Raw genomic sequence first — 261975 nt, 5'->3', positions numbered from 1 at the left:
GGTAAATTGTGTACGACGTCGCATTGGTTTGACGTTAAACCGTGATGATGTCACAGCTGGATGTCACTACGTGTTTTTGACCTCGTCTTTGAGTCAATACGACTTCATATCATTGATCATGTGACTATATTTAGACCAATGGAAAGGACTATAAGTATAGATTTAATAATAATAACTTTTGTCAAACATTTAACTATCACGCAGTGTTTAATTTAATTCAATGGTTTTAAATATGATGTGTGATATGGGAAAAGTAACTAAATTTCAGCTTAGATAGTGGATCTGACTTTATTTTATTGGACTTAAAACAGTTTTGATGTCATACAATAATCATGTATTTGACAACGTTTTTGCATTCAGATAAATTCTTCCCGCAAAAATACATGTGTAATTGGCGATTAAATATTGTTCAGTGACGGCTACATGGAAACTGAATTAGAAATTTCGGAAAATATTAAACAGTATACTTCAAAATGGTTAAATCAAAACTTAAGCATTATATTCGGTTTTAAATGCTATATTTAAGCACCCGTCGATATGTTTTTAAATTGTTTTTCATAATTTAAAGTTTTAGGTACTCTCTCTATTAATTGTCCTACTATTTGTTATGGTTTGCTTCCCATTTCTAACAATTTAATAGTGTTAGTGTTGTTATATTTATTGGTCCCATGGGATCGTGGAGTACATTTATTTTACTGTAATAGAATTCCGCTAAAGCCGCTGCTAGGGAGCATAAAGGGTGTTACATATCACGCATGAAAAGACTTTATCAAACCGAGTCTGCTATTATGTTGCTTGGTTCTATGCTTTCAAAGCATATTTCTTAGATTTTATTTAAGAAATGATATATCTCATTTAGTGATTTGTCACTGAATATATCATTGTTTGGAGTTCCGATGCGAAGGAATTATATTACGGGACGCAGCCTGATTGATATAACAATCGAAAATCTGCGCATCTGAAGGACAAACAATGATTTTATTCAAGAGCAAATCACTAAATGAGATATATTATTTCGATTCTTCGATTCTAGCACGTTACCAAGGACCTTAAAGTACATCTTTGACGGCATTCATTAATTTTTTGCCCGTTTTCAACCGATTTCTTTTTCCAGCACGCCGCTATGCCGTTTGACGCTATGACGTTATTATTGTACGTCAGAACAGTGAATTGTTTTAGAAATAATTTATAGCAAAACAGTGTTTCATCACTATCTATACATGATTGGCGGTTATACGTCGTGCGTAATTTCATGAGGGCTGCGCCCTCGTGAAATTATTTCGGACGACGTGTAACCGCCCGAGTGCATAAATAGTGATAAAATACTGTTTTGCTATAAATTATTTCGATTCTAAATTTTTTTATTGCAAAGCTTATATCAAATATGATGGAACTGTTTCTTCGCGCAAGCATGGCGCCAATAGTAGGTCTTTGTTTATACACGCCAGGACCGGAAATGGTAATATGTCTTGTGGCAGAGGTTAGTTCGGGTGAAAAACTTTGCGAACTATTCAGCAAAGCGAATAACTTACTCAGTATATATGTAAATTAATCAACACATTTGTACAATGTGACATTTCGTTTAAAACGTGTTATTTAGTAAAATATTTCATGAAATTTGAAAGCGCTATTTCTTGATGCGTACATGGCGCTAAATATCATGTTGACGCGACGTCAACATACTATCGTTGTGCTAATTAAAGTATTGTTAGTCATATTAGAATGGTATATCTTAACACGATCCGAATCATTTTCCGATCAAAGAAGGCTCAAAAAAGTGAATTATTATACAACAATTCACCGTTCTGACGTCACAATTATTACGTAATAGCGTCAAACGGCATAGTGGGGCGCTGGAAAAGAAGCCGATTGAAAACGGTCAAATATTTAATGAATAATGAATGCCGTCAAAGTCCTTGGTATAACGTGTTATTTTCTGGTCCTTCGGGATCATTGATTTCAATTCAATTAGATTTGAAGATTGAATACTGCTTAAGCCGGTGCTAGGGGGCGTGGGCAGTGTTGCATTTTCCATTACTGCTCATGAACAGACTCAATCAAACCGAGTCTGCAATTTTTACTGTTTGCATTGTTTTCGGTGCTTCCGAGGGATCTACTTTCCAGATTTTATTAGAATCAAAATACTATATCTCATTTAGTGATTTGCTCTTGAATAAAATCATTGTTTGTCGATCAGATGCGTATTATTATATCACTTTGTCTGCGCCCTCGTGATATAATTCCTTCGCATCTGAACTCCAAACAATGATTTATTCAGCAACAAATCACTAAATGAGATATATAAATAATTCACTACTGTCAGCCTTCTTTTTTGAATAGTAAAATTAATCGGTTCGTGTTAGAATAACATTTATATGTCCTTTCGTGGATTTTATTCAAGGTTAGAGCTATTGTTTATTACTTAATGGTCGACTTTATGTAACTAACAAGATTTAATTCTATAAGGATACAAAATTGCAAAGGTGTATTTTTAGAAGAAAAAAAAAAGATATTTATAAAATATAAAAATCTGCATTTGAAGGTTTGTTACTGCAAATGTCAAAACCATGGTTCTCTTTTAGAATAAAGGCGTTTTATCACATCAGAGCATATAACCCTCATAGAGGCTAATAACAACACAAGGGCCCGTATTCATAAAACATCTTAAGTATAAGTATTGACTTAAGTTTAAGATTTTACTTAAGTTTGTGTTGATTTCAACTTAAGTCTAAGTAAAAATTTAAGTTCTAGTCGTAAAACAGCTAAAACTTGAGATACGTAAGAAATTACTTAAGTCAGAAAATAAAATAGCGTGGTGAGTACGATAAAAGTGTTGTTTTCAGATAAAAGCACTTTTAACATAATTGTGCATGTTGTATCTGTCTGAAATTAATGTTGTTTTTTTTAATGTTTTGGTCCACAATAAAAAACAAGAATTACTTATTAAGTTGTTTTATGAATAACAAATATACTTGAGTAAAATGAATTTCTAACCTAAGTAATACTTAAGTAAATAATCAATTTCTTATACTTATACTTAAGATGCTTTATGAATACGGCCCCAGACGTACTTTATGGTGACAACGAAATTTGGTAAGGAGAACTCTGCTCAATTTTATCATTAGTTGAGACCTATAAGTACCGTATTTCAGAACTTGCAAGAATATCATACTGACAGTTTTCACTGAAAGGCAGATCAATCCGTCGTAAGGTTTTTACCCGTTTTTCAAGCTAATCGACAGATATTATTATTGATATAAAATGTTTTAGGTCTGTTGACCCATCGATCATGGCTAAAAGTGAAGGTTATTCCTTTAAAACATGTGACTGAAACGCATAGAATAGTTCGAAACGTGTTATATAGATTTCTCTACTTAAGCCTTAATATCTGAAGAAGCTTTCGTGTGTACGGGCCCTCCGTAAGGATCTTAAATTACCCAACATACAAAACTTGTTCACCTATATAAGAATACAGTTCGGCAACAAATGAAGGTTTTAAGATCGGTCGTAGAAATCTAGCGGTGTGCCGTAACCATGGAAACGGCTACAGAAGCTGATAATCGCGGAATCTAAAAAACTTTCTTTTGTCATATTTCAAAAAGCAATGGTATTAGGAACTTGATTTTTTCATACTTTTATTAAGTTATGAATACCTATTGTTTGCAGTGATATATTCTAAATATCTTATTAAATTTCTTAATTGTCATCAGCACGTGCAATTTTAGTTATTGGCACGTGCATTCAGTTGTGAACCAACAAGGTACCTCTTTTAATCAGAAAATATTTTCTGGACTTAATTACAACTATGGCTGATATTTTGCTTGAAAATGTTATATAATACGCATGCAATTAAAATTCTAAAAATTTTGATACGTCAGTTTAACACCATTTCATATATAAATGCAGCGGATTGCAATTGCATGCCATATACGTTATTCATTCGCTTCCTTTTTCAATACACATAGACAATGAAGTTAGGGAAAAACTCGTTGAATCTCCGCTTGGAATATTTAACATATATAATATGAAAAAATATCAAATTAATTGTTGAAAACATGTAAATAAATTATGTTGTTTTTTTTTTTTTTTTTTTTTTTTTTTTTTTTTGTGACATTGTTACCTGTCAGTATTGTATAGATACGCTTAACATATAATGCATGCATAAAATTGTTCTTATTTTTGTTGATATTTTTACTATTATTGTAACGAATTCAAGTATTTTAGATTTCATACTTCTATCACTTTAATAAGTAATCATATAACCGGACCTCTCTCCATAATTTAGTACAATAATGGGAGTTAACTAGGCCTAGAGTAAAGACTTCCAGTGTGTGTAGAACGGTTCTACCAAGGTGATGCTAACGTACATGCTTATATGGAAACCTGGTGCGCCATGTTATTTGTCAATTGCTAAATATCAGATAACAATGCTAAATGCCAAACACCATATGCAAAATGTTTTGAAAACGAAATGACATTTATTAAGTACTATGGAAGGCTATGGAAAGCCGGTGTGCCATGCTAATTGCCAAATGCTAAATGACAAACAGTTATTGTAAAATACTATTTGCTATATGCCTAATGTCAAATATTGCCTATGAAATGGTACATTTGTAATTGTCAAACAATAAATGATAATTGTTAATTACAAATACGAAATAATAAATGCCAAATGCGTATTGCTAAGTACTTATTCAGATAAAGAGCTGAATATATAAGTGTATAAACGCATCCTGTAAATAGTCTTTGGCCTTTGTAACATAGCTTTGCCTCTATTAAAAATATTTCTTAATACTTTAGAGTGAAAAGTTTCGATCATGTCATCTCATAACACTAAGAACATATTATTGCTTCAAATCAGGCTGATAGAACTTCATATGTTTTCACGTGATTAAAAGTAACAGTCATTAGTGTAAGTAAGGGATACAGATTATTTACTCACAAAGTTAAAGCATTTGACGAGTAGTATTTGTCATTTGGCAATAGTTATAGGCATTTAGCACAAAGGATATGGCATATGGCATTTGATATGTATTGAAGGCCAGTGCGCCATGAATATAGCCAAATGTTAAATGACAATTATTTAATGCAAAATGCCAATAACTTAATGCTAAACCCCAAATACCTAATGCTAAATGCCAGTCACTTAATGCAAAATGCTAAATACTTTATATAAAATGCAACATACCAAATGCGATATGGAAGGACAATGCGCAATGGTAACAGCAAAAATTTTAATGCAAAATGAAAAATGCTATTTACGAACTGCTTAACTTCAAATATTGGCTTTCGAACGGTAATTGTCAATGATAAATGCTTTTTTTTGATAAAACAACAAATGTCAAAATGCTCATTGCTAAGTTTCATTGAAATAAAGTGCTGAATATATCAGATATATAATCATTGCCTTTCGTTACATAACTTTTTTCTCTGTTACATATCTTAGTCTATTATATGATAAACATTTTACAGCAAAATGTTTCGGTTCCATGTCCCTGTAACATCTGCAACGTTATTGCTTTAAATTAGACAGGCAGCACATTTTTTCCAAATGAGTAAAAGTTACATTCATTAATTGAAGAGATAAAGATCAAGAAGATTGATAATTTGAGAATTACCATTTATCATTTGACAAAAAGAATGTTTTTATCTTCTTCTTCTCGTTCGCAACTAAATTGTCAGACCAGTAGCCTTAACGAAACTTCTGGTTTGCCGCAGATCCTCAATGCCCCCATGCAGTTTCTGGTGCATTGAGGTATCTATCGGCCAAGTCGCAGCTCGCTCATGGTCATGCCTTTTTACATCTCCGAAGTATATGCTCCGCAGTCTGATCTTCCTCACCACATGAACAAGTTGGCGATGGTGCCAGTCTGTATTTCTTGTACATGTGAGCATTGAGCTTGATGTGCCCCGAGCGAAGCCTGACCAACATCACTTGTTCAAGGAGATGAAAAGCATCTTTCTCTATCCTTGGTCTCGTTAGTGCCTTGATAATGATGACTTTCTTCTTGTAACTCACAGGTTTTGTTGGTTGTTCTGACTGAGCTTCTAGCTAAGCCAGTTGGTCTGCCTCTTCATTGCCTGCAAGTCCACAATGAATGTAATCCACTGAAGTGCTACTTTGCAGGTTATACTCAGGCTCTGCATTCTCCTGGCTAGTGCGGAGCTTTATTGATGATCAGAACTTCCATAACAGACATTGCATATGTGAGAAAGACGACTGAGGAGCTTTCTTCTGCCGAGTCTTAAACCATTGAGACGGCCTTTATGAGTGCTTCAGTCTCTGCCTTGTAATTGCTGCACTGTTTTCCTGTGGCTGCATGTAGAGTTTTTATGACATTTAGCATTTTGTATACGGCATTTAGTATTTTGTATGAAGCATTTAGCATTAAGCTATTGATATTTAGCATTAACAACTTCTTATTTAGCATTTGGCAGTTAGCATAGCGCATCGGTCCCCGATAACTGCGCAGGGACAATGAGCCCCAGTGTTACGAAAAGAGAAATTCGCCAAGCATGTAAGATGATGATAGATGCTCTGTTTTTGCAATTCAAAATGTAGTTCTATGTTGTTGATGAGATCTTGTATATGAGTCAGATAAGGATGTGACAGTTATAGCTTTGGCTTAGCTGTATTGCTTAATGTATTGAGAAAAGATCTAGATCACTTTCACTGTGAATTTCCATGTCTACATGTATACGGGTTATCGCTAAATGACAAATTTCATGGGAGTATTTTAAGATGGTGATGTTTTTCAGACAGATAATGTTTCTTTAATATATGTAACCTAACATCTCAATATATATATATTTCATTTTTGGTGAGAAGACATGTTATATTTAATGGCTATATATGTGTTTTTATATCATTGAAACGCTGTAAAGCACTGAAAATGAGGTCTCAAGATTTAATTGTTTATATGAAACAAATGAAGAATGTAACCTTGTACCATTTCGGTATTTTCCCTATTTATAAGCAAATTGATTCTAATATAGTGTGCATATTGATAAGTACCGGAACAGTCGTACAAAGTTGCAATAAAGAATAAATCCTAGCACTGAGACGTCTATGATTTATTCAAGTTGAGTTGCTCAATTTGAGTATTTATTTATTTATTTTTTTTGATTTAACGTCGCACCGACACATGATAGGTCATATGGCGACTTTCCAGCTTTAGTGGTGGAGGAAGACCCCAGGTGCCCCTCCGTGCATTATTTCATCACGAGCGAGCACCTGGGTAGAACCACCGACCTTCCGTAAGCCAGCAGGATGGCTTCCTCACATGAAGATTTCAACGCCCCGAGTGAGGCTCGAACCCACATCGATGAAGGGCAAATGATTTGAAGTCAGCGACCTTAATCACTCGGCCACGAAGGCCCCTCAATTTGAGTAAGTGGTAGTGCATGGCGGTGGGGGGACCAGGGGTTTGGCCATCCGCAGTTATTCATTAACACTTGAAATTCGTCCTTACACATAGTCCTATACTTACGTTCTGTTTACTTTTTAAAACGAGATTATGGTATGTGTATGTTTTTCAATGTTTAGAATGTAAGTCATCATAGTAAAACGATCATTTGGATTTCATTTTGTTTTTCAATTTGTCAATGAACTGTAAAGTGTTTTGTATATAAAATAACTAGAAATATACGATTTATTGAAGCAACGGAGCCGGAATGAAAATGTATAAAGATAACATTGAAAACTGTCACTTTACATATGTATTTTTTCTTTGTAACCGCATGCAGAGGATGTAAATTGCTACTACAAATGTGCATGAAAGAAATACAGACATACTCTTTCAAAAACATCGTATTTTCCTTTTATTTTTCCATCCGGTCTATATACAAAATATGTAGTACTTGATAACATACCGATGGTGTTGATATCTCCGGAAAGTGTATTGCATAATACGAGATTTTAACAGAGTAACAATAACTGACCCACCCCGAAAATAAGAAATATGCAGAAAATTATTATTTTTTAGCAAATTTCATCGTACATTCTTTCTACATGTACATTAGCATCACTTTGGTAGAACCGCTCTACACACACTGGAAGCCTTTACTCTAGGCCTAGTTTACTCCCATAATGGTTCCGCTGAATTATGGAGAGAAGTCCGGTTATATGATTAATTATTGAAATAGAAGTATCAAATCCAAAATACTTGATTTCGTAACAGTAATAGTAAAAATATCAACGAAAAAGGGAACAATTTTATGCTTGCATTATAATATGTTAAGCGTATCTATACAATACTGACAGCTAACAAAAGGCAATGTCACAAAATCAATTTATCCACATGTTTTCCAACAGTTAATTAAATAAACTTTGTTGTTTTTCATAGAATATCTATTAAATATTCCAAGCCGATATTTAACGCATTATTAATTAACTTCATTGTCCATATGTATTGAAAAAGGAAGCGAATTAATAGCCTATATGGAATGCAATCCGCTGCATTATTGTATAAAATGCTGTTAAACTGATGTATCAAAATTTTTAGAATTTTAATTGCATGCGTATTATATAACATTTTCAAGCCAAAAAATCAGCAATATTTGTAATTAAGTCCAGAAAATATTTTCTGATTAGAAAAGACACCTTGTTAGTTTACAACTGAATGCACGTGCTTATTACTAAAATTGCACGTGCTGACGACAATTAAGAAATTAGATAAGATATTTAGAATATAATCACTGCAAACAATAGGTATTCATAACTTAATGAAAATTTGAAAGAAATCAAGTTTCTAATACTACTTCCTTTTGAAATATGACGAAAGAAAGTTTTTTGAGTTTCCGCGATTACCAGCTTCTGTAGCCATTTCCATGGTTACTGCACACCGCTAGATTTCTACAACCGATCTTAAAAGTCAGTTCTTACTTTACTTAATTGTTTTATCATAGTAAAAAAGTTTTGTATGATGGGTAAATTAAGTATGGCATATATTTTGAAAGATTCCTCGTACATAATATTACACTCGTCAGTAATAAAACAGCATATGATCTGAATCCTTTTTTTTGTACTTGCATATACATGCGAGTCTTCCTACCTGCCCGGCTGCTATGCAGTGATTCAAGTGGCAAGGGAAATCACTGCGTAGGAGTTTGCTATATAAGAAAGTGTTTGATTTAGTTTCTTTATTTAAAAATAGATTAGATTTTTGAATTATTCCCTTTATTTTTATTTTTTCCCTATTTATGTGCAGCTTTTATAATGACCAATTCATGTTATTTATTATCTAAATTTGATTTTATCTTTTAATATTTTTTCACGATTGATGTAAATTTGAGTCAAAATAATAGTTTAATATTTCCTATTTTTATTTAAATATACAATAGCTGTAGTATAGAGACAGTACCATAGCTCTTCGCATTCTTCGATTTTTCAAAAAAGTGGTTTTTACAAGAGCACCGGTTACGATTAAAAATGTAAACAACGGACCCTATCTATAACTTATCTGAATGTATGAATGATCGTCGATCTTAGTCATAATACTGATTGACGGTGAATGCTATTTACTCCATGTGTTGGAAAGATATTAGTTTGTTACTGAATTTTCTTTAATTGAATTTCTCGAAATGGTAAAGGAATCTAAACTACTTCCACACTGGTGGTATAGTATTCCCTATATAGGGGAATATAGCTTTGATTGCATTATCATTTTGATCGAACGCAGTATACTTTGCCTCCGTTTTGAAGAGCGGAAAAGAAATGAATCTAAAAGGAAATACCACCAAAACGATGCGTAACTCCCGAATATGCTTTAAACTAGCCTAAGTGTCAAATAACCGATTATGCAAGTTCATAATCGATGTCGGCGACTTTGGCTCATTAAATGATCGACAATCGGAATATCACTAGTAACTACAGAAAGGAAGACTCCTAAAATATTTCAAAAATAGTAGCTATTTGAGGATGCTCAATATCATGTACTTCCCACATAAATTCCAAATAATTGTGTAGGCTAAATGATACGTAACTTCATTACGTATTTGATGCAATATATTTTAACTTCTCTGGTGTAATTTATTCTGTATTTCGGTATTATCATAGCAACAGATCGAAGATAGATTTATGTAATTATCCAGAAAAATGAACGTACAGATACATTTAGATTGTTGTAAATATTGTCGTAAATTTTCGTATTCCACTTCCGACTGCACAGCCGCACATTCGAATTTTATCTTGCTTCCTTAAAATGTTACATGCATCTGTTCCTAAATGTTGAGCAGAATGCACCATTTGCACAAATTATAGGTACAAAATACAATAATTTAGAGACATTCGCAGATGTGTTCATACGGTGGTGTACATGGAACATTCAATGGTACGAAGTGTGCAGTTCCAAGCATGTAAAGCGACGTACGGTCACAGTTATAAAAATGGTCTTACAAAGGTTATTCGAATATGCAAGAGCTAAAACAGAATTTCTAAAAAATGTAGTGAAAGAGAAACGTTCAGCTATTGCTAAAAAATTTCAGATTAAAACGGTCACTGAAGTACAAGAAACCTTGAAATTTGTAAGGACATCTACAGAAATAATTGCAAACTCCTCACAACACCTGGAACAAACAGTAAACAATTTTCTGGATGAACTTGATATATCATCTGTAAAGACATCATCAGAACGTGTTGTAAATTCCATCCAACATTTGGAACGAAAAATAGAGGATTCTCTAGACAAAGTCGATGTCCTAATACAAAACATTGCAAAACCCATTTATACTATATTTGACATCTTTATTGTGTTATTATGTATAGCTCTTTTTTATGTATGCGACAAACTTAGTTATATGTATCGAACAGAGCCTCCGAAGCATTGAATTGTGAATGTACTGATGGTGGTAAGCCTTATCACTGCTACAGGTGTTCTTTTGCGCGTGTTTTATATCTCTATCTTGGAAAATGTGTTATATTTCAAAGTAAAAGATGTACATTTGAGTGTTTGGCGACTCGTGTACAAGCTTCTTTACAGTTTAGGAGCGGTGCTTTATTTCTTCATTTTTGTAGCAATAGATTGTCCTATAGGCCTAACTAAACTAAAGGAACCAGCGTGGGAGCCATCTGGTCTAGTCGCGTAATGGCTGCCAGGTATTTGAACACTAATTTTTCACTTGGCATGGCAACAGAGGTCTAAATTGAGGCTAGTTTTTGTTTAAATTTCATTGTGAATGTATTGTTGAAATTTTGTTAGGAAAAATGGGAGAGCAGGTTGTATTTGGTGAAGTCAAGCTCAATTTTAGTATGAGTAGTACTTCCAGGTCACAGCAGTGTGATTTTGATGTCAGTTTACAGTAAGTAAATGTGACCAGATAAATCTCTCTTAGAAGATACATGACCCCTACTTTTCTCTTCATTTTATATCAGTTTTATCATAACTCTTTAAAATGAGGTAAGGATTTGTTCTCTGAAATGGGTCTAGCTATGTTTGGTAGCTCTTTGAAAAAGGTCAGTTTTATATAGAATATACAGGGAAAACTATTTAGGCTATTGTGACCTATAGGATGGACTTGGCGATTGAGTCGCATATTCTACTGACAACATAAATATCAATGGAAAGGAATTTTATTGTAAGAGCATTTTATAACATATTTAATTGTAGATCTATATGTTTTTAAATATATTAACAAATTTGCACTGAATTTAAAACATAAATGAGCACCATGAGGCCGATATCAAAGGTGCTGTGACCTGGTGCGCTAAATATTAATATTTGGCACACTTCCGGCGATATCAGGCATACTTCCGGGTGCGCAAAACATCCAAATTTTATATCTCCCCTGACGATTTGACAAGTATCTATACACTTATAATTAGTTTACAAAAGGAAACATGGTAAGTTACATCATTTCGCTGGCTTATTCTTCTAGCGTGGTAAAATACGATCGACTGACAAAGAAACTACGGCCCTGAAATGCATAAATAACAAATGTTTGGAAGGAAATGACGTCATCGTCATCAGACAACATTGAGGCTCCCGTGCATAATATGAACGAACATTCAATGATGCTGTACAACATATTTTATTCATATTAAGGTATTATTGGCATGCCAGACTAGTATTGCCCCGAGGGCTACAGTCGTCGGGCCAATATCTCTCCTAGTATGCCAATGTCGCCTCACGACACACCTCTAAGTCAAGTCTACATTTAGTATCAATTTCCTACACCGCACACGACAGTTATTTTTTGCGTTATATTTCGGAAAGTAAACTGTTATTAATTAGGGCCTACAACAAGCTTGACGATTTTTGAGGATGCTGAATGCGTCTTTCCATTATTTTTACCTGAAATAAAATAATAAATTTTAGGGAGTATAAGCTGGAACAACTGATACGTATTAGACCTTCCTGGTATAAGGAGATATCCAGTCAAAGGAATTTTTTCATTAGGAGGGATATGCAACGGGGATCAGATCTAGAATGTATTAACATTTTATTTGCAAATTTCCATGTTGTTTTAACATCACTACATCACAGTATTACAGATCGTTCATCCACAAGTTCAAGCGGAAATCCATGGAAAATCAAGAAAACGGAAATGAATAAGTGAGTATAAAACGAGATTTTCTATACCGTTTAAAGTAGTCCCCTGCCGGGTTTTCACCAATAATTGTCAACGGTAAGGAGCTTATATTATTGGGCATTAATTATTTTGTTTTACTGCATTATCAACACAATGGAGGGTGGTTTACGTGTACTATGTATTTTAATCAAAGTATGAATAACTGACTTTTCGTCATAAATAACAAGTTTAAAGAACAATTAAAAAATATTATTAAACATGAATATATGGGATTTTAGTAAGGAAAAAAAAAAAAAAAACATTCAATACATTCAAGCTTTTAAGGAATGTGTTACGATTACGTAGTAACCATCTAAATATGAAGACCATGGAGGTCAAACACCTCTCGGATGACCTTTGTTTTCTTGTCAGCGGCATTTCCATTTCAGTACACTGGTTTGTTTCCTACTGTCTTTTGAATAAATATGATTATTGCAGGTGAACAAAAGACCAAACAAAAGTCGTGTTGACAGGAAGGAACTGCATAGAAAAATGTTTCCCTTTACCAGTTTTTTGACAATCTGCTGAACGATGACGTATGGTGCTTATATATACTGGCGAATGTATATATTTAGGCTATATGGAATTCTGGATGACCGTAACGGAATAGTGCACGAACTCAGCAGACACCAAATTAAACAAGCCTTATTTGATTTTAGACATAATGTTGTCAGTGAGCACAAGGTTTTTGTACACGATGGTGGTCCTGAGTTTGGAAAAGGCTATTGTTTGTATTGATTTAGCTGTTTGACCGCGCAAAATGAAACATGAGTCAAATGTAAATACACGTATTCTTCTATTTTGGATAATTTTATTTCTTTCTTTCAAACTACCAGTAATTGACCACTATAGACAGGTGGTCACCATGTCCAGATTATCGATATTATTAATTTTTTCTTTTTCTGAATTTAGCAGATGTTGTCGTTTATTAAGTGAGTAAGTTTCCCAGTACTTTTGTGATCTATTGGGGTTTCTTGGTAGATGTTGTATGCTAATAAATAAAATATATTTCAATAATTAAAGATGATGATAATGGATATTATATCTTTTAGTTATCACTTTTTGACTCACTCATAGGACAGTGATGACACATTCGGGATAATACACGTTCTTATTTGCAGAACCCCGTGGGACGTTTGGTGACTGAGACCGAAGTTACATGCGATTCGAAACATTCACGGTTATCGCCGAACTTTTCATCTAATTCGGTAATGAGTAAACAGCGACCAAAACGCGAATTAATATTCAGCACTGACTATGGTGGCTGATTTCTGCCAGTGTCGTTCTGTCGTTCTGGCGCCCCCGCCATAACGAAAGAATGACGTTTTCCTCTTTTGGCGTTGTTTCGTTCCCTCGTTCTGGCGCCCCCGCCAAAAAGATATAACGAAGAAGCAACGCGACAGAACGAAAGAACGACAGTTATAAACGGCGCCCTAAAAACGTCGTCTTAGCGTTCTGTCGTTCTGGCACCCCCGCCACAACGACGGAACGAAACAACGCCAAATGTGAAAATATCGTTCTGGCGCGTTCCGGCAGAGCATGCGCAGTGTTGTGATAATCTTCGTATTTTGCTTAAGCCCATTTTTACTGTTTCATAAACAGATAGACACACTTTTTCACGAAATTCATACAAGTTTGGAAACGGCACCTATCTTTCATATTTCACACTTCATTTCATTCATATCACCCGGTTTTGTTTCAAGCTTAAGCTGAAAATAACAGCTGCTTAGCATATATATCTAGCTATAATACTCATGTTATTCAAATTTGGAAAAATAAACATACTGATAAAAACGGTGGAAGTTTTTATCTAGTGATAAATATGTATACGGTTAAATACTTAAATCATCTTACTAATAGCCATAGTTTTACTCTAAACACAAGTATTTTTTTATTATTTATTGCTTTCATTCTAGCTTTGATGGAAAAGAATAATATCAGAAAACATGTGGTTATATCTACTCCGTTTGTGAACTACATGTTTAAATATGACGAAAAAACAGGGTCATCAATTAGCAGCAAACATAATGAACCTTAAGATACAATTTTCAAAATGACATTAAATTATATACATATCATAACATGATGAAATCGTAAACAACGCCAAAAGAGGAAATCGCCGTTCTTTCGTTATGGCGGGGGCGCCAGAACGACAGAACGACACTGGCAAAAATCAGCCACCATAACTGACACAGCATTTTACGTGAATTGCCTTGTTAATACAAACAACATTCTTAAGATTGCATTATGTAACAGATTTTTTTCTAGCGTTCGGACCACATTGTCGGGGCGTTAAGCCGATCTGACACACTCATACAGATAACAAGGGTAGGCCTATATAGATATATATAATTATGTTATTTGACTATGGAAGTGATAGAGTTTTAGACCATTTCTATTTTTAATCGGGCATACTGTACCATTTACGAGAAATTTGCTCACTTAATACCGTTATTTAGTCATTTTCGGCATTTTCTGATATTTATGGATATTTTTCATTTTAAGCATAGTTAATTCCATCTTATTTTTCATAAAAGTGTTTTATCTGCTAGAATAAGCATAACCTTCGCTAAATATACCAATTTTACAATCATAACATAGTTTTCAAAGACGTCGTCACCTGTAATTTTTCAGCAGTCATACATTTTCTGCCTTTTTTATTTTCTCTTTAGCCGCCATATTTATGACGTCATAACTTTTTCCAGTCGCGTGTCTGGAAAGAGATACATGGGAAATTACTTTAACTCACTTCAATCTACAATGTGGTATAGGTCTCTATATTTCTCAATATTTTTCTCATGGCGGCCCATATTCGCACAAATCGACGTGTACTATAAGGCCGTATATTAGAATCAGCTAAGTGTGCGCTCTTTTGATTATTATAGTCTACTTTCAATTTCATATTCTAAAAATATGTTTCAGTACTCCGAGAAATAAGCGATTGCAAAGTAACAAAATGAAATTTAGATAAAATTATTGCTATTTGCATAGTCTGAAACCATAAAGAAAGTACAGAAACATGATAAGATTGCTTAGTAGCTTGAAGAGTTTTTTATGTATCAATCAAATTGGCGAGTGCGTTAAAATGTTTGTAACAAGAATTGTGGCCTGTTACTATAATTAAATAAGAAAGTCCAATATTTGATACAATTATTAACTTGACACTATATTTGCACTACGGAAAGTAAAATATTTGTTTCTATTACTTACCATAACAATTTGTAAACAATGTCGTTTCATTTGTGCTAGTTAATGTTCTGCTTTTAAACTTTAAACATTGAAGTTGGAGGGTTTAAATTCAAAAGTGATACATGTTTTGAACAGATAATAATTAGTGTATATTTGAATATGCACACTGTATTTACCGTTAACTCTAAGCGCGAATGATTTCAATTTTTTCCTCTTTCCAAGATGGCGGCTTTATATAGACTATACAAGTTAAAGCATAGCAAAACTTCCTTCTAGGGCTTATCTATATAAATATAAAATGATCATCTTGTAAAGTTTTGGTTGCAATGTCTGTTTTATACTGCCAAAAATTGTAAGGTAAGTATGTACGCTAGTTATTCAACATAAATTGTTAAATCCAACAACAAATTAAATATGTTACCACTTCCAGTAGAGTAAATACGGCAATAAAACATTGACCCGGTCAACCCATTAGATTCGATGCGTGAATTTGTTGCGCATAATTAGAGGGTCGCAATGGGGTTTGTTTTCACATATTAACCATGCATTTGAATGTAACTATAATATTTAGTTGTTTACATTTAAATTTGCTGATAAATTTGCTGATATATGCCTATCTGGTCGACTGAATATGCATATGTTATGTTCGTCAAGAATGGAGGAAATAAAAAAATCAATCAATCATTCTCGGGTTTAGTAATATGTAATCCATGGAACGCGTTCAGTCAGAGAGTCGCCTCAATTAAGAAAGAATAGTTTAACGGCAGAGGTTATTTCTAAGGTCACGGAGTTTAATTGGGCAGCTTGTAATTACAACAGCTTTCAATATCAGTAGCTCAGTTAGGTGTGACTTACCGAATTGAGATATTCCTTCTCAAGAGAAGGAACAATAATAAGTGACCTGGTCTATTCTCCAAGCCTTGACTACTTCCAAACTAGAACAAATGGCATATAGTTACAATACGAAATATTATTGCATTTTTACGAAATAACCTGTACTTTCATTCTATGTTACATCCAAAACTGATGTTCTTTTTTCTATTAAAATTTCTAAAGCACACATACAGTAGATTTAATTCAAAACCCTTGCTTTTCCGCAATGTAAAGGTGGTCTGAAGTGTTAACAAGTGATTTTTTTTATCTTAACAAGTTTTCTTTTATTCAAATATTCAAAAGTTTTAAGTACGTTTTTCTATGCTGAAAAAAGATACGATAAGCCGTATGATTTTAGGAACTTGTAGTTATTACCAAATTACATTAGAAACAACAAAATTCAGTGGTATATATAGTACTGATTGGATATGCACACACCAATCGCAAATTGTAGTAAGATCTTTTTTGTTTGTTGTCAACATCATTTCCGATAAATTTTAAACTAGATTCACCTTCCCTTTAAAGGAAAGTTCGAAAGTTTAAGGTCCATTCATTTAAGAAACTTTCTGCTATTACATACAGACTTGCCACTATTTTGACAGAGATATAATTTTGACAAGTGTAAGCTATATAACTATGTAGGGATAATACACGTTTTTTGTGTATTAACGTCTGCAGAAGCCCGCGGGATTGTTTGCATAAAAATATATTACACGACGATTTATGTATTGTTTTCATATGTGATGACTTGACGATTCCAGTACATTTTTATTTACCATTCCAGTTGTTCTTGGAAACAGTAAACATGTTTTAAATATCCATATCCAGGGCCCGGAAATAAACAACACTATCAAGAGCACATCCTAAAGGTTTTTAAGCGATTTTTTTATGTCTCATTATTACAAACATAAAATTACCACTACTTGCTCATATCATTTCACAATTTGGTGGACTCGATCACAATTTCAAGAATAATAACTTTACATTCGAGACATGCAGTTGGAGTATGGATGAGTACGAACGTAGTGTCAAGTTTCCAAGCTGTTTATGTAAATTCTTCGAGAAAATAGATATAAAACATACTGACTGATACTTACCAAAATCATAAATATGATATTTAAAAACAAAGAATCGCACAGGTAAACACGCGATTCGTTAATATTCACGGTTGTCTACAAAATCTGAATTGACGCAGAGGTTTAAAAGGGGAGTAAACAAGGGAAGAAACGAGTACGAACAATGCTGGGGCAGCGCATTTGGCGTTAGTTACTGATACAGTAAAACATTCTATGTTTATTTATATTTAGATTGCATCTTTAATGCTTGAAGAAGAGGTTTTTATGAAAGAAAAAAGACGCAGATACCAGATGTCAGTCTGCGCAGAATTACATATACGTCCCTGGGAAAGCATTTCAAAAATAAAAATCGGGTATTAACAGCACTTGAATTGCCTTGTTTGCACACGATTTTTCTCCCGTTAATACATGGGCGGATCCAGTGAAAAAAGTAGTTTTTATGCAAGAATACTTTACAAATCCTGTGAACTCATCTTAGGTAAAGTGTTAGTGGAATTTGAAAAGAGTTAACTGTTGATCCATTAGTTTCTTTGAAACCTGCTGTGTAATTCCGACGCCAATGGAAGGGTGACAACGAAAAGTCTTATATTTGAAAGAAAATAGATTTCCGAGCTATAAACTGTAGATAGCCCTAATGAGTAATTTGTTTCTGGCATGATGTGGGATAAGGTGTTTATCTTTTAATGGATGAATTGTATAAACTACTTAATTGAGAATCACACACACACAAAAACTAATTTCAACTGAACGGCCAACTAATTACCACTAAAATAGCTGCTGTATAACAGACTGAATGAATTCCCAAGATAGCTCCCTTTAGACTCTCTGTCTTGCGTAGGCTTTGCTCCATTACTCAAATATGAAAGAAAATCTGTGTAGAAAAACATAAGCACTTTAATCTACATACATTTATACATTATTTCGGAATAAGTCTGGAACCTGGTTGAAAAACACATTTTTGACCAGCTTAGCACACAGAAACCACCATCTCTATTGATTAAACAAGGCAGTCTGAAAGATAGCTAAATCCCCCGCCAATTCTATGGATAGTGAAAGTGTAAACCTTTGACCTTTAGCTGTGACCTTCACCTTGAACTGAAATGGCTGACTCATAAATTCTGCACAACGTCTTGATGAGGTGATCATTTGACTCAAGTTTCATGAAAATCCTTCAAGGGAATTAGGAGATACAGAGCTCAAACCTTTGACCTTGAGTTGTGATCTTGACCTTGAATTAACATGGCTGACTCATGAGTTCATGATAAGGTGATCATTTGACCCAAGTTTGATGAAAATCCTTCAAGGGGTTTTGAACATACAGAGTGGACACAAAATGGAAGGCTCAAACTTTCACCCTAAGTTGTGACCTTGACCTTGAGCTGGCATGGCTGACTCATAAGTTCTGCACATCATTTTGATGAGGTGATCATTTGACCAAAGTTTTATAAAATTCCTTCAAGGGGTTCAGGAGATATAGAGCGGACACGAAATGAAAGGCTAAAACATTTGACCTTGAGTTTTGACCTTGACCTTGAGCCGGCATGGCTGATTCATGAGTTCTGCACATCACCTTGATGAGGTGATCATTTGACCCAAGTTTCATATGAATCCTTCAAGGCAATTAGTAAATACAGAGCAGACACAAAATGGAAGGCTCAAACCTTTGACCTTCAGTTGTGGCCTTGACCTTGAGGCAGCATGGCTGACTCATAAGTTCTGCACATTGCCTTGATGAGGTGATCATTTGACCCAAGTTTGATGAAAATCCTTCAAGGGGTTTAGGAGATATAGAGCGGACACAAAATGGAAGGTTCAAACCTTTCACTCTAAAATGTGACCTCGACCTTGAGCCGGCATGGCTGACTCATGGGTTCTGCACATTGTCTTGATGAAGTGATCATTTGACCCAAGTTTGATGAAAATCCTTCAAGGGGTTTAGGAGATATAGAGCGGACACAAAATTGAAGGCTCAAATCTTTCACTCTAAGTTGTGTCCTTGACCTTGAGCTGACATGGCTGACTCATGGGTTCTGCACATCGTATTGATGAGGTGATCATTTGACCCAAGTTTTATAAAATTCCTTCAAGGGGTTTAGGAGATATAGAGCGGACACAAAATTGAAGGCTCAAACCTTTGACCTTAAGTTGTGACCTTGACCTTGAGCTGACAAGGCTGGCTCATGGGTTCTGCACATCGTCTTGATGAGGTGATCATTTGACCCAAGTTTCATAAAAATCCTTCAAGGGGTTTAGGAGATATGGAACGGACACGAAAGTGTTACGGACAGACGGACGGAAGGGCAGAAGGACGGACGGAAGGACGGAAGGACGGACGGAGACCATTTCTATAACCCCCCAACACTTGTGGCGGGGGATAAAAAAAAAATCGGGGAGGACACCCGAATCTCACTTACATAACGAAATAACAAATCTAAATCCTATTACAATGTTTTTAGTTTGTGCAGAATTCCGCGATTAGGCGGACGAAATATGGACTTTTGAAAATGACTTCCATGTAGTGTTTAGGTAGATACCAGATCTCGTGAGAGTGTGTGTGTGTGTTCGAGTTTAACGTCTTTTTCAACAATTTTTCAGTCATATAAACGACGGTGTCTAATTGTAGCAGTAAGCATAATGCCCAACTTTATAGTACTGCCTCACTAGAATATCACGCCGTAGACACGTGACATGAGATCTCGTGAGAGAGATCCAAAACTCGTTTCCTTGTTGAATTTAACGTCACACTGAAACAAATTTACGTAATAATTTTGGCAACATTCCAGCATTTGATGTGGAAGAAGAGCCTAGACCATCTATCTGATCATTATTTAATCACTGGCGGGCACCAAGGTACAACCAACGGCCTTCCATAAGCCAGCTTGATTTGCATGCAAGAGTACTACACCCAAGCAAAGTTTCGAAACGTCATTCGCGTTTAAAGGCAAAAATAAAACCTAAAACTAGCCGCGAACAACTCTTTGCTGAAAACCTTTAAGAGACGATCACAGACTTTCACAATAGTTTTGCGTTGAACTCGAAAGAAGTCGGTGCAAATATTTTTTACGACACGCTTAAAATTCATCACTAAACTGAGTGAGTTTTTTTCTCCAAAAATGTTTGAAAGGAGATCCCACTAAGCACCCTGTACTCGTGCATTATTTTCAAAAGCCCTGGAGAAAAACTCTTTGTCGTAACTGTTGACAGAAAACGCTTCTTAAGATATTACTATTTGCTTTAATCCCGAGCAAAACTGTTCATTTTCGCGCGCTGGTTTTACAACAAACTAGGGAGACTATACCCATTAGCAGCACTCTTCATATCTGTATGTGTGTTGTAGATTTAGCAGCGTTTTTCGAACATGGTTTTCCCTGTTTGATATTTGTCCTTGGTTTTAAAGCACCGTTTTCAACAGTATTTCAGTCGTTATTTTGTTGTTATTCGTATGGAGATGTTGACAGTTACTTGCGTAGAAAAGGTAAGTAGTGGAAGAGAATCCAGGAACACAATGCTAACGAAACATTTAATCTCACCCACGCTCAGATTAAAGTCTTTGAAAAAAAAACCCTGAACCACCTCCCATAAATATTCCCTCCTTTCCTCTCTCATTAAAAAAGTAATGTAAAATGCGTTCAGTCCATAATGTCAAATCAAAGCACTGAAGGCACAGAAAGGTTGAAACCTTTCGATATGCTGTTAACAAATTATAATCAGAAGAAAAACATGTTGTTCTAGTAAGAAGTGTGTATGTAGCCTTCACTTTCACATGAGCTGGTATTATAGGCATGAAGGTAGTTATTCGCCGGATATGCCACCGTGGTCTACTCGAATGTAGTCCATATTAATATATAGTGCAATATTTCCGACTAGTTAAGGCTATTTTTCATGTCAAATATCAGATTATTGATGCTTTATTGATGCTTGATTGTAAAGAAGAATGTCTGCTGATGTTTTAAGCTACGTTATATGCTTCAAAAAGTTAGTCGAAGCTGTTTGGTAAAATGAAAGTAAAAGTATGTATTACCTGATGTCTATATACAATATCAACGTTTCCATCACGTGTGACAATGGCTTCACTCCCATAAGTAGTCATGTGCATCTCCTCAGATTGTTTTTCTACACAAAGAGTTAGGTTTAACATGTAATAAAGAATTAAAATATATCTATAATATCGATCTAGAATCCTAGCAGACGATTTAATGAGAAAAATAGAGGGTAAGTCAAGGTCTGTGCACCCAGAACAATACGACCAATGGAGAATAGGTCAACGCAGCCTAAACAAAGGCACTGGTGACGGTGACTCGCTCAAGTATGACTTAATCAGTAGCAGACGATGTTTTCCAAACCATGTTTGTTCAACAGTAACTATAAAATCATTGTGTACATAAATGCGCTCCCGGTGTTCCCAAACTACGCTTATCATTTAAGAAAGATAAAACAAACAAAAGGGTCACTGTGGTCCTGCTGCTCACCAGGGTCTCAGGCGCTATTGTCCAAGTAATCAGATCTCCAACAGTTCAACTCCAATATTATTTATGTTTGCTATGTTGTCAGTTGTTTGTTTTTTTCTATAATTGTAAGTTGAAGCATAATTCCAAAATTTGCTAAATTGTGGTGATAAATTAGTAAATCAAAAGAATAATTATGCGTAAATTAAAAGGATATGAAATTAATATCGTAAAATCAGTCGACTACAGGCAATGCACATCGTACAGTACCAGAATACACTTACTGCAGCCACAACACCCAGAAAAAAATTCAACTCCAAGAATTCAACACCTCAAAAGTTCAATTCCAAGATCATTCTCCAAGTAATCAGATTCCCAAGATTATAAATTTGCTCAACTCCCAAGACTATCAATGTTTGCCAGGTATCAAGTTTTTTGTGGTACAATTGCTAAATTGTGAGGCTGAATAGGTAAATTAAACGAGGATTATCAATTGTTCCAGCAGGGTTGGCGTATAACTGAGGACTGCTCTAGAAAGGTTCAGAATTCAAAAGCTGCACATGTATACCATCTGGGATGTACCTCTGCGTGTCGGTCTTTGATGACAGTATGTTATAGAGTTTCGAAAACTTACGAACAAATCTATATTTTGCATGGGGATTTTACATCAACAACAAATAATATATATTCTTGACGTAATCAATACTACTTTCTATGTTCACCAGTCTATTGTACATATAATATTTGAGTGAATGTTTTCTTGACAATTCGTTATGTATTAAATAAATAAGGCTACTTATTAAGAATAGCCATTGTGTCGACTTCCACAAAACAAAAACACAATTCTCAGATATATAGAATAATGTTTTGACAAATAAGGATCAAGGGTCCCTTCTCTTATTCTTAACTATTAGCTAGAAGACATATTGTTTAAAGTATTTCCATGTAGCTAGGTTAAAAGTATCGTGTAGAATAGAAAATTCTAATTACTTTCAAAATTCAACACGATATCACATAATACACCAACTTTCACAATACTTGGAGCACGTGATGTATAATTCTACACATTTCTGCGAAATCAACTTCTAGTTTAGCTGACCCTCGAAATACAATGTATTGATGATCTATATTTTAAAACTGACGTATTACTTTTAGCTGATGTATTGAAAATTTTAGAAAACTATGTTTAGAGTACAAACAAATTAGATCCTTGTCATTATTTAGTAGTCCTGGGTTAGCTTGGGATGCAATGTTAAAAAATGACTGGAATTAAGTTAGATTTAATAACTGATATTGATATGTATCTTTTTTATTGAAAAGGGACTGAGAGGAGGAATAAGTTATATTTCAAACAGATATAGTAAAGCAAGCAATAAATATATGAAAGATTATGATCCTAAACTTGACAGCAAATACATTTTGGTACCTCGCGCCAATAACCTTTACGGTTGGGCTATGTGTCAACCTTTACCCTCTGGAAACTTTAAATTTATATCCGAAAAACAATTTAAGAAATTAATTGCAAAAGGTAAAAGTAACTTTTAGTTGAATGTGATCTTGATATCCAAAGAATACAAAAAACCCCACAACGATTATCCTTTAGCTCCTGAAAAAAATTAAATACCAGATCAATGGCTTTCTGATTATAGTAAAAATATTAAAACAGAATCTAAAATTAGGAAAAGTAACGTAAAAAAATTAGTTCCAACTTTAAGAAAACAACAAATTATGTAGTTCATTATAAAAAATCTTGAACTATATACCATTTAGGGTTAAAAGTAACAAAAAACATAAAAAATTAACTTTTGATTCATCCCCTTGGTTAAAAAAGTATATTGATTTTAATACTAAAAAAAGATCTAAAGCAAAATAATTCATTTGAAAAGGACTTTTTTAAGTTAATGAACAGTTCTGTTATTCGGTAAAACGATGGAGAATTTACGCAAGGGGGTTAATATTAAATTAACTCATGATGAAATTATTTTATTAAAATACATAGCCAAACCTTCATTTGTTAGTTCAACGATGTTTAACTCTAACCTTTTTGGTATTCATAGAATAAAAGAAAGTTTGTTATTAAACAGACCTTGTTATGTTGGAATGTGCATTCTAGTTTTTACCCAAAATATTTAATGTATGATTTTCATTATAATTACATTAAAGAAAGTACGAGGGTAATTGTAAATTACTATTCACTGACACTGTTTTCATTATGTTTTGAAATAAAAACCAAAGATGCTATGAGGATTTTTATAAGGCAAAGTTTTATTTGATAATAGTGATTACGATTAGTAATTCAAAATTTTTTATTTTGATAAAAATTTAAAAAGTAATTGGAATTTAAAGATGAAGCTGCCGGCATTCCCATTGTTGAATTTGTCGGTTTAAAAAAGTAAAATGTATTCATATTTATTAGAAAATGAAGTAAATGTTAAAAAATGTAAAGGAATTAAAAAACTGTTTGTTAAAAAAAATTTAGTTTCATAAAAATTATTAAAGATATTTTGTTTAATTCAACCCAAAGTAATCAAACCTTTAAAGTTATTCGTTCTGATAAGCATAATCTTTCCAGTTATGTTATAAATAAAACATCTTTATCATGTTATGATGATAAAAGATATATTCTTGATAATGGTATGATACATTAGCTTATTCTTAAATAACTCTTTTAAACTAAATTATAAAACCATAAATTGTTAACTAAAATATTCTTAACATTAAAGAATTAATATAAATAACATCTTTTATTTTAAATTTATTAGCATAATTAATAGAAATAGATTCATTTTTTCTGTTATTTTTACATTAAACTTTGAAGAATTACATTTTCTTTATTTTTTAGTTGTAATTTAGCTTTCCTTTACCCTAATTTAATTTGCATAAACAAGAAAATTAAGATGCAATTAAAATTAATTGTTACTTATTACCATTTTGAACTAACCAGGACTAGCATTTACAGTTTTCCATTGAAATAATCCACCATCGGTATCGGGGGTTTATAACTTGTTAAAACAATGGAGGTTTTCTTTTATTTGTTTTTTCTATTTTATTTACTTTTTCATTTATATTATTGAATATTCCCTTTATTATTAATTACAGTTAAATAAATGTCCTTATTGGTTAAAGAAATTTTATAATAGTTTGTTCATTTACTCTTTGATTATTATTTTTAGTTTTTTATACAATAAACATACAACGGTACTTTATCTTGTAACATTTTAATGAAAATAAACAATAATATCCGCAAAGCATACTTGTTTTGTCTTGATATTGAACATTGTTGTATTTAAAATTTGGTATATTACTTAATTACTTCTTTGGGAGGAAGTCGGAATGGATCAAAGTACAAGCACTTTTCAGAAAACTTTTAGTTTTATCGAAATACTATTATTTTTAAATAACAAACCCAATGGTTCAGGACCAACAGAGTCGTCCAAATTTATAAATTCCCCATTCAACCTTTACTTTTAATTCTAATAAATTATTTCTTCTTAACACACCCCTAAAGTTTTTTTAATTTTTTAATTGTTTTTCCCATTGTTCAATTTCAAAGTTGATATTGGTTTGTTTATAAATTTATTTTTTTTTACTATAGGAATTCGTCTGTAAGGTCTCCGTTGTGAATCATCTGTAGTCCTTTTCCCAAATTAACAAAGTGTAATCAAAAGGGATTCCTAGACTAGCAGCCAACATACCTAAAAACCCACCGTCTTGTTTTTGTTTTTGTGTTAATTAATCACTCCAGATCCTACTAGTTGCTTTTTTGATTAGGTGTAAGATATGGTGATATCATATTTCTCTTATCATTAGCTACTGAATCATACCATTTTCCCAAGTATTTTACTAACACCAGTACTGCTAGCCCAGACAAAGCACCAATGCCTAGAGGGGCTAAATATTTTTGGAGCTATTTTTGCTGCCATTGGAAGAATTGTTTTTCTAACAAACCAGGCTGAAGCTCCTAAAAAATCCACCATTTGACCTTGACTGGACATTTGTTTTCTTTGAAATTGTAATTTCTAATCCCTTCTTATTTGCAACAGCTTTTTTAATTTGATTAATTTGTGTTTTTGTTAAAAGTAAAGGGAAGTTTCCATGTAATTGTTCATGTTTTAATCTAAAAGTATGTGGAATTTTATTATTATAAGCTTTTGCTAATTTTTCTTTTGTCCATCTGTAAGGTTAATTTTTTTATTCAATATAATTTGATGTCATTTATTTATTAAATTATATTTATTTTATTTAAACAATAACAAGTTTCATTTCCAATAGTATTTATTTCAACTGTTTCTTCATACAATTTCAATTGCGTAAACACGAATATTAGCTGTGGGAATATTTAATTAGCTGTTAATGTAATATGCTTTTGGATCTTCTGTTAGTTACTTCCTTTTTATATTCTAAGTTAAAATGAACAAATCCAAAAATAATTATAAAAATTGATCTATTTAAAAGACTTCCAGTAGTCTTATTATTTTGTTTATAATAATAATTAATTACATCATCATATATTCTTGATATACTTGGGGTATTCTGTTTTCTGGATAAAACACCATTACCAACTTCAAGACGACAAGAGTTCAAGTGCAATTTTCATTTGCTTTCATTAACTTTAAAATGTATCTAATTAAATGTGGGTTATGTTCTTGATTATTACTTTGTCAGGTCGTTGGTAAATAAACAATACATGTTGGGTTTTGTTACACCACTGTTATTTCTAAAAGTTTTATTATTTTGTTGTGTGTCACTTGATTGCATCATCATTTCCCGAAGGTATGACCATCTTGTTTTTTAAATCTTTCAGTAGTAATTAGATCAAACCCAAAATTCATTGAAAATCAAACGTGGAACCCTAGAATTAATTTTGTTACATTTTCCCTACCTGGATCAGCAGCATTAGCTCTAAAAATTAATCATCATCATCTGTCAGCTGCGTGTTATTTGAATTTGACTTGGAGGTTAATTAGTTTCTAAACCCTGAAAAAATGAATTAATTTTTTTAATGGAATTTTAGCATTTACTTCTTTACCACCTGGATTAATGCCTTCCTAGAAGCAAAACCAGAATTTATTTATCTTTGGTTTTTTCTGCTTTCAGCATTATCATTTATATTAAATAAATAAACTCATTTGTTCCAGTTGATTTTGCATAATCTTCAGATGTTCAACCAAACTCTTTACATTTACTACCTTATATAAATTATTACAATCATAAACAATTTTTCCATTTTGTTTAACCACTAACTGATCAATTAATGAAGCTGCAATTATTTAAATTTGAGCAATTTTTATCTCCATCACGTAATTATTACCATTAGCAAGCTTATTTTTCTTTGAAACTTACTTCAAAATAAGCATTAAACCAATCAAAATATGAACTTCTATCATTTAAATTTTAAAGTGATAACCGTTTTTTTGTTGTTTTACATTATTTCCCAAGACAGATATTAAAGCTGTATCTAATTGAATAGGAGTTAGTTCGTATCTTTCACAATATTGTTTTGTTCTAAACATGTATATATTATATATTTTTTTATTTTTATTTTAGTTTTTATTTAAGTTTTAAAAATTAAGTTTTTATTTTATTTTTTTTTTTTTATAAATTAATCTGTTAATTAAAGTTTTTGTTGGGCTGAAGTTCCAGATCCTGACAATATTCTATTTATTCTCATTAGAATATCCCCTCATTATCATTTATTATTTTTATTTTATTTTTTCTATTATTCTTTTCTTGTAATTCCTTAGCAATTAAATTTCCAACTGCTGGAGCAGTTTCTTTTAAATTTTTCAAGAATTTTATTAGTATCTCCAGTGAAGCTTCCAATAAGTTTCGCTGCAGCTAAATTTCCAACTTCTGTTCCAACCTTTTTTGTTCCACTTTCAAATGCTGCTTTTCCTGCTGTTTCTAATGCTTTTTTTCCAGCTGTTGTAATTGAAGATGCAATCCGCTTGAAAACAATTTCGTTTAAAGTGTCAAAGATACCTGTACCAGAGATGGAATCTCCGGAGACCTCAGTCTACCATGTATGATTTCTTTTCCCCCTTGAGCATCAACATAAATAAATATTCCTTTATTTTTGTCATAAACTTTTTTGTACATTTTATAAAACTTAAATTTAAGAAAAGTTTTAATAAAGTTTTAAAACTTTAGTTTTAATTAATTTTTTAAAATTAGTGTAAACTGTTTCAACCTCATTAAAAAATTAATTATTTTACCCAATACATCTGTAATATATATTCTAATTGAATTTGTAATATATTTATTAATTTCAGAATATCCAACTCTTTGGGGGTTCTTTGTAAACGGATAAGCTCTTGTTAATCTGCAGTACTTAAAGCATAGATTTAAAATCACTGAAATTACCATCACAAGTGAATTATCAATAAGATCACAATGAATGTAAATTGTATCCACAGAGTTAGTTATATTGGTGTTTTTAGTTTCCCATTCAGTATTGTCCCAATTTTTTTTCTCAAATCCAAGCAATGTATGAAAATTTGATGTTTCCAAATCCAACTTTAAAAATTTTCTGTAATTGAAATCAAAATCTTAAAACTACTTAAAAACAATTCCAAACTTATTGGAGCAATTTCTGATTTATCAAATTCATAATCACCCTTAAATTTTTTAATGTTTCCCCAATATAATTTTTTTAATATCTGTGTAACTGTAAGAACCATTTGTAAATATTAATATCTTTCCAATCCTTACCATTATGATAACGAATTCTTTTATTGTCCCTATTCATCACTAATATTATGCCAAGAATAGGTCATAGTGTTAATACTATCCAAACCAACAACATAAGTTTTATTTTTACTAAAATTAAAGAACGACTAAATCTGATTGTAAAATCACTTGGTTTATTTTTATTATCTTTAAAAAGTTCAGAACTTAATACTATTTTTTGTTCCATTTATATATTATTAAAGTTTTATTCAAGAAAAATATTTTTATAACTTTTATGTTGTTCTGGTAAGAGTGAATTCATTTTTAATGTTCCCTCAAAATTTTTCTAATACCTTCTTTTTTAGTTCTTCCTTATTATTTCCAGCATCAATTGAACCACAAATTAACTCCAAGTCATTAACCAATTCTTTCGGTTACATGGACAAACGTCATAACCTTGTTCCCTAATTACTTTTAAATTTCATAGATCTTTTATTGATAGGCAATCCTGACTTTTCTGTTTAATTCTTTGAATATTTTCTTGAATGAATTGAATGCTTTTTATTATTGTTATATCTTTTATTAATCAAATCAATTAAAATCATCATCTACTTTAGTGTTTAAATTTCTTCCTTTCCCGTTATTCTATCCTTAGCAATTAATTTATTTGACCATAAAGTTTATTTAAGTTAATAATCAAATTACCATATTGTCCATTTGGGCGAAACTTTATTGGGTTATGATGTTTTTATTCCTTTTCCCATATATTCTCCCTTGAGTAAGAATATCTTGATTACGTCTCTATATTTTTTTAATTTTTCTTCTCGGCTATAATTGCTTTTTTTTTGCTTTTAGATCAAAATCTGTGGGGTTTTTTCTTTCTAGTTATTGCACCAGATTCATTACCTAATTTTTTTATTCATCCGTTTCATGTTCTATAATACCCTCTACTTCTTCTCTAGTCATTCTTTATCAGGGTTTTTAGATTTGCTGTGAAAAAAGTTAAACACTTCTTGTGGTGTGTTATATTTTTTATCTATAATTTTAAATCAATGTCTTTATTTAATACCCTGGATCGAACGAAAATTGCACCCATTTTTTCTGATTCTTCTGAATTTTTCAGGGAAATTCTTTAGTGTCTTCAACTCTCTCATCTTCTCACATCCAAACCCATATGATCTTTCGGTGGTTTAAAAATCGATTGGTTCTTGGAATAAGCTGTGGTAAACCCCGATATGTTTGTATGTCTTTCATTTCATCACCTAGTAATGCTAATTGTTGTTTTATTCCAGGTAATGCTTTTTAACTGACTTGATAATTGTTCTTTTTGACTTTTATTTTTTTTCAGTAATTGGCTTATAAATTTCAGTGTAATATCCCGATTTGTAGCTTTTCTTATTTTTTTCCCCATTATTTCTTCTCTAAGAGCTCTCATCTTTTGTCCGACTAATTTTTTCTTATTTTTTATTTCATTAAGTTTTTGATTGCAATTTTTAAAATAATGTAAGATATGTAAGATAATGTAAAATAATGTAAAATAATGTAATTTTTTTTTATAATTTTGGGAAAATTTCCCAAAATTTTGATACAAAAAGTGAAAATCCAATAACTTTAAACAATATTATCTTTTTATGCCAGATTCAGTTTTTGAATGTTAATATGTGGATCTTCTGGATCTGGAAAACAAATACATTAATGCTTATACTTCGAAAACCTCTTATAGTATGATAAATTATACTTGTATGCTAAAAACTTAGAACAATCTAAATATCAGATTTAATTTAACAACTTAGTCAAATTGCAAAAAAAATTAAAGTAGATCCAAATGAAATACTTGAAAAATTCACTGATCCCAACCAAATTGAACTTGTGAGAAAACTTGAATCAGAAAAACAAAAAGTAGTAATAAATTTTATGATTTGTATGTGAAGATAAAAAAAGTTCAAAATGAAATAACAAAAAAACTTTATTCAAGGACGACACAAAAACTGTTGTTTATTTATTTAAGTCAGTCTTACTATAAAACACCAAAGATATTGTATTAACTGTTTCACATTATATTTTATTTGAAAGTCCAGGTAAACGAGAAAATGATATGATTTGTAAAAGAACAAAATATTAACCCTAACTCTTTTGCTATGCAACAAATCAAAAATATGATTTCTTATATATTGAACAACCAAGGAAGTTTTTTAAGAAAAAACTTTACTGGTAATATATAATGGGAGTTTTTAATGATGTAAAACAAATTAGTGAACCTGAAAGTATAAGTAAAGTTAAATTTGATATTGATTTAAGTGATTATGCTACTAAAAAACAATACAAAAAGCTTAGAAAGGACTGGAATCATATCTTCAAGAAATAAGGAACTTGTAACACAATGAACAGAGCATTAGATATGGGAGGTAATAAAATAATCAACCTAGGAAATCCAGATAAATCCGCTGATGTAGTTCCAAGACGGTTTTTGTATAGAAAAATTCAAAGTGTAATAGATGACTATAAAACTTGAAGATGTCAAAAGTAAAAAAACAAACACTAGAAGCAGAAGTAAAGATATTGAAGAATTAACAAAAGATTTTAAAAAAGAATTCATTATTAATTAATCAATTACAAGGTAAAATTGAAGAAGAAATGAAAGCTATGGTTGATTTTATTAAAGAATGAAGAGAAATCTGATTTGACAGATGACAACATAAAAGAAGTATTTCGAGTTAATTTAAACATTTTATTCACCCAAATTCAAGAATTAAAAGATAGTATGATTAAACATGAAGAACTAAAAGACAAGATTATTGAAGCTGAGAAAAAGTTACAAAATATGTATCAGTTAAAATTAGAACAGAAATAAATAAACTAAATACTGAAACTGAAAAAAAAGCATAAAGATTTATTAGAATTAATTTCAATAAACTTGAAGAATATTTAAAACTGAATTGGAAAAGGCAGCTTCACAAAGAGGTGATGATCATGATTCAGCATTAGAGGAATTTAAAAAAGAGCTCAATTCTAAAATTGATGACTTTAAAAAACAAATTCGAAATTGGATTAGTATTGTTGACAACCCCTCATAATCTAAAGTTTGCGACTTAAGTAATATTTCAAAAAATTACAAGAAGATATAACGCAGCTTAATACTAAGGTTGAAAAACATAAAAATGAACTGGACTTTGTAGTTGAAAAATCAGTTTAAAAGGAGATTAATTACTGCTAATACTGAAGCAATTAACACAGTTAAATAACAGCTAGAAAATTTTTAAGAAACAACTTGTAAACATGATTAATAATGTCGATGCACGTCACAATATAAAGTACGAAGAGTTAAGTAAACTTATAGGGGTTTTTACAAAAAGATATTAATGAATTTAATGATAAATTTAATGATAAAATTAAAAAAATTTAAAAAATGATTTGGACTTGTAGTTGAATAATCAGCTAAACAAGGAGAATCAATCACTGCTTAATACTCAAGTAAAATTTCTGCTAATACTAAAGCAATAACCGCTAATGTCGAAGAAATTTCCACTAATACCCCAAAAAATTACAAAAGTAAAAATGTTTTTTTTAAAAAAAAGAAACAAATTAGCTAGAACAAAAGGTGTTGTTGACAATTTATCTGCTTCTGAAGTTGCTACAACAAACGACTTGATGATTTAGCTGAAATAATTCTTAAACTCAAAAAGAAAGACAGGAAAATAGAAAAAAGGCTGGAGGAAGTGGGACGTGAAGTGTTTCTCTTTTTAATACTATCATAATCATACTTTTGATTACATACAAATGAAAAAGTATTTTGACCGTCGTGGTGTCTGGATATATTCAACTATAAAAATATGGCCGATCAGAACTATTTAAATATATTGAAATAGACCGGAATTATCGTAGATTAAAAAAGATTTTATACTCATAGACCAAACATATAAAATAGATGTACTAGTATTTCTTTTGAGTGGTGTGTTTATAGTCAGAAAAACCGGAAATTATATAATAGAAAATTAAGAATTTTATTAAAGGGTGTGAGCTCTTTTGGTGAACCGGAATAAACCGACTGAAAGCCCAATATCACCCTTGTATATTTTTGGTGGCGGAATTATAGGCCTCAGGATGTGTTTTTTTTTTGATATATTTGATAATGTAAATATAACGCTGAGGAGCTGAGGACTTTGACACGATAAGTTTTAAAATCTATGTATAAGAAAAAATTAAAATTTATCTTTTAAACAAGGGACAATGTTTGATATTCATCCTTATAAAAGATTCAGCATCTACAGAAGTAAAAATTTATGCTTTTGTGGGTAGTTACATCAGTTCTACATATCGGATTTAACCTGTATCCATGATAGAACAGACCTTTTGGATTAAAAGCTTAATTAAAGTTTTAATTACTATGTGTACCCTAATAATTTTACTTACTAATTGAAAATAAGATCAATACCTTACATTTTATTAAAAATATATTTGCCAAAGTTTTTCCCAAAAATCTTTCCCAAGTGGCAGGAATGTGGCAGTGTCTGCCAAGTTGGAGAAAAAAATGGCAGGCTTTTGATTGGTTGAATTTGTGGTTTCCCGCTTATCATTTTTAAAAATGCACTTGATTTACCTTTGACACTTATTTTTAAATCAGCTGTAAAACGTAAATCGATCACAAGGAAGTTTAAACGAATTGTACTACAAATGTAAACATATCGGTTTTATGAATGAAAGTAAATACCAATAGAACGACACCGGTGTCGCTTTACAAACGATATTGATTGCTAAACTTGTTAAAGAAAACGACACCGGTGTCGTTAGATTTTGAGGGTACAAGTGTACCGAGTGCAACCAAAGACTGTAGGTCTGACTGGGTCAAAGACCCCGAAGGTTTCAGCTTCGTGAGTTAGTATTATAAGTTTAGGGTTGGGTTAATTGCTGGGTTTAAAACCTGTGGATTTTAAATTGTCCGGCATTGGTCGGTTTTTTAGAAGTGGTCAAAAGGTTAAGTGGGGTCAGATGTTTCAAAAACGCTATATTTAATACTACTCGTAACTACCCTGAATGTGTTATTAATGAGGCATTAAAGAAGGCCTCTTCTCTATCAATGCAAGATGCTCTTAATTCGTGCAGTAACAAAAATACGGATAAAGTCATTCCTTTTGTATGTACCTACAATGTATCTTTGCCTAATATTGGTAAAATAATTAACCAATATTGGAATATTCTAAAGTATTCTCAACAAGAGAGTGTTAGACAATTATATGACTATAAACCTATTGTCGCTTTCAAAAGACCCAAGAATATTCAAGATGTTTTAGTTCATTCTAGGCTGAGCAAGAAAGACATAATAGTAGTGTAAGTAAATGTTATAGACGTCACTGTATACGCTATTTAAATATTAATGAAGATAATTCATTTTCTAGTTCCACCAATTCATCTTGTTATTTAAAGTTAGACATGATCTGTCATGCAGTTCAGCTGTGTTATTTTCTTAATAACATGTATTTGATGTTGGAAACAGTATGTTTGCAAACGCACCTGCAATGTTCACAAAGAATGAATAGGGCATAGATTTGTATCAGTCATTTATCCAGAAACTACTTCTAAAGTTTTGAACATTTAATTCCAAGGACATACTACCAAGATTTCTCTTTTATGCCCATTGATAAAGTAACTAATCTTTGGAAAAGTCTTTTAAGGAGACTTCCTGGAGTATCGTTTGGGCACTGTGTCGCCACAAGGAATGAATTTTAAAAAACTGTATTAATGCATTTCTGAAATACTTGTTATAACGTATATATTATTGCTGTGTAAAGTATTCCATAATCAGTTATTTACTGGTGCCTTTTCCCTTTAAACATTGCACTATACGCAATTTTACCAGTATTTATGTATCATACATGATCCTGTTTATGATTTTACGCCAAACGCTTTGTTATATTTTGACGTTGTCGTCGTCGACGTCGTTTGACGTTGACGCCACTTCCTTTGTTATGTTAATTTTGAACCCTGAAGAAGGCTAATGTAGCGGAAACGTTGGTTTAAAATAAGTTTTTTTATAGTTTTGACTACTTTTCATACTTACATTCTAGTCATACAAACAAAGAGCTTCTCCTTGGATTTCATTTAACTGCATTAGAATACGAAAGCTTTACTCTCATGTAGTGTATAACAGAAATCATTATAAATATGGAAAACTCTGCAATCACTTAAACAGTACATTAGGTACCCATGATATATATATACTCAACGTCACTGAAAAGTTACCACCCTAATGGCCCTTATATTTTAAAAATCGCGTCGGACTGTGTTGAATGCATAACACGACTACATTTTTGACGCAACTGAGACGTCACTGGTGAAAAGATTTGTCATATTCGATTAACTCCGTTTGAGGCACGTGTCATAGGGCATGACAGTGTTGTTCTGAAATTTATTGTTTTACATCTTCTCAAATAAAATATAAAGCATACTAAAATTGTTTTTGTTGTAATTAAATCGAGTACACCCCTTTTAAGATTCAGTGTAACAATTTCACCCAAATATTCTTTACTATACATCCGTATATCTTTTCCATCCTATAACCCTATACTTGACATAATAAATTACCGTTATCCTTGTCTACCCCGACCTGAATTGTACTAACCTTAAACTATGGCTTTGTATTGCAATAATGAGAGCAAGTGTAAATGCTCATTGCACTTGCCTTCTGTTTTTAAAACTTTCGCATAGATTTACATAGTAAAAAATTTATCTAAGATTTAAACATTGCTTTGTTTCAGGTTAGTACTTTTACTTCATTAGTTACAGAGCTTTTTTATAAGTGTATTAGATATTATGACTTTGAAGTAAATTGTTCTGAAATTAGTATTTCATGTAATATTGTTCGGACATCAAGTGTACATGTATAATTGGAATCTCAATGTATTGTATAAATGTAAATGATTGATTGCACTTGCCTTCTGATTGTAAAACATACGCATAGATTTTACATAGTAATAAATATTATCTAAGATAATCATTGCTTTGTTTCAGTGATTGTTCTGGGAACAAATAATAGTGATCCCAGGTGTGTAGCACCCAAAGAACCCACATCTACCAGAAAAATATAAATATTTGGCAGAAGGGTTGAGCTAGCCTTCGGGCACGACAAAGAAAGCCCTTCGTCACACGGGCTGCACGTGCAAAATGGCTTTTTCCAGCAATGTCGACATGTACGAAAATTCTATCGCAATTCATTCATCGCACTTGAAAGTTAGTCGACAGACTAAAAGGAATACGTTAAAAAAACAGAATATTCTTGCTAAGAATGCCAGGTATAAGGCACGATAAACGCCATCAGGCCATTGGCATGGTTGACGCCAAACTTTCATGTCGTGAAATTGCACGTCGTATGTGCTGTTCTCACCTGACAGTCACGAAAAGGGTTAGGAGACATGATCAGATAGGGTATTTGATTAATAGACTGCGCACAGGCCATGAAAAAGTGACGTCGATACTGTATAAAAAAGTAAAGAGGTATATATTAAGTGGTAACTTTTCAATGACGCCCAGTCTTTTAATCCACGTTTGGTAGACTATTTTGTTCATAGAAGTGTATGACTGTGTTCAAAATTAGAAACTATAGTTTGGGTCTAACTGCTTTTTATTTAATATTCTTGTATTTTCATTCAAGAAGTCTTGTAACTGCTCAGCAATTGGTTCCAAGTAGTTAAATGCAGCTATAGCCCATTACTTTTAAATGTTAAGTGATCAAGGTCACTAATTTTATATCCTTACACAAAGTCATACCATCAACTGGGGAACAAGGGGTTTGGATCCCAATGCTCAACAAACCTCATCTGTGAAAGTTGGCAGATAAAAGTTAAAGACAATCGTGATATTTTTTCTCATATTAAAATATTTTTCTTTTACTTTAAATAGTAAGATATTGTTCAGCAAAAAATACGCTTATCATATAGTTTACATTTTATGATGACTTAAAGATGATGTATTTGTATATGTCAGCAAAAAAAAACCCACAGAAAACAGTGTACCCCTTATAAATAAAAAACTGAAATAGAACGTCTTTTGCATCAAATATGAAGGAGTTACTTGTTTTATTATATCCTTATCCGTATTCAAAAACTCATCTTTTTAAATCCATATGATTATTTTGTTCTTAAGCATTAAACATTTTTTTCCATGTATAATCAATATGAAACCTGCTTTCTGATATTTCTGCCATTAAACTGGCCTGCTTTCTGATATTCCTGCCATTAAACTGTTGTTTTTTCTGTTTTTTTTTTTTTTGTTTTTTTTTTTCAAAAAATAAAAAGAAAGAAAAAAAACATAACAAAGAAAGACAATACAAAAACACAAAAAACCCTTCACATTTATTAATTTTCCTGAAAGAAAAGAGTAAAAATGCCCTAAACTATGAACATCAGAATAAAAATAATAAGAATAAATCATTTTGGACACTAAGTTTTTTAATCTATTTGTTTTCACTTTCTCAAATTTCAGACAGGAGAGTCGGTAAAACTAAAGATTAAAAATACTGGCCTAATATTGATTAATTCAATTTTTGCTGTTAACCTTCTAATCTTCTTTTCGTTTTTGTTATTAGTTTTTTATTTATCTTTTGATTACAGCCCCTATAAACACAGAAATGAACAGAATATCAGTCGTAACTATGTACTATTACCATTTTGTATGAAACAACCTGTGCAAAGTCTGTGTAAAATGTACATACTCAATGTGAACTTTTAATTAAGATATTGACTTGAGGGGATATTAGACAGGGAAGGTCATTCCCAATTTAGGTAAGAAATGACAGAAATCAGTTATTTTTCGAGTACTTTTAGCTATTTCGTGTGAACGAATGATAGACATAAGAAAAATAAGGCCTTTTATTATTTGATTTAATGAAAAAAAATGACATATTCTATGCATTTTGCATGTTTTTTTTCAAGATGGCATATCTTAATAGGGCATAATTCCGACAGAACCTATTCTTTCGAACAAACTTAAAGTTGTTTTGGCAGAATTGTTGACAACTGACTTACGTACAATAATTGACCTGCGATAGAATGATTTTGAAAACTATGACATGTCTTAAAGAGGGAAACTGAGTTGGTAGAGTGTAACCTAGAATTTATCCAACTGTAATTAATAAGCGATGATGATGACAAAACCAACCTCCTTAATAAAATGATGAACAAAGTGCGCACTTTGACTTTTTATTTGTATATTCGCCTACACATCTTGGAATTGTCGTACCAGTACAAAGAACTTTCTCTTGTCTGGGAACCCATGAAAAATAAATAATAACTTATTTAAGTCTATCATCTAAAACGTTGAATTATTACGGTTCATAGGTGGACCGAAAAAGAGGTTCGAATACGATTAGGTTTAAGGTACGAATTTTAAGGTATGCGGCAACTGAACATAATCATCAAATCAACGTAAGACATAATCTGTCTAGCAATACAGCAGGTATGTAGTATAAACGCATTGAAGAGTCTACATAAGGCTTCTCACTATAATGTTCTTTGGAATAATTCAAAAAGTATTTTATAGTTTTCAATTTCGTGGGTATTAAACTCATGCCTTCTATGCCGTGTATACTTTGCTAGTAGAAGTGCTGGAGTCGGAGGTAAACGTTTCGTAAAAAAGTGCATGCGCCTGTCATGTTATGTGGTTAGGATTTTAATGACAAAATTAATGTAACTTATGAAACCATGTCCCTATAATCTGCATACGTATGCAATTACTTTCTATTATGCAGGGTCCGACCTTTCGATTTCGCAGATGACTCGATCCAAACGCAATCTTAGAAACCTGACGGACATCTGTATATGAATTATATTTGCAAAACAAGTCAAAACACGACGATATTTAGTGTGGAGAATCACGTGACTTACAAAAGCAGATTACACGAAAAAAATGGCCGATAATTTCTCCGATTCCTCAGGAAAATCAAGGTATTTCTATTCATAAACATTTGTTTTAGATGTTCTAATATGTCCTATCATATGCCCCTTACCTTCCGATTTCCTCTAGTACCTTTCCTTTGTTCCATTCACCTATATTTTCCGAGAACACTTGGGAAGTTTGAATACATTCGCAGTTTTTGGGATGACGGTATCCACGGACTGACATTATTTTGTTCAGAAAATACTAATTACTGAAGTAAACGACAGTACAATGCCATTAAAACTTAACAAAGTATCCAGTCCATCATAAACATGTAACGGACTGGCAAAATCAAAGCTACCAAAAAGAGAATGTCGAAATATACGAAATGGGGCTGAACACGTACATAGTCTTCTAGGGCACTGTGCACGTACAAGGTCAATGAGTCAATCTAATATTATAGAAATACTTTACGAGGCTTCTGTGTTTAAAAGTGTTTTACACATTTATAATGTCAAAGGTTGAATCGCATTTTCTGAAAAACAAGATCTAATCTACGAAAGTTCATGCACTTAAGCAGACATGCTCTATATTTGTCCGCATAATTTAATTCTGAACGTGCATGAAAGAACATGCAAATGAAAATAAAAAGAAAACCTTTTTACAACGTCTTTGTAGGTGAACTGCATTTTTCCCATTTAATTACATAAACGCAGTATTTAGAGTAATATCAATGGCAACACATACTTACATAGTGTTATATAACGTCGCGGAGACACATATAGACACTTTAGACATATGACTACACATTTTCTTCAAATATGAGAGAAAAAAAAACATGAAAATGCCAAAAGAAAATGCAATTAGAATACGAGGGTGAAAAGGATGATGGATGTTACATAATTTTTTTTCCCCTAGTTTGTGTAAATTCATATGAAAGCCATGTTTTTATTTACATATTTTCAGTATGTTTGTTGGCGGTATGTAGCAAACCTTCATATTAGAGTTACCAGTATTACATAGATTCGAAGAATTTTTTTCATCTGGCTCTAAAGATGTTACACTGAATCGTATCACCACGTTTCGTTGGTCCTAGAGGGAAGTTATTATGTATTATGCGACTATCAAGACAGGAAAAAAATAATTCGGTCAGCAAGAAAATATCTGAATCAACAAAGAATTTAGTACAAAGAATTAGACACGTAATAGGAGAAATAATAAAGGTTACTGTTGTTTGTATTGAGCAGAATATAGCGACACATGGCCATACGGAAGAGGGTAGCAACTTCATGACAATGCTAAACATATTTGCGCAAGATGGTGAAATTCAAAAGGAGCTTTTGGGCAATGCACAGTATAATTTAAAAAACAACAACAAAATCTGACAATGCACATATAGAGATCTAATCCAAAATACGCATCTTCTGACATTCAAAATGAGATAATGAAGGTTTGCTTTAATCAAATATGAGAAATACTGTAAGCGGACTGTATAAATGCTCCTTTATTTGCCATCGTTGTTAACGATGCAACTAACAATTCAACCAAGAAACACCTCTCGCTATGCATTAGGATTAGGTCGACTAGTGATAGATGTGCCTCTGTAAAGACTTCCTATATGATTTATTGACTGCAAATCTATCAAAGGTGTTAAAGTTAATCGCAATATCTTGGATTTCTTGTAAGAAGCTGATCTAGATATTCTAAAGTTAAGAGCGCAATACTATGATGGGGCATTAAACATAAAAATACTGTGGTGTGCAAACGCTTATAAAAGGAAGAGCTACGGACGCAACTGATATACATTGCAAAGCTCATTGTTTGAATTTAGCCTTAGAACACAGTTCTAAAATCCCATGTCTCAAAACCTTGATGTCAACTGAGCAAGATATAACCTTTCTGTTCGATTACTCAGCTGAATGGTCGGTAGCGTTTACCGAGGAACTGGCAAGGGACACAGGGAGGAACTGGAACCACGCATTAAAATGCGAATCCTTTCTGAGTCTCTGTGGTCAAGTCGGGCCTTCTGCATGATCAAGAGCACGTTTCCAGTGATAATCCATTCTCAGAAAATACTGCATGAAGATGGAAATGAGAAGGCAGGCTAGTATCTTGCTGCAGTTCTTAGATTTGACTTTGTCATTTCTTTTGAATCTGAAAATGTGTTGAGTATCATCGTAGCGCTAACGAGCCTTTTTTTTCAGAAGGAAGATATGGACTTACTAAATGCCGTTACAGAGATAAAGATACAAGTTTTCTCGACTGAGCGGAATGACCCTGCAGTTTGGCTTGCCCGATACAAAAAGACAATGCGTATAATCAGAGACTTCGGCACTAAAACATCTATATCAAGGCGTGTTGGAAGGTAAATGCATACAGACAACCATGATGCAGAATCTGTTTTGGATTACTTTGAGTTTATGGTATCAATGTATTTTCGGCCATTTTGTCTAGAAATGGCAGCTCACATTCTACAAAATGAAGTCCGTTTTGCTGTCAAAATCTACTGAAAACAAGTCAGAAGTGCCAGAGCCTATTTACAGCGCTTATTCACCAGATCTTCATGGCACATTTCAGATATTTAAAAATGAGGTAACAAAGTAGAAACTACACTTGAATATTGCCAGTCAGAAACCACAGACTTTAGACCACTCTTATACATCCATCCCTCCGTGTGTAAACACTATTCTGTTTGTGCTTCTGACTATGCCTCCAACATCTGCATTTTGCGAACGCTCATTCAGTAAAATGAAAGCATTCGTTCAACAATGACAAGTGATAGAATGTTTTACTAGCTCTATACACATTTAAACTGAACACAATGGTGAAATTTAAATAGCTAAAAGTCAAGATAATTATTGGTACGGTTTTGTGCATGGTGTAGTATTTTTAACTGAGGGAAATTAAATGTAAAACTCTAGTTTCTTAATGGTGTAGTCCAAGATGTTTTTCAAATATAAAAGAGTTATGGAAATGGTCGCTGAAATAAATAGAGGTAAATAAAAACCAGGTCAGTTCTGCCTATTTTGCATTGTTATTTCTCAATGCCTCTAAGTCGTTCTTCGGGAAACTTTGAATGAAATAGGTCAGTACCGGCTTCTGACTACAGTTTCAAATTCTGGAAAAAAATTCAAAATAAATTGCCAATCATATGTTGCTGGAGAGGTACTCAGAATGTGCCCAGAATGTATCACATGGCTTTTGAATACCAAACTATTTTCTGGGGAGCATGTCACCGAACTCCTAGATTATGTGCCAACACATGTATGGCGGGAAAGGAATGCCCCTGTAAAAGAAAATAAATCTGACAAATCAGTTTCCTTATTCATAACTCGAACGCATAGTAGATTAACTTTATATGATAAATAGTGTTGTGTATTCAAATGTTTTCCAGTAAATTCTTTTACACAGCTATGACTGAGTGAGTAAATCAGGGTTTTCTGCCAATATTCTCTGTTGTGTTTAAACAATACAACCATACGTTGTGCTTTTATGTACCCAAAGACTTTTGAATCTTTGTGAATTCCAAAAGAATATTTATAGGTTATTAGCTTTGTATCGGGAAATATGCACGAGTTCTTCAGTGGAAATATTGCGCGACTTTAGGAGCGTAATATTCTTCCGCTGAAGAACGAGTGCATATTTCCCGATGCAAAGATAATAACCTTTTTATTACATGCGCATCTACACGTATAAATATTATGTTAATAACATAAATATGTTCAATAGCCTGAATAGAATTGACAATACTTAACTAAATAGAAAAAATAGTGCAACAACACACACACACTAAATTACGCCACGCACCCGATATGAAATTCAGGCGTCAGTGTATGGAAAAATATTGACGTTTCCGAAACCAGTATAACTTAACGGGGAATAGAAACGAGTATGTAATAATATTTGACATCGGTGCGTGAAACAACGATGAAGTATTAAGCTGAGACGTCACAATGTTATTTATTACGAAAAACAATCATATAGTGTGCTGTAAATACAGAAGCTTCGCTTCAACTTTAGTATTTCTTTAATATAAAATAGAATAGTTGCTCCTGTACGTGCACATCACCTTTGAAGACTATGTATGTGTTCAGCGCCATTTCGTAGATTTCGACATTCTCTTTTTGGCAGCTTTGCTTTTTGCCAGTTCTTTACATGTTTAGGCTAAACAGTGTATTTGTTAACTTTTCATGTAATTGTACAGTCATTTACTTCAGTAATTTGTATTTTCTGGACAAAACTGTATCCGTCCGTGGATAGCGTCATTCCAAAACTTGCGAATGTATTCAAACTTCCCAAGTGTTCTCGATAAATATAGGTGAATGAAACAAAGTATGGGTACCGGAGGTAATCGGAAGGTAGGGGGCGTATGATAGGATATATTAGAACATCTAAACAGGTTGATCAATAGAAATACCTGGAATATCCTTGCGAATCGGAGAAATTATCGGCTATTTTTCCGTGTAAGCTGCCGTTTTAAGTCACGTGTTCCCCCACACTGGATATTGTTTTCTTTAATTTATTGCTACGAATAATTCTAAACATCATTTTCGTTTTCAAGTTCGTAACAGACGGGTAAAATTTTTTTGAACAACAATTAGGATTGGCGCAAATATGGGATATAAGCCGTTGGTGTATATATAAATACCGGCGTCGCGAATGTATGCTTTTATGATGCACAGGTAATGTACCAGTTCTGATTAAATAAAAATACTCTTTCTGTGTTTAGAACACTTTGCACTTTAGTATGTATACGATTTACAAAAGGCCAAAACGCCAGCTAAAATGTAATGGACCAAGCTCTTTCTAATCCATTTTCAGCCTCATTTTTTTTGTTAGTTGCGCATTTGTAAAAGTCTTTCAGAACGAATCTTGCGTACCGCTGCTCATCCTTGTTCTTTTTTTTCATTGTTTATTTACCTTTAATTCCTTTTGTTCTTTTGATACGATGCATAGTTGTTTAATACCCCTATGTTATCAACAGAATACATTGAATGATTCGCTAATTTCCTTTACATCATGCTAAAGAAAGCACAAACATAGAAAAAGTAATGTCTTACTAGCATCTACATACAAGAAATTAAAATTGCTCGTTACCCTCACGCTGCAGGTGATTACTTGATGCATTAACTTAGTACTTATTTTGTTTAGCAAAAATAGTACCATGTGACGTCACTGCCAATGTAACATTTTAAATTTTTCGTCTCTTAAAACTGTTTTACTCAGTCTAGTTAAACAAACACGTGCACACTGAAAGCTTGTATGTATGCTTGATAAGATATAACATCGGAGTCTGGAAAGCAAGTTTCACTTTTTGCTGACCGTAGTTTTGGAGCTATGGGTTATAGTTAAATTCCAGTTTGTTTAGTTCTGCCCATTGTTTTCTCGTTTGGGGCATACCCTTTACTTTATCTGGGGACCAAACGCCGCTCTTCATGGAATTACACGCCTCAACACGTGTATCATTGAAGGTTCCATGTTCACCGCCGTTTGAATACATCTGCGGATGTCTCTAAATTGCTTTTTGTACTTTTAGCATGTGTAAATGTTGAGTTCTGCTCAACCCGGGGCTAGAGGACGTGGACGGTAGCATGCATTTCCACTGCCGTCCATGAACAGGCTCAATCAAACCGAGCCTGCAACATTTTCGTTTTTGTCGTGTTGAGCGACCTGTGAAGTTTCCACTTTTCTCTATTTTACACTTTTATCGTACATTGAAATATAATGCAGAAACAAATGTATTTTAGGAGTTTTATCTTTAATAGAAAGAATGTAAGTTATCAAAGTTACTTTGTATAAGTTAAACTTGATTGTTTTAATGTAGATATAATATACCAATATCGCTGCTGCTTTATATTTTACGGCATTGACTTAATTTTCTTATGCTCTGATAAATGTTCCCTACTTCAGAATACGCAATAAATTCATTGCATTCTCAGCATTTACAGATATACTCTTTCAAGCCTCGAAATGTATAATAATTTATATATAATAATATAATATATAATCATGACCGCTTTGCAGGATCTGTTTTATTTAAAACAATTAATAAATTTGTAAATTTTAAGAAGAAAAAAATATTACACTAAATAACAAGATGGTATGAAATTCTTTATGATACAAATGATTTTGAATACACACGAAACATTTTGTTTACAAAACCATATTGTTCAAGAAAAAAGAACCTAATGCAAAATCAGTTAGCAAGATAGAACATGTCTATATTTATACTTCCTATACCAGTATTTGCACCTTGAAGATAAGAATATGTGATTGTCGAAGGATACTTGAAAGCAACCCGTCTGTCATATCTTTTCACAACAGTTTATGTTTGTGCCGGGCCCACATTGATATGCATGACTATGACTGTGCTTGCTGTGGTCTATGGTTCCATGAAGTCTACAATTAACTTTTAAATTTTCTTAATCTTTATATCGCTGTATGTGCAGTATTTCTTAATAAGAAGGCTGTGTTTCAAGTCAACGTGAACAAAAACTTAGAAATATCAAGAAGACAAACAAAAATAGAAATGAAGAACAGACTAAAATATATAAAACCGATTGAATGGTGATTTTTTTAAAAATTGTGTTGCTTTCTAGAGTCTGCATAAGGGTGGTTTACAAAATACTGAAGCAAAAGTGTGACACAGGGGTTGAAAATTCAAACCCTTTTTATATAATAATTCAAATTTCAAGGAAATAGTTTGAGGCACGTGTTGAGGAATAACAATCGGTATATATTTCAACCTTTAATTTGAAAGGTCAGTGCATTTCCAGTAAGATGTGTGATATATGCTGTGTTTTATGACAAGAAAATATGTATAACAGAAAATATTTCAACGTATGTGATAAGTAATAGATCTAGGTGTATGTGTATTGTTTGAAACTTCTTTAATCAAATATATCGTGGGCTTGGTGCATGAATGTTGTAAGTCATAATTTGAAAACTTTACTGGAGTGGAAAAACTATTTTTATTTTATAATATAAACTAAAACTAAAGTTTCCCTTATTAATTTATTGTTTTTGACAAATGCTTATGAACAGAAAACAGAGAACACAGATTATTTCCACCAAAACTGGTATACTTAAGTATAACTTAGATACAACATTTTTACACTGAAATCCGAATGAAAAATAGTGTGCACAAATGTTGTAACTAACACTCAAGACAACATCAAGTGTGCATTATTTAGTGGATTTTCAATGGTTAAAATTAGGGGTCTACTTTAAAATCCTCCTGGATTTTTTGAAATTGAGTTTATTTTGTTCTATGAACCTTCTATTTCAAGAAAAGTACCATCCTCAAATTTTTATGTCAAACTTTTGGCGGCCATCTTGAATTCAAGATGGCGGCCATGGAATTTAGTGATATAACCATTGAGAACTAAATATCTTAGTCCATTTTAGGTATATAAGAACCCAAATAGTATCAAAATGTTCCTAAAGCATTGCCCTTCCCGTTCCAATTACATTATGTAAATTAACTAATTTGCACATTTATGAATATTAATGAGTATGTAAAAATATGATCAAATTTCGCAAAAAAATGGACATATTAAAGTTATTCAAATTATTTCTTTTTAAGTGTAGTCAGTGAAAAAGTCAAATGGTACCAAATGAAAGGTAAAACGCTGTGCTCTTGATATTTTATCTGTTTATGGTCATACCTAGCAGATACCAGGCTTGAGTTAATCATAAGTGGGTGGGGTAAGAAACTGACCCCTGAACACGAAAATCCATTGTGTCATCTTATCTTGGTCAATTTAAGGTATATGAGAACTCAACGAGTATCAAAATGTTCCTAAACCATTGTCTTTTCCTTTCAAGTTGCTTTATATAAATTAACTAATTAGCACATTTATGAATATTAATGAGTATGTAAAAAGTATTACCAAATTTTGCAAAAAAATGGACATATATTAAAGTTATACAAATTATTTCTTGGTAAGTTTTATTCAGTTAAGTAGTCGAATAGTACCAAATGAAAGGTAAGACACGTACAGCTTGATATTTTATCTTTTTATGAACATATCCAGCAGATACCAGGCTTGAGTTCAATCATTAGTGGGTGGGGTAAGAAATTGACCCCTGAACACGAAAATCCATTGTGCCATCATATCTTGGTCAATTTTAGGTATTTAAGAACCCAACGAGTATCAGAGTATCAAAATATTCCTAAACCATTGCCCTTTCCTTTCCAGTTATTTTATGTAAATGAACTAATTAGCATAATTATGAATATTAATGAGAATGTAAAAGTATGTCCAAATGTCGCTAAAAATGGGCATATATGAAAGTTATACAAATTATTTCTTGGTAAGTTTAAGTCAGTGAAGGTGTCAAATGATATCAAATAAAATTATCCATTGCCATTTATAATCCCGCCACATATACCAAATTATTCCTTGGTCTAAAGCAGATATAATATATATGTATTTCTTCTAGAGAAAGGATCCGAAAATGACGTCATCAATATGGTGACCGATTACGAAAGTAATACTGCTGAACAATATCTGAAAAATTCAGTTACATTGCTTATGATATCTGATATCATGTCATTAAACAAGCCAATGTTACATTTCAAATGAAATTTACATTTCTCATAAAAAATATGTTTGATTTATTTCAAGACATATTTTCTACCCCACCCAAACAATGCATTTTTATACCTCGCTTCTACATCTTGATATTAAATATTTTCAACTATCCTTATGGTGTTGAATTTGACACATGAATATTTCCGAAAGTTGTAAGAAATATAACATACACTAAGGGAATACAAGTTACGAATATCTGCTTTAAATAAGTACAGAAGAAATGGAATTTGACAAACATTCAGCACAATTAATGTCGGCACAAGCAGTTGTCTATGCTCCAATTATAAAATTGTGCAAATTATATGTATTGTTTGCAATTTTAACCTGATCAGATTTAAACATGATCAATACAATTATGCCAGTAGAAGTTATACAGAATTATTTTCCTTAATGCAAGTGTTAAATTCTTGAAAGTCTTCTTAATTACTCAAAATTACTAGTTAATTATATTCATTTAAACCTGACATCAACACTGAGAGTGTTTTACATAATTCATCTTCAGCCCCGCGATACCAAAGCTTTTTACAAACAGTGGTATTTATTACCCCTACATTCAAAATGTTCTGGGCTTTCCGTGACTACGGTCAGTTTATTTCAGAAGGAAGCGGAACAGGGGCAGATTGTAATGTTGAAGCAATCATTTCATTGTTATTTTTTTTTCAATAAAAGTTTAAACCATAATACTGTAGCTTTAGAATATGATAAATACAGGATCAAAGTAAAGCAATAGACAGCAAGCTCAAAACGTAATAAATAAAAGAACGTAGTGCAGCAACGCCTGCAAAACAACACTGGTATGTTTAAAACAGTTACTGTAGTTTGGCAAAAATACTCACACTTATATCCCAACAATATTCCGATGTTATAGGACAGTATATATAAAATTAAGGCCCCGACTGGTGAATGTCTTTTTCACGCAAGAAAACTAATGGCGCGTTATATGAAACACAAAAATGATAGGGTAAATAATTATATCAAAACCGCTGGTCCTTATGGAGTTCATTTAATACTGTATAAGTGGTTATTTCCGCGGATCGAAGAGTTAGCGAATTCGGAATTCCAGACATTTGGCGTGCGGAAATATTAGCGAATTTCCTTTTTCCAACTTGCGTAAAAATAGCGTTTCATAAGAATCACTAATGTGTCAAAAATTACATTTTTGCTGCATGACAGCATTATTATCCCTTATATGGAGCCAGCGAACGTTCATATATAAGAGAATGTGCTGCACATTACTGACATTGTTGTTGGTCTTCTCTTTATTGAAATATTTACTTGAAAACGTAGTAGTATTTATTGAGGAAAGCAGGATATCTGTAAAAAGCCTAACAATATGCATTGAAGTAAATCCTTTAGTTACATTTTTAAATGCATTTTTAAAGTCAGTATGTTTTCTCGCTTCCATACTTGCCTATGTATACGGTAAATAGCTTTGCTAGTTTTGTACCTATCAACGAATGAATGGAATTTAATCAAATTATGATAACCTTAACCTTTTTAAAATATAACCAAACAACTCGGGCTTGTTTGTTTTGACGTACTTCAGGCCAAAAAAAGTAGCTTTATAAACTTGTATAGTGTACAGACAGAAACAGAGGGTCAATTTCTCTCATTTACGACTGGTGTTTTATGATGGGTTGGCTGATATTTACGCTTGAGAAAATGTTAACGAATTTTGTCAATTCGCGAAAATTCGCCAATATTTCCACCTTCCTAACATTACCACTTATACATAATACATAAATAACATACATAACAGAAGTCCGCTTAGGCTGGTGTTAGGGTGTAAGTTGTATTTCATCTTTCTTTCTAAACCTTCCCTGAACAAATTCAAACCAAGTTTTCTATTACTTTGATTAGTTGATTCCAATACTTTCAAGGGATCTTAGAGCTTTTAACAAAACATTTATTCATGTTATCCATGCCGTTGCAGAAAGCAGAAAAACAGCAGAAAATTATTAAATATCCGACGAATCAGGAAAGCAGAAATATATCAAAGCAGCTCAATACCAGTTTAAGAACGACCTATCATGGCGTTGTCCACCATTTTCGTTAGACACGATAAAAGAGGGAAATGTAGCATCCAGCTGACAAAGGGCTGAACACCAAATATGCACAGTATCTCCAAATAAGCGGGTCAGATAAAACACTTTATCAAATACATTTGGGATTTTTTCCATTGAATTTGATATAGATAACTACTGTTTTGATACACATTGTAACAGGAGTGTTTTCAAATTGCTATTTAACTTAAAACACATACACACAAGTCTAAATTACGACAGTGACATATCGTAGAATATTATAGCAGTAGTTATGCAAAATAACATATTGAAAACAATATTCTTAAAAGTCGCTCTTGCATGTATTGACAATTATATAAAGGCACAGAAAAGGTATTAATTTAAGGTCACATATAACCGACAGACAACATAACTTTCAAAGCTATTGTGGGGCAAACCAAGCCCCAATTTCACGAAAAACTTAAGTAATTACTTAGCTAAGTCTGTTACTTGAAATGCTTTTTTGCCTTTTATGCTCTTCAATGTTGATTTTTTCATCTACATCAGACCCGTAGATCTATTCCATAGATCAAAACACAAAAATTCTGAATTTTATAGGAAATGAAGTATAAAAATAAAAAATGAACTTAAGCAAATACTTAAGTTCGTTATATCGTGCTTAATTAGAAATATCAGATTTGCGTGATTGAAATAACTACTGACCATAGTTTAATTTAATTATAAATACATTGGCATAGAAAAAATCAACATTAAATAACAATAGTTTAAGCAATAGCATGATTTTAAAATAACAGACTTAACTAAGTATATACTTAAGTTTTTTCGTAAAATTGGGGCCAGGTATCTAGTACTAGATACTTACTTGGGCTGATATATTTCAAAATATTGTATTTCATTCACGATGCAATGTTCGAAAAATAATGGAAAAAACAGGGTCTTTTTTTAGCAAATGGTGGCCATTTTGAAAGAGAAAACGGCTGAAATGATCTATAGAGTTGATGAAAAAATTTGACATTATATCTAAGCTTAGACGTGTCATTAAAACAAGATAATTGTTCACACATATGCATTTAAACCCTTCTTCTTCAATATTTAGAAGATATTTAAAGCAAAAATCTCGGCCATTTTGTTTTTGAAGATGGCCACCATAAAAGCGACATGAAAATTTGAGGATGAATTTTCTTTTTACTTTTCTATTTAATGAGAGGTTATCCTTTCATAAAAACCCAGGGGGATTTAAAAGTCATTCACCATTCACAAAACACTAATTCCAGTGAAGCTGAATATAAAACTAACTCATTTCAGAAGTATCGCAGTGAATAAATTTTGGACAGATTTGACATAAGAATTACTTTATAAAGATCATTCACATTATGTATTTTGACAAAAAAATTGTTCAGCTTTTCGAAATGTATTTCACGTTTCAAGGAACACCTTTTTAAAGTTACATAAATACTTTTGTGCACGGTTTTGATACAATCATACTATTATCTTTTTTCAGCAATAAAAATAACTAAATTTAGGAAATCAATACCAAGAAAGCTATATAAATGTTTCCTGGCAGGGCCATGTTCCTAAAACATCAGACACCGTTAAAACCGTAAAAATTTCAGATAATATCTGAGTAAATTCAGGAATGTCTGAAAATTTTTCAATTTCCTGTAACAAGAGAAATAATTGCAGTCATGACTGACTTAAAATCCTTAGAACAGCCAGTAACTATAAGTAAGTTGCATACACCCTATACAAGAGTCTGCCTCTATTCATTCCAAAAACTATGATACTACTTAATGTCTAAAAGCACTGAAAAAGAACAGTAAAATGCACGCTCGAATTTTCTCAGTGCTTGACTCCGAATTATAGCTTTGCCAGTAAAAACTTTATAGCACTTTCACCAAAAATTCTAATTTAAAAAGGAATATAACTCTATCAAAATAAAAAGAACAGGGTTATGGGGATTATTTCTCCTGGTATATATTTGATATTAAATAAATAAGTGAAGTTCCGAGTCAATAGCTTTGATAGTAACAGAGATATTTGACTTGATCAAAGCCTTGAAACAACGCCGACGCGGGGCGAGTGCAATATATCTACTTTTTCTCCAAAAAGTCGAGCTAAAATTGGTAAAAGGTACTATCCTTTTAAATAATAAAACTTTAAAAGATTAAACAAAATCTGTAAAACTGCCCATTGTACATGCCTATACTCAACCCAACTATCAAAACGAAAATATCCTTTTATACGCCATTTTGACATTATACCGTCATTCAGTCTTTTGTATAGATATATGCAGTTTCCGTATGGAAGGTTTTTAATAAAAGTTTATTTTATGCTAACTGATGAAATACTGTGTTTTATTAGTGAGATATAATCCATATCACTCACTGTAAATGCCGATCTACCTGTACATTGTGTATGAATTTTAAATTATTTGCTTAAACAGGGTGAAAATTGTAGTCGCACTTTGTTATTTGTAGTATATTTCTCGATTCAAATTATTTTACTTCAAGAAAATTTGATAACGTTATGCAGCAAAAAGTAAAATAAAATGGAACTTTATGTTATGTGCGTCTTTCTAACGTCCCAACACGTCTGAGGTCACGTCTGTTTCCGCGCGTCGGTTTCCCGCGCTGAGACTAAAATTTATTGCAAAATGCACATCTCAACATAATTAAGCGCTCGTGAAAATATTTGAAATTTTCTCACTTCTCAGTGATAAATATTTCATATTTACTCAAAACAAACAAATATCCTCTATATATTGTGCAGATGACTATGATTATATACATATTACGGTAACAAACCCTGTTAATCTAAAGCTATTTGTGTTGTTGGTGACATATTCTCGGCAGCACATTATTGTGGAACATACAATTTAGACGTGCGATATGTCGTAAACATAGATTTACGTGTTTGGATTCGACTGATTACATTGCTCAGGGTGAGCTATTGTGATCACGTTGTGTCCGTCGTCCGTCGTGCGTCCGTGCGTCCGTCCATCGTCAACAGTTGTGTTTAAAAGACATTTCATCCATAAACGCTTAGATGTTTCATGCGTCGTAAACTAACCAATTTTGATCTATCGATTTTTATACAATATCAGAATTTATGCAGCATGTTTTTAAAAACACAGTGAGAATAAATCGCAGAAAAAATGTACAGCCAAATATGTTAGGATGTAATACAATATGTATACAATTGTAGATAACTACGAAACATTTTACAATAGGCAAACTGTGGAACTTCTCACGCGAAAACCTGATGATTAAAATCAGCAATATCTCAAAAGTAATTTTTCTGTATCTTGGTTCTTCGTTAAACAATGATATTTTCTCACACTTTCATAGATTTAAACTGATGATAAATGTGTATTGAAATTCCGACATAGAAATGGACACTGACTTTACATTAGTGATTACTGCAGTGTTGACAGCGGAAGCAGAGGTCCAGTACTAAGACTGTCTACGAAACCAAGGATAACGAGTTCTTTATCTGAAAATTACAAACATTGGGATCAGTGTTCAGTATACACCTGAAAATAATAGACTTGCTATTTGCCGAGTGCATACTAGTTTTCTATCGTCGTTAATATAAAGTAGACTTGTAAATATTCGTACATATGCATAATCTCACGAACACTTCTTTAATGTATGTTTTCTGAAATTAACAAATAACTGGCTCAACTGAGACACCATACTTTAAAGTAAATTCAGTTTATCCACCACGAGGTTCAAAATGAACGGGAGTCTCGTGATAGTACATGCCTTTAATTTCACATGGTTGAAGTGTAAACAAATAGTTAAATTTGCTTCGTTTTATTTCTCACGGAAAAGATCGGAAGTTTTTTTTTTTTTTTTTTTTTTTTTTTTTATAGTGAAATAATTATAGAACATATATGCATTTAAAGTTGAAAGTTGATTGTTTTCTACAAGACGTAAAACTGAAACAAATAAGCACTTTTACTTTTGGCATTGTTTACGAAGAGAAATCAGTTTTGTGTCATCTTAAAATGCGTTGTTCGGCTGAAACGTATAGTTCCGGAAAAGTTCTAAAATGGTTTATTTTGGGGGTTTTTGTTTTATTTATAAATTCAACACAAGATCAGTTTTTGAAAATGATTGAAATTCAACTTTATTTTAGAAAAAGTTCCGCTCTTTCATTAATATTTTGCCAGCGGATGTTATAACATTTTAAGTGAAATGGCTTTCTTGTCCAAGAGAGGTGTCTAAAGCGAAAAACTATCATTACACATTGCGTTTATTCTTTAATGCGAAGGATCGGTAACAGATTAAGGAGATCGGACAGTGAAAAACTATACTAAATGGATATCTCTAACCATGAATAAAGAAACATACATATATCAGTAGGAAATCTGAGGTAAAAGAACAATCATCTATTTTATTCCTTGAAATAAACATGGCGGCGAAATATTTTAGAAAAACTGTGCACGTGTTTTGCGCATTAGAAAGTTTAACGACATTTTCATGAAAAAGTAACGCTCTTGTGCACTATTTTGGCATTTATTTGATTTGAAAATAAATATTTTATAGCAATTTAGGTTGCATACGATACCAAAATTTTGCATCCAAAATGTTCGTTCATTTTCTTCCAAAGCACTGTGGAGATAGGGTTCAGCGTGGCTTTCATGCTCGCAAGTTTATCTACAGATATACCTTTTCAACTTTTATGATCTATATTTTATGTCCTTGCATTTCGAAAGCTGTTTCGAGGATTCTGAATTTTCACATAAATTTCTAATTTCAATTTGCGGAAGTACCTTAAAATGCATAAGTTAAATATTTAATATTTTAAATTCTAAGCAAGAGACAGCTTGTTTAAAGGTTCAGACAAGGCTGATTTAAGTTCACATTCTCCCGAAATACTCGATACTTGTATATATTAAAATATAACATTTTACAAAGGAAAGTGGTATTGTCATAAGTAGTAATTCATGTATATCTACACTCATGTATATCAAAACATATTGAATTTTGTGCTATTTATAACACTATTTACCTACTTACAACAGTCATGCACATAACTGTCGAGAAGTACCAGTGTGCGCATATGTTGTAAGTTGAGATTCAACATACATGCACGATGAAAATAATATGAGCTGAGATACAACTTCGTGCATTATCTTAATTTTGCTAATTACTCTTAGAATATACTTAAAATAGTTTGTTATATAGTGAACATCTCTATAAAATAATACATTTAATAAAAAGACAGATATTCACAAAAAATCATAATTACAACATTCATGCACCATGCGCACGCTATATTGAAACTGGTTTTTAAAATAACCTTTTCTGCACAGATCTGACATGAAAATAAAGTTTTACCTAGAAAAGTTGTTGCTGAATGATAAATGATAAACATATTACTATAAAATCTTGTTTTATTATTCTCGCATTTAACATGTTTATAAACCACGAGCCAAATTTCAAGAATGTCAGGCAATTTTTATTTCTTAAATTGTCAACTCAAAATTTTGTGCACACTTTGCTAAGAACTGCCACCACATATTACAGTAATGCAAAGGTAATTGATGAATGTCAAAAAAAGATAAATGAGCCGTGCCATGGGAAAACCAACATAGTGGGTTTGCGACCAGCATGGATCCAGACCAGCCTGCGCATCCGCGCAGTCTGGTCAGGATCCATGCTGTTCGCTTTTAAAGCCTATTGGAATTGGAGAAACTGTTAGCGAACAGCATGTATCCTGACCAGACTGCGCGGATGCGCAGGCTGGTCTGGATCCATGCTGGTCGCAAACCCACTATGTTGGTTTTCTCATGGCACGGCTCAAATGTCAAAAAAAGGTGCAAAGGGGACATCAATTTTGCTTTGTGAATGTTTAACAGTCCTTATATGTGAAATTGAAAACTGCTTCAGTATCTATTGCAGGCTGCCTTTTGGAAGATACGCGGCTGCTTATTGAAAATCTGACAACCATACACAATGAATTGCCTAATCATTTTGTTGTAATTAGAAGTCTATATAAGCAACGGAGATTGATTTATACGCAGTGATTGCTTACTTCATATTTTGTTTGAAGTACAATAAACTCCAGTTACAGCGAACTCATCGGGACAATCAAAAATGTTCGTTATAGCCTTGGTTAGTTTAAAAATATAGCAAACATGTTCCTTATCTAGGCATTATTTGTATAGCATACTGATTAGTTGATTTAACATGCATTGACATGCATTGAAGTTAACCCATTGTCTTTGTAGTTTTATAACAATTTGTGTACAGTTTTGCAATATTTATTTCATTATCCTACTATTTTATTGTTTATTTTGTAATAATCTGAACCGTGTGAAATATTACAATCATAAATCGTCTATGCTAATGCTTAAGGAGGCAATTTCTGAAACAAAATTGTAATACAGTGTCAAAATTGATGAGAAATCGGTAAAGTTACGTTTTCAAGCATAAAATCATTTGAATAGCACTTCTTGCATAAAACTGCAAACATTATCATTATTATTTTATTTTCAGACATTATAGATATATCTTCTAATTGTACTTTAAAGTATGAAATTATTTATTGCTGCATGGTCGTAATGTTGTAGAAAATAAAACCTAACAGAAATCAGATAATTGCACCTAATCAAATCCGGATGACACCTGGACAAGTCATGCGATACTCGTATTACAGTATCTTGCAACCTTTTCACAGTGAGATAAATATGCTCTTTCTTTATAATTGGTGACTAAATATTTTTCTATGACCTAATATGTAACTAAATTATATTTATTATATTTCAGAAGACGTAAAACAGCATTCTTTAAAATTTCAGTGTAACACTTGGTTTTAGATGTCGTTCGGATATTATATCAACAATCACGCTACTTTTTATATTCATTTTATGATTCCATATTTATGGTACAATGTCTACTTAATGTCAATGGTAAAGCCTGAAATGTTCATACTTTCACACTTCGCCATTGTCTTCTCGCGTTTCGTCATCGTGATTCGCGTTTCACACTTCTCTGTCAAGGGCAGGCGATACGCGAAGCGCGGGTTTACGATATCATGATGGCGAAGCGCGAGATCACGATGACAAAGCACAAAATCGTAAATTTTCGCTTTGCCGTTGTGATTGCGCTTCGCAATCGTGATCTAGCAATCCACGCTTCGCTCATAATGCGCAGGTGATAGCTAGGTGCTCTCAACTTGATATCACGACGGCGAAGAGCCATTGTTTTCTCCAGTTTCGCATATCGCTAGAAAAAGCGATGCATGAAGCGAAAAGCGCGAGATCAGGCAAGTGAAACTGCGAAATAATTTAAATGGTGTAAGAACAATTTTGCAGAATATTGTTTCAGCTGAAAAATGCCCTAACCAAGTTGACGTAATGAAGACGTCGCTGACCTTTTCCGGGATGTTTTCACTATGCAAGGTATCAGTGTCATATTTCGCACATTTGTAACAGTATCATGAAACGTAGAATGTCTTTGTTGACCAGTATTCAGTTTAAAGTTGTAGCAAAATTCATTTTAACAATTGTCGTATATATATTTATAGATATATCTCTTAAATGATATAATCAATCATATTTTGAATGTGTGTTACCACCAACCATCTGTTTTGAATAAATACTTACACATATATAACATCTTGTAATATAACGCGCGTACCTAGTATAATAATACATTTTATATAAAAATTAAGAAAGAGTAAAGTTTTCTTGCAGTGTTTTTGCTTCAAATTTACCCCAAAATGCAACATGCACCATTTGCCGCATCACATTATAATTGGTCAAAGGAAGGATAACCCTCCTCCCCTACACACACCTCATTACCTCTGCGTACCATGAAGAATGCCTCAACTACGCGCCTGCATTGTAATTCCATTTCAAGGAAAATAAATAAAAAAGTGTATTTCACGAATAAAAGAAATCTATCTGACACTTAACTACTGAAAAGGTGAACAGGGGACATTTTTGGGTGGACATACATTCATTCTAAGAAAGTTGATTTATTAAACAAAAAATCATATTGTGTCTTCAAAGCTGAAAGGATTAAGATCTTGGAAAAACATTAGGACTTACAAAAAAGTAATGGGGTTATGAAATTATAGTGTTAAACATTTAGATTGAGTATTGTTTTAACTACTTTTTTGTAGGGGGTTTCCTCACAAGATGTCAAATATCGGTATGAATAAGATGTAGTTTATTAAAAAAAAGTATATTGCTCTTAATGTACAGAGTTTAAGGTACATACAAAGTCAAAGCTGTCACAATAAAGCTTGGTTTGAGAAAACAAAACATAGTTGAAAACTAACCTTCATGTAAAATGTCACACCTTTTTGGATGCACAGGGGACAACATTAGCTGTAAAATTTAATATAACTTTTGAAACTGCTTGACTACATTGATTTAGGAAATAATAAGTTCCCAAACGTGGTTTATCGTAGAATAACCCGAGTTTTGAGTTCTTATGCGTAAGAATATATCACGAAGGCCGTAGGCCTGAGTGATATATTGTTTCGCATAAGAACGAAAAACTCGGGTTATTCTACGATAAATCACATTTGGAAACTTATTATTTCGATTCTAACACGACATACTAGTACAAAAATGTTAGAAAAATGTGGTAACTACTTTTTACGATCGTATTACGCACCCGGATCGAATGACGTCATTGCACGCGAGTGGTATATTGCAGAATAACCCGAGATGGATTTTGCTCTATATGTATGTAGGTTATTTGCTGGTCGTGTTAAAATTGGATATAATTAACCCCAAAACGCTTTCTAAAACTGGACTGAATTAAAGTAATGTGAGAGAGAAGAAAAGGCTTCATTATTTTGAAATCGACCCATAAGATAACATGATCTAACTTGTATTTTAGATGAATGTAGACAAATATTTTTTAAAACAAACCGTATTTTACTTTATGCACCTGTTAGCCTACATCAAATAGTCCAGACGATCTGTATGTCAATTGATATTTCATTGTTAATTATGATTATGTCATTTGTTTTAAAATGATATAACTTTATGTTATCTTAACGACATATCGTTTCATTTACAAAACAAAAACCTAAGAATAGGTCGACTAAAGAGGTTACACTAGTTGAAATAACAGTCCATGCCTACACTGTTTTAACGTGAAATATTAAGCCAAAACGAAGCATTAATTGTATTATTATCAGATTTAATATGTACAATAATATGCTATATATGGTATAATTATATGCAGTACAAAAGAGCCAAAATTTACAATATCGCCATTATATAAAATGTAAACGGACAGATTATCAGCTGGATTAACAAAAGACAAATATTTTATTGACAGTTTAAAACCGAAATTAAATATGCAGAACAATTCACATAGTACGAGTAGATAAATAAAGTCATAACGTCGTTAACTCCCCTGTATGGCGTCAAAATTACTTCCCATGTTACCTTGACGTCAACGTCAAAACTATTGAATTACTTTACTATCTTTTATCTAACAAAAAACCAAGGCCTTCGAGTGGTTTATCGTCTAATTTACAACGTAGGAATTTAACCACGAGGGCGTTAGACCGACTGCTTAAATACTGAAGACGATTAATCACAAGAAGGCTTTGTCTGTTTTCATTCTGACATGCCCATTGCCATATTTTAATGAGTATCATGCTGGACTTCATTTACCCGAGGAGTAATGTATCGGACGTCATTCGGTAATTTGACGTCATAATTGACGTCAAAATGCTCTTTTACCGGTTCACGCGTCAACCGTTGTTTATCGCAAAATATACAGAGCTTGATTTTTATCTTTGTATAACTGGAATTCCAATCGAGCCGTGTTAGAATGCTGTATATATTTAGACACACTGATGAACCATTCACGGCGAAACTAGTTTGTGACATTTTTTATCAAAATTTAAGAACATCTAAGCGAGCTTGTGAAATATTTTTATAATTTTATGAAATATATATTTAGGCTTCAGTAAATGAAGAATATATAGAAAAGACAATAAAAGAATAATCTTACATTTTAGTCTGTTGTAATTTTCATATTATATTCTAATATGGACGACATAAGCTAAATAACCGATGAAAAAGTTACGATGATTATTACAAATTTACGTATTATCGACTATTCCTAAGTACTGTTAGACACTCATATTATTTATTCTGGAAAATATTGTTATGCATCTTACTTGATGTAAAACTTTTTATTTATATCCCTCCTTTAGGAAACTATGTCAAGTTTCGTTTTAACTGTTTTAAATTCCCATCGTTAACGCGCAATTGATTACGACTACCTTATATAAATATACCCGCTACAAAGCTTTAAACGCTTCCAACACATACATTATGCAGTAGTTTAGGGATTTTTTCATTGTGTTTTGTTACCGGTATATTATATAAACAGTAAAATAACTTCTAGTAAATAAATGCGCTCCTTAAATACCAAGCAACTTTAATTTGATGTAAGACTTGCCGAGTGAAGCTTCTATTCTTCGGTTCGGCGCACTTCTCCTTCCCAGATAAAATACTATGAGAAAAGGTTTGAGCTCGGAACTACATCGAGTGATATATAGTTTTAGAAAACGAACAAATTTTCGAGATAACTGTAAAGAAAATAATACACGAAAACATGGTGAATCTTTGCAGTTAATGTCTTTCAAAAGTAAGACGAAAAATAAAAGAAACACGAAGAAGAAGAAAGTATAAGAAAGTATAAGAAATATGTCTTATAAAAAAAAATCAAACCTGAAAAGACAAATGAAAAGACACAAAGACAAAATTCGCCACTGTAACAGATGTAATAAATCATTCTACTTTGGAACAGTGAACCCAATGGTATGTCTGAAGTGTGGAAAGAATATAATTTTATGCCTTTAGAATCAGTACTGATTTCAAGTTCTTAGGTAAGCTGGACCGTCCTGTTTCTTCTAACTTTATCTATTCAATTTTCATATACTTCAATTTAGTAGCAACACATGGTGACTAACTCTTAACCAGAGTAGAGTATTAAACATCCTTTTTATCATGTTGTTTTTTGTGTTGCCACTATGTATCACTATTTTGATAGATAAAGTGGATAATGTAAATTGATGAAAACGAACACAAAAGAAAACTCAGAATTACTATATTACTGCATTTTGCAGTCGCTGATCCTGTGTCTCCTGCGTTACTGACCAGCACCGTCATAAATCGCCTTATATTGGTCTTTCAAGAAATATAAGTCTTTATTTATGATAAAATATGTTACAGGAATGTGTCATTGATATCGCGGAAATGGTAATTTAGTATTTTTGCCGACTAACGTACTAAAAAATAATGCTTTTTCTGAGTCGTGGCATTGTTTTCGTGCTATTTTCGCATTGTTTTCCAAAGTAATTACGAAAAGGTCTTAGATTTGCTGGAAAATGAATAACAACAAGTATTTCATAATATTCGGAGCATATCTTGCGCTATATGCCGTTCTTGACAACAAATTCTAAATAACAGAAAAATATAATTTTCTTACCCCAAATCACCAAAACCGCTCCATTTGATCCGAGACCATGTGTTTCTGATCCGGTTTTTCAAATTAACGATTGGACACGGTAAAAAGGGGGAAAGCAAATGAAACACTTTTAAAAGGATGAAATGAAATAATGACTATTGAAACTGAATAATTTGATTAAAAGCCTATTTTTATACAATGACATATTCAGTGGCGTTGTACATAATAATAATAATAATAATAATAATAATAATAATAATAATAACAATCATAACAGCCTTATTTAAACAAAATGTCATGACCGCACCCCTCCCCTGAGGTTATTTTACCTTTATTATATTAGTGCTTAAATCCTCACATGGTACGCCCAGACGGGCTGGATATAGAGGTTCAAACCCTCTGGCCAATGGTGCTATCACAGATTATTTGGAAAAAAAGAAATACTACACGCTGCCATACCCATAAAGCCTATACCAATAATTACGATTAATAAAAAAAACCTTGAAAATAAAAATGTTGAAATTTTAAACCTTTAACAAAGATTTAAATACTATCATTTGCCGCTATCGCATATAAAACAGTTATCAAAGAAGTTAGAACAATGACACGAAGTCACTGAAATACATTGTCTTATTTTTTTATGTGACAAGTTATTTACATTTGCGTAGCTCTAACGGCAGCTCATTCCACAGTTTTGGACCAATAGTACGGAAACTTCTATCACTGAATGTTTTGCACTTGTATGAAACAACATAACGACATTCAGAATGTTCTGAAAACTCAAAAAATCTCAAACCTTGTCGTCTACTAGGGTTATAATGTGTTAGCAATTCTGTTAAATACATTGGCGCTCTGCCAATATGACAGCTATACATGAACGAAAGTATATTGAACTCAGCCCTTGCTTTTACCGGCAACCAGTTTAGGTCATACAATGCATGTTTAGAACTGTCAAATTTCACTCTGTTAAGGACAAGTTTTGCCCACATGTTTTGAATACGTTGCATCTTACGCACCTCACCATTAGCTACACCATACAGTATGACATTGCAGTAATCCAGATGTGAAATAACTAAAGACAAAACTAAATTTTCAGTGGCTTTTTTTGTTATAAATATTTACATATTCTTTATTCGTAGGTAATTCAACATGGCTGTACGACATTTTCGATTTGCATGATCTTTAAAGTTCCAGGTTTCGTCATATCTAATTGAGCTTTCACGTGTTATACCATCACCCGCAATGTTAACCGAATTTGTAAAACATTTATTCAATTGAGGTCTGTTACCAAACATGATAAATTCAGTTTTTGAAGTGTTCATTTTCATCAGTTTGTTTCTATTTATCAAGTCATTGATTATAACTGCGCACCTTTCAAGGCCTCCGATCGCTTGTGATTATTAATGTAACAATCTACATAGGTTATTGCAAATATGTGGTACCAGTTTTAGCATTTTTGTTACTTCTCATAGTCGGATATTAATTCTATATCAAGTTTTGCAAAACAAAGTTATCATCAGTGAAAACAAATACGTTTAGCATCACTTTATTGAATAAAATTGATGAAGCTTTAATTTTTATGCAACTCAGTTTTATAGCAGGGCAACGAGAGCATACAATAATTCTTTTAGCATCAGGCGTGAAAAATCGTGTATGTTCCATATCGATGACAGAATGTTTGAAACATATGTAGGCCATAGTTGTTAGGAAAAAAGGCCTTCGTACTCCTTCTTTCACTTGAGATCACTGCCGTTTTGTTGGTGTCAGTTTATTAGGTTATTAGTGTTTTAATGTATTTGTTATTAGGCATATATACAATAATATTCACGATCACAAAAAGTAATATATACAAATGGATTGGGCCACGAGTTATGTCAACATCAGCAAACGGCCCGTTCCACTTTTTACAATTTCATTGTATTTGTGTACAATATCATAATTCTCAATCATCACAGGTTCCACAAAAGTTGTCATTGTAATCTACTTTTCAAACAAATGTGTTAATTATATGTACATTGTCTTTTTATTGTTTGGAAAATTGAAAGAAACTAATTTCGCTTGAGAAAAGAGATATATAATTCCAAATTTGTTTGAAAGCTCCAGTCCATATAACTGCCATAAGTGTCATAAGTAAACCTCTGTGAATGCATTTAAACCTCGGGCAATAGCAATACAGTAATGAAAAATAATTCTAACACAGAAGTGTACAACTGCTTAAGGATTATGTAAAGCGTTTGAGACCACCGCTCTGGTAAATTTTCATTTTGGAAATTATACCTGACAGTCCCATAATATATATATATATAAAAGTTCTAAACAGACGTTGCGGCAAACTTCAAGAAAAATGTATTATACACTCAAGAATACCCTGTGTATGTATGCACACAAAACTTGAAACAGATATATTGTACCATTTAAAAGGGAGTTAATAACTGTACTTAAAACATATTTATGCTCGATATATCAGTCAAGAAATAATATCAAGATGATTACTTAAAAAGTACTAATAGCTTAAAAATCAATTATGGATACAGTAAAGAGAAAGAATTGCTCAAATTACCCTCACGTTCTTTATGACAAAAGTGGTATATAGTCAATGATAGAAACAGCATCAAAAATTAAAGGGAGGTAATAAAATTTAAAGCTAAAACTGTATTTCAGGAAAGAAAAGAGATAAAAATTTAAAAACACAGCAATATAGTACGTTAAATGTACACTGTTGATGATATTAATTTCTTAACAATTATGACCAGTACTATTGCACGTGTAAAGATAGATGAGCAAGCGTATATAAAGAGGAGATTCTAGTAATACTGCACATAAACAACAAATTTAAAGAGCACGCTATGCTCGCGGGCCCCAAGTACTAATAACAAACGCTGTTAAGTTCTGGTTTCAAAACGTTTATAAAATATAGTTCCTTCTCATCTCTGAAACTGTCACTATTAGTCAGATTTTTGTAAAGAGGGAATATTTCAATATTTTCCCACCAGAGCATTCATGGATATGTTTATTTACTTTCAGGATACGTAGTTCATCATTATTAGTTTGTTGTCTATGTAGTGTCATTCGTCGGCACAGTTCATTCTTTGTTTGACCGATGTAAAATTGTTTACAATTCGCGCAGATGATAGAATAAATAACATTTTTTGAAATACAATTCATATTCTGTTTAACAGTAAACGTTTTACCATTTGAAAATTTAATTGAGTCTCCTTCTAGCAAATCTGGACACGTCTTACATCTGCTTCTGTTACACTTTGTTACAGTCGCGATATTTTCCACCATATCAAATTTCGATTTAGATAGAATGTGTTTTAAGCTTTTAGGTTGCCTTTTACTATTTATTATTCTTTTCTGTTGTAAAACATTTTTCATCCTGTCACTGTTCTGCAGCATTGCTTTGCATGTTTGTATTGCCGGCGACATGTTCTTATTACGTGGGTTAAAAGTTGTTACAAATGGAATGACATTATAATCCGATGTTTGATTTTCGCGATTATTCGTTGCTATAGGTCCTTTTGATTCCGATTTTCGACATTTTCTAGCATATCAGATTTTTCAAAGACTTATATTCCCATAAAGAGCTAGATCGCTACTTTAGAAAAACAAAAAGAAAAGGGGGTGTTAACTTTAATATAAGATATTTCGTTAAATACAACCCGCTGAATTTACTACTTTTCTCTTCTTTCAATTTCATCGTGCCATCGCGTTTTCACCATCGTGCCATCGCGATTTTACCATCGTACCATCGCGTTTTCACCATCGTACCATCGCATTTTCACCATCACACCATCGCCTTCCGGTGGTCATGCGCAGTGGTACAGTATATGTGTCAGTAATACAGGCTTGATACAATCTCATTATCACATTGCACTATGTACCTTCTACATCCTAACAAGAATAAACTGAGTTTGAATAATATCATGTGACTATTACACCCAGCTTTTTATTTATCTTCATGCATACATAAAATACAAAGGACGTGGCTTTGAAGATTTTACACAGTTTTAATGAGTTGAGCACTGAACATTTTTGTAAACATTTTGCAAAACAGCAGAATCTGAATGGTAAATTTCTTCTCACAAAATACATTGAAATACATTCATCTATTGTTGACAAAAATTCAAGTGCAGGGAACCACGCATTTCTAACCGGAAAGCGATGGAACGATGGCGATATTACATCAACATTTCACCATCGTACCATCGCACCATCGCGATTTCATCATCGTGCCATCGCGTTTTCACCATCATACCATCGTTGTTTCATCATCGTGCCATCGCGCCATCGCGTTTTCGTCATCGTACCATCGTGCATCGCGGTTTAGTATTAAATAAAAGTCACGATTGTCCAAATGGAACACCGTATATTATACCTTTAATTAGAACGAACAGGAAATAAAATGTCCTGTTTATATAATATGATTGCTCTGATACTTTTAAGCTATTGTATAATGATAAAGGTAATGAAATTATTATTATTATTATTATCATTTTATTAAAAGAGGTAACACATAAAACATAATACAAAAAAACAACAACATAATATTACATCTTAATTAAAATGCCTGAAATAGAAGAAAAAAAGCATGAATTATCTATAATTACTCAATAAATAAGCAACTTACATATTACCACTTATACATCATTAACATTTATCACATGTTTCGTCAGAGAATTATCGGAATATATCGGGTAATTTTACAGTGAAATATATTTTTCACTGGTAAGAAACTATAAAGCTAGACAAAAATATGTTTGACATGTAATATCAAATTATATTTCACTCAGAAACATTATGATTTACATTTAATCAAATAGCGTGAACTTAAATTCCATATATTGTATACTGTAATATTTATAATAGTCACCAAATGCGACATATCAATATATTTTGAAAATTAGTAACGCCGTGTATTACAAAAGGTCAGCTGAGAGAGATTTCACTAAGGAGAAACAAAAGGTAGTAGAATCTTTTTTATATCATTTAAGCTCTAGTTTTACACATTTCATCAGTGAGACATCAAGTACTTTTCTTCAATTTTAGTTTCAATGTGTTTGGACAATTACAGTAAAGAAGTACTTTTCTTTAATTTCAGTTGCAACATGTATGGGCAATTTCATTATATCATTTAGTTTCTTGTGCCAGAAATTGAAACTCGATACAGACAATGGCCTGTATTTTTCTATGGTTATGAGCCGCACCATGAGAAAAACATCAAAGTGAGTTTGCGACCAGCATGGATCCAGACCAGCTTGCGCATCCGTGCAGTCTGGTCAGGATCCATGTTGTTCGCTTCTAAAGCCTATTGCAATTAGAGAAACCGACAGTGAACAGCATGTATCCTGATCAGACTGCGCGGATGCGCAGGCTGGTCTGGATCCATGCTGGTCGCAAACGCACTATGTTGGTTTTCTCATGGTGAGGCTCGTATATGGTTTCTCCTTGTGAAGGTAGTACAAAATATATAGAAAATAAGTTATATTTATATTTTAGTTACCCCCACTGTAGTATGTTTTTGATAATGAAACATCTATGTAATGACTTTAGTTCATTTGAATATATTCGAAACTAACATCGTACAGAATAACAAGACAGTATATTACTTCACATGATACGCGTTAATTAAAATGTAGGGCATTTACTATCTATTACACATATAATGTTTCTACCAGACATTACACAGTACTTGTTTCCATTTTGATCGAACAAAATTGAACAGTGAATGTGAATACCTTATATGTTTATACATGTTTAAGACATAGATACAAATCATCTAATATCATAGTTATATAAATATATTGACCAAGCGAGTGACAGAACAACGCAGTGTCTCAAGTCCATGCCAGGAGTGTTTCAACAAGTCCATGCCAGGAGTGTTTCAACTCGAAACCATTTCTATCCTGTATATCATAAATTGTAAGTCTGATGCACTTTATAACTTAAGCTAGCTTACTGTGCTGTAAGCCTCTAGCCCATACACATATACACCACAAACACAAATAATAAGAACAAATTATATGTGTGCAAGGAATGTACGACAGCAACACATTTAACATGTGCAAATAATACATTGTTATTACAATTTATTAGAACTATACACCACGAAAACAAATTTCCCCAAGTTCTTTTCATGAATCCTAAACATTGCATGATATTTAGTATTAGTAGTGTTTCATTTCTATTGACACAAGCAAAATAAACTTATGTATAGCAGGATAATAATAATATCTATGTATGAGATTCTAAAAGTATTATAAAAAATAATAGACAAGTCAATAAGAAATTGTACTCATTTTCTACTACGTTTTTACAACAGAAACAATAGTTTGCTCTCTGGCTGCATCTACAAGCCTACCCTTCTCAATCATTAAGGTTTTTGCCAATGTCCATCAAACTGATATCTTGCTTTTAAAGATAACTTTCATAATTAAAAGAAGTATAACATGATTTTTGAACTTTTGCTTCAATCATAATTCCTTAGTTGGATATACATATGTATGTATTTTACATTTTAAAACACTTAATGCATTTCCCTTATATAAAGCAAATACCATTTTTATTCAAATCAGGCTTTACTTCGGTTAACCGAAATATACTATAGAAGCGTATCATAGCATTTTTCTTTCTTTCTGGAAGCAAATGCACAATTTTAAGCTTATGTTCCCCGTGACGATTTGATAAAAGACATTGTGTCTGAAATCATTCGTCCTCCCCTCTGATTCATGTGAGGAAATTGGCAGTTACTTGCGGAGAACAGGATTGTACGGTAAGGTTAACTGCCCGCCGTACTTTTGCAAAGCGGCGTTAAACCAAAAACAAATAAGCAAACAGTTTTAATCTGATGTTTGATACAATGTTTAGCAGCAATACTTTATATCAAATATCTTTCACGACCATAACTGCAGCATTACATGCTCGAAGAGGGGCGGACATATATTTTTACAGGATTTTTTTAAGTCTGTCAGTGTCTTACATACAGTAAAGTCCCGATATCTGAGACCTAAATACTAGTAATAGAATCTGTACAATGTTTATATCAAACAATGTGAAAAAATGCATGTCTTGACATTGGCATTAGGTGATTCAAAGTTAGTACAAAGTATTTAATACTACTGGAAGACGTTTTTGTCAACAGTGGAAATTTCTAACAAATTATTTTATCATATCATGTTGTAGTTCACAACTGCATGCCTTTCTTGACCGGATAAAGAAGTTCCACAACATATTTGTAACGTTAACGTCATGAAGAAATTTAAGAATTTGTCAGGTGACCTTGACAGTAGTAACGCACATTTAAATGTACACACACACATAGATACACATGCAAACAACAAGGCACGTAAGCATGAATGCAAAAACGTACGCAAGCATGCACGCATACATGCAGTCACGTTCGAACGTGTCAACTCTTCTATCATCTTCAGGCCTGTGGTAATAGCTATACAAATAAACTGCGGTTGCATAAAAGTAGCAGTAGGATGTGAGCGCACTCTTGAATAAGGCTTCTTTACCACATGATCCAAATACGCTCAGGAATAAATAACATACAGTAAGGCCAAGAAGTAACATTATCCATGGTAATGTCATGACGATAAGCATTGCTTTCCTTGATTTCATCTCGGAAGTATATTTGTATGCTCGCCAAGTTCATCCTATAGGACAATCTATTGCTACAAAAATGAAGAAATAAAGCACCGCTCCTAAACTGTAAAGAAGCTTGTACACGAGTCGCCAAACACTCAGATGTACATCTTTTACTTTGAAATATATCACATTTTCCAAGATAGAGATATAAAACACGCGCAAAAGAACATCTATAGCAGTGATAAGGCTTACCACCATCAGTAAATTCACAATTCCATGCTTCGGAGGCTCTGTTCGATACATATTACAAAGTTTATCGCATATATAAAAAAAGAGCTATGCATAATAAAACAATAAAGATGTCAAGTATAGTATAAATGGGTTTTGCAATGTTTTGTACTATGACATCGACTTTGTCCAGAGAATCCTCTATTTTTCGTTCTAAATGTTGTATGGAATTTACAACACGTTCTGATGATGCCTTTACAGATGATATATCAAGTTCATCAAGAAAATGTTTTACTGTTTGTTCCAGGTGTTGTGAGGAGTTTGCAATTATTTCTGTAGATGTCCTTACAACTTTCAACGTTTCTTGTACTTCAGTGACCGTTTTAATCTGAAATTTTTTAGCAATAGCTGAACGTTTCTCTTTCACTACATTTTTTAGAAATTCTGTTTTAGCTCTTGCATACTCGAATAACCTTTGAAAGACCATTTTTTAACTGTGACCGTACGTCGCTTTACATGCACGGAACTGCACACTTCGTACCATTGAATGATCCATGTACACCACCGTATGAACACATCTGCGAATGTCTCTAAGTTATTGTATTTTGTACCTGTGATTTGTGCAAATGTTGCAATCTGCTCAACATTTAGCTACAGCGTAGCTTGCATTTTTACTATCATCCATGAACAGACACATGCAGCATGTTCATTTATGACATTGGTGACATGTAGTTTTCCACTTTGTTTCTGTCTTAAAATCGCCTGTGTCAAATCGAGTAATTTATATGGCCAGCGTTTGCAAGATTTTCTGCAAATATATAGATATAAATCTAGCAAAAAAAAAATAACGTCCAAACATTAAAGTAGCAGGGAATGAAACGAATTTTCTAAGAAACATGTTCTAGGTAATTTAGAAGCAGATGCATGTAACATTTTAAGGAAGCAAGATAAAATTCGAATGTGCACCTGTGCAGTCGGAAGTGGAATACGAAAATTTACGACAATATTTACAACAATCTAAATGTATTTGTACGTTCATTTTTCTGGATAATTACATAAATCTATCTTCGATCTGCTGCTATGATAATACCGAAATACAGAATAAATTACACCAGAGAAGTTAAAAAAATATTGCATCAAATACGTAATGAAGTTACGTATCATTTAGCATACAAAATTATTTGGAATTTATGTGGGAAGTACATGATATTGAGCATTCTAAAATAGCTACTACTTTTTGAAATATTTTAGGAGTCTTCCTTTCTGTAGTTACTAGTGATATTCTGATTGTCGATCATTTAATGAGCCAAAGTCGCCGAGATCGGTTATGAACTTGCATAATCGATTATTTGACACTTAGGCTAGTTTAAAGCATATTCGGGAGTCATGCATCTTTTTGGTGGTATTTCCTATTTAGGTTCATTTCTTTTCCACTCTTCAAAACGGAGGCAAAGTATACTGTGTTCGATCAAAATGATAAGGTAGCAAGGTACACTTAGATGCGAAAATTTTGGGCACGGACGGTCTTACATGTAGCGAGTCGCAATATTGCACTTCCCCTATGAGCAAAATTTGGGTGGCTATTTTATAAATTGCGTGCATGTTTTGTGCTTTTAATTAATGGCAAGATCAGGTTTCTCATACAAGAATAAAGAAAGTTATCAAAGCGAAAGGGTTACATCATCCATGAAAAATAGCGTGCCAAAATCATCAATTTTGCACCTTTTGAACAGTCTAGAATGATCCCGCTGCAAGAACACTGTCCAATTTTACTGCATTTCTTAATTTAATAGTCCTTACTGAACGTCAGGACATAAACGGAATGGGGGCCTATCCAGCTCGTTTTTTCGGAAAATAACGAAAATGTTCCTCAGTATCAATCAACAAGCACAGAACCCTTCCGTGAATTGAATTTTTCCGCGAAATGGTGTCTCATTGATCATACAAAGCTACCAGCAGTTAGTTTTCCAACTGACATCAGAATTTTACATGTATCGGCTGTATAGATTTTCTAAAGAATTAATAATCATTATCTCTCACCTTAATTTACATGCATCCACAATCACGATGTTCTCTCTTTATAACAAATATTGAGGGGGCCAAAATTCGAAAGTGTACCCTGCTACCTTAAGATTTTTCAGTTCATGAACAAAAGAGGGTTTTACCTGTTCTGAACTTTTATATGTCTTTCGCCAATTCAACCAAATAAAAATGTTTTCAATAGCATGAAAAGAAGTCTGTATGAGAGACTCTAAACTTGCCCACCCCTATTGCACAAATTTAGCCAAAATTTACAAATCGTCGCTACGAGACAAAGAACGTACAATACATCCGTTTTTACCATTTTCTGACATGATTTAACGTATTTTGTCATTAGGAATGATATAAGGGCAATTCTGCACCATTTTGCGAAAATAAAATGTCTCCACCCCTTATTTTCTTATTTCATGGGGTCCCCACCGTCCGACCATCCCCCTAATTGACGAACTGCATAGCTGGTGGGCCAAATATGCGCTGTGTGGGTTAATAACGATAAAAATGATGTTTTTACTGTACCAGAACCTTGTTACTGGAGCTAGAATAAAAAAAAATCGTATGCGTATATATTGACTTTTATGCTTTTATGTGTCCTCACCGTAACATTTTTGAGCTGCTGTGCCGTCAGGTAGCGTTTTAAGTGCCCAGAAAGTTTAGAATATCGAAGAAGAGGTTCTAAACTATTTGAAACCGCACAAATTTAAGAGTTCTTTCAAAATTTAATTTTGGCAGATTTTCCTTAAGGTAGCAAGGTACACTTAGATGCGAAAATTTTGGGCACGGACGGTCTTACATGTAGCGAGTCGCAATATTGCACTTCCCCTATGAGCAAAATTTGGGTGGCTATTTTATAAATTGCGTGCATGTTTTGTGCTTTTAATTAATGGCAAGATCAGGTTTCTCATACAAGAATAAAGAAAGTTATCAAAGCGAAAGGGTTACATCATCCATGAAAAATAGCGTGCCAAAATCATCAATTTTGCACCTTTTGAACAGTCTAGAATGATCCCGCTGCAAGAACACTGTCCAATATTACTGCATTTCTTAATTTAATAGTCCTTACTGAACGTCAGGACATAAACGGAATGGGGGCCTATCCAGCTCGTTTTTTCGGAAAATAACGAAAATGTTCCTCAGTATCAATCAACAAGCACAGAACCCTTCCGTGAATTGAATTTTTCCGCGAAATGGTGTCTCATTGATCATACAAAGCTACCAGCAGTTAGTTTTCCAACTGACATCAGAATTTTACATGTATCGGCTGTATAGATTTTCTAAAGAATTAATAATCATTATCTCTCACCTTAATTTACATGCATCCAAAATCACGATGTTCTCTTTATAACAAATATTGACGGGGGCCAAAATTCGAAAGTGTACCCTGCTACCTAATGCAATCAAAGCTATATTCCCCTATATAGGGAATACTATACCACCAGTGTGGAAGTAGTTTAGATTCTATAATGTATGTGAAGGTGCAGCAGCGAAAGAAAATTAAAAAATGGGGAGTGTTGTTTACCGATTTTGCAAATAATGTTACCCCACCCCCACCCCTCCCCACTTTCGTAATGTAGGTTGATTTACTTCATAATTTCAGACAGCATTGTGCTTCTAGATATTATTTAATACCGGTATACAGCTGTAGATGTGTAATTTAATAATCATATTTTTAATACCGTTATACAGCTGTAGATGTGTAATTTAATAAACAAGAAATAGTTATAAATAGAAAATTAGAAATAAAAAAATGGAGGGCAATGAAGTTTGAACCAATAATAAAATGTACAAACATGTGTTTTAGGGAAGTCTGACAGCATGGTAAGTTTCTCAGGGACTCCTGATAGTCCCAAAGACGTCTGGGAGAAAATCATATAAATATGCCACATTATACGGTATACTTCAATAAATAAAAGATACTTTTTAATTAGCCACATTGATATCTGCATACAAGGGCTAAAACTTCACACACAAACTACATTACTCCTGCTAAATATATGCTAATACAGTTAGTCAAGTAAGCTAATGGTAAATAAGTTATAGAAGGTTCAGTGTGAAAGTCCGATTATTTTTCGATTAATCACTCGGAAGGTCTTCCGATTATATCCGATTAAACGAATATCATTATGCTGTTCGATTATCATCACTAGTAGTTAATAATATAACTTACTTTAAAAATAAAATGTTTTGAAGCTACGTGAAATGACAATTGAAAGAAAAAATGTGAAATACTTCAAAACAAAAGGAACAATCAAAATATATGATAGAATTTTATATTAACCTTAATATTTCATTTAGACTTTAGGGTCAAAAGCCGTTGAAAAACTCGTCATCATACAGTTGCTTAAAAATATCAGAAAATGCGTTTCCATGGATAAACGAACCCCGCGATATCTTGCATAAAACAGATAAAACAATGCTCATAACTCTACAATAACACAGCCTTCTACTGATAAGAGTAAAACCGAAATAAGATTAAAAGTGTTAGAAATCCATATTTTCCTTCTTATTATAACAGAAGGTCATGAACTTCCAGCCCGCGTTTTTACTCAAAGGGACAAAGACGAACAAAGCATTTAATCACACGAAGTATGAATTCCTACAGTAAAAAAATCCTAATCTATCCTCCATCCTTAAATACATGAATAAAAGCTCGAGTGTTTGAAAAGCAGATGTATTTTAATAGATGGAAACTGCATAGAAAAACAGTCTGTTATAACTTGTATATGATGCCCAAACATGACCTAAGTGTACAAAATAAGTTACTTTAAATTGTCAAAATGATAAAAGAACAACATGATATTAACATTGAAGAGAACATTAAAACCCATTATATAGCAATATTAGCCATTCCATCGCAGTAGTAAGATGTATTCCCAATTATTGATAATGTAAAACAATTTATTGTACCTACTGTTACATTACCTTGTTACTTTTCGGGATTCCCAACATAAATACGTTACTTTAAAGAACATTAAAACATTAAATCCTCAGGTCTAAATGTAGCGTTTAGCGGTTTCAAATGAACTTTAACACTGATTTTTTTTTATTGAAAAACAAATATATTTACAGTGTGGATATTGCTTTTGTTGATTAATTAAATGCAGATCTACCCTGTCAAACAAGTTTTTGTGACTATGCTGACAGACGTGAGATTATACATTATTAATTGTAGTAACGACTTAAAAAAACGCAATAAATAAATAGGTTAATACACAAGACTAATATTACTTTAAAAATCTGTTTGCACCAGTATTTACTTATCAGAGTGAAGAAAGGAAGGTTTGTAAAAAAAATCTTTGTGATATCTGATGAATTAAATATGTAACGGCTGTCGGACATGTACTGGATGGTAAAGCTGACAAGTAATATGACAGATACTTTGTTACTAAAACAAGTTTACCAAGATATTATTGTATTTGGTCTAATATCAACAAATTCAAATCAATAATGAAATCTCTAAGAAGAAATGTGATTGTTGATTTAGCAAAGTTAATATATATAGGGCGACACAAAAAAAGAAATAAAATTAGTCAAATTATATGTTTGGATCATTTATGTATCATTATTGTCATAGAGATATGTTAAAACGAAAATTGTTAATACTACGCTTTTCTGTACTTGTAATATTGTAGATAGATGTGTAAACCACCACAAAGTTGTTTGTCGACGGACATTTATATGAAGTATTTTGTGTTCTAATACTATAGTAAAAGGGATACAATTGTATTTATTCATTGTCGCACAAGTACTTTCAGGACATTAATTCATATGCATTACAAATAACTTAGTAACAATTAAACTAAGTGAAAATAAAAAACTGGTGAATTTAAGATTTGTGTTTTATGAAATTGGCAGATATTTCAAAAGTGGCCTAAACTACATTTGAATATATTACACATGACATAAAATCACATATGAGTTGAGTGAAAATATATACTTATATTTAAATTAATAGTGCCAAGGAAAGAGTAGTTGTGATTTTATTGTAAAACCTGTTAGTTCTACAAGCTTCGTCATTCAAATTATGGTTTGCAGTTAGTAGAATTTTATGCAAACAGACAAAGATCTATGAAAACGGCCCCCAAAAGCAATCTACGACAGTGTTTGCAATGATGTATGGATAGATGAAATTACACAAAAATACATAGACAAGATAGAACAAACAGACAACAAGAATTAAACCAATAACTAAAAAAAACACACAGCGGAACACTGCCTTTGAACGGCCGGTGGCTAAACACTACTTCGGTTTTTAATCACTGTTGACATTACGCATAAAACAACGCATAATCTTAAGACAGTGTAAAACATGGTAACAAGTTTAACCACAAACGCAAAAATGTCGTGTTTACAATTTACAAAATAACTGAGGAAACCAAATAAATAAAAATACAAATAATGCCTTTGCAATAGGAACGAGAAAAAGAAGAAACAACAACAACCGCAAGAGAAACACTACCAAGTCTCACAAAAAACTCTTATTGTATTTTCAGTTGCCTGAATTTACTACTTATGCCGTTTCTTTGTGTTGTGACACTTCAAAGGTTTATGAAACTATGAAAGCAATCATGTAAAAAGCGTCAGATTGTGTTTTCTTTTTAAAACAATGGTTTCAGTAAAGTGTGTCTCAATATTTAACATGAACTTTTCCCTTCCGTCTGATGAATAAACATTTTAAATCAGAAAAACAATCAGCTGTTTCAAGTTAAGCTCCTACATGTTCTTTACATACCATGATAATCTAATATGCAAACAATGTGCTTAAATAGACAGTTCAGTTAAGTTTACTAACCATTTAGTTAGCTAAAGTATAATGCTTTCAAACTTCCAAAACATTTCTGTGACGTCAAACTAAAAAAAACGCACAGAAAGCATAAGATTACAGATAGATAAACGGAAAAATAAAGTGTCATTATAACGCTTATTTTCTATGTGTTTGGGTACTCGGTGTGCCGATATATCACAGAGAGGCTTCACAGACACAATGAAATTCTATGAGAAGTTGTCGAGTGTATTTCAGCGACATCAGAACACTCATCTATAAATGGTCTTTGAGAATGTTAATAATTTCCTAATATGAGAAAGAGTGAATTATATCAAAACACAATCCTTCGATTATATGAAACCAAAAAAAAAAAAGATATGACATATAGTCACGTAGTCAGGAAGTGGTTGAACACATTGCGAAATCTACCATTCCTGTTTGTTGATTAACAATATATTGCAATCTAGGATCTAGGTGAGGTTTTAGCAGTACAGACACTTAAAAATATAGCTTCTCATCTTTTACCATACACTTAGAACTTGACCAAGCGTAAAAAGTATTACTTTAACTTAAGGTAATTATATTTTTGAGACTGTATGCTTGATTAGTATTCAGTATACTGTTATGAGAATATGACAACAGTTTTTATTAGTTTATTTTCATTTTTAATTTCTAATGATAATCGGCTCTGATGTGATGTTACACGGGTAGGTTAATAGTTAAAGCAGCTGTAAATGATAAGTTTGAAGTGTCGAAAGACAAATATGTTATGTACTTCTAGTCTTATGTGGTCACTCTGAAAACACTGAGTCATTTATTACTATGGTTTGTGAAACATCTATCCTGTTAAAATGATCACTATTAAAGTTCAATTTTAGGTTATTACATTGTAACAGCTATACCGCATTTATTTGTTATCTCGTTTCAGAAAAGTCCGTCGTCCTGTTTATAGGTTATATGACCGTTACTTGACTGAAATGCTGTTTAAAATGGCATTAAACCCAAAACAAACAAACAAAATCATAGCGTGAAAACTAATGCGAAGTTATGGCTATAAATTTGAATGGTCTAACATATATCATAACAAATAATTTATCTACTCTTTCAAGCTATATTTCAGATATATTCACAAATACGTACGTCAAAAAGTTTGTACAACTGATAACTTTTGCTGCACCTACATTCGGTCAGTTTTTGGGAGAGAAACGTGCTCACATAAACAGTGCGAAGGAGTCGCACGAAGTCTTATTCGACATGTTCTTTACACGAGAAATAAAGTTATTTAAGTCTGATACGTATCGAAAAATACTAGATGACCGGCAGCAAGACCGATTCGAGAAAAAGTTTAAAGCGCGAAAATGTTGGCAGAATGTTCATGAATGTTCTAACATGCGTTTCAAAATACATTATACTAAATATTTTTCTTTCAATTTGACCGTGCCATAAAAAAAATAAACGAGACGTGCACTTTAAAATCTATTCAGAAAAAATGGATTTCTGAAAGGCAAATGAATGATATGAATAAGTAAACCTACCAATTTTCTGTAACTCAAAGTCAAATATATTTAGAGATAATGTGACACAGATTTTTATCCTTTATATATATATTTTTGACAATAAAGGGTCATAACTCTGGCTTGACTGAAGAAACACTAAACAATATCCCAGTTGCACAAATCCACATGCTGATGATCATGATGTTTCATGATCTTAGGTCAGATACATTTGGGGTATTTGCGACACAAGCTTGCCTTTTTTAATGCATAATGGTTTTACAAAGTAAAGGATCTTAACTCTGCTATGGCTGAGTGACATCTCTAACATCAAGTTTCAGGTGCATAACTTCAAATGCTGAGACAATTGCAACAGAAATGTAGGTCTTTTTATGCATAGTTTTCACTTAGAGCCATAATTCTTGTTTGAGTATGTGAGAGTCTAAAACACCTAGTGCACAACTTGCCGTGCTGAATAACAATCCTGTGAGGTTTGATGACTCTTGGTCAAATACTTTTTGAGTTATGCACTATACTAAGTCGGACGGACGGACAGATGGACTGATGGACTGGCAAGGACAACTCTTAGTTCTCCCTCCCTCTGAAAACAATTGGATTGCAAAACAATTCGTCTTCTCTTTGCTTCATTATTACTTTGATGACGTAATCACTCGAAAAAAAGGTTCATGGTGCGCCCAAACATATTGTCCCAAATTAAATACCTTGTTCACAGGGTCATTTTCTTAATTTCAACCTATTGTTTATAAAAGAGGGAAGTACAGAGTTCAGTACATTCCATAGGGTCTTACAGATACTAGGAAAAACGAGCAGAATCTGCTAAGTAAAAGAGGTGCAGAAATGTTCAAAAATGTTAAATATACAGCTTTAACATACGGTTACTTGGGGTGTAGAGCAAGAGTCCGTCAGATCAGGAACACAACCTTTATTTTTACTGAAGAAGGAAGCATCTCTATGCAAAAATGTTATTACTGTGGGGCTACGGTTACGCTCGACGAAAGACCATAATTCTTGCAAGTCATTATGTTTTCCATCTTAGACTACGTGATAAACAAAGGCCATTGACATTGAAGTGGTTATAAACCATTTTGGAGAGATGGCAAAATTTAAAACTTCAGTGGCAGCGCGTACAAAAGGCGTAACTCGCCAACCATAACAAGGTGTTTAAAGAAACTGAATAATACACAAAGTATTACCTTAAAGATCTGCCAGGATGTATTTACAATGTAGATAAAAAGGTCTTACCATAGACCAAACCCTACCACACAGGATAATTGCAGTGTCAGGCTCAGGGCAGGTAAATCAAAGATTGTTATAGTTATAGGTATGACAACGCTCAATGATACTAATTTCCACCATTATTTGTATTCGCTGAAATGAGAATGCAACCTGCCTTACTTGGTGACAAAGTACGATTTCTGAATCGGGATGGTAGAATAGATAGATCCACCTGTCTTGTCTGATCTTGTTATTAAAAAATCTACAGGTATTAATTTTAGGTATTCAAATTTATTACAGGTGCCAGCTGTAAGGACAACCTCTTATGGTAAGAACTCCTTCAAGTATGCTGCACCGGTGCTGTGGAACTCACTACCAGAACACTTCAGGCCCTGCTCCAGCTTCAACCAATTCAGAAGCCTCATATCCACATAGAGTGGCAGGAACTGCAAATGTATTGCTTGTAAACCAGGTTGGTGAGCTCCTACAGCATTGGTGGGGCTTACTTGGATTTCAGCAGTGTATGTATTTTTAGCTTCCTTGTTTGCTGTTCTTTAATTTTGCTGTCTTGCATGTTGCTTTTCCCCGCCTATGTTAGTTTACAAGCCTGTTGCTTTTAAGCTTAGTAGAGTCAGAATTAATATCTAACAGTTAATGTTTTTTTAATTTCTCTGTGGTTACAATTTAACTATAGAGTACTCTAATTCGGCTTTGCCAACTACTCATTTTATTATGTTTTCCTAGTAATATTTGTGTGTACATGTGCTTGTGCTTGTTCAGATGTTTTTCACTTTCAGTCAATGGCCTGTCTATCTGTGTTTTGCTTTCATCCCGCTGCTTATGTATTTTGTTATGCTCTTGTACCTTTTGTATTGCAAGCTTGTAATTTTATTTGTAAGCTATGATACTGCCAACTTTTACTGACTTAAATCTGAATTTCCATGCTAAAACACAAAACAGATTTACTTACTGTAATATTTTCATACAAAAATCTTTTATTAAATCTATCTGTGATTTATTTTCTTCCTTTTCAAATGACATCCAAGATAGGCATATGTCATAGTTTTAGATTGTTTAGATATTTTATTGTATATTGTGCTAAATGGTATTAACTCTTAAACACTTAAAATCCAATTATCATTGCAGCTTTATCAATTGTTTATATATATCCAATTTTAATCTTTATTTATGCTAAACTAATGAAGATCTGTATTCTATCAGTTTAATAATTCATATTCATCATCACACTGTGAAAATAGAAATCTATATTTTCACACTGTGGAGAGATTAAAGCTCCACCCCTCATTACATTGTGTATGAATTTTAAATTATTTGCTTAAAACAGGACTGGAAAATTGTAGTCGCACTTTGTTCTTTATCGTTTTATTTCTCGATTCAATTCCTTTTACTTAAGAGAATATCAAACGTTATGCAGCAAAGAATAAAAAAAAATGAACTTTATGTGTGCGCGTCTTATACGTCACAGCACTCTGACGTCATGTCTGTTTACGCGGTCTGTTTCCCGCGCTGATCAAAAAATTAGTGCACAAATGCACAATGTCAACTCTAACAGTAATTGAGCATAAAATAAAAAGAAATTTGTTTGTTTTCATGATAGGGAAATAATATCTACTCGAAGTAGAAAATTATCACATTTCTCACTTCTCAGATGAATAGATTCATATTCACTCAAAAAAAACAAATATCCTCTATGTAGTCGTTTCAAAAGCTCACATGAGCTTATGTTGTACTTATTCGATGTCTTGCCGACTTTAAATAAATCTTATCTTATCTTATCTTATCTTATCTTATCTTATCTTATGCATCACCTTGAACCAGCCCTTCCATGCCGTACAGAGAAGAGATAGACACAAAATTCGCGTGACTGTAGACTTACTGAATTGGCTCAGACAAATAACAATGTCGTATTTGCCCCGTCTTCTCATTGCAGTCATATTTTGCAGCCAATTGATGTCAGCTGTTTTGGATTTTCAATGTAGCATGCAACATGCCACGAACAATGATCATCAGGGTGCATATTGCCAGATAAGATGTTTATAAAATTGCATGCAAGAGGCACATGCCCATATTTACTCAAGGCAACTAAATCTCGGCTTTTTTCACGTTGTGGTTTGACCCCTGCAATTCAGACGTTATCAGTGACAATGTATTAGCCCCGTCATTTCGAGTTCTTACAACTGAAACGCTGTTTGTTTCAATAGACAATCAAAATGCTCCCTCAGCAGAAATTTCTAATCCACCTTACACAGACGGTGCAAGACTGTTCCTTAAAAAATGGGTCAAGGCGTTGAACAATGTGTGTATTGCCATGAAATGTTGCAAGCCTTGGCTCAAAACACAAAAACCTACCCCAAGTCAGGTAATATTGAAAACAAAAACACCAAAAGTTAATAAAGAAAAAACAACAGCAAAAAACTATCCCATGTTTGTCTGAGCCTGATACTTCAGGATTCAGCAACTGAGAAATCTAAAAATACAAGGTCTGTAACAGATTATACCCTGAAGAACTAAAGTGTTGCATCAGCCTCACTATTGTCCAGCAGACATGCTGTGATGTTTATAATAATTTGATCAGCCTTACACTAGCAAGTCCGTTTTATCTGAAGGGGTAATAGTTTCAAATGTGCGTTGCTCACAGCGTAGTAAGAGTAACATTGCTATACATATTACGATACCTTGTTAGTGTTGTTTTCATATAAAAATAAAGAAACAAAGCAATAAAAATATTTAAACTATTCCTTTAAGAGTACTTTAGTGTAATATATGCAAGTCCGCTTCATGTTGATGTCTTTCAAGTTTCATTTAAATAATAAAGCTGTAATATTGTCAAACAAAAGCGATAATTCAAGAAAAACAAGAGCACCGCAATGCGGACTATATACGCCCAAAGGTATTATCTTTGACCCTAAGTGTGAACTTGACCTTCCGGCTAACCATCCAGAGCATGCGCTTTGCACATTGTCCTGAAGTGGTGAACATTTGTGTCTAGTTACTTCGAAATCCTTCAAGAGGCTCAAGAGTTATAGAACGATGCCTTTTTACCCGTAAGTGTGATCTTGACCTTGAAGCGAGACATCCTGAACATGCGCTCTGCATGTCGTCTTGATGTGATGAACATATGTGCTAAGTTTCTTTACAATCCGTCAAGCTGTTAAAGGGTTACAGAGCGGACACAAAACACACTCATTTGACTATTGACCCCTAAGTGTGACATTGAACTTGAAACGAACCATCTGCTCGTCGTCTTGATGTGATGAACATTTGTGTTAAGTTTCTTTGAAATTCTTCAAGTGGGTTAAGAGTTATAGAGCGGGCACGAAACACATCCGTATGACCTTCGGTCTCTGTGACATTGACCGTGAAGCGAGCCATCTAAAACATGCGCTCTGCATGTTGTACCTATGTGGTGAACATTTGTGTCAAGTTTCATTGAAATCCTTTAAGGGGTTCAAGAGATACAGAGCGGACACGTAATTGCTAATGGACGGGCAGACAGACGGACGGACGGACACCGGGGGTATAACATAACACGTCCCTTTGGTCGTATAATAATCAAACATACACGAACAAAAATATGGGCATGTCAACTTCATGCCTTTGAAGTAGATTACTAATTTAAATGGATTGGAAACTGTAGGATGAACTGAGTACACAATGTCGATATAGTTACACAAGTTTTCGCCGAAAATGGGACATAACTGAAATACTTTTGATCAGATATGCCAGCCCCGATAAAAGCTGTACCTGTAGCTCCGGGTTGTTGGGTGATTAAAACTGAATGGACACAGTAGGAACTGTTGTTCACAAATTACTGAATTTTGATGTTAGTGTTTTAAAGTATCCGATCCACAAATAAGCTAGTTCTTTATGACAGTGCTATTAAAATATATCAACCATCTATGCCTGGTAAGCTCATATAATTTGGTATCGTTTGAAAGTGTATTCTCTGGAAAAGAAAATATGAATTACATAACAAAATTTCAACAGAAATCTAGTTATAACAGTGTAAGATTTATTATTTTGCAGTCAAAAACCTGACTGAAGTGTTTTCGTGCCTATAAGTTTTGGTCATTTCATGCACTAATTCTTGTTCAGCAGTCAAAGTTCGTTAAATTGATACCATAAAACATGGGGTCACCAGGCTTCGAAATGTAACCTAATTGTGGATCGGATACTTTAGGTACAAACAACGTGGCATAACTCAAAATATTAAGTGACCCTAATTGTCCCGAAAACTCATTTCAAACTGAATGTAATCTATATGAGGAGTTGTAATATCGTAAGTTTAGAAAAGTAGTATAACTAAAAACCCACCCATCGGACTTATAAGTCCCGAAAACGTTGGCATGTCCACTTTATATGAATGTTGTATACCACGTTTAATGTAAACTGTTTGGAACAAGTTCAGATTTTGTAACTGAGTATACAAAAAAATTGATAACTCTAAAACAAATTCAGACATGAATGTCACGGACGTATGTGCATGTCAATCGCATGTTGATGATATGTAATAAGAATGAAAGCTTTAAGAGGAGTCGAGTACAAAAAAAAGAAACAGACGGACGAACGACTGGATGGAATGACGGACGTACATTTCAAACGCTACATACAGGTATTCGGCACCGGGATGTACAATATTTATGTTTCAATAATGCATTTATACAAATAGTTTAGCTACGTTAAGTATATTATTAAATTCTTATTCATGTTTATTCTAAATTTGTGACACGTGCAAAAGAATAATAAAAAACGTATTTATGATATCCTCCTTGCAGAATCATTTCCATTCGAACACAATCATACGATTGCGCTGCTCATCCAAGGCGTGTTTGTTGTTGCAAGATCTTGTTGGAAAGAAATTTCAAGAAATTCAGATTATGCAACTGAGCTAACCTTTGATTACTCTAGCATGGAGACGTCACTAGACCAAATCCAGAGTTCGTATCTGGAATTTTTAACTACTGTTGCTTATTTATCTATGAATATCATATTTCACCTAGCTGTTCATATAAACAGCCTTCACTTATTTGGAATGTGAAGCATTATACATGGAGTTTTTGAAATTTAGTTAATACACATTAAGAACCCGAAAATTCTTCAACCAACCACTTTCTAGAAATTAATACAATACTTGAAACATTTCTCGCCTGTAATACAACAGAATCATTTCAGGACTCAACCACTTCTACAGAAATAAAGCAAAATTATCTTTTAACATGTTTATAGCTAATTTATACAGTCATTTTCTGTACATAAGCGTAGTAAACATTATGATTTTGACTTTACAGTGTTTATTATCATAATACAGCAAATTTTATGCAGTCTCATCTGTGTCAAACGTTTAATAACGTTAGGCTGAACATGCGAGTAAATCGTTACTCCCTAGTACCGTGCATATATTTATTATAATGCTTTTATGAACACATTCAATCAAACCAAGTAGACTTTTATGTCACTTGGTTGAGATCTATGCTTTAAAAGGTCATTTTTACAGATTTGGCCTAAACTATAATCGAATAAGCCATTTAAAATATTTCTAAACCATTTGAATTATTTTACAGTTTGTCTATTATCAAGTAATGGGCAAAACATTCAAGTAGAGAGTCGAATGATCTATTGTTCTTTTTTAACAAAACGTTCATTTCAGTAAAAACATTACGCATGTAACTTACCTTTAACTCCGACAATCCTTCGTTCGCTATCTCAGAGAACGTTAGTTCGTCTTCAAAAAATAATTCTTGCAACATTTTGAAGGTGCCATTCTCCAAATGAGTTTCGTGAAGTTTCAAGTCCAATTCCTATTTAAAAGAAATCATATTTACATATTCTATAGTTCTCTGTGTACACACCTGCACTATTCACTGAACATGTATTTTTGTATTACATGCAATATGTGCTTTCTCTATATCTAAGGAAAAGAAAATTCACAGTACAAGGTAGTACATGAAGGTTGAAATATAAAAATGTGTTTATTAAAATCTGGAACAGAAACAACTGTGAAGTAAGATTTTTAACTTAATTATGACGAAAGATAATATCATTTTTTCACATTTTAGATTTCTTAAAGTTGTTTTGAATGCATTTCTCCAGAACCAATTTCATGGTGCAAATTAATATAGGATGATTCCGTGTCCTGTCAGTACCTCAGGTAATATGTTATCAGTCGACCGGTCACTGAGGAAGTGGCGATATTTGCAGACTGATTGTGTGATAATAAAGCAATTATAAGTTTAAAAGCAACAAATAACGTAAATAGACTCCCTTTAATTGTTTAGCATTTGTTAATCTGTTAATACGCTATGTTGCGCCAAACAGGAGTGCTTTAAAGTTTTCATCTCATGTACATCGAAATAAAACAATTTGAGGAATAGAATTAAAACTTGAATACCTGCTGGAGTGGAACCATAACAATACAGCAAAACCGAATGTTCAAACACTTTTAGAGCGCAAGGGTAAAATAATGGATCCAATTATTTTCATATACAAATTGTCGAACCATGTGGGACTATTTATGTTTGGGGATACTATTATGTAAATAGCTATACTGTTTTTGAAAACAATATCTACTGTAGTTTCATATATACTGTAAATCATGCACGTGAACAAATGTTCAGACTTACATGGTTCAAATAAAACTCCGACATATTCTTAGTACATGCTACCTTTATGATAAAGATCAGTATTTTCTTTAAAAAAGGATCATTGAAATGTGAATTATTTAATGCAAACGGCTTAAATAGGATCAATAGAGAGTATGATGTCAGTTATTGAGTGGAATCCTTTCGAGGCAAACAATGTAGATCGCAAGTTTTGCATTATCTTCTAATGCAAAAGGCTTAAAATAACAGTGTTACGACTTTTACGGATATTGGGAATTCCTTACTGACGATTTTTGTATGTCTGATTAAGATTTATCAAAATAAAGGTTTAAATGGCGAACGTTAAATTGAATTTAAACACGATCTCCACGCGCACATATGACAAAAAGTAAAAAAAAACTGAAAGAAGCGTTTTCACTTTTGTTGAGTGTAAATGATTCACTGGAATTGTAAAAAGATCTGCAATCATTTTATCAAAAATATGTCAGACATCTAAAATAATCTAACTACACTTTTTGAAATGTTATATTTTCACATGAAATCGTTTCAAAATGACATTTGTCACAAACACAAACATCGAAAGCAATTGATTTAAATAAATCAATACAAAGATTGTTATACCTGTAATACTTCTGTAACATAGCCTATTTTGCTGATGAAATGGTACAAAAACTGTTCAATAGAATACATAGCATCGCCTGTTTTCCACAGATTATCTGAAATTTAAGATCCAATAAAACATCAAATTTTAACATTTATTTAAGAACTAAGGCATGTGCAGCATAAAATATCTGATAAAATTCATAATCTTATTCATGCAACTTTATTTAAATGACATAAGCAAAAGTTAAGAATTTTAACTTGAAATAACCTCAGATGTGGAGTTGTTGTTGAGTATATTACATGTATTGGTGTCATGTGATCTCATTCAAAAAGCAATGAAAATAAGGAAACGCTCAACAGAGCAAACTTTCTGAGAACTATTTTGATCCTCATTTTTTCCCATGCAATTCCCCTATTGAGTGTACGCATAACTAAATACACATGTTTATCAAGGTCAAATAAATGCGTGTTAATGTCTGGACAGTAAGGTAAAAAAAGCATTGTTGGTTGCTTGCTCCAGCAAAGCATTAACAAATTACGATTCGATTGATTTAAGTGACTGTAAAGATAGCTCTAAAAATGATGCAGTTGTGTTTCTAAACAATAACTTAAAGTACCAGACAAATGATCATCACTTTTTGAAAAGATGCATGACAGTTATTTCATGTATTAAAAATAATGAATTATAATAATTATATCCACATATTGTATTCAGAGATAAGCTCGTTTGTACTCTTTGACTTCTGGAAAGTAGTAATAAACCTGTACAGAAACTGCACATGTTGCCTTCTGTGCTACAATTATTGACTTTTCATCTGTCACATAAAATATTATGGAGAAGCTCAATTAATGCTTTCAAATTTGAGCAATAATTGGATTTAAGGAATATATATGTTGCATGTAAGTGAAAGAGACAAATTACATCCATGCATAATAGGAATATTTACAACCGAATTGTTAAACTGATAATAATTACATAAAAATAGTCATAAAGAAATTTACATATTTCCCTCTCCAATTCGTCGAGTCTATTTTCATTTGCATTCTTTTGGCCCATAAAATAATCTCTAGTTTTTTTCTGCCGTTGAGCTTCAAGATTTTTGTCATTAGCAGATTCTTGAAGCCTTCTCGCATTTAGTTCGCAGTCATCCGCTGAGTTAAAGTTTACTTTCGCTCCAATGCCTGCAATTACCAGTGCAGGTACCACAGTTGCACCAGCTTAAACAGAAAAAAAAATAAGTGTGTTTTATATTAATGTGATTATAACTATTAAAAGTATTTTACCAGAGCCGGTCTCATACTTAGTAGCTGTATGCCCAACAAGACCAAATATGCTAATGGAATGACAACGTCTACCGGAATCGTAGCACTAACAGTGAAGGTGTAGAGATACTTAAATGTTTGGTACCTGTATAGTGCTTTGCTTGATCAATACCTAAATGATTGCCCAACCAATATGTTATACAAACCGGAAATCCAGTAATCAGTGCAAAAATTTAGCATTTATTGCATTTATCAAAAGCCCTCTATTTTACTATTTCCATCCTCATTCCTCAGCGGTTTGTGTCAGTCATCATAGTCTTACCAGAGAACTACATGGTAGACACCTGGTACACAAAACTATTTATGTTGTGTTTTTTTATAGCCACAGAGCTGTTTAAACAAGCATTATTCATCGGTCATTTCAGACATATCTATTTTATTGTATATGGGGGCCTGATTCTAATGCAATTGATAGATTTTTTTCTAAATTCAAATACAATCCACCACTAGAGACATACATTACACAAACCTGTAAAAAATCCTAGAACAAATCCAGCCGCTGCAGTAAAAATTCCCCACAAATTTCCTTTCTGGCGATATTCGTTACACTTCCGTTTAAGATCTAATGCACGATTTTCCAGATCAACTGCAGCATTTTCTATTTGTACAATCTCTCTCTGAATACGCTTAAGCTCAATTTCAGCATTTTTTATTTGTCTTTCAGATGATGATTTTTCCATACTTGCTATGGTTCGCTTGTTTTCTGCTTTCAACTTCTCTTCTCTGCATTTTTCGGTAAGGTTGTGAACGACTGAACGGAAGCCAATGGTTTTTGCTTCTCGTAATTTCATTACTGTTTTAAAATTATTCACGGATCTTGACAAATTATCAATGTCAACTTTTCCTGGACAATTTACTTTTGCTAGTTTATGTTTCATTCTTAAAACATTTGCGCCTTGGTGTGAAAATGTACCGATGAAATCATTCCCAATCTTCAAGGCCTGGCAATGTAATGACTTCAATTCAGTCCTCAACGGCTCAACGGTAATCGTCAAAGAAAGGTCTAGCAACATGTCTGGACAAGTTTTGAAATCCTGAAAAAGTGAAAAATCAATTAAAACGATAAACAAACACCCCTCTGCAGTATAGCAACTCAACTCAACAACTGTTTTTTGAAATTAAAGGTCTCCGGCCCACAATACATAAACATATAAATAAACAGATATCAATTGTGTACTCTGGATTTTAAAGCAAGACAACTATTTAAGTTACATTGTTAAACATAGTAAGTATTCTTCCTACAGCATCCACATCTACATGAGACGTATCTATGTAATAAGTAAATGTCGAACAAACACTGCTATTCTCTTAATGTTTTCGGAATTGTCACTTTTTAACAATTCATAAAAGTCATTTACTATAGAACCTAGTGTGTGCGTACCAGTTTTACAGAGATTGATTACGAATTGCATCAAATCTTGGACATTGGAAGAGTACGCGAAAAGCACATTCTACAATATTAATATGATTGTTCTCTACACAAACCTGACAGATCCCTGCATTACTTAGTAATGTTTTAGAACGTTTATAGTCCTCACAGCGACTTGAAATGTTTTTATCATTATACCGATTCTGACTAAAACAGCCTATTAAACGTCGTTTGAACATATGAATAAACGTACTGACATCGCCTATATCTTGTGCCAACCAAACATATGAGCCGTGCCATGAGAAAACCAACATAGTGGCTTTGCGACCAGCATGGATCCAGACCAGCCTGCGCGTCCGCGCAGTCTGGTCAGGATCCATGCTGTTCGCCTAAAGCCTAATGGAATTAGAGAAACTAATAGCGAACAGCATGGATCCTGACCAGACTGCGCGGATGCGCAGGCTGGTCTGGATCCATGCTGGTCGCAAACCCACTATGTTGGTTTTCCCATGGCGCGGCTCATATCTATAAAATATTTAGAATTTTCCTAGTGCAGATGTTCATTACTTTAACTCTAAAATAGTCTTGATATGTGAGGGGAAGAAGCTCTGGGTTTTTCTTTTCTAATGTAACATATTCAGTATGAAGTGTATTTTCTTTCTACCTGACTCACTAAACAATGAAGAAATGCCCATGTACCAACTAGTACTCGCATAACAATTTAGTACCTGTTACTTCACCTATGAATGGGGAAATTGGCAGTTACTTGCGGAGAATAGGTTTGTACTGGTACAGAATCCAGGAACACTGGTTAGGTTAACTGCCCGCCGTTATATGACTAAAATACTGTGGAAAAAAAAACGGCGTTAAACCCGAAACAAACAAACAAAATAAAATAACTAAATTTGCTGGAAACACAAGATAACAAAATTAATGTACAAATTACAGTAAACACCACTTGTAACGATATCACTTTTACCGATATATACCGCTTGTAACGATGCTGTGGTTGTTGTCCCAACTCGAGCATTCTATATTTCCTTTAATTCGAATTTGGATGTACCGATATCACATGTAAAGATATTTTGGATGTAAGAATGCGCTTTTCAGGTCCCAAAATGTATCGTTTTCCTGTTAAATGAGATGATTTGCAAGACGGTGTGAACTTGTGACAGACAATAACAAGTAATCGAACAAATTATCGCACTTGAACTATTCAATGAATTGAAAGTATTTTTTCACTCATTTACAGCTAAATGTTTTTTGCTGAGTGAAAAAAATATTTGAGTAAATACCTATACTAAAAGTAAATTGTACATGTAGTTTCGTGCCATACATGAAAAATAAAGATTATCCTAGTCGAAAGAGAAAGCTTTTAATAAAATCATCACTGAAGTAAATAAGGGATCTAGAAAAAAAGCAAGATTTTGCGGCTGATTTTGGAACTAAGCAAGTCACACTTGGGACAATATCAAAAACATCTGAATACTGTCGTAAAAGTATATGAAACTTTGGCATTCATATTCTATATCATGAGTTGCACATCCGTTTAATTAAGCTAGCACACTTTACCTACTTTCAGTTCCGTACAATATCTGTATGTAACGATATGAATTCTACGTTCCCCTGAATCCTGAATATTGTTACAACTGGAGTTTACTGTCCTTTTATATTCATATTTTAACTTTTTGTATATTACATTTAGGGATCAGGTACACAGAACTTTGAACTTGAAGTTCACACAAGACCTGTTCCCTGTAGGTATGTTCAAGTGACCTCTATGCACAATGAAAGCTTTGAGAAGATAAGTGTGTAAATTTTTTATCCAACTTTATGTAACAAATCTTATATATCAAATTGAAGTTTGATATTTGGGGTATTTAAGAGCAGGGAAGTAACGATTTTTGTCTTCTGCCAACTGATACCAATATACTCATGCATAGGTTAAACCCTAGGTCCATGGTTTCTAAGTCTTCTGACAAATATCAGCTACCCATACTCCATCATAAAGTGTTTTACTCATAACTTTCATTGTTTCATTGCTAAAATACCAAACATAGCAAAATTTAAAAGTAATTAAAGAAAGAAATGGACCAGGTAGAGAAATGTGCACTGTTATATTTCATAGATTTTGCCTGACGGCAAGCAAGTTGGGTTAACAAAATAATGTCTAGCCCCTTTAACAACCACAAGGTCGCAGTTTTGATGACAAATATATTTTTTGTGTTTATAATACAAAATGGGTCATATATGAAATTAATAGTGTAAAGGTTTTTGTAATAAATATAACCTGGACTTATTTATCAATCACATCTGGAAATACCGATATGAAAATTAATTTTGTCGACAGACTGTATTGTTTATCCATTATTTGAGAATTGTTAGCAACCAGTGGTGATGTAATTGTGTAAAATGTATACATTGCCAACATCTAGATGAAATGTGAATTATATAATGTACAGTTGAAACTCTAATTGCCTGTTCTCAAATTTATGGCTGTTTTAAAGGAATGTCCGAGCTCACAGGCCGCTCAACACGACAAAAATGAAAATGTTGCAGGCTCAAACCGAGCTCGGTTTGACTGAGCATGTTCATGGACGGTAATGGAAATGCATGCTACCGTCCACGCCCTCTAACCCCGGGTTGAGCAGAACTCAACATTTACACATGCTAAAAGTACAAAAAGCAATTAAAGAGATATCCTCAGATGTATTCAAATGGCGGTGCACATGGAACATTCAATGATACACGTGTTGCGGCGTGTAATTCCATGAAAAGCGGTGTTTGGTCCCCAGATAAAGTAATGGGTTTGGCCCAAACGAGAAAACAATGGACAGAACTAAACAAACTGGAATTTAGAAAGGGGATCTGAGGTTATGGAGCCTGCATATCACAGGAACTGTCAAAAGACGAAATTAAAAAGCAGGCACCATATCCAATGGGTGATTATACAATACCCAAGACTATGAAAGCGGAAGTATTGGAACCATCCAGACAGATTAGACATACTGTAACTCTGGTTGATTCAAAGCTAATTTTGAGTCAAAGAAATGCCCACATAAAGGAGTGATCATGCATTTCAAACATATTTAGATAAATAAAGCAATGAAAAAAGCATCTCAAATCATTTAGTATCTAAGAAATGTATATAAAATGTAAATGTAAAGTTTACATGTATATGTCTGTGTACAAGGGTACGGCTACATTTTTAGTAAATAACAGCTGTATCAAATGTACAGAGTTGGTAATTTCAAATTAAAATTAGGAATTTGAGCTACCAAGTTTCAACTATATAATAATAGATATGATTTGACTTTTGTAAACTTTTTCTTTGTAATGTGACTGTTCCTGCAATATGCAGTCTTAAAATGCAAATGGTTCATTTGTTATTTTCAATATGCAGCTTGCATTTTCTCTAAACAGAGAAGTTCTCACTTCATTTGAGTAATTTACATATTTACAAGTCTTAATATACCAATCCAAAAAAAAAAGCTACATGTTTTTTCAACTGATTAGAAAAATAAAAGAACTGTCTTGACACATTTACAATGTAATGCTGCCCAAATCAGTTTTAGAAAAACATATCAACAGATTTCAAATATTGGTGGTTTCCTTTCAATAACTACCTATATATAAATATATATAGCATGAGAGAATGAGAAAATATATGTTCAAACAGTGTCAAAAGTTTAATTATAAACCCGAGCGCTTTCGGCTTTTTAAAAAAAGCCTTTTTTCAAGAATAGTATAAATCAAAACAATACAATTGTGGCGTAAATACCGCCTGTATACTTCTATATATAAATGCTAAATGAACATGGATCAACATAATTCCATAAGATCAGGTTAATTGATAACAGATGTCAGGCATCTGTTACGGTCATTGGAAGTAGTTATCTAAAAATAGCACACTAATGATTTGTTATAGCATACTCTGCTAGGAGAGCTACATGTGGTATTTTTTGAAAGCAGAAAACAGCGGTTTTATAAAAATAGAGCGTGCTTGATTGATTCCCTGTATTTTTCCTGAGGATTTTGTTTGTTTGTTTTGTGTTTGTTTAACGCCGTTTTGCGACAGAGAAAGCAGCGGAAAATGAAAATTTATGATATGATAGACGTTAATTAAAAACTATGTCCGATTTCCTGAAGTGATAAAAGAGATTTATATATCTGCTTAAAATGAAATACTAGTATACAGGGGCCGTTGGAGGATTTATTAATTTAAAGATATCATTTGTTCACTAGTTTTACAAAACACCAGTGCTTACTGGTGTGCTTCAGTAAGCACTGGTGTTTTGTAAAACTAGTGAACAAATAATATCTTTAAATTAATAAATCCTCCGACGGCCCCTGTATACTAGTATTTCATTTTAAGCAGATATATAAATCTCTTTTATCACTTCAGGCAATCGGACGTAGTTTTTAATTAACCTCTATCATATCATAGATTATCTTTTTCCGCTGGCTGCTTTCTAACTTTATTTCATGTTTTTCACAGTGAACATTACTGAAACTTCAGAGTAGTTTCACTGTAATAAAAAAAATGAAATATATTATCGAATAATTTCACTGGTGATCGAGGAACTACAAAATAGGTAAAATTTATTTAAAATCAGTGAAAAGACACGAAAATGAAAGAAATGTGTTTTTCAATATCAAAAAAACGTGTACTCCTGAACATCAGATGTTACATGTTTAGCTGTGACAATGCCAAACATAAAGATATTGCATCTGTAGTGCACTTGGTGAAAGATATTTTCTATCTTACACTGAAACAAACAAATGTCTTCAATATTTTTCGTTTTTATAGTATAATAATAATGTATTTTAGCTGGTTTAATGAAAAGTTTATCTATAACATAACAGTGTAAAATAAGCCTAACTTGACAATAAATTGATAAAGAAAGACTTGACTCCTGTGCAAAAGAAGTCCAACTCAAAATGGACTTGTTTTGCAATATCAAAATAAGCCAGTTTAAAATAAACCTTTTTGATAATTAGCAATTAATTAAAAATTAATCAACATCTGAATTTCATGATTTTAACAGAATGTGTATTTCATCTTGCTGTAACAAAATATGCAAAAAATGATTTTGTGAAAAAAATGTGAGTTGGACCTGTTTTGCACTGAGCCCTCGACATGTTATCCAAATTTCAAAGCTGTATCTTACAGAACAAGAAAGTAGGTCAGAAGGTCAATATCACAATAAAGTGATCCCTTATTACTCTGGTTCATCAGGTAATTATAATAAAACAATCTAGGAAATATAATCAGATAATTTTTGAAGTATTTTACTCCTAAATTTCTTATATACAAGTGACCCCCGGGTGGTGCCTCTTTTCACCCCAGGGGCATAATTTGAACAATCTTGTTAGAGAACCACTAGGCATTGATACATACTAAATACCAAAGGATTAAGCCTTGACTTTCAGACAAGAAGATGTTTAATATTTTTCCTATTTAAGTCTATGTAAAACTTGGGGCCCTGAGGAAAGGGCCTCTTTTCACCCTATGGGCATAATTTGAACAATTATGGTAGAGGACCATTAGGCAACATAACAAGTATTAAAAGTCTAGACCTTGCAGTTTCAGACAAGAAGAATTTTAAGTTTTTTTCCTTTATATGTCTATTTGGGACCCCTGCGTGGGACCTCTTTAAACCTCAGGGGACATAATTTGAATAATCTTGGTAAAGGACAACAAGGCAATGTAACATACCAAATATCAAAAGGCTAGGCCTTGGAATTTCAGAAAAAGATTTTTGAAAGTCTTTTCCCTATATAAGTCTATGTAAAACTTGGGACCCTCGGGGTGTAGTCTCTTTTCTCCTCGGGGTTTTAATTTGAAAAAATGTTTGTAGAGGAGTATAAGGCAATGCTACATAACAAATATCAAAGGCCTAGGTCTTGTGGTTTCAGACAAGAAGATTTTTAATTTTTTTTCTATATAAAATCTGGACCCCCGGGGCGGGGCCTCTTTTCACCCCAGGGTAATAATTTGGACAATCTTAGTAGAGAACCACCAGGTAATACTACATACTAAATATCTAATGCCTAAGTCTTGTAGTTTTAGACAAGAAGATTTTTAAAAGTTTTTTCCTTTATATGTCTGAGTAAAACTTGAGACCCCCGGAGCAATGGCTCTTTTCACCCAGAGGCAAAATGTGAATAATCTTGTTAGAGGACCACTAGATGATGTCACATACATAATATCAAAGCCCTATGCCCTGTGGTTTTTGACAAGGAGATTTTCAAAGTGTTTTTTCTATATAAGTCAATATAAACAAAGTGACCATTTCTAACCCTATGGGGGATAATTTTTACAATCTTTGTAGTTCACGTTTGGTTAACCGAAAATAATGTCAAAACGTCATTATCTGCGAGAAACTGACAGCAAAACAATAAGGGGCGACGACACCTTTAGCAAAAATATTTTGCTGAATTTTTGCCCTTTTTCGGACTTTTAAGTTATTGTACCAGTCACTAGTTTGTTTAAACTGATTGACATGCGGCTTTGAAACTATGACCACGTAATTACCATAATAGTCTCCATATGTAGGCAAGACTACATAACTAGAAGAAGAATTTTTGACCAGTTATAGCCCTTTTTGACATGGAAATTGGCAACGTTTTGCGTACCATTCTCTTTTTTTTTACTTGACTGTTTGATATGGCTTTAAAACTTTGAATACTTGCTTTCCGTCATAGTATCTATGTTTAAACAAGAGTACATAACTTTTCTACTCGCATCCTTTTAGTTAGACCATTAAAATAGTACTAGAAACCCTTAAACCCATATTTACACCAATCCTTCGAAACGTCGTGCGTGCTGTCAACAGACAGCTGTGTTAGTTGTCTGGTGAGCTGAAAATTATATTTCACTGTAAGAAACCTACCAGGATGCCTGCATGAGCAATTCCGTCAAATCTGTGGTAATCGAGAAAACCTTGTGCGTTAACAGCTTGTTGAGGTCCTAGTTGTAGGTTCATGGAGTTTGACTCAAAAACATTATTTAGTAACACCTGCAATAAAGAAAAAACGATAACCTTATTTTGCCTTACATGCTGTGGTTTCACTTCAAGAGTGTTTGTAGTGTACTTTTTATAATGATTTCTCTGATATTCAGTGTTTGTCCAAGAGCCATATAAATAGCCAGGATTTAAAGTAACCTTTGAGTGTTTAAACCTCTTGGTAATATGTTTTGACAGTTTTCATGAAATAATATATCGAATATAATGAAAATAGCTCGGTCGTAACTAGAGCAATCAATATCAAATCATTTTTTTTCTGGGTCCATTTATCAATGTTTATCTTATGTAGGGCTGATGAAAATTGTTCATGCATTTAAGTAGAACACGAGACTAATGTAGCATTATTGCATCTCGATAACACATCAATTTAGCAATTTATGCGCTCTTGAGCAGTACAAGCACTATTGCCTGAGATAATCTTGCATCAAAATATATGTCTCGGTGCGGCTTGTTGGGGTACCTGCTGTGGGAAGATAGTTTGTTGAGGTCCTTGCTGTGCGTACATGGCTTGTTGAGGTCCTTGCTGTGCGTTCATGGTTTGTTGAGGTCCTTGCTGTGCGTTCATGGTTTGTTGAGGTCCTTGCTGTGCGTTCATGGTTTGTTGAGATCCTTGCTGTGCGTTCATGGTTTGTTGAGGTCCTTGCTGTGCGTACATGGCTTGTTGAGGTCCTTGCTGTAAGTACGTTGCTTGTTGAGGTCTTTGGTTCTGGAAATTTGCTTGTTGATGGCATTGCTGTGTGAACATAGCTTGTTGAGGTCCTTGTTTTGTGAACGTGGCATGTCGAGGTCCTTGCTGGGGGTACACTGCTTGTTGAGGGTCTTGCTGTGGGAACGTGGCTTCTTGAAGTCCTTGCTGTTGGGACATGTCTGGCCAAAGTCTGTGTTGTCGGTACACGCCTGACTGAGGTCCTTGCTGGTACATGGCTGGGTAAAAAAAAAAACAAGAAACTAAAGCAAATGAATAATAGAATTGGGTTACAATTGACTGGATATTTAAAGACAATATCAAGAAACCCTTCAAACTATGATAATTTGCCTTTGGCCGGTATTGGTGAGAGAGGGGATAGACGAACATACAGTTGTAACAACATATATCCTTTTCCCATCCCAATACAATTTACAGCAAGAATTAACAATTTGTATTCAAGAAAGACATAATAATCAGAAATGCACGGAGGGGCACCTGGGGTCTTCCTCCACCATTAAAGCTGGAAAGTCGCCATATGACCTATCATGTGTCGGTGCGACGTTAAATAAAAACAAAAATCAGAAACTTGAAAATTGATTTGTATAAGTATGAAATGGGCATAATTTCATTTAAATGATAGCCGGAGTCCAGGAGAAGAAGTGTGTACTGTTCCTGAAAATCATGAAGAGTGTGATGAAACATGACGTTGACGCTTACGCCGAGGCCTAGGCCGGATGTATCACAATAGATCTGATGCTCTCGTCAAGGCGAGCTAAAAGTCACAATTACTTGATTAAGATTTCGTACATGTTTTATGATATTTTTGAAAGAACGAAAACAGACTAACTGTATGGTTGTTGACATGAATGTCCGGCTAAGTATTGTGGTTGTTGGCAATCTAGTTGGTATGTGCCTTTCGGTGGGTAAACAAAACCAGGCCGCTGTCCTTCATAATTTGGGTTTCCAGCCATATATTTCTGTAAAATATAAACATAAATTAATTACACATAGTTTTATTATGATTAAACTTGTTATTTTTGCTTTTAATAAGGTGACACGTCTTATTACAAATGTAACTGCATTAAATGTTTACACCCAAAATTCCTTTCTTCGTGTACATCTACACATCTTTTCACTGGTATTTATAAGATATTTTTCTCCTAGTCATCCAATCGACGAGGAAACTTAAATGTTTCACCAATATTCGTACTAACAATAAGAGAGCACTGTGATGAGTATTTTTCGCACCTGAGAACTATTGCTCTCAATGGCATTTTCAATGTCAATACAACAGTTTACAAATAACCATAGATAAGAATTAACATCCCAGTTTGGTAGACAAAACAAGACAAGACAATTTTAGTGCAAATCATTTAGGCTTAAAAGCCCATCGTGACATAAATATTACAAGCGTCGAGAAGTTGGCACTGACATAATAAAAGACATACAGCAAGCAGAGCTGAATACCACAATATAAATGTTACCGGTACAGAATTATTTAACATGAAGACGAGCGACAGAGAAGACAAAATCACAACCAAAACACACAAACACGGAGAAGGTCAACTTTTTGACAAGTTTAGAAGAGCTGTACAACTAAAAATAGGTCTATAAAAATCAAAACGAAAAAAAAAATATGCTTTAGCTATAAAAAAGAAGCAATAAACAGTTTATGTAAGGACCGTCTACCAATACATCTAAATAACAACATGCAATTCAATTCAATATTCAATTCGGCCCATACACAAGAAATAATCAAATTTGACAAAATTACCCAAAGTGCAATTACATATAGGTCAGTAAATAGGCAATGAGATCATGCACTTTATGTACAATTCATGGTAATATCCGTTACTACATAAACATGTATTGCGATTGCATCGACTTACTTAAATACTTACCAAAACTGTTCCCTTTGTTCTAACGCATAGTATATATACTTGACCACAATGCGTACAACATATTCATTATCTAATGACATTTAACCGCAAAATTTGTTTACAGATGTATTTTCAATATAGTGTTTTTGAATATAAGTGGAGCGAATGTCTTTACATAACGGACACAAGAGGACAATGTGATATTCATCTTCAATATGACATTCTCAGTAAGGACAATTTCGAAACTCACTTGCAATACAAAAGTGTCTACCCATTTCAATCTGGAGAGAATGACTAGAACTTCTTAGTGCTGCAAGACATTTTTCTAAATTAATCAAAATCAACCTCATTTACATATTTTTCAATCTTCATATCCTGTTTTTGTTCCTTGTATAATAGGTCAGTTTTGTATTGTATTCACACCTATCTTTCCATGCCTGGACATACCGCTGTTTTTGTCGTAGTACTTATTGCAGTATGAACGAATTAGGATTACCCATAACCATTTTCATACAAATGAGTTCGTATATCAATAACCCAATTACTGTAACCAATATTGTCATAATTCATAAGCATATCATATCATATTCTGATGTATCGGCCTTTTAATAAGTTTAACAAACGTATCGAGTGTTTGACAGTGCGCTTAGTAGCATATATATACGAAGGGCATCTCCCCAAATCGCCTAATATTGTATCATAACAAGGACTTTTACCCACTTTCATAAACGTTGTACAAGCAAATACCTGAACATCTTTCAGAAACTGGTTTTTAAGACCCCATATTTCATGTATAGAACAACCAGTTTGATAACATTGTCAAAACGAAACGCTAGACCTGAAAGAACATACACAGTTCACTACAACTATAACATAAAGCATAATAATATTTAGCATTACACAATTAAAACCATTGAATATAAATATTCCTAAACTCTTATTTTCTTATTTTCGGAATTCAAAGGGTCCTTAAATTGGTCTAATCCAGTATTTCTTGGTCTATATTGTTTTTTTTAATCATTATACATATAATATTCAGTTATAAAATGGTATTCACTTCTAATTTTCGACAGATAGTACATTTCCTTTCATCTAATAGTGTACTAACTGGTCTTACCCATCATCCAGCTTCTACTTGTAAGATACCCTTAAGCGTGTAACAGCTTGGCAAAATTTATTAACATTAAAATATTTAAGATACGGCTGAAATATAAAAATCGAAATTCTCTTAAAAACAATAAAACTCTAGAAGAAATATTTATTTTTGAAATCCAATTTTGTACAAATAGATCAGTTAGTCCTTGATTAACCATATATAAGAACAACATTTCCCACGCCTTGATATTAAGTAAAGAGGACCAGTTACGTCTACCATGATTTTCAAAATCGTATCTTAACAATGTGTATGTGATATTATTAAGTTATTTAACATTGTTCTATACAATACGGAGATATATTTGGACGAGTACCTAGCTGAGAAAACCATATTGGACGAGCCGCTAGGCGAGTCCAATATGGTTTTCCAGCTGGGTACGACTCCAAATATATATCGTATTGTACAGTTCAATATTAAATAACTTTTTTACTCTTTATCTACTTTATCTTAGTTTAAATTAAAGATAATTTACTGAAAATTGTATTTCTGCCTTCCTGCTTTCAAGACGCATAATCAAACTCTGTACATAGAGCGCCTATTTCATTCGATTTACATTTGGAACATTTTCACGCGTTTTGGGCTTTATCGTTTGTTTAACATGAGACTGTTGAACTGTCCAAATACAGAAAATACAGGATTTTTTGTACGCACGTGCGTCCAAATACAGAAAATACAGGATTTTTGTACGCACGTGCGTCCAAATACCGTAATATATTGTACGGTCACGTGTTGCAAATGAACGTTCGCGATTGGATAGATAAAATAGATATAGAATAAAAACATATTAGTTATGACCAAGTTGTAATATTTGTAACCAATATTTTACTACTGGTATATAATGCATGTGAATTGTTCTGTAAGATGCTCGGCCCCATTCGCCATAAATGTAGTCTTTTTAACACCTAAAAGTTTCTTGCAAAATTGCATGTGTAACCTTTCGACATATAATTCATTTACAAAACCCCAGACTGTTCTGCAGTAGTTTAAAATAGGTGACATGAGCTTATGAAATAATTCAACATTCTATTTTATGTTTTGGTGATACATGTGTATATAAGTAAACTTCATAAATTAATATGTACTTGTTGGATGTTTGAATCAACCCGTCTGAAATATTTTTCCTTTACAGCATATTATTGTTGTGGGCCTACTGTGCAAATGCGTGACTCTGGGGCTGTGTTTTTGGTGTTCTATGCTTCCGAGAAATGTACCCTTACCTATTATCTTTTGTATAAATATTTATATAATTTGAAAATGTTTTTTTGTGCTTGACCGGTTTGAGTATTTTGGGCTGTACTCGAAGATCCTCCGCAAGTATGATTTATTAACAATTTCAATCCTACAACCATCATATAAAATATTTCTTGGAATACTTCATCCGTTTTTTAAAAATCAACACTGGTGAGAAATTGAGTCCTCAGAGTTAACGCATAATTACATAGAACATTAATGCAGAATCAAGGACACATACCTGCCGATCAACCTGTCCTATCTGACCCAAAGTACAAGCTGGCCTATGGTTTAGGGAATTCTGTCTGTCTGAAAATAATTATGAGAAACACATGTAATAAAGAATTATCATACTTCAAGAGCAGATAAATCTAGTCCTTCTACTCCGATCTTTAATCAAATTTGAATAAAATTTTATGTGTATACAAATTTTCTCTTAATATTAATATTATAAAAGTTGGCTAAGAAATAAGGGGATAGAAAGTTAACTTGGTGAAGTATGGCATTTTAATTTTTCAAAGGTCAAAACTTTACTTATCTCATTTTATAAACACATGTACTTGATTGAGATCGACCTGTTTGCATTCGGTATTACTTTTACTTTTAGTATACAGCTCGTGTACAGGATCGGCCATACTATGGTTTTTAAAATAATTTTTATGGAAGGCCGGTGCAATATGGTGATTTCCAAACGCTTTATACCAGAATGAAAATTACAAAATGTTTTATTTCAATGGAATGATAAATAACAAATATTGAATGTTACATGCCAATATTGCCAAGTGTTACATAATACATGTTGGCGGCAGATGATTCTGCCTTTGCGACCAGTCTGATCATGGTCTGCACTGTTCGCTATTCAGTCAGTAAATTTTCAGTGAAAACCCCTTTGAGTAATAAGTGTTACTGTCCAAATTGAAAGATGGACCAGTCCATTATAGAAATATAGCAGGTTAAGGGTTAAATGCCAAAAGTACTGGCGTACGTCTTACGTAATCTATGAATGTTGACTGCGTAGGAGCATCACAAAGTAAAGACATGAATTTGTCATCCTGCATTGCAATTTCATATTATGCAGTAAACTAAATGATGTCTCATTGTATAACAACAATTATATATGTGACTCAGCCAAAAGAGGTATACAATGTAGTCATTGTGTGTTGAGTCGTGTCTATATTCCTGATCTGATTACGGGGGTGTTTGATAATAAAAGTAATTTTTCGTTGATGAGAAAATATAACCTTTATAATTGCGTCATTTAACGGAAGCGCCTGATATCTCAGATAATGCGAATGCAAGTATAATCACATAGCAAAAAAGACGTCCCTCCTTGTTTTATCTGGGGTTTTTTCTTGCATTATTTGGTTTGTCTTTCTGCTAAATGGTTGCTTAAAACAAACCGATATCTTGAGTAGCGAAATGGGTGAAAAGAAACTGCACCGTCGAAAAAAAATACCGTACTGAAGATATTTTTTAGAACAAATTCTAAGCTCGTTATAACCTGCCTAAAACACTGTGCAAATGACAATGAAAATTCAAAATTGTTCAGAGACAGACACAGCAAAAGAAAAAAAAAACTGTAGACCTGAGAAATATCGATCGTAATATAAAATGGAAATTAATTCCCATGAATAGCTATTTACTTAAAAGAAACCTCTTAAGCTTTAATAGACTGAAAACAAAAAAATGAAAATACATTTAATAAAAGTACTACAAAGATATTGTTGAAAACAGAATTTATCAAAACGAAATTCTAATCTTTGTTGTTTTTTTGTATAGATCGATCCGAAACCTGTACATTGTCTTTACTAAGCTATACATATATTTTCCATTTCCAAACACTAACTGCTAATTCAAAGATACCGTATATTTTGCATATAAACTATGAGTCAGTCCGAAACTTTAACTGCCCGTTCAAAATAAGCTCGTCTAGAGGTCAAGATCGTAGATCAGCGACTAATGACGTCCATGTACTAGTCTAAAATCATAATGAAAATAATAAACTTACTATAGTTTGCACATCGAACTATTCAGATTATTCAGTTATATGAAACTTCATATTGTCTTGTCTTGATAGCTTTAGAAACACACAAAATGTCAAATGACTTGATTCTTTCCCTCTTATAATCCATGATATAATATTTAAACATAGATTTATCCTTCTTTCACTATTTTCATACCTGACTAAATCCAGCTTAAATATAGAAATTTTAACGAGTCACCTGCTTGCTCACGTAAATATATTCAGTGTGACTAAATACATACTAAGATCTGATCTTATGATCAAACAGCCATGTTAATCTTATTTTATTTATATATTCCCAATCTATATTTCAATGCATAGTCGGATAATCAGTAGAATGGAACTGTTTTCCTGGAATCCCATAGTTTTTTTTTACATAAAATCTATTTTCACTTTCTAAACTTTTTTTGGTTGGCTGGAGGACGTTGATCAGTTTGCTGAAATATTCGACGGAGGATTAAGATGGCTGTCGCAAAACAGGTTGGAAGTTATATTATATTTCTTTTATGAATAACTAAAAATTACACTATTTTTGAGTCGGAACGAATAGAAGAAATGGTGTGTTTCTTATGTCTTTCATTTCACTCTTAAATTCGTCACTCTTGTATTACTACTTGTTGAAAAGAAATAGCTGATATTGTTATTTGCTTAAAATATAATTTTAAGTATGATTCTTTTAAATCTGATGACATCGGCCATTTGTGTTACCTTATTTACTGAAAGTTATGGTGGCTGAATTCTACCATTTCGTGTTGGCGTGTTGTGGGGACAAATACCTAATTTGTCGAGTTTTCGTGTTTCGAAAACACGACAGCACGACAAAGAAAGGGCGCCAACATGACATATTTATACCCGCCAACATGAAAACTCGACAGATAAATTTGTCGTGTCGGCGCCTTATAAACGTCGAGTGTCCGCGTAAAAATGTGTCGTGTTTTCGCCCCGCCGACACGCATAACGAAAACACGAAAACTCGACAAATTAGGTTTTTGTCGAGTTTTCGTGTTGTCGTATTTTCGCCCCGCCAACACGCTTTTTTTGTTACATCTCATTTTTGGATATTAATTTTATATAAGATTTTGTGTAGATAAATTTATCCTCACTGAAAGCATACCTTTAGCTGAAATTGAGGCAATTCTGACACAACTAAACTTCCTGTCCACGTCTAGAGAGTTCTTACTCAATAGTTGGCAGAAAAGAGTGAGGACAAAGTGTTTGAAACGCATAACCAAGCACAATGTCATTTGTACACTTTTAATTCTTCCAAATCATAATTCTAAATAGGAGGACGTTGCGTAAACGTTATAACGTGTCAACATTAAAAAAAATGTATTCATCATTCTCTACACATTTTCTTTTGATTGTGTTGAAAAGTCGAAGAAAAATTTGTCTTGAGAATAGCGAGTAATATTCCACATGTATGTTCACACTAGTGAAATAAATGTAGGTTAATTTTAAAACATTAAAACTACCAGTCGAGGTTGTTTGTTACATTATTTTGTTTTCGTTTTTAATCCACTTGGCCTTTAAATAATACACGTTCTAATTCACAGTGTGTGTGTGTGTGGACGCAAACTGGATTAAATAATAAATCCATTTTAAACCACATTTAAACTCTAGTCTGAACAGGGTACTTGTCATAAATGTGTCATTTTAAAGTAACTTTCTCCTGTAAATAATTCGTAAATGTCGGTTAGTAGCGATACGGAAATATACAATAAAACAAAATTTAAGCGAACTGGTGCTTAATCTTATAAGAGGAACGACTCTTAGTTGAATGAATTTTAAAGGGCGTTAAATATCTTCAATCTATACATTTATCCTTGCGTTTATTGGTATGTACACATTCCGAGTTGCTGAATTTTGTATTTATGTATTCAATAATTCATGATAATGTTTATAAATATATCTTAACATATTTTTGCATGAATAATCACGCTTCGTTACTGAATATTTGGTGGTTGTCGCAAAACGGGTTGAAATATATTACCTTTGTACCTGAAATTAGAACGAACGAATAGCACATTAATGATTAAATGTTCTATTTACACTGTATGTTAACAACACGGGTAATCGTGTGTTTTGATCTGTCTAATATGGCCTCTCCCGAGCAAAACATGTAAAAAAAAAAAGCAAAAAAACATCACGTAAGTTTTGATATTTTCTACGATTAAACACATATTTTACATAAAGATTTATTATGTTTCCATTCTAAGGTTCAAGTTATTCGATATAAAAAGAAAAGATTATTCCTAAGTAATAAAACGTGCGGATTGTGGGAATCAAGAGGCGAAAACGAAACTTTTAAATGTTATCAAAACCCTCGAAATTGTATCATCTGAAACAAATCAGTTAAGAAGAAAGTGGAAACATTTTCACACATCTTGGCATCTGTCTCTAAACTGAAAGTATGGTATTTTTGCAAAGTCAGTCGCATGTATCAAGTGTGTAACGTAATTGAAGTTAACGGTTTCAATTTAGTATACATGTATACACATTTAAATTTAAAGAATGTACTTTTTGCTTATCACTGATTTTATAAGTAAAAAACGCTAGAGGGTATAGATCATATCATCGATAACAGAAGCTTCGCCTAGCGGGGCAGTATACGCCCGAAAGGTTTTTTAGAGAAGGAGGGAAGCAAAATTTAAAGAAGACACATATCTAAAGTTTTTTTTGGCGGGGCATGTGAGGGATGTGTGTGTGCGGTGCTGGTGACAGGAGACAGTTTACTTAAGAGTTAGAAACGAAATAAAAAATGTAGGGTGCGGGAGTGTTTGGGGTTTGGATGTGACATAATACTAGAGGGCAAGAAGCTTAATGAAAAAGGGGGAAAAAGAGAGAGAGAAAATAATTGGTGGGGCGTGCGGTTGGTTGGGCAGGGGCTGATGGTACAATGTAGATGGGGATGTGGTGTAAATGAAAATAAAGATGTTTTTTGTGGTCCGGGGGATGTATATGTTCTGGAATGAACTATGGTGGGGAGATTTGACCTTGCTGCAACACTGTCCACTCTGCACATCGTCTCATCACCACATACCTACACCCCAAGTTTGAAGTCGATACCTAGAATGGTTATAAAGTTTTCTTCCGAACATGAAAAAAACTTACAAATTTCATCTTTAAGCTCAATTTGTGATCAATGTCTCTAAGAGTTGAAGTTACCAATCAATCAATAAAGTTTAAAAATGGTCTCAACATTAGAACAATGCAACACCCAGTTCTTCTGAAACCATGAATGGAATGTGCCCAACTACCTGTAGAAAGCCATGAAACATTCAAGAACAACTACCTGTAGAAAGCCATGTAACATTCAAGAACAACTACCTGTAGAAAGCCATGTAACATTCAAGAACAACTATCTGTAGAAAGCCATGTAACATTCAAGAACAACTACCTGTAGAATCAAGAACAACTATCTGTAGAAAGCCATGTAACATTCAAGAACAACTATCTGTAGAAAGCCATGTAACATTCAAGAACAACTACCTGTAGAAAGCCATGTAACATTCAAGAACAACTACCTGTAGAAAGCCATATAACATTCAAGAACAACTAGTAACATTCAAGAACAACTAGTAACATTCAAGAACAACTACCTGTAGAAAGCCATGAAACATTCAAGAACAACTACCTGTAGAAAGCCATGTAACATTCAAGAACAACTACCTGTAGAAAGCCATGAAACATTCAAGAACAACTATCTGTAGAAAGCCATGTAACATTCAAGAACAATCTTAATTCCGTACTTGGTCTTATCAGTGTTATCTTAATTTCTGCCCATTGGGATATTGATTAAATTCAATTATAATTAAAATGTACTAAAATAGAATCACGCTTTAAACGCAGCTTTGTGGAGTGAGGGGTGTTGCACAATTCATTATCTCTTCTGAACAGACTCAATCAAACCGAGTTTACTATTATTTCGCTTAGTTGCGTTCTATGCTTCTAAAAGATCTATAAATTGTATAATCCTTTATATTATTATCACGGTACTCAAGAGTCACGAAGTTTGCAAAAAAACGACTCAGAACTCAATGTTTTGTTCTCAAAAGAAATAAAACTCTTAAAGAGCCTTCTAACAGTGTGGCAAATTGAAGATCCATTTCACTTCTGCTTAAGATACATGATTTCTCTGATCAAAGACCTCCATGTCTATTTATTTAACACTATTCGGTTTAAATATTTTAATCCACCAAACAGGATCTATTGATCGTCAAAAACAACTGTATAACAGATGTAACTGAATAAAAACAGAACAGAACATTTGCCTCTAACAGGACTATAGCTAACTTATTCTTCCGCATCTCCAAAATTACATAAAGACAATTCTGATCCAATATGTTTAATACTACTGGGATCTTAGAAGTGAATATATCGGATTAATATGCTTTATGGATAGCCATTATACAGGACATATTTCAATTGAAGACATTTAATACATTCAAAATTAACTAAAACTGATATTCAAACTAATAGAAGTTCCTTTCACAGGATTAAGTACATGTTTGCTTTTTTATGTTTTATTGTATACTTTATGCGATATATCGATCACTGAATAATGGCAGTAGCAGATAACGTTAGAATGACACAGCATAAGAGCACTCACGGAGTGTAACAGTTTATTAGTCATCACACCAGCATATATTTCTGTTACTATATTAACGTTCACAATTTTGAATGTGTGTTCAAAAAATGACGATTCTATTATTATTATTATTATTATTATTATACCACATTTTTTCGGCGACGCCGTCTAAATTCGTTTTCCTTACCTATGCCACGTGACTTCAGTTTGCAAATCAAACTACTTGATAACGCATTATAGATAATTTATCAAAATGGAAGATTTATGCAACACTCTGCCTGATTGGACGAGAGTGTCAATTTCTTTCACTCTGTTGATTGTGCTACGCTGAGTGAAATGTAGACAAAGCGTTTATCCTAAACGACGCTGTTCACAGTTTTAAAGCTAACTTTGGCTCAGTATATTTAGCAAGAATATTGATATATCTCAAAATGATAAGTAAGTTTAATAAATATGATAAAAACCTGTTCAAATACCAACATATATCAAATTAAAGAAAGAGCTGAATACGGTCTGCGTATCACATGAATAAGGGTGTAATAAGAGTCTTTTATGTAGAGAAGTGCTTTTTAAAAGATTTTCCTTGTTACAATTGTCGTCTGTATATGAAAAGGTTTCTTGCTTTTGTGACTTATTCAGATTGCATATTAAAATGGGTACTTGTTTGCTTTGATATATTTGTTATAAAATATATAACTGATTTATTATACATTGTATATGAATAATTTTCTTTAGTATGTTATGCAAATATTGAACTCAGTTGAAATCTGTTTTATTATATATATGCTATATAATGACTGAATCTCATTACTCTGAAATGAAGGTATACAGTTTATCTATGTGATATGACTACGGTCAAACTTTGCTTATGAAACAGAAATATTGAAATAATTACAATTGTATGTTTTGCTTGACCTTCACTTTTTTATAGGTGTGACGTCATTGTCCAAAGATTCATGAATAGCGAATATGCATTTGTTAAAGCGGGATCAGTTGGCCTATTTTAGAAATAAATAAAAATAATAAATAAAAAAAAATCCTTTAATTGATTTTTTCTCATGTATTCTAATCAAACTTGATTTGTAGAATCTTTATTAGGCCCGTAGCCAACTTTGTTCAGCTGGGACATTTAACCCCTTTTAGGGACTGCTAGAGCTAAAACTAGAAATGCCTTTATACAGCGTCTCATGAACAGCTTGGTGGATCTTTGTCATACTTGGTCTGGAGCATCATTATAAGGTCCTCTTCCAAATTTATTTATATAGGAACTTGGGCCCTATTAGGGACCACTATAGCTAAAAGTAGATATGCCTTTCTTCGCATTAACCACTAAAATGTAATGGATTTTTATCAAACTCGATGTGTAACAATATCGTAAGGTCTCCTGCTATTTTGTTACAAATGGGGAAAGGGGCCAATAAAAACATATAAACACGTTTAATGCCCTCTTCTCATGAACCGCTTCATGAATCTTCATCAAACTACTGCTGTTATTATTCGTCTAAGGATAAACGAAACAAAAGTGCAACCCTACGAAACCTTTGCGAAAAATTAAAAGAGAACCATTTAAATTGTTAAAGTGCGGTGTTTAGTTTTGCAATTTGAAAAATGTTAGATGAAAGATGAATGTTAGATAAAAAATTCATAAACTTCTTTCCTTATTACAATTCGCCGACCATCATTTTTAAAGATATTTCTTGTATAGCACTCTTTTCATGCACATGTACACGTTCAAAAGTGCTTTACAGAATAATTTGCAAACAAATACAAACAAATACATACACATTCAACACAAACAAAAAAATGCATTCCACATTAACGAAAAGTATGATGATGTCATTGTAGTACTCGAAACATATTTTACTGTGTACCGTTTAGGTCCTAATGAAATGTATTTTGTTGATCCCATACAATGAAGAAAAATGTACATTTGATAATTCAACAAAATACGTAATGTATTCAATGCTTTTACATGCATTACTTGATGCTCTTTCGGTATAAACGAACCTTTAAGACATGTTTGATATACAATGGAACGTCATAATTTTACAGCAATAAATTCAATCTCAAATCATGTTCGAAGAATAGAAAGGTTAATACTTATGAATGATGCGTCCAAATATTTTGTAGAATTTATCTTTTTTGTTCCAGGATAAAGCAGAAATTGATATCAGTGTGTTGGAGCAGTTACTTTATTCACAAAAAGAAGCTGCTCGATTTCTCCACATCGGATATTTATCATTGAGGGAATTTCCGGAAGTTGCCGAACAGGTACGAGTATAAAAACTGTTCTATAACATAAAAGCAGAAACTCAATATTTCAAGGCGACATAAAGGTCTGAGGTAAGTTTAATGTTCATTCTAAAACATGCAATATAAATATGCAGAGTAGAATTTTGCTATATGCATAATGTGTTATCTAATGTTTTTCTTCAAACATTTATACTAACTGCTAAGTATTCTGCTTTTCAAAGATATTTGAACAAATTTCGTAAAAAAGAAATAAAACAAAATTAAATTTATTTGTTTCAAGTGTACTCTTCTTTTCCTAGACACAAGAAAAACTTTCTACAAATATTTTCACCATTATTTTCTGTTTCTATTGTAAATTTTTTTGTTTCGTGTTATTTGTTAGAAGGGTGCTCAACAACAACAATAACAACAAAAGCAACAACAAAAGAAAATAAAGCTAATCGGCAGTTTATAGAATATGCCAATATTTGCAATTGTCTTAGTTTTGTTACAAGAGTTTTTCAAGAGTTACAGATAATATCTTTGAGAACGAACGATGCTACCGAATGGTATCACTGAATCTTGCACTCTCCGCCATCAAAACTTAGTAATATTCGGATAAAAGACAATGCATAGTTGTTTTTTCGTATCTTGCACTATCTTCCAAATAAATTCATTAATATTCAACCGGTAGCGGCTAGAATTAAGCATAATGTTCCGTAAAAGCTATTTGCCAACAGTTTGGGTGAACTTTTCACCCTGTTCATTTCCACCAAGATTTGCAAAGAATGAATATATTACACTGTTACATGATAAAGTAGGGGAAAGTAAAAGTTATATATTAGTACAAATACAAAAAGAATTTTAATTTTCTGCATTATTTCAAAAGCGCAGAAATGGTTTACTACCTTCTGTACAATGTCTTTGGTTACTTACAAGAATCTTGCAAAAATCTTATGTGAATAAAATTGTAGCACTAGTTTGTTGCTGTATTCAGATGCCTTATGCAATTAAAAGACTTCTTAAAGTTCCATGAGGCTCTTAATTGTATGTTAATGTAGGGATAATACACGTTTTTTGTGTATTAACGTCCTTCGGTCTCGGTCACAAACAATCCCGCGGGCTTCTGCAGGCGTTAATACACAAAACAAACGTGTATTGTCGCTATTCTTGCATAAAAAAAAACATTGCACGACGACTAAATGCATTGTTTTCATATGTGATGACTTGACGATTCCGGTAAATTTTTATTTACCATTCTTGTTGTTCTTGGAAACGGTAAACATGTTTTAAATATCCATAACCGGGGCACACATAACAACAACACTACTAAAAGCGTGATTTGAAGGTTTTTGAGCATCTTTTTTTTATTTTTAGTTATTACAAACGTTACATTGCACATAATTTTGCATATAACTTAAAAAATTGATAAACAGTTTTAAGAGTAACAACTTTACATACGACTTATTTTGAGTACGAACAAACAGAGTACGGATGAGTACGAAGCCAGTGACTAGCTTTCGAGGTTTATTATATGAATTCTGCGAACAATCGGGTAAAAACAAACCGACTGATACTAACAAAAATCATTAATATAATACCTAAAAACGGGCAATAGCACAAGTTATTTACTTATTTATTCACAGTTATTTACAATAACTGAACAGACGCTTTGTAAAGGGAGTAAACTCTAAGAGAAGCTAGGGCGTACATTGATGGGAGCAGTACATTTGGGGTTGGAAACTGATACAGCTAAACATACTATGGATTGCATTGTATCTATAATGCTACAAGAAGAGGTTATTATGGAAGAAACAAGATGCAGATGCCAAATATCAGTCTGCGCAGAAATACATACATACGCCCCTGGCAAAGCATTTCAAAAATAAAAATCATGTATTAACAGCACGTGAATTGCCTTGTTTGCACACGATTTTTCTCCCGTTTATACATGGGCGGATCCAGTGAAAAAAAGTAGTTTTTATGCAAGAAAAACAGATAATGCTGCTATCCAGACAGATACTAGTTAGAGAAACTCAGTTTACAATATTACATGAAATTATGATGTTAGGGAGATAATCATAACAGAGCATTTCATAGTACTTTCTATTATGATAATCAAAGAGTTGTTAATAAACCTATGGCAAATGAGAAACAATGCTCAAACATTGAAATAAAGAAGAAAATAATATATTTTATGTTAACAATAACAACAAATGTAGCAGTCACATTTTATTCAGTGGCATTATGACCCTTAACTACATGATCTTGTTTCAAAATACCTGAAAATGCACTACAGGTTAGTCAAGCTTTGATCTGCACATTGATTGTCGTCACGTAGAGTATTGCTTTAAGGTACTTCCGCCATCTTGAATTTAGAGTGACCTTCATTTGAGGTGTGAAAATATAGTGAACCAAAGCTTTCAAATGCAGCTGTTGCGTAGCACAAAAACAGCTCAGTTTGCAAGACCTGAACTAAAAGTAGCTGTATAAAAAGTGATAACTAAAATTTGGAAATAAACAAAGCAGATATTTTACCTGTATTTTTCCAAATTTTTGGTTAGATTTATAAATCCTTTCAAAATACTTTATTAAAAATTCATGAATGGCAAAAGTTAGTTCAAAGTTTCAATTAGTGCATAGGAGAATTGTCTTACTGAATAGAACTAAACTTATTACAAAATCTGTTTTCAAATCTGACCACTTCATGTATAAAAACGAAAATACATTTGTACATATTGCTATTTTCAACATACATAAAAGTAGTGCAATGTGCGGACAATGATTTTTCTATGTATGGTGTACCAAACTGCCTAAAATTGTAAGAAAAGTCTCCTACTTAATGCGACCAAGATTTGGCAATGATCAAAAATTGCTTTAAAGGATTGTGCAAGTATAAAAAAGGTTTAATTTATTACAGTGGAATTTATGTACTTACACGCTGCTTATCTCAAGGAAAATTTGGAGCAAATGGAATTTTCGAAACTTCCTGCGGTAACTACCGAAATTACTTAACGTAACACATACGTGATTTTATATTTATTAATTATAAAAACAATCGAAATATTTGCTTTATCACGATATATGCAAACTTTTTAGACAATCTTGAAACATTGGGCCACAGTATTTCCGCATACTGTTCCGGGACAAGTTCGATGTGTATAGAGATTCCTCACTAGATGTTTCATGCGTCGTAAACTAACCAGTTTTGATCTATCGACTTTTTATACACTATGAGAATTTATGCAGCATGTTTTTAAAAACGCAGTGAGAATAAATCGCAGACAAAATTGTACAGCCAAATATGTTAGGAGGTAATACAATTAGTATACAATTGTAGATAACTACAAAACAAACAAAATGCAATCAGTTGATTTTTTCAGGCGAAAACCTGATGATTAAAATCAGAAATATCTCAAAAGTTACTGTTCTTCGTTAAACGAAAATATTTTTTTCACACTTCCATAGATATAAACTGATAACAAATGTGTATTGAAATTCCGGTATAGAAATGGACACTGACTTTATATTACTGCGGTGTTGACAGCGGAAGCAGCGGTCCAGTACTAAGACTCAGTGTCTACGAAACCAAGGATAACGAGTACAAACATAAGGATCAGTGTTCAGTATACACCTGAAAATAATAGACTTGCTATTTGCCGAGTGCACACTTGTTTTCTATAGTCGTTAATATAAAGTAGACTTTGAAATATGCGCACACATGCATAATCTCATAAGCACTTCTTTAATGTATGAACCACCTCGGTAGCCTAGTGGTATCTAGCCTCCGCTTCGAGAGCGGGAGGTCGTGGATTTGATCCCCGGCCGCGTCATACCAAAGACGTAAAAAATGGTACTAGTAGCTTCTTCGCTTGGCGCTCAGCATTAAGAGGATAGTGCTAGGACTGGTCAGTCTGGTGTCAGTATAATGTGACTAGGTGGGGTATCATGCCACGTATCTACGGCGTGATATTCCAGTGAGGCCGCCCTATAAAGTTGGGCATTGTGCTCACTGCTACAAGTAGACACCGTCGTTTATATGACTGAAAAATTGTTGAAAAAGACGTTAAACCCGAACACACACACACACACACACACACACACACACTCTTTAATGTTTGTTCTCTGAAATTAACAAATAACTGGCTCAACTGAGACACCATACTTTAAAGTAAATTCAGTTTATTCACCACGAGGTTCAAAATGCACGGGAGTCTCGTGATAGTACATGCCTTTAATTTCACATGGTTAAAGTGTAAACAAATAGTTAAATTTGCTTCGTTTTATTTCTCACGGAAAAGATCGGACGGTTTTTGATATTGGAATAATTTTAGAACATATATGCATTTAAAGTTGAAAGTTGATCGTTTTCTACAGGATGTAAAACTGAAACAAGTAAGCACTTTTACTTTTTCACAATGTCCCTCAGGTGAACGTTGACACTGTTTACAAAGAGAAACCAGTTTTGTGTCATCCTGAAATGCGTTGTTCGGCTGAAACTTATAGTTCCTGGAAAAGTTCTAAAATGGTTTATTTTGGGGATTTTTGTTTTATTTATGTATTCAACACAATGTGCAATACTTCCAGTTTTTGAAAATGATTGAAATTGAACTTTATTTTAGAAAAAGTTCCGATCTTTCAATAATATTTTGCCAGCGGATGCTTACAAATTTTAAGTGAAACGCCTTTCTTGTCCAAAGGTGGTGTGTAAAGCGAAAAACTATTATTACACATTGCGTTTATTCTTTAAATGTAAAGGATTGGTAACAGATTAAGGAGATCGGGCAGTGCTAAACTATACTAAATGGATATCTCTAACCATGAATAAGGAGGCATATATATTCAGGGCCGTCGCCGGCTTCGAAAAAGTGGTCCGGCCATGGGACGTCGAAGGCGTTCCGCGAGTGCAGAAGGCAGGAGAGGGGGAGAGCAGGAGAGGGGGTTAACCCCTCTCGTAAGGGGGGTTTGGGGGGTCTCCCCCGAGAAAATTTTAAGATTTGGGAAGCCCGTAAGTACGTTTTCCTTGCATCTTGAAAGCATTTTCCATTAAGATTTTCAGTCAATTTTATTACAGTTTTTAAGGATAACTATCCGACATTTGCGCAATGAATGTTGATGTATTTCACTTCGAAGTGTCAGCCAGTACAAAAGAAAACAACTATTTCGACCCCTGTGTGAGTCTCATCAGGCGGTGGCATTAATAATGAAGGCTTTATCAAGATTCTAACTTGACAACTTGCCGTCTATGTGAGCAGCCATACACACATGACAATAAGCGAGGTCATTAGTTTCATCGTAATGCAACCACGATCTATTGGTGAACCACGAAGACTGAAAACTTCTGTTCACCAGATTTTTTCTGACCAAAGATGCGTTTCGGAAATTTAAATGTCTTCGGTTGATTTGGAATTTTAGGTATGTCCATTTTGCAGCAATACGTTAAGCAACAAGTTAAGCATGCGGTTTCAGAATTTAGAGTAGATAGAAACGAAGTTTATATTATTTTATAGTTGAGATGACGTCGGCATTTTATTTGATTTAAAGCAATTATTTAACATAATTCAAAGTAATTAGAAGAAATTAGCTTTTGGTTAGTTTTGTATTATTATACCACGAAGAACACAATTGTTTCCATTTTTTTTTTAAACATACGACTATTTTTTTCCAACAAGGCAATTAATATAGATTTAAAAAAAAATCGCCCTTTACATCATACCGGATTAAAGATATATCAGATAAGCGTTTAATTATTATTAATCCAATCAAGCAGGGTCGATACTTTTGACACGAAGTGTGCCGAAGTTTTCACACCCCGCGGACAATCATGACAGATACCGCTCGTTGCGGATAATTACCAAGGCAATATTTCGGCACTTTTAATCTCAGCAATAGCTGAAATTTTATACGAATAAAAAAAGGTACGGCCGATATCATGCAAGGCCAAAAAAGTGGTCCGGCCATGGCCGGACCGCCCGCGACGGCCTTGATATTTCAGTAAGGAATTCTGAGGTAAAAGAACAATCATATATTTAATTCCTTGAAATAAACATGGCGGCGAAATATTTTAGAAAAACTGTGCACGTGTTTTGCGCATTAGAATGTTTAACGACATTTTCTTGAAAAAGTAACACTCATGTGCACTATTTTGGCATTTCTTTGATTTGAAAATAAATATTTTATAGCAATTTAGGTTGCATACGATACCGAAATTTTGCACCAAAAATGTTCACTCATTTTCTTCCAAAGCACTGTGGAGGTAGGGTTCAGCGTAGCTTTCATGCTCGCAAGTTTACCTACAGATATATCTTTTCAACTTTTATCATATATTTTTTTGTGTCCTTGCATTTCGAAAGCTGTTTCGAGAATTCTGATTTTTCACATGAATTTCTAATTTCAATTTGCGGAAGTACCTTAAAGTGTTGAATATAGCTGAAATAGTTTGACATAATTTTTTCAAAACACTTGATATCAAGTTGTTCAAGCTTTATATCGGCGAAGTGCATCAGCGTGGAAATAATAATGTTGTAAGTATATTGACGTTTATTTTTTTATTAATATATTTATTGAAAGGTTCAATGCGCAGCTTTTATACAATTTTGACATGATTAATTTATTAGTGCCATTGGAATGAGGAAAGTTATTGTAACACATTCACTCGCATTTTAGATACGCATGTCAGCAGATAAAGCCCAAACCCAACATATGATGACGGTTGGTTTGATAAAAGAATTCAAAATCACAGCTAACCATGTTATCACAAGGACTGTACCAATCTTGAAAACGGGAATTGAGAAAAAGGTATAACTAAATAATCACTTTATAGTACATACAGATGTTTCTGAAATGCAGAATATAAGCTTATTTAAATGGTTAAAATTGTATGATGATTTTTCTTACGCCGAATATAGAACTCCAATTTAAGCTGGCCAGGAAAATAAGACGGTTTGGAAACAAAAGTACCAGATCTTTACCTACCATCGGGATTTTACTGTATTACAAACTTATTAAAACGTTGTTAGAATAAGCTGCATGGAAGGTAGTGCCGTGAAGTTATTTTGAGATTCAACATTCAAATAACCAACTACTTAATAGTTGTCATCTGGTTGTTCAAAGTTTAAAAGCAATTTGTATTACTTTATTTAAGTTACAATATACCGATCTCTAAATGAAACATTACCTATGCTTAATGTACAGGACATCGGATACTTTGAAACTTATTTGTAAACCATATTGCTTACGTAGAAGTTCCCTTTTACCAGTCTCCTGCTGGTAATTCAGAGTTTGAAATAGTGTGCTCCCATCGAAGAGGTGACAAAATTGGTCAGACACTTGTTTTATTGCAGCTATTGCATACAAACACATCAGTGATAATAATACATAAGATTACATAAAAAAAAAAACAGATGGGTTAGGCCTCATGTTTTGAGATTAACCTTAGGCCCTCAGCAAGAAGTACTTGCTTTGTATAAGATAATTGCATTCAGTTGGACGGCCAGAAGAGCTAGATGCTAGATCGCTATTAACAAACTGCCATTTGGCAGTTAGTTGGTCAGTTGATATATATCAACTGTGTCAGGATAAAAACGCTAAATTCTGTAAAAGAACATATCCTGACTGTCATTTCAAAATCCCTTTACTTTACTACATGTTCTTTATTATTTCCTTTCCAGTAAGCTATTCAGATTGTAAAAGTAGTAAAACGTCTTCGAATCGATACGATCTTCTACAAAAATCTATTCTTGGCATTGAAAGTAAAATTAACAGCATTTGTTTGAACCAGTATAGGATTTTGTATTTAGGTGAAATGACACATGTGTTTTTCTAAAATTGTTTCTGAAATTTTGTTTAATAATAAAAGTGTTTTGATATCAACTTTTTGAAATCCACCATCTAAATGTTGCAGTTTTGCTGATTTGACTTTTACATTCTTTATTTACATGTTTATACATTCTTTTCACAGTCGACCAAAGTGGTACAAGCAACACTTGGAAAGCTGCTGGAATACGTGAACAATATGATCCGGAAGACGGAAAACACGAAACACGAGTATTTAAATAATTTTGTTTTTGGTTAAGCAGGTTAATCTATGCTTAGTAAGATTTAACCAGATGTCATTAATATTGTTTTGTTTCCGTTAGCGACAGCTTAAAATGAAAAAAATGGCGTCGAGTGAAAAAATATCTTGACATTTGACACCAAATCTTTAAAATAGAACATTAAATTTTATGGATATTTGATTTTTCTGACGGTAAATATCAAACACAACTGTATGATTTTTTGTTGGATTTAACGATATTTAAAACAAAAACCAGGAACTGTATTTTCATTGGTACATAATCGAATTGCAGTTGAAAGTGGACGACTTTTTTCGGCAGTTTTATTTATTTAGGTGAAGAAAGATCGGTGTCCAGACATTAATTTTCATTTACTGATACTCATGGAAAGCAAACCACGCAGTGCTCATGGTGAGCTATTCCGATCACGCTTTCCGTCGTTCGTGCGTTCGTCCGTCCATCTTCAACAATTTTATTTAAAGGACATGTCCTCTAAAACCACTAAATGAATTTTGATAAAACTTTGCCTTGGTGTTCCTTGGTGATCCTCGACCAAATTTGTTCAAACGGTTACGCTTGGATATACACAGAGGGTCACAAGAGCTAAAAATTGAAAAATTAAACAAACTCTCCTCCTAAACCGTTGTTCCGATTTGAAAATAATTTACTCAAAGAGTCCTCATTTAACCATCTACCAAGATTATTCATATTATTCAGATTCGACAAAAACATGGTTGCCAGTGGGTATGGTCACATTTCTCTCTATATATAGCGGAAGCTTTCAAATTTACCTGTGTGAAACTGTTGGTCAGATCTTTTAACAAGTTCAAACGTATTGTCTTTGTGTAACCTTTTACAAGGATTGTTCAAATTATTCTGATTCGTAACCAAACATGACCGCTAGAGGACGTGCTCACTTTCCCCTGTATGTATAATATGGAAACTAAAATAAGTTCATGTATGAAACTGCTGTCCCAAATTTAAAATAATTTTACACAGACCTTTCGCCTAGATTGTTCAAATTATCTTGATTCGTCATAAAATATGGCCGCCAGGGGAAGATGTTACCTTTTCCCCATATGTATGTATTTCAAACTTTAAAAATGCTCTTGTCAGAAACGGCAGGCCCAGTTTGAAACAACTTTACACAAATGTTTCTTGGTTGACCTGTTACGGAGATTGAAAATATTATTTTGTTTCGTCAAGAAAACAAAACTCTCCATAACCACCGGATGGACTTTGATAAAACTTTACACAAAAAATTCTGGGAAGCCGTTTTTCAAAGTTCTTCAAATGTGATGTCGGGGTTGGACACTCTACCGTAAATAATTAAATTATTGCCCTAAGGTCAGTAATTGCGATGCCCCTGCTGAGTGTGATAATATACTTTATTATACTTCACATAAATGTCCAATGCAAATTTCCCATTAGTTTAACTTGAATAATATATCATATTCCCCAGTGATTTTATATCACATGCGCAAAATCGTTATTTTCAATTTCTGCGCAGGTGATATGATCCATAATTTCATATCACATGTGCAACAGCGTTATTTTGTTTTACTGCGCATGTAATATTATTTTTTCATATCACCCGTTGAGAGATTGATACTTTCGCATTGATTAAAAGACTGAGTCGATAAATTTTCAGACGAGGCGCTTATATAATTATACATTAGGATTAAATTACCCTTTTCTGGTGCTCTTGCATGTGCGAACATGGCCGAATTTTCTTCTACGTGCAAAATATTTTGAAAACAATTTTTCATCAAATATTGAATCGAAACTACCACAGTAAGTTTGGAAATGATCTAACTAAGAAAATGAGTCATCACACTTATATGTTTCATTTAGAAAAAAGAAAGTTATCACCGTTTTTCGAATGCTACTGATTGTCGCAATGTTGAAATATTAGAATAAATATAGCGGTCAGCGATATTAAACGTCTCGACTAAATCTATCAAAAAAAGTCTTATTACACAGCAAAGTCGCCACAAATTATGAGTGCTAACAAGTAAAGATTCTTTATTTCTGTCTTCATTATTTGGTTAGTAATTACCTTTTAATGTTAAATAAATTTTTATGTTGATTTTCCAGTAAATGCTTTGACCCTTATAAGCTTTCGGTATAATAAAATAAATATTGCATTCCTGAGAGGGTGATATGAAAAATGTTCACCCCTCGAAATATAAATATAGATCCCGGCTGGCGCCTCGGTCAATATTCATATATCTCGCGGTGAACATTTTCATATCACCCTCTCAGGAATGCAATATTTATATAATATTCTTTTATATATCTTCATCTCTGAATCCATAATAGCTGGAGCCTTAATATTTGGTATGTGATATCAGAGTTTGACTCTCTGCTGTACAAATTATTGCTCTAGTGTTAGTGATGGCCACTACCCTGGGTGTAACATGAATATACCATATGCATATATCTAAGACAGTTTGGAAATCCTCTTCTCTGAAGCTATTATAGCTAGACCTTTGATATTTGACATGTGATTTAAGGGTTTGACTCTATATCATAAATGCAAAAAATTATTTCCCAAAGGTATAAAATATCTACCTCCCTATGTGTGACATGTACTTACTATAACCATATATCTAAGAAACTTTGAAAATCTTCTTCTTGTAAGTGTTACAATTATTGCCCTAGGTTAAGAAATGACCATGCTCATGTGTGTGACATGTATATTTTAATTGAATATCTTCTCTGAATCCATGATAGGTAGAGCTTTGATATCTATATATACTAAATCTGTACGTGTACCCTTACGTTATTCTCTTTTAAAATTATTCTAATGTGGCTGCACATAAGGTCGAAATAGTTATAAGTGTTCAAACAACATTTCTTTCTAAAACAATGGTCAAATTATAATCTGTGATCATATATCAAGCTCTGTTGTTTTTGTGAGTTTTTTTTTCCAAAATAACATAGCCACTACGGGATGTGGCCCCTTCCACTATCAAAACTACTAGCCAAATTTTAAAATAATTTCACATAAGATTTTGCTTAAGTGACTCTCTACCAAGAATGTTGCAATAATTGCGATTTGATGAAACTCGTGGTCACCAAGGGCATGGTTAGTTGTCATGGAATACTTAAACATTTTGTCAGAAACTGCTGGCCCGATTTTAAATCAGTATCACACACATGTTTCTTCGGTGAAAGTTAACCAAAGTATTCAAATTTTTCTATTTTGTCAGAAAAAAACAACACCATCTGAGCTAGAAATAGAAAACAAACTTCAAACATTTTTTTCTAAACCATTGGTCCTATTTTTTTCGCAGGTGACCAACTCCCAAGATTGTTGGTAATTATTTCCTGCTTGTATAAAATAGGGAAATTAAAAAATATCTTCTAGTCAGATACCTCTGACCAAGTTTCAGAATAATTTCACAGGAATGTTCTATCAGGGAATAACATCTTGACAGAATATAGTTTCTTGTGTGTCCTTTTTAGCTCACCTGGCGAGTAATTGTAATCGCTTGATATCCGTCGTCTGTCGTCTGTTCACACTTAGTGTGTGTATGCAGTGAGTAGATGCTGCATTTTTACTTGATCTTCATGAAAGTTGATAAGGGTGATTGCCTTGATAAAATCTAGGTCAAGTTTAATTATTGGTCATCAGGGGTCAAAATCTATATAAATAGGCCAAATCAAAGAAAACCTTTTGTATGCAATAAGGGCTGCATGTTTTACTAAATATTCGTGGAATTTAATTAGAATGTTTGTCTTGATAATTTATAGATCAGGTTCGAATATGAATTATCTGTGGTCAAAAACTAGGTCACCCGGTCAAATCAAAGAAAAAACTATGTGTGTGCAATAAGGGCTGCATTTTCTCACTGGATATTCGTGAAAACAGAATGGTCTCCTTGATGAATTCTAGGTCAGCTTTGAATATGGGATATCTGAGGACAAAAACTATGTCGCCTTGTCAAATCAAAGGAAAACATTGTGTTTGCAATTGCCGCTGCATTTTACACTGGATCTTCGTGGAATTTGATCAGATTGTTTGTCTTGATCAAATCTTTGTCAAGTTTGAATATCAAATCAAAGAAAACCTTAATGTGTGCAATAGGGTGCATTTTTCACTGGATATTCATAAAATTTAATCAGGATAATTGCGACGATGAAGTCTTGGTGAAGTTTGATTATGGATCAAATTGAATAAAAAACTAAGTCACTAGATTAAATCATAGAAAAAACAAGTGAATGAAGTATTGCCATGCAATACAAAGTCCCCTACTGGAAGGCACCTAATTTTTTCTACTGCAGTATAACATAATGAACTGATATCTGTCAATGATGTATAAACAATATTGTACTACATATACAATATGTTATAACATTATAACAACACACTTGGATTAAAATGTGCATATATAAAAACCCACAGTTGTTTTCATATTGAATTTTTTTGGCTGATTATAAAAATGTTATCATGTAAGTTATTTATAGTAAAAAAAAAAAAAAAAAAAAAAAAAAAATTAATAATATAAGTCCACAAGAAACTCTTTACCAGGTAGAGATAGGTCAAAATACACCTAAAAATTGGATGTAACATGCATGCTGTACCACAGAAAAGTGGTCTCGATTTTTCTCTACTGCCAGTAATAAAAAAGTTACAATAAAATCTATTTATAGTAACAACAAAGGGATGTAATTCTAAAAACAAGGGTGCCTCATGGTGGTGAACATTTGGTCCAAGTTACATTAAAATCCCTCCAAGCATGAAGAAGAAATGTTCCATACAAAGTCATTCTTGAATTTGACCTTTGACTTCTAAATATGACCTTGACCTTAGACCTAGGGACCTGGTTCTTGCGCATGACATGTTGTCTCATCCAGGGGAATATTTGTGCCAACTGATATCTAAATCCTGCTTTGCATGACAAAGTTATAGACCGGACAGGAAAAAAATCCTCTTGACCTTTGATCTCAAAGTGTGACATTGACCTTAAAGCTAGGGTACTGGGTGTTGCGCATGACATGTCGTCTCATCATGGGAAACATTTGTGCCAAGTAATATTAAAATCCCTTCATGGATGGCAGAGTTATGGACGGGACAGGAAAAAAACTCTGTTGACCTTTGACCCCCAATTGTGACCTTGACCTTTGAGCTAGGGGTCCGGGATTTGCATATGACACGTCGTCTCATCATGGGGAACACTTGTTCTAAGTAATATTAAAATCCCTTAATGAATGTCAGAGTTATGGACCGGACACGAAACAGACCCTGTTCATGCTATGTTAACATTTGACTGCTAAGTGTGACCTTGACCTTTGAGCTAGGGGTCTGAAAGTTGTGCATGACATATCGTCTTATTATGAGGTACATTTGTGCCAAGTAATATTAAAATCCCTTCATAGATGGGAGAGTTATGGACCGGACAGGAAAAAAACCTTGTTGACCTTTGACCTCCAATTGTGACCTTGACCTTTAAGCTAGGGGTCCAGGTTTTGCGCATGACACGTTGTCTCCTCATGGGGAACATTTGTGCCAAGTAATATTAAAATCTCTTCATGGATGGGAGAGTTATGGACCGGACAGGAAAAAAGCCCTGTTGACCTTTGACCTCCAATTGTGACCTTGACCTTTGAGCTAGGGGTCCGGGATTTGCGCACGACACATCATCTCATCATGGGGAACATTTGTGCCAAGTAATACTAAAATCCCTTCAAGGATGGGAGAGTTGTGGACCGGACAGGAAAAAAGCCCTGTTGACCTTTGACCTCCTATTGTGGCCTTGACCTTTGAGCTAGGGGTCTGGGTTTTGCGCATGACACGTCGTCTCATCATGGGGAACATTTGTGCCAAGTAATATTAAAATCCCTTCATGGATGACAGAGTTATGGACCGGACACGAAATTGCGGACGGACGGAATGACGGAATGACAGAATGACGGAATGACGGAAAGACGGAATGACGGAAAAGAGCATTCCTATAGTCCCCAAAACTGGTTTTCAACCAGTAGGGGACTAAAAATTGTGTATACAATAGGGGCTGCATTTTACATCAGATATTTATGAAGGTTGATCAGATTGTTTGTCTTGATGAAATCTAGGTCAAGTTTTAATAAAGGTTATATGGGATTATAACAGGCCACCCAGTCAAATCGAAGGAAAACCTTGTGCATGCAATAGGGGCTGCATTTTTCACTGGATATTCATGAAATTTGATGAGATTGTTTGTCGTGATGAAATCTAGGTCAGTTTCGGTTATGGTTTATCTGAGGTCAAGAACTAGGTCTCTAGGCCAAACCAAATAAAAACCTTGTGTATGCTATAGGGGCTGCATTAAACACTGGATATTCATGAAATTTGATCAGATTTCTTGTCAAATATAGGTCAAGTTTGAATGTAGGTCATCTGAAGTTTCTTCGTCACACTTTCCGCAATATTATTCCAGATGTTCCTCTGGTGAGCGACCAAGGACCATTTGGTCCTCTTGTTAACCGATAGTCTTCAAATTAGTATGTTCTTTAAAAATGCCCGCGAGAGCTAAGCCAAAACTAAGCAGAATCATTGAAAAATAGGTGTACCTTGAGAATGAATGCAAATTCATGGAAAAATCAAACAAAAATTTTCTTTTATAGGCTGATCACTACCAAATAGAATGTAAGTCTCCGCAGGTCACACGTAGTCCAAATATAAGTAGTGCTAATCTTTTTCCTTTCTTAGTGCATTTTCTCGGCAGCAACGTGCTTACTTTTACCCTACCGCGTTTCAGTATGTATCTCTTTGCATTCCATTGAAATCGGCATATTCCTATCGCATAAGAATTTAATGTCTCGAAAAGAGAAATTAAAAGAAGCGAAAAGTATTAAAGTCAGCGGGTTGTATTTAACAAACTGTAGTTTTCTTATATAAAAGTTAACACCCTCTTTTCTTTTTGTTTTTTAAAGTAGCGATCTAGTTCTTTATGGGAATATATGTCTCTGAAAATCTGATATGCCCGAAAATGTCGAAAAACCGTTATTCAGTAAGTGGATTTTATATGAAATAAAGAACAGCTGGATTTAGTGGTGTTCAGCCTTAAACACATTGAAATTACCACGAATATGGTGAGCTACATAAGTCAAAAGCAAGATGAGTTTGTCGAAAGAATTTCCAACATTAATGGGTTGTGTTACAAATTTATAAATCACAAAATAAAAGCGTTTATGCAATATTTTATATTTCATAATAATGTGTTATGTACAAGGTAAATAATTATATGCAATATTTTATATTACTATACCTCATGCAAATAACTTGAATAATATATCATATTCCCAATTGATTTAATATCTCATGCGCAAAATCGCTATTTGATTTTCTGCTCATATTAAATTATCAATGATTTAATCTCTTGCGCAACAACGCCTTTTTTGGTTTGGGTGATAAAATAGAGTTAAAGTTACAAGAGTCCGTTTCGTATTTTGTGACCTGTGTATGTTTTCCGAATTTATAAAGTCATTTAATATGAAGCATTCTAATATGACTAATAATGCTTTAAGGTAGTTCTGCATGTTTGGATCGAAATTTTTTCTACAATGTAGAATTTGATTAAACACTGATTTTTCAAAACTTTGTAATATACCTAGAAAATTCAGCAAATAAAAAAGATAGGGTCGTGTGCTTGAATTTTTGCTAGACTGATTTGAAAAATTTGGACCTCACGCAATATTTCATAATGGGAGTCTATGGGAAAATCATAACTTTCATAACATTTTCGCGAATAGAAATTTTTCTACAATGTGGATTTTGTTGAAACTTCTTACAGTTGTAAATAAACATATTACCTATAATTTGGTGAAATAAAATGTGTAGGTCCGTGTGCTTATTTTTTGAGATATTTGACCAAGATTAAAGTAAACTGCACATTTCACGCTAATTTTAAGACATTTTTATGAATTTTTTAACGTGTCATATGTTTAAATATCATATTTTGACTTAAGAAATATAGCAACAGTGCCATTGTAATAAATCTATTCACAGGTTTAGATTAAATCATAAAATTATTTTCATTTCCGTACGCCGAATCCAGGCTTTATTCTACGTTTTCCGGATAAATGACGTTACGCCATCACTTCCGGTTTATCAAACGTGCAGAACTACCTTAATCATCACAACGATATTATGTTGACGTCACGTCAACGTGATATTTAGCGGCATGTACGCAGCATCAAGAAATAGCGCTTTCAAATTTTATGAAATATTTTACTTAATAACATGTTTTAAACGAAATGTCACATTGCACAAATGTGTTGATTAATTTGCAATCATGCTGAGTTAGTTATTCGCTTTGCAGAATAATTCGCAATAATTTTCGCCCGAACTGAACTCCTGCCGCAAGACGTATTACCATTTCCGGTCCTGGCGTGTATAAACAAAGACCAACTATTGGCGGCATTTTGGCGCCATGCTTGCGCGAAGAAACAGGTCCATCATATTTGATATAAATTTTACAATAAAGAACATATTAGAATCGAAATAATTTATAGCGAAACAATGCTTTATCACTCTTTATACACTCGGGCGGTTGTACGTTGTGCGAAATAATTTCACTCGGGCTGCGCCCTCGTGCATTATTACGCCCTACGTTTAACCGCCCGTCGTGTATAAATAGTGATAAAGCACTGTTTTGCTATAAATTATTTCTTAATTTTAGTCTTCAAAAGTCACAATTTGATTAACGGAAAGTACTTGCACGCCATCTTACATTGACCTTATATGTTGGAAAAGTATTAAAGATGAATTTTGTGATAAAAAAGAAAAACCATTCACTTGAATTCATGTTTTTAAACAGATCATATTGCGGTGAATTAAGACACTATATTTTGAAGAAAAAAAATGATTTTTTATGTAAAAATATTTACTTTTTGATGCAGATACGCACTAATAAAGAATAAAGTACAACAGAATATTTCATCTGTTAAGAAGAAACAAATGGAGGTCAAGAAAGAAGGAACCGTCCTTGACAGTGACATCACTCTACAGATGCAAGAATTAGAAGCGGCAAAATCTGAATATTGGGATCTGCAAGCAGAGCGTGAAAAAGCAGAAAAAGAAATCGATGAACTTTATCAGAAAAGACACCACTATCTTGATCAAACAGGTTAGCGAATTTTATGCAATAGATTTTACAACAAATAGTGAATAATATACATATAGTAGGTGGATAAGTTTAATCGAGTAACTTACACTATCGTTGACTTCTAACGTATATGATGTTTACTGCACTTGACTGAAAGGCTCAATTTTTGAAAATACAAATTTACATAATATGTAGGGATAGTACCAGATTTTTCAAAGTTAAGAAGAACATTGTTAAAGGCTTAGACGAATGTTTCTGGGTTACCAACTTTTGTCTTGCACATTTCGTTTAGTTACGGTTAAAGAATTACAATTTTCCTTATTCCGTATATATTATTTTGCATTTTGATAAGTCTAACATGAAAAATTATAGACCAAAACGGATGAAGTAGAATAAATTATTTGGAAAAAAAGAGTTTTAGCTATATTCCTTGAATATTTACTTAAAATACAGGACATTGAAAATACATTTGTCTATCATTTGTACAACATTTGTCATCTGCTTGCATGGCTTGCGTGCAATAGATACAACTTGAGTTATTCTTTTGATTTTCATGTATATTTTACTTTTTTCAATTATACATATCCATTTTCTTTACCATTTGACAGGAGTCGGTATATCGTTATTCAGGCAAAAAATGTCATTTTCGAGGGGGATGGGACAAAATATAACCTGTTGTCTACGTTCAACGTTTGGAATTATTAGCAAATCCTTACGCAACAATATAAAATAATACCAGACTCAGTTTGATTAAGTCTGTTAATGAAAGGTAATGAATAAATGTAACACCTCTGAAGCCCCACCAGCACCGACTTAAGCGGAACTCTAATACTGTAAAATCATTTAATTTCGTGGGCATGAAATTTCGTGGTTTTGGTCAATACGGCAATTTCGTGGAGATGTTAATTCGTAGATTTCAACTTTTGAAGATAAAATCAATGGGAATTTTACGTATTCGTTGGGATTAAATTTCGTGGATTGACTCAACCACGAAATCCACGAAAATTAGTCCCCCACGAATATTAATGATTTCACAGTATCTAAAAAACATTTAAAGGGCACCATTTTACCAAATGATCAGAAAATATAATAACGTCAAGTCTATAGGAACGGGGAAACATTATCTAAAGGAAGCGGATACACAAGTATTGTCGGGACTTAATGTCCACTCTTTTTATGGTACTTTTCCCGACATTGATATATCAAACTGTACTGTACATAATGTACTAAACAACTACCACAGTTTCCAAATGAAATTAAACTTTACATTGACCATTGGCATTAAGTGAATATGTGCATATTGTCAGAACTTCCGTATCCGGGGGATTTGTCCCGTTTTTTGTCCAGGTTTTTTAAGTAATGCTCATTTTTGTTTTGAGATAATGATATGATTCTGTCAAGCATTTTCAATGGTCATGAGGCATTCATTATTGTTCCTTCTCAAGAGAAGGAACACTTATGGTGAACATGTCACACTTGACTGAGCATGTAATGGATACAAGGGTATCGTCAAAGGAATCCGATTTCCTGTAGGGCGCCGCCATCTTAGATCCATGCATATTCATTACAGATAGCCTCTAGCCCAATATGTGTTTACGCATAATCAATCTTTATTCCAGTCTTTAAATAGTGCAATACAACTACGTCAAATAACAGAACAAGAAGACACAATAATAAAGTTTAAATCCTGTAACTTCTCGATTAAATATATCATAGTAAAGAATCGAGATTAATGAAAGGAATATGCATCATCTAAAAATAGACTCCCGCCAAAACAATTACGTAATAAAATTGTCCCTGGTCACGTGATTCCTTTAGCTTCTAACGTTTCAAATTTGCAAGTCATTTCTTTTGTGTACTTTTTGACTTCCTGGTTTGTTTTTCGAATCGTAAACGCATACATGTACGAAATTTCTTTGTGTTTTAAAAGTGTGCGGGTACTTGCTGGTGTAGTCGCGTGATGAAAATATCCGGAAGTGAAATACAGACTGCAAGACAAATGCTTCCAATAGCATAATATGTACTGCACTTGCTTATATTAAAAAAACAGCTTTGGGTTACGATAAAACTGTTAATACTTAGATTAGTTCTTAAATAGATCTAGATTAAGTTTGCACAAAACATATTTTTCTCATTGCATTATTAAACATTTGTAACATTATGCTAAAACAATATCCCTTAAAAAGATATTTAATATGTTCTAGAAGGAACCTTTTGGTAAGCTAAATCTTGTTACAACATTCATATCAATAAAAGAATAAAAGAGACATACTGCAAAATAAGCATGTATATATTAGTTAAACCTCTTAATTAAACAATGACTTTGGATTAGATTGGGATGGAGGAGATGACTGTTGAGGCATATATATAAATGACTCTTTCAAGATATTTTTTTCAGTACCATCAGAGGAAGAGAGACAATTTAATGCTGCAGTAGACAACTTGTTACTTCCCGGCTTGGCTATGGAAGCTGTTGCATTGGCAGAAGGAACCGCCATTGTTGCGGCTGGAACAACTGCTGCGTTGACGGCCGCACTTTTACCGGGAGCCATTTTAGTCGGTGGGTGGATGTATAACTCTATGCGCAGAGAGGAAGAGGTATTTAGTTAATAACCAATTCTAAGCAACTTGCGTTTGAACAATGATGTTTAGTTGTGTCATTTCCTTCGTATCCCTAACAGCTAATCGGTTACAGTTTAAGGTAGTTTTGCACGTTTGAAAAACCGGAAGTGATGGCGTAACGTCATTTATCCGAAAAACGTAGAATAAAGACTGGATTCGGCGTACAGAAATGAAAATCAATTTATGAATTAAGGGAAACCTATGAAAAATATATTTCACTGTTGCTATATTTCTGAAGTCAAATATGTTATTAAAATATATGACACGTTAAAAAATCAAAATATTGTCTTAAAATTAGCGTGAAATGTCCGGTTCACTTTAATCATGGCCAGATATCTTAATATCTTGGTCTGCACTGGTCACAAACTTTAAGGCAAAATCACTGACGTCGGGGGAATTCGTAACGTGTTCTTTCGGAGAAGACAATGAGGTCATTTGCATATTATGGTAGATAAAACTCCCGATTCTAGATTATGGTCATTAAAATACAAAATGTATATGATTTTAATTTATATAAATCTGTAAAACCACGCAAGAAGTTGTGTGAGTAGTTGAAATTATGATCAAAATTCAGACAAAGAGGTTGCCTAAGGCACGTGTCCAGGTAGGATGCCAGGGGGCCCGCCCCCCCTCCCCCCCAGCTGGCTGGCTAGTTACGATTTTTATTAATATGGGCCCCTCAATTAACAAATTTATACACCAGCGCAACTGGCTTGATTTGACAGCAAAACACAGGCTAAAGAGCCATAAAACGGTGTCCAGTCGTGGAAATTAGCCCCAGGCATGTCACAGGTAAACGTTTATCTGTGCATGCTTCATTGATCGCTTGATCTGTACTTGATTGGGTAGTGGAGAAACTATTATGATTTTTACTCTTTGGAAGTGTTATAAAATGATCATTAGATCTAGATCTAGAGGACCATTTTGTTAAGTAAATCATAACATGAATCTGAAAATTGAAACATTATGATGGTTGTATTTTGTTTTTACATTAAGGCACATTCCCCAAATTTATTAAATTGATAGATATTTATCCTATCTTTTTTTTTACAACAATTATGAATTTGAAACTACTGTATCAATTTTACTCTTTTGGGTCCAATAACCTTACTTAAAAACTCTCATAGTTTTAAAAGTAGTTTCTCAGTAAATCTTACAAAACGCATCTAAAACTCGTTACTTATGAGGGTTTTTATACATAACAAGAAATATCTTTAAAAATGATGGTCGGCGAATTGTAATAAGGAAAGAAGTTTATGAATTTTTCATCTAACATTCATCTTTCATCTAACATTTTTCAAATTGCAAAACTAAACACCGCACTTTAACAATTTAAATGGTTCTCTTTTAATTTTTCGCAAAGGTTTCTAAGGTTGCAATTTTGTTTCGTTTATCCTTAGACGAATAATTACAGCAGTAGTTTGATGAAGATTCATGAAGCGGTTCATGAGAAGAGGTCATTAAACGTGTTTATATTTTTAGCTAAATTGGTCCCTATCCCCATTTGTAACAAAATAGTTTGTAACAAAATAGCAGGAGACCTTACGATATTGTTACACATCGAGTTTGATAAAAATCCATTACATTTTAGTGGTTAATGCGAAGAAAGGCATACCTATTTTTAGATATAGTGGTCCCGAATAGGGCCCAAGTTCCTATATAAATAAATTTGGAAGAGGACCTTATAATGATGCTCCAGACCAAGTATGACAAAGATCCACCAAGCTGTTCATGAGACGCTGTATAAAGGCATTTCTAGTTTTAGCTGTAGCAGCCCCTAAATGGGGTCAAATGTCCCAGCTGAACAAAGTTGGCTGCGGGCCTAATAAAGATGCTACAAATCAAGTTTGATTAGAATACATGAGAAAAAAATCAATTAAAGGATTTTTTTTATTTATTATTTTTATTTATTTCTAAAATAGGCCAACTGATCCCGCTTTAACAAATGCATGTTCGCTATTCATGAATGTTTGGATAATGACGTCACACCTATAAAAAAGTGAGGGTCAAGCAAAACATACAATTGTAATTATTTGAATATTTCTGTTTCATAAGCAAAGTTTGACCGTAGTCATATCACATAGTTAAACTGTATGCAGCGTACCTTCACTCCAGTGTAATGAGATTCAGTCATTATATAGCATATATATAATGAAACAGATTCCAACTGAGTTCAATATTTGCATACCATACTAAAGAAAAATATTCATATATAATAAATCAGTTAAATAATTTATAACAAATATATCAAAGCAACAAGTACTCATTTTAATATGCAATCTGAATAAGTCACAAAAGCAAGAAACCTTTTCATATACAGACGACAATTGTAACAAGGAAAATCTTTTAAAAAGCACTTCTCTACATAAAAGACTCTTATCACAACCTTATTCATGTGATACGCAGACCGTATTCAGCTCTTTCTTTAATTTGATAAACGATTTACACTATATTAGCATTGCTCGACTTTTAAGCATTTTTCAGGTACCGTATATGCTTCTATGTTATATCTATTTATACAACTGTATCGTTTTTGTTAGGTCAGTGAATTGTGATAGTGTATTTATCAGCAATTAAAACATGCCTGTAATTCTCATTACAGAGAAACCGGGCCTTTCAGGCAAGCGAGCAAGTGGCAGAAGATCTTAAGCTAAAACAAGAACGGGATGATAAAGCCCGTGAACGCATCCTTGCGATAAAAGAAGATTCAATCAGGAAAATAGCTATGATTAAGGGCAACTTTGTCAATAAAGGTAAGTTTTTAAACGTAAGGTGTCAATTTAATATAAATGCGGTACTTTTGAAACAACGTCAGTTTACTCGAGGGACCATACTACAAATTTATTTTTTGCATGTTTGCTTGGTTTCGTTCCCTAGATTCTAAGACAGAAAGTATGTTCATCTAGACAGTTTGTCTATACCTATTTTCAGTTAAACACTCTTAACGCTATGTTCTTCCAATTGATACGCATTACTTTCAAACGCTATGACGATAAAAGAAGAATCGGGGGAGTGACTTTCTAATTAATGCAAATTAATGGTTAATGTGACATGCTTTGTTTGGCAGACCAGATCCAAAACCAAACTTATGCACTAGCATATTCAAAATCATGAAAGGCTATATTTTGCATAACTGTGTTTACTAAAGTAACTGTAGGGATAAATGGTCAGCAAGAATGTAGGCCTCTATTAGCTATTCATTTTAGGAATCAGTTAACCTGCAGCTAGTTGATACAAGGTCACGTAAATATTGTCACTAGTTACTAACAAAACAACATTCAGAACTGTACACAGATGTACTTCATCTGTGTCGATATTTAGTTACGGGTAAATGCATTTATCACTCTTGTAAAGTTTGAATAAAACTGGCGCAGCGGTGCCAAAGGAACCGTCGTTTGAAACAATTGCGGACATGCGACAGAAGATAAATTAAGATGGATACCGATATCTCAGTTGAGATAAGAGAACGTCTGGCTAATTGAATTGATAACGTTGAGATTTACTATAGGAAAGAACACGTCGCCTGCTTAAAGACCTACTCCAGTCCTACCTTTTAACCTTAAATTGTCACTGAAAAGCATGTAAATCCTGACTATGAATAGTGATGCCTGTCAAAATAGAGGTTTTTTTTATATAAAATTCAATATAAAATACTTATGGTTTTGCGTGCTAAAGTGTGGCGCTTGGCCGTTAACTGTTACATGTTGTAATCATGGGTTGCATACACACAATAGAATTTGAATAGCCTCGGAGCAGGGCTTTAAACAAAGAAACGGCTCTAAAAAAGCTGTTAAATTTCGAACAAGCAGTTACATGTAATAAGTTTGTGAAAATGCATAATGACAAATGGACAAACACTCAATGAAATATCATTCGTTTTAACGAAAGGTATAGGCTGAGTATTTACATAATATATGTGATAACGTTCTTGAAGTATTTTGTATGTCATTCGTACTAGATTTGCTGTTCCGTTAAAGATTTCATTTAATACAGCTATATTCATTTAAAAGTATAAGAATTGTAGAAGGTTTAAAAATTTAACTAAACAGCAAAATCGCGCGAAACAAAAGTTGTATCGCATAATTGCGGATTTCAAAGAGATTTACTCTGTACAGAGTTTTTCGTTAACTTTATTACAATGGCTTATTGAAATACTACCAAAGTGTCTAGACATGCGTACCATAGAATTACTGCGCAGCAGATATTGTCATGGAAACTTATCATGCAACACCACTGCCATTTGTTTGTTTGACTGAAATTATTTTTGTTGCATCTTGCATGACCCTGAATATTCATTCGATCGTTTTTAAGCGCTAACGATGTTTTTCATAAAATTATAGCCCATAGACATTTAAAAAAGTTTTGGCAAGCCTTGAAAGTTTGTATACTTTATATAGAATTAACAAGTGAAATATCGTTGCAAAACATCTTTTGCAAATAATTTAGGTGTTACAAGGTTGCTTGATAACAACAACGGTCACACTGCGCACGTATTGAATAATTTAATTTTGTACTTATCAAATACTTTAAATTGATTGAAGCGTTCCTTGGGAATCCAGAAAGTCTTGTACAGGCAAAGATACAGCTTGAAAACGTGGGCAAACACTTTCAGCAGATTTTAGAGGTATGGATACACTTTGCGGCACAACTGAACCATCTTAGCCAAAGCAAAGATGATGCAGAACTTATGTATATAGGCTTCGAAGATAACCCTGAAGGATTTGCTAAAGAACTAAATCAATCCGTAGATGAAATAAAACGCGTGAGTATCTATAGATGTTATCAACAATTTACAATGTTACACGTTTTCTTTTTTAATTTTGCGAGAACAAATCCCATTAAAGGATAAACAGCTATATATGCAATTTTCAAAACCAGTTACCATTTCTATAATAATAAGAGATTAAACATGTTGTTTACATTTTAATCTGCTTGGCATTAAGCATGTTTTAGATAGCCGTTTTGTAATTATTTAAGAAATAATATATCTCATTTAGTGATTTGTCGCTGAATAAATCATTGTTTGGAATTCAGATGCGAAGGAATTATATTACGAGGGCGCAGCCCGAGTGATATAATAATACGCATCTGAACGACAAACAATGATTTTATTCAAGAGCAAATCACCAACTGAGATATATTATTTCGATTCTAACACGTTACCAGTGACTTTAAAGTACATCCTTGACGACATTCATTAAATATTTGCCCGTTTTCAATCGGTTTCTTTTCCAGCGCGCCGCTATGCCGTTTGACACCATGACGTAATGATTGTGACGTCAGAACAGTGAATTGTATAATAATTCACTGTTTTCAGCCTTCTTTGTTTTATAGGAAAATGAATCGGATCTTGTTAGATTTTCAGATTATTACATTTAGTGCTAATGCAATAGCCAGTAGGCCTATCGTCTACCTCTATTTTCAAACAGGCTCCATTTCATCGTTGACCTATTTTACCTTGTAATATTTTATACCCACTCCATAAATTCTACACTTGTGGTAGATCTAGATCTAAAAGAATTTTAAAAAAACCGATAATAGTCCAAAATTTCAACAAACAAAGCTGCGTTATTTATAATACCTATGTTTCCCTCAGAATGATATTTATGTCCTTTATGTTACCCGTCACGACAAAACGACAAATTAGACACATACGTTTTATGATAAAGTAAAATTGCTGTCCTAGTGCATATTCAAGTTGGTTGGACGCTCCAGACATTGATCCCAATTTTTCTAACGGTTTTGGCCATTACTAAAGAATAACAACTAGCCCTAACACGTAGCCGAAAATATAAATGTACTAAAGATAGCTTTTTAGTGTAGAATCACCATGCACTGCTTAAACGTAGTTTAACTTGGTGTTGTTACAGCACTTAGTGTCAAAACTGGCAGAAGTAAAGAATTGTTCATAAATTGAATATCTCTTTTATCTGACCTAAGCACGCAGTTTTCATAGTCAACTTGCTTTTAAGAAGGCCCATCCGTCGTGCACAAACTTCTTCTCATGGACTGCTTGCTTGATGAAATTTAATACCCCAGTCACACACACGGCGCGAATAGCTACGTCTAGCCACGGATAGAAACGTAGTAATCCGTTATGTACCTGAACCGTACCTTAAAGCAGTAATGCGTATCAATCCGTACCAATCCTTCTAAATATTCAAGCCATTGAGCTTAAACTTTTGGCATGTAGCTTTATGTATAGGTCTTCTAAATAATGTCTATAGGGTTAAAATTGCTCCGTTCGGGAGTCACTTGTTTAAATAAGAAAACAAATCTTGTCTGAAGAGACAAAGCCCAGGGCTATGTAACATCGTGTAGTAGTCTTCTGTCAATTTTTTTTCCAAATCATACACATCATCTATTTGCATTTTGTATTGTGTGGAGGTTCTCTTTCAAGTTTGTTGAAACATGCCGATGGGGTCAAAGTTTTCCTGTCCAGCAACTGACGTAGGGGTACTGTTATTGACATTTGCGGGAAAACTGAATATTATTGTCTAACATTGTAACGCCTATTTATTTTTGGAATGTTACATAGCATAGTAATTTCTTTCAAAATTTGTTTAAATCATGATTTTTGTCAAAATGGGTGACGTCTTATGGGTCATTCATATATAGGAAAACTGGCAAATAATTAGACACCGCTGGCTAGATTTAAAATAATGTCATCCAATGTTATTATAATAAAATCACTATCGTACGTTAAAACAATCAACTGGACAATAAGCAACCTGCGCACAATCAATAGAGGGCCATTATGCCCTTCTTTCTTTCTTGCGGGTTTCAGGTCTGGCATATTTATCATTTTGTGTCTCAAATTTTGACTTGTCTTGTCTTGTCCTGTTTCCAGTCAAGCAAAGCTTTTGCCCGAAACGTAACCTTGTACGCCATTACGGGTCCACTACCTTATGCTGGCAGAATTATTTGTAGCAATATTATGGTGAGCAAATACATTCCCTGCACATTAGAGGCATCTAAAATAGCACCCAGGGAATTTAACTTATGTCAAATTCACTTATACAATCATTTTGCAAGGTATGGCAAGGATTTATGGATGGTTGTACAGAATATCAGACAGAAAGTGATCAAGAGAAGCATCAGCTATATGGCTTTCTGACAGAACCTGTAGATGAGCTAAGCATTGAAGAATGTGAAAGGAAACGCGACGCAATTTTGGCAAAAATGGAAACCGACCTGGAAAATCTAACCGTTGGCTTTATTGGAAGAACACCCATAACTTATGAGTGAAAACGGGGACATATTACGGTGAAAATTGTGTAAAAATCCCTTTTTTCATTCTTTTACTTTATATCAATTTTAAACTAAATTCAGTACGTAAGATCATTGTGCCAAAAAAAAGGTATGACCTGGTAGGCAAATTTAAGACTCTGATCACAGACTGCAGAAGCGTGTTGCCATACTTGGACATGTATATATATATTGTTGGCAGATGACTGTAAAGCCTCATAACATAATTGAAATGTGACTTTGGTTGCGCGCCTCTTGAGATCCGATCCGGCAAAATCCACTAGAGCCGGATACAGCATTCCAGTTTGAGCTATTAAGTATTATAATAACCCTATTATATATTGCACTGAAAAATCTTGTGTGTGTATCTTTTCAAGATTTCTGTCGCCAATTGCTGCTTGGAGTTTATTTTTAAAAGTACATGAAGTGTCTATATGTAGCACATGTTTCAGTTGAATACATAAAGTACGTTAATTATAGTATGAAAACGAATATAACAGGCAGTTATATTGGAATTTAATTTGTTAAGTGTATATAAGAATTGTCTTTTGTAGCACATGTTTCAGTCATTTGATATACATAAAGTATGTTCAAAATCTAATCCGATTTTTTTTTAATTGCCAAATACAAAATAAGGAAACAGTGTGCTGTTTACATAGATAATTTGCATCTAACAATTTTAAAGCGAAATCCTTACAAACATCATCGCATGTATAAACTGCACGTAAATTGTAAGAAATCCTTTAGTTTAAATTGTGTTACCAGTGTTACAAAGAAAACCCGCTATTTTTGTAAAGTTCACACTTACGATTTTGAAATTTTGTTTTGTTTCAAATAAAATTCACGCAGTAAAAATCTGAAAAGATGAAGGATGTCGCCTTATTATTGGCATTGAATTCAAAGTGGCTGCAGGTATCTTTTTGTTGGTATTGTTTTTCGTTAATAAGAACGAAAAAAAATGATGAGCAACTTGAAAATGATGATTATTAACTCGAAGATATATCCTTTTCGATTTGTACTCTGCCAAGAAGAGCAGTCCATCCACTCCACTCGAAGATGTGTTCTAATAGGAATTTGGAATCATAAGTTTGTTTGTTTGTTTTGGGTTTAACGCCGGGCAGTTAACCTAGCCAGTGTTCCTGGATTCTGTACCAGTACAAACCTGTTCTCCGCAAGTAACTGCCAACTTCCCGACATGTATCAGAGGTGGAGGACGAATGATTCCAGACACAATGTCTTTGATCAAATCTTCACGGAGAACATACGCCCCGCCTACGGATCGAACTCTCCGTAGATCTGCGCTATCCCCGATCGAACTCACAACCCCGCGATCTGTAGACCAACGCTCTCCCTACTGAGCTAAGAGGGCGGGCTTTGAAATTATAAGATATTTAAAACACCAGTAAAGCGTCTTATAATATAAATATCTAAATATAAAGCATTAAAACAAATAACTTCGAATACATTAATAGTAAAAACAAAGAGACAGAAAGCAACTTCACTTCCTCTACGGCATTACCACCATGTTGTCTGCCTGCCAGTGTCTGCCATATATCAAGGAGAACAGCAAATTTAAACAGACACTTCTCGTATTCAGTAAAGGCTAAGATATCTATAATTTCAATTATACAATAAGAAAGGAAAATCATGGAACTGTTACATTTAACGGCTAAATGAGCAAAGTTTGGCTATAACCCGATTGACTAAAATACAAACGAATATGTGCTTTTATTTCTATTCTTGCATAAAACCTACTTTTTTCACTGGACCCGCCCATGTATTAACGGGAGAAAAATCGTGTGCAAACAAGGCAATTCACGTGCTGTTAATACCCAATTTTTATTTTTGAAATGCTTTCCCAGGGACGTATATGTATTTCTGCGCAGATTGACATCAGGCATCTGCGTCTTCTTGAAGCATAAAAATTGCAATCTAAACCATAGAATGTTTTGCTGTATCAGTAACTAACGCCAAATGCGCTGCCCCCAACAATGTTCGTACTCGTTTCTTCCCTTGTTTACTCACCTTTTAGAACTCGGCGTCGATTCAGATTTTGTAGACAACCGTGAATATTTAAGAATCGCGTGTAACCTGTGCAGTTCTTTGTTTTTAGGAATCATATTTATGGTTTTGGTAAGTATCAGTCGGTATGTTTTTTATCTAATTTCTCGAAGAATTTATATAACCAGCTTCGGAGCTTGACACTACGTTCGTACTCATCCGTACTCCAAACTGTGTCCGTACTCAATATAACTCGAATGTAAAGTTTTATTCTTGAAATTGTGCTCGAGTGCACCAAATTGTGAAGTGATATGAACAATTATTGGTAATTTTATGTTTGTAATAACGAGAGATAAAATATCGTTTAAAAACCTTCAGGATGCGCTTTTGATAGTGTTGTTTATTTCTGGGCCCTGGATATGGATATTTAAAACATGTTTACCGTTTCCAAGATCAACAAGAATGGTAAATAAAAAATGTACCGGTATCGTCAAGTCATCACATATGAAAACAATACATAAAGTCGTCGTGTATTGTTTTTATGCAAGAATAGCGACAATACACGTTTGTTTTGTGTATTAACGTCTGCAGAAGCCCTTGGGATATGTTTGTGACCTCGACCTTTTTAATAAAATCAGTATGTTGTAAAATGCAGTCCAGTCTAATTAACACTTAACTATTCATACGACGTAGATCTATACAAACGGTTAAGTGAAGCAAGTAAAAGATATGGACGTGGTATCTGGTGTTACATGCCTTCTATATATGTTGTATGTAAATGTGTAATTGATTACGGTAGACATCATATTACATATTATTATTGTAGCTTGTTTGTATATCTGTTAAAAAGATATGTTCGTAGTTATAATTTCATAGTCTTAATGTAAACGAAACTAAAGTTGTAAAAGTTAATGTTCATATTGTGACAGGAATGGCCGTACCGGCGACAGTAACCATCAGAACAAATCAACACCCTTTACAATATTTACAAATTTATTTACAAAAGATGATTATTAACAATGAATAGATATGAAAACAAAAAAAAAACTGATTATAAGAAAGAAAAAAAAAAGAAAGTTCAGTATCTCTAGATACAAAAGTTCTTATAGTCCATTCTAATCTGACGTGACACAGGTCTTTAATGTAATTGTGAACTTTAAGTAGCACAAACAATATATGACAACATATCTTCTAGTCCAGTCCCTTTAAACCGTGAATACGTTGATTCCGTATTGGCTCCCTATGGTGGTAGGTGATTGCATCCCTGAGCTGACTTCAGAGGATAACAAAAATCATCGTCTTTGCGGTTTACGGCACAACCATGGGACGAAAGCTCTGCGCTGGGAATATCACATCCAGGCGAGTGAAGACAAGTGAACCTCGGGCATTGTACTTCCGGGTTATGACATCACCAGGTAAAATCGTCTGGCGGAAGAAGCTAAAATATATAACATATGGTAAGCACCATAGCAAAACAAATAAGTCAGGGCATAAAACTGCTCCTTTGGGTACACCATACCTCCGTAGGCTCCCATAAATAATACGTGCTACTTATACAAAACATATGTGCTACTAAGTTCATACGTCACATGATTAAAATACGTCACTAATTACTTCCATTATTACAAAGCTTACTTACTTAAAAGACTAAAGTTAAAGTATGAAAAAGATATGAAAAGTATATGATGAAACATTATAGTAATGGAAATGATAAACTGCAGCCATTATTTACAACTACAAATTAACAAAATTCAATGTAAATCAAACGTTATATGATAGTTGGCATCCATATAATATCTAATGCCATACAACAAAACGGACATTGTATGTGTATGCAATAGACTGTCACACAATTTCATATTACAATAATATATACATGGTACTAGACTTGCCATATAGATTTATACATAACAATACAATGCAGTAATGGCGTTCCATAATAACGAAATGTTTGACATAAGTTTTTGAAACAAAGTACTTTATAAATATCATGTTACAAATTTCAGTACAAATTTTACATCTTATATAAATGAAACATTTTAGATTCCTCTTTCTAAATAATTTACAAAAGTCTGAAAAATTTAATAAATCATCCTGACATACCGAAACTAGCCAAAATCATGTGCCAAAAAGTAAATGTTACAGAATTCTGTAGAATGAACAAAAATTTACCAAATAAAAATCGTAATGCAAAAATCATACAAAAATCTAACAAATAAATTTCTTACCTCGATCGAGCATAAATTTCTAGCAAGAAAATAATTCAGACATAGATTCGTCTATAAAGTCGGAAGGTGGTGTGCGCAAGGCATATCTAGTCCAGTCTATTTAAAGGATAATGTCCCGCCAAATACTAAATTTCATGGGATTCACGGGTAAGCCGTGAGCTATGACTATTGTCATTTTCACGGGATTCACGATATAGCCGGGGAATCTAACTACTTTGGCGCGAATTTAAATTGACAATTTGAGGCCCATTATAGTGGTTTTGGGGATAAAAACATAAATTACTGAAGTTTATAAAATATCAGCTTTCTTATTACTGAACAGAATTTAATGAAATTTACATGGAAATTTAAGTTATGAAATACAGAAAAACATGAGAGGTAGTTCATGCGTAAAATCTGACATTTACCTCAATAACTCAAAAATTTACAAAAAGATGATGCAATACCTGCATTTACACTACAGATAAAATAAGGCCCGTATGTCAATTTGTGACACATATGTCTCATACTTACGTAATAACATAATTTTCTCATATTTTGTATTTGTAACTGCTATTGATTGTAAAATGGAGATAGATAGACAGTGTAAAATGTTTGAGCCAATAAAATTCTTGAATCTTTATACGAATATTTTTTTTCTATTAAATTATATTAAAGAGTTTAATTATTATTTCAAATTTATAACACTGTATCTTCATATTTGTGATGGCTGTTTCCCCCAGACCCCATGTAATTTGTTTGTTTAATTGATGGTGTGATAATAAATACTGTTTTACTTGTCCCGATGTGCCCACGGAATGAGAGCTTAATGGAAATGTTTACACTTTGTGAACAAATCAACGACGAGTTCAGAGTCGGAGTGACGGCCACATTAAATTATATACATAATCAACTTAACGCTATAAAAATAACGGAGAGAATTGGCGGGATCTGAATTTATTTCTATTAGTTTATACAGAATTTATTTTAGGTCGATTGTGAAGGAAGTTCTACAACTTATATTTATCACTCTTGACACCTCATTCCTGATGGAATCCATCGCCACGAGGATATTAGAGAAGAGGCCAGTTTCCCTTTTAATGCTGAGCGCCAAGCAAGGGAGCTACTGCTTCAATTTTTCACGTCTTTAGTATGACGCGGCCGGGGATTGAACCCACGACCTCCCGCACTCGAAGCGGACGCTCTACCACTAGGCTATCGAGGCGTATTTCTATTAGTGTGTCTTTACATCCAATACTTCATTTGTATTTATCGACCTCATTTTCTGAATTCATCATAGCATGCAGCCTCCGACAGCTGTCGTGTTGCAATCTGTTTTGTGTATAACTAATACCAAGCAAACGTATTCAGTCAATATGTCTACATTTCTACTATCCTAAATAAAATAGTAATGTAGTCGACAAACTTTATCAGACAAAAATGTATTCTTCTTAAATATGCGAAACTTTAAGCAAGTGAACATACATTGGATATAGTTTCCGTATAGGGGCATCGTGAAAGGTAAGTCTGTCCTATTCATTCAGCTATATCCCCAATCCAATTTAACCGTTAGCATGCTAAATTTCTAAAATGGACTAGTCCATTGTTTCATATGGACAGTACCATTAATTACTGGAAGGGGTGTTCACTGAAAATTTACTGACTGCATGATGGCGAACATTTAAGACCGTGACCAGGCTGCACGGACAATCTGATCTTGTCTGCACTGGTTGCAAAGGTAGAATCACTTGCTACCGGCAGGCTAAGGGTTAATCTAGAAATTTGCATATGTACTTTTAGTCAGCCTTGTACGGAGTTGACCAAACTTTTATCTGCTGCATGGATAAGTTTCAACATAATGAATATCACAGAACATTGTTGAATTCTGACGTAGATTTCAGTGGACGGTATGCTTAATCTGGGTAAGAATGTACAGCAAATTGTACAAATATTCATTATTTTTGAGGAGAAAATCTTACTGACTTGGAAGAATTATTTGTGTTTCTTAATTTCATCCTGGTTCTCATATTATTTCTTTTCAGATGAACAAATACATTGAATAGTATTAGGTTACTCTTTGCTACAAATATCTGTTCCAAAACTTTACCCTAGCCTCTAGGTGCAAAACCTTCGATGCACTGTGACACGCCTGGTATCCTGAACATGCATGCAAAAGACTGGCGGTATCATTTATTTATAAATGTCGAAAAGGATCTACTGTATTCAATATCACGCGTTGATTTACCCCGCCCGCTTTAAAAGCAACTGTCTCTTACAGAAAAAGTATTTTAATATATCGATATGTGTGTCGGTTATGAAATCAAATAAATCACTTATAACGTTTAAACTATATCTATATGTCCTTGATTTTTTTAATGTTACGTTAACATTATAATCATAATATAATTTAATGGAAAAAGAAAAAATAACGAGTGAAACGCCGGATCTGAATATTAGCAATACATATTTCTATTATCGTTCATTTACATTTCAACATCATAGATCTATATAATCAGTATCCTTTTGTCTTGTATTGTTATGTCAATCAGGTTGGTAACGGGAATAGTTTCCGACAGCTGTCGCAATGCAAGCTGCTCGACGGTGTATAATTAATACAAAACATTTGCACTAAATCAATATCTATATTTCTATCTACCTTAAAATAAGAAGAGAGAAAACCTATTTGTCAAAACGGTCACTTCTTTGTTATTTTAGTGAATACTATAATTAGGCAAGTGAACATAACTTTGGATATAACCTTCTTCTGTATTAGGATAAAGTTGTAAGGTAAGTCTATGCCATGTAGACAACGGGTTAAGATCAATGGAAAATACATATATGGTTTTATTTAAAAGATTCTGTTGAATCCGTCTGATCATAACGGAAGATTGGGTAACGGAAATACTCATATGAGTAGAGTTCTGAAAAAAATGAGGAAATATGCGATGTTTCACGATTGCTACTAAATGAACACTGGACCGAGTTACCCAAAACTGTTTCTGCTGGATAGCATTCAACATAACGCATGTCGCAGAACCTTGTTGAAATTACGAAGAAGGTCTGACAGTATAGTTTGCTCATTTCTGTGAACATACAGAGGAGTAAAAGATATGCATAAACAGAGACCAGCGTAAAGTTCAGTATGTGTTTATTAATGCTAACAAATGGAGGAAAGGATTAATTCGTCAGTGTGTTCATAAATCAATACAATTATACAACTACTTTTGAATTGAACAAATACAATAATTTTGAAAATTGTCCTGAAAATATTGTTGCTTTGCATGAAAATCAATCTTCTGTATCAGAAGGAAAATGACTCATTATGTCCGTAAGAACACAAATTATACCTTTTGGCGAGTGCAGCGAGCAGATAATATCTAGAAAAATAGCATCGAAAGTATTTGAAGTGCACAAATATGGCCCATTATCTAGAACAGCGTGAAACCTTGCTTGCTTTAGAAAGTATTTAAATTAATTATATTCATTAAATATGTTATATACAGTATTTGAATTCAGTAAAACTGCAAATCAAAATACAAAGAATGTTAGATCGCACCAGTAACATCCCAACTGGATACGCTAATATAATATTTGCATTGATGAATGTCAAGAATCCTCCAGATAACCAGACAAACCATTATAATAATAAAGTGTATGTAATTAAGGAAATCTTATTGTATGAGATTGTTAAAATCTCTGATCCTAAAGTCGTTATATATGAACGGTTTATATTCCATACATGTTCGCTGGCAGAAAACATCTGTGAAAATTTCTGATTTATTTTGTTGGGTTTAACGTCGCACCGACACAATTATAGGTCATATGGCGACTGTCCAGCTTTGATAGCCCATCCGTGCATTATTTTATCACGAGCGGGCACCTGGGTAGAACCTGCAACCTTCTGTATGCCAGCTGGATGGCCTCCTCACATGAAGAATTCAACGCCCCGAGTGAGACTCGGACCAACATTAATGAGGGGCAAGTGGTTTGAAGTCAACGACCTTAACCATTCGGCCACGGAGGCCTCCAGAAAATTTTTGATATTTCACATATCACACTAACTGAATGGCTAGTATATCACCAGCGGAAATTATTTGCCGTCGGTTTCAATAAGTATATATTTTGAACAGTTAGAACATTTTTACTCAACTATCAAATTTAACAAAGTAGGATTTTTAATATGCTTGTGTATGTTCCGTTTATAAGATGAATCATTATAGAAATTTAGTAAGGTCCGAAATCCCGATGAAAATGTGCAAAAGAGGTTTCTGTTCTCACAATATGAAATGCACTTTCTATATTTGATGGAAAAGGCACAATACGTATTTGGAACAAAAATAATTCTTGGAAGTTATAAAAACGTCTTATTTTATGTTTTCGATAAGTTGCATTTTTATTGAGGCTTTTATGCCAGAAACATCACCTGCTCAGGGATCCTCTAGTAGCGTCAAATTTGCATTGGATTTTTGTTTGTTCCCTTAACTAAATTCGTGTCAATAACATTCTGCAGGCCTTAAAAGTGTTATCAAGTGATTCTGTTTTCGAAAAAAAAACATATCACGACTCGAATCCTTGCATATCGTTTGTTATTTATGAGAAACAGTATGAAGAACCAGTAGAGCCATTTACATTTTGCCGAGAGAAATTTGGATCCTTAAGTTTTATGACAATACCCTTTCTGTTTTTCCATCATCTCAGTATACATATAGATTCGGAAAGGTTGACACAAAATATAGAAAACAACTTCGTTAGCATTTCATGAGTACTGTAAAAGTGCGTCTCTTCACATTTGATATCTTCTTGCATTTTTTTACGTTTAGAGACACGGACATTAGAATAAAATCCATTCTAACAATTGTTATATAGTATAGGCGTTTTCTCATAAAAGGGTTTGAAATCGGCCCTTGTGTTAGCTATTTTTCATAAACAGCGACTCCTATGAAAGCATTCGTCGTAAATCAATGAAACTTGTGGATGTTTCTTAGTGGTTTGCACAAATTGTTTCGCTTTGTTGCACGTTGAGGTCACCAAAGTTCTGTTTAGAAACACCTCCAAACGGTATCGCCTCCTTAACCGCATCTGATATAATTTCACAGAAATGTTTCTTGGGTGACCATCTCCCTTGACTGTTCAAATACCTCGTACTCGAAACAATCCGCCTACTAAATACGTATCTACCTATCTACCCTGTGGTTAGTATTAGCAGTTGCGTGTCAGTGCTAGAAAAACAAGGAAACGCTTAAGTTGAAAGACGACAGCACAACTTCAGCAGAGATAAAAAGTTAAAGACATTGCTTCAGCTATCTAGGGACAGTGGTAGGATCCAGGGCCTGGACAGGTTGTATGTGTTAGTGTCATAAGTGGTTATCTGACGTTTTCATTATTATCAGAAAATGATAGTTAAAGTTTGAAAGTGTTTAAAATCATATTAGCATTTTAATTGTTTACAATGAAATTATTATGATCAGATATAGTTAACATTATTGTTTCTAATGGCAAATATGGTAAAGTCATCTAATGTGTAAAAGTTACTAGCAACTTTTCTAGCTATTAGCTCTAGCTCTACAAATTCGGCCGTTGTGTCAACTAAACACAGTTAAATACTAATCATAAACAATTATGCTATCCTGGTATAGTATTCAAGGTTAGCTGAGAGACCAATATGCCAGAAAAGACTACTTCAAACTTATTGTATATGGAACTCATTTGCAGAAAATCGAAAGCAGATAAATTTAGATGGACATTTAGGATTTTCTGGAATATTCTATACATCAACGGTGCGATCGTGCTAAATGTGCATAACCTGTATTAAAATAGAGATTTGGCCAAAATTACCTTGACACATTTTAGGAAAAACTTTATCAACTTAAAATTTGCGCAAAATTAGAAGCTTTAGATAGAAGATTACATATTTGTAATATTTATATGAAAATAATGCAGTTGTTAAACATAAATAAAACCCGAAGAACCAGCATCAATTTTGCTGTGAATGAAAATAAGAATCGTAATAAGATTTCATTATCACTGAGATTATTTAAATGACTGAAGGCTTTCAAACTTTTGTAACGGGACTGCTATAGCAGCGTCCTGGTGCCAGCAGAGAGATTTAAATTTGTCTCACGTAGAACTTAGTATCTCCTATGTAGGACTTAGTATTTCCTACGTATGACATTGTATCTCCTACGTAGGACTTAGTATCTCCTACATAGGAGATACTAAGTACTCGAGCGCAACATCCAGAACGCAATGTCACGTTTGGAGATAAAAGATCAATATGTTCTTCCCTGTCCGTTTCATAACTTTGTCATGCAAAATAAGATTTAAATGTCAGTTGGTATAAATATTCTCTTGGATGAGACGACATGCCATCCGAAAAAAAAAGCTGATTCTTAGCTCAAACGTCAATGTCACATTTGGAGGTCAAAGGCCAACAGTGCTTTTGTTCCTGTCCGATCTGAACCTCAATAATCCTCAAAGGATTTTTAATATTACTTGACACAAATATACCCCATAATAAGACTGCAAGTCATGCGCAAAGCCAAGACCCCAAGCTCAAAGGTCAAGGTCACAGTTGGAAGTCAAAGGTCAGTTGGACTCTTTTCCTGTATGGTCAATAACTCTATCATCCATTAAGAGATTTTAATATTACTTGGCACAAATATTTTCTCATTATGGCACAACGTGCCTTACGCAACACCCTCAACTCTTAACTCAAAGGTCAAGGTCACAGTCAGTGCTTAAATATAAACACAGCTTTTTTTTCTTTTCTTGTCCATAACTATGTTATCCATTAAGTGATTTTAATACATTGTATTACTTAATGCAAATGTTTATCATAATGAGGCAATGTGTCATGTGCAATACCCGGGTCTCTAACTCTAAGGTCAAGGTAACACTTGTAGGTTGCAAGTTATATAAATTAATGAAAACACTTTGAGTTAATAAGAATATGACATAATTCTAATATGAAAAATCCACACATTTTTATTCCAAATTTTAAATATATTGAAATCTATTAAAGCGAAATCCATGATCATATTTTTTGATATAGCGTCGTGATTCTATGTTATGCTCCCGGGTTTCGAAATTGATTTGATTGTATGTGCTATATTTGACACATACTTGTGACCATGCAGTCTCGCATACCAGAGGTTTATCGAAGTCTTGGTGAAAGTGCAGAACTAGGTATAAACAGTAAAAGATATATAGATCTCAGCAAAGTTTTAAATAAAAATAATTTGAAAAAGTAATGAACAAAGAATTAGAGATGGTCCCTACCCAACTAATTCAAAGGGGGACAACTCTGAATTGATCAATAAACTGAAGCCAACATTAAACATTGATCAAAAGTGAAAGAAAAATCAGATAGGTCCTTTTTCAAACAACTTATCAGGCAGACAAAATATGTCCTACATTTGTTTAAATCCCTTTGTATTCAATATACGATATGCATGCTTTTCTCATGACTTACACTGACAGTTATTTTGTAAGTTGTTGTGAGGCCCTGATAGGAAGTTTAGTAATGCATACATTAGAATAATGCATGCATTCTTTTGAAGAAAATTAACGACATTAAGAAACGTTAAGTTTTGATCTTTTAGCCAAAGTTGTTTATTTATTGTTCTCAATGGTGATACATTGGTTTACACAACATTTATATATCAAAATGTAAAATGTATATATCCAACAATGAGAAATAACAAAAAAGTTAAATTGGTAACACAAAAATTCATTGTCGTCAAATATAATTACAATGTTTTAAGGTAGTGGTTGTAATTACTACATGTTAAGGTAGCTGACAGGTAATGACTCTATGTAATGTATTTTAAGCAACTCTCAATTTAAATATTCTCTGGAGGGAACTAGCACGATCATTTGCTTTCCTTGAAAAACGAATAAATGCTGAAAAAGTATATGGAGATTACTCTATTTGATGATTTTCGTTACAGGTCAACTACCCTAAACAAACTAAAAGGTGTTTTATTTATTGTTGAAAACAAAGTAATCGAATAATTTCAGATATCAACATTAATTTAAAACTTATACTGTTTACACAACTTGAAAAAAGGTTTTTGTTGGGGCCTCTCATTTACAAATATATCAACAATTATCACCTGAATTGAGTGCATTCATGAGTGGAAAATATTGATAGTAAAATGGTGTAGGGGTTTGTTTACAATACAAAATCTTTAATAACTTCTTACATTTTTGGTACATTTTTGGTATGGTTTTGGTAAGCTTATAATAAAGAGCATGTCATTCTCTTTCACTCAGAATTTTTTCAAGCGTTTTAGACTCTTGGCTAGTCTTGGAATTTGACTTTATTAAAAGACAAAAGGAAGTTCAGTATAGGCTCTTTCAAAATGTTGAAAGTAGAGTAAACTTACCTTATACTCTATTGAATTTATTTAGCTGTGGGAGCTTTTGATATAGACTATAATTGGGGAAGTCCTAAAATCTTTGAAAAACGGTCAATACAAGAGTTATTCATTTTGCTTCAGATATTTTGAGAAAGTCATTTTTTAGATATCAAATATTTCTATTTTTGACATGGGGAAGAGGAAAACCATGAATATATTTAAAAAATTGGTGCACTTAGCTATCATTTCAGTCTGAAAAAAACCTATAAAGATGAATTTGAATTTTTTAGGTACCATCTCTAAAAGAATCTTAGAAAAGATTGCATTCGTTTAAATTCAGATAATTTTGGAGAACTATGGCTAATGTTATTCATTCTGTTGATTCCAAAATGCTTTTCTAATATAATTTCATTTTCTTGTAATCAAAATACTAAACAACTACTTTCTCTAGACTAAATATGAATAGAAAGAATATTTATTGTCAAGCATGACATCTAATTTGTAACTTCTGCATACAATGTATGTCTTTTTCACTCATATCTATGTGTTTCGTGTATAGAGTGAAATAATATAAACTTGAAATCTTAAAATCTTGAATCTTGATAAAGCGTTTGGTGGAGCATAACATTGATAAAAGCGTCACACAATTATGAAACATATCAGTCACATCTAGAAGTAAATACTATGCGAGACAAGATACGAATTCCGTGTTCACAATACATTTAAAAATCGCACGGCATGATGTATATTTTTTTTATATTTTAAAAACTTTTGTTTTTAATATCCGTCAGTATAGACGGTGTAAGCTTTGAATATTTCACTTATTTAGGTTTATTACAGAAAATGATATAAAAAAAGACAAATCTATGTGTAATTAATCAGATAAACTATATTGTAATATTACGCTTGAAAAGGGAAATTTAAAGTTCGTGCAAGTTCAATCAGTGAGTTAGACAAATCCGTCCGCTATTCAAATGAAGGAAATTTATAACAAACTCTGGATATAACGATCACATTCTGCTGGTCCGAGGAATTCGCTATAACTGGGATTAATTGTAATTACATTTTCTTTAAATCATAACACTTTTTCTTTATTTAGATTCTTAGCTTCATATAACACGTACAGTTGCTATAAAAGATCGTCGTTTTCAAATACATCACATTATGACTCGAAACGTATATTAATCGCTGATTTCGTAAAACAATATCATATGCATAACTTGTAGAAGATATTCATTTATGGCAGGAACAAATGAAACAAAAGCCTACATATTACAGTGTCACAAGTTACTCACAACGTATCAACTGTAGCTTAATACTGAGCAAAAATTATGGCTTCTTGGAGTGGGTCTAGTTTTCGCTATATTGCTCTATAGAAAATCTCCTTATGTCAGGTTTTCAAAGTAGTGTACAGGACATGTTGATTGTGTTGACGGCGGTGGACGTGTTTTGTGAAAAGGATCCACATTTTTTTCTTTTAACTGTTTTACCGGGTTTTATGATGTTTCAGCGAACAAAAAACGACTGCACAGTATCTTAAAAAATATGCTATATGAAATAGTGTTTAAACAAATACAGTCTAGGTTGGAGGTCATAGATACGGACACTAGCAAGAGTCAAGCCTGAAGATACAGTCGGGCGATGACTGTCAAAATCGTCCTCCAACCCCAAAGGGCATACAGAGTCTTATTGATGACCTGTTGTTTTACGAATCTGTGCAATCACCGGCTCCACCAGCTCATCGGCTAATGTAGAGGATGTTCCGTCCACCCCTGTCATACCTGGCAAATCCGCCACCACTCCATATGGCTACACCACCCCAGATAGCAGATCCTATTGTACCGCCAACGATACTGACATAAGCGCACTCTGGTGTTACGAGAGTTGAAACAGCGTGTATATAGGCGTTATGCTGTGCAGATACACCCGCAATAAACACGTTTAAACCCGGGAACAATGTGTCAGACCCATTCCCTTCCGTGCAAGTAACAACACATAGCAAGGCAAGGATTTATGACAGGATGTTAGTTCAGTTCCTGATGTGGGGCAACCCCCAGCCTTAAGGTCACCGACTAGCTTGCATTCACATATAGTCACAGATGGAAGCATGGTACAGTTGCAAGGTAACCCGGATACCGGCAATAACCAAGGCCAGTTGGACAGGACCGAACGCGACAATAAAGCTCCTTTTCGTTCGGACGCACAGACTCGTCCTAGGTTGCAGATGAGAAAGAAAACATGTTACTGCAGGTTGTTTCTTAAAATTGTAAGAATATATATTATACGGACATCAGCGCATGCCGTTTTTGGAACTTTTCAATGACTGTCAGATTATTTTAGTTCATGCGCACTGGTTCTTCCGAGCGCCAATTTCTTTATTAGGGGTAATTAGTGATACTATTGACTTTATTAGAAAATGGCCAGATTTAAGAAATCCGTTATTACCGATCCAAATGCCTAGGCGATATGGAGGAGTGGCGATCTTATGGAAGAAACACTTTTGTCGGTTCATCGCCCTTTATTAAAGTGACGGGTCAGAGAGAATACAATGCGTTGAATTTGGATTGAATAATACTGCTTTAAAAAGACTCTACTTGTGTCTAGTTATCTTCCTTGTCGGGGATACTCTAGTAGTAATGAGAAGTTATGCGAAATTGTCGATAATTTATCTCAAATTATAAATTTATGTCTAAATATGGGAACACACATAACATCATTATTGGTGCCGATTTAAATGAGGAAAAAAATGTTTAAAAAAATAGAGATAGAAGGTACACAAACATTATGAACTTCATTAATGAATGCAAATTCCTATACTCATGCGTTGGACCAACATTTATGATTTGACTATTTCCTAGTATTTCCTAGCCGTGAAGGGTAAGGATTAGTAAACAGACGCAGATTAAACCAGAACACGATTCCTCCAGTGTGTCCATCACGCCTACGTTCGATGGAAGATAAAACCCTGGAACATTTCCTTATGAACTGTTCATTTTTGCAACATGTTAGAGGACTTATTTTGTTTGAGATTGTTAATGTTCTCGAAGAGAAGTTGTCACACTCTTCCACACACCCAGTCAAAAAAATGACTTTACAAAAGTGTTTCCGAAACCTGTGCTGAAATAACATTTTGATAGAACGCTAGAATTTGACATAAGAAGATTTGTATACCATTTGCATACATGAAGGTATAGACTGTATAAAAGTATGTGCTGTTGCCTTCTTGGCTGACCGCCAGGTAGTTGCATGTGGTCTTTCTCATGGGAATAGAACAAAATAGATTTGTGTGTGACGTTTGCATATTGAAAGTGTACTTGTACATAAGTTAGCTGTTCCTGGTGGTGAACTGTTTATTTGTTCACATTGTATTTACTATAGGTGGTGGATTACCGTTTAAACTGCATCCGGCTATCCGGGTTTCGCCATTAATTTCTTATCAAGGTAAATGTAGCCTCCTCTTCAAGACTTTCGAGTTGTCAAGTCAAGTCAAGTCAAATAATATTTATTTATAAAAGTCGGGATAATAACACTGGTACTCAGTACACAGAAAACCCAAGCTCTGAAGAGTTTTTAAAGCCGACTCGCAAATGATAGTGCAACAACATATTACATAGCATGGAAGACAATTAAAAATATAGGTTAGATAATACTGGTAGGAATATGAATTGATAGATACTATGATAATATCAAGGTGCACTAAAATATGTTACGATATCATAATTATCTGGGTTCTAAAAGCATAAGAACTAAGAAACATAAAAAGATAAAAGCCGTGTAAAAGCTGCTGATCTTGACCTAGGTCTAAAACCTGCCATAAAAAATGAATAGAGATAAGATCCTTAAAGGCAGAATGAGCACAAGAGTGCGACCATTAAAAAAGTGTAAAAGAACGATTATCTCCCCATATCAGATTTGGGAGGAATTGGTCAGCAGCTTCCTTACAACACAAACAGAGGAACATGCATAATTAAAAGAAGCTGCAGAATACAAGGGTAACAATTATCAAGCATAAAACATTGAACCATGATATTATTCACCAGCCAGGGTGCAGGCCACCCTACCCGGCGCATGCAGAGCAATGACACAGTTCCACTCCAACTTCCAATCAGGGATCTTAACTGGCTGATCGATGAGCACCGTCTGAATGAGTCCGCCAGTGAGTTCCACATCTTGGCTGCCGAGTAGCGGAAAGAGTTTCTGCCATACCTTTCAGTTCTAGTTTGAGGAAGCTCCACACAGTTTGCATACCATAAAATAAATTTAGAATTTTTGAAAGATGTAAGATCATGCATATAACCTGGTCCCTGTTTATTTAAAATTTTGAAATACTTCTCATCCGTGTGACCTTAAGGGGTGGCAGTCCAGAACGCTGTAGTAAACTATGATCATAGATAAAGCGTAATGCTCTTTCCTGTATTTTTCAATTTTCTTTGTATTGGTCTCTCCTGTAAAATGCCATGTTAGAGGACAATAGTTCAGGTTTGACATAATGAAGGAGTAATACATTGTCGATCCCAAGTTTGTTTATATTTCTACCAAATTCTTTTCATGACATTTAATTGTCTGCCGGCTTTTTTTTACATATATTGGCTATGAGTGTATTAAAATTCAACTTGAAATCAAAAGTAACACCTAGAAGTTTAACCTCGTCTTTACATTTAATTTTAACTCCCTCAAGATCAAAATAAAAAATAAAATTTATCTTATCTTATCTTATCTTATCCAAAATAAAAATAGAACTTATCATTGATAAAAATATCGAAGAAAAGGGGGGCCAAGGATTGAACCCTGGGGAACGCCTTTGACAATCGTTTTGAAAGTACTAAGTTTATCACCAATTTTGACACACTGTTTTCTACCTGTTAAGTAACCTGTTCTTTGAGCTGTTTCAGACAAACCATAATGCTTACATTTTAATACAAGTAAGTAGGCAATCAAAGGCCTTTGAAAGGTCCATCAACACAGCTGCCATGTAACCTTGTATACGATCATAATGGCCTTCTTGTTATGAGAAACGTACACCGTGTAAGGTTCTGAGACACAGGAGAGAAGAATAAAAAAGTCATTCCGTATTTTTTTTATAGTTTTAAATACTTAAAAAAGATACTAAGTTATTCCGGATTTGTTCCGACATCCAGAATTTAGCACATATATCAGACAGAATTGCTTCCCTTTGTTCGTGCACCGCCGTTTTCAGTAGACGCTGCTGGCGAAAATCTATTTAAAATGTGCAGGTAAACATTTAAATATTATGACAGACCCGTATGTAGATCTATAATACTGTCGAAATGCAATAACGTGTATTTTTTCCATATAGTGATACGCAGTGGAATACGCTCTCAAAAATTATGTCCTTCAGATCGCAGGGGATTTTGTCCTACACTCAGTACAGTTGGTTCGCCAGTTCCGACGGACATTTTATAACAATGCGCGTAAATTAAAGAGAGCGATTTGCACTGTAAATATTACAATACATATTATTAGGTGTTAAGTCCTTTATTAAAATCAATATTTATTTACTGTCAAATATATCGGTATTTACAAAAAACAGATGAAGTTACTTGCAGCCGATTTATCCGGTTCCGTTGTGTGTTCGCCGGTTCCGTCGTATTTTTATACTTCCGTGTAAATTAAGCGAGGGGCACCCGAAGGGAAACTTACAAAGTATTTAAGATAGCTCAACACTCTTACCGTATTTTCCCGTATTAACGCCCCCGGGGGCGTTACATTTTCGAAAGAGGGGGCGTTTATTTGAAGTAAAAAAATAAAAAATGAAATTTTTTACAAAACTTTAAAACATCGTTCAAACTAGCTGTAAAGTGTTTCTGTGTTGTTTAATCCCCCCAGAACGTAATTATTTGGCATCCAATTTAATGCAGTGTGTCTTTTATGCATTTAAATACGGTACCTCGTGTATTCCATGTCTAGCTTTTTGACACGCTCGCGACACTACACATTACGTCATGACCCAAACAGCTGTGTACTCCGATAACATTTTCCTTAGTACATGCGGGTAGCTAATAGCGCAATACACAATGTCAATGGTTTGACACGCTGCTGTGCCTGCTTTTGAATTAAAAGTTCTTAAAACTGCCGAAGAAAAGGGTATATCGTAAACACATTTGCTGAAAGTTTGTTTAAAGTCGGCAGGAAGCATGTGCCAGGGCCCTCGTTTGCCGATTTTTGGGGCCGAAATTCGGCCCCATTCCCCCCTCGAAATAGTATGTTTTTTTCCCCCCAAGTATAGAAAAATTCCCCCTTGAAAGAAAAAAAAAATCAAGAAAAAAATCGATACCCGATAGTCTTAGGAGCCCATGTCCGGGAGATTTTCAAAAGACGCTCAAAGGACCCGGCATGATAATTGCCTGTGCGTCACTCGGGACCCGGAGACATTTTCCTTTGATAATCCTTCCTCTTATCAGTCATTTCCTGAAGTAAAACTATGTCCACGATAAACACGTGTATTCAAAATAAACACTCGCGGTCATGCCCTCCTGCCTTTGATCTTCTGCTAAATTCCCGCCCTTTATCCTGTGGACATGCCACGCTGATTTTTCTTTACGTCACGGCGAGTGCACATAGGTAATGAATCAATGAAGTGTTAACATTAATTGATAAAGCGTTACCCGTATTGAGCCTGCATACTGTCAAAAAAGGCGCCAATTATTAAATTATCGTAATTAAGCGACCAGCTGATTACCGAGCATGTGAAAAGTGTCCTGCAAGATTTCTTCATGCAAACTTTAAATTAGATCATTGTTTAATGATTGTACCTTAACTTCAACGAGAAAATCCACAAATTTAAATGAATTTGGAAAGTAAAAATAAGTTTAGAATGTCCATTCACGATTCTAATTACACCCGATCACATATGCAATTTTTCCAAAATTCACTAAAAAAACTTGACTTTCAATGCAATTTTTAATGAAAAGTAGCATCATTATTTGAGGAACTATCTCTGGTTTACCTTAGTGGACCAATTAACTGGCAAAAAACAACATTTCAGACGACATTCCAAAAGTGTACCAGTATCCGGATAGTACGTTTTTGGATACATTTTTACAGAGTGTTTTACTAACTTTTAGCACTTTTCTGCTAACAAACAAAAATATTGAAGAAAAACCTCATCAAATTAAAATGAATTTTGATAAAAATTTATTTACAATATGAGATTATATGACCTGAAACAGAAATTGTTATTATGCTGTAACATGTTCTTGGTTGTAGTAGCTATTAATTACGTAGTATTACTTTATAAGAAAATATAGTCAATTGTATCGATGTGTTGGGGCAGGACTCTTGTATTTTGAAAAAGGACCCTTCAAAATTTGGACCCAAGGGTCCCGGGACTCTTGGGTTTTCAGGTCTAGTGGAACCCCTGGTTTTACTGATCCGTATAATACGCTCGTTTTTCAGTTCCCCGGATGCGTGTATGCAAAATTACTTCCCTTTGAAAAAAATGTTGCATAATGCACATCATACAGTAAAACGATCACAGATGCAACTGGGGCGAAATGCGCAAAAATAGATTTGCTTTTTAAGCAGCATGCTCTAAAAAAACAAACTACTGTCACGGACACCGCTGTTTCATCAGGGCCAGACATGCACAATCAGGTAGATACGATGAAGGGAAGCCCTGCTCCGGCTGCTGCTGAGACAATGTCCGTGGATACTGCTAGTGCTTCCGTTAATGACGACATGTGAACCTCGATTGGATGTCACCTAACTGATTTAATAAAAGAAAATAAAAGTTGCCTGTTTTCAATAGATTATGTTCTGTACAATACTTCAGATATATTCACATTAGTTTGATATCTGTAATACTCAATTGACCTTAATTTAAGGGGTTATGATCTGATGTCATATCTCCAGAATGAATTCCCCCCTCCCTTGAAAACGACGCGAAATTCCCCCCTCCAAGGGCCCCGGCCCCAATCCCCCAAAATGTAGGGAGGGCCCTGTGTGCGCGAGTGGTGTAAAAACAAATACTGTTTAAATTAATTTTCTGTTTGAAGATTGGATACGTACCGTACTTAGTACAAATGTTTTGGACTCACGGTACATGGACTGTTTAAAAGTGTGTTTAATTTTTAATACATTGGACTTCAGTACTGTAAATTACTTATTATATGGACTTATAAAAATGAGGTAGGTGATTTTTTTCCCGTTCTTGTTGACTTTTTTACCCTTCAAAATGGGTGGGGGGCGTTAATTAGAGGGGGGGCCTTAATTCGGGAAAATACGGTAAGTGTTCAGAAGTGCAAAATACAAATCAAAGTACACATCAAAATATATATGAAAGCCTGTTCTGTTATTATATCATCTTGGAAAAAACAACCCCATAGAAAATTATGTTTGAGATGACAATAAAAATTGTAAGAATATACAGTAAGACTATTATTAGATAAAAGCAACAATGAACACTTTGTGAAAGGTAGGTTTGTAATATATCTAATACAAATATGTATTAAGATAATGCTGTTTTGCTTTGGTATGGATGCCAGCTATTAAAGGGTTCACATCAAGCATGCATGGAAGACCCAGCTCAGTAAAGACTGTCAGCTGAATCTTAAAATTTTAAACACTTCAATTCCTGTTTGTCAGTTCAAATGTGAATTTTAATATATTAAAAAAGGATATGGCGGCTTTGTCAGTAAAAAAAGGTCCAATGAGAAGCAACAGTCATGCCAGAGCTTTCATCCATGGTCTATGAAATGCTAATTGAAGTATGTTTAATAATAAACCAGATACTCATGAACATGGGGGCTATGAAGATGGCTTTAGTCTGCTGTTTTTGGAATCTGAGGATGCAATGTTTTATGTATTTCAAGAATAAAAACCACTTGTTTTACATGTGTATAATGCCTTTATTTCATACATATCATTTACAGCCGCGAAAACATGTTTAAAATTCTACCTGTGACAGTGTCATTTACATAAAGCAAAGTTGATATAAATTATATAGCATGAATAAGGTAGTATGAAACAAACTTTGGCTAGAATGTCATCACAAATGGAAATAACACAATCTAAATGGAAATCCCTATATGGTAATATATAAAATGGAGAAATAACATTGTCACAAATATAATGTCATTTTTCTTTCTTTCAAGAAAACATTGAAATACAGGTCCTTGACAATTTATATTTTCTACTGATACTTCATCATTTAGACCTATATAGTCCTCTCAGAAATCTCAAATCATGGAAGTCTATATCCTTGGATGCTATAGTTACAAAACTACCATTATGATATTTATTCATATATAACTTAAAAATCAATACTGACAGCCTTCCAATGTGATTTTCTTTATCACTTTTAATGGCTTCTTTTGTGTAGCTTTAATAATGATACTCTGTGCAGACCAGTGTAGAGGTGGAGGGGTTCTGCTGCAATTGGACATGACATCTAAAACTAAAAATATTACAAATGTGTTACAATGCCTATAGTAGCATAGCAAATATATGTCAGGTGATATTACAATTTTAACATTTGTAAATACTGCACAGGCAGACAAACAGACAAGCTTGAAAGCAGACTGGCTCATTAGACTTTAATTCAAGAAGGCAAGTGAATGTTTTTAACATATGCTTTGCAAAGAATAATGGAATCAGCTGTTTTTTGATCCCCCCTCTGGATACCTCTTCTATATGGCATTTCATCAACACATCCGTCGGAACTGGAGAAAAGAGATACGTTGTAAAATACACATGTTTAGTAACTTCTGAAGATTTTTTTCCAAGATTTTTTTCTGTGTTAAATACAGACAAAATAAAAGTACAATTTGATAAAAAAAAGAAATGGAATTTGTTTCTTACAAAAAATAACTGCTTCGTGTAAAAATTTCTTTCAAAACGCGTCACTTGGACACCGTCAATTTACACACATTTGGCGCAATATAATTCATATTTTGTTTAACTTTAAAACAACTCCGAGAGATGAAATTTCTAGGAATAGTTACTTGTTAATTGAGGATAATAAAGCAAAAGTTTGATCACTGATATCTTATTGTTTACTCGATATTAATTCCGAATTCTTCGGAACCGGCGAAACGTCGGAACCGGCGAACCAACTGTATGCCCTGTTCTCGTTATTCCGAGCCCCTTAACCGGTATTTCAGTGCTGGTCAGTAACAGTTTTAAGTTTCGAAAGAGTTTCTGCTATAGTTTGATACTCCAACATCTAAACTTAAAAAATCCCCATGAAGAAAAATTCTAAGGATTGTTGTAAATGAATAATCCAGACTTTCACATGATGACCCTAACCCTCTGAAACAGCCAGATTCTTTCTCGTTGAATCAAGACTTGCTATCATTTGTACTAGCTCTGAAAAAATAAGGCTTTTTTTGAAAAAGTTCTTTTTTAAAATTAAGAAAAGATATATTATTGTGTTTGCGGACGAAAAAGTTTTAAAATAAGTGGTTTCTGTTTTCTGTAAGAAGGTTATATAGTACCCCAGTGATTTTAGATAAGCAAATTTTGTGCAAAAATTTTCTGTTGTGTATATTTCTATTTTAATGCAAGTAATACTAGTGTCTTTTTATTTTTGTTTAACTGTCATTTGATTTGCCACAACATACATAAAATTTAGAAACAGGAAATAGCTGCAAGTGCAAATTTTCCAAAAGCTCGGATCAATGAGAAGGCTCGGAATTACGAGAAAGAGGCATATACAGATTTTAGAAAGAAGAACCTCGGTAATAGTAATACACAATGGCCCACTGACTATTCAGAAAACTAATTATTCAATGTCTTCAAAAAAATGCTAAGCTGCTTCTTAAGATAGCTAAGTTTATTAAAGAAGCCACACAACATAGACTTAAAAATGATATAATTTCACAAAAATTATTATATATGTTTTGTTTGTTTGGATATAACTTAAAGCTCAAAAGCTTCAGGGGGCAAAGCCCCCTGTGAACCCTACCAAAGCCCTGTCATGGACATAGAATGGGCATGCGAGCCTCTTCGATCCGTGGCGTAAAAATTTGGCTCAGACTTTTTTCAGCCCAGCGCTAGCCCTGCACACTTTTGTAATTTATATGTTTGTTTATTGTATGCATAGATTTTAACACATGTTAAGAATATTTTCACAATGTCTAACTAAAAAATCTAGATTAACAGAATAAAGGATATAAATATAATTATCCAATGAACTGTTAGTAACCAGGTCAAAAAGTAATAAATTTTTCATCATGTAGAATAATAAAAAGCTCATACAAAGCTGTCTTTAGAGCCGTAGGAATAGCCATCTGCGGGCTATTTCACTATTCTTACAGGAGAGCCGTAGGAATAGCCTGTGAGGCTATTCTTATGGGACCGTAGGAATAGCCACTTCCTTAGATAAATTACATTTCTTTTGATGTCTTTCACCTGTTTATTTTGCTGTAGTTACGCACTCATATCATATTGGCGGATATTTTGTTATGTTAAAACATACTCGATACATATTCGAGATACAGTGATTCATTCTTAAAAGAAAACAAAACAAACAGTCACTGTTATAAAAAGGCAAAACAAAAAGCATCATCGTACATTAAATGATGCAGCTCTACTGAACATAACGGCGTTTGATCATTCCTAGTGCCTTTTTTAAGTGAAAATTTTAAGTGATCATCACTTTCGCACTTCTATGTGGGTCTTTAATTAACTAATTATTGACTAATTTCTTCGCCGATTTGTCTGTAAGTCAATGATCTTGATTGGTTCTAATTGTTTGTTTAAACATATGAGCTCTTTATTCTAAGGTAGCGTGATAAATGTGAAATGTAAAAGATAATTACATGTACATATCAAAAGACCTAATTCTAAAGGATCGCCGACAATAGAAATCATCTACCAAAAATTTTTTTTTTTTTCAATTTATAACAAAACTACAGAAATTCATTAAAAATGTTACTTTTAATTTATAAACATGCCATTTAAACACGCCAGTGACGATAACACACTGATCATTTGTTGATAACGTAACAAAATATCGGTCGATATGATACGAGTGCGTAAATAGGCAAACTAAACTAGTAAATCACAAATAGTAAATAAGAAGTCACAAAAATGTAATTTATTTAACTCATATAATGATCCTTTATAACAAACTTTATTAAAACCGACTACCTTGACTTACCTGTTCATATATGATATGTATATATATGTAGAGCCGGCTATCTAGACCTTTAGTCTAGGTAGTCGGAACCAGCTACCTAGCCACTGCCTATTTAAAACAATTCCATGATTAAGCTTCAGAGATGTAATATGCTCATGTTGCAGTCCAGAATTACCCAGGCTGAATTACTGGTTTTGGTTCTGCTCATATGAGTTCAAGACTTGGGTCAAGGGATTACGGGGCTGGAAATACACAAATATGAGCCAGTATAATAATTTATTTGTCAGTGACAAAATCTGTGGCCTTCGCCATCAATATTTCATTCCAAGTGCGCATGCGTTGTGCAATTTAGCTGGGAAATGTAAAATTAGAAGAGAGGCCCATCCATGTGGTTATTTATTATAGTTAGTGAACTATGAATAAGTGATGTGGGTAAAGACTGGACTATTGGATATCGGTTTATATGAGGTGTATTGGATGAAGAATAATGGCAAAACATGTCATACGACAACTAGACTACGGAAGACGATTAAGAACTAATTACAATAAACATGACTACGGAGGACAATACGAGACAGACATAATATCATAAACATACATTATTACAGAAAACATAAACCACAGGCAGTGTATACTTGACCCACTGGTGACGTCACTCATTAATACCTGTTTATCTGGTGGTGGGCAAAACAAACGTTTTAATTTTACATTGTTTATGTATGGGAACAGAATTTTTAATAACTTTTTCGCTCATTTATGGATTTTCAAAATTCAAAAAGTTTTGAAATACGATTTTTGTATTTTCGTATTCAAATATCTTTTATAAATGAATAACAATTTTAAATGACATGATTTTAATAGCTGCGTAGTGATGTTCAAAACTTAGAAAAACACTGTGAGTTAAGCATTCGTAATTAATGCATTTTATTTCGAAATAAATTGCTTGTTTTATAACCTTTCCATTGATCAAAATATTATTGATATAATTTGTGTTTTAAGAAAGTTTAGGCCATTAGAAAAACATCTCTGTTTACAAAAAATATGGAGGTTCGGCTTCTGCCCACCCGATCATTGTCTTATCAGTTCTAAAAACAGAAAGGTAAAGTAAAGTTTCTTGTTTAACGTGCGTAGTGGACGAAAGACCCCACCATATTTACCTCCCCAGCATCCAGTCTAGGCTGATACTGCTGGAAACAGTACCAATTTAAGTAAATTACCCAGCACTGAACACTAGTCGGGATATCAGCCACGACCGGGAACCAAACCCGGAACGCTGGCGTTGTAGTCCAACCTGCTATTTACCACTGCGCCACTGACTCCCTAATAAAATACAATGGATTTGATACAAACATGATCTCTCCTATTAAAACCTAACCAAATATTGCATCAGAAATCTGTAGCACTATTTTTTATTAATATTTAATCAAATCGAATGCCACAAACTCATCTTTTACTTTAATTTAATAATTAATCCATGTTTGTTTTGACCTGACATACAACTAACCATGCAGAACCTTTTGAAAATGGGTTATACACAAAAATTCAAATGAGTATACCATTGTCTGCAATATTTTGCTCATCATTGCAGTTTGTTAAGTTTTAGTTAGTTATTGTAGCCAGAACTAGGATATGGATAGCCCTGCTTATTTTAAAGCTTATCGGGATGGCTTATTTTGTGATCTAACATCTAAGCCTTACCTGTATCTGCATTTTACTGAAGATGTTATGAACTCCAAAAAAGTCATATAATATTGGTCAGATTTACTTGCTCCAATAAATTAAACATTATGATAGTTATGTAGAAACTCCAAATGAGTTAGATACAAGATATTTATAAGAAGATACAGAATACAAGAAGCTAAAGATTTCATTGGAGATTTCCTAACAGAAATATGCAGAATAAGTTTGGACGCAACAGGACAGTCACAAGTTATCATGCTCTGTCACCTCAGCAATTACAGCTTGGTGTGGATATCTCGAACGAATTGAAATAATCTCACATGGAACGCTCAGTCACTAAATAATCAGTGATAATCAGACATTTAAAAGTTGTCATTTGACATTCAGTATTCTGACTTTCAATATTCAGATATTCTGGCATTTCACATTTTTAGCTCGACTATTCGAAAATAAGTAGAGCTATCCTACTCGCCACGGCGTCGGCGTCACACCTTGGTTAAGTTTTTCGTACCAGTTCATATTTTGACAAAGTCTTTTAAGATAAAGCTTTGAAACTTTCAACACTTGTTTACCATCACCATGGCCAGTTATAGGCAAGAGTACATAACTCCATCAGGGATTTTGGCTGAATTATGGCCCCTTTCGACTTAGAAATCTTGGTTAAGTTTTTCGTACCAGTTCATATTTAGACAAAGTCTTTTGAGATAAAGCTTTGAAACTTTCAACACTTGTTTACCATCACCATGTCCAGTTATAGGCAAGAGCACATAACTCCATCAAGGATTTTGGCTGAATTATGGCCCTTTTTTAATTAGAAATCTGGGTTAATATTTCGTACCAGTTCATATTTTGACAAAGTCTTTTAAGATAAAGCTTTGAAACTTTCAACACTTGTTTACCATCACCATGGCCAGTTGTAGGCAAGAGTACATAACTCCATCAGGGATTTTGGCTGAATTATGGCCCCTTTCAACTTAGAAATCTTTGTTAAGTTTTTGGTACCAGTTCATATTTAGACAAAGTCTTTTGAGATAAAGCTTTGAAACTTTCAACACCTGTTTACCCAACACCATGTCCAGTTATAGGCAAGAGTACATAACTTAATCAGGGATTTTGGCTGAATTATGGCCCCTTTTGACTTAGAAATCTTGGTTAAGTTTTTCGTACCAGTTCATATTTTTTGTAAAGTGTTTGACATATGGCTTTGAAACTTTTATCGCTTGTTTAGTATAATAGTCTCTATCTTTAGGAAAGAGAACATATTAACTCTGTCATCTATTCTGGCTGAATTATGGTCCTTTTTGGACTTTGAAATTGGTTCTGTTTTCATACAAGTCCATGTTTTGTCAAAACTATTTGACATATGGCTTTTAAACTTTAAACACTTGCTTATCATTATGATTTACATCTGTAGGCAAGAGTGCATAACTATTTTGACTGAATTATGGCCCTTTTTGGACTGAAATTGGCTCATATATTGCCATTTAGTGCAAGACTTATCAAAATCAAAGTAATACAGGAACATTGTTTGTCTAATCTATTTATTTCTTTTGTCTGAATATCCGTGGAAATATTTTGACCCCATTCTTCAATCAATTCTTCGAATAGTCGAGCGCGCTGTCATCAGACAGCTCTTGTTATACTATGAAAGCTTTTTTCGATGTCTAAATGGATACTATCAAAGCAGTATAGCATATATTCAATTTGACACACATGATAAAGTCAGTTAACATTGTACCCTGATGAAAAGAAATAGCTTTGCTTTCACTTTGCAAGATTAAATTGATTTACAATCCAATATTATCCAGAAAAAGGTGCTTCATCATTTTAATGCTGAATGTTTACATGCCGAACCACCATTTTGTTCCAGAATTGAAAGTATCAATTAAATTTAATCAGTGGTAGACGAATAAATGAGCCGTGCCATGAGAAAACCAACATAATGGCTTTGCGACCAGCATGGATCCAGACCAGCCTGCGCATCCGCGCAGTCTGGTCAGGATCCATGCTGTTCGCTTTCAAAGCCTAATGGAATTAGAGAAACTAATAGCGAACAGCATGGATCCTGACCAGACTGCACGGATGCGCAGGCTGGTCTTGATCCATGCTGGTCGCAAAGCCATTATGTTGGTTTTCTCATGGCACGGCTCAAATATTTCCTGCTAATTAGATTCATTGTTATTCTGATTTATTTTTGTCATGATTATATATTTTCGATTTGTATCCTTTATCATTTCTAAAGGTGTCTTTTAAAAAAACTGAAAGATCATTAACATTGTCTTCTCACTGTATGGGACTGAAGTCACATGAAGTCAAGGTTAAGTTAAAACAGCTGGATTACAGCAACAATACAAACCCAAAAAGTCAACATCAGTTACAGAGTGGTCACAGCAGTTTGAAGGAGCACAGACGAAAGGTTCAATTTGACAAAAACACACACAATTGCAAATGGGAAACAGAGTCAGTGGTGGGTTATTGCTTTGGATTTGTGCCAAATTACTCAGAAATACTGGAAGATGATAAAAACAAACATTTAAATACACTTAGAAGTTAGTTTTTAATTGCATGACTTATACATTATAAGGTATTTACGAAGGATGGAGACAATGTGTGTTTCAGTGGTTATTGCAGCTGAGCTGCTGGGAGGCTTAGATACATGTATCATGATCAGGAATAAAATTTGTAACACTCGGTTTTCCGCATATTACTACTTTGTTTATTTTTATAAATATTTAGCAGTCTGGATCAGTTTGGAGAGATTCCCTCAGTTCCTTTTTCTTAACTGTCAACATCAAAAAGGAACATAAACTATTTAACCCCAATTTCACATCTAAGTACCTGTATTTTTCAAGGAACATTAAGATCTTGAAACAGACTCCCATTATGTCCAGTGGCAATAATATAGTTATGATACTAGTGATTTTGCAGTTTAAGCATTTTTGTCTTCACTTTGCCTCTAGCAACTGTAACGTAAATGTAAACTTTATTCAAATTACTAAGTGCCAAGGGTTTGAAGGAATGGAGCTCTGTAGGTTATAACACACTAAATAGTTATTGTTCTTTATTCTATATAAAATTGACCTATTTCCAATGGCCGCAGCTCACATCAGGACCCATTTTAAATGTCTGTAAACTACATTTTCTTGAAGAATATTGTCGGTGCTAAATAAAAATCAAAAGAAAAGTGGGGGTTGATGCAAGAAAAATAATTTCAGTCAAACACACAAACTGCAAAATCAGCTAAAAAATGAGACCCCAAATTATACTGGTGGTGTATGATCTAAGTTTCCATGAAAATTTTTGTCATGTTGTTATTTCATGATCAAAATGCTATCTACATGTCAAGCATAAATCTGTCATGTGATTTTACCAAAAAAATTGCAAAGAAAATAAGGAAAATAGCTCTACACAGCAAAAAAACTGAGGACTATTTGTATCCGCCATCATGCGACTACCATTTTTTTTCACGCCATTTTTCTATTTAGTGTCTGTATGCCTGTAACAGTACCATTTTTCACATCTTTGGTATGAAGAAGCCAGCCAGAACTTTGTCTGATCTGCTGAATTAAACTATAGTCATGTAACTTTCAAAGATTTTATGATGACTCATCTTTTAAAGGGGAGCCTTCATGGCCGAGTGGTTAAGGTTGTTTACTTTGAAGGTTGATGATACGACCCAGGTTTCCACCTATGCCTAAAATGACTTAAATTTTCTGTGTTGAACTTTGAAGAGTGGAGAAGACTCATGTTTTAAGGAATGCCATCTGTAGTTTTAACCCTTAGCCTGCTGCAGGCGAATTTAACAGCCTTTGCAAACAGCTTGGAACCAGATCAGACGCCGATTAAATCGGCGTCTGATCAGGTTCCAAGCTGTTTGCTACTCTGACAATATTTCTTCCAATTTTGGAGCAAATTGAATGAACTTTACAATTTTAGCAGACGACATTTCCAGCAGAGGACAATTTATCTAGCATGCTAAAGGTTAAACACTATATCCTGACATTGTAATTTTGACAAACATAATTTTGAAAAATATTTTCCTTTTTCATAATGTTTACATGTATTAATGTAATTTACATACCTGGATATCCCATACACAGTGAGTATCAGTTTCACTTTAAACCCGGCAAATAAAACAAACCTATTTACACCTGTAAATTTTTTTCTTAATTTACAAAACTGCTTAAGGAAAAACAACATTAAGAGATGTCTAAGATACATATGAATGAATCTGTTTAGGGAATATTAAATGGTTTGAATTTAAAAAAGCTACTATGAAAATACATAATACAAATGTATTCATGGAAGTATCTTTTGAAATTTTTGTTTAGTGCTGAAGAATGAAGCCGAAGCACTCAGAATGGCAGCCGCTAGACTTGGTAGATAAGGAAGCAATACAGCCACTGCGATCGTTCAACAGTCGTGTAGCATCTGGGGACAGCCGTTATTACACGCTTGACGCAGATCAGCAGGTTGACTATGATTCCGAGCTAGACAATGACAGTGTTGATGATGATCATGTGGAATTTATAGGAAAAGGTAAATGATATAATTGTGGATTTTGTAAATTTCTAGGATTTTTTGTGGAAAATATGTAGAAATTTATAGGAAAAGTTGAGCAATTTTTTGTAGATCATATTATTATAAATTTATTTTAAGGAAAAGATACACTTGATTACTTTAGTACTTAAGAAAGTTTTGTGGAACATAACAGATTTATGGTAAACACTTTTCATGAAATTTAATGGTGTTGCATTTCTAGTATCTGAGGCCAAATCGTCTTGAAGTAAAAGGTACACACTAGTCTTGTTGATTTGTTGAATTTGTAGGACATTTTGTGGAATGTGTTGAATAGATAGGAAAAGTTATTATTTTCAGCTCGACTATTTGAAGAATAAAAAGAGCTATCCTATTCACCATGGCGACGGTGTCGGCATCACACCTTGGTTAAGTTTTCCAGACTAGTCTACATTTTGACACAAACTTTTTTAGATAAAGCTTTGAAACTTCCAACACCTGCGTACCACCACAATGTCCAGCTTTAGACAGGATAAAATTCCATCATTGACTTTGAATTTATAATGGCCCTTTTTCACTTACAAATCTTGGTTAAGTTTTTCGTACCAATTAGATATTTCATGTAAACTGTTTGACATATGGCTTTGAAACTTTTATCACTTGTCTGTTATAACAGTCTCTCTGTAGGCAAGAGTCGTAACTCTGTTGAATATTTTGACTGAATTATGGCCCTTTTTGGACTTAGAAATTGGTTCAATTTTCGTACAAGTCCACATTTGTCAAAACTATTTGACATGTGGCTTTGAAACTTTGAACGCTTGTTTATCATCATGATCTCTATCAGTAGGCAAGAGTACATAACTCTGTCAACTGTTTTGACTTTATTATGGTCCTTTTTGCACTTGGAAATCAGTTAAATTTTTCGTACCAGTCCATATTTTGTCTAACCTGTTTGTCATATGGCTTTAAATCATTGACCACTTTTTAACCATTATAGTAAACATTATTTATTTTGTAGGCAAGACTGCATAGCTAGGACAAGGATTTTGGCTCAGTTATGGCCCTTTTTTGACATAGAAATTAGTTAAGTTTGGCATACCATTCTATATTTTGTCTAAACTGTTTAATATATATGCCTTCGAGACTTTGAAAATTTCTTCTTTTGTTTGAAAATGGCTGGTAATATTTTGACCCCATACTTACATCAGTTCTTCAAATAGTCGAGCATGCTGTCAACAGACAGCTCTTGTTATGCAGTAATGTTTGTTATATCACACTTAATGTAAAGAAAAGAGTACACATTTTTTTTGCAGAACATGTTAATAAATTAAATTTTGTAATAGATGCCAAGCCCTATATTTAAACTTTCAGTAAGATGTTATATATAAGGAATAAATACCTTGTTTGTGACAATGTGCATGGAGATATATTGTTTAGTTTTACTGTTGATATCCTACACTGTAGCTGCATGTTAATAGCATTTTTAACTTTTTATTTTGTGGGGCATGTGCTTGCTTTAGCTTTAACCATATGAGCCGTGCCATGGGAAAACCAACATAGTGGGTGTGCGACCAGCATGGATCCAGACCAGCCTGCGCATCCGCGCAGTCTGGTCAGGCTCCATGCTGTTCGCTTTTAAAGCCTATTGGAATTGGAGAAACTGTTAGCGAACAGCATAGATCCTGACCAGACTGCGCGGATGCGCAGGCTGGTCTGGATCCATGCTGGTCGCACACCCACTACGTTGGTTTTCTCATGGCACGGCTCAATTATTATTGTGATGTATCTGCAGATGCTATTTCTCATAAAATTATATTAAACAAGGTACAAGTTTACAGTTACACTTATTATAAATACGCTGAAATTGTTTAATATTGTGGGCATAAAATTGCATTGTTTTGATTAAGAATAGCTATTTTCTGGGGTAGGAATTTGTGGATTTTAATTTTAGTATGTAAAAATGAAATGGGAATTTTACTTGTTTGTCGAGATTTGATTTTGTAGATTGACTCAATAGCAAAATCCACAAACATTAGCCCCCATGAATAATAATGATTACATTGAATATCCAAATACTGGTTATATAGGACAAAAAGACTATGTCACATTCTAACTTAAAGTCAATAATTGAATTTAGTAACATCAAAAATAGGCATGTATTTAAAGAATTTCTCCTTCATTACCTTTAAAATGTCACAATAAGCTTTATGCCTTCAGATTGGCAGACCTCAACTGGTTCCAGCCTTTAACAAAGAGGTCATTTTGAATTTGACAGCCTTGTTGGCATTTTGTGATTGAAATCAGTAAGTTTTTGTCGATAGGAGCTAGGACTTAGATTAAATGCATGTATACAAGTGATAGTCACTTTTTAAATGCAATATTAATATGTCATTCAAGTACATGTATCTGATAACTTCTCCATGTGAATCTGTATTTCTCCTCCACATATATGTGATATCTTCTTCACATGTATCTGTTAACTTCTTGGCATTGAATGAATGATTTTGTACAAACATTGTCTAATTGTCACAGAGAACATAATCCATGCCCGGGATCTAACTCATGGCCTTATGATCTGTACCTGTTGATCTAGCCCTCCAGTCTGTCAAAAATGTTGTTTGAATCTAAATTTACATACCACAATAACATATCATTTGATTTCAACCAAGTACATTGATTGGAAAAAACAAATTTTGTAATTAAATTTCTGTTTCAGATGAAAACACCTGTATTTAAACAGTCACAGTATAAATATAGCCTGTAGATATAATATACAGTCAGTATTATAATGCATGAAATGGTTGAACAGTTGCTATATTAAGGTTATGGAAAACTAGGATATAAATTGTAGAAATTTGTGACATATAATGTAGGAAATTACTATCAGTTTTGTCCAATGATGACCTTTTTAAGTTGTACATATAGATAGTACTTATACTAATTTATTTATATTATAATTCATACTGTTGAGGTGGTATGTGGTAAACAAAATTGAGGTTTATGAAAGGATATACTTAAGGTGTATTTTTCAAAATGGATCCTGTATTTATTGCTTTTTCAAATGTAAAATAGGTTTAATGGAGTAATGTGTATTCAGATCAGGATATAAAACACTGCAGGTTTAATCTTCAAGTAAGAGGAGTAAAATAACAAACAGGAAATAATTTTTTGCGGCTGGATTAAATATTGGTGAACATGTTTTTGTATCATTGTAGATTTCAATGGATTTTTACTTTTTGTGTCTATATGGTTTAAATCATTTCATTTTTAGTTGATTTAAGTTACTTTCAAAGTGTTTTATGTGTGTGGTGTTAAGAGTATAGACATGAAATCTTTCAGGTACACTGTGCGTAAATATTTTTGAATCAGCATTACACCTAAAACATCAAGAGGAATTTATACAAATATAATTATGTTAGTTAAATATACTAATATAACTGTCTGCATGGGGACTTTAGTTTCATCCCACTGACAGAACAAAATGTTACTTCACAGAGATAATAGTACTAAAAACATATAGTTTCAAAGTAATTCTTTCCTTTGTTAGGTGACAGAGCTATTAGGCAGATGGTCCGGTGTCCATTGTCAGTCATCAGTCTTCCACAATTTGCAGAAACCTATAACTGATCAGAATTACACTTATCTTGGTCTTTCACTTGGTCCTTTTTTGGTTGCCATTACAGCTAAATCACGGGTACTAAACAGTGCCTGCGGTACTGACTGTGCCGACGAGGATTGAAGGCACTTCTCTTCCTGTACCGCAGGTACTTCGTCAATGTTTACAAAACGAGCGAGATCGGTGAGTGATTTTTGTCATTTTTGTCATTTTGTTACTGCATGAACCATTTTTTTTCAAAAATCGGGGAATGTAGCGGGGTGTAGATGTATCTTATCTACATATCCGTGCTAAAATTTGTGGCAAAAGATCAATTTCCTAGAAACGTAAGGACAAATAAGTTGGGAATGAAACGTGATTTTTTCACATCAGTGACTGTTTAGACTCGATTTCTTTTCGCTGACCCAAACGATGTTGTCTCTGCCGTCGTAAATTATATTTATAAATGACATGTGATCTGCTAAATCATAAAATGTGTCCAGAAAATTCCGAATTTGAACGTTATGCCAATTTTGGAAAAGTGCCGCAGGCATTTCGACGATGCCGCAGCCCCTTCCAGGTGCCGCAGGCACTTTCAAAAAGTATCGGGACATAAATTTGGCCGAAACTAGACAAATGGAAGACTGTGACAGAGAAACAGAAGGGCAGAAACTAAATGCACCCATGATACTGTAGTAAATTGACTTTATAGTTGTAAAATAAAAGGGACCAAACCTTTGTAACGCTTTAAATATCAATCCATTATGGTGGTATAGGCTATATACCAATAAAAATTTTCAGATAAAATTCAGCTACTTCAGAACAATTTTGTTACAGTTTCTAGATTTTCACTCCGTCGTAGACCTATTTTCCACAAGATACCCGTACATTTCCTTCAAGTAAACGAAAAGAAAAAGGGATGTTTAATAGTATGCAGTGAAATGCAAGTCAACTGAAGTCAGGTACCCTCATATTGCCGCATTTCAGAAAGCGGTCAGCAGAATAAAAACCCTACTTTGTTTTTATGTAAAACAACTGGAAAACATGCGAGTATTAGCATGAAAAGTGTCCTATTTTATTTAAAATTCAGTCCACGAGTGAAATAATGCTCATTTGGCTCCCGAATTACGCGCAATTGCGCGAAAAATGGAAAACTTAGGATCTATTTACTAGAGACACACCACGGAAGCACAGTTTTGGCCGAATTACTGCATTATAACCTCTGCCATGAGTTAGGCAGGTAGCTGTCGCGATACCTCAAGAACTTACCGTGATAAAGCGAAGTTTTCTAATAAGAGTCTCAATAGTCAGAAGTTTCCTGTAAATATTATTGCGATGATTCACATTATAATCACGATACCATTTGTGTAAGAGCCCATTGTGGACAGCTAACACTTACTAGCTAGACAGTTATTTCGGTATAAAATCCGAAACTATATTGATGTTGAAATTTTCTGTAGTTATTTTAATAGCCTAATGTTGCCTGGAAATGTTAAGTATATCTACAAAAAAAAAAAAAAAAAATATATATATATATATATATATATATATTGTAAAAATGTTTTCAGAAAAATGGAGAACTTATATAAGTATAGCTCATAAACGATCAAACAGGAGAATTTTTACATGTACTTAAAAACCTATTCGTTTCCTGCAAACAAAACTTTGAAAAAAAAGAATAACATATCGGGCAGCATAGGACGGAGAGAGAAGGCAATTTTCAAAAAAGCATAATGTTTGGGAAATTAACTGACTGGAACAATCGTGTACTAGAGTTTAAGATTACCCGCGAAGTTAAACCGATTGCTATACTTTTTTATATTTGTGAATATAAAATATAATCGTACGAATGCAAGTTATTTGAGATTTGGTTAGTTATGGGCCAAATTTATGAAACTTTTAGAAGTGCCTGCGGCACCTCGAAGGGGCTGCGGCACTTTTTCAAAATTGGCATAACGTTTAAATTCGGAATTTTCTGGACACATTTTATGTTTTAGCAGATCACATGTCATTTATAAATATGATTTACGACGGCAGAGACGGCATCGTTTTGGTCAGCGAAAAGAAATGAGTCTAAACAGTCACTGATGTGAAAAAAACACGTTTCATTCCAAACTTATTTGTCCTTACGTTTCTAGGAATTTGATCTTTTGCAACAAATTTAAGCATGGGTATGTAGACAAGATACATTTACACCCCGCTACATTCCCCGATTTTTGAAAAAATGCTTCATGCAGTTACAAAATGATAAAAATAACAAAAATCACTCACCGATCTCGCTCGTTTTGTAAACATTGACGAAGTACCTGCGGTACAGGAAGCGAAGTGCCTTCAATCCTCGTCGGCACAGGCAGTGCCGCAGGCACTGTTTAGTACCCGTGTAAATAGAATTTTTTAAAAACAACTTCTTTTCATGAATCACATGATGGATCTAACCTGGTCTAAAGCATAATTATAAGATTTTCTCTTGTTTTGGTTAAAACGGGGGCACTTAGCCCCTTTAGGGTGGGGGCTGCTATAGCTAAAAATAGAAATGCAAATATTGCAAGTTATTAGGAGATTTGGTTAGTTATGGGCCAAATTTATGCCCAGATACTTCGAGAAGTGCCTGTGGCACCTCGAAGGGGCTGCAGCATCATTGAAATGCCTGTGGCACTTTTCCAAAATCGGCATAACGTTTAAATTCGGAATTTTCTGGACACATTTTATGTTTTGGCAGATCGCATGTCATATATAGATATAATTTATGCTGGCAGAGACGATATGGTTTGGGTCAGCGAAAAGAAATGAGTCTAAACAGTCACTGATGTGAAAAAATTCACGTTTCATTCTCAACTTATTTGTCCTTGCGTTTCTAGGAAATGGATCATTTGCCACAAAATTTAGCATGGATATGTACATAAGATACATCTACACCCCGCTACATTCCCCGATTTGTGAAAAAATGCTCCAAGCAGTAACAAAATGACAAAAATCACTCACCAGTCTCGCTTGATTTGTAAACATTGGCGAAGTACCTGCAGTACCGGAAGTGAAGTGCTTTCATTCCTCGTCCGCACAGGTGGTACCACAGGCACTGTTTAGTACCTGTGAATGTGCAGTTTCATAAATGGATCTTTTTGAAAAATGATGTTTAACCTATTATGTATATATGTACAATGTAACAAGCAAACAAATTAATATAAATAGGGAAGTTAGAGTTTTGAATAAAAAAAACAAAGAAACCTTACAAGGACCACTTACAAAATTTGTCACTGAGAAGCTATAAATATAGCAGTAAACTTTTAGCATGCGGATATAGCTTACAGCATTTGTAATTGATAAGCTAAGTGGTAAACAACATAGATAAAAAGATTAAGATGTGTGCAGAAATTGCTGCAATTTTGATTTTGCAAACAAATTCCGAATAATAAAAACAACATGTTAAGTTTATGTAAGAGTCACATTTATATGTTTAACAATGAGAATGCAGTAACTGTTGCTTTCAAATGGAAAACACTCAACAGTATTACAATAATCATTATTATATAGACTGACACTGAAAACCTTGTGAAGCAGCAGTTTTTCTGTTTCCCCTACCGGTGGAATACCAGAGGGAATTATTGGAATGCCTCCGTCTGTCAGTCCATCTGTAAATCTGGATCCTGCAACTTCTCAAAAAGTATTCCAAATAGGTTCATAAAACTTGGTATGTGTATAGAGGGCAATGTGTAGATGATGCACATACATGACATATGCTTGTATGTCATTATTGAAGGTCAAGTAAAAATTGTTTCTGCCCTATAACTTTTATTTGCATTGATTGATTATCTGAGTTAACTCCCATGATGAGACAATGTGTCAGGTACGTGATATATTCTTCTAGGTCAATCCTAGGTCAAGGTCGCTATTGAAATTAAAAGTTTTATATCAGTAGGGGACTTCTGTATTGCTACTGCAATAACTGTTCACTGTCTTGTTTTTTAGCTCACCTGAGCACGAAGTGCTCAAAGGTGAGCTTTAGTGATCACCCTGTGTCCGGCGTCCGTCGTCGTCCATCGTCCGTCCGTCCGTCCGTCCGTCGTCAACAATTTGACTGTTAACACTCTAGAGGTCACATTTTTGGCCCAATCTTAATGAAACTTGGTCAGAATGTTACCCTCCATAAAATCTTGGACGAGTTCGATATTGGGTCATCTGGGTTCAAAAACTAGGTCACCAGGTCAAATCAAAGGAAAAGCTTAACACTCTAGAGGTCACAATTTTGACCCAATCTTAATAAAACTTGGTCAGAATGTTACCCTCCATAAAGTCTTGGACGAGTTCGATATTGGGTCATCTGGGGTCAAAAACTAGGTCACCAGGTCAAATCAAAGGAAAAGCTTGTTAACACTCTAGAGGACACATTTTTGGCCCAATCTTAATGAAACTTGGTCAGAATGTTACCCTCCATAAAATCTTGGATGAGTTCGATATTGGGTCATCTGGGGTCAAAAACTAGGTCACCAGGTCAAATCAAAGGAAAAGCTTGTTAACACTCTAGAGGTCACAATTTTGGCCCAATCTTAATGAAACTTAGTCAGAATGTTATCCTTATAAAGTCTTGGATGAGTTTGATATTGGGTCATCTGGGGTCAAAAACTAGGTCACCAGGTCAAATCAAAGGAAAAGCTTGTTAACACTGTAGAGGCCGCATTTATGACTATATCTTCATGAAACTTGGTCAGAATGTTAATATTGATGATCTTAAGGTCCAGTTTGAATCTGGGTCATGTAGGATTAAAAACTAGGTCACCTGGTCAAATCAAAGGAAAAGCTAGTTAACACTGTAGAGGCCACATTTATGACCATATCTTAATGAAACTTGGTCAGAATGTTTATCTTGATGCTCTTTAGGTCAAGTTTAAACCTGGGTCAGCTTCGGTCAAAAACTAGGTCACTAGGTTAAATCAAAGGAAAAGCTTGTTAACACTAAAGAGGCCACATTTATGACTGTATCTTCATGAAACTTAGAATGTTAAACTTGATGATCTTTAGGTCAAGTTCGAATCTGGGTCATGTTGGGTCAAAAACTAGGTCACGGGGTCAAATCAAAAGAAAAGCTAGTTAACACTGTAGAGGCCACATTTATGAACATATCTTGATGAAACTTGGTCAGAATGTTAATCTTGATGATCTTTAGGTCAATAGGTCAGGTGAGCGATACAGGGCCTTCATGGCCCTCTTGTTATTGAGATGTTAAGACCTTGTATACAGAAATTGAATTCTGGTTGTTTGCGAATCCAAAATATGTCAGCATCACAGCCTTCTGTCACTTTTGCTCTATTCTAGCTAAATGTTTTTATTTCTTATTATGTTTTGTTTTTACAGTTTTATTAGAGAAACAGCACAAAGTGATAATAATTCAGTATTAATTCCCTTATGAACAAAAACCATTAACTAACTTAAACATGACTGTTATGTTGCCACAATGAATGAGGATAAAAGTGATCTAGTAGGAAATATAGCAACAGAATATGAAAATGGTGATAGTTCCCTAGAAAAAAAAGCACGCAATAGAATGGTGGCGGAGGGATACAAATACCATGTTCTAGAAGATAAAGGAGAGCCAGGTATATTAGGTATACACTCATACACTTTGTTTGCTTTTTCTTAGCTCACCTGAGCACGAAGTGCTGAAGATGAGCTTTTGTGATCGCCCTGTGTCTGTCGTCCGTTGTCGTCAACAATTTAACTGTTAACACTCTAGAGATTACAATTTTGGCCAAATCTTAATGAAACTTGGTCAGAATGTTTTTTTGAAGTTTTGACAATGGATTTATACTCAGGTGTTCTGGGTATATATATATATTAGCTCGTTGTTTCTTGAATCCATTTTTATTTGAAATTCAAACACGATCCGCAGCAATTGCTATATAAACATATAGCGAAATCGCCTATACATGAATCTACGATAAAATATGGCCGGCTGTTACATTTCACCCCCCTATGATTGTAACATAATAGATTCTACTTCAGTTCCGTTACATGCGAATTATTTCAGGGCCAAACAGTTGAAAACAACATTACAAGAAACATAAATATAATAAAAAGTCATACTGACTTATGTGTAGGTCCGTAAACACGTTCTGATCTCTACAAGCGAATTCAGTTAGCTCAATTATGATTCAGCGGTGACGTCATAAATGTATGACATAAAGTATGACGTCATAATGATGTGACGTCATATAAAAGTTAAGCTGGTCACTCGTAACACAGGGTCAACTCGCCTAATTTGATGATTCTGTTAATTAGTTTGCGAGCTGTTAGATTACTAATTTATGAGTACTTCTCAAAATTCTGATAAAAAAGAAACAAATATCTATACGTTCCATTGGCTATGCAACACTTTCTAACCATAGGGGATAAATTGTAACGGCATACGACCCGAATGACGTATTGCACTGAAAATGTAGTACTGTAAAATGCGAATTATTTGCGTTGTTAGAATTGAAATAATAAATATGTTCCAATAATTTTATCAATTAATAAAACATGGGCAGTCGTTTGGATGGATGCTACGCACTCGTGATTTAATTATTACGCCTCCAAACTCCTGCCCATATTTTATTAACTGATAAAATATAGGAACAGATTTAATATTTCTTAAATATATAACAAAAAGACCTGACCGCTTATCTCAGTCTCAAGGTAGAGCGTCAATATACAGATTGCGGGGTCATGAGTTCAATCCTCGGACTGGCTGTATGTTCTCCGTGACAATTTGATAAAAGACATTATGTCTGAAATCATTCGTCCTCCACCGCTGATTCATGTGGGGAAGTTACAGTTACTTGAAGAGAACAGGTTTGTACTGGCACAGAATCCAGGAACACTGGTTAGGTTAACTGCCTGCAGTTACATAACTGAAATACTGTTGAAAAACAGTATTAAGTCCTAAATAAAGAAACAAAACTCATAAAAAGAGTATGATTGTAAATTGTATTCTATATTTCCTTACATAAACACAAGCAGATTTTGCGTCTGTCCACAATGTTTGCATAATTATTAAAAGCAATAGCTAAGGTAAAGGTAAATTTTATTAACCGTTGCTTTGTAAAACAATTAACATAAGCTCTGCAGAGCTTTTCAGTGACCCTTTATTAAGAACAATTAAAACCAATTATAACCTACCCCCAGCAATTTGCTGGTACCCATTTACAGCTGGGTCGACTGAGGCAATTGTGATAAAGTTCCCTGCCTAAGGACACACCACAATGGGAGTAGCCAGGATTCGAACCAGGGGCCTTCACCTCCGTAGGAAAGCGTCTTAGCCCTCTTGACCAATGCGTCCACAAAAAGCGACATTCATACTAGTGGTAGACCTTTAAAAAAACACAGAGAGACATTGCTTGCACTTGTTTATGTATGTGTGACAATGTTATGCATGTGGTTAACCAGACGTTGCATGTGAAACACATGCATTTTGACAAGTGAATTGTTTAACTTATCCAACACATCTGTGGCCATTTGATATTAACATATAATTGAAATACAGTGTGGTATGTTTTGTTAGTAGATGTTGTGCTTTATATATAGAATAGCTGGCTTTTGCATGCTTTTTCTGTATTTTGTTCAGGTTTTATTTTCAAGCAAGTCAAATTTTTGTGATGCAGTAAAATGTAAGACAATATCCTCAGGACCCTTGGACAAAATTTATTCAGTTAACTTTGATCTGAATGCATACAAATCCCCCTTTTAGTTTTGTTAAAAACAATAGTGATAATTATTATTTTCAAATGAAAACAAATAGAATCAGGATATGTTTGGAAAAAATATAGGTGGTATTTTTTCAATCTTGGTCAAAATGAAGAATGGCAATTTATTAATGTTTTCTGTTCGGACATTTTTTCTCTTTTCTGAAACAATGCTTCTCTTGATGTGCTCTGAAAAGAGTCCATTATGCATGAAGCTGTAAAGTTCAGTTTGTTAACATTTTGAAGTAGATTCATGGATACAATTTTAATCTTGAGCCTGCTGGTGGCAAGTTATTTTGCCTTTGCGACCAGTGCAGACCAAGATAAACCTGCACATCCATGCAGTGTGATCATGGTCTGCACTGTTCGCTATTCAGTCAGTACATTTTCAGTGAACACCCCTTCAAATAATAAATGGTACTGCCCAAATTGAATGACGAACCAATCCATTTTAGAATTTTAGCAGGGTAAAGGTTAATCAAATTTGAACCTTTTAATCTGACATGTAATGGTGTCAAGTTAATGGTAAGTAATATTTATCCAAATATCATGACTCTATTCCAATATCTTTTAATTTACAGTGGTACACTAAAAGTCTTTCTTTTGATGTTTGTTAATTTAAAGTTATTAGAAAGTACAGTCTTAATTGACTCTTGTGTAGGTGTTAATGTAATGTTACAGTTAAAACCAGTTAACCCTTAGCATGCTAGATAAATTGTCGTCTGCTGGAAATGTCGTCTGCTAAAATTGTAAAGTTCATTCAATTTGCTCCAAAATTGGAAGAAATATTGTCAGAGTAGCAAACAGCTTGGAACCTGATCAGACGCCGATTTAATCGGCGTCTGATCTGGTTCCAAGCTGTTTGCAAAGGCTGTTAAATTCGCCTGCAGCAGGCTAAGGGTTAATATATAAATGGCTGACTAGGAAAATGATACTTGCTTATTGTTAGCTATTTTGATATATGAGAAAGGTATAATGTTAGGATATCAAAATGAAAACTGCTCAAAATATTTAATTTTCACACTACATGAATGTGATGTTTGCCTCCAGACAAAGAAAAGATAATGCAATATTTTACATTTTAAAGTGACTGAATATTCAATGTTAACATACACAACTGGCTGAAGTACATGTATAACATTTATGTGTCTGTTCCGCGCACATTAGTTACAAAGACCACAAATCAAAGGCCTGTGTTTTCACAGAGATTAGAAAAAAATGAGGTGAGGTTGGGTCAGACTGTTTGTAGGTACTAGGTCAGGTTTGGTGTAGATTTTTTGTTGTTGAATATTTCAGTGCTTCGGGGATATCTGCCTATTATTTCTTTTGTGTGTATGTTTTCACCTAATTATGTTTATATTATTCATAATTAATGCACTTTCCAAAAATTTGTCAGAATTTTAAGTCTTTTCCTCACATAAAAGATCCTGAATTATATTGTACCTTATTTTCCTATGTTTCCCTCAGATCCAGTTGAAGATGAAGAACGGAAGAAGCATCGGCGCCAGAATGATAAGCTGAAGATACTGCTCGTGTTTGGTGTTATACTTCTCACATGTTTAGTTGTTGTTATCATTTTCCAACATTTTAGAACACATGGTGCAACACAGGTGGGTAAACTTTTGTAATTGTGCATTCAATATTAGGAATTTTCTCGTCACTTTTACACAATGAATTGTTATTCAGGGAAATGGACGAAGGTTAAGTTAAAAATTATTTCATAACATGTCATGAAAAGATGGCAGTATAATTCTGGATAACTGACTGAGTTGCAAATAAGGTGGTTTCTAAGAGGTGAAGATCATATACTTCCAAAACTGCTTTAAAGTGATGGTGGGATTTTATTATGCCTGAGCTGTTTACATTGATAGACAATCAATATTGTTCAGAATGATACTTGAGTAGGAAAAAATATTCATAAATGAGACATTGATGTATACCATACTTTGAGGTGTATTGGTTGTGGTATTGTAGAGTTCGCACACAATTTCTGCTCTGGAAATGGTCAGAAAATTTCCAGTGTATAAGTTCCAGTGTATAAGTCACTGTTAAATTTTGAATTTTTCCAAGCAGTATTTACTGTAATGGCAGTAGCCATGTTGATGTGGACTGAATTATTAACAGAACTTGATTGGTGGAAAGTATACAGGGTTATTTTTGAGGATGGACCTGTCAGAATTTTATCCAACCCGGTGTACCAGTACCTGTCAATGGCATCCAGTAAAACGATAGTAGATGCAAAAATAATTCAAACTGCAAGTACGGCATTGAATTGTAGTCATTCATAATTTAATGGCCTGTTTGGGATATTTACTATATACCTAATTAAAAATAACTGCTCAGTGTACGAAATTCAGATTTGAATCCACACGCCAGTTCTGGCTACCAGATATGAAATTTTCCAAGCCCAACACCAATTTCACTAGCCCGAACTTTAACACCATAAAATATTTAATTTTTGAACCATATAGCATTTTGTTTTACAGACATCTGTGCATGATTGAAGGGATAAGAAAAGACATTTATGTTTGCCATGTTTTTTAACAATTTTAACTCTGAATACTTCAGTCTAGATCAGCATCGCTAGAGTCCCAAATCATTGGAATTGTCACTCCTTGCCAAACAAATTTTATCCTCAAACGCCCAATTATTTAGGATACGCACTAGCCAATTACCGCTACTTGGACTGTTGACAATTTGCATGATGTGAAAATGAGTGTTGAATACACACACACATACACACATGCTGATAGCATAATTTAAGATCCACCTACTTTAGGTACTTGTGAGGTTTTCGCAAGAAGTGTGAAAGTGAATCAGATTATCCGTTACAACATAAGTGAATGTATTCAGCCAATTAGTGCTGCGGTTATGTCTTTGAAACTTTGCGTTTGATTGTCAACACATGCGAGTGCAAAAAGCAATAATTCAATAAGCGTTTCTTAATCTAGACAAAGTGTGATGCATTCTTGAACAATAAGCGTTTTATTAATGAAGATTGTATGAAATCACAATGCTATACACATTTAATTAGCATGTTGTTTTGTTTTTAATCACATTAGGAAAATTCGGTAGTCTGGTAGCTTGGTCGGGCTTGTGTCTGCGGAAAATCAGTAGCCCAAGCTGAAATTCGGTAGCCACAGGCTATTGGACTACAGCGAATTTCGAACATTGACCGCTGTTCATTGAAACACTGCCGAAATTGAGATCTTTTTTACCATTTTATTTGTTAATGAGAAATGCACCTAATTTTGCAAGTGCCACAGTTGAAAAAAATTCTGCTTGCAATGTTCTGTAGTATAAGTCGCAGGAACTTTTTCAGGCAGCAAAATGAGTGAAAAAATGCGACCAATACACCCCCAAAAAATGGTAAAACATGCTTTACTGCACCTTAGCCCTCAAGTTAGTTTCAAACCTGTTCGATTTTTTTCGTTATAGGTATAGATACCATGAACTTTTACATTATTCACTTTGGTTGTTAAGATTGAAGTGAAAAATATTAGTTATGATTCCAAGTAGTTGCACTGTATTTAAGGAGAGCAGTGGTCTAGTGGTAAAGATGATGGCAACTAATCCCAGGATGTTGTGGTTCCAGCCCCACTTCAGTCAAGAACACACCTGGTATGACACTAGTAATAAAGAGGATTCAAGATTGATCCAAACAAGCTAAGAACTTTCAGCTTAATGGAGCTAAAACAAATTAGTAGAAACTAAACTACTGTCTCTCTCCCCATGCAGATATGTACAACAGAAGAATGTGTGAAGGGATCAGCTTATATCGTAAACAAGATGGACACAACTGTTGACCCCTGTGAGGATTTCTACACATTCTCTTGTGGTAATTGGGAAAAGATGACACCGATTCCTCCATCAAAGTCAAAATATGGGTCTTTTTCTCAAATTGGTGATGAGATTAAGAAAAAATTGCGCGAGGTATGTTAAGTTGTGAGAATTATATACCCTAAAACCCCTCTTAAAAGGAAATACATGTATCTCAAAACCGAGCATATTTTTATTGTCTCCTATGTATTTCTCCTTTCAATAGGGAAATCTTCATCCCATGTCTCTACCCATCATAAACCAGAACCCATTTATCATGAAAATGGAACAACTTGTTCAGACGTATATTTTATCAACCCAAAGATATCCTGGAAAATAAGACAACTTTTAACATCTTGATATAATATATTCTTTTTTTGTTCTTTTTTATCATGACTACTGGTAGGTGAATTCACACGAATCAGCTGTATACCAAAATGAAATGTTTTTCGATTCATAAAACAGTATAGCAATAAGCAGAATTCTGATAGATAATTCTTTAAATTGCATTCTACAGAACCTGTCTATACAGGAAAGTCCTCAAATCTAAACTTTATGACAGGTCTGTAGATTGTTCCTATTAGGAGTCCACTAGCAGAATTTTAGAATAATTTCACATATATTTTCCATGTTTGGCTCTCTGCCAGAATACCGCCTTGGTAGCCTAGTGATCGAGCACCAGCTTTTGAGTGCCAGAGGCTGTATGTTCGATCCCTGGCTGCGTCATACCAAGGACATAAAAAATTGTACCAGTAGTACTCTTGCTAGGACTGACAGAATAATTTGTTCATATGTTTCAAAAATGTTTGAAAAGACCTAAACCCAAACACACACACTCTCTACCAGAATTGTTCACTCAGCAATCTAGGGCAACCACGGCCCACTTCTTTTGAAAAAGATAAAAATATGGAAGTTCAAATTTCATCTTCAGGTTCTAGAAGAAGATGAGAAGTTGTACAAAGGTGTCAAGTCAAGTGCTATTCATAAAGCTAAAACCTTTTATGATATGTGCATGGATGAAAAAGAGATCAAAAAAGCTGGTAAAGGCCCAGTGTTAAAGGTAGGTTTTACAACTTGTGTTGTTTTTAATCCCCCGCCACAAGTGGTGGGGGGTTATAGGAAGGGTCTCCTTCAGTTCTTCCGTCATTCTGTAACATTTTGTGTCCGCTCTGTATCTCCTAAACCCCTTGAAGGATTTTCATGAAAGTTGGGTCAAATGATCACCTCATCAAGATGATGTGCAGAACCCATGAGTCAGCCATGTCCGCTCAATGTCAAGGTCACAACTCAAGGTCAAAGGTTTGAGCCTTCCATTTTGTGTCTGCTCTGTATCTCCTAAACCCCTTGAAGGATTTTCATGAAAGTTGGGTCAAATGATCACCTTATCAAGGTGATGTGCAGAACCCATGAGTCAGCCATGTCGGCTCAAGGTCAAGGACACAACTCAAGGTCAAAGGTTTGAGCCTTCCATTTTGGTCAGCTCTGTATCTCCTAAACCCCTTGAAGGATAATCATGAAACTTAGGCCAAATGATCACCTCATCAAGATGATATGCAGAACCCATGAGTCAGCCATGTCAGCTCAAGGTCAAGGTCACAACTCAAGGTCAAAAGTTTGAGCCTTCCATTTCGTGTCCGCTCTGTATCTCCTAAACCCCTTGAAGGATAATCATGAAACTTGGATCAAATGATCACCTCATCAAGACGATGTCCAGAACCTATGAGTCAGCCATGTAGGCTGAAGGTCAAGGTCACAACTTGAGGTAAAAGATTGAGCCTTCCATTTTGTGTTCGCTCTGTATCTCCTAAACTCCTTGAAGGATAATCATGAAACTTGGATCAAATGATCACCTCATCAAGACAATTTGCAAAACCCATGAGTTGGCCATGGTGGCTCAAGGTCAAGGTCACAACTCAGGGTCAAAGGTTTGAGCCACTATCCATATCAGCGGCGGGGCATATAGCTGTCTTTCAGACTGCCTTGTTATATTTGAGTCATCGCTTCTGTAACATGAAATGATTCTGTGCAAATAATTTGCTCTTGAAAATTTTGAATTTTCATTTTAAAATTTATAGGGCTATTTTTGAAAAGCAGACATATTGTAATGGTGCCTGTGTCTGTCCATCAGTCCTATTATGTCTGTCATATTTCATGTCCAAAGCATATTAGGATCTTACATGCCTGCCAGTGTAAGACAGGGTTTTCCCTACCTGAGGGACAGTGTGGAATGGAAAACTGAGCGTTAGCGAGGTTTTTTTATCAAAACTGTCCTGAGGGTTGGGAAAACAACTGTCTTACACAGGCAGACATGTTAGATCTTTTTTCTTGCCTATCACATTCAAAACAGATCGTGGAGACAAAAAGATTTTGGTATTTCCTGACATTACTAATATAGTTTATGATGTCACAATAGTGCAAGTACAATGTGACGTCACCTAAATGCACGCTCTTTTAGACAAGGTTTTTCCCTAGGGAAAGACAGGAATATCTGTCCCCGGTGCGTGCTTGGACAAATGTATACTTTCCCCGCTAGGTAGGCAAGAATGGCTTAGTAACATATTTACTTTAATCGTTAATGAGGTTCATCAGGATAGTAGATGTAGTTTATGTAAACGTTAATCATGACATAATCCAGAAAATTATATACCTGGTTGACAGTTTCGGTCGATTTCACCGACTTTCCTCAGAACTGTGATGACTTTCGGTTACGGACTGGTTCACTGCTGGACAGGTCAGAGTGAACTAATTGTCCGTAAATGGTGCTGAGGGAGTAGGCCCCCTGGTCCCTGTTCATCATTGGTTTGCTGCTCGCGATCCACTTACTCGCGATCCACTTACTTCACCTTCCATGACCAAATATGCCAACAGAAATTTGGCACCGCCATGGGTAGTCCCGTTTCACCCATTGTCGCTAACCTCCTTATGGAATTTCTTGAAAAACAGGCTATAGCGACTGCACCTCTAGACTGTCGACCAGAACTATGGAAAAGGTATGTGGATGATGTACTGGAAATAATCAGAAAGGGACAGGTTCAGCACCTTACTGACAATTTGAACAAAGTGGATACTACCAGCAGCATTCAATTCACTCATGAGGCAGAGGAAGATGGTAAGATTCCCTTTCTAGACACACTTAATGTAAGACAGCCGAATGGATCAATAAAGTTACTTGTGTATAGGAAGAAGACTCACACTGACCAATATCTTCAGTTTGATTCTCGCCATCCTTTACAACACAAATATTCTGTGATAAGAACTCTGCTGGACAGATGTAATAGTGTGGTCACTTAAGAGGAGGACAAAATCAGAGAAAAAGAACATTTAAAACAGCTTTAGTGAAATGTGGGTATCCCAAATGGGCCATAAAAAAGGTGGAGAAAGATATTAAAAATAAACCGGAAAAGAAGAAGGGAAATGGTAAAAAGGACTCGGAGGAAAAGAGCAAAGGGATGGTAGTTCTGTCCTATGTACAAACAGTGCCAGAGACAGTGAGTAGAATATATAGGAAATATGGCATATCAACAGCCATGTGCCCCCACCAAACTTTTAGAAATTTATTAGTGCATCCCAAGGACTAGAGAACATCTGTGAGTGTGTATACAGCATCAGTTGCAAGAATTGTGAAAGTGTATAATGTTGGAGAGACTGGTAGAAAGTTTGGAACAAGATTATCAGAACACAAGAAAGACTCTTTAAACTTACCAGCTATTTACACTAGATCAGAAAGAAAGAACTCAGAGAACACTTTTAACAAAAGTGCAATAACTGATCACACATCAAGAACCAACCATGTAATTAACTGGGAGGGTGTGAAAGTAATCGATAGGGAGGACAACCAGAGAGTAAGCCAAGTGATGGAAGCCATCTGGATCGCGAGCAGCAAACCAATGATGAATAGGGACCAGGGGCCCTACTCCCTCAACACCATTTACGGACAGTTAGTTCACTCTGACCTGTCCAGCAGGTCTGTAACCAGAAGTCGTCACAGTTCTGAAGAAGGTCGGTGAAATCGACAGAAACTGTCAACCAGGTATATAATTTTCTGGATATGTCATGATAAACGTTTACATAAAGTATTTACTTTAAACTTAGGTACTGGTGAGGCAAAATTCAAGATCACAAATCCAAGCTCAAAGATCAAATTTGTCCCAGATATTTTTCCCACATATATCTTAGCTGGTGCAAGACTTTATAGATATTCAAGGTATTAACTTAAACTTTAGATAATTTGAGGAATACAAAAAGTCACAGAGCTCCCCCTATCAACCACACACACATTATTATTTTTTCCAGCTTATTGGTGAGCTTGGAAGTTGGGGTATGACTTCAGACCCTGTGTCGGGTACATTTGACCCTGACAAGTGGGATATAGAAGATGCCTTTCTACTAACACATAGATATGGATTGAGCTCATTATTTTCAATGGGGATATCTACAGACGAGAAAAACAGCGGTCGATATATGATAAAGGTAAGTGGGGCTTATACTACTACAGTATTCCCTGTAACTGGTTATGGTATTGGACCTGTAATGATAATGGTCTAGTCCTGCTTGATTGTGTATTCTGTGTATACAGTTTCTGTATTTTCCAGCTGATACATATGAAAAGCCATGTGTTTTTTTCAGTCCTACATTAATAGTAGAAATTGGTGAAATTGGACACAGGAATAATGTATTTTCATTCATATATTGCCAATAGTCATTATGTGTGCTGTATGTTAAGAAATGAATTTATAAGGATATGAATTACATTTACCTGCGTAAAATAATTGGTTCAAGTTCGTTTTTTGTGGTTATGTATGTATTTGATCAAAACCATTGAATTTCATGCACAGAAATTGGTACGATTTCACAGGATTTCAGTCTCAGTACCAACTAAATTTTTTTCAGTTTGAACAGTCCGGGCTAACTCTGAGTGATTCGAAAGAATATTTCAGCAATCACACAAACTATGAGATACTAAAAAGAGCGTACATAGAGTATGCAACAGGTTTTGCTAAACTTCTAGGAGCAGGAGACAATGTGGAAGAAAGTGTTCGAAATCTCTACGACTTTGAACAAAAACTGGCTGTGGTATGTACTCTACTAGAATAGTATGACCTAGCAATACTGTATTATGCCCCTTTAATGAAGAGAATGTATGTTTTTTGGCTCCAGGTGGTCAATATGTTAGTAGTTTGTCAGTCTGTCATTACACTATTCTGTTTTTTATCAATAACTTGTGAATGCTTGGGTTTGTGGTTGTCATACTTTTTTAGTTGCCTGTAGATACCTAACTTTTAGGTTCATTAAATCAAAGTCTACAAATGTTACAATGGACATGAGGCTGGACATCGTTCTCTAACAATTTTTCTGTAACTTGATAACACTTTGAAGCTATGATTCATCATAGGATGATATCATGCAATCGTTTTTATGGCCATTTAATAAAGATGCAGGTTGCAGTAGTTTTAAGACTGAAAATTGAAAATTACCAATTAAATAGTCAGTCATGTAGCCATATGTGTATAAGTAAGTATTGAAATTAGTATCTCATTTTTTCAATTGTTTTAAAGGATATGGTAATAGCACAAGCAGTGCATTGTAAATCTGTGGTGTGTGTGATACTTGTCATGTTTTCCTAGTTTCAGTTGGTCTTCTTCTGTTTCTGTACTTCACTTACATGTCCTATTTTTGCTTCTAAACTGCTCTCGCATATCTACTTTTTACCACAGTATGTTAAATATACAGATATTTCCAATAAAGTACTATGCCCCAACGATAACTTGATATTTACAAACATGACTATAAATAGATTAAAATGGAACATAGGGAATTCAACATTTTACTAACATGTTACAATCTAAATATTTGGAGGTTTTGTACCAGTTAAGAATTAGCTCAGTGGTAAAGCATACAGTCCATGTTCAACAGATGTTTTGCCGTGTGGGTTCGAAACTCAGCATCAACATTTATTTTTTTTTTCACTTTTGAATAAAAATTAAGATTCCTTCATGAGCTCTGTGACAACACGACAGAGGTATCTAAAGGCGAGATGACAGATCGGAAGGTGTATTACAAAACAAAGATGATATTATTAAATGCACTAAGCCATGCAAATAATGAACATACTAGTGTCTTATATAAAGACATATATACAAATACAAGTATGCCCACGGGCAGAATGTCGAGCCCACCAGCACCTTTGACCTCTAAGTGTGACCTTGACCTTGGGACCTGCTTCTTACGCATGACACTCCGTCTTATAATGGTGAACATTGATGCCAAGTTACATCAAAATCCTACCATGCACGAAGAAAAAATGCTCCGGACAAACTTTAATTTGACCTTTGAGATAGGAACATGGGGTTTGCGCATGACACCCTTCTCATTGAATATTAATGCGAAATATAAACAAGATGTCAAAGTTATGGTCCGGGCAAAATCGTACGGACGCACGCACATACACCGAAAGTGGAGTCCATCAAAGAAAGAAACAAAAATACGGAAAACAAAAAGGAAAAAAAATCTAAAAAAAGAAAAAAAACACTCGTGAGGATTCGAACCCACAAAACGATCTGCTTGTACCCAATTATTATCTGCCTTTCGCCCAATTGAGCTATGTTGCCATATACTTAGTGGGTATTTGAAATGAAAGAAATACTAATATTTACTTGTCAAGTAATGTGCAAGCATTATGAATGGTTATTTCATCCGTTATCATGAATTAGACTCGTCCTCGCGTTTCGGCGGGAACCACGTTATCGTTGGGGATTAGTAGAAGTCATACAATTAAATTTTTGTTATTGAAAGGCTTTCTTTAAAAAAGTGATATTTATATATAAGTGTTGAAAATATGTAATTACAATGCAATAGAACACAGAAAAATATCTATTTATTGTGTAAATAGGGCAATAACTGCATTCATAACTAATATTCTGCAGAAATTTTTTAATAGAATAATTTGACCTGTTTTAATGTTATTACAAAAGTCATCTATTTTTGTAAATTAAGTTAAAAAATTTTTATCTTCGCCATTGTCTGAAAACATGGTATATAAAACCTTTGGAGTAGATCTCAAGTTTGTATGGTTGTGCTAATTACGAATGTCACCATAACATTTTACTGCTTTGAAAACCAAGTGTAAATTTGAAAACAAACAATTATCGTCATTCTGAACTGTATACATGTACAAATTTACAGTATACAAATTAACACTGATTTAAATGAATGTAGATTTTATGTCATACTGTAGACCTATGCATGTTCATTTACATGCCTGGTCGATTTCATTACGAATACCATTCAACCACCAATTGGCTATTTTAGCGCCGGTGATACTGATTAATACAAGTACGTAAATACAAGTACGTGCTAATAAGTCGAAACTACTCAATTTAAGGCATTTGCACTAAAATTTAGCTGCGCTAATATAAGTACACTTACAGTAGCTGACTGTTTTTGGGGTTGATAGGTCAAGGTCATAAAATTCACAGGACTAAAAAATGGGACAACCAGTCATGGGCTGGGTGCATACCTGTTTTTCGAATAGCTCTTTTTAGCTCACCTGAGCCAAAGACTCATGGTGAGCTTTTATGACCACATAATGTCCGTCGTCAGTCGTGTGTTGTCTGTCCGTCAACAATTTCTAAAAAAAACCTTCTTGAAAACCACTAAGCAGATTTACACCAAACTTCACAGGAATGATCCTTGGGTGGTTCCCTTTCAAAATTGTTCAAAGAAGTGAATTCCATATAGAACTCTGGTTGCCATGCAACCAAAAGGAAAAACTGTAAAAATCTTCTTGACAGTGTCCAAATCTGCAAGGCCTAGAGCCTTGATATTTGGCATGGTACATCATCTAATTGTCCTCTATGAAAATTGTTCCATTTATGCTCCTGGGGTGAAAAGAGGCCCAGACCCGGGGATCCCAAGTTTTGCATAGACTTATATAGGAAAACACTTTAAAAATCTTCCTGTTTAAAACCACAAGACCTAGGTCTTTGATATTTAGTGTGTAACATTGCCTTGTGGTCCTCTACCAAAATTATTCAAATTTTTACCATGGGGTTTAAAGAGGCCCTGCCTCAGGGGTCTCAAGTTTTACATAGACTTATATAGGAATTTTTTTTTTTAAATCTTGTCTGAAACTGCAAGGCCTAGGCTTTTGATATTTGGTTTGTTGCATTGCCTTGTGGTCCTCTACCACAATTGTTAAAATTATAACATGTTTGCATAGACTTATATAGGAAAAATCTTTTTGCTTGAAACTGCAAGGTGTAGGCTTTTGATATTTGGTATGTTGACTTGCCTAGTTTTCCTCTGATAAAATTGTTCAAATTATGCCCAAGGGATGAAAAGAGGCCATGCCCTAGGGGTCCCAAGTTTAACATAGATTGATATAGGAAGAAAATTAAAAATCTTCTTGTCCTGAAGTTCAAGGCATAGGCCTTTGATATTTGGTGTGTAGCATTGCCTAGTGGATCTCTTACAAGATGTTCAAATTATACCCCGTGGGTGAAAAGAGGCCCCTCCCTGGGGGTCACTTGTTATATGAGTTATATAGGAAAAAGTACTTAAACATTATTAGATCATAGTTCCTAGACTGTTTAATTATAATTACCTGATGACCCCAAGTGATTAGGGGTCACCTGACTGTGAACTTGACATACTGACCTACTTTCTTGTTTTTAGCCCACCATCATCAGATGGTGGGCTATTCAAATCACTCTGCGTCCGTGGTCTGTCATCCTTCCGTCCGTTAACAATTTCTCGTTATCGCATCTCCTCAGAAACTACTGGGAGGATTTTGACCAAACTTTGTCAGAATGATGTATTGGTACCCTAGTTGTGTCCCCCTGAAAATCAGACTGGTTCAACAATTTTTGAGTGAGTTATGGCCCTTTGTTTATTTTTTATAATTTACATAGACTTATATAGGGAAAAACTTTGAAAATCTTCTTGTCCAAAACCACAGAGCCTAGGGCTTTGATATTTGGTGTGTAGCATCATCTAGTGGTCCTCTACCAAGGTGATTCAAATTATTTCACTGGAGTCAAATATGGCTCCACCCCTGGGGTCACATGGTTTATATAGACTTATATAGGGAAAAACTTTGAAAAACCTCTTGTCCAAAACCACAGGGCCTAGGGCTTTGATATTTTGTATGCGACATCACCTAGTGGTCTTCTACTAGGATTGTTCAAATTATTCCCCTAGGGTCAAATATGGCCCCGCCCTTGGGGGTCATGGTTTACATAGACTTATATAGGGAAAAACTTTGAAAATCTTCTTGTCCAAACCACAATGCCTAGGGCTTTGATATTTTGTATGCGACATCATCTACTGGTCTTCTACTAAGATTGTTCAAATTATTCCCCTAGGGTCAAATATGGCCCCGCCCTGGGGGTCATGGTTTACATAGACTTATATAGGGAAAAACTTTGAAAATCTTCTTGTCCAAACCACAGTGCCTAGGGCTTTGATATTTGTAATGTAGCATCATCTAGTGGTTCTCTACCAAGTTTGTCCAAATTATACCCCAAGGGTCAAATATGGCCCCACCCCCGAGGTCATATGGTTCATATAGACTTATATAGGGAAAAGCTTTTAAAATTTTCTTATCAGTAACCTACAATATTTGGACCACATGTATAGTTTTGAATGGCAAGATGAACCTTGACATATGTTGACCTTGATTTTGACCTAGTGACCTACTTTCACATTTCTGTAGCTCTAGCCTTCAAATTTGGACCACCTGCATAGTTTTGTGCACTGAAAAAAACTTTGACCTTGACCTAGTGACCTACTTTCACATTTTTGAAGGTACAGGCTTCAAATTTGGACCACATGCATAGTTTTGTGTTCCGAAATAAAATTTGACCTTGATTTTGACCTAGTGACCTACTTTCACATTACTTAAGCTACAGCCTTCAAATTTGGACCACATGCGTAGTTTTGTGTACCGAAATGAACTTTGATCTTGAGATTGACCTAGTGACCTACATTCACATTTCTGAAGCTACAAGGCTTCAGATTTGGACCACATGCATATTTTTGTGTTCTAAATTGAAATTTGACATTGATTTTTACCTAGTACCTACTTTCATATTTCTCAAGCTACAGCCTTCAAATTTGAAGCACATGCATAGTTTTTTTTATACCAAAATGAACTTTGACCTTGAAATTGATGTAGTGACCTACTTCCACATTTCTCAAGCTACATCTTTCAAATTTGGACCACATGCACAGTGTTGTGTACAGAAATGAAATTTGACATTAATTTTGACCTAATCTTGAAATGTGGAACATTCAAAAATGGCTCAATGGTGGGCGCCAAGATCACTCTGTGATCTCTTATTTTAAGATACAACCTTGAAATTTGGATGACATATACAGTTTAGCACACAGATCTTAAAACTGACTTTTAGTAACCATGAATATGATCTACTGACCTACTTTCTTTATATTTTTGCATCAGTTTGCCATTTGAAACATGTGGCTCATATTACTCAGGTGAGCGATCCAGGGACATCATGACCCTCTTGTTTTGCCTTGATATCCAAAAGTACTATAAATGTTGAAATCTTTTTGATAGATTTTTTTCACTATATTCACCCAGTGGGGATATTCTTAATAATGAATACTTTCGGGTAGTGCTATTATTGTTATACATTGTAGGCCAATATGTCTCACAGCTTCACAAAAAATACCAGATCACAGTAAAAAATATATTTTGTATTATTTTGATAAGAGTTAAAACCTTGCCACTACTGGCTTGATCTCTCAACTTGGGAATTGACAAAGTAGAAGTTCAAATGGAAGGACTCGAGATCATTTTTACAAATTACATTTTATGTTTTTCCTTTTCAGATCCATGTACCCAGGGAACAGCTTCTAGATCCTTTAAAAACCTACCATAATATGACATTGCAGCAATTTCAAGATGACTACCTGGGAGACTGGGTAAGAACAACAGTATTCATTATAACCTGATATATATATATATCATGCCAGCTGTTGAAGAATAGGTAGACAGGAGTATTGTTTTGCTCTTGTCAGTCAGTATGTAGGCATAAAATTTATATGCAGTTGTAGTTAAATCCTGAAAAATATGCTGAGTCTAGAAACTTGCCGAACAGTACAGTGTTGTGTTACAAAGTCTCTAATTATATCTTTATTCAAATAATACATGAAGTATAATAGTTTCATTATGGTTTTTCTCATTTGAATCTAATTGCTCAAAACTTACTTACTATGAAATCATTTTGACCACTACACCCAGAACATTCAAATATGGTAGCACGATTGGGCTTATGAAGTAAAGACCCCTATTGTTCTGGGAGTCAAAGGTCAAGGTGACAGGGGCCTGAACTTGAAAATGGTTTCCAGTTAATTACTTGAGAACCACTAGACCCAGAACATTCAAATGTGGTGGCATGATTAGGCTTATGAAATAAAGACCCTATTTTTCTGGGTCAAAGATCAAGGTGGCTGGGGCCTGAACCTTGAAAACAATTTCCAGTCTATAAATGGAGAACGTAATGACTCAGAACCTTCAAACTTTATAGCATGATTGGGCTTATGAAGTAGACCCCTTTTATTTTTAGCTCACCTGAGCAATGCTCAGGTGAGTTTTTCTGATCGCTCGATGTCCGGCGTCTGTCGTCCGTCGTCTGTCGTCTGTCGTCTGTCGTCTGTCGTCTGTCAACATTTAGCTTGTGTATGCGATAGAGGCTGTATTTTTCAATTAATCTTCATGAATATTGGTCAGAATGATAACCTTGATGAAATCTAGGCCGAGTTCGAAAATGGTCATCTCGGGTCAAAAACTAGGTCACTAGGTCAAATCAAAGAAAAACCTGTGTATGCGATAGAGGCGGTATTTTCAATTAATCTTCATGAATATTGGTCAGAATGATAACCTTGATGAAATCTAAGCCGAGTTTGAAAATGGGTCATCTCGGGTCAAAAACTAGGTCACTAGGTCAAATCAAAGAAAAACCTTGTGTATGCGATAGAGGCTGTATTTTTCAATTCTTCTTCATGAATATTGATCGGAATGATAACCTTGATGAAATCTAGGCCGAGTTCGAAAATGGGTCATCTCGGGTCAAAAACTAGGTCACTAGGTCAAATCAAAGAAAAACCTTGTGTATGCGATAGAGGCTGTATTTTTCAATTGATCTTCATGAATTTTGGTCAGAATGATTGCCTTGATGAAATCTAGGCCGAGTTCGAAAATGGGTCATCTCGGGTCAAAAACTAGGTCACTAGGTCAAATCAAAGAAAAACCTTGTGTATGCGATAGAGGCTGTATTTTTCAATTGATCTTCATGAATTTTGGTCAGAATGATTTCCTTGATGAAATCTAGGCCGAGTTTGAAAATGGGTCATCTGGGTCAAAAACTAGGTCACTAGGTCAAATCAAAGAAAAACCTGTGTATGCGATAGAGGCGGTATTTTTCAATTGATCTTTATGAATTTTGGTCAGAATGATTACCTTGATGAAATCTAGGCCGAGTTCGAAAATGGGTCATCTTGGGTCAAAAACTAGGTCACTAGGTCATATCACGTAAAAACCTTGTGTATGCAATAGAGGCTGTATTTTTCAATTGATCTTCATGAATTTTGGTCAGAATGATTACCTTGATGAAATTTAGACCAAGTTCGAAAATGGATCATCTGGGGTCAAAAACTAGGTCACTAGGTCAAATCAAAGAAAAACCTTGTGTATGCAATAGAGGCTGTATTTTTCAACTGATCTTCATGAAATTTAGCCAGAATGATTACCTTGATAAAATCTAGGCCGAGTTCAAAAATGGGTCATCTGGGGTCAAAAACTAGGTCACTAGGTCAAATCGAAGAAAAACATTGTGTATGCAATAGAGGATGTATTTTTCAATGATCTTCATGAAATTTGGTCAGAGTGATTGCCTTGATGAAATCTAGGTCGATTTTGAATATGGGTTATCTGAGGTCAAAAACTAGGTCACTAGGTCAAATTAAAGAAAAATCTTGTGTATGCGATAGAGACTGTTTTTTTCAATTGATTTTTATGAAATTTGGTCAGGTTGATTGCCTTAATGAAATCTAGGTCGAATTTGAATATGGGTCATCTGAGGTCAAAAACTAGGTCACTTGGTCAAATCAAAGAAAAAACTTCTGTATGTGATAGAGGCTGTATTTTTCAGTTGATCTTCATGAATTTTGGTCAGAATGATTGCCTTGATAAAATCTAGGTCGAGTTTGAACATGGGTCATCTAGGGTCAAAAACTAGGTCATATCTAAGAAAATGGTTGTTTTATTGCAAGAGACCAATTTTTTGGTCCAATCTTAATGAAAATTGGTCAGAATATTTGTTTCCATGAAATCACTAGGTCAAACGTGTTTTACACTGTTATGGAGTGTTTCTTAGGTGAGCGACCTAGGGCCATCTTGGCCCTCTTGTTTGGAACAATAAATCAGAGGTCAAGGTCACAGGAACCCAGAGCTCCAGATAAGCTTTTGGTGCAATTGGGTATTTACCCATCACTTTTTGTCTGAATTGGGTATTGGAAATTTGAATTGGGTAAAAATAGTATCATTACCCAGCCTTTTCAGAAGTAATTGGGTATTTGCTAAAACCAATTGGGTATTATACCAATCTCGCACTAACAATTGAGTATTTTTTAGTTCACCTGAGCAATGCTCAGGTGAGTTTTTCTGATCGCTCGATGTCCGTCGTCCGTCGTCTGTCGTCCGTCGTCTGTCAACATTTAGCTTGTGTATGCGATAGAGGCTGTATTTTTCAATTAATCTTCATGAATATTGGTCAGAATGATAACCTTGATGAAATCTAGGCCGAGTTCGAAAATGGGTCATCTCGGGTCAAAAACTAGGTCACTAGGTCAAATCAAAGAAAAACCTTGTGTATGCGATAGAGGCTGTATTTTTCATTTAATCTTCATGAATATTGGTCAGAATGATAACTTTGATGAAATCTAGGCCGAGTTCGAAAATGGGTCATCTCGGGTCAAAAACTAGGTCACTAGGTCAAATCAAAGAAAAACCTTGTGTATGCGATAGAGGTGGTATTTTTCAATTAATCTTCATGAATATTGGTCAGAATGATTGCCTTGATGAAATCTAGGCCGAGTTCGAAAATGGGTCATCTCGGGTCAAAAACTAGGTCACTAGGTCAAATCAAAGAAAAACCTTGTGTATGCGATAGAGGCTGTATTTTTCAATGCTTCTTCATGAATATTGGTCAGAATGATAACCTTGATGAAATCTAGGCCGAGTTCGAAAATGGGTCATCTCGGGTCAAAAACTAGGTCACTAGGTCAAATCAAAGAAAAACCTTGTGTATGCGATAGAGGCTGTATTTTTCAATTGATCTTCATGAATTTTGGTCAGAATGATTGCCTTGATGAAATCTAGGCCGAGTTCGAAAATGGGTCATCTCGGATCAAAAACTAGGTCACTAGGTCAAATCAAAGAAAAACCTTGTGTATGCGATAGAGGCGGTATTTTTCAATTAATCTTCATGAATTTTGGTCAGATTGATTACCTTGATGAAATCTAGGCCGAGTTCGAAAATGGGTCATCTGGGGTCAAAAACTAGGTCACTAGGTCATATCACGTAAAAACCTTGTGTATGCGATAGAGGCTGTACTTTTCAATTGATCTTCATGAATTTTGGTCAGAATGATTGCCTTGATGAAATTTAGACCAAGTTCGAAAATGGGTCATCTGGGGTCAAAAACTAGGTCACTAGGTCAAATCAAAGAAAAACCTTGTGTATTCAATAGAGGCTGTATTTTTCAACTGATCTTGATGAAGTTTGGTCAGAATGATTGCCTTGATGAAATTTAGACCAAGTTCGAAAATGGGTCATCTGGGATCAAAAACTAGGTCACTAGGTCAAATCAAAGAAAAACCTTGTGTATGCAATAGAGGCTGTATTTTTCAACTGATCTTCATGAAATTTAGCCAGAATGATTACCTTGATAAAATCTAGGCTGATTTCGAAAATGGGTCATATAGGGTCAAAAACTAGGTCACAAGGTCAAATCGAAGAAAAACATTGTGTATGCAATAGAGGATGTATTTTTCAATTGATCTTCATGAAATTTGGTCAGAGTGATTGCCTTGATGAAAACTAGGTCGGTTTTGAATATGGGTTATCTGAGGTCAAAAACTAGGTCACTAGGTCAAATTAAAGAAAAATCTTGTGTATGCGATAGAGTCTGTTTTTTTCAGTTGATATTTATGAAATTTGGTCAGGTTGATTGCCTTAATGAAATCTAGGTCGAATTTGAATATGGGTCATCTGAGGTCAAAAACTAGGTCACTTGGTCAAATCAAAGAAAAAACTTCTGTATGTGAAAGAGGCTGTATTTTTCAGTTGATCTTCATGAATTTTGGTCAGAATGATTGCCTTGATAAAATCTAGGTCGAGTTTGAACATGGGTCATCTAGGGTCAAAAACTAGGTCATATCTAAGAAAATGCTTGTTTTATCGCAAGAGACCAATTTTTTGGTCCAATCTTAATGAAAATTGGTCAGAATATTTGTTTCCATGAAATCACTAGGTTAAACATGTTTTACACTGTTATGGAGTGTTTCTTAGGTGAGCGACCTAGGGCCATCTTGGCCCTCTTGTTTGCTTACAGTATACATGGTATATATCATTAAACAGGACTGACTAAGTACTTTAATGGCGCCCTTCAATGTTTAATACAAAAATGTATTTAAAATTGTAATGAATGTTTCATACTGTTGTTTTCTTTTTCACTTTTAATGCAGTCTGAGATCAGTTCATCAACAATATCCCGAACGATTTGGTCACCGCAATATGCATTCTCCCAAAAGATGTCATCCAGTATTGGTGACACTACATCGTCACAAACAGATAACTGTCATTGTTGAACAGCAAATTATCCCACTAATGTTTTTTCCTGCAACCTCTTTCCATTTTATCGGCGTAAAATTGTTTACAAAGCGTCCAAATAACACCGATCAGCCGACTGAATGGTCCTGTTATTTTTCCGATAAATTGCAACCTGTTCTGCAGTAACGTATAACCAGTCAGTCAAATCTAGCGCTAAAGTCTCGTACCCGTTCTAGTTATAAGGAAAATGCGATACGCAAGCTATTTTTTACGAATTGGGTATTAGGAATTTTAATTGCGTTTCAGTACGCACACTGTATGAATTCAATTGGGTTTTCTGCAATTTTAATTGCGTAAATACGCAATTAACGCAGCTTATCTGGAGCTCTGGGAACCTACACATTGTTAACTATTTATATATTTTTTGGAGGCATCTTGATTTGCACATTTAGTCAGTCAGACGGTAGAGTAATTGGTTTCCACTCTATACCTGTAGAACCACTTGACTCGGAACTGGACAGCATGATTGAGCTGATGAAGTAGATTACCCCTGTTGTCTTGGGGGTCAATTTTCTAAGTCATTATTACAAGATTTAAAAGTTATTATAACTTGTCATGAGCTTTATAAGTCATTATAAGAAGTTATTGAGTTGTTATAATAAGACTAAAAATTTTGTACTGACTTTATAGATTTTAGTGTAATTCCTCAAAAACGCCAAGTCTTAAAGCAACTTACTATAACCTTGCAAAAATTGGCATTTGTATATCATTTATAAGTGAGAAAACATTGGTTGGTCTAGGTAGGTTCAATTTCTCTAATTTATGTGATGAAAATGACATACTGATTTACAGGCCATTTGTAGGTCATTTATAAATGGCTTAAAGTGTCATAAGTCATCTATATGTCAAAGTGTCAAGTCTGCTTATATTTTGCACTGCTTGAAAAAACTATGCCATGTGGTGCACATTTTTATAAGGTCAGCCATATGTTGATCAGTATTGTGCCTTCAAAAGTGAGTATTTATTGCAAAAAGCAGGTGACAGGTGGAAACATATGTATTTCAACTGATTGTTGATCATACTTTGTACTCGATATGACATTAAAAAGTTTTAAAAAGCATTTCTTTCTGTACCATTATTGTACATTACCTTACATTTAGATTATCTTCATTGTACTGTGATTTTCTTACTAAATGGTTGTTTTAAAATACATTTTGTGATCAAATTCCAGCCTTGTGACAAAAGGTAAAGAGAATACTTTTTCATATGACTTTGGTCTCAGATATGATTAGAGTCTTCAATAAATGTGAGTACAGATACAAACAGAATTGCATTTAATTAACATGCACCGTTGTTCAAATTCTAAGCAGCAAACTAGCAACAAAAAGCATTTTCAGACTTCATTTTCTAATTAGTTGGTAATTTCATATTTTTACATTAGACTTGTGTAAGTGAGTTTTAAGTGAGTTATACAAATGACTGGCAGTGTTGTGATTTTACTGCAATTGCCAACTGCCCATCTATGTATATATCATATACATGTATATTATCAAATGTCAAGGTCAGGGTCACCTTGGGCATCGAAATGGTTTCTTGTTAATAACCTGATATTTGTCATCCCCATTTCTGATAGGTCACGAAAGGGGGCATGTATGTTCCTTGCACATTTCTTGTTTGGAGTTGAATTTATGCATTGACACAACCATGGAATATATGAAAGTTAGTCCACCAGTTTAGTTGCTGACATAGAATCACTTGCCATCATATACAATGTATGTGGGTTTGAAACTTCGCTTGGGACGTGGAAAATTTCATGTGAGGAAGTCATCCAGCTTTATTAAAGTTTCTAAGTGAATCTATCCAGGTGCATGCCTATGACTGAATGCTGCATGGAGGGGCACCTGGGGTCTTCCTCCACCGTCAAAAGCTGGAAAAGTTGTCTAAATTGTGTTGTTGTGTCTTTAAACCCAACAGAAACAAAAATAGTTTCTCACGCTACAATATTTATTTGCAAAATTTGAAAGTCATATATACAATATTTATCTCTGAATCTGGTTGAAATTACACCAACAAGTTTATATGAAGAACTAGCTTTGGATTGTATTTTTGGTCACTGTTACTATAAATAGAAAACTGATTGCTGATTCATAGCTCTAATTCAGGTAGCTAAATAGGACAGAAATGTTGGGGAAGTGTTTATGTGGTCACTGCAGGTAGGTCATTGTCACTGTTACTAATATTAGAAAATGTTTGAAAAACCTGGGATTTCCACATTTCCTGTCTTTCCATTTCAGTTAAACCTGGAGGCCTATGTGAAGGGTATATTTGGAGATATAAACACAATACCCATGGACACAGAGGTTCTTGTTTACACACCAGAATATTTTACAGAACTTCAAGATTTATTAAAACAGACTGACAAAGAGTAAGTTCCATTTTGTAATGATTTGTTTGTTACTAGCCCTTTTTAGGAAAAACAGAGGACTTGGACTTCCATATATTATTCTATCAAACATTTTGGGGACAACGTATCATAAACAATGTAGACATTTTTATTTAAACATAGGATTTAAAGGGAGGCATAGAATGATGTTGTGAAAGGGGAAAGTTAGTTTTATTTACATGTTTTGGGTTTCCAGCTAAGTTTAATCAGTGTAAGTTTGCGGTATAGAATATAAGCTGTGCTCTCTAGTAAATATCATTTGCCTTTTCTTACAAATTGAATATTTTATCAATGTTGAGAAAAAAAATTAGAAATGTGTAATGATTATTTTTTAGGCTGTTGGCTAACTATTTTGTATGGCATTCTGTTGACCATATGGTAGGATATCTAACCAAAGATTTCCTGGAAGTGGCATTGGGACTTGATAAGGCAGAATCGGGAATAAAAGGTTTGCTGGGATAACTTATTGTCTATGTTAGTTTGTTTACACGTACAATAACCTCCATCCCAACTGAAAGCATTTCAGTTGCTTTTACTTGGAAACTTCACACAGTGAAAAAATGCTGGATTGGAACCTTTCAAAAATCTTTAGTCTTTCCTTCCTGCAAAACTAGATGTAAACTGAAAAATGGCAGAGCCTCCATCTCATTTTAGTACAGAAAAATTTCTGTGTAGAGAAATTACTCCTGAAGTTGCATATATCCAAAAACAAAACCTCTTACATATGATGAGAGACCAATAAACTTCAAAATATTTAGGTTTTTTTCTGTTTTTAGTATTTCTTGATATCACTTTGTCAGAACACTTACAGTTATTTCATGTTGTGAGTAATAAGCACTTATCTAGTTTTAGGTAGTGTTGCCATAAGAATATCAGTCGATTTCTGTGCAATGATTTCTTTTCTTTATTTCAGAATATCCGGTCAGGTGGAAAAGGTGTCTCTCTAAGACCACTTCAGCATTTGGTTTTGCTGTAGGAGCCTTGTATGTTCAGGAAAACTTTGCTGAAGAAAGCAAGAAAGATGTAAGTGCAAAATCTCTCAATTTTAATCAGACACAGTAAAATAGATGATTTATTTTCTAAGTAAAGCTGATGTTTAATTTGCTGAATATAGAAGTTACAGACCTAACTATTACACACTGTCTCTGCCTTGCCTTGTAATGGACCTTGATTGTTCCATTTACATGTAGGTCACCAACTACTGCAGTATGTGAGAGCCTTTTAGAAACTTTACTAGATGATAGAACCAACATGCCCAACCTTTCCTCAGTTGATTCTTGGAGGAATAATTTGGGTCTTCCTCAACACTGTAACCTTTATCATGCTGGACACGATTGATTCCACCTTTGCGACCAGTGTAGATCATGATCAGCCTGCACATCCATGCTGTCTGATCAAGATCTGCACTGTTTGCCATTCAGTCAGTATCTTTTTGATAAGTCTCCCTTTTAACAGTTAATGGTTACTGTCCAGATGGAAAGAAGGACAAGTTCATTTTAGAAATTAAACAGGGTAAGGAAAAGCAAGAAAGACACTGGAAACATACTGCACCCATTCTTCCCCACACTTCCCTTCACTTGTTCTGTTTCATTTGTTTCATCAAATGTGTCTTTATAGTGTAAGACAGCACATATAAATTCAAAGAAATCAATTTGTCTGATACAGGTTGAGTCACTTTTTGAAGAAATCCGTGCAGCATTTATTGCCAATCTTGATGATTTGGAATGGATGGATGACAAAACGAGAGCCTATGCAATAGAGAAAGCTAATGGTGTCAGTAAGATGTTAGGCTACCCAGATTACGTCCTCGATCCTGCCAAACTGGACAAACATTATGAAAATGTAAGTTGGTACACTGGGACCTTTATAACGCTGTTGTTGGGGTCCAAGGTTCAAGACCCACTGATCTAGTGGGGTTAAATTTATACCTGGGTTGGCCGTCCCACCCATAATGCATTAGACATATTTTGAAGGCTGCTCCATGTCTTATGAGAAATTCTATGTGTATAAACGGGACATTTGTTTACCATATATGCTACTGGAGAATATGAAAAAAAGATTATGATTCTGTGTCAGCTTCCCATTTCGTTGTGATTCTAAAAGAAAGTTGAAATTCTGAATCCTGGAAATAAACATGTGAACTGTGTGAGAAGCGCACGGTTGTGAAAAAATTACAATCATGCTTGGATGAATAAAAGAGACGACATCATGTATGGCTAAGACAAACAATAGAATCTCTACATAGAACTCTGAATTCTGCTATCTCAGTCGAACAGCATCATGTCAGTTAAAGGAATACACCTGTGACTAGACAAACAGCTATTTTTATACGCCCATCTCTGAAAGAGCAGGGCTTATTATGTGAACTCCCATGGTGGGTGGGCGGTCAGGCAGTCGGCGTCCGATCATGCCCGCTCATTTAGTCAGTTTTCATCTGATCTCCACCAAACTTGGTGACAATGTTTGTAGGCATAAAATCTCACCCAAGTTCGATAACCACCCAAATCGCCTCAGGCACTCTTGGATGATGGCCCTTGAATTACTCGAAAAACTGTAAATTTAGCCTTGTCCATTCTCTAAGTCAAATTGTTTTCCTCAGATCTTCACCAAACTTGGTGAGAATGTTTATGGGCATAATATCTCATCCAAGTTAGATAACCACCCAAACCGTCTCAGGCACTCTTGGATTATGGTCCTTGAATTACTTGAAACACTGCAAATTTAGCATTAAGTCAAACAGTTTTCATCCAATTTCTATTGTAAGTTAAGGAAAGTTTTATTTATTTTTCAGGTGACACTTGTCGATGGAAAATTCTTTGAAAGTAAACTATCGGAACTGATATATTATAGACAGAAGAATTTAAGACGACTTGGAACAGTACCAGATAGAAATGAGTATGTGATAATTTGTATCATAACTAATTTATATTTATACCATAAATTTGTATAGATATTGCATTTTGATAGCTTTATTAACCAGGTTTTCAACGAAAACCTGAGTTATTAGATTGGGGTAGATGTCGGTCGGGCGGGCGGGCGGCGGCGGCGGTGGCGGCGGCGTCAAACTGGTGTTTCCGGTCAATAATTTTTGTTTCGGTAAAGATATTTGAATAAAACTTGGTATGTATGTAGCTTATATCAAGACAAAGGCTGGGATTGATTTTGGGGATTCTGGGGTCAAGGTCAAGGTCACTGTTACTTAAAATAGAAAAAGGGTTTCCGGTCAATAACTTAACTTAGGAATGAGCTATCATGATGAAACTTGGTGTATAGAAAACTTATATAAAGTTGTAGCTTGGGATTGATTTTGGGGTTTCTGGGATCAAGGTCAAGGTCATTGTTACTAAAAATAGGGTTAGGGTTAGGTTAGGGTTAGGGTTAGCATATCTTCTACATGCATGGAGGGATTTTGATGAAAGTTGGCACAATTGTTCACCATCATGAGACGGAGTGTCATGCGCAAGAACCAGGTCCCTAGGTCTAAGGTCAAGGTCACACTTAGAGGTCAAAGGATACAAGAATGAAAACTTTGTCCGGAGCATATCTTCTTCATGCATAGAGGGATTTTGATGTAACTTGGCACAATTATACACCATTATGAGACGAAGTGTCTTGCGCAGTTCCCTTCTTTAGAATTACTTCCCTTTGTTGTTACTATAAATAGCTTATATTGTAACTTTTTCATTACTAGACGTAGGGAAAAATCGAGACCACTTTTCTGTAGTACAACATGCATGTTACATCCAATTTTGAGGTGTATTTTGACCAATCTCTACCTGGTAAGGTTTTCTGTGTGGACTTACAATTTTTTTTTTTTGTATTTTTTTTTTTTTTTTTTTTTTTTTTTAAGATTAACTTCCCTTAGTTGTTACTATAAATAACTTATATTGTAACTTTTTTATAATTGACCGTAGGGAAAAACCAAGACCACTTTTCTGTGGTACAACATAGTTGTTACTTTCTAATTTTAGGTGTATTTTAAGGTATCTCTACCTGGTAAGGAGTTTTTTTGTGGACTTAGAAAAACAAAAGAATTACAATGATTACTAAACAACCACAAAATTAAAATTACATCTGCAAATACAGGTGCTAGAGTAAAGAAATTTGCTGTGACGGGCGTATATTGTGACATTCTGGTACTCTTGTTTATTCTTATGAAAAGTGTTGAAAACCTGGTTTCGTGGCATTGCCGCGTTTCTTGTATTACAATTGTTTAGAGATATTACATTTTGATGTATTATATCACAGTTTTCCAGTGATATTACATTATTATATGTTAATTTTCTAGAGCTGTTGGATTTGGTACTTGATACTGGGTCATATAGAAACAACAAATGTTTAACACGGTTCTGCGCTTTGGTGTTTATTGTTAACTGTACACATTTGTTAAGATTCTGCTCAGGTCTTTGGTGTTTGGGAGGTACTTCTATATTTGTCTTAAACATATACTGAAGATAAACATAAAATATTTGTATAATTCTACACAAATAATTTCAGGAATTTTCTAGGAGTGTAGTGTTTTTAGCTCACCGGTCACAAAGTGACAAGGTGAGCTTTTGTGATCGCGTGGCGTCCGTCGTCCTGCGTCCGTGCATCCGTCCGTGCGTAAACTTTTTGCTTGTGGCCACTCTAGAGGTCACATTTTCATGGGTTCATCTTGATGATATCTAGGTCAAGTTCGAAACTGGGTCACGTGCGGTCAAAAACTAGGTCAGTAGATCTAAAAATAGAAAAACCTTGTGACCTCTCTAGAGGCCATATTTTTCATGAGATCTTCATGAAAATTGGTCAGAATGTTCATCTTGATGATATCTAGGTCAAGTTCGAAACTGGGTCACGTCGGGTCAAAAACTAGGTCAGTAGGTCTAAAACTAGAAAAACCTTGTGACCTCTCTAGAGGCCATATTTCTCAATGGATCTTCATGAAAATTGGTCAGAATGTTCATCTTGATGGTATCTAGGTCAGGTTCGAAACTGGGTCACGTGCGGTCAAAAACTAGGTCAGTAGATCTAAAAATAGAAAAACCTTGTGACCTCTCCAGAGGCCATATTTTTCATGAGATCTTCATGAAAATTGGTCAGAATGTTCATCTTGATGATATCTAGGTCAAGTTCGAAACTGGGTCACGTCGGGTCAAAAACTAGGTCAGTAGGTCTAAAAATAGAAAAACCTTGTGACCTCTCTAGAGGCCATATTTCTCAATGGATCTTCATGAAAATTGGTCAGAATGTTCATCTTGATGATATCTAGGTCAGGTTCGAAACTGGGTCACGTGCGGTCAAAAACTAGGTCAGTAGATCTAAAAATAGAAAAATCTTGTGACCTCTCTAGAGGCCATATTTTTCATGAGATCTTCATGAAAATTGGTCAGATTGTTCATCTTGATGATATCTAGGTCAAGTTCGAAACTGGGTCACATGGGGTCAAAAACTAGGTCAGTAGGTCTAAAAATAGAAAAACCTTGTGACCTCTCTAGAGGCCATATTTTTCAATGGATCTTCATGAAAATTGGTCAGAATGTTCATCTTGATGATATCTAGGTCAGGTTTGAAACTGGGTCACGTGGGGTCAAAAACTAGGTCAGTAGATCTAAAAGTAGAAAAACCTTGTGACCTCTCTAGAGGCCATATTTTTCAAGAGATCTTCATGAATATTGGTCAGAATGTTCATCTTGATGATATCTAGGTCAAGTTCAAAACTAGGTCACGTGGGGTCAAAAACTAGGTCAGTAGATCTAAAAATAGAAAAACCTTGTGACCTCTCTAGAGGCCATATTTCTCAATGGATCTTCATGAAAATTGGTCAGAGTGTTTATCTTGATGATATCTAGGTCAAGTTCGAAACTGGGTCACGTGGGGTCAAAAACTAGGTCAGTAGGTCTAAAAATAGAAAAACCTTGTGACCTCTCTAGAGGCCATATTTTTCAAGATATCTTCATGAGTGTTAGTGAGAATGTTCATCTTGATGATATCTAGGTCAAGTTCGAAACTGGGTCACGTGGGGTCAAAAACTAGGTCAGTAGGTCAAAAAATAGAAAAACCTTGTGACCTCTCTAGAGGCCATATTTCTTAATGGATCTTCATAAAAATTGGTCAGAATGTTCACCTTTATGATATCTAGATCAAATTTGAAACTGGGTCACGTGCGGTCAAAAACTAGGTCAGTAGATCTAAAAATTGAAAAACCTTGTGACCTCTTTAGAGGCCATATTTTTCAAGAGATCTTCATGAAAATTGGTCAGAATGTTCACCTTGATGATATCTAGGTCAAGTTTGAAACCAATTCACGTGCGGTCAAAAACACGGTCAGTAGGTCTAAAAATAGAAAAACCTTTTGATGTCTCTAGAGGCCATATTTCTCAATGGATCTTCATGAAAATTAATGAGAATGATCAGCTTGATGATATCTAGGTCAAGTTCATAACTGGGTCATGTGCGGTCAAAAACTAGGTCAGTAGGTCGAAAAATAGAAAAACCTGGTGACGTCTCTAGAGGCCATATTTTTCACGAGATCTTCATGAAAATTGGTGAGAATGTTCACCTTGATGATATCTAGGTCAAGTTTAAAAGTTGTTCACGTGCCTTCAAAAACTAGGTCATTAGGTCAAATAATAGAAAAACCTTGTGACCTCTCTAGAGGTCATATTTTTCAATGGATCTTCATAAAAATTGGTCAGAATTTTTTATCTTGATGATATCTAGGTCACATATGCTCAAAAACTAGGTCACTATGTCAAATAATAGAAATAACGACGTCATACTCAGTTCAACACTGGGTCATGTGGGGATAGGTGAGCGATTCAGGACCATCATGGTCCTCTTGTTTATTGATCTATAAAAACTGAAAGTTTGAAAAAATGCACAAAACTTTTCCTTTTCAATTTGATGTGTCACAAATGAGTATTTACTCTTGTCATGCTGGACGCAAGTGTTTCTGCCTTTGCGACCAGTTTAGATCATGATCAGCCTGCACATCCATGCAGTCTGATCATGATCTGCACTGTTCGCCATTCAGTCAGTATCTTTTTGGATAGCACCCCTTTTAACACTTAATGGTACAAAATGTACTGTCCAATTGAAAGATAGACAGACTCATTATAGAAATCTTTCAGGGTAAGGGTTAACTTAGTTTCAAGTAATAAACTTCAAGTTTCTGGCTTGATGTATTTATAGATGGAACATGGTTCCTTCGGAGGTGAACGGATACTACAGCGCCGATTTCAACCATATAGTGTTCCCTGCTGGAATCTTACAACCACCTCTGTATAATCCAACTTCACCTAGGTATGTTGTTTCTAATATGTGTCCAGTTTACTGATGGTAAAATGTAAGGTTTCCAGTTTTGTAGTCTGTCATTGTATTGTTAGTTCACCAGTCACAAAGTGACAAGGTGAGTTTTTGTGATCACGCGGCGTCCGTCGTCTGTGTGTGCGTAAACTTTTGCTTGTGACCACTCTAGAGATCACAGTTTTCATGGGATCTTTATGAAAGTTGGTCAGAATGTTTATCTTGATGATATCTAGGTCAAGTTTGAAACTGGGTCACGTGCGGACAAAAACTAGGTCAGTAGGTCAAATAATAGGAAAACGTTGTGACCTCTCTAGAGGCCATATTTTTCATGGGTTCTGTCTGAAAGTTGGTCTGAATATTCATCTTGATGATATCTAGGTCAAGTTTGAAACTGGGTCACATGCGGTCAAAAACTAGATCAGTAGGTCTAAAAATAGAAAAACCTTCTGACCTCTCTAGAGGTCATATTTTTCATGAGACCTTCATGAAAATTGGTGAGAATGTTCACCTTGATGATATCTAGGTCAAATTCAAAACTGGGTCACATGCCTTCAAAAACTAGGTCAGTAGGTCTGAAAAAGGAAAACCTTGTGACCTCTCCAGAGGCCATATTTTTCATGAGATCTTCATGAAAATTGGTGAGAACGTTCACTTTGATGATATCTAGGTCAAGTTCAAAACTGGGTCACGTGCCTTCAAAAACTAGGTCATTAGGTCAGATAATAGAAAAACCTTGTGATCTCTCTTAGAGGCCATATTTTTCAATAGGTCTTCATGAAAATTGGTCAGAATGTTCACCATGATGATATTTAGGTCAAGTTCAAAACTGGGTCACATGAGCTCAAAAACTAGGTCACTATGTCAGACAAGAGGGCCATGATGGCCCTATACCGCTCACCTGTTATCATTGCACATGAGGACAAGAAGGTCCTCAGAAAAAATATCTAAGTCCAAAGGACAGGTACAACAAAGGAAAGAAATTTAACCAAAAAGAAAAACAAAATTCTTACAAGGTACAGATATGTCAAAATACACCTAAAAATTGGAGGTACCATCCATGTTGTACCACAGAAAAGTGGTCTCAGTTTTTCCCTACAGCCAATAATAAAAAAGTTACTAAAAATAGGCTATTTATAGTAACGTAAAAGGGAAGTAATTCAAAAGAAAATTATTTTAAGTTAACAAAAGAAGGATCTACCAAATAAATCTGTTGACATAAATAAAATTTCAGATCAGTATCTTCATTAGTTATGGAGATATACCCATTTTAATTTGAAATAAAGGGAGGTAATTTGACATAAAATCAGTCCATAGTTATCTACCCTGATTGGCTCGGTCCAGCTAATGACAATAATGAAATTTCAAATAAGTCCTGTAAGTACTTACTGATATAAATCCATTTTGACTACAATCAGGGGAGGTAATCAGATATAAAATACCGTATTTTCCCGAATTAAGGCCCCCCCCTCTAATTAACGCCCCCCACCCATTTTGGAGGGGAAAAAAGTCAACAAGAACGGGAAAAAAATCACCTACCTCATTTTTATAAGTCTATATAATAAGTAATTTACAGTACTAAAGTCCAATGTATTAAAAATTAAACACACTTTTAAACAGTCCATGTACCGTAAGTCCAAAACATTTGTACTAAGTACTGTACGTATCCAATCATCAAACAGAAAATTAAACGGTAAATACATTTTTGATTTGTTTTTACACCACTCGCGCACACGCTCCCTGCCGACTTAAACAAACTTGCAGCAATGTGTTCACGATATACCCTTTTCTTCGGCAGTTTTAAGAACTTTTAATTCAAAAGCAGGCACAGCAGCATGTCAAACCATTGACATTGTGTATTGCGCTATTAGCTACCCGCATGTACTAAGGAAAATGTTATCGGAGTACACAGCTGTTTGGGTCATGACGTAATGTGTAGTGTCGCGAGCGTGTCAAAAAGCCAGACATGGAATACACGAGGTACCGTATTTAAATGCATAAAGGCACACTGCATTAAATTGGACGCCAAATAATTACGTTTTGGGGGGATTAAACAACACAGAAACACTTTACAGCTAGTTTGAACGGTGTTTTTAAGTTTTGTAAAAAATTTCTTTTATTTTTTTCACCTCAAATAAACGCCCCCTCTTTCGAAAATGTAACGCCCCGGGGGCGTTAATACGGGAAAATACGGTAACTCTGGAAACTACGATTGGATCTGATTTGTCATTGAATCCAAGATTTATTGTTGTTGAAGATATTTTGTAAGTTTGTATCAAATAAAACCATAAATGAAGTCTCTATATGGCTGCAAAAGCCAAAATAGCCAATTTTGGACATTTAAGGGGCCATAACTCTGGAACCCATGATGAAATCTTGCCAGTTTAAGAAAGGAACCAAGATCTTGTGGTGATACAAGTTGTGTGCAAGTTTGGTTAAAATCAAATCATAAATGAAGTTGCTATTGTGCAGACAAGGTCAAAATAGCTAATTTTGGCCCTTTCAGGGGCCATAATTCTGGAACCCAATAGGGGATCTGACCGGTTCAACAAAGGAACTGAGATCTTATGGCAACACAAGTTTTGTGCAAGTTTGATTAAATTCAAATCATAAATGAAGCTGCTATTGTGCAGACAAGGGCAAAATAGTTAATTCTGGTCCTTTCAGAAGCCATAACTCTGGAACGCATAACGGAATCTGGCCAGTTCAAGAAGGGAACCAAGATCTTATGGTGATACAAGTTGTGTGCCAGTTTGGTAAAAATCAAATCATAAATAAAGCTGCTATTATGTAGACAAGGTCAAAATAGCTGATTTTGGCCCTTTCAGGGGCCATAACTCTGGAACCCATAATGGGATCTGGCCAGTTCAAGAAAGGAACTGAGATCTTATGGTGATACAAGTTGTGTGCAAGTTTGGTTAAAATAAAATCATAAATGAAACCACTATCGTGCAGACAAGAAATTGTTGACGGACGCACGACGGACGAAGGGTGATCACAAAAGCTCACCTTGTCACTATGTGACAGGTGAGCTAAAAATAGTAAAAACAACGTCGTACTCAAAACTGGGTCATAAGGTGACAGGTGAGCGATTCAGGACCATAATGATCCTCTTGTTTTGCTTTTGTATGACACCTCGAGAAACTAGTGGTAGAACACCCTTGAGTGAGAGGTTATGTGCTTGTTTCCCATTCGGCATCGTACAGAAGATATGAAAATAATATCAGTATCTTTTTTGCTTGGCTAGGGAAACTTTCTTCTGTTCTCACATACACACATGGTGAAGAATACCATCTGGAATAAGGTGTCAAGAGTGATAGATATAAGTTGTAAATCTTCATTCACAGTCAACCTAAAACGAATTAGTAATAGTTACATTCTCAGACTTTCAGACAATGTTTCTCTTACATTTTGTTGTATTAACCTGATAGCAAGTGATATCTCGATCCCTGCAGATAATTACATATTTTAAACGTGTTGTCATTAAATGATTGAAGGAGGATTTATATTGCCTTTGCTAAACTGTACAAAGTTGATATTTAATGAGTTCAGCAAACTTCTAGAGTTATCACGTAGGACTAAAGCTAAACTAACCAAGTTTCTACTCTAGTGACTTTAAAGGACCTACATCACTGCCTCCTTGCTGGGTTAGTACAGTTTGTACCGTTTAAGTCCCTTTCAAAAACAACTGTCAAACAGACAGCATTGAAAGTACTGAGAATAGAAACATACGATATTGATTGCAATTTAAATCTAATTGGTGTATTTGTTGATAAACTTGACTTGACTGTAATCAACAGCTTGTTTTCATCATCAGTGCATATTTCATGCCACGAGAAGATTGAGAAGCTAACATTTGTCACCTTTTTCATGTCAGCTGTAATCTTCCTTTTGGATATATCGCCATTCAAGTAGGTTTATTATCCCCCGCCGATGAAATCGGGAGGGGGGTATTGAAATGGCGTTGTCAGTCCGTCAGTCCGTCCGTCCGTCCGTCCGCAGCCATTTCTCAGTAACTACTTGGTAGAATTTCATGAAACTTGAAATAAACATGAACCAACATACTGCGATGATGCCCGTCAAGTTTTTTTTTTGATTGGTCAATTTCCCTCAGAGTTATTGCCCTTGATTTAATAAAAAATGTCCGTCTGCAGGCATTGCTCAGTAACTAACAGGTAGAATTTCATCAAATTTGAAATAGACATGAACCAAGATACTGCGCTGATGCCCGTCAAGTTTTTTTTTTGATAGGTCAATTTCCCTCAGAGTTATTGCCCTTGATTTAATGAAAAATGTCCGTCTGCAGCCATTTCTCAGTAACTAGCAGGTAGAATTTCATCAAACTTGAAGTAGACATGAACCAAGATACTGCGACGATGCCCTTCAAGTTTTTTTTCGATTGGTCAGTTTTCCATATAATTATTGCCCTTTAATTGTTTAAAAATCCACAGATCTGTACATAACAAACCAACCAATTGGAAGAATTTCATTAAACTTCTTCCATTCTTTTCCATGAACATTTATTATAAACATGTGATGTTGTGTACCTACACCTGGTCACCACCTTACCTTGGTCACCCCCCCCCCCCCCCCCCCCCCCCCCCCCCCCCCCCCCCCCATTTTTTTTTTTTTTTTTTTTTTTTTTCATTTTTCGTTTTCTATCAATATTTATAATCAACATGTAAACTGTTGCATCCTCCCCCCACCCCCCACCCAAACAAACCATTCATTTTCTTTTAATTTGATTTTGACTAATGAAATTATTTGCTTCTTGGTAACATTCTTAACTTTTTGCTGGATATATTTTTTTGCCGTTCCTCAACTCTGACCCTTTCGGCGGGGGATTCCAATTCATCGAATTTGCTTGTTATTAGACAGTTACACCAGTTCTGCTAATTCTAGTAAGTAAGCTGAACTAGCTCATTGCGTCATATAATTCTTTTTAACCCAGTCAAGTTTTTCTTCTTGCCCCTTTGTTGTTTCATAATTGTTCTAATTTTGTTAGATGTCTTAAATGTTCAATATATATCTTACTACATTTTCAGGTCATTCAATTTTGGTTCTTTTGGGATGATCTGTGGACATGAACTTACACATGGATTTGATAATAGAGGTAACTTTGAGATTCTTCTTGAGTAGTCTCAGAAGAACATGTCTAGGTTTAGACAACTTGTTTGTGATAATTTCCAGACACTTTTCAATCCATGTAATGGTATTATTCTTTACATATAAATGAACTTCCCATCTTTGTCTACAAAGTCATGATACTGAAATCCTTTGAAGTAATGAAATTGCAGAAAAAGAAAAAGTGTAAGAAAGTATTAATTTGTGTAAAGTACCACATTGATGCCATATGGGTATTCATTTACAAACCAGATAAGCCCGTCTTGTCAGTATATCAGTCAATACAAAACTACCCTTATTTCTGTTTAAAATAAATGAATCAGTTAGTGTAGACAGACTAATGATTGTCTGTATTATCTTTGTATAAAGAGGTTTAAAAATAAAGTATTTCATTGGTTTTAAATCAGAGTTATTACGATCAAAAATGATTTTACTTAAAACACAGGCACTTAAGATAAAACATAATTCAGTATGTTTGTAAGATTTGGTTAATATACTCATGAACACCCTAAAAAATCCTTTAAATTGTAAATGAATACAGAAACACATACTAATATAAATTCCAGAATTTAACATTGGGATCATATTTGTAATCCTAATTATCCATGAAAACTTAGTAACTCAGAACATCTACTTACTGATTTCATTTGTGTGAAAGTTTACTGCAGTTTCAACATTGCAGTCAGTGTCTGTTAGAAAATTTTGATTATGATATATAAAGTAGGACTGCAGGACCAAGAGTCACTACTGGATGCACATGCCATTAAAAGGGTCATGAAATTGGCCTTAATTATGTCTCCCACCACACAGTGGTGTGGGAGACATATTGATTTACTCCAGTCTGTGTGTGTGTGTGTGTCTGTCTGTCACAAAGCTTGTCCTCTTGCACTCTAAGTCGAACATTTCTCCTCTGATTTTCACCAAACTTGAACAAAATGTGTTTGACCATGAGACCTCGGCCAAGTTCGATAACTAGCCAAATCGGTCCAGGTGTCTTGGAGTTATGGCCCTTTAATTTCCAAAAATCGGCCTTTTTACTCTTGTCCACACTCTAATTCAAACATTTCTCATCCAATCCTCATTAAACTTGAACAAAATGTGTTTGACCATGAGACCTCAGCCAAGTCCGATAACTAGCCAAATCGGTCCAGCCATTTTTGAGTTACGGCCCTTGAATTATCGAAATATCTGTCTTTTTACTCTTGTCCGCACCCTAAGTCGAACATTTCTCATCGGATCTTCACCAAACTTGAACAAAATGTGTTTGGCCATAAGACCTTAGCCAAGTTCGATAACTAGCCAAAACCGCCTAGGCTTTTTTGATTTATGGCCCTTGAATTGCTGATTGGATCCACTCGTCCAGACCATCCAATTGGATCCACTCATCTAAGCCATCTAGAGACACTAGACATTTTTCATAGGGGCAGTTGTGGGAGACATGCGCTTTTCTCAAAAGCATCTCTAGTTTTTTCAAACTTTTTTAACAGAGTTTTAACAGGTCACCATTAAAATTCACCCATTACTTCTTACTATTTAATGGGATTTTCATGACTGTAGTTTTAATGTTATACATTAAAAATGACTTTGATGCCATGAAAAGCTGCTTAAAATAAACCATTAAAATAAGTTAACAGGCTCCTTAAAACTCCATGAAAAATTTTAATTGGCATGAAATTAATGTGCCATTAAAAAAGTACCCCTTAATTCCACATTAATTAGTAAGAACTAATGGGGCCATTAATTTTTTAATACTCTGTTAATGGCCGTTAATTATTAAAAAAATTGATTAATGGTCTCATTAAATACATGTATGTCAGATTCAATTTTAATTGGTTCATAATATTAAATTGTATATCAAATTAAGGGCCATGAAAATTTGCCATCAGAATTAGACATCTAAATATAATCAACTTCATATTTTGTGACTATGTATGTCATCATGGGCTTTTAAGTCTATTTGATTTGAAATAAAATGTCTGTCTGTCTGTCTGTCTGTCATATTAATATTTGCCGTATTGATTTAAACTACGTATTACTACACATGTAATAGTATCTATACATAATTATGTATATTGATTGATCTATTCACAACGAGCTAGGCTAAGTTAGCCGGACAAGCCTGTATCTGATTTCTGATCTCTCTGTCGTGGGGGCTTTGTCTCACTCTGTCCCTCTGGTCAGATTGCTCTGTGTCTGTACTAGTAGAGGATGAATTATGCGCCCTGTGTGGCTGCATTTGAACTATGTAAAGCGCCTTTGAACGTGAAATTGATCATGAAAAGGGCGATATATAAATCTGGTATAATAATAATAATAATGTACTGTTTTGTAAAATACTAGAAGAATATTTGTTTCTTCTTTTTCTCTTATTATTTTGAAATGTAAACACATGTAACAGCCTCGTACAAACATTTGTTATATTGTATCCTTATTCTGTCAAATGTTCATATGAAATGAGAAAATAAATGGATATTGTATTGTATTGAGTTGTACTGAGAAGGGTTTACAGGTACCGGTTTAATAGATCAAGTGACCATGTGGGTAGTTTTAACTATTCAACATTATAATATTGACAAACATTCTCACCAAGTTTTTATTGGTACAGACATTAGGCATCAGGTGTATTCAAAAAGCAACTGTTGATGACAATGTCAGCGCACAATGGGCAATCACAATTTAGCTCTACTTCAGAACTTTGTGCTCACGTGCATGCTCTGAAACAACTAAGAGCAAATGTTTGAGGGATTGCATCACAAGTAGCTTCTCCCATCTCCAACCAGGCGTACCACACTCTTTGATTCATTGAAACGAGGAAGCGATTGATCTGCCCATGCCCCAAATGAATTTAAATCGGACTGTAAATCTTCACAATTATGTGTACTGTTCACTTCTCTATAAACCTTAGTTTCTACTCAAGGATTGGAAAATTTGAAAATCTAAACTACATGTAGTCTGAACACACTTTATAATGTAAATTCCTTACCCCACCCATTTTCTTATACAAATGCTGATTATTTGGACAAGAAAAACAAAGAACAGAAAAAGTGGCATGCATCAATATGTATTTACCCTTACCAAAATATTGCAGATTGATGTTACCAAATAAATTAATACGTTTTCATCCGACTTTCATGGAAATAAATCCGATTTTTTGTAGGAACACAATTTGGCAAACATTTGGAAAAAAATGGTGTAACTGCATCAAGGGGAAATAACTTTAATGCAACTAAATATAACATCATGATATATTATAGACTATGTGTGCGTAGTATGTATTTATTGCGATTAAAGTCCATTTTAGAACAATTAGAGACTGGAATTATAAGCATTCAATAGGAGAGCAAGCCAAAAACCAAAAAGAGAATATATACGAATCACATTTTACAGAATGTAGGATCTAATGGGCATTACATTGCTGTTAAGGGCCATTAAGTTTACTCTTAAATAAAATCGTAAACAACCTGAACATTTAATGGGCATTAAATCAAATTTAAGGGACATGAATAATCCTGTTAAATTCAAAATATACAGAATTTCACTATTTTTTCAAAGCCATTAACTAATTTAGCTACCAAACTCAATTTTTAATGGCATGATTCATGGTCAAAAATGGGTGTTTTAATGGTATTTTAACATGTAACCCATTAATATTGTGAAACCTGTTAAATAAAGTGATGCAAGAATTAATGGGGTTAATTAACGGTTTTTCCTATTTTAATGGATATTTTACAGGGTTTTAAACCATGTTTAATGGTATGTGCATCCAGTAGTGAATTTTAGGTTGCTGGCTTGGAATCACTTTCCCTGACTGCCCTTTTTAATTCAGCACGTAAGGAAGCCTTCCAACTGGCTTGTCAAGATTGTTGGTGCCTGAAATAGTACCTGAATGGGGCACCTGGAGTCTACTTCTCTGAATATTTGGAAAGTCTGCATATAATCTAAATTGTGCTGTGTTATTCAAACCCCCACACAAGATTTTAATCAATGAAAAACTGTATTTACAAACTTAAATACAATGTCTTTTTTGTTAATTCTGAAAAAAATTCTTTAGGTGTTTAATTACTGAAAAACTGAAGGATTTTAGTTTTAATTACTAATTTTCTTCCATTTATAGGAAAAGACTTTGACAAGGAAGGCAATATGAGGAACTGGTGGACAAAATCTTCAACAGAAAACTTCAAGAAACTTACAAAATGTTTTGAAGATTTCTACCATGAATACACAGTCAATGGGACTCATGTGAGTACCCTCCAAATCCAGACATCCTCGAGGCCAAAGGAAAAATTCAGTTTGAAAGCTTTTTTGTCTAGAGGGGATTTTTTTATAAAGAAAGTCTACTCTTGACCAAGACAGTTGTCTAGTTAGCTGTTGTCGTGAAATAGATCTGTCATTTACATATACTATTTAAACTCATTTGATTAATGGAGAGAGTAAGAAAGAAATATATTTTCCAAAGTGTTGTTATAAAAGCCCTTACTAAATACTTAGTCATATTTATCAGAAAGGATCCTTAACTCTTATCATGCTGGACACGAATGATTCTGCCTTTGCGACCAGTGAAGATCAAGATCGGCTCGCACATCCTTGCAGTCTGATCATGATCTGCACTGGTCTCCATTCAGTCAGTATCTTTTTGGTAATCACCCCATTTAGCAGTTAATGGTACAGTCCAAATTGAAAGATGGACAAGTTTATTATAGAAATTTAGCAGGGTTAATTGCTGCCACTTAATAGACTGAAATTTATTCAAGTTATTACCATGAAGAGGTAGCCCGCCCGCTTAGCTCAGTAGGTAAGAGCGTTGGTCTACGGATCGCGGGGTCGTGAGTTCGATCCTCGGGCGGGGCGTATGTTCTCCGTGACTATTTGATAAACGACATTGTGTCTGAAATCATTAGTCCTCCACCTCTGGTTCAGTGGGGAAGTTGGCAGTTTCTTGGGAGAACAAGGTTTGTACTGGTACAGAACCAGGAACCTGGTTAGTTACTGCCGCGTTACATGACTGAAATACTGTTGAAAAACGGCGTTAAACCCAAAACAAACAAACAAACAAAACCATGAAGAGGTTAAAAATTTGTTCCAAAGTTATAAATCAGTGATTTGAGAATGCAGTCTTGTCATTGGTCAGTTTCAAAAATGTACTTAGAACCAACCTATCAGATGCTTGAATTTTGATGCTAGTTGGAAAAAAATTGGATTCTAGTTGGAAAAGAAACTTTACTTTTGTTGCAAATATTTGCTATCCCTCATTGTTAACAAAAGTTATTATAACATTAACTGTAAATGCTTTTTATAGCTCAATGGTAAAACAACACTAGGAGAAAATATTGCTGACAATGGAGGGATGAAAACAGCTTACTTGGCATACAAGTCTTGGTTGAAGAAATCTGGGGGCAAAGATATAGTTAGCTTGCCAGGGATGAAGTACAACTCGGACCAACTGTTTTTCATTGGAATGGCCCAGGTAAGAAGACATATACTTTGTGTCATTTATAAAGATAGGTTCTATATTCTTTCCACACCTGTAATGTAATAAAATGTAGTCACAAACCGCCTCGATAGCCAAGTGGTAGAGTGTCCGCTTAGAGTGCAGGAGATCGTGGGTTCAATCCCCGGCCGTGTCATACCAAAGATGTGAAAAATGGTACCAGTAGCTCCCTTGCTTGGCGTTCAGCATTAAAGGGAAGAAATGGCCTCTTCTCTCATACCCTCATGGCGATGAATTCCATCAGGAATGAGGTGTCGAGAGTGATAAATATAAGTTGTAGAACTTCCTTCACAATCAGCCTAAAATAAATTATGTATAAACTAAAATGTAGACACAGCTGACGGCCCTTTCACACTTACATAGAATTAACATCTATTATACAAACATGATTTTGAATATATGACAGAAATTTCAGTAGAGGTCTAGATCTCAAATTCCAAAACATCTGAGACATTAGGCATATCCTTACACTTGTAGACAACATCAGAAAAGGCTTTAAGTATAATATGAACAGGTTCGAAAAATCTCTGTATACGCTTGTTCAGTTATACCCTGTGGAATTTGTGTTTTTTGTCCACATGCAAATAATTTTTCTTATGTGAAAAGGTATGTCTGCTCAATGGTAGATATTTTAGAAAGGGTTAAAAATTGACTCTTCATTAGCAAAAAAAAAAACAAGAAAAGAAAGAAAACAAGTAGTCCAATTCGCATTTTAGACAGGGTGACCCCAGCATGTGAACCCTGGCTGAAGACCACTAAAAATGTGACTCATTTCAAGTTTAGCCTGTGAACTTACAGTTTCACTACTTGCAGGAAAAATTGAATCTTATCTAACATCATTTTCTGTACTGTTAGAAAACATATTTGCCTTGCAAGAATATATAAAAATGTGCCTAGTGTCCTATGGATAAATTTGGTATAAAATTATGTAAGATTTGGAGTTAGTATTATTTCATTTAACTTAAATGTGATAATTACAACATGTATGTGGTAATATTTTATGCAATGGTTTACATATCTTAATTTGCAGTAACTTAGTTGTGTTGATATTTCCAAAATGGTGTTGACATATGTTAAGTTGATATTACTTAATTTAATATTACTGAATTCAGATATGTTGTTCACATATCTAAATTTGATATTCCTAAGTGTGGTAACATTTCGGCTATGTTAATTGCTTATATGCTGTTATTACTAGGAAATTATGAAATTATTTAAAATATGATGTCCTCATACTTTAATAAGAGATTACAACTTCTGCTAATATTTCACAAAGTCAAAGTCAAAATATTTCACAAAAGATGTTCACATACCTTAATTAGCTATAACTTCACAGTGATGATATTTCAGATATGGTGTTCACACTACACCCCAGAGTACCAGCAGAAAGCCATTTTGGTAGATGAGCATTCCATAGCTAAATATAGGTAATATTTTTTACAAAAGTGTACCTAAAAGAAAGCATGGCTCAGTAGTTTGTCAGTGTAGAGAGAGTTTATCTTCTGTACTCATAAGGGAAACTTTCCAGTTTAACCTTTAGCCTGCTAGCATCAAATAATTTTGCCTTTGCGACCAGTGCAGACCAAGATCAGCCTGCACATCTGTGCAGTCTGATCATAGTCTGCACTGTTCGCTATTCAGTCAATAAATTTTTAATGAACACACGATCAAATGATGGACCAGTCCATTTTAGAAATTTAGCAGGGTGAAGGTTAAAGATATTATATTTATAATTCAGTTAAAGATTCCACGTGCTAAGCACAGTTTGTAAAAATACATTGTAGCTCTGATAGCAAGGTGATGATCAAAATACTAGAGTTATCCAGGGTCTGTATCAATCTGAGCATAGAAAATATAAGGAATCTTTCAGGGAGCACATGAATTGCTCAAGACAGAACGCTCAAACCATTGATGCTTGAACAAGCTATGTTAGGCTGATTAATGAAATGCAGTGTATCTAAAATGTATGCTGAAATAGTTTTTATCCCCCCATTGAAGGCAGAGATATGTTCTTTTGGCATTGTCCATCCAAATGTTCATCCTTCTGTCCATCCGAAATTGAAAATGCTTAAGATATAATTTATAGCAAAAGAGTGCTTTAACACTGTTTATGCACGATGGGTGGTTATACGTCAGGCATAATAATTTCACGAGGGTGCAGTCCAAGTGAAATTATTTGAACGACGTATCACCACCCAAGAGTATAAATAGTGTTAAAACACGCTTGTGCTATAAATTATTTCGATTCTAATATGCCGTAATCTAAAACAGTAGATAGAATATACAAACGCTCTTTTTTGGTTGCAACAAAAACGTTGACGTCACCGCACGTTAATGTGACATCATTCTAGCATAGCATGTTTTAACAGAGGCAAGCATATTAGAATTGTATATCTAAGTGTTAGAATCACTAAAACTGACATAATTATCAAATGGCACATGACCTTTGCTGACGCTTAGTATTATCCCCCTAGACCAAGAAAAATTAAGACTTATTCCTGTTTAAAAAAAAATGAAAATGCATATAACTCAAAAGGTTTTTTAATAAGAATCACCAAACCACATATAATGATTAATTTGTACACGTGTAATATTATTGGCCTTTACCCAGTAAAAAAAGTTTTCCCCCTTGATTTAGTAAAGAATAGTGAATTATGTCTCCCACCACACAGTGGTGTGGGAGACATACTGATTTACTCCTGTCTGTGTGTCTATCTGTCTGTGTCTGTGTCTGTTTGTCACAAAGCTTGTCTGCATTCTTAAGTCGAACATTTCTCATCCGATCTTCACCAAACTAAAATGTGTTTGACCATAAGACCTTGGCCAAGTTGATAACTAGCCAAATCCGCCCAGGCACTTTTGAATTATGGCCCTTGAATTACTGATTGGATCCATTCGTCTAGACAAACTAGACATTTTTGATAGGAACCATTTGTCTGAACAATCCAGACAAACAAGGCAGTTGTGGGAGACATGCGCTTTTCTCTAAAGCATCTCTAGTTTTTTTACTAGTAAGCTATAAATGGATCTTAATGAAAGTTTGCACAAATATTGATCACTATAGTGCAGTGATGCATGTGCAATTTCATCATGATCTCTTCATTAACCAGAGTTATTTCCTGTAATTGTTTTACAATAAATAAAACACACATAACACGGATCTTCTTGAAATTTAAGACAAATGTAGATTACAACAGGGCTTGATACCTATGTATCTTTCATCAGAATCTCTTCAATAACTGCAGAATTATAGCCCTTTAATTGTTTTGATATTCATAAATTACAAGAAAACAAAATAATCCATTGATGGATCTTCATGAAACTTATAGATCTCTGTAGAGCAGAGTTTTTTCCCCTTGATTTTGTAAAAATTAGGAATCAGCAAATCGTTGCAAGGCCCTTTTGTGCATAAACTGATGTATGTCTTGAAATGAAATAATTTTTCAAAATACATTGTACTCCCCTCATTCACAAAACAACTTACCTGGTGAGGGATATAAATTCACTAAATTTGCTTGTTAAAAGTGATATTAAAAACAAGAAAGAAACAAAACAAAAAATAATTAGTCATAATATTATCAAGAAAATAATTTTAAAGATATCCAATGGCCACCTTTCACTAAAATATTTTATCTTTAGATATATGAAATACTTATCCAATATATATAACTTTTATTGAATAAAGCATATACATGTATTATACAAGCTGCACTGTGTGAAAGTTTCCTCTGCCTCAGTAGTTCAGAGATAGATTTCTTGACTTTAGTGCTGGTGGTTGGGGTTGGCTTCTTGGAAGCATCAAAGCAAAAAAAACGTACTTATTGCGCCCTTGCATATTGCTCAGCATTAAAAGGGAAACTGGCTGTTTTTTTTCTCATACACTCGAGGTGATGTATTCTGTCAGGAACAAGATGTGGAGATAGGTTTATAGAAGTTGTATAACTTAGTTCCACAATCATTCAAAAATGTATAATTATGTATATGTATAAACTAAATTCTCCTGTTTATTTATATTTGTATTTATTTCTGCTTCACAACATATTTTCATCTGTTTGTTATAAACTAGCAGATACACATACATGTTGTTAATCTATTTTCAGGGTTCTAGGATCCATGTCTAATTCTAAATATTTTGCCAAGGCATTTAATTGTCCAAAGAATTCTCCAATGAATCCAGAAGAGAAATGCACAGTTTGGTAACCATGGCAGCTAACTCACCTGTGATACTCAGCAATTTAATATTTGATGATAAGCAAGTGACCTCCTGATTGGCTGATATGCAAAAGTCAGTCTGATTGACTGATGTGATGAATTTTTGTGAAATTGACACATGTTTATTTTTATAGAATTGTTTGTTTATGTTAAAAATGTCTTGATGTTAATTTTTCAAATGTTACATTCTGTCTTACAGAAAACAATAAGTTTGCTTGCTTGTATGGAACTTATTGTACCCCCCAACAACAAAGTTGTAAGGGGGGGTATACTGGTTTCAGGTTGTCTGTCTGTCTGTCCATCTGTCTGTCTGTCCGTAGACACAATCTTGTGCGCACCATCTCTCCTCATCCCCTTGACACAATTTAATGAAACTTCACAATAGTGATCAATAACAACAGTAGTTGTGCATGGGGCATGTTAGGTTCTTTCAACGACAAAAATTGCAGAGTTATGGGACTTTGTTTCTTGTTAACATACTATGTATATACAGTCTGCATATACAGTCTTGTGTGTGCCTAATCTTCCGAATCCTTGCACACAATTTAATGAAACTTCACACAAGTGATCATACCAACCCTAGTTGTGCATGGTGCGTGTTACGTTCTTTTAGATAAATATTCTGCATAGTTATGGGACTTTGTTCTTTGTTACTAAACTCTATACATACAGTCTATATACATACAGTCAGCATAATTATGCAATCTTGTGTGCGTCAAATTGCAATGTACTGTGTCAGTGCATGCGGGGGGTACATTCATCACCTTAAGTGATAGCTCTAGTTATCACACAAGGGCCCAATATTCATAAACATTTCTTAGTCATCAATTTTTTATGTCCAGGCTGTAATTGCCCAATTTGCACAAGCTGTAATGAAACTTGGGATGAGTATTTTTTCAACAGATAGCTCAACAAACGTTCAGCCATTCTTACAAAATTTATGCAAGTTAATGGCAAATTTAGTATTTTGGTGTTGAATCAGAACTCAGAAATTGGAGGAATATGGGCCCAGGTAAATGTCAATTAATAGCAGCTTGTGTAGAATTTATAAAATGTGAGCTCAATACCCAAAAGGGACCTGGTTTCAGAAATATAAGACTGCTTATCGAGATCAATACTACGATGCCAATTTGTCTTTTTCGAAAATGAACTATGAGTCAATTAGATGTGGACATTTCGAGACCGGTCTTTAGGTTTGGTGGGAGTTTTGAATACTTCCATATATCTGTTCGGTTGTACCTGATCACAGTTCTGAAATTGATACAGCTGCATACTGTGACAGGTCTTGTAAACTGGTGCCATGACTTCACCTTTCATCTTCAGCTGTATTTTTGGAAATCTGTACTCATTTTCATCATTGTTTGTTCCATAACAACTTCACAGAAGTGCTTTAATTGGTTTCAATATTGAGAGAATGTGCAATTTTACTATGCAACACTAAAACAATATATATGTATGTATAATCTCAAAGCAAAGGAAATCCATACCATGTGATTTTTACTTAATAGTTAGCAGTTTATTTTATAGAATTACATAAAATGCACAGAAGAATCTCAGAAGTTGTTTCTTATTAACAAAAGGGTGTCTCTGTGTATGGTCATTGTTGAAATAGTTTTTTTTCTTTTTTGTTTTTTGTATATTTATAGCACTGTGCAAGTTTCTAAGTGTGAATGGATGTAGATATTACCATAGTTCACTGATGTCCTTTATCAAGTTAAGTTTTTAGAACATTTCATCTCGTGTTGGCAAGAATAAAATCTGAAAAAAAATTAAGTGATTTTTTTTGCGTTTGCGACCAGTGCAGACAAAGACTAGCCTCAGGTTGATCATGGTCTAGCTGTTTGCTATTCAATTAGTAAGTTTTCAGTGAACACTGCTTTAGATGAATGGTACTGCCCAAACTGAATGAAAGACCAATTCATTTTAGAAATTTAGCAGGGTAAGGTTAGGTTTCGGATTTCAAATGGTGATCATCCAGGATATGGGTCCTGATGCTGCCTATGCACATATAATGAAAAAAGAAAAAATAGAAATAAATAAATGTAATTGTAATTCACACAGCTATATCATAGACTAGGAAATGTGTTTTTCTGTGTTGTATCTTTTGTGTTTACATGTTGAATTTATAAAACATTCCACTTGATCAAGGTTGTGAAGATGTTATATTTATTATTTTTATATTTAAAGAGAACTACATTTTGGTACTATTTTATTTTTCTGTGGGAAAGTACTGAAAGTAGGGAAAATGAGAGGAATGGATGTGAATTTATTACAAATTAATGCTGGTTGATTGATAAAATGCTAGTATTTGATGATATACAGTAAAGTACTCTTTGAACGTCGTTTGGATAAAATACAAGTTAACCGTCAGCCTGCTGGCGGCAAGTGATTCTGCCTTTGCGACCAGTGCTGACCAAGATCAGCCTGCACCTCCATGCAGGCTGATCATGGTCTGCACTGTTCGCTATTCAGTCAGTAAATTTTCACTGAACACCCCTTCAAATGATAAATGGTACTGCCCAAATTGAATGATAGACCAGTCCATTTTAGAAATTTAGCAGGGTAAAGGTTAACTAGGTATGATAATTCTCTCTGTCTTTGAGAAAAAAAAAGAAAAGACTTAGTTGATTTGTTACAGATGGTGGTCTCAATACCAGTTGTATATCTTGTATGTTATTTTTTTTCTGAAGCAATATAGACGTTTTGTGGAAATTCTTAACACTTACATGACTGTGAAATAATTTGTTTCAAAATGAAAGATTTTTATAAAAGGAAAACACTGTAGAATCCTGAAATAGTTGTCAAGTGGTTAAATTTTTAGTAACGATTTTCAACAAATGCTGTTTTATTCTGGTCTCATATGCTTGAAAACTAGTTTATTTTATCTGATATGAATATAAATGTGGAGTGTACTGGAGGAGTGAGTAATTTTTTAGGTATACATTGTATTGTATCTGTTCAGCTTTAGCAAATCTCTAATTAGTGCATCCCTAATTAACCATACAGGTTGATATTCACATGTATGTTTGTATTGAAAAAAAAAGTTACCAATCTACAAAATATTTTCTTTTAAGGTAAAATTTGATATGTGCACTCGCTAACATTAAGTGTAATGTGTATATTTACACAAAGATGATAAATATTTGTTTTGTAATGATGATAGGCTTGTTCTAGATAAACTGCAAAACCCAGTTGATATTACATCTTAATTCTGTTTGATTTTTCTCTTGGTTTTACTTGCTCTTTAAAAGCTCGGCTTTTGAAATCCATTCAAATATGCTCAAGATATCGGGAATAAAAAAAAATTCAGATATGCTCAATATATTATATGGAAATAGAAACTGTTTCAAGAGTAATAAAGTTAAAGTAGCAGAATTGTTATTATTATTTTTAGAATAGCTGCATGCATGAAAATCTAGTAGTTGAACAATTTGATGTTGTATTTTATTTAAACTAGAGTTTAATTTATTTCCCTATATATTTGTCATCGTTGACAAAATGCTTAAGGGCTCTTGAACTGCAAGCATCATGTTTTAGGCAGTTTATTTATAACAGCAAGATGTCAAGGTTAAAGACACAGTTTGTTCAGCTTTGTATATTGTTTTATAACTGTGAATATTGAGATTTCATTATATAATTTTATGAATTCAAGCATTGCCAGATTAAAGTATCAAATCAAAGTACCTCTGGGGCTGAGTGGTCAAGGTCACTGGCTTAACACCTGTGTGGGTCTGATCCAAGCTAGTGAAATTGTTTAGCTGTCTTACAAAAGGTCGATGGTTCTACCCAGTTGTCCCCCTTGCCTGAAATAATACACGGAAAGGGGTCTTTGTCCATCATTAAAATCTTGGTTGTTGTCCATTGGGACTTAAAGCTGCAGGCCTCCAGATTTATGTCAAATTTTCGAAATTTAGAAAATACTTTCATTATTTTCTAACTGCAATAAAAAGAAAATATAAAGTGACTGGGTGTATTTGCAATAAAAATAAAATATTAAGTGATTAGGAGCACTTTAGGAAATTTTCATCTATAAAAAACACACTTTCAGTCAATAAAATACTTTAAAAAAAACTCGCACAAGCGTTAGTCACGCTGCTAAGTAATGTATTTTGAATGGCATGCATTAAAATATCTACATAAACAATGCTGGTTTAATATTTTCGATATCTGACTTCAATTGCTCAAAACCAAAACAAAACCTGCAAATAAATCGGAGTGTGTAACCAAAACCAATATACACAGTTCGATCATTCATAAACGTGTGTTTTACAAATACTTTTTTTGGCTGATGAACGCTGTTAATATTGATTTTTTTTTGTACATTTATTCGAACATACAGGTACAAGCGGCAACTTCATTTAAAAGATGGTTATTAAGGAAGTAACTTTGATTGGCCTAAAATGATTATTTTCAGCCGTAATAATAAGCAATGTAATTTATACATTTTCAGTGAACTAATGTTACCGTTATTTTATTCTCTTGTTAATATTCAAACATTTTGATTTGTTAAATGCATGAAATAAAGTATTTAAATTTTTCATGTTGTTACATTTTATCATTGATGACTAATCTTAATCGTTGTTGAAAACTTAGCTAACTTGATCATTCCCCTTATCTTTATGGCGGAATAAACAGGGTAGATGTATGATTGATCTAAACCAAAGTTTTTCTTTCAACTCGGCCAAAACCTGCGGAGAACAGGTTTGTACTGGTACAGAACCCAGGAACACTGGTTAGGTTAACTGCCCGCCGTTACATGACTGAAATACTGTTGAAAAACGGCGTTAAACCCAAAACAAACAAACAAACAAACAAAACCTGTCAAGTTTTGACTATAAATACGGTATTCACTATTAATGTCGGTTTAACAGACAAGTTGCGAGTTAGGTCCTTGAACGAAGGCAGACGGAATTTTAATGAGTTTCTGAAGCGAGCAGTTTAAACTTACCGCCGTTTATTCACAGGAGTATGAAATTCTATCAGTAAGACCATAGAAGTCTATCTTTACACAAAATACCCCCTATATATTTTATATATATATATATAGGGGGTATTTTTTGTAAAGATATCTATGGTCTTACTGATAGAATTTCAGACTCATGTGTTTATTTTATATATATATAGGGGGTATTTTTTGTAAAGATAGACTTCTATGGTCTTACTGATAGAATTTCAGACTCCTGTGGTTTATTGTATACCAGTTGACAGACATCACTGCTCTTACAGTGTTCACCCTGTTGTGGATTCGTATCCTACCAGGTGCACAGTCATCTTACGACCTCGGCTTAACTGTGCATATAAAAAATCCCCAGACACCTATATTTTAGTATTTATTTGAAATTCAATCGATTTTTAAATCACTTGAGATAGCGGGGTTATTTAACATTATTTAACATTATAGGAGAGCTGTATATTATCTCGTCGCGGGACTTGCGCGAAGCTCTCAGCTTATCATGATTATAAAGTTAGATAGGTCTTAGATGATTAGGAATTTTGTCACGTTTGACCCTATTTACCCTGTCAGGGACAGCGATATTTCGCGGTGTTACAAAGAGGCCCAGCTGCTGGTTTATTTACTCTGCCGGTGATATACAGATGGTTATCAGACCGCCCTATTTCCTTGGTAGGCAAAAAAAAAAACAAGTCTATTAGTACAATGGTCTTTTATTTTCCTGTGTGGCTTCGCTGCTTTTTGTTCCTTCGTTATTAATACAAAATATAATATTCATCGGAAAAAATATCACTGAAAATGTGGGTTTTGTCTTTCCACCGATTTGCCAAGACTCAAAAGCTCGCTTTTTGCATGTGGTATTCAGGTTGGGCTGCATTCATACTCACATTATATTGACAATTTACCGTAAATTAAGTTGATTTGTTTCCCTTGAAATTTAGTACAACTTGTCAGTATACTCGAACACAACAATGGAATGGGATGGACTTAGGCGGGTTGGGTATCGTTCTGTAGGTCTTGACACTTCCTCCCCCCGCCCCCCAACTTTAGCATAAAAGTCATAAAGCAACGTTGTATGAGACTATTGTCGAATTCATCCATTAATATACAAAGTATTGTAGTTCCATGAACAGGGAATCGAAAAAGAGATCAATGCGTTGGGTTCGAGTTCATACTAGTATATTTTTGTGTATTTAAAGCCGCAGATTTGTCAAGGACATACAATGGGGAAAAAACCACAGCTTATCCGCCATTTATTTTGCATATATCTGAGGGTTTTCTTTTTTAATTTAGTATACTCGGTATGTGTCTTGTTGCTAATATTGTAAAACTTTAACAAAATTAGATCGTGCCATCATACAAATTTACTCATTTTATGACCAACCTATTTATGGAAATTAACAAAAATACACTAAAATGTGAAGCATTTACATGAGACAGAAAATGACAACTAAAACAAAGTGGTTTGCTGCGTTGCCAAAAAAGATATTCAGTGTGTGATATTGAACCAGCTCCTAGTAGAATCAAAGCCTTGAAATGTCTGACGGTTGCGGGTTTTTGGTAATTTATTTTATGTTTAAATGCCAGTCTATGAATATTCATGAATGAGAAACAAATACAAATTTAATGTGCCTCATATCTAAGATGAACTCTGTCTGACCTAGCTTGTGATGTAACCATGGGCTGGAATACCTTATCATTGATAGATCTTATATAATCTAAATGGTCAGTGTGAGTGGATACCTACAGGCTGAATAAGAACTGCTTGTTCGTTGATAATTCATCCGCATTGTTCATGAATGGGACTATTTTGTGTAGCACATGAACATCCTTTGGATGTGATTCGGAATAAAATAAAGATGCTATATGATTGTCAGAAATACACTTGTAACTTTGGTAGCAGGATAAACCCGCAATCAAAAATCAGAATATACATCTCTGGACTCTGATAATTGGAATTACAGTACAACTTTTTATGACGGTGTGTGTTTTGGAGACTTTTACAAACGGGGTGACTTAAATTACATCTTTGTGTTATTCAACATTTTTGAAATTTTGATACGTTAATAATATGCCTGTTTAAATGTAAGTTTGTTTTTTTTTTCAAAAAGAAGTAGTTCTAGTAATTTGTAGGAAGCCTCCGTGGCCGATGTCTGACTGAATCACTTGCCCCTCACCGCTGTGGATTTGAAACCTCTCTTGATGTAAGAGGAAGCCACTCCGTTTACTGGCGGAAGGCAGTAATCTTGCTCGAACATTAAAAGCTGGAAAGTCGCCATATGACATATCATTGTACCGGTCTGATGTTAAACCCAACTCTTTTTTTATATAAGATCCTTGCAAGATACTAAATGATGAGTCAGCTGTTTTGTTCTGTATATATACTGATAACGTTGTAATTTTAGCGCTTTCATGTCTTAATCAGCCGAAAACGCCGTGACTATTCTTTATGATACGTGAGATAGCTACCACAAGGCTAGCTTTTTGCAAAACCGCCAGCGGCCCATTTGATACGAGACTGAAAGATCTGCGAAGTACATAATACTGGTATATCATCGAGCAGTTACATAAAATAGAAACAATTTCATTATGTTATACTAACTGGCTATATATGGTTTTCATATCATTGAAACGCCCTAAAGTACTAAACAGATTTAGTTGTTTCTGTGAAATAAACAGTGAACTGAATTAGTATGAAACAGAAAATGTTTTTCTGTATTTATAATGAAATCATGTAGAAATTGGAGAGATTTACGGAAACAAATTGGACGCTTTCAGTTACTTTAGAATTTCGTATTATTGTTAAAATGTACACTGAAATTCATGATGTCTTCATCAGAAATCAATTAGTCAAGTCGGCAAACTGTAAAACAATTATAAACAAGTGAACGACGAAGGATTCGAAAGTCCCAAAGATGAAATTTCTTTCGGCAGCTCGTCTCTGCTTGCCAAACCAATCGCAATTAAATTATGCTCGCACAGAAAGCAATGTAAAACTGCCTCAACAGGATTCTATGGCTTCGGTCGTTTTCGATTTTTTAATTCAAGACGGGCCAGAATAAACGCAATGCACGTGTAGAGAAACGATTGTACTATTTTTTGGAAATGTTACGGGTCAAAATTCGTGGCTGACTCGACTGACGATGTATGGCTTAATTTCATTTTACATGCCCCTGTGCTTTCGAGTGTTTTTGTCGCTCCTAGAGCGAATCAGTGTGAAATATATTTAAAAAAAACAATAACCCACCCCCCCCCCCCAAAAAAAAAAAAAAAAAAAAAAAAACGCGAAATAACCAGTTTCCTTTAACATCTATCGTATTCGGAGTATTAAATGAGTCTACACTCTTGGAATCATCAACGGTTAAAACAAATTATAATTAAACATTTTCTCTTTCTTTTCTTACAGAATTCTAACAAGATCAGAAAGCCAATAAAAGTCTTCTTTTTTTCTTTTATGTTTAATATACCGGACAGTTTTACGATAGTATTTGTTATAGCCTGTTGCAGACAGTCTTGCGGACTGAGAGTCTGGCTTTGCACCGCAGTAGGTCCTCATGCGTGATTGTGTCCAGCCTTTTCAGGTTAATTAAAGTATCAGCAATTTACATAGGTAGCATCATTTATGTTTAACAGATAAACATTCAGATAATCTAGGTTATCAAATTAACGTATGGTCATGTACAGTGTAACAGTCGTGTTTATAAGATGTATAGATTATTTCTAAACTTTAAGTAAAGCCAGTCAAGTCAACCAAAAGGAATATTAATTTCGTTTCTACGTATATTGTTACAAAGATTAATATCTGCCTTAAATGGAGCTATTTGTGAACATATCATCGCCAGTTTTTGAATGGAGCTGACATAATAAGCTCTTGAGAACTTATTTTCATCGTTTTGGGCGGCAAGATTTTTTTATCTGTTAACCAATGTTGGAAGAAACAGAAACAATAAAACTTGCACCATTTATCCACGAATCATTAAAAGTAAACTATCATATAGATATAACTATCGATGACACTTCAGCGTGTCCTACCTGTACTAGCTCCACCCGCAACAAACTTATCTGCAGGTTTTGTTTGTGTTTACGTTTTAAACAGACCGAAGATGGACTTACTTTCACACTTCCGGATTTAGCTTCAGAATTTGTGTCAACAAGTTACTACTTTCAAAAGTCGGATCTTTTTTAAAGGTGGATTAAAAATGAATTCAGATGGTAAATATTTTAATATGCAGTCTATTTCTAAATTTCTGCGTCATTTTAAAATCTTCCGCAGGAAAACGCATAAGCGCCATAAACCGGATACACCTTCAGTGCATTGGTCTATCTTTTGCCAAACTTAGAATTGTGAATTGAGTTAGAAAGAATTGCATGTACTGTCATTCTATATACATTTTTATATACTTCTAAAGCAATATTACACCGGAGCTGACTCCATTTATACATCATTTAGTATAACAATTTAAAACATTTAATATTTTTGTCAGAAATGGTCCATCTGTAATTATTATATAGGAGTGTTAATGAAAATACAATAAGCCGGGAAACTTATCATCGATAAAAATACCAAGCGGCACTTGAATAGATGTTATTGTGACTCCAAGCTATTAATCTGACGGACAGACAGACAAATGCAAAAGTAATGATTTTATCATAGAGATAAACATACACAAGGTAGGCAGTTACAGGATAAAGTAATGATAAATTTAATGATAGTATCACTAAGTACTGATTATTAAAAATAATATGCGCATGTATTTAGAACATCGCTGACTGTTATGATATTACTTTAAAAAAGAAGATATTAAACTTATGGAAATGTAACCACATAAGACCGACGAACTTAACCAAACAAGGAACATTCAAATTGTACATATTAACAAAGACAGTGCCTCCATTTAGCAATGCTTACATGTGCAAACCTAGTAAGTAAGTAAGTAAGTTATTTAGGTAACAAGTGACATAGCATGGCTAATACCCAAAATGCAAAATATAGCAAAAGTAATAGCATATTATTATACAATGTTAAGACCATGACATGCACACCAATACAAGGATAACACAAAAAAAGTGAAAAGTGATTTTCAATTATTTCCATTGTGGTCCTTGTTATTGGTGGCAGTACCATGGGAAAATCATGTATGAATTATAATAAATATATCATTCTACATAGAGGAATGTACTTAACACAGAGTGCATGTTATAATAAATTATCTGCATAGAAGAATGTAATTATCATAGAGAGCTTAAATTATTAATTCTAATATATGTAATACTGATAAAATTTGAGCATTATGCATGATTATACTTGAAAGAGAATCAGAGTTATTGCACAAACTTACACATTATAAAAAATAAAAAAATTATTATTGATAAGAGTGAGATTCTTACTTACTCCTTGAGCACTTATAAACGTATAAAGAAAAGTAATAAAATTAAATAAAAACCTCATTCGACAATACTAACTAACTTCATTCAACAATGCTAAATAATTATATCGGCTGGAACTTGCCAAGAAATAATTCGACCATGAATAGCATGTAAACGGTAATGTATGTTTTACAAATTTCAAGGCTATCTGAAAACAATAAATGGAAGTGTAACATAACCGATATATAATTTCGGCCCGCCTTGGCGGGTAGGAATTTTATACGAAAATTTATAGGTGCCTCCGTGGCCGAGTGGTTAAGGTCGCCGACTTCAAATCACTTGCCCCTCATCGATGTGGGTTCGAGCCTCACTCGGGGCGTTGAATTCTTCATGTGAGGAAGCCATCCAGCTGGCTTACGGAAGTTCGGTGGTTTTTCACAGGTACCCGCTCGTGTTGAAATAATGCACGAAGGGGCACCTGGGGTCTTCCTCCACCATCAAAGCTGGAAAGTCGCCATGGTGACCTATAATTGTGTCGATGCGACGTTAAACCCAACAAAAAAATAAATAAAGACCGAACTTTTCGGTTGTGGAGAAAAGAAACTTGTGTAATAAAATTTTGCAAAGCGTATATTTCAAATTAAGGATAAATCGTATCTGAAAGAAACCCAGTTATAAAAGTTCAATGACTAACAAGTTATAGTTTTTTGTGCAAATTTAGCATGTTATAATTTTAATTTTAATGCAATACTGGGGTGACCTTTATGACACATACTTTGTGAGCAAATGCATATAGGGGTACATGCATTATGAGGCATCCTGTATCCTTTGAAACAAACAACGTATCATATTAAATTCCAGTCACGTTTTATACATTGATGTTACTATGTTTCTCCTTGCTGTAACAATGTCTGAAACATACGTTACATAAGTTTGTTACTGTATTTAATCTTTAAAACGGATTACATAGTAAATTACATGTAACAATTTAAATGCATCAATTCGTTCTAAAGCATTTAACTTTTTTATTGCTTATTAACCGTTTTGAATGACAAATATTGACATTTAACCAACAGCTCATATTATAGAGCCGTGCCATGAGAAAACCACATAGTGGGTTGCGACCAGCATGGATCCAGACCAGTGCTTCCATCCGCGCAGTCTGGTCAGGATTCCATGCTGTCGCTTTTAAGCTACTAGAATTGAGAAACTGTTAGCAACAGCATGGATCCTGACCAGACTGCGCGGAATGCGCAGGCTGTCTGGATCCTTGCTGTCGCAAACCCACTATGTTGGTTTTCTCATGGCACGGCTCATTAACAACGGTACACCCTTCGACAAAAAATATTACGAGCGTTATTCCTTCACATTTGTTTTTCGTTTATAAAATATAAAAGGAAACACAGATTAATAGTTACAACAACAACACTGCCGATGTTAGCGTGATTTCAAAATTATTTTAGTAGCAGAGACAATTTCATTTAGTGAAAATTCGTTATAGTACCATATGGCGAACCTTGCGAACGATTGCATTGTTTGTCGACATCAGTAGCTTCGAAAACACATAAATACATATAAAACGTTAATTTCAGAAAGGTATACATCATGACCTGACGAGTGGTTATTTGATGATGAATCTTTAACCAGGAGTTGGCATTAACAGCAAAACAAAACCATACGCCCATTAAAAGTACAATAGTCATTATCTTGATTACTGCAAAAATGGTAAAATATTCAGACAGTGCCCTTATTGTACCAGTTCTGCAGTCGATTCCATAAATGCCAATATATGAACTAAAGGCAAGTGAAAAAGTAAAAAAAAGTAGTTTTGCGACATCCGTTAATTCTGTATAACAGATGATTAAATTTAAGTCAAACAAAAGCCTTATGGTCATGAGTGCATGTTCGATAAACATGGTGTACTAAAATTTAAAGCAATAAAATGTCAGTTAGCATGTTCAATGTTGTTACGTCTCCAAGTTGAAAAAAGTGTGGCATTAGTAACGGGTACATTTAGGCACATTGTGTAAAAAAAAAGAAGAAAAAAAGAGAATATATATTCATCATGTCCCCGCTTGCGTACACTGATATCTCCACCAAAGTTTCTCATTTGGAGATATTCTATGGAGCAGCATTGCCAAACAACTTTTTAAACATTTTAAAGGTATGAAGGTAGCAGTTCGCTGGATATGCCTCCGTGGTATATGTAGTCCATACCAATATATTGTGCCATTTTCCCGCCTGGTAAAGGCGATTTTTATGCCAGATATGAGCTTTATTGATGCTTGATTGTAAAGGAGAATGCATGCGGTACAAGTTGTGTCGAAGCTGTTTGGTAAAATGAAAGTGAAAGTAAATATTTCCTGATGTCTTCCTACACAAAATCACGTGTCTCAGTCACGTGACCATGGTTTCATTGCATTATGGTCAACCCCATATCTTTTGGTATTTTTTGATAGCCTAAAGATAGACCTTCAAGTCTCGCAATAAGTGAAAGGCTAAAAATGCTGATTAAAACATGTTATAATTTGTTATTTTTTACATAGAAGTAGTAGCGGAGGCATTTAATACCTTCTGACCGTAACGATTTAGCCCGCGCCGTTTACGTCACTGTTGCAGGTCATATCAGTTGAAATGTAAAACAGTTATTAAAGATATCCAATGGTCATCGTTCACTAAAATATTTTATCTGTATGTATCTGTATGTATTGATTTACTTCAAATGTAGAAAATCCTCACCAGAAGTGTATAACTTTACTAAATATATAAATTAGTTGTGTGTGTAGAGCTACATGCATAATTAAATGTCATGTAGAAACAGTCGATTTTTAACAAACTTCCAGTTTTTTTAGCTGGACACATCTATACTGTGTTTATCTATACATGTTTACTATTTTAAACCTAATGCAAAACGTGACCATGGTTTCATTGCATTATGGTCAACTCCTGTTCATACATATAAACCTGTTAATTTTATATTTACATAAACTTTATGTAGTAACTGTTCATGTTTTGAGATATGAAATTTAGGTCTAACATACCTAGGGATAACACTAGGGAGGTTGGGATTTCATACATTTACGTTTATGATTTTCATTTAATTCAATAAGTTTAAGTGTTGAAGTTCAAAATACTGCAACTCTGTCAGAATTTAGACGTATACGTTTAACAATATACATGCAAAACCTTGCATTTGCAGTCCAAAAAGGAGTATGTTTTCGTAGATCGCATGAAGCAACTTATCAAGTATGAATTATAGCGGTAATATTTTTGCTACAAGATATATCAAGTGTCATTAAGTAGAACAGCAAATACTGAACAGATTCAAATGGCATGTGGTATATCAAAACCATGATATTATATCGTATCAATATGGCAGGTTGTTAACACAAAACCTTAAAACATTCAAAACCATGATATATTGAATACCACAGGTAGTGAACACGATCCCATCAGACATACGTGAACATTTTTAAATGTACCTATCGGTAAATATATTGTTTGACCTGATCTCTATCTCACATAGAGGGCTCAGCGCGAAACTATTGTAACTGTATATAAATAAAGAACAAGATACAATAGTTTTGCTCTCAGGCCTCAGACATGTCTGTGCATTATACCTCCGACGTGCACATTATTTCGTTGGCATGTTTGGGCGGGGCAATACGTATATTTCCCTGGTGAAAATAGTCTTTAAATTTCGAGGGCGTGTAAAATTTACTGCGTTATAAGGTAGCAAGGTACACTTAGATGCGAAAATTTTGGGCACGGACGGTCTTACATGTAGCGCGTCGCAATATTGCACTTCCCCTATGAGCAAAATTTGGGTGGCTATTTTATAAATTGCGTGCATGTTTTGTGCTTTTAATTAATGGCAAGATCGGGATTCTCATACAAGAATAAAGAAAGTTATCAAAGCGAAAGGTTTACATCATCCATGAAAAATAGCGTGCCAAAATCATCAATTTTGCACCTTTTGAACAGTCTACAATGATCCCGCTGCCAGAACACTGTCCAATTTTATTGCATTTCTTAATTTAATAGTCCTTACTGAACGTCAGGATATAAACGGAATGGGGGCCCATCCAGCTCGTTTTTTTTTCGGAAAATAACGAAAATGTTCCGGAGTATCAATCAACAAGCACAGAACCCTTCCGTGAATTGAATTTTTCCGCGAAATGGTGTCTCATTGATCATACAAAGCTACCAGCAGTTAGTTTTCCAACTGACATCAGAATTTTACATGTATCGGCTGTATAAATTTTCTAAAGAATTAATAATCATTATCTCTCACCTTAATTTACAGACATCCAAAATCACGATGTTCTCTTTATAACAAATATTGACGGGGGCTAAAATTCGAAAGTGTACCCTTCTACCTATAAAATGTGAAATCGGCCATTTTGAAACTGGTTAAGGTAGTTCTGCACGTTTGGGTCGAATTTTTTTCTACAATGTAGAATTTGATTAAACCCCGATTTTTCAAAACTTCAGAATATACCTAGAAAATACAGCAAATAAAAAAGGTAGGGTCGTGTGCTTGATTTTTTGCTAGACTGATTTGAACAATATGGACCTCACGCAATATTTTATAATGAGAGTCTATGGGAAAATCATAACTTTCATAACATTTTCGCGAATAGAAATTTTTCTACAATGTAGATTTTGATGAAATTTCTCCCAGTTGTAAATAAACATATGGCCTATAATTTTTTGAAATAAAATGTATAGGTCCGTGTGCTTATTTTTGAGATATTTGACCATAATTAAAGCGAACCGGACATTTCACGCTAATTTTAAGACATTATTTTGAAAATTTTAACGAATCCTTTGTTTTAGTATCATATTTTGACTTGAATATAGCAACCATGCCACTGCAATAAATGCACTCACAGGCTTCGATTAATTCATAGAATGATTTTCATTTCCGTACGCCGAATCTCTACGTTTTCCGGATAAATGACGTTACGCCATCACTTCCGGTATATCAAACGTGCAGAACTACCTTAAAATATAAAAAAGTAAGCTAAAACCTGCGTCCAAAGGCTTCCATATCAGACCTGCGAGCTGTATATACATTTTTTTGAAAGTACGTGTTTACTTTTGACTGAAATAAGAATCTCATTTTATAACTGCTACTGTCAAGATATGTAACCTTTACGATATATTTTCCATAAATGGCAATACCAGGAAAAGAGCATGGCAATTGGTAATATATAATTTAGAATTCAATCGTTTATTGAATATAATTTTAATAATTAGTCTTTTAATTTTCTTGCATTATATATGAATGTATGTAATCTATCTAATCTTTTAATTTGTCTAGATTTTTTTATCGTGAAACTAGCCCCTTTGTGTTGGGCAGTTAGAACTACATTAACACTTTTACATTCCCAGTAAGGAATACTCAGTGAGACAGGCTGAGGGACAAGCAATTCAACGTCTGGAAATTGGTCTCAGAGGCCCATTTATTTCAGTAGTTCTATAACTGTGAAATCATTGTATTTTGTATTTTTAGCTCACCTGTCACAAAGTGACAAGGTGAGCTATTGTGACTTACGTTAGATGACGATGCATCTTGATGTTATCTAACATTATAACAATTTTGTACGCCAGTCCATTATTTAAGATACTGGTACTTTTAAAATTCAGACGATAAACCGTACGAGGCGTTGCAGAATGGTGCACGCCAAAGGAAGCCAGATGGCACACCGGAAACCGCCTCTGAATATGGATCTGTTGTCATCCAAGAGGTCAAGCTGAAAAAAGAGGTCGGTTTGATTGGAGGGATTTCTTTAATTGTGGGAACTATTATTGGTAAGGAAATGTCTAATTGATATATTAATTTGTCAATTATTGTGTAAAGACAGGTACATGTACTAGAGTATTTTGCATGTAACCCTGAATATAGCTCCAAAAATTCAAAAAAAAGGTAAAAAAAAACAATTTTATAATATATCTAATAAACTTCTTTCATTGTCCATGAAATCAATTATATGAGCCGCGCCATGGGAAAACCAACATAGTGGGTATGCGACCAGCATGGATCCAGACCAGCCTGCGCATCCGCGCAGTCTGGTCAGGATCCATGCTGTTCGCTAACAGTTTCTCCAATTCCAATAGGCTTTAAAAGCGAACAGCATGGAGCCTGACCAGACTGCGCGGATGCGCAGGCTGGTCTGGATCCATGCTGGTCGCAAACCCACTATGTTGGTTTTCTCATGGCACGGCTCATATTATTTTTGAAATACCACTTTAAAGTATTTTATATGTTCTGACGGAGAAGAAACGAAATTAGGGTTGAAAATGCTACGGCAGTCCCTGTAGGTACAAGTGCCGAATCTCTTCGTGCCGTGTGCAAAAATGATGAACAAAATGGCGTCGAATAACTTTGCCATCACGTTCTAACAATTTGAACGTTGCACTTTTTCAGGTTCTGGTATTTTCATATCACCTAAAGGTGTACTTAGTATGACAGGCTCAGTTGGGCTCTCTCTGATTGTTTGGGCCGGAAGTGGAGTTTTGGCGTTACTTGGTAAGTGTCAGTTGGCGTACTGTTTGAACTCAATAAAATGTTAAGACTAAGACATTCCTTAAGATATTGCTAGAGGTTAAACAGTCCTTAATATATTGCTAAAATGCAAAACAGTCCAAAAGACTTTGCTTAATCGCTAAATTCGTTCCGAATATATTGCTAAAGTGCTAACAGACAAAAATATATTGTTTAAAGACTAAATCAGTCCTAAATGTATTGCTAATGATACATACAGCACATTTTAAGACATCATCCTAACGTACTAAAATCATTATTATTCGTGCGCGACTTATTTTCTTGACTTTCGTGGTTGACTCAGTCTACGAAATTAATTCCAAGTAAACCGATTAAATTTAAACTTTTTCATCTTGAAAATACAGGATTTTGTATCCTTATGAAACAACCACTTTGTTCGAAACCGCAATTTTTTCTTGCCAACGCAATCAAATAATGTCACAGTATATCAGATTAAATGTCATAGCAGCCAGTGTGGACGTTTAAAGACTTATATACATGTACCATTAATTAATCAAACAGGTTCCCTGTGTTATTCTGAACTTGGTACACTTATCAGGAAATCAGGGGGAGAATACGCCTATCTTATGGAAGCGTTTGGACCAATTCCAGCTTTCCTGTACGCCTGGAATTCTGTTATAGTTATACGACCATCTTCAATAGCCATTATCTGCCTGACCTTCGCTGAATACGTCACGACATTCTTCCCTAACTGCGGAACGCCCCAGATTCCGATGAAAATTGTAGCTGCTGCTGCTATTGGTAAGTTCCGTTGACGATAATGTTGTGTTGCTGACAAATGTTTTACTGCCTATAGATCAAACGACACAGCTAGTTAAAAGTATGAACTAACTTATTTTAGCAACGCTTAGAGATTTTGGCTCGGTATCCCGGGAAAACACTTAGGTAGTGTCATACTGGAATGTAGGCAATGTAGTTCAAATTTACGATCCTTCTGGTTTAGCGGCTGACATTAGACTGCGTACTTGAACCTTTTATATGATTAGTTTGTTCATATAGGAGATATTTGTTTGTTTTAGTGTAATATTGATTTAGCTTTCACGATGAACGATACTGCAATATTTTCACGAGTGGCATCGCCGCAAGTGAAAATGTAAGATATGGTGTTCTTGGGTGAAAGATATTTTGATCTTACATGTAAAACAAACAAATTTTCTTTTTATTTCATGATTTGACAAAATTTACCAATTTCATAGTTTCTTACCAATGAAAAATGTATTTGATACCAGATATATTTCACTCTAACATTTTGGTAATTCACTGAAAGACATGTAATGAAACACGTTATTTTATTTCATTTCTTATATTGCATACTGAGGATAGAATTTTTATAATCATTACGTTAGAGGACCGTGTGATAGACTGGTTATAGGCAACTATGTTTACCTGGTTAAATAAAGTTGTTATTATTATTATTATCATTATCGTTATTATCATTACTATTTTCAAAATGTCATGAAAATATATAATTTTATTTATAGTCGCCACCAGGGGGTTGAGGGGGAGGTGGGCATTACTCCGAATAATGGAAAGATTATATTGATACTTAGATAAATGCATAGCAAAGTTTTGCAGTGTTTGCCATTTTCCCTATTACAGACCTGCTGGCGAGAAAAGAGCAAAAATCTAGTTTCTGATTTTTACAGAGAAAAATCTACACGTTTTATGCTGAATTCATCTCTTCAAATATTTCAGTTACATTGATGATCGTGAACAGCTTGAGCGTTAAGGTGGCAGCCAAGGTTCAGATCTTGTTTACCGCCGCTAAACTTATCGCACTCGGGATCATCATTGTCGGCGGCATAGTTAGACTTGCGCAAGGTAAGTCATTTTAACAGTTTAAGGCGTGCGCATGGTAAGTTCTCAACTTTTGACTTACACAAATTTAGATCTCATTTTTACTAGCACAAAGGCATATCTTATAGTTAGACTTACAAGAGGTCAGAAAGATCAGTTAATTTGCAACATATCAGTTGACGTTCTAGATTAGGACAAGGTCAAACGTTTTGTGCAGATTTGCACACGATATCTCATTTTCAGTCAGGCACAATGTCATTTCTCAATTTGACAAGTGCACAAATGCAAATGTTGCACATGATCAGATCTCATTTTAGTTTCGTGCATATCCAGGTATAATTGTTAGATTGTACCGGATCAGATTTTATGTACAGAACTGTGAAAGGTCAGTTATGCTATCCATGATTGAACAAGGTTAGATCTCAGTTTTAGAAACTGCACAAATTCAAATTTTACAATATCATATCTCATTTTTAAATTTGCGTCAGGCTACCTTTTTGTCTTGCACAAGGTCATTTATCATTTCTGTACATTACTCAGCTATATGCGCCATATCCTACAGAGTTTTCTAATGTTACGTTATTTTATAGCAAGTTTTCAGATTTTCAGTGATTTAATTCCTCGTTTGGAAACCATATACTAGAAGGTACAATTAAGCGTATTGTCAGATACAACTTCTCTGGACCAGTTTGATCAGCTTCCTTGTTCTGAATCTTTCGAAGGAAGGTCTAGTATACTCTATATTTACAGACGTCTGACATTTAATTTTTCTCAGACAGGTTTAAGTACCCTAGCGTTTTCTTTGAATTCGTGCTTCAGGACATATCGCGTGCATACCAAATAACAAAGTTGCTTTACACAATTCCTTGCGCAGGTTTTAAGAAACTGATGCATAAGAAGTGAAACAAACAAAAATACAATTTTGATATTCTAACTTTACAGGTCATACAACTCAGTTTGACAACAGTTTCGATGGCACAACAAAGTCCCCTTCTATCATAGCGTTAGCTTTCTACCAAGCACTGTGGGCCTACGACGGCTGGTTTGTTTATTTGTGCATTTTCAAAAAAATTGTGTCGGTATGAATAATAAATCATATGAAATTTATTTGGCCTTTTGGTGTGACACAGTGTTTAAGCTGTAGATAGTTAGCTTTCTAGCCATGAGGTCAAGGACTTTTTGGCAAAACTTGACTTAAAACAACGGTATCCCTCCATAAGTTAGAAACCCAGACAGCGGTAATCAAACGTGAAACACCAGCTCTTGTTATCAGCTTGACTTTACATGTTGATGTTTAAGGAATATGGTGACAATTTAATGTAATTAGTAAGAAAATAAATATTAAATGATCACTTAAATCTCAAACACATGACATTGAAATAATCTTATCTGCTGGAAATAATTTACAAATATATATAAGTCTAAACGATATTTTGTAGTCATTTTAACACTTTCTTTTCAGGAATAATCTCAACTATGTTACAGAAGAACTTGACAAACCAGAGAAGTATGTCAGTGTACACTGAAATTATATACAGCTTAAATTAAAAGAGATGTTTAACAAAAGCTATATGTAAAACAAGTATTCCGCTCCCTCACATCTCATGATGGCTTGTCCCATTTAGTTAATACTAATTCATCTTAGCTCGATTGTGATGAAAGCTTAAAACTTATTTGAACCATTCTCGAGTCTACTTCCTGGAAAAACTAGTAATGGTGTCATATGAGAGGTCATGGTCGTGACCCCAGTGGGGCTTGAACCCACGACCCTTGGGTTGAGCGGTCGACACCTTAACCACTATACCATTTTCAGTCTCGAGATCACCTTGGCCTTGACCTTTGACCCGCTAACCCCAAAAACAAAATGGGTCATCAACTTCATAAGACCAATCATGCTGTCAAGTTTGAAGATACTGGGTTAAAAGGTTTTCAAATTATTGAATGGAAACCGTTTTCAAGGTTCAGGCCCCTGTGACCATGACCTTTGACTTACTGATCCAAAAACAATAAGGATCTTCTACTTCATTAAGTCCAATAATGCTATCAGGTTTGAAGGTTCTTGGTCAAGTGATTCGCAAGTTAACATGCAGAAATACAGTAATGTAGTTTTCGATGTTCAGGTGCCTGTGACCTTGATCTTTGACTATTGACCACAAAAACAATATGGATCATCTACTTTATAATCCAAATTATGCTATCAAGTTTGAATGCTCTGGGTCGAGTGGTTTTCAAGTTATTGAGGGACAACCGTTTTCAATATTCATGTCTCTGTGACCTTGATCTTTGACCTTTTGATTCCAAAAACAATGAAGGTCATTACCTTTATCAGCTTAATCTTGCCACCAAGTTTGAAGGTTCTGGGTTGAGTGCCCTCAAGTTACTGAGTGGAAACCGTTTAGAAGGTTCAAGCCCATGTGACCTTGAACTTTGACTTACAGACCCAAAAAAACAATAGCAGTCATCTACTTTTGATCCCAATCAAGCTATCAGTTTTAAAATTCTGGGTTGAGTGATTCTCAAGTTATTGAGCGAAAACCTTTTTTCAAGGCTCAGGCCCCTGTGCCCTTGGTTTTTGACCTACTGACCACATACACTACAGGGGCATCTACTTTGTAAGCTTTATCATGCTACCAGGTTTGAAGGTTCTTGGTAAAATGGTTCTCAAGATATTGAGCGGAAACCGTTTTCAAGGTTTGAGCCCCCTGCGACTTTGACCTTTGAAATACTGAACCCCAAACCAAAGCCTGATCATGCTACCAAGTTTGAACGTTCTGTGTCAAATGGTTCTAAAGTTATTAGGCAGAAACGGTTGTCAATGTTCAGGCCCCTGTGACCTTAACCTTTGACCTACAGATTCCATAACAATAAGGACCATCTACTTTCTAAGCTGAAATCAAGCTACCAAGTTCGAAGGTACTTGGTCAAATGGTTCTCAATTTATTGAGCGGAAACACCGTTTTCAAGATTTGGGCCCCTATGACATTGACCTATTGATCCCAAAAACAATACGGGCCATCTACCTTATAATCCCAATCATGCTATCAAGTAAGATTCTGGTTAAAATGGTACTCAACTTAATAGGCGGAAACCATTTTCAAATTTCCGGCCCCTGTGACCTTGACCTTTGACCTACTGTCCCAAATAACTTTAAGTCATTTACTCTGTAAGTCCAATCATGCTACAAAGTTTGAATGTTCTAGGACAAGTGGTTCTGAAGTTATTGTCTACGGACCGACCGAAAGACGCGACTGACAGGTGCAGTAAGGTCACAGTTAACAATATATCCCCGCTTTTTCGAAAGGGCCATAAAAAGATTCTCGGTTAATATCACATAGACCTATCATAACATTAATGGAAGGTTTCCTTTACTGTAAAACTCTTTAAATTCCTCTGATTTGTCCTGATTTGTTTATTTGCGAAATGTTGAATTTGCAACGTTGTGTTTTTCAGTGTAACATGATTTGCCATGTATATTGATGTGTACTAAATTCACGTTGTGCGTCATTGTCATGTTATATTACAAATAGAATGATATAAACGTGTACGATATCTTACTACTGACTCGTATTGTAATCTTGCTTCGTAGAAACCTACCACGAGCGAATATCATCGGCGTTGCCTTGGTAACAGTGGTGTATATCTTTACAAACATCTCTTACTTGACTGCAATGTCGGCTGCTGAACTTCTTGACTCAAATGCCGTAGCCGTGGTAAATATCGCCTGCTTCTGAATAATTATTCTCATAAAAGTGTGTACTAGAGTTGTCGTACTTTGCTAGAAACAATGGCGACCATTTTGGACGTCAGCTTGTTTTTCAGAGTATTTCAGTTAGGTCATAGATTGTCATAGATTTGTTTGATACAGAACATGTTCAACTGGATTGGAAGTAAACATCCCAGCTAATCGTAATTTATTCTATGCTAACTAATGAAATACTGTATTCTATCAGTTAAATATTTTTATATCTCATCACTGTGAGTGTGAAAATATGAAATCTATATTTTCACACTGTGAGAGATATAGCTCCGCCCCCTCATACATTGTGTATGAATTTTAAATTATTTGTTTAAAACAGGATGAAAATTGTAGTCGCACTTTGTTCTTTATAGTATATTTCTCGATTCAAATTATTTTACTTAATGAGAATTTCATAATGTTATGCAGCAAAAAATAAAATAAAATGGAACTTTATGTTGTGTGCGTCTTTCTAACGTCACAACACGTCTGACGTCATGTCTGTTTAAAATTTGTTGCAAAATGCACATCTCAACGTAATTAAGCATAAAATAAAAAGAAAATTTGTTTGTTTTCCGTGAATATGGAATATATCTCACCTCGAAGTGAGAAAATTTTCACATTTTCACTCGCGCTACGCGCTCGTGAAAATATTTGAAATTTTCTCACTTCTCAGTGAAATATATTCCATATTCACTCAAAACAAACAAATATCCTCTATGTCTTGTTGAACCACATAGACCTAAAGTTTATTGTCAAAATATGAACCAGACGTCTGCTATTTCTTTTTGGAAATGATGCAAACCGGGAATTACATATTTTCAGTGGACATATTTATGTGTACACTAGAAATAATTATCAGTCAAGTTACTTTGAAGACATAATATTAAAAAATCTAGAAACAGCGTGTATATACCAGTCATTTCATTATAGACATGGGGTGACCAAGTCCTGCAGAGTGCGGCTGTTATACTGCCTATTGCTGTTCTATTTTCTACATATGGATCGGCCAATGGAACGGTTTTCAGTGGAGGGAGGTAAATCGTATATCAACATATGTCGGCACTGATTGTGTTGTCTGTAAATTAATAACAAATTATATTGAAATTTTGATGTTTTGATCGACCATTTAAGTAAAAGTACACACTACTGGTACAATAACTAAAATACGACGTCATCATAAGTAGATTTCGATTTGCTCTGTAAATGAGTCACACTTTGGTCAATAGAATAGGTTACGAATAACACTTTTAATAATTGTTTAAGAAATAATGTAGTTTGTTTGAGTGATTTTTATTAAGTAACTATTATCAAAATATAGGTTTATGCTGTTACATCCTTTCCTTTTTGTCCAAAGTACTTTAAGGAAAAAAAACATAGCCTCACCTTACAGACAATACGCATGCGCAAAGAAAGTGATATTTCCGGTCGACTGAGACAAAGATTAAACTTTTTGCGTTTTATTCATTGTGATTTCAGAGTTGTATACGTTGCTGGTCGAGAAGGACATCTTCCAGAACTATTGTCGTTTGTACATGTTCGTTTATTGACACCAATGCCATCTATTATATTTACGGTGAGTGTAATATCCATTGCCAGTGACTGTTTGTTTTCAGTTGATTTGCTGTGGCTTCCCTTTAATCCAGATATTAGCAGAGTCATTTCAGATGCATTATGTTCATACAACAAGCAATATGTAGCGAAACTTGTCTTCAAATAAAAATGCATGGTCGGAAGTTTGGTTATTGTTGTGAAGAGTCTAAAGTGAAGCTAAGTGAAACTAAAAATGAAAAAAAATGCTCGAATGATATCGTACAAGATTTAAATTGCTCTCGATATTAATTAAATTAAACTTTGATGCCAGCTTAATTCGCCATTGGACAGAAACCATTTCATAACGGAAGAAAATCAACTTACTGTATCCCCAATGCATCTATGAACTTTATGCATTTAAGAATACTCAAAATGCAAGTTTTCCACCACCAAATTTGAAATATCTCACAAAGAAGGAATTGTTTATACTTTCCAGTGTTGTATCGCCCTTATTATGATTGGTATAAGCAACATTGGAACACTGGTCGATTTCTTCAGTTTTACGGCGTGGTTATTTTACGGCAGCACCGTAGCATCACTGTTAGTCATGAGATACACAAAACGCAACGAGAAAAGGGTTATTAAGGTAAATATTGTGACTAAATATGTAGCTATCCTCTGTATATGTAGCTATCCTCTGTACAATAAAGCACGATTAAAATTGTCAGAGACCGGGTTATTTTCGTTTTCCATTATCTTTATATGTAGTCGACCAAAGACCAGTCCGGGAAACAATAACGTTTTGTACACAAGATAAATACTACTTTTTGTATATTGCAATTTTATGTCAATATTTTACATTATTTGTACTATACAATACTGTGTTAAACTACGCATACTTCTTTACGTAAAGATATCAGAATATTTTTGTAAATACGTAAAATATTTATGTAAGGTTTACATTACAATGTTTTGTATATGAATTAAACATGTTCACAAATAAACCATAAAACATTTATATTAAAATATTACAGTAAATATATAGATATAATACAATATTTGTATATTACAAATGTCATAATATTACAATATGTGACAGTTTTTGTACTTATATTACAGCTACCAATAGTTATCCCGATTTTATTTCTGCTGTGTGCTATATACCTTGTGATAGCCCCTATTGTAGAGGACCCACAGATACAGTTTCTTTATGCTGCAATATTTGTTGTCGGGGGACTACTTTTCTATTTTCCTCTGGTCCATTTCAAGCTCGTGTCTGTCGGTAAGTAATTTAGAAATCTATTTTTGTTATAAGAAGCAAAATTTAAACAGATATTACACATCATGCATGTAGATATGGAATCGACACGTAAGGTAGTAGACTCGTATGTTGTTGAGCTATTTTGATGTCCGAAGATGAAGGGAATATGTAATCACACGAACAGTGCCATCAGAGTCACACTACTATATACTGCTCCTATTTGTTATTCTTGTACAAGTAAAACTTTGCAAAATGAACAATACTCATTTTTTAATTGTGTTTTCATATTTCAGACAAGTTGACAATGTATATTCAGATGTTGATGGAGATTGCACCTTCACAGTACATGCCAGACGATTAGAACAACTCTCACAGATACTTTAATATATACTGCTAAATATATCGTCAGTTCAAACTAGTGGCAATGTCGATCCTCCATAGTAAAGCCGTTCAACGGAGCCACTATCGACTTTTATGTATGCATGTACTTTTTACGTGGAAAATGTATTTGAAAAAAAAAGAACATTCCACAGCACGATGTATGTCATTCTGTCTCTTTTTAGCCTTTACATTTTACAGTCGATACTTAATTTGTGCTTTATGCACAAGTTACAATAAATAAGGAAATTCAAATTCAGTCGTTCTCAATCACTTCAGTTCGTTCACATGCACCTATTTTGTTAGTACATATTCCAGACTTTTCCAAGATCAGCACGGATGCAATCTCAGCTTACAGATGTAACAATATGGTGCACAATTGTTGATAAACTTTTGTAAATAGTGTCTGCGTTTTTAGTATGATCGAGTCATATATAGTTGTATGAGTGATATTCTATAGTACACTGACTCACATTTTTTCCAGTCATGATAACTCGTATAGTTTGTATGAAATTACCTGTTTATAGCTTATCTAAAATATTTGATTGTTTATACACGTATATAAAAATCTTTAATTTTGAGTTACGTGGAAAAAAAACGATTCGCTTTAAATGATCAAAATAACGCATCTCAAACTGTTTTATAACGTTTTTTCTTTTCTTCATAAATTGCTTCTTTCGGACCAAAAAAAGAAAATGTTCCTTATAGACGACTTTTCCCTATAACCAAGTTTGCTCTTTCCGTAGATTTCTGTATGAAAACAGACGACGAAAATGGGAGAAACAGACTTTTCGTTATATCCTATATATCTGAGGTTAATTGTATGTATAGTCATTTCTATTGGTGTAAACACTGGCACATGATAAATGATAAAAAGTTATATTGACACAATGGCGGAGACAGATGTACATTTTTTACCTTTAGCTGTGACGTGATAACATGATGAGGTCATAAATATAACGTCGGGGAGAACAACATTTTGGATAAAGTTGTCTCATAAGTTTGAGAATCTTACTTTAATGCCTTGTGTATGTTATTTGCCCCCAAAGAACTCTTCCAGATATTTTGACGTTAATAATTTTTATGAGTGTTTAATGGCGGATATTTATAAGTACCAAGATGAAGGTTTAATGTACATTTTTGGTGGTTTTAACAGCAGATGTGGTAGTCTTGAGGATTTTATTCCAGGAGTTGATAGTTTACCTGATCGGCAAGTGTCAGATTTTAAAACCAACCATTATGTGGAACTTTTTATTGAATTTTAAAGTGTAAATATGTGTATTTTGAATGGTAGAAATTCTACCCAGAACGATTTCACTTCAACATCAACAAAAGGATTTCAGTTGTTGATTATTGTCTTGTTTGTTATTCAGACTTAGGTAAATTTTTGAATTTTCACTGTACACAGAGTTACTGATTTGGTAAGCCGATATGGTATTTGTTCCATTGTTTTTTGACATCAACTAATGTACCAGATCATCCGTTGCTGACTTTGGACATTGCAATACGTACAATAGTTAAACAACAGAGTAATTGTAGTGATAAATTAGAAGATAAATACGAAAAGTTTGATTTCTATAGTATTCCTATTAATTTTATGTCTGACGACAATACTGTTTGTAATATAAATGTTTTGATTGATTGTTTAGAACAAGGATTGCAAACGCAACAGGAGGTCGACAATGTATATGATGCATGGGATTATGTTGTAAAGGAAAATATGTATAGTAATATTCCGTATAAACCTGTGTTCTATGGTTAAAGTCCTCATATGTTAGCTTCCGTAAACGTTTTGATAGAGTTCAGCGTGCTGTTAACGCATATATTGGTATAATCTACAAGAACACTTGCTAAATGAATGCAACCAAAAAATAATACACAGTTCTGGAAATCTATTGAAAAATAGGCGTAGAACAGTGTAAAAATAAGACTATACCTTTAGAAGTTAAGTTTCCAGGTGGTAATATCACTAATAATGCCCAAGACGTTCTTGACAAGTGGAAAACAGATTTAATTCATTTTACAATAATGTTAAGTATGATGATGATGCAGATAGTAATCATGAGGAAAGTAGTAATTCTTATGATGATGAACATGTATTTAACCGTGGTATTTCTATTTTTGAAATAAAGAGGTCATTGATGAAATAAAAAAAGGAAAATCCTCTGGTATAGACACTATTCCATCAGAGGTTCTACAAATTGATGCATCAGCATTATTTATGCATTCATTGTTTAATGTATGTTTTAATAATGGTGTTGTACCAAGCATTTGGGGGAAATGTATTATCAATCCTGTCCCAAAGTCGCCCAGTATTGATATGAGGGACCCACTATCTTATCGAAGAATTTCATTAGGAAACTCTATGTATAAATTATACTGTAATGTCCTGGATAATAGATGAACAACATGGGCAGAAGAAGAGGAAGTTCTGGTTGATGAACAAAACGGTTTTCGAAAGAAACGTAGCACAGTTGACCAAAATGACGCTGGCAATTTAGTCAACGCAACAGTTGATACTGTCCAAAATGCTATAATGTCTGCTAACGGTCAGTTTGACATCACACCAATACCTTTCGCTTACCCTTTTGCATGTTTTACATATTTCATTGTCTACAATAACAAACTGCGATGAAGCTATTTTGTTCGGTATGTGAACTGGTTCTATTTTACCGAATCGGCACAGGAATAAGCAGTCAATTTGATGCTCCAATAGATTGAAACAGAAAACGAAATCAAGGGGGCGGGGGTAAAATACTGGCAAACTCCTACATTAATAAGTTTGTGCCTTATTATTGTAGTGTCAACTGGTCTTGGTTTATTTAGGGAGACAGCAAATTCTATTTCATAGAGAGCTACGAAAGGTATATAGAATACTGATAGTTCAAAGATATCACCAAGGTCACCACGATAGAAAGAATTGTACACTGGTGTCATTCATTTAATTCTTCTGTGGGAATTGATGCCCTATTACAGACGGCATTATGTTCACAGATAATAACTTGGCAGATCAAAGAGGTGTTACTAAAGTATTTGAAGATCAACCGATAACTATAATCAAAATGGGCAGGCACATATCAGACTTCATCCTTTCGGAGAATCGAATGCTGATATGGATGAGGGATAACATCAAACATGCCAACATTATGCAGTTTCTTGGTGTTACAAAACTTAATGGCAGCATGTAAATCTGCATAGTGGTATCATCCTTGAATCTTTGAATGGTATACCAATAAGTAAAAAAATCGAAATTCACACTAAAAGTCTTGTTTTTTCTCTCAAAGTCATTAATAAAAGGACTGTCGTACCTACACCTTAAAAAGGAATAGTACATGGTCACCTCAAAGTCTTGAAATTCAATCTGCTTGGATTAAAACAAAATCGAAAATTACACAAAAGATGATGTAAATCAAATGAATTTTTCTCAAACTGAATCAATAGAAGACAAAAATACATTGCTCTGGATGGCACCAGAAATAATTAGATTTAAGAGAAAGCCAACTTAAGTATTTAAAATTGGTTTTCACGAAACATTTACAAGAAACGAAACATACCATGAGCTTATAATGAGAAATATAAAAGTCATAAACGTAATTTTAACATGTGGTATTCCACAGCAATTTGCAAGAAAAACAACAATGACATTCTATTATAAGGAATATTTCTGTTATGGGACGGTCTTTGGATCCAGCCACAACACCGAAGGCAGAAGCAATTTAAAACGTAACAAAGGCTGTTTTTTTTCCAGCAGAAATTTCCTTAAAAAAGAAGCTGGTTTTGATAGCTAAAATTAATCTGACAACATTCTGAAATTCAAAAACATATTTTGCATTTGATTACGAATACATTTTGTTATGATTTCGAAATTTGGCACCCTTGAATAAATACATTATACTGTTATTGACCCTTGAGCCATTGGATATGATGTAATATTCACCAGAATAGGTCAATATTGCCCTCTTCCTGTGAATATCACATCATATTCAATGACTCAAGAGTCAATAACTGTTTTATTATATGCGTTCAGGTTTATGAATAAGTAACAAATATTTGTTGTTTGAAAGTAACAATAAATAACTTCCATTCTAATTTTAGAAAGTCATGTTTCATGGGGAAAACCCACTAACCATTAAACATGAAATACAATTTCAAAGATGATGAGCGGTTTCGGCCAATGAAATTTAGGTTATTAGCCTACCATCATCAGATGGTGGGCTATTCAAATCACTCTGCGTCCGTGGTCCGTCGTCCTTCCGCCCGTTAACAATTTCTTGTTATCAGATACTACTGGGGGGAGGGTGGGGGGGGGGGGGGGGCGGGGTTTGATCACACTTTGTCAGAATGATGTATTAGTACCCTAGTTTTGTCCCCCTGAAAATCAGACTGGTTCAAAAAATTTTGAGTGAGTTATGGCCCTTTGTTCATTTTCATAATTTACATAGATTTATATAGAGAAAAATTTTGAAAATTTTCTTGTCCTAAACCACTGGGCCTAGGGCTTTGATATTTGGTATGCATCATCATCTAGTGGTCCTCTACCAATATTTTTTAAATTATCTACCTAGGGTCAAATATGGCCCCGCCCCGGGGGTCACATGGTTTATATAGACTTATATCGGGAAAAACTTTGAAAATCTTCTTGTCCAAAACCACAAAGCCTAGGGCTTTGTTATTTTGCATGTAACATCATCTAGTGGTTCTCTACTAAGATTGTTCAAATTATCTCCCTAGGGTCAAATATGGCCCCGCCCTGGGGTTCACATGGTTTACATAGACCTATATCCTTTCGACTGCCGCTATCGTACACCGACGCACTACCTTAGCCGCCAGATGCAGACTATATTTTTGGGGTTCTCCATTACCACTACTGTTTTGCAGGCGGGCTACCGCAGACGACTAATACGTACCAGAAAAATGGGGGTGCTCATTTCCATAGCACATAATGCAGTATTTGGGTAAAAATCGTATTTGTCTGCAATTGAAAATAGAAGGAAATACCAAAAATATACTACATTTTTACGCTGCGGTAATTTTTATGTAAAACGGTTGCTACACTATGGTAGTTATGTCCATTGTATTGTTATTGGTATAACTACACTGTGGCACGACTTATAATTTCTTGTTTCCTGCAATAGTCTTCTATAGTATTTATATGCATGTAAAACATACAGTTAATGTTATTTATTAAAAGTCACATATTTAAACGGTCAATGCATCACTGTGGCAGTACATGCTATTTTGTGTGAATTTGTATTAATACGCTGCGGTACTGTCTTGAGTTTCGCATGTCCTGCATTAAACTACTTTGGTATTGGGGGAATAGATAATGCCTTCAGGATAAATTTCGATTACTAGTATAGTCTTATCGCATGGTAACTTTCTCAGCACTGTAAAAATGCACCTCATTTCATATAATGTATATAACTACACTATGGCACTGCATTAAAATTCAAGTTTCTCACAAAAGTCTACTGAATTCCTTAGTAACGGGACGAGTAAAACTACACTGCGGTACTGCATTGAAATTCATTCTTCCTGCAAACGTCTACTATGGTACTTACATGCAGAGTAAACATACAGCTAATGGTATTTATTAAAGAGAAGCTTTAAATTATTCGTGTCATCAGATGCCGTTTCCGGGTATCTTTGGAATTTTCAAGTTTATATTAGAGGAAAAAAGAAGTAGGACTAAAGAGGAGGTTGTTGAACATCTGGTTAAGTCAGTGTATCAACGAACCATATAGTGTTTCTCGACACATTCTACACATCAGTCCCTTTGGTACATGCGTTTCTTGCCAGCTGAACCAATCTTTGTTGGTCTTTCAATATAGAGCAGAAATTATGGCCATATGAGATTTGAAACCACAGAAATCAGTCCGAAAGAAAGATTATCCAGTTAGGATATTGAACAGAGGACAACATATGACATGTCAAACTAAAGATGGAAAGATGATAGCTACAGTATGGAAGGATTCAAGGCATGTCTACAACTTGAATACATGTTTCAATCCCGTTCCTATAAGACCAGGATACAGTCCTCAGAAAGCAAGTAAATCCTGAAGGAAAATGGGAAAAGACGGTATACCCCTGTCCACCTGCTATTGTTAAATTCAACAAGTACATGGGGTGTGGATAGGTACGATCACCTCCGAGGTAGCTACAACGTACAAAGACCAAGCGTTAGGTGGTGGACGTATTTCCTATGGTTTGCTGCGGACATAGCCCTGAAGAACAGCTACATTATGTACAAAACCATAAGGTCAAGGGTTAAGCACCGAAAATTCCAGGTGAGGGTAAGTTAACTTTTCTCGGAAGTATCATGTTTTAATCTTATTCCTTAACATTACATGTATTATAAATTAATCCAACTAAGGCCTAAAACTAAAAGTAGAGTGCCTGTAATATCTAAACCAAATGAAAGAAATATCCTATAACTATATGATATGAAAATGCATATGGTTATAACATTATTTTAAATAAAAATTGAATCATTTACATTAGGTTGCTGTACAGCTGATTGGAGGTATAACAATACTCTTCCTATTGGAAAGTTACATTGTTCCTATGAGTAGTTTTAATGATTTTATGGTGTTTTTGAGTCCTTACTACGTTAAGTGAACGTAATTTCTTATACTCAATATAAATAAACTGGATCTGAGTCATTGCTTATAATATAACAAGTCGCTCAAATCTAAAAATATACTTAAATTATCCCTCTGGATCCAATTTCTCGAAACATTTTTAAAAGCATGTTATAAGAGGGTGAGTCTGTTATTGCATTATGTATTAGACTGCACATAACATGTTAATCGTCTCAGTACAGGATTAAATATTTCGAGATATCCAGCCCTGAAGTACAAAAGCCAGTTCCAGATAAGTAGTGCGTAATTGTAGTTGAAAATCAAAATGTCTTGGTTACATAAAATATTTGTCATCTAATTTCAGTATTTATCCCCGTAATCTTTTAATTAATACTCTCAATGTTTTCTTCCGTATCATGATGTTGCAATCAGAATTGGAATGGCTAAGGACAAGTCCACACAGACCCCCAATTCGGAAACGCCCGTAAAACTTATGGCACCTAAAGCGAGATTGGAAATTTCAGAAAATCGATCGGGCAACAGAAAACGGCGTCTGGAAAATATAGGAACTAAACTACTGTGTCTTAAATTAAGTGCATGAAGTATTTAATTATTCTTTTATTATTTTAGTATATATTACTATTGAAAATCATTAAATGTTATAATTTGATACGTTTTATTATTGTTCATTTTTACTACATTTTAATAAGATGTCCCTTCCTTCAGTTTAGCTACATAACCTTTGCAAAAATCACCCAGGAGGATACATGTTAAAAAAAGAAACACCCCGTAAAGGCCATCAAAATCATCTGGGGAAATCGACAAAGAAGAAATGACTGACTAACTGACATTTAGCTAAAACCGGGGAAAGAAACAGAACGTCACCGTAACGTAATTACTACGTACATATGTAACCGTGATTTCATTTTAATAATATGGTATAAAAATAATAAACATATAATCGGACATATTAAATATATACACATATTAATTAAATCATTAAACAGTACTACCGATGACATATTTATCAGACTGAATTTTGAAAATTTTGTCTTTCTATTCTTCATTAACAATGCCAATTACCCTAAACCAACTTTACCTTCTAATATCTTGTTTAAGATTACATTTAGAAAATACATGTATATATAAATTGACGGTTATTGTCGTAAGTTGTTGACGAAATTGTTTCATTCTAACTCAGTCTAAACGGACTACAGTACAAATTCAACAAAAAAAACAAAACAAAAACAAACATAACAGGAATTATTTCATGACGTTGAGTGAACTGATTGTATAACATTACACATGCTCTATGTTACCTCTTGCGATGATTTGTAAAAATGCAAGATCCGCATCTGTTAAAGCTTTTACAACTTGCATTCGTTTAGTTGTAATTCTTGTTATTTTCTCACATATGATTTTGTTTGGTTTTAATGTTTTACTTTGAATCTCCTACCGGTTTTCCCGGATCGGTCTATAGATATGACTGTCTATCATGAAATTTAGTCAAAATTACGTTGTTTAGGTTGTGTAGCATTTGATATATGATTTTCCTTACTCATACCCGTTCATAGAGAATTGCCTGTACTGCATTGATCTTTTGTTTTCATTCAAATGCAAATTTTATTATTTTCTTTCGTAAGGTTGTTTGTAAATACAAAGAAACTGTTTTGTTGCATTTTACTTTTACCAGTTATGTCAGTGGATTGGACCATAAGTTTGACTGTCTATCATGAAAACGCGTCAAATATACATTATTTAGGTTCATTTAATTGATACGTATTCATTTTATTGTGGTGTATCTGATGCAAGTGCCAAAACAAAACTCAAAAAGGTCGAATAACACTTCGTCGTAAATAGTAGCTAGTAGTGTCTTTTTCTTAGTTTGTTATGCCTTATTAACTTTTCAATTTATTTTCAAATAACAGATTTTATTTTCAAACAATTAAATTTATTAATATTATTGTATTTAAATTAGAGCGTGGCCCAGTCGCGAGCTGTATTCCGTTGATACTTTTCTTTAAAGTCAAAATTTAGGTATCAATTGTCTGCTTATTTAATGAAGAATTGTTAGATCTCATTTCATCGAAAACCATTCATGTACCGGTACGGTTTTGGAAAAAGTTCATACTAATACTTTTAGGACTTAAATGATTATGAGCGTTTATTTAGAAATTCCGATTGTTTCTTTTCGGAACAAGCCTTAAAAAAGAACTTCTGATTATATTATTCTCTGGCTTCATTGAAATTAATATGAAATATTATCGGCTTTTGGCAAAAGGAACATAAAATTAATTTTAAAAAAAGTTATCCTTTGTTCTGTTTTCATTGAATAATTTATGGGGCTTTCCGGTAATTGGGCTCCGTTCCAGAGTTAAAGGTTTTATTCTGTCTGGTGCCCGTAGCTCGGTGGTTAGAACGTCTTCCTCATAATCGAAAGATTGAGTGTTGAACCCCGGTGGAATCATGCATTATCAAGCATAATGCAGGGAGCTTAAAGAGCTTAAAGTCAAAATTACCATTGTGTACTTTTGAATAATTTAAATGCATTCTTCAATAAAGTTTGTGTTTGAAAGTTGAAAACTTCATTACTTCCATAGTGAATAAATGTACACACGTCTAATATGCAACTGGAAGAAGCGATGTATGCATATATATTTCCGTTGCGGCGTAAAAACGATAAAGCGCTCTTTAGAGATTTACCACAGTGTATATATGTATGTTCCATGTGCAATAACAATTTAACATATTACTGCCGTAGTGTATAAATGTACACTATTTTAGTCTAGAAAAATCATATGTACTAAATAGCGATTGCACATCACAATCGATTACCATAGTGCATATTTGCTTTTTATTGGAAAAATTTCAGAATTACCGTAGTCCAACAGTGAAAGCAATTGGAGAAAAGTCAACAAAACACATCAGTGGCAGATCTGTGGTTTTCAGTCTCCTAGAATGCCGAAGCCGCATAATGCAGACGTAGCGAAATAGCTTTAAATACCGTAGCGTAGATGAGTAATTTATAAAGTTTTAAAAACTGAGTTTGATAACTACCGCGACGAGCAATCTTCAGAACTTACAGGTATTTTTGGAGAGTAATGATCCCTTAAGGGGACGCATACTGCTACATTCAAAGTTCATACAGAAATGCGGAAGGGGTGCATATTCAAGAAATCGATGGTGGGAAAATAAAATACATATTCCTAAACTGATATAATACTGATGGACACCTGTAATATTCAGTATTTTGTGGATAAGGATGTGGTACTATGAATGTAATAGGAAAACAGAGGTCTTTATGAAAGTACATTCAACACAAAATATTAAGATTTTGTATGAGGAAAAAACAGGTTTTTTTACAATAACAGTGTTCCAAATAATGTTGAAGGGATGAGATTTTCTTTCTAACACACCAGGTTTGCTTAAACATGTAAAAATTTAACGCCACGTCATTTCAGCTCGGGATGGACGCCATATTTCTCATTGATAAAAATGTAAACAAAAAAAAAATCAGAGTGGGATTAGCATTGCAAGGGCATAACATGACATTCTACACAAAGAATACCTTAGAACAGATATCTAAGATGCTACACAGGTCAGGCGGGTTAAATGCATAATGGCGATCACTTGAAATTCATGAAATTCTTGAAAAGGTGGTTAATTTTAGTTTATTTACACGGTTTTTAATTTTCCCACGACTTCTCGGCGATTCACTGCAAATGTATTACTGCGCCGGAAGAAAGGTAACTCTAATAAACAACGGGAGACAACTTAGGTGTCAGCACGTGTACGATTTTTAAAAAAACATGTCGATGATTATAATTTCTTATCAAATAATGAATCCTATTCAGATATTCGTCTTTAATATTAGAAAATTATTAATTTCTGTGGACATTTGTCAAAAAATATTACTTACATTGGACAACTTTGCGCATCAAACTGGTTTCCGCTTCAGTTGTGAGGCACTTCCGTTATACTTTTTGACAACAATAACAAAACACAAAATGAATCAATAAAGTCACTTATAAACCGACTGCTACTTAAATCAGTGTAAGTAAAGTTGTTTTTACAACATTATACATGTTCGTTACGTTATGAGATAAAGTTTATCTTGAACTGCATAATCCATTAATTACGTTTAGATGATATTGCATTTACAACTTATTTGACCCCATTTTTTTACGTGAATGACAGCATACTCGTGCAACTCGTGCAAACAGAGTTATGAAAAGTATGGTGGAGAATTCAAGGACAAATTATAAATGACATTTAAGTGAGGATAACTGTATATTCGTCCAGTTTTGATCATTGACATGCCTGCTGTGTATTAGTAACTTTTGTGAACAAGATTAGAATGTAACTTTTGCACATATACACATTATTTGGACCTCTCAACCAAATTTCATACCTTATTTTAGGGATTTTTAAGACAATACATTTTCAAAAGTTTGTTGAATGTGTTTTGATATTTAAGTGCATTGTAGTTCATGAATACCAAGTTAAAAATTAATAATGGCAACATTTCTAGGCCCTTATTGTAAGCCACTAGACTTCTGTAACGATAAATGTTTAATGTATTAAGGGGAATATACTCGTTTAGTTTTGGAATGTGGCATTCCTTGACCACCGTATCTTTTCTTATGCACTACTTTGTAAACAAACTAAATAATGTGTTTTAGCTTACATATGCGAAATGAAAAGCAAGACAGTGACCATATTTCACATTCTTTCTTTAAATTAGAATCTGTAGGACATTGATAAATGTTTGGATAAGGTGAAGCACTATTATTTTCGCACCAAAAAGTCTTAATTGTTGACTTTGAATGTACACAATAAGTCTTATGTAATTCAACAATAACTTTCTTGTTTCAGTTTTCTCATTTTTATTTTAGTGAGCAATCCTTTGTGTACTTATAACAGTTGAAACAGTATCCATTTCATGTACCAAAACCTTGTACTTTTTTTGCAGGTAAATTTTATCATACCCCACCCACTTTTTTCTAATTTCAAAGTATGCGTCCCCTTAATTGCCTGAAAAGGAAAATCTTATCAACAGTTTGCGATAACAATGATTTTAGAACATCATTGTGCACGAGACGTTTGATATTGTTTTTAAATTTATTGGACACCTGTGATTTGTTGCGTAATAATATTTAGTATGTCATATGAATGACTTAACTTATTAGTTAACTGATTTCATACCGTTTTGTTAATAACACAAATGAAAGTTTACACTTCAAATGAAATTCTGCAAAAAATAAAAAGCATTCAAAGTTCACCCAGATACAGAGAAAAACTGAAAATATTTGGTAGTCCTACGCTGTACGATGTCGGTAATGCGGACCCTCGTTTTGATGGTACGTTTTAGGTGGTGTCTGCGGTAGTCAGTCGGTGTATGATAGCGGTAATAGCGACCCCCGTTTTTATGGTACGCATTAGTCTGCTATGGTAGCCGCAAGGATATAGGGAAAATTTTTGAAAATCTTCCTTTCCAAAACCCACAAATCCTAGGGCTTTGATATTTGTAATGTAGCATCTTCTAGTGGTTTTCTACCAAGTTTTTTCAAATTATCCCCCTAGGGACAAATATGGCCCCGCCCCGGGGGTCACATGGTTTATATATACTTATATAGGGGAAAACATTAAAAATCTTCTTGTCCATAACCTGCAACATTCAAATTTGGACCACATGTATAGTTTTGAGTGGCTAGATGAACCTTGACATGAGTTGACCTTGATCTTGACCTAGTGACCTACTTTCACATTTCTGTAGCTACAGCCTTCAAATTTGAACCACATGCATAGGTTTGTGTACCGAAATAAACATTGACCTTGACATTGACCTAGTGACCTACTTTCACATTTTTGAAAGTACAGGCTTCAAATTTGGACTACATGCATAGTTTTGTGTTCCAAAATGAAATTTGACGTTGATTTTGACCTAGTGACCTACTTTCACATTTCTCAAGCTACAACCTTCAAATTTGGACTACATGCACTGTTTTGTGTACAGAAATGAACTTTGACCTTGATTTTGACCTAGTGACCTAGTTTAACATTTTTGTAGCAACAACCTTCAAATTTGGACCACATGCATAGGTTTATGTACCGAAATAAACTTTGACCTTGACATTGACCTAGTGACCTACTTTCACATTTTTGAAGGTGCAGGCTTCAAATAGGGACCACAAGCATAGTTTTGTGTTCCGAAATGAACTTTGACCTTGAGATTGACCAAGTGACCTACTTTTACATTTCTCAAGCTACAGGCTTCAAATCTGGACCACATGCATAGTTTTGTGTTCCAAAATAAAATTTGACCTTGATTTTGACCTAGAACCTACTTTCATATTTCTCAAGCTACAGCCTTCAAATTTAAAATACATGCACAGTTTTGTGTACCGAAATGATCTTTGACCTTGAAATTTATCTAGTGACATATTTTCACATTTCTCAAGCTACAGCTTTCATATTTGGACCACATGCACAGTTTTGTGTACCGAAATGAATATTTACCTTGATTTTGACCTTGGGCTAGTCTTGAAATTTGGAACATTCAAAAATGGCTCATTGGTGGGCGCCAAGATCACTCTGTGATCTCTTGTTTTTAGAACATATATGAAAATCAAATCTATACTACACAGCTAAACGACGGAGGAAAAATTAACAGTACTGTAAAGTGACATGTATATGTAAATTTTATATGTTGCATTAAAACAAGACTGACAAACGTTTTCCTCATATTTGAATATCTAAAACGACTACAGATTGAAACAGCAATTCCGATATTTCTACTGATACAATGACCCAGAATGTGTTTTGAAAATATTTTCTTTTTAACAAAATGTGAAGGTTAAGTGTATCAGTCATACGTTGTAAATAACATTTTAAACCACGAAGGGTCATTGTAAATATTACTGAAAATACAATCAAAAGTGTTTTTTATTTTCATTTCTGATATGGATACGGAAATATATTTGACATATGCGTAATACAATTGCAAAGTCAAAAAATGTAGATCTAACTAGAAGAGAAAACTAGAAGAGAAACATAGTCAAAGAATAAATATTAACAAAATGCTGTTTTAATAATGACAAATAAAAGAAAGAAATAGTAGTATAATTTCTGCTGTATGAAACATTATATATAATGTACATGACAGGCATGCAGGAAAAATACCTGAACGTATTTGTGGTAAAACGATTGCCACACATCATATAAAATAATAACACTGTCTGAAATAGAAACGTTCTTACGAGAAACTGTTAATCGAAATGTTTAGAAAAATGTAATTCCTAGATATTTCGATCTTGTCTTGTCTGATCAGCACAGCAAGAACTTTAAAGAGTCTGGATTTCGATTTCCAGATACCTAGAGGTATGTTTTATTAAAAGATTAACAAATGTGTAAAATTATGTATCAATTTGTTAATAGACTTAAACACAAAGCTACCAAGCCGATTACGGCACAAGACAGATTATGGCTTTAGATTAACATTCTGGTCACGTATTTCAGGC

The 261975-nt window shown here is 34.1% G+C and overlaps 4 protein-coding genes across 11 annotated transcripts; 3 read left to right on the top strand and 1 right to left on the bottom strand.

Moving 5' to 3' along the window:
• Window positions 1-83214: 83214 nt before the first annotated feature.
• LOC123548641 (uncharacterized) lies at window positions 83215-96816 on the bottom strand. The gene is made up of 8 exons (XM_053546888.1): window positions 96597-96816; window positions 95522-95985; window positions 94927-95052; window positions 87131-87695; window positions 86341-86556; window positions 85357-85451; window positions 83809-83934; window positions 83215-83283 (listed from the first exon to the last, which is right to left on the bottom strand). The coding sequence occupies exons 1-8, from the start codon at window positions 96718-96720 to the stop codon at window positions 83215-83217; spliced, it is 1785 nt and encodes a 594-aa protein (XP_053402863.1). The 5' UTR covers window positions 96721-96816.
• A 5517-nt stretch (window positions 96817-102333) lies between these two features.
• Window positions 102334-136478, top strand: LOC123548642 (uncharacterized). The gene is made up of 9 exons (XM_045336091.2): window positions 102334-102518; window positions 108778-108897; window positions 115525-115656; window positions 116819-116904; window positions 125802-126028; window positions 128406-128605; window positions 131232-131382; window positions 133171-133391; window positions 135665-136478. Exons 1-9 carry the CDS (start codon window positions 102501-102503, stop codon window positions 135875-135877), a joined length of 1368 nt encoding a protein of 455 aa, XP_045192026.2. The 5' UTR covers window positions 102334-102500; the 3' UTR covers window positions 135878-136478.
• Window positions 136479-153603: 17125 nt separating this feature from the next.
• On the top strand, window positions 153604-226818 carry LOC123548643 (endothelin-converting enzyme 1-like). 8 transcript variants are annotated; one of them, XM_053546282.1, is made up of 19 exons: window positions 153604-153679; window positions 166557-166764; window positions 179521-179663; window positions 181792-181986; window positions 182804-182932; window positions 186166-186342; window positions 186763-186945; window positions 192724-192816; window positions 200021-200151; window positions 200505-200617; window positions 201083-201192; window positions 201835-202011; window positions 202961-203064; window positions 207343-207453; window positions 212502-212569; window positions 216695-216819; window positions 217877-218044; window positions 219419-219495; window positions 222169-226818. In XM_053546282.1, the coding sequence occupies exons 2-19, from the start codon at window positions 166566-166568 to the stop codon at window positions 222266-222268; spliced, it is 2403 nt and encodes an 800-aa protein (XP_053402257.1). In that variant the 5' UTR covers window positions 153604-153679; window positions 166557-166565; the 3' UTR covers window positions 222269-226818. The 8 variants fall into 8 exon arrangements, with proteins under 8 accessions (XP_053402257.1, XP_053402260.1, XP_053402262.1 ...); XM_053546285.1 differs by lacking the exon at window positions 153604-153679 and adding an exon at window positions 175688-175938 and having other exon boundaries at window positions 166625-166764; XM_053546287.1 differs by lacking the exons at window positions 153604-153679; window positions 166557-166764 and adding exons at window positions 169561-169612; window positions 175688-175938.
• A 4122-nt stretch (window positions 226819-230940) lies between these two features.
• Window positions 230941-249450, top strand: LOC123543590 (b(0,+)-type amino acid transporter 1-like). Its single transcript, XM_045329656.2, has 13 exons — window positions 230941-231443; window positions 238251-238415; window positions 239032-239133; window positions 239671-239910; window positions 240865-240990; window positions 241909-242008; window positions 242429-242473; window positions 244553-244676; window positions 245636-245739; window positions 246182-246278; window positions 246732-246881; window positions 247355-247517; window positions 247790-249450. Exons 1-13 carry the CDS (start codon window positions 231431-231433, stop codon window positions 247855-247857), a joined length of 1497 nt encoding a protein of 498 aa, XP_045185591.2. The 5' UTR covers window positions 230941-231430; the 3' UTR covers window positions 247858-249450.
• Window positions 249451-261975: the final 12525 nt, after the last annotated feature.

This window comes from Mercenaria mercenaria, chromosome 6, assembly GCF_021730395.1.
Source record: "Mercenaria mercenaria strain notata chromosome 6, MADL_Memer_1, whole genome shotgun sequence".
NCBI classification, from domain to species: Eukaryota; Metazoa; Mollusca; class Bivalvia; order Venerida; family Veneridae; genus Mercenaria; species Mercenaria mercenaria.
This window is presented reverse-complemented; position numbering and strand designations above follow the sequence as displayed.

Coding starts and splice junctions, on each gene's coding strand:
- LOC123548641 (XM_053546888.1), bottom strand. CDS start 96,720: ATGGCTGGAAACCCAAATTATGAAGGACAGCGGCCTGGTTTTGTTTAC. Junction 95,986..96,596: donor TTCATGTCAACAACCATACA/GTTAGTCTGTTT, acceptor TTTTTTACCCAG/CCATGTACCAGCAAGGACCT. Junction 83,284..83,808: donor AAGGATTGTCGGAGTTAAAG/GTAAGTTACATG, acceptor GTTGTATTACAG/GCGAGAAATGTTTCAAGTAT.
- LOC123548642 (XM_045336091.2), top strand. Junction 116,905..125,801: donor ACGGAAAACACGAAACACGA/GTATTTAAATAA, acceptor TTTTTGATGCAG/ATACGCACTAATAAAGAATA. Junction 128,606..131,231: donor CTATGCGCAGAGAGGAAGAG/GTATTTAGTTAA, acceptor TTCTCATTACAG/AGAAACCGGGCCTTTCAGGC.
- LOC123548643 (XM_053546282.1), top strand. CDS start 166,566: ATGAAGCCGAAGCACTCAGAATGGCAGCCGCTAGACTTGGTAGATAAG. Junction 182,933..186,165: donor GTAAAGGCCCAGTGTTAAAG/GTAGGTTTTACA, acceptor TATTTTTTCCAG/CTTATTGGTGAGCTTGGAAG. Junction 186,946..192,723: donor TTGAACAAAAACTGGCTGTG/GTATGTACTCTA, acceptor TTTCCTTTTCAG/ATCCATGTACCCAGGGAACA.
- LOC123543590 (XM_045329656.2), top strand. Junction 244,677..245,635: donor ACTCAAATGCCGTAGCCGTG/GTAAATATCGCC, acceptor ATTTCATTATAG/ACATGGGGTGACCAAGTCCT. Junction 245,740..246,181: donor ACGGTTTTCAGTGGAGGGAG/GTAAATCGTATA, acceptor TTGTGATTTCAG/AGTTGTATACGTTGCTGGTC.